The 288,358-nt window shown below is 42.3% G+C and overlaps 9 protein-coding genes and 2 pseudogenes across 14 annotated transcripts; 3 read left to right on the forward strand and 8 right to left on the reverse strand.

Annotated features, from left to right (window-relative positions):
- Nucleotides 1-57,782: 57,782 nt before the first annotated feature.
- On the reverse strand, nt 57,783-60,129 carry foxg1a (forkhead box G1a). Its single transcript, XM_020487091.2, has one exon. It carries the CDS (start codon nt 59,979-59,981, stop codon nt 58,743-58,745), a length of 1,239 nt encoding a protein of 412 aa, XP_020342680.1. The 5' UTR covers nt 59,982-60,129; the 3' UTR covers nt 57,783-58,742.
- A 6,960-nt stretch (nt 60,130-67,089) lies between these two features.
- Nucleotides 67,090-126,268, reverse strand: sptbn5 (spectrin, beta, non-erythrocytic 5). Of its 3 annotated transcripts, XM_031828717.1 has the most exons (72): nt 126,152-126,268; nt 123,633-123,774; nt 123,338-123,473; nt 118,757-118,924; nt 118,230-118,346; nt 116,349-116,506; nt 115,905-116,133; nt 112,658-113,071; nt 112,194-112,414; nt 111,547-111,685; nt 111,232-111,455; nt 107,051-107,204; nt 106,521-106,721; nt 105,868-106,074; nt 105,037-105,208; nt 104,760-104,896; nt 104,183-104,395; nt 103,728-103,880; nt 103,435-103,565; nt 102,961-103,215; nt 102,525-102,812; nt 97,069-97,315; nt 96,763-96,902; nt 96,525-96,624; nt 96,268-96,438; nt 95,684-95,848; nt 95,104-95,330; nt 94,680-94,866; nt 94,260-94,460; nt 93,860-93,976; nt 92,619-92,776; nt 92,327-92,459; nt 92,003-92,148; nt 91,630-91,744; nt 89,515-89,625; nt 88,896-89,075; nt 88,436-88,639; nt 88,035-88,184; nt 87,753-87,857; nt 86,182-86,373; nt 85,357-85,512; nt 84,954-85,145; nt 84,489-84,584; nt 84,229-84,347; nt 83,902-84,016; nt 81,623-81,736; nt 81,370-81,491; nt 80,117-80,279; nt 79,751-79,939; nt 79,507-79,584; nt 79,210-79,382; nt 78,976-79,066; nt 77,390-77,536; nt 77,033-77,170; nt 75,516-75,772; nt 75,094-75,280; nt 74,623-74,835; nt 74,250-74,446; nt 73,799-74,003; nt 73,304-73,480; nt 72,900-73,055; nt 72,492-72,709; nt 72,070-72,259; nt 71,676-71,852; nt 71,302-71,409; nt 70,366-71,112; nt 70,164-70,232; nt 69,925-70,008; nt 69,718-69,809; nt 69,409-69,528; nt 68,867-69,198; nt 67,090-68,614 (listed from the first exon to the last, which is right to left on the reverse strand). In XM_031828717.1, the coding sequence occupies exons 3-72, from the start codon at nt 123,449-123,451 to the stop codon at nt 68,466-68,468; spliced, it is 12,315 nt and encodes a 4,104-aa protein (XP_031684577.1). In that variant the 5' UTR covers nt 123,452-123,473; nt 123,633-123,774; nt 126,152-126,268; the 3' UTR covers nt 67,090-68,465. The 3 variants fall into 3 exon arrangements, with proteins under 3 accessions (XP_031684577.1, XP_031684578.1, XP_031684579.1); XM_031828718.1 differs by lacking the exon at nt 123,633-123,774 and having other exon boundaries at nt 126,152-126,265; XM_031828719.1 differs by lacking the exons at nt 115,905-116,133; nt 116,349-116,506; nt 118,230-118,346; ... (2 more) ...; nt 123,633-123,774; nt 126,152-126,268 and adding an exon at nt 114,573-115,098.
- Nucleotides 126,269-130,729: 4,461 nt separating this feature from the next.
- ehd4 (EH-domain containing 4) lies at nt 130,730-153,272 on the reverse strand. Its single transcript, XM_020487772.2, has 7 exons — nt 152,982-153,272; nt 152,370-152,855; nt 147,188-147,364; nt 142,119-142,216; nt 134,229-134,641; nt 133,141-133,305; nt 130,730-132,164 (listed from the first exon to the last, which is right to left on the reverse strand). Exons 2-7 carry the CDS (start codon nt 152,597-152,599, stop codon nt 131,607-131,609), a joined length of 1,641 nt encoding a protein of 546 aa, XP_020343361.1. The 5' UTR covers nt 152,600-152,855; nt 152,982-153,272; the 3' UTR covers nt 130,730-131,606.
- A 2,484-nt stretch (nt 153,273-155,756) lies between these two features.
- traf3 (TNF receptor-associated factor 3) lies at nt 155,757-173,770 on the reverse strand. 2 transcript variants are annotated; one of them, XM_020487775.2, is made up of 12 exons: nt 173,605-173,756; nt 173,382-173,427; nt 170,444-170,718; nt 170,135-170,186; nt 169,401-169,505; nt 168,982-169,146; nt 166,992-167,072; nt 166,719-166,793; nt 166,384-166,476; nt 165,942-166,082; nt 160,688-160,862; nt 155,757-160,381 (listed from the first exon to the last, which is right to left on the reverse strand). In XM_020487775.2, the coding sequence occupies exons 3-12, from the start codon at nt 170,713-170,715 to the stop codon at nt 159,819-159,821; spliced, it is 1,722 nt and encodes a 573-aa protein (XP_020343364.1). In that variant the 5' UTR covers nt 170,716-170,718; nt 173,382-173,427; nt 173,605-173,756; the 3' UTR covers nt 155,757-159,818. The 2 variants fall into 2 exon arrangements, with proteins under 2 accessions (XP_020343364.1, XP_031684580.1); XM_031828720.1 differs by having other exon boundaries at nt 173,382-173,770.
- Nucleotides 173,771-174,487: 717 nt separating this feature from the next.
- On the reverse strand, nt 174,488-185,745 carry rcor1 (REST corepressor 1). The gene is made up of 12 exons (XM_020487776.2): nt 184,901-185,745; nt 184,740-184,799; nt 183,929-184,009; nt 180,621-180,835; nt 180,315-180,433; nt 180,051-180,129; nt 179,916-179,969; nt 179,587-179,793; nt 179,308-179,385; nt 177,916-177,973; nt 177,475-177,722; nt 174,488-176,621 (listed from the first exon to the last, which is right to left on the reverse strand). Exons 1-12 carry the CDS (start codon nt 185,046-185,048, stop codon nt 176,580-176,582), a joined length of 1,389 nt encoding a protein of 462 aa, XP_020343365.1. The 5' UTR covers nt 185,049-185,745; the 3' UTR covers nt 174,488-176,579.
- A 3,857-nt stretch (nt 185,746-189,602) lies between these two features.
- ankrd9 (ankyrin repeat domain 9) lies at nt 189,603-191,095 on the forward strand. Its single transcript, XM_020487780.2, has one exon. It carries the CDS (start codon nt 189,951-189,953, stop codon nt 190,821-190,823), a length of 873 nt encoding a protein of 290 aa, XP_020343369.1. The 5' UTR covers nt 189,603-189,950; the 3' UTR covers nt 190,824-191,095.
- A 447-nt stretch (nt 191,096-191,542) lies between these two features.
- Nucleotides 191,543-226,873, reverse strand: tecpr2 (tectonin beta-propeller repeat containing 2). Of its 2 annotated transcripts, none has more exons than XM_020487779.2 (20): nt 226,638-226,873; nt 223,432-223,677; nt 223,128-223,256; nt 222,695-222,826; nt 222,388-222,545; nt 221,838-222,144; nt 221,191-221,323; nt 220,524-221,000; nt 219,539-220,275; nt 219,108-219,291; nt 218,688-218,861; nt 216,116-216,296; nt 215,607-215,748; nt 211,440-211,680; nt 210,233-210,322; nt 209,796-210,029; nt 197,179-197,327; nt 194,468-194,609; nt 194,087-194,236; nt 191,543-193,594 (listed from the first exon to the last, which is right to left on the reverse strand). In XM_020487779.2, the coding sequence occupies exons 2-20, from the start codon at nt 223,651-223,653 to the stop codon at nt 193,443-193,445; spliced, it is 4,134 nt and encodes a 1,377-aa protein (XP_020343368.1). In that variant the 5' UTR covers nt 223,654-223,677; nt 226,638-226,873; the 3' UTR covers nt 191,543-193,442. The 2 variants fall into 2 exon arrangements, with proteins under 2 accessions (XP_020343368.1, XP_020343367.1); XM_020487778.2 differs by lacking the exon at nt 226,638-226,873 and adding an exon at nt 224,807-224,996.
- Nucleotides 226,874-233,275: 6,402 nt separating this feature from the next.
- LOC109894355 (uncharacterized) lies at nt 233,276-238,748 on the forward strand. Of its 2 annotated transcripts, none has more exons than XM_020487781.2 (8): nt 233,276-234,400; nt 234,576-235,508; nt 235,790-236,032; nt 236,243-236,335; nt 236,524-236,673; nt 236,915-237,025; nt 237,173-237,266; nt 237,396-238,748. In XM_020487781.2, exons 1-8 carry the CDS (start codon nt 233,561-233,563, stop codon nt 238,277-238,279), a joined length of 3,348 nt encoding a protein of 1,115 aa, XP_020343370.1. In that variant the 5' UTR covers nt 233,276-233,560; the 3' UTR covers nt 238,280-238,748. The 2 variants fall into 2 exon arrangements, with proteins under 2 accessions (XP_020343370.1, XP_020343371.1); XM_020487782.2 differs by having other exon boundaries at nt 233,279-234,400; nt 234,579-235,508.
- A 158-nt stretch (nt 238,749-238,906) lies between these two features.
- Nucleotides 238,907-241,391, reverse strand: LOC109894818 (cyclin-dependent kinase 2-interacting protein-like; annotated as a pseudogene).
- Nucleotides 241,392-245,755: 4,364 nt separating this feature from the next.
- On the reverse strand, nt 245,756-250,689 carry LOC109894819 (ADP-ribose glycohydrolase ARH3-like; annotated as a pseudogene).
- A 16,831-nt stretch (nt 250,690-267,520) lies between these two features.
- Nucleotides 267,521-283,450, forward strand: LOC109894356 (zinc finger MYM-type protein 4). The gene is made up of 26 exons (XM_020487783.2): nt 267,521-267,826; nt 269,216-269,702; nt 270,011-270,094; nt 270,246-270,295; nt 270,474-270,638; nt 270,785-271,152; nt 271,323-271,500; nt 271,632-271,844; nt 272,130-272,277; nt 272,578-272,693; nt 274,607-274,969; nt 275,141-275,291; nt 275,427-275,587; nt 275,880-276,042; nt 276,186-276,302; nt 276,422-276,613; nt 276,970-277,115; nt 277,424-277,553; nt 277,814-277,990; nt 278,961-279,055; nt 279,297-279,453; nt 279,885-280,036; nt 280,326-280,440; nt 281,901-282,134; nt 282,300-282,432; nt 282,614-283,450. Exons 1-26 carry the CDS (start codon nt 267,791-267,793, stop codon nt 282,843-282,845), a joined length of 4,563 nt encoding a protein of 1,520 aa, XP_020343372.1. The 5' UTR covers nt 267,521-267,790; the 3' UTR covers nt 282,846-283,450.
- The last annotated feature ends 4,908 nt before the right edge of the window (nt 283,451-288,358 follow it).

The following is a 288,358-nucleotide window of genomic DNA, read 5'->3' on the forward strand; positions in this document are numbered from 1 at the left end:
CTTAGTAAGTGACATCGGTCTCTTTGCCTGTCTTTCCAGGCCTCTCTCTCTCTCGCTCTCTCTCTTTCTCTCGCTCTTACAGTCTCTCTCTCTCTCTTACTCTCTCTCTCTCGCTTACCCTCTCTCTTTTTCTCTCTCTCACTCTCTCTCTCTCTCTCTCTCTTACTCTCTCTCTCTCGCTTACCCTCTCTCTCTCGCTTACCCTCTCTCTTTCTCTCTCTCTCTCTCTCTCTCTCTCTCTCTCTCTCTCTCTCTCTCTCTCTCTCTCTCTCCTTTTGTTCTACTAGCCAATGTTTCTTTGGCAGTCTTCAATAGCTTGAGTTTCTCCAAATTCCTCTGACATTTTTATGTGTTTAAGAAAATACTCGAGAGTGATTCGTCCTTACAGGCGACCGTGTCATCGCTACCATTTCTCACCCTACATTAAATTGTGATGAGCGACACCTCTGTGTTTGTGTGCGGCTGCCTGACTCTCAAGGAGGAAACATTTAGCCTAGGCCCGAGCAGCACTGAGTACTGTTATTCAAAACACTTGCTTGTTTAAGAGATGTCTTTGTAAATAAATGATGACTGTTTACAATAAGGCCCGAGTGTCTACCACGGCAGACATTCGGTCTTGGATGAGTTCCTGTTGCCATACGTGTACTAATCTTGGTTAACCCAGAACTCAAGTGTCGCTAGCTACAGATTGTACACCAGATATGTGATAACCGTGTTTCCATTAGTGGGCATAACAGGTGAACTAATATAACACGCCATCGTAGATGTTTCAACTAACCAGCACTTTCTCCGGGCTCAATTTGGGGGAAAATATTATTTTATAAATGCCTGTGTCCAGTTGCATGTGATTCTGCGAAAAACTGAGAAAACTCAAAGATAGTAAATCCATGTTTTGTGTTGAGTGAGAAATGTCTCTTGCATGTGTGTAGATCTTTGTTTTGGTTGAACTGTGTGACACTCTGTCATCGACTTCTAAATGTGGCCGTGGCCACGTTGTATAGAAAGGACTAGTTCTTGCAAAGATGCCGGGAAATGCTAAGTTGGCGAGGAACCTTCTCAGGCGTTGCAAAACATGGATTTAATATCTTTCTGAGTTTTCTCAGGTTTTTGTAGAGCCACCTTATGGCGCCATTATGAATGAGCTAACCTGTAACGGCCACTAATAGAAACATAGTTATCACATATCTGGCGTACAATCTGTAGCTAAAGTCTTGAGTAATTGGTCAGATGCTCGATTAAGTTCTGGGTCCATACGTGTTAAGAGAAGAGAGAGAACCAAGATCGGAAACAGAAACGAAGAGCTCCACTCTCTCTCTCTTTGCATATCACGGCAAGTCTATGGGCCAAATGTACGAAAGATGCTAACACCTGCGAAATCTGGATTTGTCCAAAAGCACCGGAAACTAACGCTGCTCGTTATCTTACACATCCTATTGTATCATGGCAGATCTATGCTACCATTTATGTTATGTTGTCTGTCCACAAGAGATTATAGGGCTACACTTGTCTGCTTGCAACTTGGAAACTAAATGAAAAGGTCCTGTGCTAGACTAGCTCCTATTTGCAGCCATTGGAAGTTGCAGTTTAATAATATTTGCATTCAGCTTAGTTTCATTAGTATTTTTTATTATTTTTTAGAGAAAGCTAGAGGCCAACTGTCAATATCCTCTAGTCTAGTATGAAAATTCCCACGTGGTTGACCTAATTCTATTATTGTAGCTACTGTTCTTCTTATATTGATTTTTCTTCACTATCTTAATAAATGTCATCATGAGTGATGCACATAGTGGAAGTGAATAGATCATTGATTTACAGTTTATTGTGTACTCTACTGACACTATTTAGTCAGAGTCCTTTTCCATGATATGACAGTGGAATATGTCTGAAGATCTTATCATGCAACTAAGGATTAAGTACAAATTTAAGTACAGAATTAACAATGTTGTCATTTCTGTCTTACTACACAGGTATGCCAGCAACTTGATGTAAAAAACTAACAAGGTGTTTTAGCCCGCAGCAAGCAGAAGTCAGTTTTCCCCCTGTAAAAATATAGTACTACAGTGGGTTCAATGTCAAAATATCCACTGTTTTCACACACATAGTGGTTCCCTGTCACTTGAGTTTCTGGGTTCTGACATAGAGGAATGAAGAAAGCCATGCTTGCTTTTAGTCCCTTTGGCACTTGGAGCGGCCTGTCAGTCAACAGCTGGGCTTGGTCCGGGCTCCCTGAGACAAGCAGCACTGAACAGGCTTTGTATCAGTCTGCCAGTCCTGGTAAGTGGATTGGTGGAATTTCAGGTCTCCAAGGTGAGATTGTGTGGATAGCTCCAGTCGATTGGTTGGTTGAGGAAGTTGCGTGTGTAAAAGGGGGCTTTTGTAAACAGGATATTGGTTCAATATACAGTATATTGGAATATTAGTGTAATTACGGAAATAGAATAAAGATATATACCTTTTTAATTATGTGCAGTATATAAACCATGGGTTGATATATATATATATATTCAAATGATACTGAGTTGAAAGATACACAAACCCATGGTTTATATACTGCACATAATTAAAAAGGTATATATCTTTATTCTATTTCTGTATATATATATTCAAATGATACTGAGGTGATATATATATGCTAACCCCTGACTTCCATTATGTTTAGTGCAAGAAGGTTTTCTAGCCATTTGCTCATAATAAAAGCATATATGAGACACTATACAATTGTCTCTTATTTTGTTTGTTGTTGTTGAATTGTGTTTAGGTACTTGATAGCACACATATCAGGTTTAGAGGAGAGAAATTACATAGCATTATTAAAGTCTACACCAAAGCAGCCCATGCAGCCAGCCACACATTTCCTCTCCCATAATTTCCTTCCTGACCTCAAACAAGAAGCTAAGTGGCGTCCCTCATCTCCATTACCAGCAAGAGGTCCACTTCTCTTACACCCAGAGAGAAGTGAACCGTTGTTTTTATAATTAGACCTCGCTTTTAAATGCCAGATCTTCACACTACTTCAGCTCCCATCCATCCTAGGGCACCCAACAGCATATGCTGCTAACTTCCTCAACACCAGTGATATGGCTAAGTGGCGTCGGGGACGCACGCGTTAAGGGCAACAGTTCCACAGGGTTACAGTACGTAATGGAGACATCGCTTCTTCTTCATTAGAGTGAGGCCTCAGCACTGAGCTGAGGATGCTCTCTCTCTCTCTCTCTCTGGTCCCATGGCTCCTGGAGTTGTACTGCCATTCACACACTGCCCACATAAACATACACGTATATATTTTTGAGCAGCACCAACAACAACATAAGCAGATGTCAGTCAAAGACTCCAGTGTATGTTGTTGAGGCAGAGGGAAGCAGGGAAGGCAAGGGGAGGCAAGGGAAGGCAGGAGAGGCAGGGGAGGCTGAGGAGGTACGGGGAGGTTGAGGAGGTAGGGGGAGGCTGGGGAGGTAGGGTAGGCCGAGGAAGGCTGGGGGAGGCCGGCCCAAAGGGCAGTTTCTTTACCAGACGTTTATTAGGGGAGGAAGATTGGAGGGTCTCTTGGGGGAAGGCAGGAGAGGCAGGGGAGGCTGAGGAGGTACGGTATCCCAACATTGTGTTTTGCTGTGCATTATTTTCACCTTGCTTTCACTCATGTGGTTGGTATGATCAAAATGAAGTCTTTCCCAACACATAAGTAGCCTACCGTTATGCATTTCCATTGTCAATATGACACAACTATGCTTCTTCTTTTTTTTTTATACTTGAACAAATACATTTGTTTGTCAAACATTGTGCTCATTCATTCAAGAACATTGTGTTGGAAGATTCGGTAGAGCGCCTGAGAAAATATACATATTTTTAAAGAAACATAAAATAACATCGCTCTCGCTTCTGTCTCGCTGGCGTATCAGGCAGCTGACGTTTGTTGTGCCGCATTCTCACATTATATTTCCTTTTCATACCTCTGCTTGTCACTGGGAACCGTAGACTCATTGGCAGCGTGCGCCCTTCTGCCGAGCCGAGCATCTTGGTCACACTCTGTGACTGGGTTTGAGTATGGGGTGCTGGGTGAGAAGGGATTGGGGGAAGTGTTAGCTACTTCGCCACCAGGAGAAAGCCTGGAAGATTCTTGGCTGTTGATAGATTTCAGAGGTGTTGATTCAAAGGCTTGAACTCCCCGTACACAAGCTTGACAAAATATTTTGGTGGGAAGAAGTCATTATTAAAGGAAAAGCGATCACTGAACAGTGTTTTTCCTCAGAGCAGCAGGAGAGACACGATCTGCCTGCACTTGCAAGAGAGAGGGACCCCACGTTGCCCATCAGGCCGTGTGGGTAGTAGGGTACCAGTACTAGCCCTGCTCCCTGCCTCCTCTCCTCTCAGCTCCGTCCATCGCTGTGCCAGGATATGGTCACATAAAAAGCGAATTTATAAAAAGCAATACTTCAACCAAACCTCCAACTGGTGGTGGCAACCGCCCCCTACCCCTCATCACCACCCTCCATCACCAGTCCAGAAGAGAGGAGCTTCTCAAGCTTTGTGCAATTAGACACTCCATCTGTCTGAGATGAGAGCCCCATCATAGCTACTCCTTTATGCATTCACTCTCAGACTTTTTCTAATTGCAATCTTTCTCATGAAAAAATTAAGCAATGCACCGAGGGCTCAATGCATGGCAATTGCTACACAAGGAAAAAAAGAAATCATCATTTCTCAAGCATGCTAATTTGATGATTACCCCCCAAGTCTCTAATCTGTGTCTGTGTTCCGTCCATCCCTTTGAAAGAGAGAGACAGATCACGCTGTAAAGCAGACTGCCGTGGTGATCCATCTGTGTGTGTGCGCGCGTGTGCACGCGTGCCTGCATGTGCGCGCCATATCTATGCAAATTCAGCCCTCCATCAACGTGTTCTCCCTCACATTTGCACGCAGTCACACACACCTACACGTAGGCTATATACATATATCGCATATATGACAAATGTTTCCTTCGTGCACAAAGAAGACTTTGCTCCTGGTGATGTCTATTCTTCGGCTGGGTGTGAATTGAGAAAGGCTGGGCGCCAGATGGGACCGGTGGATCAGGTTACCTGTTATAGCAGCGCATCTGCCAAGCCAGTCAATCACTGTGATGTCTGTGACAGGTCGATGGAGCCTGAGCAGGAAAGGCTAATGCAAAGGGAAGCTCAATTGGGTTGCTGGATCTACCCCTCACCCTCCTTAGCTCGCTCCCCACCTCCTCCTTCTCCCTCCCCTAGCCCCAACACTATCTCTGCTGCCTCCGCCTTACCCACCCAGGACTTGAATCTGCTGCTCAGGCTGGCCGCTGAGGGTTCTGTCTGTGGGACACAGCGACAAATGTTGGGCTCAGTTACAGCCAGACCACTACTGAGGGACCAAGTCAATACAAAATACATTCCAGAAAGTCTCTGAAGTTTTTTGACATCTCAGGTCTCTGCATACACTCCTTTGTCTATGGCCTTAGAACCACTTGGCTCAACCACTTGGAGTGTATTGTTAATCCATTGTCTTTGCGCATGTATTGAAACAGCCACTTCTTTCACCAGATTCTAAACAATGTGAACCCTACAAGCTGCAGTACTGTCCTAAAAAGCGTTGTATAATAGACAATAGACTAACCCTGATCCTCTACTCGATGTGTCTATGAAAAGACCTAACCTGATACCACTAGGCGTCGTACATCGCTTGGCTTCTTTAAATATTCTCTCACTTGTAGGCTAAGTGATTTGAGAGCAGATTGTGCCCAGACAGTCAGAACTTTCCTGTCAGCTACTTCACCAGCAAATAGATAGCTGCTGGATGAATAATTTATAAGAGGCAATTTTCCTCCAGTCACCGAGTCATCAATCACATCACAGAAAGACTGTGTCCCTAATGGCACTCCATTCCCTATATAGTGCACTACTTTTGACCAGAGCCCTGTGTGCACTATATAGGGAATAGGGTGCCATTTGGAATGCACCCCAGGAGGCTGAAGACCCCTGAATCGGTCAGTGGAGCTGCTCTCCTCTCAAAGCCAGCCAGGTACTATTATTGGGCAAAATGGTTGCCATTTATTGAACTTTTAGTTCAGGTTGCACTGCAGCATTGTGAAACTTCAGTTGCACAGACAGGCTAGAGGGTATTTAACTCCCTTCTGCTTATTGTCTTACTGGCCAGTGTGTGCTCTTGTTGTTATTTATTTTGTTATTGTTAACACACTACAACTGCAGGTGCGAGTAGATTATTTTTGATCTAACAAAGGTGTATTTTCATAAAGAAATCAATGCAAATATTTTCACTTTGTCTTTTTTTTTACTGACAGAAATGCTTTGCTTGAAAATACCCTTTTCAGAGGAGCAATTTGATCCATGATTGCATGCATTTACCCATGTAATTGAAATAATGAGAGATGATTGCTTTGAGCTATTAGTCATAAGTTCCTGATCTTTTTGTTTAATCCTGGCATCAGCTGTCACTGTGCTTGTTGGAGTTTAGGGAAGATACACTGAAGATATAATTTGCATCACCTCAGACTGTAATTTTTTCTCCCTTTCTCCCTGAGCTACTGCACGCTCCTGATTCTATACAAGTCTCCTAGGAACACAGGAGTTGTCGTGTTGTTTTGATAGGAACAAAGAAAGCCGTAGCACAAATATGCAAGCGGTTTGTAGCAAATTTGCTGTCAGCCACAAGCAAAATAAAAAGCCCTCCTCCTCTCTGACAGGTTCCGTGGCATTTGTTAAAGCTGTAATTCTTAATTTTCCAACAGAGGTATCATGTCCTGGTGTGGGTGAGGATAGGACACACCATGCTACGGCTCTTAGCACAAGGCGTTACAACTCACCTCCCGCCCTCCATCCTCCACCAGACAGATACACCTCTGGGTGAAGCCTTTTACAAATGAACTATGAATCCCCTGATGTCTCCAAGGCCAGCTGTCTACGACGATCACAATAACAAGTGAAAACAAAGCAAACACGAAGCACATGAAAGTGTGCCAATTAATTCTGATCCTGATTGTCTGCAGCAAATCAAAAGGTGTCAAAGGGTTTTCTAAATATTTCTGTACTCACTTTATTTTATTGTGATTTGTTTTCTTAGGACAAACCATGATAGTACAGTAAACGTCTTCTAATTACACAGAGAGTATTTGCTTACAGATTTGTGTCGCATAAAAGATAATTCAACAATTATATTTGTTCTTTGTCTCAGTGTAATTAGAAGATTAGAATAGTTTGAAACCTATGTTTGAAACCGATGTATATATTCAGCCGCTGTTATGCCACTTCTGCCTATAGACCTGAAATGGTCAACAGTGAGATAGCCAGCTGTCGTTATGAAGTAGGTGGTGGGGGCTGGAGGTGTTCATGCACAGTATATTAAGCTACTAAAGAATCATCTGTAACAACTGTAATAACGGTTGACAAATCAGGCTGAATCCATTTGTAGTATTTAAATGGAGATAGACTTCTCCGGCAGATGATCATTTAGATGTAAAAACGTAGCTCAAACGTAGTGCTCATGTTTCCTTTTCTAGTTTTCCTCCAGCCATTCAGGATGATAGACACCAAGCATTCCCCCAGAGCAATGCTAACCTATTAGAGAAGCAGACGGACAACTCTGCATTTACCCCCACAACAGGCTCTCCTTGTAGAATATCTTGTTCAAAATATCTTTCACACTAAAAGTATTGTTTCTTTCATCTAATGCAACTACGGTACTGCAGGCTATTGGAGGCTGACCATGACAATGGCCCTTTAGATATACACCATTCAGGAAGTTATATAGAAACGATTTGAATCACATATTAGGCATTGTAGAGGTTGCTGAATCATAGTTGTCACGTCTGAGCTGAAATCAACTCAGGTGGACATTTTCCTAAACCATTTTATCTGAGATTCTTCTCCATTTTGAAACGTGACATCACGGTAGAAGGTTCGAGGAATGGAGTAGTCTGTTTATTGTTGTCTCAATACAATAGCTGACATGCCTTCTCTCTGACAATTGTTAGGTCATTGCAAAACTTGATGGTTTTTGGGGGGCTTTATTCTAGTAAATGTGTATTAGTTCGGTTTGGAATGAATACCACTGTGTGGAATACAAATAAGGGTCACCACGCTGAACTTAACTTCTGCATCCTATAGGTAGCTCTGTGGGTGTTTCGATCAGCAATACCAAGGCTTTCTTCCGACGTCTACAGTCCTCAGGCACAATTTCACATAATTTCCCTGTTTCTTAGCCATATATAGAGAGAAGCCTGCTGTTATCACAGAACACTCTTCGCTTCCTGATGTAATTAAATACCGAATGCAAGGCACAAAGCAATTTGGGATAGACTGAACGCTGTGGATTTCTCAAGCAACCGTTACAATTTAATTGGACCATATGAATTTATTTCACATTTTTGAAATGTCATGCCTTTATAAGAACTCACCAAATTTGCATCTACCGCAGAATGTTTTTGCACATTGGGAAAATAAATAAATAAGTGTAAATGCCAGTGTAAATGCCAAGCCTTTTCTAAAGCAGCGAAAGTTGACTTGTAAATGCATGGCGTGGCGCAGACGCCTTCACTATGTCTGCTCTGCATAATGTTCCCAAATGCTTTGAGTTCAGGTTGTCTACTTGGCTTAAAAGGGTAGCAAACTGTGTCATGCCTTTGTTTTCTGTTTCCTCGTCTGTTTTCCACTATAGTGAGATATTCAGCCGTCCAGACTCACATTGTATAAACTCCAATATTGACACATACCAGAGGACATTGGTGCCAGTCATTTGAGTTTTATAAAACAACAAATGATTAAACTAAAATGAGAGGAATCTTAAGTCAACACCCCATTGTACTGTCTGTTACATTTAATTCACAGCTAAATTGAAATACTGTATTGTTACACTATAAGATATCTATTAGAGACAGGATAAAAGTTCTCAATGCTAATGGGGAACTATGTTGGCACTAAGGGGCAAAGTAGGAAAACCATCCACAGCAGGTGTTCCAGCTCTCCCTTGGGTTGTTTTCATTAGGGCACACCGTAGAAAAATGAAACAAGCTGTTCTTATTGAACAAATCCAGGTAGTCCCTCCCTGTTTTAGTCAGCTTTCTTTCATTTGGTGCCTATTGAATAGGATCCTGGTTTCCTGGTTGTTCTCATCCTCTCTCTTGTTGGAGGCTGCCATAGTTCACCTCTTCCTGAACCTCATGTTGTTTCCACTCTGTGACGCTCTTCAGCCTCTTTGTTATAGTATGATTCATGAAGATAGCATTAGCAGCCTATTGCACATTTTCTACTTTGCTATATCATCCTGGCTCTTGCCGGTGACCACTGAACCTTCCAAATCCATGACCCTGACCTCCCCAAGCCCTTTATCGTATGCCAATCTCTGATAATACAGGATGATCCTATTGCGTTTACAGTAACCTGGGGGGGGGTTCTTTCTGTGTGTTCTGTAACAAAGTACTGTAATAAAACATTTAAAAATGCTTTACAAATGTTATTTGACTTAGTCTTTCCTGAGAAAGGTCAAGAGAGAGATTGAGAAATGTACTATTAGTTTGACATAAAATCCACATATTCTGTCAAAGGGAATGATATAGTCCCTTTGACGTGTCACGACAGGTTATGAACCCCTACTGTGCAGTCTTTATGAGTTATAAAGCTGTAGACTTTGGGATCTTCATTTCATACATCATGACACGGAAATGTCAGTCGCGACAGAGGATTTGAAGAAGAAGTGAAAAGGGATAACGGTGATTGAGTTCACACATACTCACACACGCACCCTGTGGCCCCACTCGTCTGGCTGAAGTCCAACCAGAAATAATATTTTCATGTTTACTCTCCTGTGGTAGTTTGTCGTGGTCTTGACACAGCGTTAGTGTGTTATTCATTACACCTTAGCCTCTGGTGCTAGCTGCTCGAGCACTGTTTGTTTTTCATACATGTCATATTTGTTAGGAGTGAGCTTGGATTAAGTCAACTTTAGTCCCTGTTGCTCAACCCAGTCTGTTAAATGGGGCTTAACTTGAGTGCTGCTCGGCTGTCAGACTCCTGAACCTCATATGCCGGCGGCTCCACTCCACCTAAGCAACAGAAACCTGCTTCAAAACACGTCCTGTTCACTGAGGCCTCAAATTCCAAAACAATTTATCAGAAGATTGAATATCCAACAGAAAGAGAGGGACTTGTCCATGGGCTGTAATTCAATGCAGCAGCAACAAAGTCAAGTGGCGGAGTCAGAACTGAGAGAACCATTACTCCTATGTGACAAGTGGAGCCCTCGGGCGACTCCAGACAGCCTCTTGTGTCCTGGAAAAAAAGTACCCTTGTAGTAAAACTGTTGTCCGCAAGTATTTAAAGTCATTATCACACATTATTTACAAAACATCCCATAAGAAGAGCTTGACATTTGACCAGGTATTTTGCTGATTGTGTACAATGGCGATGTCGTCGTTTTTAAAAGCTTCTCTGGAATGTGTGCAAACTTTGGCCAAGTTTGGGTTATCATGTAGCACTCAACAGAACTGAAGAGGAGCTTTACTTACAGGGAAAGGGCAAGAGAGTGTTCACTTCCAAATTCCTCACTGACACCTTGGGTAGAAGTCCCGCTTTTATTGACAAGATAAATTAGGTACCTCATTAGGAAAAACATGGACTCCTCTCTTGAAAAGAGGAAAGTGGTAGCTAGGCCTATTGAATAATCACCATTGCCATTTGGGGTAGAAGAATCATGGTAGCATTGTTTAAGTCAGTAAATGTGCAAAACAATGTGCAAAGTTACATTCAGTCCTTTTCAGATGTAAAATAAGAGACAAAAGTAAAGGAAAATATCATTTGACAATGCGTTTAATTCATTTACAGAGAATTGTGTTTTGATTTAAAAGGATTCAAAAGTCATGGAAACAGACATTGCAAGAAACAGTTAATGATACATGACCCCTAGTTGTGTGTTATTATTCAGAATGTGTTGTGAATGACAACAACGATTTGGCTACTTTACCAACAGTGCAACACATAAAACACAAGTTCAACAGCAACTGACTTTGAATTGACACTTAGAATACCAGGTCCTATTCAATAAACACAAAACAAAGTCTTTGTTCGTATCAAAGGAATTGTCTACAACAGGGATGGGCAACCTTTTCTAGGTCCGTGGATCAGTTTCCAAAACATTAAGAACACCTGCTCTTCCATGAAATAGACTGACCAGGTGAATCCAGGTGAAAGCTATGATCCGTTATTGATGTCACTTAAATCCACTTCAATCATTGTAGATGAAGGGGAGGAGAGAGGTTAAAGAATGATTTTTAAGGCTTGAGACAATTGAGACATGGATTGTGTGTGTGCCATTTAGAGGGTGAATGGGCAAGACAAAAGATTTAAGTGCCTTTGAAAGGGGTATGATAGTAGGTTCCAGGCGCACCGGTTTGTGTCAAGAACTGCAACGCTGCTGGAGTTTTCACGTATACACATATACACCGGGTGTACCAAACATTACAAAACATTAAGAACACCTTCCTAATATTGAGTTGCACCCCCTACTTTTGCCCTCAGAACAGCTTAAATTTGTTGGGGCACAGACTCCACAAGGTGTCGAAAGCGTTCTACAGGGATGCTAGCCCATGTTGACTTCAAAACTTCCCACAGTTGTGTCAAGTTGGCTAGATGTCCTTTGGGTGGTGGACCATTCTTGATACACACGGGATATGTATTTTTGTTTGGGGGGGGGGGGGGGCTCAGTGTTAACTTACTGTTGAGAGTTAGAATAGTAGAATAGACAAGGTGCAATTTTGGTTGTGCATCAGAAGTTTTTCTCTTGTTATGTCACTCACTGACAGTCACTCAATTAAACCAGCTAAAATGTTTTAGATTGGTAAGTTAGTATAGCGGTCAGCTGTTAAAACTTGTAGTATTCATGGTCAAATTACTGACTAGGGGGCTTTCACTGATTTTGTTAGTCATTCTCACTCAAATATCATATTATAAAATGCTAACATGTCTCTTCACCTTATGGCAAAATGAAATTAGCTGTAAAACTACACATTTTTCTCTATGTCCCATGGCAAAATGTGAAGAATTGCAAAAAATTATACCGCTACATGTTTTGCTCGCAAGGTGGGGGAAACTAAATGTTGCTTAGGGCCCCTAAAAGGCTAGGGCCAGCTCTGACTGCATGTGTGGGTATGGATGTGCGTATGCAGACCCGCGAGCCACTGCTACTCCAAATTGATGAGTTCCGATTTTTTGTGGCCCCCACCCCCCATCAAAGTTGCCCAACCCTGGTGTACAACGTGAAACTCGAGAAGGTTCCGCAGGTCCAACAACATATTCCCTGTTCTTCTCTCTCTCAGATCTGAACAGCAAATCTCTGCACTGCCGACACATGGACAGTTTTCTTTAGCAAAAGGAAGAGAAAATAACATCAGTAACATGATGTTTCATTCAGGTCTAGATGTAATCGTCTGCCCAAAAATGTACAGAGTAACACTGCCAGAAAATACCTGTCTACAGATGATGGGACTGCTTCTTCTGCAGGTGAGTGCTGTGGTGTTACTTTAAGGAGGAAGGCCTCCTTATGAATGGAATGCTTTATTTAGGTCAAAGTTGAATATCTGAATGACCAGGGTAAATGAATGTGGCTCAGAAAGTCCCAAATGTTTTTTTCTTCTTGAAAAAAAAAAATACACCCATTTTTACATTTGTCACTAATGCATGGTTGACTGTTCTTTGGAGATAATGATTGATGCCTCTATGATTTGTATACCTATTTATAACTATGTATCTATCGACTATATTCTTAATATCTTTAGCTGTAAAAAAATAAATAAAACATCACTAAAAAAACAAGGCTTGTAAAACTTTTAGAAGAAGAATACAGTATGTCTCACAAATCTGTCTTCTGCTTTGATCCTAACCCCTCCCAAAGACACACAAACACAAACGGTTTATGTGATGCCTCTCTCAGTGCACCCTGGGAAAAGCTGTGGTTATGGCACAACAAACAAACATCTGATCCCCTCACCAGGCCCAGGGCCCAGGGACGACAAGGACGGCGGGGCGCGCTCTGTTCCAGGGCCCAGGGCCCAGGGACGACAAGGACGGCGGGGAGTGCTCTGTTTTCATCACACTAAAAGGAAGATATGCCTCCTCGCTCTCTAATGAAAACACTTTCTGACTTGGGCCCAACAGTGCAATTTACAAAGGAAAAGCAAATAAATGAAAAAAAGAGAGAGCAGCCTTTGTCCTTTTTGGGGGGGGGAAATCCTTGTTTAGGTTGATCCGGGGATGTGGTCACATGCACAGTAAAGCACAGTCGACGCACCTGTTATTCACCAGAATCTTTTGTCAAGTTCAACTGCAGCAACAAAGCTTGCTCAAAGGAAGACAACACTACCCATTATTTTGTCCCACAATGGTGTTCTTTCTCTAAGACTAGAAAAATGCTATTAGCACCTTGGGTGTAATTATATCCTTTCAGCTGACATATAATACCACAAGTCGACGTGTTTTCAAGTCATGTTTGTATGGACTGAACCTACATCTGAAAAAAAGTTAGACAACAAAAGGGTGAGTCAGTAAACTTGGAGGGGAAAAAAAGTTGACATGTTTTCTAATGGAGTTGCATTTGGATCTGTCTCTCTGGCTGGCATGGAGAGTGCACACGCAGGGAGCGAGAAGAGAAACTGATCCCAAATCCTGGTTGTAGTCTTTGTTTCTCCCGCTATGACAAAGAGCTATGTTTCACCTGCATGGAGACAATGTAAACAAGTGACTGATGGCTTCTAATAACAAATGTAAAGAGCCATTGTTCTGCGTGGAGTCATTGCCTCATGTAAAGAGTTAGTGTCAGGCCCCAGGGTAGCTACCTAATGCTAGTCTCACCTTTCTTCATAAACATCAAAGAAAACCTGTCCTCAAAAGTCACAATAAAGCACACAGGTAGCCTCAGAGTTTGCACAGTGCTCATTCACCAGACACCCACGCATGAAATATTGCTGTCGGGCAGACATTTCAGACTGCTTGATATAACCCTGTGAACATGACTTAAGACACCCAGATCCTTAGCTTGTCATGACACCTGAAGCCAATTTCATGAGAGGAATGCTAAAGAAGAGAAATTGTTGATTCGTTTGCCTCTACTTTCTTTCTTGTTTCATCAATGGTGAATCCTCATTTGCACCTCGATTGTAATCGAAGCTGCAAGACCTGTGTTATCTCTTGTAAGTCTAATTTGAACACAAAGAACAGAGTTCTTAGAATCCTCCTCATTTCTGGGAAGGAGCCAGAGTTGTCAAAGAGGGTCGACAGAGTTCACCTCACACCTGTAGCACAGAGACCGTTGGCAGCATAGGTCCACAAGTAACCTTGGTAACCAATGATAAGGAACATTAGTGGGGGTCACTGCTTATCATGGAGACCTGTGTGAGGTTGTCTGCAAATCAAGGAACGATTGATCAGTCCATACAGTTAGGTAGAGAATATTATTCTGTGAACTAACGGTGCAAAAGGTCATATATATATATGAGGGATGTAGCTCGTGTATCAGGATAGATGTTGAGTCTTAGTCGGCGAGAGAGCAGAAAATTGGATACTGAGATAGGAAGTCCTCAACAGGAAGAAACACACATAATACAGGCATTTGACGGGTTGGACTAGTCCAGGCATGAAAATGTGTTTTCCCAGACTCAGACTGGAGGAAAGGTGGAGGGAAGCTAACTAGAGCACCTCTCGTGGACCAGACACCTCTGACATAGTCTTCTTCCACAGACAGGTTGGGAAAAATATGTCTTTTAACCCTTTGAGAACCTCACCACACGTTCATTTTTCTGACTGAAGATGTACTATTGGTGCAATTGCTCTCTGAGAGAGTTTTGAAAATACAACAGCATTTATAAAGCTTGTGATCACAAAAGAACACAGATTCCAATGGAGGTGCTGCTGAGATGATGTACTGCACAGTGCCTTCAGAAAGTATTCATACCCCTTTGACTTATTCCACATTTTGTTGTGTTACAGCTAGAATTTGAAATGGATGAAATCATATTTTTCTCTCTCACCCATCTATAAACAATACCCCATAATGACAAAATGAAAACTTGTTGCAAATTTTAAATTAATTACAGAAATATCTCATTCACAAGTATTTACACCCCTAAGTGAATATTTTGTAGAGGCACCTTCAGCAGTGATTATACAGTAGCTGTGAGTCTTTCTGTGTAAGTCTCTAAGAGATTTCCATATCTGAATTTTGCAATATTTGTCTAATTTTATTTTCAAAATTCTTGGTTGTTGATCATTGCTAGACAACCATTTTCAGGTCTTGCCATAGATCTTGAAGTATCTTTGGGATAGGCGTGCCGTCAACGGGACAGTTGTAAATCATGCAGCGCCATGTGTCACGATCGCAGATTTTAGACAAACAACAAATGTCGGTACATATAAGTGTCTTATATCGGCTGAAAGCTTAAACTCTTGTTAATATAACTGCATTGTCCAATTTACAGTAGCTATTACTGCGAAAAAATGCCATGCTATTGTTTGAGGAGAGCTCCTAACAACTAAACACTTTTTTCACTGCGATAGGTTTGATAAATTCACAAATTCATACGTTCTGAAATCTTGCTCTGATTTATCATTCAAAGGGTCCCAGAGATAACTTGTAATTTTGTTAGATAAAATCCTTTTTCATATCCTAAAAAGGTCCATATAGCATGCACGATCGATTTTGTATTTCCACTCGTTCAATTTGCAAAGAAAGGAATCTGTGAAAATCTAATCCTAAACGTTGTCTCAACCAGTCATATCACGCTCGTATTTATTCCTCAGAGATCCTAGAACGTAACCAGACTTCACTTTATCATTAGGAGTGTAGTATATTCTATAGGACACCAAATTTGGTCAGAGAGCGAAGCCTTCATTCACTTGATTGACTGTAACTTCGGGGCCAAACAAAGCTAGCTAGATAGCCAATGAGCTGTGCTTTACGGAAACCCCGTATGTCGCAAAATGTTGCTGCTAACCTTGTGCAACAGCTAGCCTTTTCCTTTTGGAAAAAATTACAAGAATATGGAGTGTTATGAAAACTGAGTGATGGCTAGATTTGTGACCTTTCTGTTACATTTCAAAGATGGTGGTAGAAACAAATGGTTGCTTTTTTCTTTGTATTATCTTCTACCAGATCTATTGTGTTATATTCTCCTACATTCAATTCACATTTCCACCAACTTCAAAGTGTTTACGTTCAAACGATACCAAGAATATGCATATCCTTGCTACAGTGCCTGAGCTACAGGCAATTAGATTTGGGTATGTCATTTTAGGCGAAAATTTTAAAAAAGGGGGCTAATTAAATCAAAACTGTAACTCGGCCACTCAGGAACATTAACTGTCACCTTGTTAAGCAACTCCAGTGTATATTTGGCCTTGTTTTTTTTAGGTTATTGTCTTGCTGAAAGTTGAATTAATCTCCCAGTGTCTGGTGGAAAGCAGACTGAACCAGGTTTTCCTCTAGGATTTTGCCTGTGCTTAACTCCATTCCGTAAATGTTTTATCCTGAAAACCCCCATTAGTCCTTAATGATTACAAGCATACCCATAACATGATGCAGCCACCACTACGCTTGAAAATATGGAGAGTGATACTCAGTGATGTGTTGTATTGGATTTGCCCCAAACATTACACTTTGTACTCAAGGCTTAAAGTTACAAGTGCCTTGTTGCAAACAGGATGCATGTTTTGGAATATTGTTTATTCTGTACATGCTTCCTTCTTTTCACTCTGTCAATTAGTTTAGTATTGTGTAGTAACTACAATGTTGTTGATTCATCTTCAGTTTACTCCTATCACAGCCATTAAACTCTGTAACTGTTTTAAAGTTACCATTGGCCTCATGGTAAAATCCCTGAGCGGTTTCCTGCTTCTCCTGCCACTGAGTTAGGAAGGACACCTCTATCTTTGTAGTGACTGGGTGTATTAATACACCATACAAAGTGTAATTTTGATTCTGTGTTTCAAATTCACTCCTCGATTGAAGGACTTTACAGAGTATGTGATGAGGTAGTCATTTAGCAATCATGTTAAACACTATTATTGCACACAGAGTGAGTCCATGCAACTTATATGTGACTTGTTAAACACATTTTTACTCCTGAACTTATTTAGGCTTGCCATAACAAAAGGGTTGAATAATTATTAACTCAAGACATTTCAGATTTAAATGCTTTATTCATTTGTAAAAATTTCCATTTCAAAAAACATAATTCCACTTTTACATATTGGGATACTGTGTGTAGGCCAGTTACAAAAACTCTAAATTTACAGGCTCCCCTGCCTGTTCAGGCGGCGCTCGGCGCTCGTCGTCACCGGTCTACTAGCTGCCACTGATCCCTTTTTCCTTTTCTGTTTGTTATGTCTGTATTGATTTCACCTGTTCCTTGTTTGAGATTTGTTGAAGGGCTATTTAAGCGGGGTAGGCCCGCCTGCTTTTGTGCGGGCTTGTTTTCTGTTTGTCTGTGGTTGGTTGTTTGTAGTATGTTCTCGGACTGTTTTGGTGTCCTGTTTTGGGTCGGTCATATTTTGGTCGCCTGTTGTGTTGGCGTTGACCACTTACCCGTTTACCGAAATAAAGTCGGTTTCCTATGAATCCTCGGCTCTCTGCGCCTGACTCCGCACCCACCACTCCTAGCTGCGTGACATTCAGGCTGTAACACAACAAAATGTGGAAAAAGTTAAGTGGTGTGAATACTTTCTGAAGGCACTGTATGATTTCTAAATTCCTAAAAAAAGGCATGCAACACAATCCCGATACTTTTTTTTAGGCTACATAGCAGACTCTATATGTCCCTCAAACTCAACTCTGGACCTTGAAGCCAGCTCCACTTCATTTTGTAATTGTTCCCCTCTAATCAGGGATTGATTTAGACCTGGGACACCAGGTGTGTGCTTTTAATGATCAGGTAGAACACAAAACTAGCAGGCTCTGGACCTTGTTGGGTCAGAGTTGAATACCCAGGCTGTATGTTATAGTCCTAACGACTTCTTAATTCACACTGTACCTTCACGGCTGACCTCAGTCACGATTCCTATTAATAGTAAGGAAGGAAGAGGGGAAATGGAAGTTGACGGCACACAGACAACAGTTTTATTAGTTTCATTTGATATACAATGGTAATTGCTCTGTCGTTAATACTTGGTTACAATGCACTGCTGGGATGAGATGTGACTTTTTCCATTGTTACCAAGAAGGAAAACCTGAACATGCATCAGCTAACTGTACAGACTTTGAGGATTTGCAAAAATGTGTGTTTGTGTGTGTACCCATTTTGTGCTGCAAAATCTGTTCAACTGTTGTTGATGTCGATCTGTCGCCTGTGAACTTGTCGTTGTAAAAAGTGTCACTGTCTAGTTGTGTCCTTTCTCTTGTCTTGTTTTTAATTTATTTTAATGCACTCACTGTCGCATATTGAGATGAAATGTTTCAATGAAAAGCAACTTACAAATTAACTGTATTATTATTCATACACACTGCTCAAAAAAATAAAGGGAACACTTAAACAACACAATGTAACTCCAAGTCAATCACACTTCTGTGAAATCAAACTGTCCACTTACGAAGCAACACTGATTGACAATCAATTTCACATGCTGTTGTGCAAATGGAATAGACAACATGTGGAAATTATAGGCAATTAGCAAGACACTCCCAATAAAGGAGTGGTTCTGCAAGTGGTGACCACAGACCACTTCTCAGTTCCTATGCTCCCTGGCTGATGTTTTGGTCACTTTTGAATGCTGGCGGTGCTTTCACTCTAGTGGTAGCATGAGACGGAGTCTACAACCCACACAAGTGGCTCAGGTAGTGCAGCTCATCCAGGATGGCACATCAATGTGAGCTGTGGCAAGGTTTGCTGTGTCTGTCAGTGTAGTGTCCAGAGCATGGAGGCGCTACCAGGAGACAGGCCAGTACATCAGGAGACGTGGAGAAGGCCGTAGGAGGGTAACAACCCAGCAGCAGGACCGCTACCTCCACCTTTGTGCAAGGAGGAGCAGGAGGAGCACTGCCAAGAGCCCTGCAAAATGACCTCCAGCAGGCCACAGATGTGCATGTGTCTGCTCAAACGGTCAGAAACAGACTCCATGAGGGTGGTATGAAGGCCCGACATCCACAGTTGGGGGTTGTGCTTACAGCCCAACACCGTGCAGGACATTTGGCATTTGCCAGAGAACACCAAGATTGGCAAATTCGCCACTGGCGCCCTGTGCTCTTCACAGATGAAAGCAGGTTCACACTGAGCACATGTGACAGACGTGACAGAGTCTGGAGACGCCGTGGAGAACGTTCTGCTGCCTGCAACATCCTCCAGCATGACCGGTTTGGCGGTGGGTCAGTCATGGTGTGGGGTGGCATTTCTTTGGGGGGCCGCACAGCCCTCATGTGCTCGCCAGAGGTAGCCTGACTGCAATTAGGTACCGAGATGAGATCCTCAGACCCCTTGTGAGACCATATGCTGGTGCGGTTGGCCCTGGGTTCCTCCTAATGCAAGACAATGCTAGACCGCATGTGGCTGGAGTGTGTCAGCAGTTCCTGCAAGAGGAAGGCATTGATGCTATGGACTGGCCCGCCCGTTCCACAGACCTGAATCCAATTGAGCACATCTTGGACATCATGTCTAGCTCCATCCACCAACACCACGCTGCACCACAGACTGTCCAGGAGTTGGCAGATGCTTTAGTCCAGGTCTGGGAGGAGATCCCTCAGGAGACCATCCGCCACCTCATCAGGAGCATGCCCAGGCGTTGTAGGGAAGTCATACAGGCACGTGGAGGCCACACACACACTACTGAGCCTCATTTTGACTTGTTTTAAGGACATTACATCAAAGTTGGATCAGCCTGTAGTGTAGTTTTCCACTTTAATTTTGAGTGTGACTCCAAATCCAGACCTCCATGGGTTTATAAATTTGATTTCCATTGATTTCCATTTTTGTGTGATTTTATTGTCAGCACATTCAACTATGTAAAGAAAAAAGTATTTAATAAGAATATTTCATTCATTCAGATCTAGGATGTGTTATTTTAGTGTTCCCTTTATTTTTTTGAGCAGTGTATATTATTATCTCTTTTACTGGGACCTAGTTAGCTTATTTGCTGAAGGACTGACTTTCTGAGCGTAGAAAAACCTTGGAGAGGTACCATGATGGAATCTAACATTTAATTAGACTTTAGTTCTCATACTCATACTCAATATATATGTATATGTTTTGTCTTTCAGTACATCAAAACAAGCTAAATTCCTACGAAGCATGACAATCTGTCTACAGCTATGGTGCCTTTGGGGGAAGGGGGAAGAAATGATTCATAAGGACTGCCATCTTGTCTTCTTTATCCCCTTGGACAATGGCTGTTGCACCTTTCAGGGGTGATTCTGGACAGATCTTGTTACACCCAGATCTCTCTCTCTCTCCCACCCAGCCATTTGTAATGGCGAAGATCATTAGCTTCTTGGGTTACTTTCCCCTCCGCTACTTTTCCAAGATATCATACTCACTTACTGACTGGCCACTTTGCAGTCTCTAAACAAATTAATAAATGTCCTCAATGTGATGACATTCCACACCATCTGCAGTGTTTATTTTCCTTAAATAGTGGGGTTAGTCAGAGGCCTGGGCCAGGCTGGGGCTCAAACACTCACGGGTGGTATTGGATTATCTTAATCGACTCGCTAGCCTAAGTAATGACCTCTCAAAGTTTCACCTCAATAGGAGAATGAATCATTTAAAGGGTTTTGCAGGAAACTGTTGTTTATATAAAAAGGGTAACGCTTCTCGCGAGAGGGACGGAGTTGAAGATCAATTTATAACTCCCAAAGCACGTTGCTTCTCTGTAAAACCATTAGGCAACAGCTAACTGGGAACTGATGGCTATTTTAATGTTTCTGGTAAATCATATAAATGGGTATACACGTCTCCAAGTAAAATATATGTTACTTTCCCTCACTGTAGAGCAGAATTGAATGCTCTATCTCTATCTGTGCAGACATACTGTTTTCGCGTTAGCTTCTACAAAATAAATATAAACTGTGGATTAACTGTCTCACAACGTGTCAATAGAAAATAACCATATGCAGGTATTGAAGCCCTCCTTTAATAAATCCCTGTATGGTCTGAGGTCAAACGAATGTTACGGAGACTGCTGCCAACACAGGTGCTGAAGATTAGTGTCGCCAATGTCTCTGTACCTTGAAGAGCACATACTTTAATGGCAAACAGAACAGAATTAAGACTCAGAAAGCACAAACACCTGAAAACAGAAAAATAATCTGATGGCACCAATGCAAAAGTTTCTGATACCACTAGTCCATCACCCACACAGATGATGATAGGGAGATTTTCTGGCCGTAGGAAAACAGTGCTCAATTTGACCTAGAGTCAAGGTGCAGCCGAGATATGTTTTATGGCTTAGGATACGAGATACTGATGTCCTTTAGAGGATAGGAGTCTAATATTTATTTTATTTATTTCACCTTTATTTAACCAGGTAGGCTAGTTGAGAACAAGTTCTCATTTGCAACTGCGACCTGGCCAAGATAAAGCATAGCAGCGTGAACAGACAACACAGAGTTACACATGGAGTAAACAATTAACAAGTCAATAACACAGTAGAAAAAAAAGAGTCTGTATACATTGTGTGCAAAAGGCATGAGGAGGTAGGCGGCGAATAATTACAATTTTGCAGATTAACACTGGAGTGATAAATTATCAGATGGTCATGTACAGGTAGAGATATTGGTGTGCAAAAGAGCAGAAAAGTAAATAAATAAAAACAGTATGGGGATGAGGTAGGTAAAAATGGGTGGGCTATTTACCGATAGACTATGTACAGCTGCAGCGATCGGTTAGCTGCTCAGATAGCAGATGTTTGAAGTTGGTGAGGGAAATAAAAGTCTCCAACTTCAGCGATTTTTGCTATTCGTTCCAGTCACAGGCAGCAGAGAACTGGATCGAAAGGCGGCCAAATGAGGTGTTGGCTTTAGGGATGATCAGTGAGATACACCTGCTGGAGCGCGTGTTACGGGTGGGTGTTGCCATCGTGACCAGTGAACTGAGATAAGGCGGAGCTTTACCTAGCATGGACTTGTAGATGACCTGGAGCCAGTGGGTCTGGCGACGAATATGTAGCGAGGGCCAGCCGACTAGAGCATACAGGTCGCAGTGGTGGGTGGTATAAGGTGCTTTAGTGACAAAACGGATGGCACTGTGATAAACTGCATCCAGTTTGCTGAGTAGAGTGGTGGAAGCAATTTTGTAGATGACATCGCCGAAGTCGAGGATCGGTAGGATAGTCAGTTTTACTAGGGTAAGTTTGGCGGCGTGAGTGAAGGAGGCTTTGTTGCGGAATAGAAAGCCGACTCTAGATTTGCGATCAATTCCCAAATGGTGTCCAGGGCACAGCTGGGAGCTGAGGGGGGTCGGTAGCAGGCGGCAACAGTCAGAGACTTATTTCTGGAGAGAGTAATTTTTAAAATTAGTTCGAACTGTTTGGGTATGGACCTGGAAAGTATGACATTACTTTGCAGGCTATCTCTGCAGTAGACTGCAACTCCTCCCCCTTTGGCAGTTCTATCTTGACGGAAAATGTTATAGTTGGGTATGGAAATCTCAGAATTTTTGGTGGCCTTCCTGAGCCAGGATTCAGACACGGCAAGGACATCAGGATTAGCAGAGTGTGCTAAAGCAGTGAGTAAAACAAACTTAGGGAGGAGGCTTCTGGTGCCTGGGTGCCTGGGGACATGCAGGGCCTGGATTTACCTCCTCATCACCCGCGGAACAGAGGAGGAGTAGTATGAGGGTGCGGCTAAAGGCTATCAAAACTGGTCGCCTAGAGTCTAAACTAACAGCCATTGACAGGTATCCTAATTAAGGTTGCAAAGGGAGGGTATATTACTAGAAACGTTCTAATTTTACCAGTAAACTACAAGTATTTTGATAACTTTTAAGGAATATATGGAATTTTATCAGATGTCATCTAGGGGCCTTTTTGGGTACTTCAGAAAACCCCAGGTGTCTGTAATTATCTCTGTCCCTCTGTGTGGCCTTATCACATGTAAAATATACATTTTTAAATCAAATAATATTATAAGAAAATATATATTAGAGTGACGAAGCTGTAAAACATTATCCTAATTATAAACCAGCAATTTAGTGAATACCATTGGTGTTTAATATGAGTGTTTCAGCATTAAATATCCTTTTTTAAATGTTTTATTTTACACACACTTTTATTTATTTTACTATGTCAATTTGTCTTTGTTGTAAATGTTTTGTGCCCAAACTGGTGGCAGTTGTGAACAAAAGACAATGGTTGAAAGAGCTCTCTTGGGTTTCCCGAGTGGCGCAGCGGTCTAAGGCTGTATCACAACCGGCCGTGATTGGGAGTCCCATAGGGCGGTGCACATTTGGCCCAGGTTTGGCTGGTGTAGGCCCTCATATAAGGGCATTTGTTCTTAACTGACTTGCCTAGTGAAATTAATTGTTTTCTTTTATTAAATTATCATGAACCATATGGTCTATCCACTAGAAACTCATGGACAATATGGACACATATACAATTGTATACTATATATGAATATAGATATTTTTTTAGGATTCAATTATAAATTACCTGTAGCTTTGCAACCCCAATCCTAACAGACACCTCTTCTCGCACAGTGACGGGTAATTAATGGCAGTTAGTGGTTGTCAGGAATATGTAGCTAGCTGCCTGCCAGCCACCTCTGTCAAAGATAAAACATGCAACACCCCCACCCACCTAACCCACTACCTGTATAGCTCACAACCCCATCTCTATCTCAGTATCTCTTACACCCGCCACTGTACACAGACGGACAGACATCCCTCTCCATGGGAAAAAACCCCCATCAGAATTCAGCAGGCTACATATCAGTTGACACCCGAGGCTGAAGAGTTCGTCCTTGTAGAACCTAAAGGATGTGATTAGCTGTCATTTAGCCTGATGGGAAACCGTTATGTTCCACAGATTGTGATATAGGCTCAGCGTTGTGTTCGATCAAAGTCACGGCTAAGGCTAATAAACGTGTATTCTAAAACCCCACACTGTACCTGAGGGAGACAGTCTGCTTGACATGAGAAATGTAGTGTCAAATTACAATAAATCCTATGACCAATTCTAGGAAACTGAACTCAATATTTAGACAACACAGGTGGGATGCATAGTAATGTAAATTCTGGTAATGGAATGCTTTGGAGAACAGACTGTTAAGGATTCTTTTCTAAGCTAATACACATCCAACAAGAGAATATTGGATTTACTCTAGGCAGTAGGCATCTATCCAAAACCACCAACACAGAACATATAGCATGGAAAAGTGTAGGTGTGTTGTGAATAGCATGTAATACGTTCAGATGTCAGATAACATGAATTCAATTAGAGAAGATCTAACTGTGCACTACCTACACATTAATGTATCTAACATCACTTTACATGACACATGTTATACACACTCTTCAAAGTTGGAAAGACAGGCATGTTTTTATGTGAATTGTGGGTTTGGGTTCAGTTAGGGATGGATCGAAATTTACAGGATGGTTGCCTGGAGGAAAATGGGGGAGGGTCATGTTTTTCAATTTCAGTCAAGGGGAGGGTTTAGTATTGTTGAATCTCATCTTGGGGATGGTCATGTAATTTCTAGTTGATGAAATGTCAACATTTCTCAATGTTTTCTAATTAGTTGCTTATTAGGCTATATATCGATGTGTGCCCGATGCCACCCCTCATCTCTGATTCTCCGCTGGGCGAGCAATATCAAGTGCACCTACAGTATAGGCTACTTAGAGTTTGGTCTCAATCAAATGATCTACGAAGTGCATGCTCAGAGAAGTGCAGAACAGTGTTTTATTTCTAAGATAGCTGCTGGGACAGTGTAAATAAATCTAGGCAGCATTACACACTGCAATGGATATTCCAACCCTGAGCCCCGGCCTGTTCTGCTCTTGCTGATCAATAACTTTGTGCTGCTTAACCAATGACTGTGCTGTGTAGGCCTACTGTGGCAGTTCAGGAGGAGGGCCAAAGGCTTCTTCGTAAAATTATTTTTGATTAGGGCCTAGTTAAAATAACCCCCTATCTTGGACGGATTAGCCTATAGGCTGTGTTCGGATCAGTTTCAGGAGAGCGCGAAGATGAGTAGGACAGTTAATGGTGCTAAAAGCAGGCAAATTCGAGTAGGCATCATTTATTTGAATTAGACTTTAGTAACAACAAGAGGGCTTTGTGTTGGCTCCTAATTCTTCCTATTTAAGAAATAAGAGGTTTGAAAGACAAAATGAGGCTCTAAGCTGCTTTATCCATAGTTTGTCAGTCAATTCCTCCACCTACCATGCACTATTTAAATAGCCTACCTCCATGTCAGTGAATGGCTGTTAAGTTAAAACCAAGACTTGAATTGAGGGGGTATGAGAGGGTATGCCATAGGCAGAAAATGGCAAAAAGCACAGGCCTGCCCATTGTTAATTTAAGATTTTGGTCCACGATGCTTTACGCTAGAAACAAGCGTTAAAATACTGACTCCGATGCATATGGGGAAATCATTGTTTTGTTTCTTTGATATTCAGAGGCTGAGCTACAATCTTCTATAGCCGAGGAGACACATAATGTACTTTGCTTGGGAAGTAATCTAATTCTGTCACTATCAATTGATTAAGCTATTCACTTTCTGTACAATAGAAGATGTTTAAACCCAGTTAGCATTTAAGGAAACACTAGTGAGCCACGGAAGAAGAGTAGCCAAAAGTTCAAAAGTTAAAGCTTACATTTTTCTGCCTTGGTTGGCCTACTCTGTGTGGGGTGGAAAGGTAGGCCTATCTTTTGAAAGAACCATGTTCAGATTCTTAATGATGTCTCAGATTAAATTATTTGCAAACAGGGACAGTTTTGTTGCAAACAAGACACACTGATTCGGCATTGGAGAAATATGATAAGATGAACACATAGGCCTATCTGTCAGGTTCTCCCTAGGAGAGGTGGGCGTGGAGTCAGGAGAGTGCGAATACCAAGAAGGGCGTTTATTTACAAGTCCATCAAGAACAGGCACAGGACCACAACAGCAGCCACTAAACAACAGGAAAGCAGTCCAGAAAAAACAATTGTTTAACAGAACAAACCAAACGCAACCCAAACAAATGACAGCTACACAAACAATCCCGCACAAATGTAGAGGGTAGGGCGAGATTAAATACCCCACTAATTAACCTAAACTAGACACAGCTGAACAACAAGACAGACAAAATCAAAGAAAAAGAAAAGGGATCGGTGGCAGCTAGTAGACCTGCGACGACTGACCCCCGAGCACCACACGAACAGGGAGAGGAGCCGGAAGTCGTGACACCATCTCTCTGTCCATTCTTAGCCTGTAATTTAGTCATTTGTGTGGTATTTTCACAAGTGCTCCCTCTCCGGCCTCTAGGTCACCAGGCTGCTCCTTATGGCGCACACCTGTCCCCATCGTTATGCGCACCTGCGCGTCATCAGACTCACCTGGTCTCCATCACCTCCCTGATTCCCTTCCTTATACAGTATATGTCACTCCCTTTGGTTCCTTCCTCAAGTATTCTTGTTTCTGTTCCTTTGTCATGTCTGTGCATTCGTGGTTTCTTGTCTTGTATTATGTTGTGTTTGTTTATTTATTTAAACACTCACTCCCTGAACTTGCTTCCCGACTCTCAGCGCACATCGTTACAGGTATTAAAAAATATTCTGCTAATTTGTAAAATGATGTAGAATTGCATGAAATGTTTATGAAAGGCCTTTTTTTTCTTGGATCTGCAAATATGATGATAGATTCATGCAATTATTTAACTGTAAAGGAGATCTTTCCACCCCTACTCTTGTCCACGGTGGTCTGCGAACCCACAACCTTCTGGCCCGCAGCCCTGTGCGCAATCAAAATCCCTGCATTGCTATGTAATGCTTACAGGACAAAGAACAGTTACGAAAACTGCTTATTTAAGGCTCTGTACTGTCAAAGAAGTGAGGGCAAACAGTAGACATATTCTCTGCAATCCAGTTTGTTTATATTAATTTTGGGTATAGGGGAGGGTCTTTTTTTTTGTTTTGTTTTTTTTGTTCAAGTGTTCAGTGAGGATTTAGGTCAAATATATTTTGCTGAAGGGAGGGCCATTCATTTTCATTTCAGAGAGATTCCATTTTCTCCATGTAATCCTTATTATAAATAACGTTCACTCCCTTATGGATATAATTAGCCTAATTAGTCATTTCACCGGTCATCCACAACAGTTCTCCATATCAAAACAGCTACGCGTCTACTGACCAACAGATTTAAATATTTCTCGTAAACTGTAAAACAAGGTCTATACCTCTCTCTCTATTTCTCTCTTCTTTCTCTCACTCACTTTTCCCCCCTCTTTTTAATCCCCTTCTCTTTCTTTCTTTTCCATTGAGACGAGCTCCCTCTCTCTATGTAGGAAGAGAGAGGGAGAAGTGAGTGGGGACTTACATGTTTCTGCTAATGAGCGAGAGCAGGGAGAAATAAAAGAAAGACATCTCAGATGAGGGCTGTTGCCCTCAGGCCGTTTCACTCAGACCCTGGAGGAAGTGTGCTTTCATTTGAATGCATCCATCCTCAGATCACACTATCCTTTCACCTTCCCGGGTTGAGGGTGGAAAGGCTGAGGCTATGGATGCTCTGTACCCCAAACGGCTAGAGTACCCCCCCCCCCCCCCCCCCCAAACAAAGCAGACAAAGCTCCCGGCTGCACTTCCCACCCCTCTCTGACCCAGACAATGCAGGTAGATGAAACGTCACACATTCACAGTCCCAACCTTTACCACTTGAAGGTCAAGCCCTCCTAAGCCATTCATTCCCTGAAGTTAACAGCAATTACCTAGTAATGAACAGATTTACCAACAAAACCAATTAATCGCATAGGAAATGCCCTAACAGAGCATGAAAGGCCAGCAGTTAGACTCACACAATCAACAGCCATTGCTGGCTTTGCACTCCGACAGAGAAAGGAATACTGGAGTCGCGGAAGAGTGTAAATTAGCTCTCTTCTTCTTTCCCCTGCTTTTCTCAAAAAGCCGATGGAACACCTTTCTAGTTTACACTACAGATAATGAGCTAGTCTATACAAGGCTCTCAAACATAGAATAAATAGGTTTGTTTTTTAATGCCGTATGACTCGTAAAAACAACATAGAACCTTTAAATGTCAAATATATGGGTGAGTTCCCTCAAACAATAGAAAATATGGAATGCATAAACAATTCTCTTTTACACGGAACAAAAATGTAAACGCAACATGTAACGTGTTGGTCCCATGTTTCATGAGCTGACATAAAAGATCCAGGAAATGTTCCATTCGCACAAAAAGCGTATTATCTCAAATTTTGTGCACAAATTTGTTTACATCCCTGTTAGAGACCATTTCTTCTTTGCCAAGATATTCCATCCAAGTGTAGGCCACTCTAAAATGTGCAGTTTTGTCACATAACACAATGCCACAGATGTCTCATGTTTTGAGGGAGCGTTAAATTGAAATTCTGACTGCAGGAATGTCCACCAGAACTGTTGCCAGAGAATCGAATGTTAATTTCTCTACCATAAGCCGCCTTCAACGTTGTTTTAGAGAATTTGGCAATACGTCCAACCGGCCTCACAACCTCAGACCATGTATATGGCATTATGTGGGTGAGCGGCTTGCTAATGTCAACGTTGTGAACAGAGTGCGGTGGGGTTATGGTATAGGCAGGCATAAGCTACGGACAAAGCTATGGACAACGAGCACAATTGCATTTTATCCATGGCATTTTCAATGCTCAGAGATACCATGACGAGATCCTGAGGTCCATTCTCGTGCTATTCATTCGCCACCATCAACTCATGTTTCAGCATGATAATGCATGGCCCCAATGATCTGTACACAGTTCCTGGAAGCTGAACATGTCCCAGTTATTCCATGGCCTTTATACTCACCAGACATGCCACCACCCATTGAGCATGTTTGGGATGCTCTGGATTGACGTGTACGACAGTGCGTTCCAGTTCCTGACAATATCCAGCAACTTCGCACAGCCATTGAAGAGGAGTGGGACAACATTCTACAGGCCAAAAGCCTGATGCAAAGGAGATGTGTCACGCTGCGTGAGACAAATGGTGGTCACACTAGATACTGACTGGATTTCTGATCCACGCCCCTACCTATTTTTTAAGCTATCTGTGAATAACAGATGCATATCTGTATTCCCAGTCATGTGGAATCCATAGATTAGGGCCGAATAAATGTATTTCAATTGAATGATTTCTTTATATGACCTGTAACTCAGTAAAAATCTTTTGCTCATTTTTGGAGCAAACAAGAGTTTACAATGTCTGATCAACAGTTTGATTTGTGTTTTATATTTTTATGTTTCACCTTTATTTAGTCAGGGGAGTCCCATTGATACCAAGGTTTCTTTTTTGAGGGTGTCCTGTATTACAAGACCAAAAAATTACACGAGCCCTAGGAAATACACAAAGAAAGATATGCAAATATATATATATTCCTCAGTGAAGATGTATCAAATCAAATCAAATCAAATCAAATTTATTTATATAGCCCTTCGTACATCAGCTGATATCTCAAAGTGCTGTACAGAAACCCAGCCTAAAACCCCAAACAGCAAGCAATGCAGGTGTAGAAGCACGGTGGCTAGGAAAAACTCCCTAGAAAGGCCAATACCTAGGAAGAAACCTAGAGAGGAACCAGGCTATGTGGGGTGGCCAGTCCTCTTCTGGCTGTGCCGGGTGGAGATTATAACAGAACATGGCCAAGATGTTCAAATGTTCATAAATGACCAGCATGGTCGAATAATAATAAGGCAGAACAGTTGAAACTGGAGCAGCAGCACAGTCAGGTGGAAGTTGAAACTGGAGCAGCAGCATGGCCAGGTGGACTGGGGACAGCAAGGAGTCATCATGTCAGGTAGTCCTGGGGCATGGTCCTAGGGCTCAGGTCAGTTGAAACTGGAACAGCAGCATGGCCAGGTGGACTGGGGACAGCAAGGAGTCATCATGTCAGGTAGTCCTGGGGCATGGTATCAACATTCTGAATTACCCAAAAGCACCAATGCATCCAACTGTAGACTATTCCAAAGATTGTTCCATAGGTGAGGGGCAAATAAACTAAAAGCTGTTTCACCTCCAACTTTAGTGAATAGAGAAGCAATTAGGACAAGAAGGAAATAGACATAACATATAATCAAAATGATTCTAAACATTTTACACAAACCATGCTTTTGAACAACAGTGTAGGAGTGTAGCCAACATGGTCTTAATATGCTGTCAATCATCTTTCAACTTACAGATATTGATTTTGACGATACTTCGACTAACTGTACTTGTTCTGCTAACATGATCCTTGTTAACTGATAGGGACAATATGATAACCGAGACATACTGATAGGGCAAACAAAGGCATATATAGTGACAAGAAAAGGTATGTGAACCCTTTGGAAATACCTGGATTTCTGCATAAATTGGTCATAAAATTTGATCTGATCTTCATCTAGGTAGACAGACACAGTCTGCTTAATAACACACAAACAATTATACGTTTTCATGTCTTTATTGAACACACCGTGTAAACATTCATAGTGCAGGGTGGGAAAAGTATGTGAACCCTTGGATTTAGTAACTGTTTTACCCTCCTTTGGCAGCAATAACTTCAACCAAATGTTTTCTGTAGTTGCGGATCAGACCTGCACAATGGTCAGGAGGAATTTTGTACCATTCCTCTTTACAAAACTGTTTCAGTTCAGCAATATTCTTGGGATGTCTGGTGTGAACTGCTCTCTTGAGGTCCTGCCACAGCATCTCAATCGGGTTGAGGTCAGGACTCTAACTGGGCCACTCCAGAAGGTGTATTTTCTTCTGTTGAAGCCATTCTGTTGTTGATTTACTTCTGTGTTTTGGGTCATTGTCCTGTTGCATCACCCAACATCTGTTGAGCTTCAATTGGCGGACAGATAGCCTAACATTCTCCTGCAAAATGTCTTGATAAACTTGGGAATTAATTTTTCCGTCGATGATAGCAGGCTGTCCAGGCCCTGAGGCAGCAAAGCAGCCCCAAACCATGATGCTCCCTCCACCATACTTTACAGTTGGGATGAGGTTTTGATGTTGGTGTGCTGTGCCTCTTTTTCTCCACACATAGTGTTGTGTGGTCCTTCCAAACAACTCGACTGTAGTTTCATCTGTCCACAGAATAATTAGCAAGTAGCACTGTGGAACATCCAGGTGCACTTTTGCAAACTTCAGACGTGCAGCAATGTTTTTTTTGGACAGCAGTGGCTTCTTCCGTGGTGTTCTCCCATGAACACCATTCTTGTTTAGTGTTTTACGTATCGTAGACTCGTCAACATAGATGTTAGTATGTTCCAGAGATTTCTGTAAGTCTTTAGCTGACACTCTAGGATTCTTCTTAACCTCATTGAGCATTCTGCGCTGTGCTCATGCAGTTATCTTTGCAGAACGGCCACTCCAAGGGAGAGTAGCAACAGTGCTGAACTCTCTGTTTATAGACAATTTTCTCTTACAGTGGGCTGATGAACATCAAGGCTTTTAGAAATACTTATGTATCCCTTTCCAGCTTTATGCAAGGCAACAATTCTTAATTTGAGGTCTTCTGAGATCTGTTTTGTTCGAGGCATGGTTCTTGTGAATAGCAAACTCAAATTTTGTGAGTGTTTTTTATAGGGCAATGCAGCTCTAACCAACATCTCCAATATCGTCTCATTGATTGAACTCCAGGTTAGCTGCCTCCTGACTCCAATTAGCTTTAGGAGAAATCATTAGCCTAGGGGTTCACATACTTTTTCCAACCTACACTGTGAATGTTTAAATTATGTATTCAATATTGACAAGAAAAATACAATAATTAGTGTGTTATTAGTTTAAGCACACTATGTTTGTCTATTGTTGTGACTTTCAACATTTCATGACCAATTTATGCAGAAATCCAGGTAATTCCAAAGGGTTCACATACTTTATCTTGCCACTGTATCTATGGCAGATCTAAGGCAGAATACTCTGGTTATCTTCTACCATATGCCCGGTACCTAAAAATTTGAACCCCACATTAAAAGGCTGATTCTTTCCCAGCTAAAAAAGGAGTTGTGCTCTTACACAGAAACCCCTCCAGTTTCCGTACAAGTAGCACAGGGGTGTTAATCACTACTGCACTGTGCCTACACCCACATGAAGAATCCCAGGACATAATGACAAAGCAAAAACAGGTTTTTAGAATTGTAGCAAATGTATTAAAAATGAAAAACTGAATTAACTTATTTACATAAGTATTCAGACCCTTTGCTATGAGCCTCGAAATTGAGTTAGGGTGCATCCTGTTTCCATTGATCATCCTTGAGATGTTTCTACAACTTGATTGGAGTCCACCTGCGGTAAATTACATTTTTTTAAACAATTATTATTATTATTGTTTATTTTTTCTTTATTATTTTCCTAACCCTACCCCGCCTCCCCTAATTGGAGTAAAATAATGGACAACAATACTTAGGCCTATACAAACTATGTACATTTTACGGACACTGTATATTTTACATTAGTTGTCTTTTTTTATTTGTTTTTATTTGTTGTTAGTCCCACCCTTCAGCTACACATCTATATCTGAAAACCATCCAGTTTTTATTTCTAATTGCCATATATTTTTTAAATGTGCTGTAACATTTCACAAAAGTTCTGAACCTTTGTTTTCTCATAGTTTCTACAGATTAATCTATGATCTATGCTTCCTGTTCTTAAGTTTCATTTGTTGCATCTTTTACTTTTGGATTTGTACACCAGCTTCAAACAGCTGAAAATACAATATTTTGGGTTATATTTCACAGCGGTTTAGATGGTACAATGATTCTCTACACAATGACTGCTTGTTCTGTCACATTAACTGAAATTAGGTTTTTGCAAACTGGCAAAGGTCGGAGCGTTTTCTGCATATTGCACCTTTTAACCAGAGGCAACAGTCATATAATACAATTTGCTTAAAGGGATACTTCGTGATTTTGCCAATGTGGCCCTTTATTTACTTTCCCAGAGTCAGATGAACTCATTGAAATGCCATTTTTATGTCTCTGTGTCCAGTATGAGGAAGTTAGAGGTAGTTTTATGAGCCAATACTAACTAGCTAACATGTTAGCAGATGCCAATAGACTTCCAGTTAGGAAACCCATAGACTGCCAGTCATTGTGCTAACGTTAGTTAGCAATTGCGCTAGCCCTAGTTAGCAAATTCTTTCAAACTGCATGCAGAGACATGAAAATGGTGTCCACGAGTTCATCTGACCTGAAGTATTCCTTTAATAGCCAATTTGTATTATTTAACATTACTATTAAAATAGCACTCACTTAGAAGATTGGTCATTGTTTTCAAGTTGCAAGCTCTATTTACATCATCTTCTGTGGTTTGGTAACTTTCTTCGACAGAGTCTGGCTGGATGGAAGACGACACAAAGTTTGGAAAATGTCTAAATATACAGGGGGCCATCTCGCGACTCCGCCTTCAACTGCAAGGGGGCGATGCTATTCCACTGCGTTGTGGACGTCCCCATTGAAATGCATGAAATCCGGAGCACCGCAATGGAGTGATTATGGGTAATGTGAACAAGGCTTGAAGCGGCAGCACCCACAGTGGATCAGCACATACGTTTTTATTGATTGCTACACCAAGGGATGGTACACTTCATGCTAACATCATGCTTTCATTTGTATTTGGAGCTCATTCCTCGTTTTTAAGTTAGAATGTTAGCAAGCTAAATGTCCCTTACCTTTTATTTGTCCAGTGCATTCGGAAAGTATTCAGACACCTTCGCTTTTTCCAAATCTTGTTATATTACAGCTTTATTCTAAAACGGAATACATTTGTTTTTCTTATCAATCTACACACAAAACCCCATAATGACAAAGCGAAAACAGGTGTTTAGAAATTGTTGCAATTTTTTTATATACACCTTTTTACATAAGTATTCAGACCCTTCGCTATGATATTCGAAATTGAGTTCAAGTGCGTCCTGTTTCCATTGACCATACTTGAGATGTTTCTACAACTTCATCCATATGTGCTAAATTCAATTGATTGGACATGATTTGGAAAGGTACAAACCTGTCTATATAAGGTCCCACAGTTGACAGTGCATGTCAGAGCAAAAACCATGCCATGAGGTTGAAGGAATTGTCCACAGAGCTCCGAGACAGGATTGTGTCGAGGCACAGATCTGGGGAAGAGAATGACAAACATCTCTGCAGCCCTCCACCAATAAGGCCTTTATGGTAGAGTGGCCAGACAGAAGCCACTCCTCAGTGAAAGGCACATGACAGCCCACTTGGAGTTTGCCAAAAGGCACCTAAAGGATTCTCAGAACATGAGAAACAAGATCTTCTAGTCTGATGAAACTAAGATTGAACTCTTTGGCCTGAATGCCAAGCGTCACGTCTGGAGGAACCTGGCACCGTTCGTACGGTGAAGCATGGTGGTGGCAGCATCATGCTGTGGGATGTTTTTCAGCGGCAGGGACTGGGAGACTAGTCAGGATCGAAAGATAGATGAACGGAGCAAAGTACAGAAAGATCCTTGATGGAAACCTGCTCCAGAGTGCTCAGGACCTCAGACTGGGGCGAAGATTCTCCTTCCTTTAGGACAACAACCCTAAGCACACAGCCAAGACAACGCAAGAGTGGCTTCGGGACAAGTCTCTGAATGAGTGGCCCAGCCAGAGCCCGGGCTTGAACCTGATCTAACATTTCTGGAGAGACCTGAAAATAGCTGTGCAGCAACGGTCCCCTTCCAACCTGACAGAGCTTGAGGTGTGCCAGCTTGTAGCGTCATACCTAAGAAGACCTGAGACGTTAATCGCTGCCAAAGGTGCTTCAACAAAGTACTGAGGGTCTGAATAAAGTACAAAGTAAAGGGTCTGAATACTTATGTGATATTTCAGTTTGACATTTTTTTATAACTTTGCAAACATTTCTAAAAAACAGTTTTTGCTTTGTCATTATGGGCTATTGTGTGTGGATTGATGAGGGGGAAAAAACAATTGAATCAATTTTAGAATAATGCTGTAATGTCGCAAAATGTGAAAAGAGTTAAGGGGTCTGAATACTTTCCGAATGCACTGTATACCAGAAGAGGCTGGTGGGAGGAACTATAGGAGGACAGACTCTTTGTAATGGCTGGAATGGAATGGAATAAATGGAACACATCAAACATATGGAAACCACATGTTTTACTACTTTCCATTTATTCCATTCCAGTCATTGCAATGAGCCCATACTCCTATAGTTCCTCCCACCAGCCTCCTCTGTTGTGTACATATGTGTGTATATTCCCTGTGATTGCATAGAATGCTTCTTTAATCCTTTGTACTGTAACCTACAAGTTTGACAACATGCACCACTGTGTAAAAGAAACGGTTAATTTTTCAATCCTCACACACAAGTCAAATGGAGTTTCAAACAGTAGTGTAAAATACTTAAGAAAAAATCATTTAAAGTACTACTTAAGTCATTTTTTGGGGGTATCTGTACTTTATTATTTATATTTTTGACTACTTTTACTTTACTACATTCTAAAGAAAATATTGTACATTTTCCTCCCTACATTGTCCCTACATTTTCCCTGACCAAAAGTACTCGTTATATTTTGAATGCTTAGCAGGACAGGAAAATGGTCAAATTCACAAACTTATCAGAGAACACAGGTCATCCCTACTGCCGCTGGCGGACTCACTAAACACAAATGCATCTTTTGTTAATAATGTCGGAGTGTGTTGGAGTGTGCCCTGGCTATCCATAAAAAATGTTTTAATGAAAATGGTGCCATCTGCTTTACTTAATATAAGGAATTTTTAATAATTTATATTTTTACTTTGATGTTTAAGTATATTTTAGCAATTCCATTTACTTTTTATACTTTTAAGTATATTTAAAACCAAATACTTTTAGTCAAGTAGTATTTTTCTAGCTGACTCTCACTTTTACTCAAAAATGAGTAAAAGTTTCTATGAGGGTATATATACTTTTACTCAAGTATGACAATTGAGGACTTTTTCCACCACTGGTTTCAAAGCTCCTGCTTGCAATATCTACTAGAGTGGGAGGTTCTTCAGTGATTCAATGTGGTCATATATTTCCCAGGAGACGATAGTCTCCACAATACTTTGCTAGCATCACCGATGTTGCCAAAACACCTGTCTACAGTGCAGGACGAACAAGTGAGACAAGTGACTAATTGATGTTGTGTGGTTAAGTGACCTGAAAGACAACATGTGTTTGAATGACTGAGAGGTAAGCTCTGTCTGTGGTCTTCAATGAAATTGAGAATGTGTTGTTACGGTTCAACTCAGTCTCAATAAGAACTCCAGTATGTGTAGTCAGAGCACATACAGTACAGTTTGTCTGCCTATATAGTGTAGCTAATGATAGTATCAACAAAACATCTCCAACAGAATAGTATATACCTTGTTGGTTCCCAGTCATTTTGTAGGAGGATGAGGGGCACAGTGAGGGCATGACATACTGTTAATATGCAGCATGGCTGATCCTCAGTCGAGAGAGAGAGAGAGAGAGAGAGAGAGAGAGCTAGAGCTAGAGAGAGAGGGCGAGCTAGAGAGAGAGAGAGAGAGAGAGGGCGAGCTAGAGAGAGAGAGAGAGAGAGGGCTAGAGAGAGAGAGAGAGAGCTAGAGAGAGAGAGAGAGGGCGAGCTAGAGAGCGAGAGAGAGAGAGAGGGCTAGAGAGAGAGGGCTAGAGAGAGAGGGCTAGAGAGAGAGAGAGAGAGAGAGAGAGGGCTAGAGAGAGAGGGCTAGAGAGAGAGAGAGAGGGCGAGCTAGAGAGAGAGAGAGAGTGAGAGGGCGAGCTAGAGAGAGAGAGAGAGAGAGAGAGAGAGAGAGAGAGAGAGAGAGAGAGAGAGAGAGAGAGAGAGGGTAAAGCACAGGGGATTGTGTGCAAAGAGAAAAATGTGTTCAAATATCAAAAATGGAAAGTAGCACACACTCATATCCTCAGCTCCCATGGGGGGGGGGGGGGGCTCTGTTCACCAGTGTCAATTTATTCAGACGTTGCTTCTGTTGTCTCAATTCATAAAGGAGATTGGTGCTGCAGAAATATAGTGAGAAAAGAAGAAGGAACGCATTGAGAAGACGTATCATCCACTTGAACCAAAACACACAACCAGAAACCAGACAGGCGACAGGAAGGAATCTGTGAATGTGGTGAACGCTGCTTTGTTGTAGCTACAATGCAATACCATAGGCATTATCAGATTGTATTCAAACAGAAAACTGTTGTCCAGTTGAGGGAACTATTTATAGGTTTTTATATGTATAATCATGATTTAATCCTGATATTGCCAACCACAGAAAGTTCACGTGGATCACGGCCAAGAGGTAAGGATCACACGGTAAGTACATAGGTCACACATTTAAAACTCTCACACTGACGTTAACCAACAGTCTGTTGTGAAATTGGTGTCAGTATTCGGTGCGGTTTGGTGAAATAAAGAGTTTAACCATAGCTCTAATATCAGCTTGGTTAAGGAGATTGATTGAAAATACTCTGATTCTTGTTTAAATTTTAGGAGAAATATGAAGTGAATATGAAGTGAAATGTGATATGAAATGTGTATAAATGTAAATCGTTCACTGGGGACAGAAAGAAGCTTAAGGGAAAAGAACACAAAGGTTGTTGAGAACAGGTGCTAAATATATACAGTATATTTTATGTTGTCATACACCAGTCTTATCCTAACTTTTTATGGCAGTGTTACTGTTTAAGCAGGAACGTCATGTCCTGATGAAATGTATTTGATGATCCCCATTTCGCGCATTCCAATTAGATGGAATGTTTGGAATCACTTACGTTGTGTTTAGGGAAGATACGTTATGTTCAACTGCTAATAGTATTTTCATATCAAGTTGATGGCTGGCTGCATACGAATTGTGTTACGAATGACGAACTTCTGGCTTTTAAAACTGAAATAACAACATCAACATTTGTCTCTTCCTGGAGAACAGATCATGAAATTGACTCCTCTCCTGGTATGGTGAACTTTCCTCCTATCATTACCTAATCTCTAACATACAAATGTTTTGTATCACACTTCACCCAGTGTAAGATTCCCTCACCATGTCCCTTACGTATCCTCCTCCTGGGGATCTCTCCCATTCATCTCTTTCTTAACACACATCTCTTACCAACATTCTGTTCCCTTCTATCAACAGCCACTTGTTCAACCAATTATGAAAGCAATATGTCACTGATTGCTCAGTGCACCCTAGCCTCCCATATCTCTTTCAACCCCTGCACTGCCACACACACACACACACACACACACACACACACACACATACAGAAACCCTGGCTTGACCCGAGGTGTGCCCTGTTGGCAATATCCAACTGTGTTTACATGGAAAGTTCAAGTTGAGGAGTCTAAATCTGTTGGAGCTGGGGGTTCGGTTGACGTTTGTTCGCTGGTTTAAACTCTAATGCCCAGCAGTTATCCTCACTGAAAAGCAATTGGAATTTCAGTTTACTTCCTAAATTGACTGAACTGAAATGGAATTGACGCCAACCCTGATGCTCACCAGTGTTTGAAGTCGGGAAGATACCATTTTAAGCCCCCTTGAAAGAGATCCTGGCGAGGGGTGTGACTTCTGATCTCTTAGTCAAGACATTAGGCTGACCTCATCACCTCTACCTCGACTAAGCTTCAGGATGCACCCTGACCCAATCCTCTTCAGTGGACCACGGTAGCTCACACAAAGGCCTTTAAATCTACAAGGGAGGGACACCCCTGTGTTATGGTATAGCAGTAATTCTTAGGTGACTTTATCAGAGTCACTCTCTAATCAAACACTTACAGTACACTTAAGGGTAAAGGAAGTGAGATAAAGTAGAGAAAAATGAATGAGACATACAGTCTGTAGTGTAGTTAGCTTATGTCAGTCTGAAAGGGGATATGCCTGGCTAATGAAAAGCTATGTAAAGGTGCTGTCTTTATCCACAGCCCAGCTGGGTTTTGTCTCTCCCTCTATTAGCTCCCTTGACTTCCTCCACTCTCTGCACTTCACAATAAAATAATTCCCTAGCTGCGTAATTCTTCGTCGTCTTCCATTCATCATTTAGGTTGCTAACCCTTGAAAATGCTAAAATAGTTGTCCAGTCAAACACATGATCAGTTCTGCAGCTAGCTAACTTCCAGGAACCTGGTTGTGATCTGTACAGGAATAGGAGGAATAGGCCCTATAGCCTTCAAGTCAGAATGAACACCAGCTGGTTAACTGCAATTTCAACACTTCACAGGAAGGTTCACAAGGGGCTTATCATATATTTACAGACTGACAATCCACAGTTATCAACCCTAAACTACATATTCAATTAAAACAATTTGATGCCTTTCGGGAAAGACGGTTGATAAAATATTTTGAGATGTTTTGTCAGGTTCAAGGCTTCATCATATACATTCACTGACAGGTACACTATATAAACAAAAGTATGTGGACACCCCTTTAAATTAGTGGATTCGGCTATTTCAGCCACACCTGTTGCTGACAGGTGTATAAAATCAAGAACACTGCCATGCAATCTCCATAGACAAACATTAGCGGTAGAGTGGCCTTACTGAGGAGCTCAGTGACTTTCAACATGGCACTGTCATAGGATGCCACCTTTCCAACAAGTCAGTTCGTCAAATTTCTTCCTGCTGGAGCTGCCCCGGTCAACTATAAGAGCTGTTATTGTGAAGTGGAACGTCTAGGAACAACAACGACTCAGCCGCGAAGTGGTAGGCCACACAAGCTCACAGAACGGGACCACCGAGTTCTGAAGTGTGTAGCGCGTAAAAATTGTCTGTCCTCAGTTGCAACACTCACTACCGAGTTCCAAACTGCATCTGGAAGCAACGTCAGCGCAATAACTACTCATCAGGAGCTTCATGAAATGGGTTTCCATGGCCGAGCAGCTGCACACAAGCCTAAGATCACCATGTGCAATGCCAAGCGATGGCTGGAGTGGTGCAAAGCTCGCAGCCATTGGACACTGGAGCAGCATAAATGCATTCTCTGGAGTGATGAATCACACTTCACCATCTGGCAGTCAGACGGACAAGTATGGGTTGGAGGGATGCCAGGAGAACGCTACCTGCCCGAATGCATAGTGTTGTTTTCATGGTTCGGGCTATGCCCCTTAGTTCCAGTGAAGGGAAATCTTTACGTACAATGACATTCTAGACGATTCTGTACTTCCAACTTGGTGGCATCAGCTTGGGGAAGGTCCTTTCCTGTTTCTGCATGACAATGCCCCCGTGCACAAACTGAGGTCCATACAGTTTGTTGAGATCAGTGTGGAAGAACTGGCCTGCACAGAGCCTGACGTCAACCCCATTGAACACCTATGGGATGAATTGGAACACCGACTGCAAACCAATCTTTATCGCACAACATAAGTGCCCAACCTCACTAATGCTCTTCTGGCTGAATGGAAGCAAGTCCCCAAAGTAATGTTCCAACATCTAGTGGAAAGCCTTCACAGAAGAAGGCTGTTATAGAAGCAAAGGGGGGACCAACTCCCTATTAATGCACGTGATTTTGTAATGACATCTTCGACAAGCAGGTGTCCACATACTTTTGGTCATGTAGTGTATTTTCCATTGTGGTGAGGGCCCTCGTGATTGGTGCCTACTCTGGATGAGAGAGGGATTTGTGAGAGGAGGAGGAGGAGCAGAGTCATAGGTCAATCTCCCAGCCACCAAAAGCCTCTTAGTTAAGTAAAGGCTGAGCCGCTGTAGCCGGGACAGTAACCGGATCACTGGGAATGTGGGCAAATGTGTGAAGGCAGCACAAGAAAATTAACACACTACAAGATTGAAATTATGTTCCACTTACAACTAGAATATTGTCTAGTTGCATAAATGAAATTCTACTACGAACCTGCATAATTTCTTGTTCCATAGTTCCTCAGAGGGACTATATTTGTATTTTAAACATCGACTCCAAAGCATTTCCATGTGCTAAAATGCCCTTCAACCGGTCATAAACAATCCTAAAGTACTTCAAAGAATTAGAGGGGGGAAAAGAATCTACTCAACATCCCTTGACAAAGTCCCCAGTTGTTCTGGAATTGCTATTGTCCTAATACTTACAAGCCAATTGTAGCACCCAGTTAACAATTCCACAGGATAGATAACTCCCGAAACATGATAAAATTACAGATTTTCAACAATGGCATGTAAAGACATTTCTCTGCAGCAATTTCGTGACAGCTGAAAGCCTAAAATGATGTTAATGTGTGCTCCACTCTGCCCTCTTCACTCACACAGAGATGTATAAAATGGAGCGTAACACCACAAAATGTCTCTAATGGCGTTCTGAAATAGCACAACATATTTATCTTTAAAAAGATATTTCATGTCAGATGTACTGCTCTGTTCAATCTCCATAGATGTCAAAGCCTTCAGAACGGCATCAGCATTCTCCATATGGGTTACCTACTACCAGAGTCAAGTGAATTTTCAAGAAATACCTAATAACCCCCAAGTAGATGGAATGTATTGATGTGATAGAAGGACATTCTGCACCTGATCAATCATGTAGTTTGTGTAAAAGTATTGCTGTTTGTTACTCTACTAAAGAATAAACCATGAAGACAAAAAAAGGTTATTTGGCATATTCTTTATTCCTCATCTGTCAAGAACACTACCTGTACAAGCGACCGTTTGATAGAGGTCATGCAAAGTCTACAATGCACATCATAATCACGAGGAAGGATAATGACACTGTGCATGTCCCAGACTGGTACATTGGCTCCTCACTCACTGCTCAACAATAAAACAAAGTCAAACATTGTATTGAAGAAAGGAATTTTACATAAGGTCAAACGAAAGTGAGTATCATTCCTAATCTTGCTTGCTTCACAAATAGTACCCTATTCCCTATACGGAGCACTATTTCTGACCAGGGCCTTTAGGGGAAAAAGGTGCCATTTGGGACACGTCTATCTGCTGAGAACATGTGTGGTGGTCTTCTCTACACAATGACTTTTCCATGACCTCAAAGGTGGACCCTGTTGAGTTTCCCTTGAAACACAGATTAGTCTGAAAACATACACACGTGGCTGAAGCTGTATATCTAATCACATCTGGTTCAGATAAAGATCCTTCCTGTTCTGTTCCCCGCTCCTCTCCTTTCCTCCTTCTAGCTGTGTGAACCACTGGGAAGCTTTGCCCCAAGTCAGAAGTGATAGCTCAATGCAGCCAGGAGGTTGACATATGAGAACATTCCAGGTTGCGCTGCACTGCAAGTGAAAGGAACAGATTAAGATAGTGAGATGACTATGGTGTGACTTGCTGTGCCGCAAGAGCCTCGTGTTTTCAGGGGGGAAATAATTGTACCACGGAGGATGGAAAAATTATGTATTATAGTAGTACAATACGAAACCTTTTGTGTTTTTATCTTAGATCGTGACAGATAGGGAAAGGCTGCATGGTTGTCAAATGAAATCAAGGCCTTGGTGTTGATACAGGAATTAAGTTTTGACAGAGTTGGCCTGTAGTGTAGCTGAAGAGAGACATACTTTTATCACAGTATTGTGTTACTGCACAGCATGAACACACACGCACACGCACACACACACACGCACACACGCACACACACACACACACACACACACACACATACACACGCACACACACACAGGCCTACTGATAGACCAAGGAAATTCATGCTCTCCCTCTCCTCGCTGTATGGGATCTGAAATCAAATCACCATGGTGTTTGTCAGGGCTATTTGTACTCCAGCCAGACCAAGACAAATCATTGGGGTACTGAGTAGCCATGCGTATTGTAGAGACCTGTTTTCCCCTCTCTTTTCCCTCTCTTTTTTACGAGTCGTCAATCACGGAAGCAGCACAACTCTGTAAGTGTGGGGCTGCCAGCTACCACAACGGGCAAGAGCAGGTTGCCATGGCAGCCACAGTTGGAGGAAGGCTGTAGATTGGCAGGAAAAGCGTGTCAACAATTGCCCTGTTGCAGCGCGAGAGAGAGAGTGAGAGCGAGAGAGCGAGAGAGAGAGAGAGAGAGAGAGAGAGAGAGAGAGAGAGATGAGCCTCTTTCTAACCTAGCGCTCCATGCAGCCCCATGCTGTTTAATAATATCCATTTACTGCTCACAGATTGATCTGGAGATGTGGAGTAGAAAAAAACAACATTCTCCTTTCTCTTTCTCCGAGCTTCTCACAACAAATGTAACTGCTGCAATTTATGCACAAAGGCAGTCTCGTCTCAGATATAAAGGAGACTGCGGGCACCGGCATCGACGGCACTCAAAGGGTTGGTGGGAGGCTGGAGAAATGTTGCAGTGTTGAGTTTGAAAACAAATGAAGCAGCATCAAAGTAAACATCTCAACATTATGTTGGAGGCAAGGTAGTGAGAATAAATTAGAAGTATATGAGTACTATACAGTAATACATGGGCTTCCTATTATGGGCACCGTAGAAAATGGGCCTATATCTAAGTCTGACGCTAATAGGCCTTTATTGTCAGCAATAAAACACTAACACTCATGACCAGAGAGAGTAAATTAAATGGAGATTAGTATGCAAGTTTAATGAATGATTAAAAAGGAATTAGCATGAATAGTCTAACAACAATGCACACTTGGTCACGGCAGATTCAATATCACCGTAATCAATATATAATCAACCCATTGTCTATCCATCACGTTATCCCAGCCTTTTACTAAGACAGATGGGAGAAATTTGTTTGTCAGAATATTCAGGTAATAATAATAACAGCGGCATTGTGTGACTCTAGTCCATGGTGCACAATTAAATTCAAATTGCTGGCAAGAAAAGAAAAACAGATCAGTGCTGAAATGTTGGAGCTAAAAAAACGGAAATGTCCCTATTGGAGAATAACAACTGAAATGTCCATATTGGAGAATAACAACTGAAATGTCCCTATTGGAGAATAACAACTGAAATGTCCATATTGGAGAATAACAACTGAAATGTCCCTATTCGCAGCAATCATTCCAAATCTTTACACCTGATAAACAAAGTGGGTGGATTTTCTTTGTATGCAGACAAGTAGAGCTTATTTTCTGTACAACTCGCCTCTGTCTGGACACTCCCGCCTGAAACTGTGAATTTGCTGTCATCAGTCTAATCAGGATGCCATTGATTTTACTCTGCAGTAGTGCTGCTGTGGCTGACTAATAGCTAGCTGTCTGTGCTGCTGCCTGCTGCAATTGACCATTGTCACTGTCACAGTCAGCCTACAACCACGCTTTGCTGATGCACTCAGTCTCTATCTCTCCAAAACAAACTAAAAAGAAAAGAGAAAATATTTATTCACAGACTAAACAAAATAGGACTTTATTTGAGCATCATTACAAACCCCAGTTTGTGGTAAGTATATAATTAAAAACTGTGATACTGTAAATAAATACATGCATAGATTTCCCAGGTCTTCTTCCTTCCTTCACGATGATGACACAGAGGTGATCAATGAATGAAAAGTGGTTGGTGGTTGGCGTGGAGCCCATGCGACCGGGTGGGTAGATGAGCAGGGAGAATCATGGCTGGCGCTGGCTCTGCTTTGTGATGAGGAATTGATCTGGTGTAAAAAGCCCCGTGAGAGGCTCAGAGGTCTCCCACCAGCCAGAGACCTGCCAGCGCTCAGCAGGGCTGCTGTTTGTTTGTTCAACTCCCACCATTCCAAGTAGATAATTGGCCTGTAAAATTGGTGGCAGGGGCATCCCAGGTTCCATGTTCAACTCAGCTGGTGGGGTCTACATCCCTTTTGATTTTCACAAATTTCAGAAACCTTCACAGCGAGACCACCAACCCTAAAAAAAAAATGTTTCTGTTGTTGCGTTTTCAGGTGGCAGTACCTGGCAGTACCTGGGGAGCAAGGGAGATGGGGGAGATGGAGGGGACTCCAGAAAAGCTCATTATTGACAAGAAAGTTACATTGGGAGCTGTACTGGAGGACTGGCAGACATGACAACAGTGACAAGGTTTAATGTGTTGCACTGGGTATTGGGGAAAACAGCAAATGTCATCCCATGTGAATTTGATCATCCTCTACACAACATGTTCACCAATTTCACAATCAGCTATTAGTTGTTGTGAGCTGCAGCTGGGGGTCTCACCCTTAGACTATTACCACCTGGCCTCATTGTATTCTGCCTTACTGATATGACGTAGTAGTAATGCATCATTTGCATTACAGTTGAAATCATCCACAATGGAATAAATACGGAAACAAACATGACAACATAAAAGAAACATAGCACATGTATTTAGGTCAAACACGTTTGAGAAAACAAACACAAAATTAAATTACCCCAAAAGGAGTGTTTTGATTCACCCACTGTAAATAATTAAAAAAGAGAAGAAGGTGTATTAAATGTTTATTGAATCTGTTATCAACATTCAAAATGAGACAGTCCTGGCAAGGTGTCAAAAGGCACCTTGACCCTAATAAAACAGACAGATCCATCTGGAACAAAGGGCTGGAACCTGAATCCGCACAAACTTCAACTCCACAGACCCACCTTGACCTTAGGAAAAGATTGTATGCTAAATGTTAACTACAATACCAGCACCTCCGTTCATAATCAAGTGTTTGTCAATGTTTATTCCCCTTAGTCCTCTGAACATGTTTGGAAAGGTCTCAGACAGCTCAAACCACTGTTCGGGGATCCCAGGGGCTGAGAGCTTTTAAGCACACAGTGGAGTCTGTTTATAGCCACAGTCTCTTTTCTGTCAGCAAACTTGAGGAAAAGTTGGGGAAACACAGCTAGTAACCCAGGAGCTCCATGCGACGTCTCCGAGGGGTTACATCATCATCTAAATACCATATAGTGACATCACATATGTTTGAAGCTCTGTATGCAACATGGTATCATTAGAAAACGTACAAATTCTGATAGCTACTCATTTTATTACTGTCAGAAGCTGGCATATTGTTATTGATGTGCAATTATTTATAGAAGCTGACGTATAATGTTAATGAATGTAAAGAATAGATAGCTTCTTGAATCAAAAATGAAACAGAATAGAGAAATCATCTGTAAGTCACATTAAACAATCACGCGTTTCATTATGTATCCATAATATTCCTTTAAATATGAATATAAATGGCACCTACGAAAATACACGTTCGCACTCTCACATTTGCTGAATATTAGATCAGCTTGTCTTCGGAAGCAGGAAATTCCTTTATTCTCAAACACATCTCCACTTTGTAGAACGCTTCTTTTGTTTTCGTTTTTTGCAGACAGCAATTTAATCAAACTGTGACTTCGTGCCCCACTATTTGCAAATTATATAGCACCTCTAAAACATAAAGGCAAAACATTTCACAAACAAGTTACATGGACCTTGATTACAACAGTAAACATTCTCAGCATGGGTGAGCAACACATCATGGGGCGGATGCAGTCTACTGCTGCTCCCACTGCTAGAGAGGCTGGGAGGAAGACAATAACAAACCTAAGGAGTTGTATTGGCTCTGCACTAGACTACTGTCAAAACCATAAAACCTCCTTTGATTGTTTTGGAAGGGGAGAGGTAAATAGAATCACAGGATGATGATGTTGATGTTAAAGTGACTTTGAATTGCAGTGTTTTGTAAAGGGCAGTACAGTAGCACATCCAGCAGCACAATGTTGGTGGATGAATGGTAATTCAAATTGGCAAGACATTATTTGAAGAATTAAGTGACGTTTTTTTTTTTCAACAACAAAAAGAGATTGTCATGTTTAGAGATGGTTATCTTTATTTTTATGGGAATCATGGCTGGAAGGACCCAACTGATAACCTAGCTCTGTTGTTATTGTTGTCAAGGTAACATTAGTGTATGTTTAGGATACCCTCAGGAGCCTCATGTGTGTAAAGTTACCAAAACTAACAGACCTGCACATCTGTGGATTTCTTGTCGTTTTCCCAACAGTGCAGATCTAGTTAGCGACTAGCCTGACTGACAGGGGAGAAGGTAACATTAAAACAAAGCTCAGGGGGATGCCATTGTTAGAGCACAGGGCCACTATTCTGTTTAAATAGAAGAATAAAATACCACCCATATAAGGCATTCTAACAGTATACTGATGGCATACAAACCTACTTGTCATTTGCAGAGAATGTATTAATGTTGTTAACGGACATGCATTATGGCTAGCAGCAGGAAACATTTTTACCACTAATATTGGCAAAACATGTCTCACCAGATTGGACTGTCAGAGAGATGCAGTGGATGCCAAAATATTCTTATGCCCAAGACAACATATAAGGCAGACTACAAACCGGGCATACATACTCTCAATAGGACAGAAGCTGTACATTTGGGGATTCAGTGTACAGTCACCTTCAAATATATTGGAACCCTTGATAAAGATGAGCAAAAAAGACTGTTTAAAATAAATAATACAAATACCACTCTATATCATATGCAACAACAAAACATAACAATTATATCCTTTTATACTAATAAAATAGCTCAGAGAAATATATTTTATTTAACAAGTACAACAACAACAAAAATCGGAATTATTGGGAACTCCAAAGACTTAAGAAAATCAAACAAAATGATATTAGCATTAACATTCTACTTTGTAAAAATGTATCTCAGCTTAGGGAACTGTCTTGTGGACTTCCATGGTGTCCTGTTTCACTGGGGTATAAAAATGAGGTAACACTCATGTAAAATCCCTTTGTCATCCATCACCATGGGGAAAGGCAAAGAACTCACAAATAAAAAGAGACAAATGGTTGTTGACCTTCATAAATCAGACAATGGGTACAAAAAAAACTACTGAAAAAAAATAATATGCACTTACCACTATTCAGGCAACAATTAAGACGTTTAAAACCGGTATTGGACGCAAGTGTATCTAGTCCCCACGCATAGTGAGGATGGTTGTTTCAGGATGCAAAGAAAAGTCCAAGGGCCACAGTGGGAGAAGTACAGAACTTGGTCGTATCTTGGGGTCATCTTGGTTGCCATAAAAAAAGCCTTTATTGAGAGCAACAAACAAATATAAAAGACTGGAGTTTGCTAAACGGCATTGGCAGGTTGTATTGGAACTGGGTGCTATGGTCAGATGAGACAAAAATAGAGCTATTTGGCCACGCACACCAGCGGTGTGTTTGGCCTCAAAAGATGCATGAATATACAGAATAGAACCTCATACCTACTATGCAATATGGTGGTGGATCTTTGATGTTATGGGGCTGATTTGCTTCCACTGGCCCTGCGGCCCTTGTTAAGGTCAACGGCATCATGAACTCAACCAAGTACCAGGACTATTTAGCCAAAACCTGGTTGCCTTTGCCAGGAGGCTGAAACTTGGCTGCAAGTGGATCTTCTTTAGGGGTGCCAACAAGCAACAAAATCCACAAAGAAATGGTTAATTGACCACAAAATCAACATTTTGCAATGGCCATCTCAGACTCTGGACTTGAACACCATTGAAAACTCGTGATTTGAATTGAAGAGGGCATGAGTGCAGACAAAGGATATTAAGGATCTGGAAAGATTGTGGATGGAGGAATGGTCTAAGATCTCTCCCAGTGTGTTTTTAAATCTCATAAAACATTTTGGGAAAAGGTTAAATGCAGTAATCCTAGATAGGGGCGGGTGCTGGAGTATTGAAACAGTGTGCCAATATCTGTGTTGTTGTATTACTTGTTCAAATAAAATAATACAAATTTCAGTTAATGTTTTTATTTCATACAGTGTTTCTTCATCCAAAACAAAAGTCCTAATAATGTTAACAATGACATAGATGTTCTATGAAGTGACTTGTTTTGATTATAGCCTACATCCCAAATGTACAGAAAATTATACCATATTCTTTGCATAATTGCTTGTTTATTTTTTGTATAAGTGCATGTATTACTTTAATGCTTTTAATTGAACATGAAATCCAAAATATATCTCTCTCAAGCACGCACTCAGTCAGGCAGGGAGGGATGAGTAGTGAAAACTATTCAGAGAGTCACGGGCTCATGCACAGACTATTAGAGCGCCAGGGGCTCAGGTCAGGAAGAGGGCACCCCAAACACCCCTGTTTCCACATAACACAACTTATGCCCATGCACAGCACAACAGCCCCTTACACGCACTTACACGTACACACACATACACTCCCACTATAACTCTACCCAGAGTGCATACTACTTAATCAAGATGCAGCCATCAGTATACTTCATGCAGTGTATTGATGAGAATATTAATTACGGTTCAAATCCACTTACGAAATAATAATTTAGTGTGTTTGGTGGAGAGGGTTTTCCCTCATTCTAAGGTTAGACGTATTACCCTCACCATTGGCACTAATAGGCTACATGTGATATCCACTTTACGGATCTATAATGCTGGCTTATAGATCACCAGAGCACGCAATGACCCAACCTGTTAAAACACAGCAGCTAAAGAAGTTAGCCCGCTATTACTCCGGTGTGGGAGTGCAAAATGTCAGCAGGATATGCCAGGTCTGCATAACACAGGGGTTAATTCAATCTGTCATGTAATTACAACGTTTGCCATAAGAACGCTGAAATTAAAATAGAAATCGAGATTTTTTGACTCCCCGCATCATGTTGTTGGAGTGGGTCTTTGAGTCCGAGCGTAATGGTGCGTAAGAGAGTGGATATCCGCATTTCAATTTATAGACGTGATTTCTGTAATGGCTTCAGGTGGGAATGCGATCTCCCAATATATTTTATACATTTTTTGAAAGTATAGACTCATATTTGAGACTATAGACTCACATGTATCGTCTTGGTAGGCCTATACTACCAAGAGGCATGTCTCCTCATAAAAACGCACTATCAACCGTTTTTGATCATCTTTCAATCTCTAACGGGTTGGAAACGCAATATCCTTGCTTTATGGAGCATCGCTGACTGTTGATTATTTATTTAAAAATGAAATTCAGAACAAACACTCCACCACAACACATAACACTGTCATATTGTAACTGTTTTAAAGGAGTGGTCAATGGTGAATGGAGGGATCTGCGCGACCCTACTGGGGCTGAATAGTCATACAAGCCCCAGAAACTAATCTTGATATGTTTAACAAGCAGCTCAAGGAGAAGGGTGATAAATAATAAACGACCCTTTAGTGGATCCAATTTATGAAACATTAACTGGAGGCCATAATGGAGTAGTTAGTTGTATCTCACGTTGGATGTTATTGGACACTATTCGGCTGAATGAAAACTTTTATGCCCAGCCTGATTCGAAATACAACGAAGAGTAATTTTCTGTTCCGGTCTATGAGTGGGTGAGGCTGGCGAGAGAAAAGACGAGAGAGAGAGAGAGAGAGAGAGCGAGCGAGCGAGATATAGAGCGAGAGAGAGGGGGGGGGGGGGTCTTGACTTTCAACCACCGGAGCTCCACGGGAGATGGGGATGTCCAGGTACAACACGGTGTTTATGTACTCCCAAAAGTGTATCAAAGCTCAGATCCATGGAAATAAAAGAAAAGTCAAACAAAACAAGCATTAGACTGCATAAAATAAAGTATGAACAAGGCAAACAGGTGAGTCTTTGTTTAGGCGGTTGAGGTAGATCGATATCTCGACTTGCAAGCCCGGAATCTTGCCCGTTTTCCTCCAGCACTCTCCAGATCAGCTTACGGCTTGTAGACAGACTGTCGCCTACACCTCACTGACAGACAACCTACCTCACCCCTAAAAGACGGGATAAAAAAAAATCTTCATTCTTTTTTCAGGGGTCAAACGAAAAGTGGGTGAGAAGCTGAGAACTGAGTCCAATGTGTGAAAAATATTTTAGAACTTAATACAGCAGCAATCTAATTATGTTTGTTTGCGGATTTAATCCCTGCCATTACGCGCAGACTGTTTTGTCATCGGAGAATAATCCATTCCACTATCTCTCTACACGCAACAAGGGAGGAAATTAGGCAGTGCTGAACATGTGGAAGGGATATGAATAATTGTATGCAATCTAATTTCCAACTAATTAGCACAAGCGATCTGAACAAAAAATGTGCGAACGCTAGGGCCTATATTTGAATTCCTGTAGATTCATATGACATTGTTTAAATGTCCAACAAAATCATGGAAGTGTTTAACAAATGACATCTATTTGAACACACATACAAGAGGAAATTCAACCGAATGTATTGATTTTTCTTAAATATCGATAATGAAGAGCAAAAATCTTTTCTCACATCCTGTCTTGATATCAATTCGAAATGTATTGTAGCTCATAGAGAATGCATCAAAGCGCCAGTCAGTCGAATATAGGCCATGAAGTAGCCTAGTCGTTATAATGGGCCAGTGGCAATAGATATAGTGGGTTTAATAGTCATCTTAATAGCCATCTTGTATATATATATATATATATGTGTGTGTGTGTGTGAGATATATCAAACGTTTTTACTTTAAAGAACAAAGAATTGAGACACTTCAAACTTGAATGGTTTTAGCTAGCCTGTTCAGCAGTAGAGACCGAGTAGGTCTCAGTAGGCTATGATTTTCACACAAGACCTATGGATCTAATGGTTCAAAATACCGTAATAAAAAAACGAGAAATATGTTTATTAAACCTTTTTACTGTATGAAATAAAATATTTGTTCAAAGTAGGCCTATAAAGCCTGCTGCAGACCTACCCTTCAGAAGCATCTTCATCAATTGGACCTCTTGTTCTCGGAAGCTGAGGAGGTTACAACAGTAGTAGTTGTATTGTGTAAAGGTGTGGTTGTACTGAGCTCATTCAGGCATTTATAACAATGCATATATAGACAGAAATGTCCGTAAATTGTAGGCATATCAACTATCCGGTGGTTGGGGTAGCATATGAACCGGTTTAGTTGCTATTCGTTTCCAAATATCATCTTACAGCGCATGAGGAACCGAAACCAGACAAAACGTGCGAGTGCTTCAGTCACAACTGCTGTCAAGATACTACTACTGTATACTATTACACGTATAGGGCTAGTCTACTACCAGTACCACTAGGAATAGGTATACTATTACACTACTACTAGGCCTAATAATCATCATCATCATCATAAACATATGTGCTATATTATTAGATTGTTTTAAATATTAATTTAAAAAGTCTACAGAGTATAAACATGGCAAGGCAAATCATTCTCTCTCACGGAAGTTGACAAAACGAAAATATAAAATATACACAACTAAAGTTAAGATATTGAAATTAAAACTACAAATTGAATTATAAAGTGAATATATTTCATACTATCGCTATTACTATGCCTCTAATAAATCGACGATATCGTTAATGTTTTTTTTCTGTAGCCTACATTCTTGGAAACATCCATGCTAACCACAACGCTTTGTGGCTCTGAGTGTATAGATGTAGTTTGATACATGAAACCATCAGAGGTGTGAATCAAAGCCATCGCTTGAACATGCTACACTTCTGATGGTTAGGCTATATACCCAGGTGTCTTCAAAGGAAATGTATGTGTGAACGCGTAGCCTATTACACGGGTTAAACTAAAATAATAGTTACATTTAGCGAGAAGAGAAATGGCCCACTAGTATTATATTTAGTAGTGAAGTAATAACAATACAATACTGCAAAATAAAATGAAACAATATCCTAATAATAACAAATATTTGATTATTTAAAAAATATTCTGTCATTATCATTGATCATTCCAAAAGCTATATTACAATTATGATTAGTATTATTATACACAATCATCACCTGGTTGCCTTCACCCAGGTGGTGCCCCCTTCTGTGACCACGTTCAACAGACAAATGTTGGTTTTAACCATGCCGTCTATGTAGAAAGAAAACTCTCTGACATAGTCTTTGGGCCTCTATTGAATGAATACCACTCTGCGGGATTATGTCAAAGGACCTGGCCATATATAGCCTTATACCACAAGCTTTGCCAAGTTGTAAAAATAATAGTTCTCCAAAATCGCTCTCATGCTTCGTAGGCTTAATTGTTCTTCAAATCTGTCCATCATTGTATTCGCTGTCAGTTAGACGAGCACCAATGTTTCAGACTATGGTTAGAATTTGGTCGCACTGCTAAATGTTTAGGTTTAGTCTATGTATATGCCTGGGTATAGGGCAGCGTTATAAACAACAGCAACAACGGACGTTAGTATAGCTTAATATATAAAAGTTGCGATGATGCACCTCCTACACCAAATTTAAGCTAAACAATCAACTTTGAGCACCAGGTCAGCAACATGCGCATGAGTGTGACAAGTTGCCTCAGGTGAGCGCCCGGCGTAATCAATCAAAGGACATGATAATGTCTCAATATCGACAATAAGTACGCTTCCAACAGTCTTCAACCATGAATCAACTTGAAGTAAATTCGTCTAAAGACCTACACATTTTTATTCCTTTCTTATCTATTTTTTCTCATGTTTCCATTTTATCTTTCGGATTATTTTGATATTGAATAGGCTACTGCATTGTTGGGAAAGGCTTGCAAAGTTAAGCATTTCACTCTACTTGTGCATGTGACAAATACAACTTGAAACTTACCATAAATTCAGGAATGTTGGTACTTTGTAGGCTTATGAATCTGTCAAGTAGGCCCTAGTCTAAACGTGAAGCTTGATCGAGGATACATATAGCCTAGCCAAAACACGGACCCTCCCATTGTTCTAATTTCCACAAGGCAGAAGCGAAGCAATCATTCATTGTTTGTGGATGAATCTGCTTGTTGACAAATTCATAAAACTGGGTTGTATGCAACAGCATTATGTTCCCCAACATGTGCATACCAATACAGGCGTGTGCACAAACATATTGGTCACAGGATACTAACCTACCGGCGGCGATCACACACACGAAGTTTTGCCACTTTCTGTCACTGTCACCTATCAATATCCCTAATAATGTTTCGCATGATTGTAGGCATCTGCAGTTATATAGGCCTATAGCTAAAACTTTAATATTTGCTCGAGGCAGATAATAAGAACCGTCTATAATAATACAAATATTAGCAATTGAAATATGCTATGCCAGCATTTCACTGGTCAATTACACACGCAGATAATTACTTTGCAAAACCACAAACACACACACGATCCTTAATTTAGTCAACTTTATGGAATACGTTCCAGCGCAATTGATGTATTTTGATGTAACCTATAACTAACTTGTAGCCCGTGGGAACAAAAGGATATCACAAGTTTTTTTTCGTTAATTACGGCTCATTATTGAGTGAATATGCAAGATGAAGAGTTCATCTTTATACAAAAAAAATAAGCTATACGAAAATAAGGTTTACAACAAGTTTTTTTTTAATGCAGAGATGCACTCTCAAAGCACACTCGAATAATGGTATCCTAATGAAATGCATTATAAAATCTAAATCGGGCCAGTAGCCCTTTGACGAGGCCAGCTATTTGTTTTTGTATCGATAGGATATTGAAAGAAAGTGTTCGAGCATGAATAGGCTACAAATAACAATGAATAGAGATCATATCGGTTGAAGAAATAGTTGTTATTTCATACGATTGGAGCCCCGTGTAGGATCTGTAGTTTTACGGAAAGAATACGTCAATTGAAATGACACAATCGGATTTCGTCAGGGTACGGGGGCTGTTTGTTTAACCCGACACCTCCGTGCACAAAGTCGCACGCTTTACACACTCATTAAAACGATTATTCACGATCTGTCGAATGTTTTCTACTTCGTTCACACGAACCTCTAGCCAAGCAATACAGTCAGAGACTACAACAAATATTTTATTATTGCTTGTGTGGCTAGTTGTTTGATGGAAGCCTGTTGCTTCACACAAGCTGGGGACAAGTTTGCCAGACTACCGCAAAAAAATAAGTGCCTTGTTGAACCAGCTTTCCGCAACATTTAATCGCACTGGTGTGGTGTGGGCCTTGGCATGACATGCTTGAACAAACTAACCGCGACCTGTACACCCCCCCCCCCCCCCCCACACACACACACACACAAACACACACAAACAATAACACTATTACAACTAATTACTTCACCAATGTGTTGTAAATATGTTTCAGGTCTACATATAATGGACAGATGTTTACTTAATATTGAGACTTTTTACATCAACGTCTCTGACCAGCACCTTACTACTTTGTTTATTACTGGGAGGGAATCATAAATAACTGAAAATATCTTTGCCTGCACTTTTTCCAGCCTTGCTCTTCCCTATCATAACCCTAACGCTTCTCTCCACATCACAGCACGCATTGTTAGCCACGCAGGGTTAAGGTGGCTATCAAAAAAGACACCCAGAGCATGATATATTATATCTGCTCTAGCCTTCGAAAAGATTCTAGCGCCCTCAATCTGCGAGTCGTAGACCTACACCGTATTCTAGACAATGGCCAATGCGAGCTTTCTTCACACACACAGACAATGAATTAATTCAATTAAAGTAAGTATTATTATTAGTATTGCTGCTGACGCAGCAGTACCAATGGCTGTTGTTGCTCTTGTTGTTCATGTTGATGACGTTAATGTTTGTGGTCAGAGAGTTGGGTGTCTGTTTAGGCCCGTGCGCGCTGAGCCTCGGGATTGCTCCTCTACGTGTATACTGAAGCCGGTTAGGATCAAGTATGTGAACTGCACGTGCCCTGCCACACATCTGTTAGTTACATGCAGTAAAGCAGGATTTGGTGCATGCAGCGTCTTATTGGACAACAAATAGACATGATATGCCCGCTATACCCATCAGTGCGTAAACGTGCGTAAAAATGCCCAGTCAATTGTTATCATTACGTGACTGCGTCAACATATATTCGTAAATATGTATATTTGTTAACTACCTTAAGCGGCGGGTTTCTATGTCTTGAGGTCCATGTCATTCCGTGTGATATGGCGTTATTCTAAAATCAGTGGTATCATTCATTTGAAGAAAAACATGTGTGTTTGTCGTAGGCTTTTTAGTTGATTGTGCATAAGCCTATGTGGGTTACTTCAAAATGTTTATTTTGTCTAACACGGCCTAAAGGTCGAGATTTTGGTCTAGATATGTAATCGATTTTGTCACTTCCGGTGGTAATATGCTTTGTAGTAGCCCTAGGCCTCTTCAGTAGCCGGTGGCTGGGTTGAACCATAGCCTATATGGGGAGATTACAAGGCAGGAGGATGTCCTCAAATCGCTATGCTAACGCTATGAGGTACAACCACGCCCTTACCCAATCCCTTGAAGTTCTTCACTTTAAAAATAGCTACTATTTTGCTGACAGACAGTAACTTATAGCCTATATTTCCGCCTTGATTAGCTGTTACATCATCCACACAGTATAGCATAAAGCAACCCAGTCATAAAAGACCAACGCTTGGCACGCAATCCTTCAGTTGATGCTTTGTTCTAAATATAATACATAAATATGAGTCCTCTGTGGTTCAGGTATATTGATTACTAATTGTTGTGGCTGAAACTCAGGAGGAAGACTGAAGGCAGGGGCAAGCGAAAAACTCGCACATTGATATATAAACAAATACTGTACTCTACTGACTTGCCGAGCTAAATAAAGGTTAAATACAAAATAATAATCCTAGTGATAATCATAAGCATAAAAATCATTTTAAATTTAAACCTAACAAGTATTATTTTGCCAGTTGCAATTTATTTTATTCTAAATATTCCCTGTGGGCATAGCCTAAACATGAAATAAGAATATTAACAGAATTCGCTGTTTTAAATTTCTTATTAAACTACGAATACATCTAAATACTATTTTAGAAATGGGTGAGAAACGACATTTTCTGCTTCAAATGTATCATTATTTCTAGTAGCACCTATATATTTCCGTAGTTTAGGAAGATATATTTCTTCAAGATTTAACCCTACCTCATTCGGTCTTTGTCTTTTGAGTGGTCACCCCATTTAACATCTGAACGATAACATCTAGCGAGGAGATATTGAGTTGCTCTAGTCCATTGTGAAAAGCAGTAAGGTTATTGCATTACATTCAGACTCATTTAACACGATGGTCTTTAGGAAATGAACAAATTACTGACCGCACAGTATTGAAAGTTATACGCTTATGTTGTGTTTCATTTGCATTAGGCCTTACTATCATTTGGAATTTTAAAAACAAAAACAAAGAAACCAGGAAGTGGAAAGTATTCCACAGGTCGTAGTAGACATGTCATGCATGTCCTTATTATTTATGTAGGCTACATTAAAACACAGTGCCTTTAGGAAACCATGTATGACCGACCTGGTCTGCATTGCAATCCATAACACTTCACTTTTAAACAAGTCATGCCCCCGAAGCTAATACATCATTACTCATCAAATAGAAGATATGAGATGGGAGGAGGCCAAATACAAGACCACACAAACAACAGCGGTTAAAGCGTTCAAACCGTATCCAAAACCTTAAGCAGCCTGCACGAGACCATAATTAGTCTCGGCATTATGCAGGCCTACTACTAGATGTGTCAACTTTTACGCATCACTTTAGAACACTATTTGTCATTTGTGGTTGTAGTTTATTTAACATGGGTAGGACTGGTTTGTTTTCAACTAACAAATACTAAGTACCAAGTGGTCAAAATAAGGGAGGCAAAGGAAGCTGAAACATTTCTGTGCCCGTTGGTTCTCAAAGCCAAAAGCTGAACGAAAAAGGCCTAGGTCCTATACCCGCACAATGTTGCCTGCGCAGCCATCCAATTAACAACCACATACAACATAATAACCGAAACGTAGTACTATTGTAATACGAATGGAAAAAAAGACAAAGTTTTCATCAGATATGGACGTAACCTATTATTTTATTTTGTTCGATAAACAGTTTTAGCGACAAACACGGGAATAAGACCACAATATCACAACCATGAAATTTAAAGACGACATAAACAATCACTCCATATTTTTATGAGGCATTTGCTCAACACGGGTTACACGTTCGCAAAGTTAACCTATAATTACAATAGGTATATTGACATTTGACTAATTACAAAATGGATGTGACCAGGTGGTGACCACATACAGTACAATATGCACAACACAAGTTAAAAGGCATTCGTTCATTTTGTCCCCTTCTGAATCTGTTCTGGTGTTGAATAGTGAAATTCTCGAGTATTTTTTCTAAACCCATTCTTTGGTCTATAAAGTATAACATTGTGAAAATATTAGCCTATATATAAATGAATGTCAGTATAAAGTAGCCTACTACTTTGTTCATTATGGGAGAGGACAAAATAACAAACAGCCATGGGTTGGTATGGTTATTCTGCATTTTAAAAACACATTTATTTGAAAAGAAACAATTGAAATTAGTGTTGAATTGCTTTGCAACAATCATATTCCACCAGCGCACTCATGATACGTGATAATACTGCAAACATGGAGACTGGTGGTTCATGTGATGGTATTAGATCACAAGATTCTTAATATTAAAATTAGGCAAATCTGCAGACACTATTTAAATACACATTCTAAGGTAATGCCTCAGTCCAAAAACTACGTTCTCTTCGTTTTTTTTTCCGTATCACATTGCACGTTGCTGACAGTGGAATAATAAACAACTCCCCGACACATTACATTATGTACAGAGAAATAAATGCAGAATATTAATAAAAAATACCTGGGCTTCAGTTCGGGCTGCTTTCATTTTGTTTTCTCTTTGTTTAATTTCGTTTTTCTTTATATATTTTACAATGTAAATGGGTGTAAAATGTTCACTTACAGTCTTGCTCCCGTGGGATGTTTTGTTAGTGTATAAGTGGATTTGAAGTTGACCCTTGATTATGATGTGTGAAGTAATCAGAAAGTCCTCCAGAAAGTCCAGAAGAGAAACTTGGTAGAGAAGACCTTAAGGACTCACAGGGAAGAGATGAGGGCGCCTGCGGGGAGGAGGAGGAGGAGGCAACCCTGGCCGCCATCGAAGCGCTGCTCTGGGAGGTCATTGATGGATGCGGGACATGGGGGAAAAAGTAACTTGTCTGTCCTGCAAGGAGGTTTATGGACGAACATGGGTTTAAAGAGTAAGTCCCGGAGCAGGGCACCGATAGACCACATGGCACAGAGGCCGCCAACGCCGCCGCCGTTAGGTGATGAGTGGCATAGGGAATGTCTCCATTCACAAGTCTGTCAACACTCAGGCCATTGGAAGAAGGGAAAGAATGGTTGTTCCCCAAACTGTTTTGAGTCAACATTGTACTGTAGGACATAGGATGACTAGGGTATGGCGATGATGTCCCATTGTAGCTCAACGCGCTGCTGGCCCTCGGATGGTGAAGCGAAAGAAACGGTGACATTGGCCAATATAGAGAGCCGGCTCTATCCATAAAGGTCAACCCCGTGGAAGTAAGGCGAGCGCCTCGCTTAAAAGCCAACTTTGCCCTGGATGTGGTCGATCTCCTGCGAAGTTTGCCGGTTGTCCCACCGATAAACACATCGTCACTCGAGGGGTCAAGCATCCAGTAGTTCCCCTTACCCGGGTCATCATAGTGCCGCGGGACTTTAACAAAACATTTGTTTAGGCTGAGGTTATGCCTGATGGAATTCTGCCAACCCTGCTTGTTCTCCCGGTAATAGGGGAAATTCTTCATAATGAACTCGTAAATACCGTTCAGAGTTAGTCGTTTCTCCGGACTCTGCCGAATAGCCATCATAATTAAAGCATTATAGCTAAATGGTGGTTTCTCGTACTTGCCGTTTTTCTTTTCACCATCTTTCCCACCGCTCTCCCCCTCTTTGCTATCCTTCTTCTCTTCCTGTTTTTCCTTCTCGTCAGTGCAAGTCGTTTCATTGGACGAATTTTCGATTTTGGTGCAAATGTTCTCCGACTTTGGGTCCTGCACCAGGGTAGGTAAAGGAATCTTCTCCTCTTCCTCGTGGACGGTTCTGTGGTGGTTGTCACTTTGGACGGCTTCAGGCACCAGACTGTTTATACTGAACGATGATTTAGGAATCATTTTCACTTCTTTCCGTTCTCCCATATCCAACATCACACGCAAGGTAAAATGACAACAAGCAGCAGCACAGTTGTGTCTCAATCTCTTACGCCTGCAACTCTGCTAATAAAAAACAACTATTTCATGTTCTTTACGGCACATCGATAGGAGACAGATAGCTACAATTAATTATGGAGCCACAGACACTAAGATGTAAACAAAAAATGGTTGAACCTTTACAGTTGAGAGCCAACCACAGCACCATAAGTATTAACGCGTCCTCCCTCCTTCCAGCCAATCACAGAGCAGTTCTTAGCTGTTGCTGAAGTGCGCAAGGATACACATCCACCAATGCAACGCAGAATGGGCTCATCCCCATCAACAAAGGTTTTCTTTCTCGGACAAAAATCATACCAAGAAAATATACCACATATGGCTAACCTTAATCCATTTCACTGCTCTTGATATTTCCAGATTGCTGATTCAACATATCTCTGCGTCTTCAAAATTTTGTGTACATTCCCATGGAAATAAACACAAGAGGGACACGTAAATGTAGCGACCGAGGAGAGGTACTACTTTATGTCTCAAGCATAAGTAGCCTACTATTAAAATGTTGATATTAGATTAGACGTTAAAGAATGGACATTCATTTTTGTTTTTTATATGGAGATCTCCACAGTAGCACGGTGGTCCTTATTAAATGTTCAGGTAGTATTTAAAGATACTTAATTCATAATTAATAATGTTTGTTTACCGTCCATCTTTTTAGAGCTCAAGTAAATTCAACCCTCGGCCCACCGCTACTTGGAGCCCAAGATCTCCATCGTGCGCTCGTGCGTAATGGTTTGGAGTTACCGTTTTGAGAAGTAATCCATATATTTTTTCCAATAGGCTATGCGGCGTTGCAGAACATATCATTATTAGTAGAATTGTTAGGCTTACTATAACTCGCCTACCAGTTGTAGTAGGCTTTCCTGCTAATAGTTGTATGCCTAGTATAGTAGCCTATAGGCCTAGTATTCATATTGGTGGTAGGCTACTACATAATACCTATAATAAGAATAATTATCACCATACTAGTAAATCACGATGACGGGTAACAAGGTAACAAGGGATGTTGCAATTTAGAGAGTAAGGGTGAGCCGTTTTTACCGGGATTATAAACATAAAAACTGTTTAAACCTTTTTTTTACGAAGGGTTCTCAGTCATAGTGGGAATTTATCGATAGGGGAGAACTGTACTAGCATATTTAGCCTACAAATATGTGTCCCCAGTGGTCATAACGCTCCAAGAAACAAGTTTTGCACATTCGAGTCAATTGTCATAACCCATCCTCCATTGTCTTCATCTGAAATATTACATTCAAACACAAATGTATTACTTTAGTCCAGGTGCGTAACAGCCTTGCGAGAACGAGTAGCCTAAATGTTGAACATCATAGGTTTTCACATAGCTCAGCTCAGAACAGCTCCAGGTCAGGCCAGTTTATTATATTATAGCTGTCTAGTTGTGTTGTTGTATTTGTGTGTTAAGGTAAACTCATATGGATATTTGTCAGGATGAGCGACACACACACGCACGCGCGCGCGCACACACATACACACACCCACACACGCACACACACACACGCAGAGACAAATTCACCAAGCAGAGAGCGCACAAGCGCACAGGAGAGAAATAACTGATGGGAAGGAGAGATACAAACAGAGAGCCTCGTGAATTCCCACAAGGTGACTTTTTTTGGCTCGACCTACTGTTGATGCACACTCATGTAAATATTAGTGGCATTTGTTAAAAATGTCAAGCCAACATCATGTGTTTTAAGAAATGTTAAAATAGTGATTACATATACGCATAGATGTCCAAAAATAACACATAGTTGTATAACAGTCATAGTTCGTTTTCCTTTAACAACACAATGAAACAAAAAACAGCATGTTATTTTGCCTATTTTGGTCATTTCATTATGTTGTTATGATATACAATATGTCGTCTTGTGGTTAGTCACGGATGATTCAAGACAGTGCTATGACGAATGGCTACCATGGATACTTGTGGCTGCTATTATTACCACAATAATAATAACCACAACAATAGCCTACGTAATAATAATAATAACAATAGTGATGCTAACGCACTTAATTTTTATCACATTTCTGGAGAGACATGTAATAGTTTGTCAATGGAGAAACACTGGCCAAAAACATGGGACAAAGCATGATGAGTATATTTGAGTAGGCCCATTTTTCCAAATATAATCGGTAAATTAAATTTCAACAACACCCTTGCTAAGATATATATAATTGTCAAGTGCAAACGATTTATTTAGTCCTGTAACTTCATTTCCGGTTTGCAAAAGACTGTGTAGGCCTACAAGCACTAGCAACGCTCATATCTGATCTATGCGCAATCTGATGGTTTGTTTTGCATTCTCATGGTGGTCATGAGTCCAACTATCCCAGAGATTAGCTGTTGTACAAAGAATGTGATACTCCTGAACAGCCTTATCGCATCACTTAAAAGGAATGGACTGGTTGTCAACGCTTTCTTTCAGCAAGTTAACAAACAAGGTCATGAGCGCCTGGTATTATCTCTGCAATTTGTATCCTCTATTTTGTTCTAGCAAATTAGTTTGCACTCCACCAATAAATGATTTAATAAATGTAACGAATAAATGCCATTTATATGAGTAGAAAACTACCAGTAGTAGCCTATACTTTAAATATATTTGAAATATAGGATGAAAGACAATTATAGTCATGTGCTGTCCCCATGGTGTGCAAGCACGTGCATCCGATTTCATCACAAATCAAAATTCTACACTTTACAAATTATGTGCGGAATCGTTTGTTGAGTGTATGTTTGAAGGCCATTTGTTTTAATAAACACAATCATAGGGTTTAGCACAGTTGGAGATGCTGCAGCTACTGATGACGATGATGACTTTTGGGAGTGCAACTGAAAGTGAATAATACAAGTCTGAATCATAAGATGTATAAATATAGTACATTCTAACCTAGCATACTACAATAACCCATGCACAGGGCCGATGCACAGCAAATCTCTGTTGAGGATTAATAGCCAAGAGTAGGAAAGTAGCATTTCTTGCGACTAATGCATGATAAAACACTTTTATTACTCTCTGATTTACAATGGTTGCCTACACTGTAAATCCGGATAAGTTCTGGCTACACAAACATTTTGAGGAAACCGATTACCTAAAACAAATTCAGTTAAGAAACTTAAATAGCTGAAGTGGGCAGTACTAGCTTCATATGAGTAATACAAATGCATTTTATTTGTAAGGGACTCTTACATTTCCCGCCCCCACTAAGCCACGCCTTCAATAATTTCCCGGTATACAGTGGCCTGAAAGTCATAGTTTATACAAGCCACATCAGGCCTACACGTAGGGTTGCAAAATTCCACAAACTTTCCTAAAATATATATATATATTAATCTTCCAACCAGGATTTCTGGAAAACCTGGGAAATTTACCAGAAACTGTAAATCACATTATGCTGGCATGCAAAGTGATGTGTAATTCCTATTGGAATCTAGCCAGTGTTGGGTAGTTCAACTGTTGGATAGCCTAAACCATTTAAACTGGAACACCCATTTCAGTAACAGGCGCAAAAATGAAATGACTGGATTAGTTTAGAATTGTTTTATCTTTGTGTAGTATAAAATGTAATCAATCAATCACTAAATGTACATACAAAAATACAGATATTAATAACAATTCCAGAAATGTTGTTGTTGTTATATCTTTAAAAACATTATGTTGGTGTGACTTCTCATTTAGTTTTGAGTTTGTGGTACTAACGTTTTAAGTAATAATTACTTTTCATTGACTTTGAGTACAACTTACTAGAAGTATTTGAGTTAAAACATGCCTTGGGGTTTACAGTGATATAGGCCTATCTTAAATAAAACGTTATTCTTATATTATAGAAACCGTATTTCCATAAGGGAACCTACATTAAACAAATGGTAGAATGATAATAATGGTTTAGAACAGGGATGGGCAACTGGCAGCGAACCTTTTTGTAGGCCAGAGGATCAATTTCCAAAAACGAAAATAAATAAATAAATATGTATATATCACACACATATAATTTCGAAATTGCACCTTATATATTCTACTATTTCAACTCTCAACAGTAAGTTAAGACACCGACAGAGTTCCTAATATATATAATATGCTGAATGTACTGTATTAGGAACTCAGTTGGGGTCTCAATTTACTGTTGAGAGTTAGAATAGTAGAATACACAAGGTACAATTTGGTTGTGCATCAGAAGTTTTTCTCTTGTTATGTCAGTCAGTAGCTAGGTTTCCATCCAATTGGCGGCAGATTTTCATGCAAATATTCAAAAATCTGCATAAATAAAATATTTATACATCAGAGATGTTTCCATCAAATTGACTTGTTGCCGGTCAATGTCTATGCGTGAAGACATAGAGCACATAAAAATAACTTTTGCTGTTCAGTTCCCATGTAGCAAAAAATAAATACATGCCATCGTATTTTCAACTCTACTGATGGTTTGTCACTAAGAATTTTGCTTAATATAGTGAGTGTGCCCACTCTGGTATTGGCATATGTGCTCTAGCCACTTATTTAATCTGTAGCCTAATAGACGGTATGCTTTCCCAAATGGTAGTGGGAGGACCACACAACATGTCATCGTGTGACTTCAAGTTTTACTTCAATATGATTGTTATTATATCAATATTTGCGCATAAAACAGTTGACACCGCCCTTTCTTGCATAATTCCTTTTACCTACACAAAAAGATCCCACCTTGTCTAGTATATTTAGTTTTGTCGATATTTGGAAAGTTTACCAAGAAGGTATAGCCTACATGATGAGATTATTATGGACAAAATAGCGAGATTATTTTTATTTGTCAAAAGGCAGCCAAGCATTTCTCATATAATTAATTTTACACTCATAAAGAGAACCTACCTTGTCTAGTGTATTTACATGTAGCCTACTTTACAGGCATAAAAAGGTTGCATGTAAACCTGGTGACTGACAGTCACTCAATTAGCCCATGTCCGCTAAGATTGGTAAATGAGTCTAGCGGCCAGCTATCTAAACTTGTAATCATCAACTAAATGTGGTTTAGGGCCCCCAAAAGTCTAGGGCCGGCCCTGACTGAGTGTGTGCTTTTTTGTGGCCATCCTTGATTTAGAACACAACTACGGCCATAAAACTATAATTATATCAATAATTCCAATCATGTTATGTTTCACGTATAAAAAAGATGCAAACCTAAAACAAAACTCTTACAATTTCATCTCAGACTGACAACCATAATTTATTGAAAGTACTAGTTTAATCTTTATAATAAATTGAGTGTAGGCATGGATTTGTTTGAATACAATGACAGGGCTGCTCGACACATAGGCTACTGCAAAATATTTATAAACACGCCGTTGATGTAAACATATTATTATTCACTTTAGGGCACAAATAAATAGTGTTGTGTGGAAATAAGACGATAGGCAAGCAGACATACCGCAAAACTCCGTTATAAAACTGATGGAAACTGGCGCACATCTGTGAGAGCAGAGAGCCCCCTAGCGGTAGAGGAGCGAAGGGCTTTTGGTTTAAAAAGCAGGCGTATCCCGGAGAGGGAATCTTATTGTTTATTGGAGAAAGGAATTTTGATTCAATTGATTCAATGAAAATTCAATGTTTGATCGGGACTTTACACAAAATTCACCTAAAACTATTGTCTGCATGTGTTTTAATTGAAAATTAAAACAAGTTCACCCTGCAGTTTATAAGCAACTTAGAAGAATTTGCTAATTGAGGTATGAAGATAAAATATCTGTACAACTGTTGTCACAGCAAACAGCCTATATTTATTTATAAACTTGATAAATAATAATGAATCATTATTCGATATTATTTGATCATACATTTGATTATCAAATTGGTCTGGTTGTGGATTCATTTTATGGACCTAACCTACCGGTAACCTTTACAATGCTGTTTGTCGTTTAGAGGTGCTGCTGTGTTACGGTATTGTGAATCTGTATGACTATATAACGGACAAGTCTACAGTATTTTGACTGTTGTGTTCTGTAGTAATGTGTGGATATTTGAACCATAGTTCAAAAGGTGAATAGAGACTATTTGCCTTTCGTTTTTCCCTTAATGTACAGTCGGCTATTTTATTAACTTATTGGTTTACTCAAGGAGTGTGTGGCATACATTTGTATCCTGCAATACATCTTAAAGATGAGAAGTAACGGTAAATATAAAGCCAATTTTAATACACATCAGGGTTTTTAAATTTACTATCGTGTATAGGTCTATTGAATTAATTAGAAACAAAACTAAAAATTGAGGATAAGAGATGTGTCCCTTTTACAATCTTGTCATTTTGGGAAATAGCCTATTATTTGGAGTTTTAAAATTAGTTTCTCAAGAATAATGTATTTCCGATTTATTTGACTGATTTTACTTGCCGAGAACAACATTGTTAAATCTTTGAGCTGTGTGGTGATTCATTAAATAAGCTGCAGCTGCTTTGGGAGACGCGTGATCCGAATAACAACTAGGGACTGGCTTCTGATCAAATAACCTATCGAATGAAGACAATTCTATAGGCTTGGGGTTACCAACATAGTTTACAATGAAATATTTTTGCAAGCAAGCGGAATGATGCGATTTTGTAGAACAGGAAATACAGGCACATATATTCTGTGTTAATATTCAATAGAATTTGTAAGGCTACATCTGGTGCTTTGACAAATAAACCATTTTCCACCCTGTAACCTGGTAGAGCATGACATTTGCTTATGAATGATTTCTAAAGAATCTCTGTATAGGCCTTCTTAAGCCTTAAATTGTTGAACATGTCAAATGTGTTATTATTACTATACAATTGGGCTGTTTTTTTCTTTCTTTTTCTTTTCGATTACAATTCAAACGCAAGGCTACCGTGTTCAAAACACGATGTCCTTTAATTAGGCCTACTGGAAAACCTCAAACTAATGTAAACGTAATAAATAAACCTACTATAAATACTAACCACCGCACAGAAATGATCCAGAAATAAACTACCAAAATAAATTATCTTGCCCATAACCTCTATACATTACAATCATTGTGTTTGAGGCAATAAAAGAGCCCACATATGAAATCCCTTTATGATTTTTATTCTACCCACACGTCTAGTCTAATGACACCAAATGAGTAATCAAACCCATGACCTGAAATATCATGGCACATTACCCAAATTGTTTAACAAGTTAAATGCAATAATCACAAATAGACAAAGCTCAAGATGTTAAATCAATGGCAACATCTCGAATTAACTTTTGAACTGCAAGGGATAGACTGTCTTGTTGCTTTATTGTCTCTGACGCCATCAAGCGGTAGCAAATGTTGCTGACTCAACGAAGGCATATAGTCCGGAAGGCCTAGGATCGAAAATGCTGAAAGATCATACATTTGTGGCATGTACTTTGCTGACACTTATTGTAGGATGGAATATTGTGGTCCAATTCTCAATTCCAGTGAAATTGAACATTTCCATCAAAGACATGTATTTTTACAGAATCCGCAAAACATACATAACCGTTTAATCAGATGATCAAAAGTGAAGGTATTTTGGCTACTAGCCTACACAAAAAAGCGTAATACATGTGGAATATTGGATGACAAAAATTGTCCCCTAATTTTATCTGAATGCAGGCTTTTATTATACTAACACATTCCCAATCTAAAATATGTCATTTAGTTGATTCTTAGTTGCAGTCTAAACTGAAAGTAATTAAAATACGAATGACTTTTGCAAAATGTATAATGTAAAAGTTGTAAAAGTACACCCATCATAATCACAAGGTCATTAAATTATGGCATGAAAATGAATTGCAAAAATGATACTAACTTTGAAAAATGTCCTCTCATTTCATTTGACTAAAATATTTAAAGAATTACACTTCATATCATGTATTTCTTTCTCACTCAATATGCTGTTAAAAATATTTTCACATTTTCAAAACAAGATTGGCAGCCTATAATCCATACAATTAAATATCGGTGACATATTTACTTAAAATAGACATGTATAATTCTAATATCGGCAAATCTGTCATTGACATAATGAATAATTAACGTGAAACTTCGTTTGAGCATGGTAAGGATGATCTATTTATACGTTTCTACACAAGAGATATTAGTTCAATTACCAAATGTGGTGATTCCAAAATGATTGTGGTTTGAAATGTGTAAAATGAAATAGGCCAAATTGAATGTAATTATTTCTATTGAATAAATAAATTCGCTTTTTATATAGGCACTGGCATAAAATCTCATGAGCATGCAGCCATCTTGAGTAGATCAACACAAGGAGAAAATGAACATACAAATTGTTGCTAACATATCATAAACCAATTCTAATGGTTAACAACAGAAAGATTGTGGCATTTGATTTGACCATTGTAAAGGTAATATTAAGATATAAATTGTTAAGATGACTCTATTCTAATAACACAGGAAATATCCCAAATCACTTTCCAAAGAGCTTCTTGAAGACACTCTTGTTCTTGGGTTTGTCTTTGGTCTCAGGGTCATTGAGGCTTTGTGGAGGTAGAGGAGGTTGGGCGGTGGGGGGATGCCTCCCCTGTAAGGAACTCAGGCTCTGAGTTATTACAGTCCCTGGAACAAGACCGCACGTTATGTTATGAGGCATCAAAGTATTTCAGAGTATTTTATAAGGATTTATTAATATAATTACAATGTTAACATGCCAAAAAATGTAGTGAAGAATTTAATTTATTTGTGTACCAAAATGGTTGTTTGTAACCATTGTGTTGGTTACACAGTCTCACCTGGAATTTATTTCAGTTTCAAAATGGCTGTTTTTGTAATATTTCAAGTTGTGGGAAACTAATGCATGTGTAGTCTCACCTTCATCTTTGGTCCCCCCTCCTGTAGGGTAGCGGTGTTTGTTGTAATAGGTATGGGGGGGCTTTGGTGGTGGCTCTATATCGCTCTCAAAACTTTCATTGGAAACCACACTTTCTCTGGAGCCAACTCTAGAACCAAAACTTTCACGGGAGCCAACTCTAGAACCAACACTTTCACTGGAGCCAACTCTAGAACCAACACTTTCACTGGAGCCAACTCTGGAACCAACACTTTCACTGGAGCCAACTCTGAGAAACCCTTTGTTCTCAGAAGCATCATTGATGTTGACCTGTTTGGAGTACTGATGATCTACTGTGTCCTTTGAGGAGTTCCTGAAAGAAATGGGAATTGGCAAATGTTTCAAATATCAAGATACTATATTCACTCAATTTTATAATGAGAACAACACTCAAAAACACCAGGATTCAAATCAATTGTTTATTTGGCAAACTATTCCGGTAAAGGCACTGGTAAAAGACGTGTTATTCATTTATAATAACAACATTTTAAGAAATGGACCTTCTGTTTGACAGTTGCCTTACCCAGAATCCTCAGAGTCAGAGGAGCTTCCAGACTTGGTGCAGTTCTGAAGTTCCTCTACCCATTTGAGCTGCTGCTCTCGGCTAAAGGCAGCGAACAGGTACTGACTTCCATCATCCAGACTAACGGACATACACAGACAGCAGAACAGACGGTCACATACAATTACATTTTGTCAGAGGAGGCAGTCTTTGTATACTTTATCTACAAGTCCTCAAACTTCTAACATGGCATGTTTTATACAGTACTTAGAAATAGCTTGATTTTCCACTTTAAGCATGGATTCTCTTCCAGTAATGTTTAAGGCTCACGTTAGTTTGAAGGTATGGTCTTTTCTCCTATAGTATGGGTTTTCCTTACACACTGCTCCAACCATATTGATGGGGGGCCATAGGGAAGACCTCTGTAAAAGAAAAAGCAGTGACATACTGTACGTTCAAAAGTCATTATTCTCTCTAAAAGCACCTGTGAATTTAACGTTCAAATATTGTTCTGTAGACTTCATGAATACGCAGTACCTCTGTAGCTGCGTCTCTGTCTTTGAAAAGATTGAGTGTCTCCCTCTCCAGTAATGCATAGACAGTATCCCAGTTCTCCAACCCCTGCAAACCAATACAGTTTTACTGCTTTATCTTATTGTAAATCATGAATGATTTGATCATTAAAAAAAAAACACTGGAGATGATCTAGCATCAACAATTGTTTTAGGTCAGAATGTTTCGGTCCTCCACATTGAGAAAGTAAAACAGGGTCTTACTTTGTTTCCGCTTTGTTTCACCTTGATCTCCAACATCCCATCCATTCTGGCAGGCACTTGACCACTGACCTACACAGATGTAAACAACACAGTTCTCAAGATGGAAAACAGTAGACATAGTGTAAAACGTAAACAAACATGTGCTATCCACTCAGATTCAGAGTGTAGTTTGTTAATTAGTTAGTTAGTGATCTGATCTTACATCAGATGTTGAGTCTGACAGCGTAACCATCTCCTCTGGTAGGTCCTCTAGTTTCCTGTGGTGTAGCAGTAGAGGGGAAGGGGGCAGGTCTCTGGAGGGGGGAGGGACATCTCCGGAGAGGGGAGGGAGTTTAGGGGGTGTGGTGGGTTCGTTATCTTGCTGCTCAGGATTTTCAGAGAGGACAGGTGTAGATACAGGTGAGAGTAGGGGAGATGCATGTGAGGCTGGCTCAGGTGAGGTTGGGGCTGGGGCCGACACAGGTGTTTCTGGGGCCAGCTCCTCATGCCTGGCTAACGTCTTTTTGAGGGAGAGCCTTGGCTTGGGGGCGATAGATGGTCTATCTGTGGGACGCAACTCTTCTTCCTTCACTGACAATCTATGGGGTCTGTAGCAGGAGTGGCTACTGCTCTCTGTAGCGGGAGAGGATGGAGGGGATGGAGGAGGGTTGACTGGAGGGGCGAAGCGTGGGGATCTAGAGGGGGCCACAGAGGCAAGGTTCTGGGTGGTCAGGGCCCTAGGGGTGGGGCTGGGAGGGGGGCTGCTGGAGATGGAGGGAGATGAATCTGGATCAGGTGTTTTGGCGGTGCTGGTTCTGCGGACCCAGTCTGTGGGTTTTAGGGGTTTAGGGCCAGTGTGTCGGGGGGTCTTCGGGTCAGACGGTTTCCTCTTGAGGGAGGTCACCCTGGAAAGCTTCTTCCTGGAATTGTCTCCATCATCACCATGGAAGCTTTGTAATCTCTGCTCTCTCTAAAAAATATAGAATCAAACTATGTGTGAGAGTAATCTACTGTATCCATGCCAAAGCCATCTTTTGGGTTGTCATTGTTCAGAGAAAACCAAAAGGAGTTGTATGGTTTAATAGAGTTAGCCAAAATTCAACAGCCATAACATCAGTTGTCAGGAAAGGTGAATAGCGTCCTCTCATATTTCACTCACCTGTGTTTTCTTCTTCTGTAAGGTGCTAAACCTGTCACTCTGGGCTTGAATCATAGCCTCCAAGTCCTCCTGTTTCTTCATCAACTCCAGAACGTTTGACACAGAGTCCTGGGAAAGGAGACATCACTGAGCATCTTAACCAGGCTTAACCAACTTTCACTTAGTGGGTCAAAAAGGAAATGACATAGAACTAAAACCAATGACCAGTATCATCAAAAATATGGAATTCAAGAAAATATTCACTATTTCATACTATTGTCAGAAAGCATGATGATTTATATAAGTGACAAGGTTCAAACCCTGGTCTCCTACGCCACAATCCTATGTTAACACCTAGGCTTTTAATTGGGCTGTCCACCAGTTAAAAGACTCACCCCGTACTCCTCTACCCTCAGAGTAGCTTCGTAGGTACTGAGCCAGTGCTCTGCCTGCTCCAGCTCCCTCTGTAGATGTAGGATCTCCAGTTCCTCCTGGTACAACACCCTCCTCTCCTCCCAGACCTCCTGCACCCGCGTCTCTAGCTCCTGCAGCTCCAGAAGACGCTCCTCCAACTGCAATTTGGCAGCAATAGATAGCTTTATTCAATGTTCCTATAATAATATTTAACATTGTGGCACAAGACATATTAATAGAAACAAGGACAATAATGCTTAAAATAATGAAAAAAATTCAATAGCAAAAGAGAAACGTAATTTCCGTATCTTAGCATTACATTGATGTTAGGTTTCTTTGACATTATGTCTTAATTGTTAAGTACTGTGTCATTACCTCTTGGCACATGAAGTTGCCTTCCTCCACGAGGTATCTGCCCTCATCTTTCACAGCCTGTGATTTGTTGAGCTGCTTGTCAATCTGAACATGGTACTCTTCGTGTCTTTTGATTAGCTGCTCCAGGTCAGCACCCTCCCCTCCTGACCCCTCCCCTCTCACCAGGGACAGGGTCTCTTTCAGCCATGCCCTGGGCAACACAGGGAAAATAAAATAACCTCATGATTGAAAATGTAATCGCACTTAAATGTACTTTAAAATGTTCAAATTAGATCCAGGTCACACCTCAATAATTATATGTTCATAAAGCATACATTACACATCTATAAGCACATCATGAATGTGACATTATAGAATTGGGTCTCATCTTGGGTCTTAGCTTATCAAACCTAATTACATGAAATCCAAAGAAGTAGACCTACATGAGTTCTGTCCACTCTGTGAGGTATCTCTGCATAGCCTCAGCCTGCCCCAGTCTCTTCCTGCGTTGGATGGCCTTGGCATGCAGACTAGCCCAGCTAGCCTCCACTTCCTGTAGTCTCTCACCCAGACTGGCCTGCACCTGGGGGTACTTCCTGGTTAGGCCCCGCCCCTCCTCTTTAGTCCGAGACACCTCTCCCTCGATGACCGCCAAGTCTCTCTGGAAACAAACAGTTATTTGATGGGTGAGTTAGTGTAACCGGCTGTTAGCCCACCGAGTTAAAGGCATTAGTTTAGGGAGCTAAATCAAGTCATCAGGCCTTGGATGGCTAATGGAGTCTGCCTCAATGAAACTGCTCTGCTACCATCTCAGTCAAACATGTTGAATGAACTTGGGTTGTGTACTCTACCTCCAGTCCTTCATGTTGTCTGATGAGTGCCTGGATACTGAGTAGATCGTGATCGTGGTCGTCAGAGTCCAACACCACCTCCTTCTCACTCATCCAACCCTTCAGCTCATCCACATCATGGTCAAACTGGTGCACCTCTCGGGCAGACTTCAGGTTCTGTCACACAAAATGGCTGCTAAATCACCATGGCTCAGGTCAATTACCCACAGTAATATATAAACAATACTTAGAAGGAGAGTGTTTAACGCACATCAAGCTTGGTACAGGAGCTGGGGGAAAAAAAAAATATATAGGGCCACTATAGAATTGTGAGTAGACATTGCCTTTCTGCCCTACCGTTTAATGTCCCACTTAAGTAGTGACTTATAATATTATTGATAGAAGAACTGGACTTAGACTTTTACCTCCGCTCTAATCTTCACATTCTGGTTGAGGTCGTCCCATAATTTGTGCAGCGCTGCCTCTCGTCTCGGGCCTTCAGCAGACTTCACCTCCCGTCGTAGTTGTTGAACAGTGTTGAGTTTACTCTGGCCCAGCGTGTTCACCTCAGCCACAAAGTCTTCAAACTTCTTCTGCAACATCTGGAAGACAGTAACTTTACTATGAAAAGTGTGGCCTGCCTCTAAACTAAAATGCATTCGATATCGATCATCACTTGTCTGATTACAGTACTTTACCAAAACTGTAATCTCACAAAGATTATTTTTTCACTACAGCAATATATAAACGATACATACATAGACCCAACAGCTGAAACAAACTGTCCAGTACTTGGCGTATCCATACTGGCCCTATTCCCATCCTCCAAGACATGGGTCAAAACCTTTAAAAACACTTGAGCTGCACCTCATTTGCTCTGTATAATGGAACCAATGGAATAGTCCACTCTGCATCTATACCTCCACATCTTCCAGGTCTTGTCCAAAGTCTTCTGACTCAGCCAGGGTCTTGCGGGAGCACAGCCAGTTCTGCAGCTCCCGGGCCTCTCTCTCAAACACATAAAGGTTCAGCTGATCCTCCAGAGCTGCCCGTCGCGAGCCAGAGACACGCAGCAGACACTCATACTCACCCAGCACGTCTGGAAGACTCTTACTCACTAAATGGCTGATGTGAAATGAGAGAAATGGTATCATGTCAATGGGCTTACAACATTTGGAATGAGAGACAAACATTAAGAAATAAACTAAATGCATTTAGAAATCACTAAATGTACATATTTCAAATATGCGAATGTAGTTAAATATGTGAATATATAATATGAATATATCTGTGAGACCACATATGTTAATTCCTGACATTGATAACAGATAAAGTGAATCATGTACATACTGTAAGGTTTGTATGCTGTACCTGTTGGGGTGGCCACAGTGCTCCAGTTTAGCGCCAGTCTCCTGAAGAGACTCTACTTTCAGCCGATGGTTCTCCATGTCCAGGTCTACAGAGTCCAGCTTCCTCAGGAGGACCTCGGTGGCCTCCTCACTCTTCCCAAAATCTTTTGACTCTAACATTGGTCTCTGCTCATCCATCCACAGTTCTAGTTCTGAAACCTAAAGAGAAATGTAAGCTTATAAAAGGTTCTTCAGTGAGCATCATATCTGGGTGGCACATAAGTCCCTCACTGTAGAAAGATGTATTAGGAGAGAGTTTTTGTGGATTGTGGAACCTGTGTTTGTGTCCAAAGAGAATGTATAGAGACTATACAGTTGTGGTCACAGTTATCTACCTCAGAGAGGAAGGTCTGTATTTTCAGAGCCTCCTGTAGCAGTCGGCCCTTGTTTTCTGACTCTCTCATCAGGCTCTCAAAAATCTTCTTGAGCTCAGCCAGCTTCTCGCTGATCTCATGCGAGGCAAAGTGTCTGCCCCTCACCAGGTTCTGCCCTGCATTCTGGACAGCCTGCACCAGAGGGGTACGGCTCGCTATCTCTTGCACCAGAGCCTGCACGCACGCACACACACACACACACACACACACACACACACACACACACACACACACACACACACACACACACACACACACACACACACACACACACACACACACACAGGTTCAATCAATCAACCAATGGAATCTTACATGCATAACACTTTTTACAAATACATTTCTCACAAAGTTCTTGACAGAACCCCAAGCCCAACGTTGTTGTTAGTATCTTAACTGCAAACTGGAACATTGACCATCCCTGTCTCTGACCTGATGTTTTTTGACCATAGACTGAGTACTCTGTAGGGAGGTTCCCCAGTCTTTGGCGGAGGCAGAGGGCAGTTTGTCCTGGCCCCAGACCAGCTCATCCTCCATGTCACGGTAGAACTGGAACAGCAGCTGCCAGGATTCTAAGGTCTCCCGTCGGTTCTGCAATGGCTCAGCCAGACTGTTATATCTGCAATAACGAAAGTTGGTTAAAATCAGTCTTGAAGGATCATGTAAAAAAAAAAAAAAAAAAAAAAACGTACTACTGTGCAAAACCCTTACAATTCCTTTCACAAGCGCAGTCTCACAGCCATGCAGTATTGGTGTGTATGTGCTCTGTTACATAGTAGTTGGGGGGAATCAAAGACATAATATGCTTTGCCAGTATTATTTATATATCTTTGACAAAAAACAAAAAAACGTACCTATTGACAGTTTGGCCTACTCGTTGCTGGATCTCCTGGGCCAGGAAGTTGCCCTTGGAGCTGAAGTCCTTGGCTGTATCCACCAGGCCCTGGACCCTCTCCAGATAGCCATCCACTACCTCCTCCAGGTCCTGTAGAGCCTTCAGCAGCCTGTTGACTGACGGGAGGTCAGTGCCACAGTCCTCGTTGGTTACTTCAACTTCTACGGACCCAAGCCACTCCTCGATGTCGTCCAGAGAACGTTGGAACTGTAAAGCCTGGTGGTAGAAAATGACAAATTCATAGAAGAATTATAGCTTAACACTTTACGTAAAGACCAATAGCAGTCAAAATGTGTTTTATATCATATTGTACAACAGCTGATGAAACTAACACTGTAAATGTATGAAGGCATTTGATTAGTGTTATTTCTTAATAGTTGCTGGTACAATCTACACAAGACCTTCTATTCAGCAGGTTTTGCATGGGTGGAGTTTTGACTTGCCTCGTGACATCAGCAGCCGATATAAGTTAATATAGACCAATAACAAAAGGGAGTCTAACTCCGACCACTCCCAGACAGTCCTAGCTAAATTCCTGTTTGAGATTTTTTTTGTTAAAAAGCTATTTTTGTTTCTTTTCAACCATTTTCATGGAAAACTATAAAAGTCAGGTATTTAATTGTTGCCCAGAAAGGATTTGATATTGAAATAAAAACAGCTGCATTCGGCCTTTAAAGCAGAATGCTTTATTACTTGATTATTTTACCTGGAGGGGATGTTGTCTTTGCAAATACACTACATGACCAAAAGTATGTGGACACATGCTCATCGAACATCTCATTCCAAAATCATGGACATTAAAATGGAGTTGGTCCCCCCTTTGCTGCTATAACAAACTGCACTTTTCTGGGAAGGCTTTCCACTAGATGTTGGAACATTGCTGCAGGAACATTGCTGCAGGGACTTGCTTCCATTCAGCCACAAGAGCATTAGTGAGGTCGGGCACTGATGTTGGGCGGTTAGGCCTGTCTCGCAGTTGGTAGTGTTCTCCTGGCATCAGCTAAATGGATTGTCAGATGGTGAAGCGTGATTCATCACTCCAGAGAATGTGTGTTCACTGCTCCAGAGTCCAATGGCGGCGAGCATTACACCACTCCAGCCAACGCTTGGTATTGCACATGGTGATCTTAGGCTTGTGCGGGGCTGCTCGGCCATGGAAACCCATTTCACGAAGCTCCGGAAAAACACATTAAAAAACACATTAAAAGTCACTGAGCTCTTCAGTAAGATCATTCTATTACCAATGTTTCCCTAAGGAGATTGCATGGGTGTGTGCCTGATTTTATACACCTGTCAGCAACGGCGCGTGTGGCTGAAATAGCAGAATCCACATACTTTTGTATGTGTAGGCGACCAATAAAATTAGATTAGATTTTTAGTTTATCATCTCATAAAAGTTACATTCTCCTTTTCACAGTATCATCTACTGTATCGATCATCAAAAATGAGTACAATACGTCTATGAGGTGCAAATACCTGGTAGGCCTGCTGCAGACGAGATTTCTTCTCTTTACAGTTGTTGAGGAGCAGGTCCCAGCCATGGTTAAGGTCCTTCAGCCACGGTTTGATCTTCCCAGGAGTGGAGTGACCCGCTGCTATCATTCTCTCCCCCTCCTGGTGGTGAACATTGACTCAATAACACTTGCCTAGACCAGTCACTGCTAACTAACTGTACTGTGGATAACATCTGCCGAGACACTGGTCTCAGAGCTTGGACAGAGAGCTATGTTATTCTATCTTAATTAAGGTGTATTGAGCTGTCATAAGCCATAGGAAAGTACTGAGATACTACTATGTGATTAATGTGCACTGAAAGCACTTCTTCACACATACCTTAGTAAGAGTGTCAACTCGGTTACGGTTGGCTAAGATCTCAGCCTCAAAGCTCTGGTGTTTCAGCAGTTTGGCCTGGAGGTTGATGGGGTCTCTCCAGCTTTCATCCAGGGCCACTGCATTCCTCTCATTGAGCCACGAGCACACCTGCAGGTTCCAGTTATCACACATTACTTTACAGGTTCAAGGTACTACACATTACTTACAGTGCCTTCAGAAAGCATTCATACCCCTTGACTTATTCCACATTTTGTGTTACAGCCTAAATTCAGAATTGATTACATAGATTAGTTCTCACCCATCTGCACACAATACCCCATAATGACAAAGTGAAAATGAAACACAGAAATATCTAATTTACATAAGTATTCACACACCCGACGCTATGAACCTCCAAATTAAGCTCAGGAAGCATCCAATTTTCTTTGATAATCTATGTCACTACAACTTGATTGGAGTTGACCTGTGGCCAATTCAACTGTTTGGACATGATTTAAAAAGACACACAACTCTCTATATAAGGTCCCACAGTTGACAGAACATGTCAGAGCTGAAAATATACTATGAAGTCCAAGGGCCTGTCCGTAGATCTCCGAGATAGAAATGTGATGAGACATATATCTGGGGAAGGGTATAAAACCATTTCTAGAGTGTTTAAAGTTTCCAATACCACAGTGGTCTCCATCATTGGGAAATGGAAAAAATATTGAACTACCCAGACTCTGCCTTGAGCTATCCGTCCAACCAAACCGAGCAACCGGGCAAAAAATACATTGGTCAAGAAGATGATCAAGAACCCAATGAACACACAGAACTGCATAGTTCCTTGGCTGAGATGGGAGAACCTGCCAGGACAACAGTCTCTACAGCACATCAGTTTGGAAAAAGACATGTAAAAGACTGAGATCATAAGGCAAAAGGTTTAGTGGTCTGATGAGACAAAATGTTTGGGCATGAATGCAAAGCGCTATGTCTGGAGAACCAGGCATAGCTCATCACCCATTTAACCGTAAAGCATGGTGGTGGGAACATCATGCTATGGGGATGCTTTTCAGTGGCAGGGACTGAGAGACTGGAAAGAATAGAGGGAATAATGAAAGGAGGCAAATACAGGCAAATCCTTGATGAGAACCTACTTCATAATGCAAACAACCTTAGACTGGGACGAAGATTTATGTTCCAACAGGACAATGACCCCAAGCTTACAGCCAAAGCAACACCAGGATGGCTTCAGAACAAGAATGTGAAAATCCTTGAGTGGCCCAGCCAAAGCCCAGATTTGAATCCCACTTTCTGTGGAAAGACTTAAAGATTGCTGTTCACTGCCGCTCCCCATCTAATTTAACAGAACTTGAGAAAATCTGCAGGGAAGAATGCGAGAAAATCCCCAAATCCAGAAGTGCAAAGCTAATAGAGAAATACCCAAGACAACTCAAAGCTGTAATTGCCGCCAAAGGTGCTTCTACAAAGTATTGACTCAGGGGACCCTGCCAGGTCTGTTTTAGTCTTGCATACCAACCTCATAGACCCACACTAACATTGAGTTGGTTAAAGTGGACTCATCAAGCAGACCCAACTTCTCATACCTCATAGCTGCTACCCAGGAACTTCTGGAGTTGTAGAGATTCTTCAAGAGCCTTCCGGCGAACCTTACTCATTTCCAACAGTTTTCCTTTTCTGGAGAGAGGCATGTTTTTTTGAGTCAGGTATAGCAAACAAAGGCAGAAGAAATCATTGCATACACCAAACAATATCTTTGTATATGGGCAGTCTTTGAAAACGGGGAAATATTTGGCTCATAGTTCATTGTTGGCTTCTACCTGAGCAGCACAGACTTGCTCTTGCACTTGATATTGTCCGAGTCAAAGTGTTTCTGCTGGATCAGCTGTTGGGCGAACCGCTCCACTCCTTCCACCTGCTCCATCTGAGCATCCAGAGTGTTCTCAAACAGGGCTTGCTTTCTCTGGAGGGTCTCCACATCAGATAGAGAACTCTGCAATAATCAATCAATGTCACAATTTAAACAACACATTTGATGCAGCCTTCATAAGTCCTTTAAAAAGGCCTACATAAATTGTTCACACATAATTTACGAGCAAATACATTTGAGTTCCTACCCCAAGGTCTTCATTGGCCAGAAAGGCCTCCTTGTTGCTCAACCAGCTTTCACTTTGCTCCATGTAGCCAAGGAATAACTGAAATGAAAACAAGATTTATGTAACTTATTTAAATGTATTTTACCCTTATTTTATTAGGTGCGTTGACTGCCAATAAGCAATAAATAAGCAGGAAAACATGCCTAATGTTCGATGAGCTACATTCACAACATAAATTGTACAAATGGCTCTAAGTTAGGGTTACCTGTAGGCCTAGAGCCTGATCCAGAGTCTTCTTCCTGTTCTGCCAGGTCTGGCTCAGACCCATCTTGGCCTCTTCCAGCTTGGTCAGAGACTTATTGATCTCTGATGATGAGCTGTGTCCAGACTTTACCAGACTCAGGCCAAAGTCTCTGACAGAGTCGATACGCTCCCCCCGTGCATCAATTTCAGTCTAGAACACATTAACACATTTAATCTCTTCCGGAAACATACGTTTGCAATTTAAATGGGTCTTATGGGAGGTAAAAATATTTGTAAACCTCCTTTTCTAGTGAGACCTAGAAAGATAAAGAGCAAGGAGACCTAGAAAGATAGCCAAGATAACTTGAATATCATAATCAGTCGTCACCTTCCAGTCTTGATGTTCTACTATGAATCGCTCTGCCTCGTTCTTGCTCTTGGGCAGGCCTTTCTCTCCCATCTCAGAGCTCTGCTTCAGGGTCCAGTCCAGTAGGAGGCGCTGGTTAGCCTTGAACAGCTGCAGCTGGTGAGCCTCCTGCAGCCTCTCCTTCCTGTAACATCACTTCCTATAAGTCTCTCTGCTGCTTCCCCATACCCCATAATAATACAAATGGAAGTAGATGGTGTCCTAACAGAGCACACACATCTATACTGTCATAATGACTTGAATAATGATTCCATTGTGTCATTTTTGCAAGATCAAAGTACACTATATATACACATACGTATGTGGACAGCCCTTCAAATTAGAGGATTTGGCTATTTCAGCCACACACGTTGCTGACGGGTATATAAAATAAGGCACACCGCCATGCAATCTCCATAGACAAACATTGGCAGTAGAATGGCCTTATAGAAGAGCTCATTGACTTTCAACATGGTACCGTCACAGGATGCCACCTTTCCAACAAGTCAGTTTGTGAAATTTCTGCCCTGCTAGAGCTGCCCCGGTCAACTGTAAGTTGATGCCAAGCGTCAGCTGGAGTGGTGTAAAGCTTGCCTCCATTGGACTCTGGAGCAATGGAAACGTGTTCTCTGGAGTGATGAATCACGCTTCACCATCTGACAGTCCCACGGACTAATCTGGGTTTGGCAAATGCCAGGAGAACGCTACATGCCCCAATGCATAGTGCCAAATGTAAAGTTTGGTGGAGGAGAAATAATTGTCTGGGGCTGTTTTTCATGGTTCGGGCTAGGTTGCAGTGAAGGGGAATCTTAACGCTACAGCATACAATGACATTCTAGATGATTCTGAGCTTACAACTTTGTGAGATCATTGTGAAAGAACTTGATTGGCCTGCACAGAGCCCTGACCTCAACCCCATCGAAGACCTTTGGGATGAATTGGAACGCCAACTGCGAGCCAGGGCTAATCTCTCACATCAGTGCCCGACCTCACTAATGCTCGTGGCTGAATGGAAACAAGTCCTCACAGCAATGTTCCGACATCTAGTGGAAAGCCTTCCCAGAAGAGTGGAGGCTATTATAGCAGCAAAAGGGGAACCAACTCCATATTAATGCCCATGATTTTCGAATGAGATGTTCGACGAGCAGGTGTCCACATACTTTTGGTCGTGTAGTGTATCACGTTGGGAAAGAGTACATATTTTCAGGATATTTCAGTTATTATTTGCAACACACCTGAGTTTAATGTCCTTCTCCAGCTTCACAAGGCCGGTTTTGACCTCTTTCTGCTTTTTGCTCAGTTTGTCGGCCATCACAGACTGAGCTTTCAGGCGGTCAGCGGTGTCCTTTTCCAGTGCCTGGCAAATCAACACAAGACCAGGATGCAATTAGTTGGTCTTTCAAATATTCGATTCAATTCAACTATATTTTTCTGTTTCACTGTAAAACGTATTACAGTATATCGGGCCATGTTGTGGCTTCTTCTTACCTTGCCTCTTTCTTGTATGACTCCAGCCTCGCGTTCAGTCTCCTCGTGGCGTCGTATCAGATTCTCCACACTCTCCACATCCCAGCCACAGTCCTGGCCTTGCAGCAGATGCATCTAAAATAGGAATCCCAGCAGATAGGAATTAAAATACAATATGATGTGGACACACTTTCAAGACAACAAGGGTGTGTTATGACGTTGCCTTGTTGCTGAGGTTTTATGACCCCCATAAATACCTTTCCCCCTTTTCTCTCTCTACTCTACAGACTTGACTTTTGGAAAAGCTAACATAGAGACAGTCTGGTAACATCAAAAGGGTGGGGAACGGAACCATATTTCGGTAATCCAACCAGTTGAAAATATCCGTTGGTACTTAAAGAATATGATGTCAGATCAGTTGTCGTCTGAGACATTATCACTGATGATAGGATGACATAAACTGTATCTTGGAAAGTAAACACATTCTATCAGATTCACATGGAACTGTTGTGCAATTTAAATGTTTAAATATGAAGCTATTTGTGAAAAGATTAAATGTAATTTTAGCATCTAAATGAGAGAATTGTTTTCATAAGTGAACTATGCTCAACTCAGTGGCCCCGACCATGTGAACAGACATTGGTTGTAATCTATGAAACATGCCCTTCTCTCTACAAAAGCCTGTTGATGAAAAGTCAACCTTGTGTTCCCGATGACGTGAGGACTGATGTCCATACATTTAAAAGGGCTAATACCAACTACAGAACTAAGCCAACCTCAGCGTGAGCTCTGGTTGCGAATGGTTGAACGACTACAACCTAACGAAATTAACATTGTGTTCCCGGTGAAGTGAGGACTGATGTCCATACATTTAAAAGGGCGAATTTCAACGTGGAGGTGGTGATTGGCATGCTGGAAGGATGAATTTAGACTATACCAGCCAGAATATAGCATGAGCTTAAAGTATGGCAACTTGGTATGAACTTTGAACTCTTATTCACTAAAGAAGTGATACATCCTAAAAGTTAGCAGCAGCAGCTGTAAACGTGGGCTAGGAAAGAACGGACAATCTCTTCAGAAAGACAGGGTACTACAACGTATCCGTTCTACCACACAACATATTCTTCAAAGGACAAGAGGGATCTCTGCTGGGCAACCCAGCCTTCCATCTACGACCAATCTATCGAAGCGCAGCTCAGAGTAAATATTTCTTACATTTTCCTTTTCCAAAATGGGCAGTTATTTAGAATGCATAAGATTTTGTATTTACGATAGCATAGCTTCATAAGGTCCGATAGACCAATCCCTTTGTTCCTCAGTCTTCCTGCGCTTTCATTCAAACCCAACCCCTTTTCTTTGTGTAACCAGCCATCATATCGGTTCCATCCACTAGGGACGTTTTCTTGTATGACATAATTGGTAATCAATGTATGATCCATCCTATGTATATGCAATTCTGTGTGATTATTTAGTTATTTAGTAAATAAATAATTAAATTTTTTTTTTATTGCTTATTCAACTTGTTAGCCAGGGTTCTTGAAGATAACCAAGAATTTTACGACGTTCAGATGAGACTGAATAAGGTGACGATTAATAATTGACTGCTAGGGCCTCCCGAGTGGCGTTGTGCCACCAGAGATTCTGGGTTCGAGCCCAGGCAGCAGCGCACAATTGGCCCAGTGTCATCCGGGTTAGGGAGGGTTTGGCCGGCAGGGATATCCTTGTCTTATCACACACTAGCAACTCCTATGGCGGGCCGGGCGCAGTGCACGCTGACACGGTTGCCAGGTGTACGGTGTTTCCTCCGACACATTGGTGCGGCTGGCTTCCGGGTTGGATGGGCATTGCGTCAAGAAGCAGGTCGGCTTAGTTGGGTTGTGTTTCAGAGGACGCATGGCTCTCGACCTTCGCCTCACCCGAGTCCATACGGGAGTTGCAGCGATGAGACAAGACTGTAACTACTACCAATTGGGGAGAAAAAAGGTGTGAAAAATAAATAACAATAATAATTGACTGCTATTGATATAAAAGATTACCAGGTATTTAAGAGTTTATTCGGAAGACAACAGCTCTATAAACATTCTTCCATGGTGCCTCGACATTCTAGTTAATTACATTTACATGATTAGTTTACAGAGAAATTACTTTATAAAATAGCATGACAGGTGTATACTCAAATACTGTACTCTGAAACTGAGATCTGTGATATCTTCTTATGACATCTGTTACAATAAGTTACAGTAAGAGACTTAATATTAAGTAGGTTTTATAGAGAAGGGTTAAGATGAAGCCATTCCAACCTTCTCATTGGCTCTCTCCCGGACTTCATCCAGTTCTCTGATGAGAGAGTGGATCACCAGCGCTGCCTCCAGCTTCTTCTTATAGCTGCTCAGGTTGCCATGGAACTTACTCCATCTGATGGAAGGTGTGGTGAAAAGAAAAGGTGTTAGAGCAGGTCCAAAAAATATATAATTACACTACAGTATGTGTACAGTACATTACAACTTTTCTGGTTGAATAAAGGCAATGGAACCTGTGAGCTGTAGAAATAGGTTTCCTCTTGAAGGACAAACATCACCACAGTCATCATCATCATCAACACATTTTCTCAGTAGGTTGGGTGTCACCTGTCATTAAGCTGCTGTCTGCGCTGTTTCACTGTGGCCAGTTCGTCACAGTTCTGCCTCTCCAGCCGAGCAGCCAGGCTGTTGATGGCCTTGATATGAGCATCGTCCACTGTGACTTCCTGAAATAAAACGCACTCAATTCAATTTTCCAATTCTCCTTCTTGATAAGTGTCACTAAACTCACCCAAAGTTCCAAGTCCAGCAGCGATGGAAAACGTTAGTACTGTACATTCCGTATGTTCGTTCAGAAACAAACTCACCCCAGAGCCTGATCCTCTAAACTCATTCAGTTTCTTCAGCAGTTGGAGCCCATGCTCATAGTCTGTGCCAACATCCCCTATGTTTATCATCACCTCCTGAAAAATAATAGAAAACATAACAAATCTATGTAAAAAAATATATATATTTCCATGTTTGTTTTTTTATATTATCAATATGCGAGACATGCTGACAACTACGGGTATCGTGGTAGCTCCTGCATTCTTCTTGAAATCAAACGTTTTGTGGTTGCATTCTCATCTAAAAAGTCTCACAGTGCCATACTGCCTCCTCTTGAAAGTTCCTTCATACATTGCTTTTCTAAGTGGTGTGCTCTGACAAAAGATTGTTGTTTTCGGAAGCTTTACACATTTAACACTGAAACTTGCATCTGATTCAAGTGTGCAGGGACTTCTTTTCATAGCTCTTCTAAGACTCCTTCATCAATTGTTCTAGTCCATTCTTACCTTCTGTCTGATCCAGACCTCCACCTGGTCCACCTTCTGCAGAAACTCCAAGAAGTCTCTGTTGTCTTCTAGAACCTTCCCCCTGGTGGCCACCGCCAGCTTCAGCTCCTCCCAGTGTTTCTCCAGAGCTGCAACACTACGACGAACCTCCTGGGACTTAGGGTGATGCAGAGACACCAGCTCCTCACCAGCCTAGGCCAGCACAGGGGTCAGTTTGAGTCAGCTCAAACATTGATACATGAATCTCTATGACCTATTATGACTTATTATGAGACATTATAAAGGCTCATACATCCTTATAAGAAGTTGTAAAGGATTATAAGGATGAAGTGTTACTGAACTATGTACTGTAGTTATCGCTGACAAGAAACCCTCCCCCGTGTAGTTTAATAACAGCTCATACCAGCTGCACTGAGTCAATGATTCTGCTGTGGGCGAGAATCTCTGCCTCAAAGACTTGATGTTTTTGAAGCAGCTTCATCTTGGTCTGCAGGTTGCTCAGGTCCACCTTGGAGTCCTCCTGCATCTTCTGCATACGCTCCGACACCCACTCCTCAGCCTGGGCCAAAGACAGACAACATCACAACATCACTTCATCTACAACAGGCAGACCTTGGTTCAAATAGTCATTCTTTTCCATAATTATTTATCTCTAAATACTCCATCTACACTTGATTGAGCTTTTCTGGTGCAAGGGAACTAAAGGACTAGTCTCGAAGTGCAAGCCCATCTGGCACTCCAGGTCAGCCAGGCTCAACGGGTGAAAGTAGTTGAAAGAAAACAAATAGTATTTGAATGATTGATGAATAAAAGAACTAGACTGCTTCCAAGATGGCCGACCGTAGTTTTCAACGTAATCTACTCACATTCGCATACACCGTTTCGTGGTTGTTTACATCTTTCTTTCTTTCTCAGTGCACACTAGCACTCAGTGCACACTGGACAGACAGCAGTATCGCGCGAACATGCTCTGGGAACTCTGTCAGAGCGTGCTAAGCACGTCAATGTATAGTTTGTACTTAAAGGTGATGACTTGTCTTCTTAGAAATTTTCAAATTATACTTTTCCATGTCGACGTCTACGGGAATTGTCTTTCTGGGCCAGACATCAGTTAAACTGCAGTACCAAAGCAAAACTGTAAGTGCAGTCAAAAGCGTGCTTCTGGCCCGGAACCCTGGCCCCTGGATTGGAACCCATGTCTGACCACAGGTGATGTGGGGTACTGTACCTCGGCAGCATTGCGGTTGAAGATGCAGAGCAGCCTGGAGATGGCCAACTCCTCTCTGCGTTTGATTGACAGTCCCTTAATCCTGCTTCGCCTCTCCAGGAGGGCCTTCAGCTTGCTGTGGATGTGGCCGGCTTTCTCACGACTGAAGTCTTCCTTCTTCAGTCTCTCAGCAAGGTCCTTCAACAATGATATCTAAAGAGCAATGACAGTGCTGTGGTTAAACAGGCTGAGACACATACACAGAACACTTGACAGTGTATGTTATATCATAGATGATTAAATTCCCATGTCTTTTTATAAAAAAAAAAGTAAAAAGTTTTATCCTACTGACATTTTAGGACTTTGTCAAGCAACTAGTTACCAAGCAACTTTTGAAGCAACTTTTGTATACTAGTGGTGTGTGGCAAACCTGAAAATGTTGACTCAATAGTAAACTTTGTAAACCAAATTTGGCACAAACGTAACATGTAAAGTGTTGGTCCCATGTTTCATGAGCTGAAAGATCCCAGAAATGTACACAAAAAGCTTATTTCTCTCAAATGTTGTGCACAAATTTGTTTACATCCCTGTCACTTAACATTTCTCCTTTGTCAAGATCATCCATCCACCTGACAGGTGTGGCATATCAAGAAGCTGATTAAACAGCATGATCATTACACAGGTGCACCTTGTGCTGGGGACAATAAAAGGCCACTCTAAAATGTACAGTTTAGTCACATTACACAATGCCACTGAGGAGTATTTCTGTCTATAATAAAGCCCTGTTGTGAGGAAAAACTCATTCTGATTGGCTGGCTTCCCAGTTGGTGGGCCTAGGCCCACCCATGGCTGTGCCCCTGTCCAGTCACATGAAATCCATAGATTAGGGCCTAATTCATTTATTTCAATTGACTGATTTCCTTATATTGAACTGTAACTCAGTAAAATCGTTGAAATTGTTGCATGCTGCGTTTAAAGATATGGAGCAACCCCAGATTTGGCCCCTCAGGAGCGTAGCAGCCACTATAACACAATCTACATAACCAAGTTGTGGTTATCATCTTTCAGATGCAATTGGAACAGAGTTGATAGCCCATAATGTTCCAAAGTTAGAGTTAAAAGTGTGATGGCACCGGCACCTATATTACCTATATAGCCAATATCAGTTGCCATTTTACGTCGTACAGGTATGTCAGATTAGCTCATTCGCCACCTTTTTCAGCCTCCTAGTACCACAGAAACAACACTTTGAATGAATAACAGACAAATGTTCATAACAAGTGGCCATGGATGAAATTAATCAAAATATCTGTTCAAATCATGAAAAACATACAAACATGTCTATTTTGATACATCCCATTTTGACCATAAATGTGTAATAAAAAAATCTAATGCTTATTTGGGGGAACACTGCTTGACAGACAGTATCTCTCTGAAATGATTACCAATTGTATCTCTTTGAAATCATTACTAATTATCAAAAATGATCCCAGTTGGTGTTTTTAAGCTAAAATGATGTTGGCGCTTTCAGAGTTAAGGACAATAGGATAGTGCCCTTCATAAAGATGGACAGCGGAGGCTTGAATTCAGACCTTGTCCTCCTGAGTGCTGAGGAGTTTCTCAAAGGCTTCATGGCGTTTTATGAGTCCCTCTGTCTCATCAACTGACGTCCCCAGATCACTGTTCTTCAGAAGGATCTGGAAGGAAAAACAAGAAGTTGGGGGCATTCAAAATATGAACATGTACTGTAGCATAGGAGAACATGTGTTTTGCTTCAAAATGGATGTAATTGCACCGTCAGAGGGGCTTGCACTGACAATGTGAGTCTTGAAACAGAGCATATATTCTTTGATTGACCAGCTTTGACCTCTGACCTCTTGGGAGTTGGTGATCTTCTCCATGCTCTCTGTGTCCCTGTAGAAGACCTGTTCCAGGTGGGTCCCCTCCAGGCCTCTCTGTTTCCTCTCCCAGTGGCCATGAAGTGAGTCCCTCTCCTCCTGTAGACCACTCAGCTTATCCTGGACCTGGTAGGAGGAAGACACCACACATTGCCAGCTTATTTAGGTACCATTTATGTAAAACCAACTCTCTCATCTTGTATGTATTCAAGCCTCAGAATGCTGGGACAGTAGACAATATTTTCACAGAAAACATTGAGACATTTACAGGAATACAGAGTGTGTATATGCTCATACAGGGTGTGTATTCAATGTGTGTAATTCTGCTGCAACTGAATTGTGTTTCTGTGGCAATAAAGATCTCTTAAATTGAATACCTCTCTTGCGTTGTGTCTGTCCTGCACCTGCAGCTCCTGCCCCATGGCCACTGCCTGGTCATAGGTCTCCTCCCGGGCCACGATCTCAGCCCACAGCTGCTGGTGCTGGGCCAGGTGCAGGTCACAGGTGGCCACGTCTCTAATAGACTCCTCCGCTGTCATCACATTCAGCACCTGGGCACACCACAAGGCATAGTCCTGGACCTAGAACACCAAAATAGATTGACGTTAAAACCAACATGCAATACATACATCATGTAATATCCAAATCAATCAGTGTAACAAGAACTAGGAAACTCTTAATGCTGATTTCCTAGACTCAAATGAAGTCTACCCTGGACTAAAAAGCACGTTCAATGTAGAATCGCCATTGACAATGCTTATTAGTCCTGGTAAAGGCTCAGAGAGAGAGTTTGCAAATGGAAATGGTGTCTCTAATGGTTAATATAGAGTCAGTTACCGTGTTGAGGAAGAGGTAGCGCTGGCGTGCCCGTTTGAGGTCTCCCTCCCTCTGGTCCATGTGGAGGCGCAGCTTCTCCCAGTGCTCCACCACCTTCTGTTGTTGATCCTGCAGGAGAACCCTCATCTCTGGGGAGCACAGGTCCAGGGTGGAGTCTGCCATATCCAGCAACTCCTGGAGCTAAGAACAACCCATATGACAGGAAGATTCATAGATGGACAATGAAGACATGCAGGCAACCCCCACAACTGGCCTGGATGGTAAATTCAGTGACCTGTGCGCCACAAGATTGTGTTAGCCCGCTGGGCTAAAACCTAGACAAGTCTAAGGCAAGGTTACTTATCATACAAGCGTAGCTCACAAAACCACCTCCATTACAGTAACCTCTGAGTGAAATATCCTCAAAGAACAGCTTAGAAAGCCCTAGCTCAATCGTTAGATCAAGAAAATGGAAGAGTAAGTGACAGTTTTATACAATCTATAGTATAATACAGGGCAAAAACAAATCGGAATTCTGGGTGAAGGGATTATCATTGATTGTATTGTTGTTAAAGCGAGTCAATAAGAACATTTGTTCACAAAAGTTGTGGGTAAACTATTGATGTGTTGTGTTCAGTACCTGCTGCTCGTTCCCTGCTAGCACGTGGACTAGAGCCTCGTGTTTACGAAGCTGCAAAAGCACCCCTCGCAGGTCCCTGGCGATGTCATCAGGAATGCTCTTGTACCTCTCCTGTGGTGGTTGGAGAGAGAGCGAGAGGGGGGGGGGGGGGGGGGGGGGGGGTTGATGGAAGGAAAGAGCGAGAGAGAGGACACAGACAGAGCATGAATCACACAAACTCAATAATAATTTAGCAGCATGCATTTGCTAAGCAGTAGTGACTTTTATTTGCATTACACATCATTCAATTTGACCCTCACACTTAAATTATACGGTGTTCTTTCAGTGAGCATTACACAGCTGATTGTTTGCCTGAGTCAGATCAGTGCCTTAAATTAAGTTGACGTCCTGACACCACACGGATAAGGGGCACAGTAAACATTGTAGGTCAAGACTGATAATTTTACACAGAGATGAACTCTATATGAACTCTGAGCAACACTGAGCCTCTCAGCAAGGCACTGAGCTATTATACACTACCGTTCAAAAGTTTGGGGTCACTTAGAAATGTCCTTGTTTTTGAAAGAAAAACACAATTTTTGTCCATTAAATTGATCAGAAATACAGTGTAGACATTGTTAATGTTGTAAATGACTATTGTAGCTGGAATTGGCACATTTTTTTATGGAATATCTACATAGGCGTAGAGGCCCATTATCAGCAACCATCACTCCTGTGTTCCAATGGCACGTTGTGTTAGCTAATCCAAGTTTATCATTTTAAAAGGCTAAGTGATCGTTAGAAAACCCTTTTGCTATTATGTTAGCACAGCTGAAAACTGTTATCCTGATTAAAGAAGCAATAAAAATGGCCTTATTTAGACTAGTTGACTATCTAGAGCATCAGCATTTGCGGGTTCGATTACAGGCTCAAAATGGCCAGAAACAAAGAACTTTCTCCTGAAACTCATCAGTCTATTCTTGTTCTGAGAAACTAAGGCTATTCCATGCGAGAAGAAAGCCATATCTCAGCCAATTTCAAAGAAAAGATTAAGATGGGCAAAAGAACACAGACACAGGAAGATTGGAAAAAAGTTCTATGGACAGACAAATCTAAGTTTGAGGTGTTCAGATCACAAATAAGAACATTCGAGAGACGCAGAAAAAATGAAAAGACGCTGGAGGAGTGCTTGACGCCATCTGTCAAGCATGGTGGAGGCAATGTGATGGTCTGTGGGTGCTTTTGTGGTGGTAAAGTGGGAGATTTGTACAGGGTAAAAGGGATCTTGAAGAAGGAAGGCTACCACTCCATTTTGCAGTGCCATGCCATACCCTGTGGACGGCGCTCAGTTGGAGCCAATTTCCTCCTACAACAGGACAATGACCCAAAGCACAGCTCCAAACTATGCAACTATTTAGGGAAGAAGCAGTCAGCTGGTATTCTGTCTATAATGGAGTGGCCAGCACAGTCACAGGATCTCAACCCTATTGAGCTGTTGTGGGAGCAGCTTGACCGTATGGTACGTAAGAAGTGCCCATCAAGCCAATCCAACTTGTGGGAGGTGCTTCAGGAAGCATGGGGTGAAATCTCTTCAGATTACCTCAACAAATTGACAACTAAGAATGCCAAAAGGTCTGCAAGGATTTAATTGCTGCAAGCGGAGGATTCTTTGACGAAAGCAAAGTTTGAAGGACACAATTATTATTTCAATTAAAAATCATTATTTATAACCATGTCATGTCAGTGTCATGTCTTGACGATATTTCCTATTCATTTTGCAACTCATGTTTTCATGGAAAACATTGACATTTCTAAGTGACCCTACATTTTTGAACGGTAGAGTATTTATTTGATTGAACCTTTATTTACCTAGACAAGTCAGTTAAGAACAAATTCTTGTTTACAATAACGGCCTACACCGGCCAAACCCGGACGACGCTGGGCTATTTGTGCACCGCCCTATGGGACTACCAATCACGGCCGGTTGTGATGCAGCCTGGATTCGAACCAGGGTGTCTGTAGTGACACCTCTAGCACTGAGATGCAGTGCCTTAAACCACTGCGCCGCTCACGAGCCCTACTTTCAAGACAATTTCTAATTCATCCAAAATATACTTATTTATGCTTAAACTGTACCTCAATATGTCCTAAGGCATCGGTGAGATCTCTGTAAAACTTGTGACACTCCTCGGCTTTGAGTAAACGGTCTTTGCGGTCTTTGGCCAAGTCCTGCAGTTCCTTCCATGACAATCTATCAAACAGGAGGGAAACAAGACAAAAACAACCGACTCAGGTCCTCAGGTAAGATCTCTTTAACATGACTTTCATCCCAGTAGACATAGCAGCTTGAAATGACATCATCATTGCAACAAGTTAAGAAGCATGTAATGATGTCATTTCAACCAGATTTGAGTTGTATTTCGTCATTTGAATGTGGATACATGCATTGTTAATTTGTACAGTGGACTGGTAGTGTGAGCAATAAAGAGTATCGATTAGGGGCCCATACCGGAGCTGATGTTGTGTATCCCTGATGGTGGAAGCTTGAGGGTGCTTATTTTGAATGAGACTATCAGCAAGCTCTTTGCAGCTCCGCATCCTATCAAAACCCACGTCCAAATTCTTCAGGAAGGCCTCAAATTTACCATTCAGTAGCTATCATGGGAAATCAAGAACATTTGTTAAAATTTTGTTTTCAATGACAAATGCCACATTTTGGAAGAAATAGGCATTAGTCACGCTCACAATCTGGATAATATTTTCCAACTGAACATTTTGGAGATCTGTGCAAATATATACTGTATAGACAGTAGTGGTAGATGGTATTTCTCACCACTACATGTTCATAGTCATTTCCGTAGTCCTCAGAAGAGGCTATCTGTCTCTGCTGTGTGATCCAGTCGTCCAGCTCTGAAGACTCCCGTCTGAACTCATGGAGGTGGAGAGCCTCCCTCAGCTTTTGGCCCCTGAGAGAAGGTAGACAACTCCTCTGTTACACACAAGACACTCACCCATAACATATGTCTCCTCGTGGTGCCTGTTGTTTGGGGGGGGGGGGGGGCATCAAACCATGATCTCATGGCATCTTTGTATCAAATGTCATGTGTTTGATTGCTTGAGCTCACCTGACTTGGGCTTGGTGTTGCAGCTGGCTCATCTGACTGCTGATGCGGCTGTATGGTCTGTTGACCTCGTCCAGGTTCCACTCATGGACGGCTGACGCCACACTATCCCCCAGCTCCTCCACCTGGGCCTCCAGCACCTCCATCTGCCCCTCCACCGCCTGCAGTACACACAACAGAGACAGCAGCATTACAAAATCCATGATCCTCATCGTGCAGCTGCATTAGACACCATGCTCCTCATCGTGCAGTTGCATTAGACACCATGCTCATCACAGTGCAGCTGCATTAGACACCATGCTCCTCACAGTGCAGCTGCATTAGACACCATGCTCCTCACAGTGCAGCTGCATTAGACACCATGCGCCTCACAGTGCAGCTGCATTAGACACCATGCGCCTCACAGTGCAGCTGCATTAGACACCATGCTCCTCAAGGTGCAGCTGCATTAGACACCATGCTCCTCACCGTGCAGATGCACTAGACAACATGCTCCTCACAGTGCAGCTGCATTAGACACCATGCTCCTAACAGTGCAGCTGCATTAGACACCATGCTCCTCACCGTGCAGCTGCATTAGACACCATGCTCCTCACCGTGCAGATGCATTAGACACCATGCTCCTCACAGAGCAGCTGCATTAGACATCATGCTCCTCAAGGTGCAGCTGCCTTAGACATCATGCTCCTCACAGTGCAGCTGCATTAGACACCATGGTCCTCACCGTGCAGATGCATTAGACACCACGCTCCTCACAGTGCAGCTGCATTAGACACCATGCTCCTCACAGTGCAGCTGCATTAGACACCATGCTCCTCACAGTGCAGCTGCATTAGACACCATGCTCCTCATGGTGCAGCTGCATTAGACACCATGCTCCTCACAGTGCAGCTGCATTAGACACCATGCTCCTCACAGTGCAGCTGCATTAGACACCATGCTCCTCACCGTGCAGATGCATTAGACACCATGCTCCTCACCGTGCAGCTGCATTAGACACCATGCTCCTCACCGTGCAGCTGCATTAGACACCATGCTCCTCACAGTGCAGCTGCATTAGACAGTGGTCCCTAGATCTGTAGATGCTTTAACCAACTCCTCTGATTATCACAGCATACTATGGCCATTCAGCAGATGGCTTTATCCATAACAACTATATCCAAACAACAGAACTGTTGACAGTGACGTATAGTTTGAATACAGCCAGTCAAACACAAGAGAACAGGAGAATGGGGTTACAGTACCTGATGTTGCTTGATAAGGCTCTGGGTGGCTAGATCGTTTTTGCCATACTCATCAGTGCTGACCAAAGCTAGAGTCTCAGAAAGACGGGTTTCCAGCTCCGCACAGTCAAGCAAGATCTAGGAGCAAAAGAGTACAGTGATGAGGTATAATGATTATTGTCCTTCAGAGGTACAGTCTAAAAGAAATGTGAGATAATGTCTAGATGCTTTTTATAGTGGAGATCGTGATTATAAATTGCCTGGCTGGACTGATGAGACAGTGGATTGCACCGTCAGATGGAACAGAGTAAATAGGTATTTTAACGTCACAGATTTAGTCGGTGGTAACTTGTGGAATAGACACCGGCTGGAATGCTTTGGATCCATCACAATCAGGATTCTGCTTTCCTGTTAGCCCTACCTGTTCTCTAGTGATGGCCCTGTTCAGGTGGATGGCCCTCTTGTCACAGGCTGCCTCTAGCTCCTCCCACTCTGTGGCCAGGTGTGTATTCCTCTGCTGGACTTCCTCTCCATCATATTGGCTGGACTTCTCCAAGCTCTGCCCCTTCTCCAGGACCCGGTTCAAGTGTTTACGGTGGGCGTTCACTTCTGCCTGCAGCTCCTGATCACAGAACACACATTTGATTTTTGTCAGGGACTATGCACAACACATATATTGCACCAGCTTTAACTCATTTACATCTGTCCACCCTGGGCAGCAAACAAACTAACCCAAAATACTGGATGAGATTCACTCTGGATAAGAGAGACAAAAATGACTAGACATAAAATAAAATGTAAATCAAACTTTCTCATTATTTTCTTGTTACCAGACTGATACCTTGTGTTTCTGCATGAGGTTGATAGCCCCTGCCAGGGACTTGTCATAGTTGGTGGAGCCAGTGGATGGGTAGTGTTCAGTTATCCAGGAGAGTTCTATGTCTACATCGTGATAGAAGCCAAACAGAGCCACGGACGCCTCCAGCTGGGCCCTGCGACGATCCAGAGGCTTCTGCAGCGACTTGAACCTGCATACAGAGATGATGTCTCAAAAATATCCACACGGATTATGAACAGGGGACAGATGTTTTTTTCTGACCATGTTACCTGAACCGGAAAAACTCTGGGCCCTAGATAGAGAACTAGGTTAGCTAATTCAATGCATAAATGAATGGATCAATCAATTGGATCAATCAATGGATCGATCAGTGGATTGCTTTACTGCTACTAATTACAGATCACATTAATCCGTCCTTACTACTTACAGCTTCATGTACGTATCTGTCTCCTGAAGGATCCTCTGGGAGTCAAAGTGGTTAGTGGCCAGGTGCTTGGCCCGGGTCACGATGGTGTTAATCTTGTCAGCCAGTTCCTGGGCCTCTGCCTCTAGCTGCTGGTGCTCCTTCAACAGCTGGCGGCTGGAGCGAAGGTCGTGACCTTTGGCTGCATTCTGCAACATCCTCTGGATGGCCTCGATCTTCAGCTTGGCATCCTGGGAACAATGTGATTACAATTTACCCCGTCCTCAGGTTAAATTGCTAGCTCATATAGACAGAGAGAGAGAGCTGGCTGGTGGACGAGACCAAATTATGATCGGCATCATAAGCATCATCAACACATTTCAATTTATGGTAAAGAAATAACTAGGTATATACTGAAAAATGACTTTGTAAAATAGTAATAACATCCTAATAATAACCTATGATTGACCTAGTTATTTTATACCAGTGGAAACAGTACCGTAAAATGAAGCGTGCTACCCACATTTATCTACAGCATTCTTACCCACAAATCGATAGCCAAACTAGATCCAGGTAGGTAGTGTAGAGGTTGTTAGTGTGTTACCTGCAGTAGCTCCATGAGCTGCTCCTGCTGCCCAGCCTGTCTCAGCTTGTCTCCTCTCTCAGTCATCTTCCCCTGGAGCCTGACCCAGCGACTGTTAACCTGGGTCGACTTCCTCCTGATGTTCTGGCTCTCGTAGTGCTCCTCCGACAGCATCTCCTCTCCCAACTGATGGAACCAGACAACAGGTTAACTTACAGTACAATATAGCAGTACAGTAACAGTAGCATCTGCTCCCCAAACGAATGGAAAGCGACTAGGCTTACTGTACAATATTTAACAGTACAGTACAGTAGGAGGCCTTCATCCTAAAGCTTTGGCTCTGGTAGTGCTCATCCACAAGCATCTCCTTCCCCAACTGGTTTAGTGGTCCAGTTTTACTGAACGTTTGTCAAGTTTTCTATCATGTTGGTTGAAACTTGGCATCTGTATCACCAATAGCATTATTAAGAAGTGGGAGCAACAAACAGTGAACAGACTTTTTTTCCTTCTCCATAAGTGCTTTTTTGTTGTTGTAGAGATGAGAGAAGGTGTCATTATGAGCCATTGGGTATAGAAAAGTTAGAATGGCGAAAGCCCTGCGATACCTGTGTGAGTCTGTCTAGCCACACTTGGTTAGCTTGCATCTCTTTCTCAGCTGCTTCATGTCTCTTCAGCTTGCGGAGGATATTGGTAGGGTCCCGGTACGACTCGTCTTCAGCTATCTTGGACTTCTCCTCCATCCACATGAGCATTTCTTCAGCATCTCTCTGGAACTCCTGATGACAAACACATGAGAAATGTTCAAGCGCTTAACTGCCATTGTAAAAGGTACACAGAATGTGGGTTTCTATATCAAGTGTACCTGATACTTATGTGAATCAAGCAGGAGGGTCCGTCTTCGTTTGCAGCTCTCTCCAAGCTTCTTATTGCGGTCTTGAATATTCTGTGACCTCTCCTGTATTCTAAAAAGTCATTAAAAAAGATTGGATTATTTCAATGTTTTTAAAAATAATTTGAACAATACATTGTTCACTGCTACACATTTCCTATACATTTCGGGGAAATGTCTCCAAACTGGTCATCAACATAATAAGCCTTACTGTTTGGCAGCAAAGTGTCGTTTGTTGACGAGTTCCTTGCTCTTGTCTTGGAAGAGGCTGATCTGTTGGTCCAGAGAATTCAGTCGGCCCTCCAGTTCCTCCTGTCTGCCCAACAGACTGTGGACATTGTCTACAGAGTCCTGAGCACAGAGAGGGAGAGACAAACACACTGGATGAGAACAGAAGTGGTCTTACCTGAACAAACACACATACATACACAAAGACACATCCATCGCCACATACCCATAAGGCTTATTATTATATTCCCATTAATTGTATAACAGTGTACAGTATATTTCATCTTACCCCCAGGTCTTTGACCTTCAGCCTGGCCTCATGCCCAGACAGGGCTGCCTCGATACGATCAGCCTCCTGATTCAGCTTCTGTAGCTCCACCCCCTGTTCCAGCCTCCTGTTCCTACTGCCCCAGAGTTTGTCCAGCTTGGTCCACTCCTGGCTCAGCTTTCCCAGCGTCTGCTGGACGTCCTTCACACCTCGGTTTCCCCTCGATTGTTCCTCAAGAGACTTTCCAAGTTTCTCCATGTCTTTCACCCTTTTAGTTAGACGAACACAAGTACATTACAGTGACATTTACAACAAAAAAATGTGTCACACATACAGTGCCTTAAAAAACGTATTCACCCCCCAACACTTTTACCATGTTTCGTTTTCTCAGATTGATCCACAAAGCCTAGGGCACCATGTCAAATAAAAATTAAAATTCCAAAAGCTTTCAACAATGTACTAAAAATGAAAAACAGAAATGATCAGAGTAAATTGGTTTTCCTACCCTTTGTAATTGCAAGTCTAAATTTGCTCAGGTGTAATATATTAACACAACAAGTCACACAATTTGTAGATGGACTCCACCTGTGTAAGAAATTAGTGGATCACCTGCTTTAAATGAATCTGTGAGGATAAATACGGCTCTCTCTGTATGGTCCCAAAGTATGGTAGAGACTTTCACGAACGCTAAGCGGTATGTGTGGCACAAGTCAAACACTGCACACCAGCCAGGTAACACCATCCCCACCGTAAAGTATGGTGGTGGAAGCGTCATGTTATTGATGCTTTTCAGCAGCAGGGACTGGCAATATTGTCAGGAGTGATGGGAGGATGAACGGCACACAATACAGAGACATACTAGATAAAAACCTGCGCCCCTCTACCACAACAATCAAACTGCAGAAGAAGTTGGTCATTCAACATGACAATGATCCAAAACACAGTGCTCCATCACTGTGTGCAAAGTTAAGAGACTTGTGTGTGTCTGAAAGCAGGGGTTATAAGAGAGAGCTTTCAATTTTGTGCAGATATGGGATGTACATTTTTGAAATAAATTCTAAATATAGTTGATTTATTTATTGTCCTATCATGATGGAACAGTCTCCAACCCTATACCCTAGACACCGATCTGAGCGACCCTCACACTAAGGAGAAGTCCTAATCTGTTTTATGGGCCTACTGCAAGTAGCCGATAGGCAGCCAAAACAGAAAGATAAATGTGATCAGAGACCTACTAAAGCAGCACCGCCCCTTCAAGATTCTGAGCCTGCCTGGCAAAGCCCCCTGATGAGTGAGCATAACATACAAGGATTTTCTCAAAGCTGCTAATGAGAACCTTGATGACCTTGTACCAAGCCGGTGGGGATTCCGGTGGGGTGCTCCCACCCAGGTAGTGGCAGTGCTGGCAACACTGCCTGCAGTAACCCATAGGAAGGGGGTCACACTCAGATAATCAGAGAGTGGGAAAAGTATTGTGGCCCTGGTGGCATGGAATGATCAAAGGTCTGACTGCTCAGAGATACTTGGGAAAATGGTCACAACGGGGAAAGAGCACGTGTGTGTTTCAGGGGAAGGGGTTGTACCTGAACTCCATCAGCTAGGACTTGACATTGGAAACAAAGAACTTTCTTCTGAAACTTGTCAGTCTATTCTTGTTCTGAGAAATGAAGGCTATTCCATGCGAGAAATTGCCAAGAAACTGAAGATCTCGTACAGCGCTGTGTACTACTCCCTTCACAGAAGAGTGCAAACTGGCTCTAACTTAAAGCATTGTTGTATAAAGGCTTGTAAGTAAGCATTTCATTGTTGTATTCGGTGCATGTTACAAATACAATTTGATTTGAAAAACCATTGAGCACTATGATGAAACTGGCTCTCATGAGGATCACTACAGGAAAGCAAGACCCAGAGTTACCTCTGCTGCAGAGGATAAGTTCATTAGAGTTAACTGCACCTCAGATGGACACCAATAATAAGAAGAGACTTGCTTGGGCCAAGTAACATGAGCAATGTACATTATTTTTATTTTATTTATTTTACCTTTATTTAACCAGGTAGGCAAGTTGAGAACAAGTTCTCATTTACAATTGCGACCTGGCCAAGATAAAGCAAAGCAGTTCGACAGATAAAACGACACAGAGTTACACATGGAGTAAAAACAAACATACAGTCAATAATGCAGTATAAACAAGTCTATATACAATGTGAGCAAATGAGGTGAGAAGGGAGGTAAAGGCAAAAAAGGCCATGATGGCAAAGTAAATACAATATAGCAAGTAAAATACTGGAATGGTAGTTTTGCAATGGAAGAATGTGCAAAGTAGAAATAAAAAATAATGGGGTGCAAAGGAGCAAAATAAATAAATAAATAAAAATTAAATACAGTTGGGAAAGAGGTAGTTGTTTGGGCTAAATTATAGGTGGGCTATGTACAGGTGCAGTAATCTGTGAGCTGCTCTGACAGTTGGTGCTTAAAGCTAGTGAGGGAGATAAGTGTTTCCAGTTTCAGAGATTTTTGTAGTTCGTTCCAGTCATTGGCAGCAGAGAACTGGAAGGAGAGGCGGCCAAAGAAAGAAAGAATTGGTTTTGGGGGTGACTAGAGAGATATACCTGCTGGAGCGTGTGCTACAGGTGGGAGATGCTATGGTGACCAGCGAGCTGAGATAAGGGGGGACTTTACCTAGCAGGGTCTTGTAGATGACATGGAGCCAGTGGGTTTGGCGACGAGTATGAAGCGAGGGCCAGCCAACGAGAGCGTACAGGTCGCAATGGTGGGTAGTATATGGGGCTTTGGTGATAAAACGGATTGCACTGTGATAGACTGCATCCAATTTGTTGAGTAGGGTATTGGAGGCTATTTTGTAAATGACATCGGCAAAGTCGAGGATTGGTAGGATGGTCAGTTTTACAAGGGTATGTTTGGCAGCATGGGTGAAGGATGCTTTGTTGCGAAATAGGAAGCCAATTCTAGATTTAACTTTGGATTGGAGATGTTTGATATGGGTCTGGAAGGAGAGTTTACAGTCTAACCAGACACCTAAGTATTTGTAGTTGTCCACGTATTCTAAGTCAGAGCCGTCCAGAGTAGTGATGTTGGACAGGCGGGTAGGTGCAGGTAGCGATCGGTTGAAGAGCATGCATTTAGTTTTACTTGTATTTAAGAGCAATTGGAGGCCACGGAAGGAGAGTTGTATGGCATTGAAGCTTGCCTGGAGGGTTGTTAACACAGTGTCCAAAGAAGGGCCGGAAGTATACAGAATGGTGTCGTCTGCGTAGAGGTGGATCAGGGACTCACCAGCAGCAAGAGCGACCTCATTGATGTATACAGAGAAGAGAGTCGGTCCAAGAATTGAACCCTGTGGCACCCCCATAGAGACTTCCAGAGGTCCGGACAGCAGACCCTCCGATTTGACACACTGAACTCTATCAGAGAAGTAGTTGGTGAACCAGGCGAGGCAATCATTTGAGAAACCAAGGCTGTCGAGTCTGCCGATGAGGATATGGTGATTGACAGAGTCGAAAGCCTTGGCCAGATCAATGAATACGGCTGCACAGTAATGTTTCTTATCGATGGCGGTTAAGATATCGTTTAGGACCTTGAGCGTGGTTGAGGTGCACCCATGACCAGCTCTGAAACCGGATTGCATAGCAGAGAAGGTATGGTGAGATTCGAAATGGTCGGTAATCTGTTTGTTGACTTGGCTTTCGAAGACCTTAGAAAGGCACGGTAGGATAGATATAGGTCTGTAGCAGTTTGGGTCAAGAGTGTCCCCCCCTTTGAAGAGGGGGATGACCGCAGCTGCTTTCCAATCTTTGGGAATCTCAGACGACACGAAAGAGAGGTTGAACAGGCTAGTAATAGGGGTGGCAACAATTTCGGCAGATAATTTTAGAAAGAAAGGGTCCAGATTGTCTAGCCCGGCTGATTTGTAGGGGTCCAGATTTTGCAGCTCTTTCAGAACATCAGCTGAATGGATTTGGGAGAAGGAGAAATGGGGAAGGCTTGGGCGAGTTGCTGTTGGGGTGCAGTGCTGTTGTCCGGGGTAGGAGTAGCCAGGTGGAAAGCATGGCCAGCCGTAGAAAAATGCTTATTGAAATTCTCAATTATGGTGGATTAGACCGGTGGAAATCTGTCCTTTGGTCTGATGAGTCCAAATTTGAGATTTTGGGTTCCAACCGGTGTGTCTTTGTTCTCACCATGAAGCATGGAGGAGGAGGTGTGATGGTGTGGGTGTGCTTTGCTGGTGACACTGTCAGTGATTTATTTAGAATTCATGGCACACTTAACCAGCATGGCTACCACAGCATTCTGCAGCGATATACGCCATCCCATCTGGTTTGCACTTAGTGGGACTATCATTTATTTTTCAACAGGACAATGATCCAACACACCTCCAGGCTGTGTAAGGGCTATTTGACCAAGAAGGAGAGTGATGGAGTGCTGCATCAGATGACCTGGACTCCACAATCACCCGACCTCAACCCAATTGAGATGGTTTGGTATGAGTTGGACCACAGAGTGAAGGAAAAGCAGCCAACAAGTACTCAGCATATGTGGGAACTCCTTCAAGACTGTTGGGAAAGCATTCCAGGTGAAGCTGGTTGAGAGAATTCCAAGAGTGTGCAAAGCTGTCATCAAGGCAAAGGGTGGCTTAACACGGATTTGTCTAACACGTTTTTGGTTACTACATGATTCCAAATGTGTTATTTCATAGTTTTGATGTATTCCCTATTATTCTACAATGTAGAAAAGAGTTACATATTATTATTATTATTATTATTTTTTTTTTAAACTTGAATGAGTAGGCGTCCAAACTTTTGACTGGTTCTGTGTGTTTTGATAACTATATATAATACAAATCGAGGTGAGGGCGTTGGAAATGCTTTTGGCGGTTGATCTGCTTCTGTTCTGTGTGCTATTTTCAAAAGATGGGTCTCTCAGGGGCCCTGGAATCCGGGGGGGCAGGGGTGGTCTGCCGGTCACTGGGATGACAACCCAACTTCGGATGGGGGGAGGGAAACTCAAAGAGACTTAATAACTGCCAGAGGTGGTTCAACCAAGTACTGAGCCAGTGGGATGAATACTTATAAAATGATGACATGCCTGTTTTTTATTTGCATTATTTTATTGTTTACCATTTTCCTTATGGGGTTTTGTGGCTGGGGGACTACTTGAAGAACTTGTGGCCGGCTGAATACTTTTTCAAGGCACTGTATGTTTTCCCAGCGTCATGACTCATGAATATGTCTGTCCTAAATAAAGGAAAGTAGAAAAAAACACTGTGTATGCTTTCCTATTGTCCCATCACAAACGATCCTTCTCCTACTAAATTACCTTAGAAACACTGCTTACCTGAGAAATAGTTGCACTGAATACATCATCAGATACCTCCATGTCCCAGCATGCAGCACATAGCATATTATTATAAACATAAGTACATTATCCAGAAAGGAAAGAACCCAAAATTCTGTTTCACCTCTCCCTTTGCGCGTCGATCTCTATCCTCAGATCCTGGTTGTCATTCAGGAGGGTCTGAGCGGAGGTCACGTCCGAGGCTGTGTCGTCCTCCAGTAGGCGTTCCTGGGCGGCCCCGGCCCACAGCAGCAGGTCCCTGGTCTCCTGCTGAAACAGCTGCAGCCGCTTGGCCTCCTCCAGAAGCCTCTGTCTCTCTGATGCCTGGCCCTTCACCTGCTCCAGCAGAGCCTCCAGGCCCCGCACCTCCTCCATGATGGCTGCGGCCTCTGCTGGGCTGCAGTCCTGCTTCCTGGTTCACACACATATGTAGAACGTGAATGAATGGATGGATGAATAACTAACTGGCATTACACTCAAAACCATCAACAGTAACAATATAAAGTCTTGGACTAGTGGTGGTTGTCTGACACATATAGAGGTTTACAATTGTGCCTTACATTTTAGCCACACTCTTGAGGTATGATATCTTCCTCTCCAAGGCCTGTATGTCTCTTTGTGCTTGAGCCTGGGCCCTCTCCTCAGTGTCCAGGGCTGTGGAGGTAGTACCCACACCGTCCACAGTGTCCAGCTGGGTGAACTGCTCCATGAGCTGGGCACGGGCCTCCTCACAGCTCTGGAGGAACGATTGCACATCCGCCGTGCTCAGCAGCTCATGGCCCTTCTCATCCTTCAGCTTCTGCATGCGCTCCCACCTAGCAACAACAACAATAACAACATGGACAGCTCTCTTCAATTATTAAACATTGTGTGTGCGTCTCAGTAAAACGCAGTGCATTTTCTGTACGCAATAAACATTTCTGTGAACAACAGACAATCAAGAACTATCTAATCTGAAAAACTGTGTTGATCATGTTATTCTTAGTAGATTTCAGTAGTACTATTACAAAATAGTTTTCTGCAAGTCCACCTACCTGCGTGTGACTTGTGCTTGCTTGGCCTGTATCTCTCTGTATTTACTGTGTCTGCTCTTCACTAGCTCCTCCCCCAGTCTGGTGATGTCATCGAGCTGGCCCTTCCCACTTGCCAGCTCGGTCAGAAAGTTCTGGAACATGGGGAGTTCATGAGAAGGTGAGTTCCAACTATTATATCAAGTAAATAATAGCACTAGAGACAAACGCTGATATACTGCTAATTATTTTGTTGTGTGTGTTATGAATGTGTTATGAAGTCCGCAATAATCTCAGTGATGAGGCTGGTTTATTACCTCATATTTGGCCTGCACCACACCCACGTTGTCAGAGTTAGGACTGAAGGTGTTAAGGATGTTCTCCTTGTCCTCCATCCAGGACTCAAACTCCTCACAGGTGTTGTAGAAGCGGTGCAACCGAACCGTCTCCTCCAGAGTTTTCCTCCTGGACTGTATGGTGGAGAAATCAGACACAAATACACAATTTGGTTGCCAGTATGTGAAAACTTACATGTGTGCAACAGGATGATCACTCTAGGTCCTATTCTCCGTACTGGGCGCTGCCACTACATCATCAAAGATGTCTTCACAAAGATGTCAAAGCATAAAACAAAACGTAGCGTTATAACGTAGATAACTTAGATGTAGTGTAATGATTTGTATTGCTGTACTGCTTATGTGATGCAATGGGAAACCATTTTTCACCCCAAAAATGTAGAGGAGAATCTGAAATACCAGGTCTTATTTCTCACATTAGCCAGGTTGTGCAGGCTGTTGAAGTCCCGGTCTAGACTGCTCTGGGCGCTCTCTATGGTTTCTCTCTGGTAATGTGGATCAGGAATCGAAGAGGACTGGATCTCAGCGGTCCCCCGGCGCATGGAACGTCTGCGACGCGCCCGGTTCACCCTCTTAGTGGGGCTTTCAGTAACCCCATTGGTGGATGGAGGTGGTGTAGAGGGAGTGTTCTATTTAAAATAGAAAATTATGAAGTTTAAACTGTGTAGACCAGGGGTATTCAAATCTTACCCTACAAGGTCCGGAGTACTGCTGGTGTTATGTTCTAACTGATAATTAATTTCACACACCTGGTGTCCCAGGTCTAAATCAGTCCCTGACTAGAGGGGAATAATACAGGGGGGAAAACAGTGGAACTGGTTTTGAAGTCCAGATTTGAATTTGAGGGGTGTAGATCGTTGATCTCAACCTGGGATTATGCGGGCCGGTTAATGAGTTAATGTAGGCACACAATTGTACTTGCGATGATTCAAATGGGTAAAGTGCCATAAAGCTCTTCACTAGGCCACAGAGACAGCTAATAGTGGGGCTTACTGTAGATGATGGGAGCTCTGTGAGGTACGTCTTTGGCACCAGCTGTTCGTTGCCTTTGCTGTCCCTCACTAGAAACGTATCCTCATTGTCTCTGTTGAGGATAGTCACAATTTCCCCACGGTCCCACACCGTCACACCTGGAAAACAGAGACTATTTACCTTAGAAACTGGACTAAGTCTATTGGTGGAAAAGTAACATGAAAAACATTTCCCAATTTATTTTCTACAATTTGTTTCTATAAATAATCCATATTCTATTGAAGTTGAGAATCTGTACCTCTTGTGTATTTAAACCTGATCTTGGCATTAGCCTCCTGTGTATGGGTCTGGGTAGATGTCTGAATGATCTTTGCTCCTCTGAGGGAGGTCACTCTCCCAGGTGTGGTCAATCCCTCCTCGTCACCAGAGGAATCACTGTACTGTGGCATCTTGTTCTGCTGGGCCTCAGCCTGCAAAAAAATACGAAAGTCCTCAGCAACTCTTGGAAGTCAATGGAGGTGGATTTGAATAATAAGCTATTTCTTTATTATTGAAACCAATGTGTTTGAGGATGTATTCATGACACAATGACATTAAAAAGCTGCGGTTTAGTTACAGTGTCTTCAGAAAGTATTCATATCCCTTTACCTTTTCCACATTTTGTTGTTACAAAGTGGGATTAAAATGGATTTAATTGAATTGTTTTTGTCAATGATCTTCACAAAATACTCTAATGTCAAAGTGGAAGAAAAATTCTAAAATTAGTAAAACTTGTATGATTATTTTTTAATAAAAAGGGACCTTACAGATACAGTATTGTATGTGTGGGGTACAGAGACTATGCAACTTATTATGTGACTTGTTAAGCACATTTTAAGTCCTGAATTAATTAGTCTTGCCATAACACAGGGGTTGAATATTTATTGACTCACATTTCAGCTTTTCCTTTCTAATGAATTTGTAAAAATGTCAAAACATAATTCCACTTTGACATTATGGGGTATTGTGTGTATGCCAGTGAAAGAAAAGCTTTATTTCATCCATTTTAAATTCAGGCTGTAACACAACACAATTAGGAAAAAGCGGTGTGAATACTTTCTGAAGGCACTGTGATTGATGGGGAACTTACTGTGAGCGGGGCCAGCTGGGAGGCTCCCTTGGCCTGTTCTCCCAAGCGTTTCACCTCCACGACGTACGCTCCCATCTCCTTTTCCAGCCGTAGGTGGCGCTGCAGCAGGGCGCTGGTGGAGGACTCATCCTTCCCATAATCCTCGCTGATCAGGAGGGGCTTCCTGTCGCTCAGCCACGAGTTGGCCTCGGTCACATCAGCAAAGTACTGAAGAGGAAAATAACAGATAATAAATAATATAATACAATTTAAACAAAACTTTCCCTGACCAAGATGGCTGTCCTGTAGTTGTTGCCAGGTTGCTAATGTCCAATCTAGTGTTCTATCTAATTCTTTGGAAAGGAGAATATTACATGCCAGAGTCTGGCGTAGTGGTTAGCCCCCCAGACTCCGAAACAGAGTAATATATACCCCTAGTGACGTGGGTACAAATCCCGTCTCAGTCCTTCCTCTCTGTCTCCCTCTGTATCTGTCTCCCCTCTACATTCAAACTATCACGGTCTATAAAATAAATAGAGAATGTCAATGAACTAGCTATGGTAGCTTTCTCCAGCCTATTACGTACATAAGCTTACATATATGTATATGTAATTCCTCTGTCAAACCATCTATTTCTCAGACTTTTATTTTTGCATTGTTTTAATAGTTGTAACCTGTTTGATAACGATGGCTGCATGCAGTCTGTTTTTGCGATTGACCACATCATCCTTCAGGTGCTCCCACTGTTTCTTCAGCGTCCGGACCGACTTCTGGATGTCCTCCTCACTGGGGTGTTTCCCTCTGCACATCTCCTGACCTCTACTCACGACCCCTGAGCACAGAGACTCATGAGACTGCACCTCGGCTTCAAGAACCTGCCAAAACAGCGATGGGTCAACAAACACATAAAAGTGAGGGTTTGGTTCACATTATGACATTACATATTTTCATTTGTTTAAATGCCAATATATTTAGATAGGCTTATGCCAAAGTATTTATCATGCCATGGGTTTAAGTTTATATTGACTGCCATGTAAGCTTAATTAAACTTGAAGTTGAATAATCACTGTTTGTGTGACTGAAGAAGGCCTGACCCAAATAGCACCCTGTTCCCTATATAGTATGCTACTTGGACGAGGGACCTGGTCAAAAGTAGTGCACTATAGGGAATAGGGTGTCATTTGTGATGCAACCAAGGTCTGACCTTGTGTTTCTGAATTGCCAGCTGGATCTGGCTGAGATCTCTGCCCAGACTGGCAGACTGAAGGGGAAGCCACCTCTCATAGATCCACGCCTCCACCTCCTCACAGTCGTGGAAAAACTCAAACAGCTTCAGCTGGCCCTCTAGCATTTTCCTCCTGTTGATTCATTAAGACAATAACCAACATAATAAATTGGGTGGTTTGAGCCTTAAATGCTGATTGGCTGATAGCCGTGGTATATCAGACCGTATACCACAGGTAAGACCAAACATTTATTTGTAATGCTCTAATTATGTTGGTAACCAGTTTATAATACCAATAAGGCACCTTGGGGGTTTGTGGTGTATGGCCAATACACAGCTAACAGGCTGACTACACCGCTCGTGTCATGTGCGCGAGCGTTGCAAAATAAATTTAGAAATCTATATTATTCTATTATTGCACCCACACTGCCTGTGCACGCCAACAAGTGCGTTGCCAAGGGCTAAAATAGAAGTCAGTTCTATTTCTGACACAGATCACACTGCAAGTCCTGCCTCTCCCATCTCATCATTGGTTTATAGAAGCAGGTACCCACGTGCCATCTCTTCATTGGTTATACCACGTGGGTGACTGAAAGACGAACGAGGCCAGTGGCACTAATGCACCTAATTTATGAAAGTTGCCAATCGCAATACAATCAAGAGAAGAAAAAGCCTGGAAGGAGAGTTGACTAAAAACGATTCGGTTGACCGTTTTATTTGTGGTTTAATTGGTGGAGTAGAGGACCTTGTGCATTTCAGGTAAAATAACAACTCAATGTTTATATCCCAGGACAAATTAGCTAGCAACAACAAGCAAGCTAAATAGGACAAATTAGCTAGCAAGTGCAAACTAGCTAGCTAAATTGCCATAAATGTTTAATGCTTTTCAACCTGTCCACAAATTAATATAATTGGTTCAGAGTTTGTTTTGATATTTTAACCTGCGTGTCGAGATCGAGTTTGGTGTGGGGGGACAAAATACATTTATGCACGATAGAGCTGCGCTTAAACCGTTGTATATATGCCATATACCACACCCCCTCGGGCTTTATTGCTTAATTATACAACGGGTGGGTCTAATGCTGAATGCTGATTGGTTAGAAGCGCATTCCAGCCTATTCCACAAATTACCACTGGCTAAATCTATGAAGTTAAAATGCCTATTTACTCTGTTCCACCTGACTGCTCAATCCTCTGTCTCATCAGCCCAGGCAGGGAAGTTATCAACTTGATCTCCACTATCTCACATTTATTTTAGACTAACATTTCGTTTTCAATAGCGGAGACTTGTATAAACCTTGCTATCTATCTCTCCCACATTTGCAACATTGTTTCAATATTCAAGTTCGATCTCCAACTGTCCCATGGTAATGAACCTGTAGGGGTCGGAGTAGGGACGAGAGAGAAGCAGGCAGCGTTTCTCAGCCAGTCGAAATCATGAATCAACTGGCATCATTTTTATGGATAAATTCAAAGAAATATCAATTGAAAAAAGGTAACAAAACGAAGTGTAGCTAGTTTACAGTCTTTCCAGCTTCAGGTTGAAGTTATTGCGTTAGCTGTGTTGTTGGCTAGCTCATTTGACAACAGTGTTCTAACAAGAGTGCCTCTTTGGCTCATTGTTATGCATGTATCCAAATAAATGTCACTACAAAACAGCTTACACAAATGCAGCTAGTGTTGTTATTCTGTGGTTGGCTAGCTAGCAAGCAGGGGATAGGAAAGTTAATTTTATCAATGGAACATTTAGATCAAACGACTAGGTCGCGTCCATAGATACAGAATAAAAAGACTGAAAGACCGAGTCGCGTCTCTGGCAACCGAACCAATAGAGCGAATAGCCGGCTTGGTTTGCATCCCTAGATTTGTTTAGGGACTATCTTGTGGAAGGATGAAATAATATGAAAAATTTATCAAAATAACGTTTTTGATTAAAATATGTAAATCATTATTTGAATATGTTGGTAACCCGTTGTATAAAAATGATAATGCCCTCGAAACAAAGCCTCCTTCACTCACGCCGCCAAGCTTACCCTAGTAAAACTGACTATCCTACCGATCCTCGACTTCGGCGATGTCATCTACAAAATGGCTTCCAACACTCTACTCAGCAAACTGGATGCAGTCTATCACAGTGCCATCCGTTTCGTCACTAAAGCACCTTATACCACCCACCACTACGACTTGTATGCTCTAGTCGGCTGGCCCTCGCTACATATTCGTCGCCAGACCCACTGGCTCCAGGTCATCTACAAGTCCATGCTAGGTAAAGCTCCGCCTTATCTCAGCTCACTGGTCACGATGGCAACACCCATCCGTAGCACGCGCTCCAGCAGGTGTATCTCACTGATCATCCCTAAAGCCAACACCTCATTTGGCCGCCTTTCGTTCCAGTACTCTGCTGCCTGTGACTGGAACGAATTGCAAAAATCGCTGAAGTTGGAGACTTTTATCTCCCTCACCAACTTCAAACATCAGCTATCTGAGCAGCTAACCGATCGCTGCAGCTGTACATAGTCTATTGGTAAATAGCCCACCCTTTTTCACCTACCTCATCCCCATACTGTTTTTATTTATTTACTTTTCTGCTCTTTTGCACACCAATATCTCTACCTGTACATGACCATCTGATCATTCATCACTCCAGTGTTAATCTGCAAAATTGTAATTATTTGCCTACCTCCTCATGCCTTTTGCACACATTGTATATAGACTCCCCCTTTGGTTTCTACTGTGTTACTGACTTGTTAATTGTTTACTCCATGTGTAACTCTTTGTTGTCTGCTCACACTGCTATGCTTTATCTTGGCCAGGTCGCAGTTGCAAATGAGAACTTGTTCTCAACTAGCCTACCTGGTTAAATAAAGGTGAAATAAAAATAAATAAATAAAAAAAAGAAACCAAATGTTTGGCGGACATATTGGCACGGTTTGCCAGTGTTGTGCCGAAAATCTCCCCCCTTTCACCCCCTTCTAATTTCCTTAATGTTGTGGCAACAGTCAAATACTTTCTATAGAACAACCTTCACATCCGAATAGGCAACCGAAATGAATCATTCATATATGTGTGTTATATTAAACATAGAGGAGGGAGTAAAATCTCAAATAACCGGCGTCCGCACATCGACTCTGTACCAGCACCCCCCTGGTATATGTTATTTTTTACTGCTGCTCTTTAATTACCTGATACTTTTATCTCTTATTCTTATCCGTATTTTTTAAAACTGCACTGTTGGTTAGGAGCTCTCAAGTAAGCATTTCACTGTAAGGTCTACTACACCTGTTTTATTTGGCGCACGTGACTAATAGAATTTGATTTGAAAAGATAAATAAAAATGTTGGAAAGCAATTAAACATTTCAGAACAACTATGGCTGAATTATTATCCTTACACTATCAAAAATACTAGTTGAATAAGACATGGGAGAGATGACAAATGTTGGCAAAGAGATTTATTTAATAGACTAATACAAAATCAATAGCGGATTTAGGTACGGGCGACATGGGCAGCGGCCCAGTTCATCATCTTGCCGGGGGCAGGCGCGGGTGCTGAAGGGGGGGTTCGCCCATGGCGCCATACAAGCTAGAACCGCCGCATACACTTGATACAAATAGCCAAACCGAAAACTGCAGACAAAAATGCTTTCTGCTACTTAGATCAGTGAAATGTAGGCTAAATTGACAACGGAGTGAAGAGCAGAAATCTCAACTCGCAAGCAAGTGGCAGCAATAAAGAACGCGAAGGGGGTGGGGGAATTCTGGTAGGAGGGGAGATTTTCGGCACAACACCGGCACTCAACGAACACCCATGCCAATATATCCTCCAAAACACCAGCTTCTCGGGCATTAGACCCACATCAATCAACAGTTACCATTCCTGTGGATCTAGATTTGACAAAGCACTACACTACTAATAGGTCTCAATTATCAGTAAGTTCCAACTAAGAACCAATTCAATCAATTGCAGATTGTGTTTACACTGTGTAAACCACTCTGAAACAAACACACCATGAAAGCCGTTTGTCACACAAATATTGTCATTGCTAAGGTACAACCACACTTATACTTAAAATAGTTGTATAAATAAACCAGGGGTTTGCCGTTATCTACAATGTATTAAATGTGGGCCTAAGTTGTTGTGTGTGTGTGTGTGTGTGCTCACCTGTTCTTACTAAGGGCCACCAGAGAGTTGTACTGAGCATTGAGTGATTTGACCCTGGTCTGGATCTGCTGTGCAACTCGGTGTGTCCCCTTTAAGGCACTGTTACTGATGGCACTCAGAGTCTCTCCATGAGCAGAGATCTGGGTTTCCAGCAGGTCCTGTTTCTGAAGCAGGGCCTCTACCTCCGGGAGCTGCTTCCCAATGTCAGAGGACCCTGCTAAAACCTACATTAAGTATGAAAATTGAAGGATGAAGCATTAAGCGTAATACTGATATACATTATACTGTGTTGTTTGCTGTCCATCAGTTGTGTACCTGTAGATCTCTGAGCTCCTGGGCAACCAGTTCAATGTCCCTGAGGACACTCAGTGTGTTCACAATGTCCCCCAGCTGCTCTCTCTTCTGCTGCAACTGAACCAGGATGTCTTTCCAGCGCTTTGTGATGCTCACCTCTCTGAAACGACGGACAGTAAACACCAGTGCAGATATGCTTCCTACATGCTCACAGTTCCTATTCAATCATGTAGGCTTTATTTCATTTTTGATGAATTATTTGGACCAATTGGAAACAAACATACTGATTGTTGGGGTATTTACTAAGTATTTACCTTCTCTGACTTACAGCACTGAATCTTACTGTACCTCCGGATGACTTGGAACTTGCTGTGGTAACTGACCCTTAACTCTGGATGACTTGAGTCTTGCTGTGGTAACTGACCCTTAACTCTGGATGACTTGAGTCTTGCTGTGGTAACTGACCCTTAACTCTGGATGACTTGAGTCTTGCTGTGGTAACTGACCCTTAACTCTGGATGACTTGAGTCTTGCTGTGGTCATTTAGTTCTAAGCCTTACCTCCAGGTGACTTTGATTTATTAGGATCCCCATTAGCCAACGCCAATGGCAACTGCTAGTCTCCAGGTGACTTGGTCCTTACCGTGGTAATTTGGTTATAAGCCTTACCTCCGGATGACTTGTGCCTTGCTGTGATAGTTCCCCTTCTCAATGACAGCTGCCATGTCGCTGATGGCTCTGAAGCGAGGCTCCCTAGCCAGGGTGTCTGTCCCCAGGGCCTCCAGTCTCCGGGCAGCAGCATGGGCCTCCTCCAGGCTGTTTAACCCCCTCAGGTCCTGTCTGCTGATCAGCTGGGCTGTGTCCTCCAGATAGCCCTCCCTCAGCCCTGCCTGAATGGATGGATGGAATAGAATTTTAGTCAGTGTCATAACCCATTATAAGTGTATTATAAAGGCATTATAAAGGATGTTATAGAGCATTATATGCATGTGCTTTATAGAAAGTGTAACCAAAGACCAAGACATACAAGCATTATTATTAAATAAAACACTTCTTTCCGAAGTGGTCCTCAATGATAAATCAAATAACACATAATAATAAAAAACAATAAGTTACAAAACAAAAAACATTACCTTCCTGCCAAACTTCTGGGCCAGCTGCTCCAGTTGCTCCAGCCTTAGCAGCGCCCTCTGGAGGGCGTCCTCTCTCTCATGCTCCGCCCGCTCCAGTAAGGCCCAGTTCTTCTCGATGTCCCCCAGGGTCTTTCCTTCTGGGGGAACATAGGCCCACTGGTTGTTGGCTATGAGCTTGGTGCGCAGGCTGAAGAAGTTTTCCTCGATTGCCCCTCGCTCCTGGTACTTGGGGGGTTTCTCCACAGTGCGGTAGGTCTTGAAGGAGGCCACCAGCTGCTGCATGTCCCTCAGGGAGTTAGGAAAGGAGCGATCGTTGAGCTCCACCACTTTGGTCTTGATCCACCGCAGGAGGTCAGACACCATTCTCTCATACAGGATCTTCTGATCATCTAGCTCCTTCAGGAGACCCACGATCTGGAAGAAGAAGGGAGGGCGTTATTAAACTAACGAATCAGAAAGATACACATGAACCTCCTATGGATAATGACAACATATTGAAATAAAGTTCATGTCATTTCCTTCAATCTGAAGGCTAGAGGGCACCGCATTCTGCATAATTTAGAGTTTGTGGTCATTCTTTACTCTCTATTCAATGATGTCAAACAATGTTTACTACATACACTGCAGGTGCAAAAATAGTTTTAAAAGGGTTAAGATTGATTGAATTTATTTGACAACAAAAAAATAAAAAAATCATACACAAGGGCGCTCGCCGGTGACGCCTCCACATGCAATTTAAGAAAAATCATCAAGGATAACACAATAAGCTTAAAAGCTTATTTCCATTGTGGTCCTTTTGAAGAGGGAAGGGGAAATGCAACTAAGTTAAGTGTCAATAGTAGTGGCAACAGACAATGAGACCAAATTGTTGTTTGATTCATAACATCAGATAATTAGTACAATTCCCTTTCATGATAAACAACTATGGGCAGGTACATCTCTCTTGTCTCACACACCATTAATATATAAAACAATCAATCCCTAATATATTCAAGACAATCACAACATGATAAGCAACAGGCACCAAAAGGCAGACCATATGCTATCCCGGGCATTTTCCTTCTCAGCCACATACAACACACTTTTGAGACATGCTACTATTTAATTTTTGTTGTTGTTGTGAGAACTCGAAACTACCTATGGAGGTAATACATTTCACATTTTTCAGAAGATTATTCCAAAGAAAGGCAGCTGAGTATAAAAAAAAGTTTCTTTCCCCATACCACTTTCAAAGTGGGAATGGTCAAGATGGTTAACTGCTGGAAGTTTTAAAATAATCCTCATTTGTTCTGAGATGTCTGCAATTTATTTTGCATTATCTTGTGGGCACTATTGTACCAGGAAGAGCACGCATAGTCAAAGTGGCATTGAACAAGAGCCCCTGACAATGCCCCCATTGCATTCTTATCCAGATATTTGGAGGTTCTAGCCAGGAACCTAATTTTATGGTTCACTTTGGAGATAAGGTTTTGTGCCATGCTCTCCCCTGTCTGATGGTTATCTAGCACAGATCCAAGATACTTAACAGAGTCTTTTGCTGTGGCTACTACGTCACCTACTACCACCTTAAAATCAGGCGATTTCCTCAGTTTCACTTTGGACCCAAACAAGATGGACTCTGTTTTTCCAGGGTGAAGTAACAGTTTATTGTCACATAGCCATTTACTGACATTCAGAAGTTCAGCACTGAGGGCTTTCTCAACCACATTTTTGTCTTTGTGGGAAACCCACAGTGCAGAAGGCCAAATCTCTAAGCCAAACTAAGTCCAGGCATAGCTACACACCTTGCTCACTACACCAGTACATACACACTACACAAGTGGGCTACATACACACGCACTACACCTGTACACACCTCACCCACTATACTTGTACATACACACTAGGCCTACACATACACTACACTAGTACACACCTTGCTCAGTTTCTCCATTCGGGGTCCAATGGTGGACTCCCTCCTGTGTTGCCATCTAAACCATTGGTTACTCAAACTGCCACCGAAGGACATGTTATGCCTGTCAGCTCCACTGCTCTTTGTAAATTCTCATAGTGTCTAGTTCTCACTGCCGCCTTATCCCCGACGCAACCTGCCAGTCATCCTTTACTGTACTGTAATACACCTTTATGATCACACCACAGAGGCTCTCGCTCTCCCCCTCAGCACTGCAGAAACACGTTGCTGTGTCTGTTTCCACGTGTTAGCATGGTGGTGATGATGAGAGGATGATGATGTGTCACCCGGCTTGGCTCAGTCCTCAGGCTCAGTACATTCAAAACAAACAGCACTCCACTCGGTCCTGCAGCAGCTCAGGTCACTCTGGCCACTGTGCTAACATAAACGACGCTAGCGTACTGTCCTTCGATAGAGCTCCCTGTCTCTCTCTCGACCTCAGATCCACTACAGAGCCACTAACTGCACAGTCTCTCTCACTGACTGGGTCAGATTAAGCCCTTCCTTCCAAATTGTCAGTCCTGCTGGCTGGGCCCAATCTTGCAGGAGTTGTCAGTCAGTGAGTAGTAGGTTAAACTCAGGTTATGCCCCTAGCTTCCGGCTACAGTGTGTCTCAGTGTCTGTTTCTCCCCACAACGGACAGTCATTGGTCTGCATTACAGGATCGGTGTTTGTACTGATCTGATTAGCTCTAGCAGTAGCACCACCCGTCCTCCCATTGCTCCACAGTGAAATCCCCGGCCTAATCCACAGGTCAGTCAGAGGAGGCGTTGCCGTCATTTAGAAATTACAGTACATTCAAGATTAGGAGAGGTGCAGTTCAACTAATGGCCTACAGAGGGCACCTGAATCCTAGGTCTGGATATTAACGTGTGTGTGTGTGTGTGTGTGTGTGTGTGTGTGTGTGTGTGTGTGTGTGTGTGTGTGTGTGTGTGTGTGTGTGTGTGTGTGTGTGTGTGTGTGTGTGTGTGTGTGTGTGTGTGTGTGTGTGTGTGTGTGTGTGTGTGTGTGTGTGTGTGTGTGTGTGTGTGTGTGTGTGTGTGTGTGGCCTCGCCTATTGTTTTGTCAATATTGAAGAAAGAATGGATGTTGTTATCATCATCCCAACTGAGCCACCGGGCCAGACGGGCCCATCCCTGACTAGATCTGATGTGGATATGACACAAGGATAAGCTTTCCTCACACATCTTACTATAGATAACCATAGACAGGATGGATTAGGACTGTGGATGCCTGTATGTACATCACCAAGATAAATTCCTAGTAACAAAGTTTTTGGATTCTGATTCTACTGACCTTGGCCAGTCTCTTCTGGATGGTCTGTCCCTGCTTCATCTTAGAGAAGTAGTGGTAGTAGAGAGAGACGTAGGTCATGACGGACTTCTCATCTGGGTGTTTAACATCGATGTCCTCCACATCCAGCAGCTGTAGGATGCCAAACTCATTCTCGGCCAGAGAGAAGGCATGGCCCAGGTTCCTCTTAGGGTCCTCCTCACGAAGACGATTATAATCAAACAAGTCAGGTCTGCGACAAAATGTTTTTCCATTAAAAAAAATATGATGGATACAGTAAACAAAAACTATACATCTGTAAACTCCTAGGGGAGTTTCTCAGACCCAGATTAAGCAAATGTACTTCTGGATGATTAAAAATCCGTTTTAAATGGAGATTCTCCATTAAAATAGGCTTAATCTGAATCTTAGAAACTATCCTGCCATTTTCCCCTTGCTGCTCTGTACCGGTGGGCATGAATGAGGGCGTTGAATGCCAGCCCATTCCTCCAGCTTCCTGAGAAGTCCTGCACATTGACGTTGGAGTATCCTGCTGTCTTACGCTGGCACCAGATCAGAAGAGCTTCCCTGGCAGAACGACGGGCGTTGCTGGCACCACCACTTGCCTGAAACCGGTAGACCAGACTTAGTATGCAGTCTGCATTTCTGGCACTTACTTGATGAGAACAATATACTGTATCACATCTTGTAATTTTAATTAACATTTTCACATTTCTTTGAGCCACATGAAGTTCAGATTTCAAATATAGTATGACATATAATACAATATACACTGAGTGTACAAAACATTAAGGACACCTTCCTAATATTGAGTTGAACCCACCCCCTTTTGCCATCTGAACAGCCTCAATTCGTTGGGGCATGGACTCTATAAGGTCGTCGAAAGCGTTCCACAGGGATGCTGACCGATGTTGACTACAATGCTTCCCACAGTTGTGTCAAGTTGGTTAGATGTCTTTTGGGTGGTAGACCATTCATACACACGGGAAACTGTTGAGCGCGAAAAACCCAGCAGCATTGAAGTTCTTGAAACAAACTACTGCAACTGGCACCTACTACCATACCCCGTTCAAAAAGGAACATACATCTTTTGTCTTGTCCATTCACCCTCTGAACAGCACATATACAATCCATGTCTCAATTGTCTCAAGGCTTAAAAATAATTATTTAACTTGTCCCTCCCCCTTCATCTACACAGATTGAAGTGGATTGAACAAGTGACATCAATAAGGGATCATAGCTTTCACCTGGATTCACCTAAATTCCCCTGGTCAGTCTATGTCATGGAAAGATCAGGTGTCCTTAATGTTCTGTACACTCAGTGTATAATCTCTATTCATTCAGTGAGGTGTATTCCAGGTCACGCCCAGGACAGAGGAAATACACAAAAGTATGTGGACACCCATTCAAATAGTGGATTTGGATATTTCAGCCACACCCGTTGCTGATAGGTGTATACAATTTAGCACACAACCATGCAATCTCCATAGACAAATATTGGCAGTAGAATGGCCTTACTGAAGAGCTCAGTGACTTTCAACGTGGCGCCGTGATAGGATGCCCTCTTTCCAACAAGTCAGCTCGTCAAATGTCTGCCCTGCTAAAGCTGCCTCAGTCAACCGTAAGTGCTGATATTGTGGTAGGCCAAACAAGGCCACAGAATGAGACTGCAAAGTGCTGAAGCACATAGCGCGTAAAAATAATCTGTCCTCGGTTGCAACACTCACTACCGAGTTCCAAACTGCCTGGAAGCAACGTCAGCATAATAACTGTTCGCCTAGAGCTTCATGAAATGGATTTCCATGGCCGAGCAGCCCCACACAAGCCTTAGATCACCATGCAATGTCATGCATCAGCTGGAGTGGTGTACAGCTTGCCGCCATTGGAAACACGTTCTCTGGAGTGATGAATCACGTTTCACCATCTGGCAGTCCGACGGCAGTCCATCTGGCAGTCCGAACTTGACTGGCCTGCACAAAGCCCTGACCTCAACTCCATGGAACACCTTTGGGATGAATTGGAACGCCGACTTCGAGCAAGGCCTAATCGCCAAACATCAGTGCCCGACCTCACTAATGCTCGTGGCTGAATGGAAGCAAGTCCCCGCAGCAATGTTTCAACATCAGTGGAAAGCCTTCCCAGAAGAGTAGAGTCTGTTATATCAGCAAAGGGGGGAACCAACTCCATTTTAATGCCTATGATTTGGAATGAGATGTTTGACGAGCAGGTGTCCACATTCTTTTGGTCATGTAGTGTATTATAGAAATGTAACTTTTCTGGCCAGAGGTTCCAAGCCTGTTCTACTCTTTAAAATGACATGGGAAATACCTCATCGAGATTGATGGCTCCGATCTGGAAGCGTAGGATGATGATCCACAGCAGGCCCAAGATCAGGGTCCGATCTCCATCCACAACGTTCTCAGGGCCAATCAGATCCACACGAATCTGAAAGGTCAGCAGGTACTGGTTGATAACTACTCAGAAGAAATCCAAAACGTACAGTCGTAAAAGGGGTACATGAGAACATCAAATAAATATGGCTATCGACTAGTCTAGATGGAATAATCCCTTTTTAGTTTCTGATATTGCAAAACAAAAGTAAGCATACTTGTTCATGTGAACTACTGTCAGAGGCAAAACAATACCTCCAACAACTCAGAAACAACCACAGAACTGTAAAACCCCCAAAAAACGTCTTACCCCATGACACTTCACATAAAACGTAGGCCTGTTTCCCTAAAAATGAACCTCAAAGACCCTTGCAGAATTAGTTATCATGCGAAGTGTCCTGGGGTAAGATATTTTGGGGGATTTCTAAATCCTTCAGTTCACTAAACTCTGTATTGTGAATGTACCTTAGTCTTGAGGAAGTTGATAGCGATGCTGTTGTTCTCCAGGCAGTGGACCCGTAGGGTGCGTCGGCTGGGAGTGGGCAGCTTCTCCCTGGAGATTAACTCTAACAGACGGACAAGGGGGACCCCTGTCTTCAGCTCTGTGTACACATCACTAAGGGACAGCTTCTCCTGGAGAGGGACAGACAACATGTAAATGGGGGGGGGTTGTCAAACTCTGATGAAGGTCTGTCTATTGAAAAAATACATTGGTGTGATGTCCATTAAATTGTTGTATGCTGTAAGTACAGTACCAGTCAAAAGTTTGGACACAAATCAAATGTTATTTGTCACATGCACCGAATACAACAGGTGTAGGTAGACCTTACGGTGAAATGCTTATTTACAAGCCCTTAACCAACAATGCAGTTTTAAGAAAAATACGTTAAAAAAATAAGTAATTCAAGAGCAGCAGTAAAATAACAATAGCGATACTACTGTATATACAGGGGGGTACCGGTACAGAGTCAATGTACAGGGACACCGGTTAGTTGATGTAATATGTACATATAGGTAGAGTTCTTAGAGTGACTATGCATAGATAATAACAGAGAGTAGCAGCAGCGTACATTCTTAGGGCCTTCCTCTGACACCTACTCATTCAAGAGTTTTTCTATTTTAACTTCTATTTTTACTAGTTTCCACTTCTTATTATTTTCTACATTGTAGAATAACAGTGAAGACATCAACACTATGAAATAACACATATGGAATAATTTAGCAACCAAATATTGGTTCAAGGCTGTTGGAAAAGCATTCCAGGTGAAGATGGCTGAAAGAATGCCGGGCGTGTGCAATGCTCTCATCAAGGTAAAGGGTGGCTATTTGAAGAATCTTGATTCGTTAACACTTTTCTGACTACTACATGATTCCATATGTGTTATTTCATAGTTTTGATGTCTTCACTACAATGTAGAAAATAGTCCAAATGAAGAAAACCCCTTGAATGAGTAGGTGTGTTAAAACATTTGACTGGTACTGTATGTGGAGCGTCCATGATCCCCAGAGTGCTGGAGGTTCTTCCTTTTTTGTTATTTGCTTTCTGCATGCACTCGGAAACATGATATGTGTGCATAGTTTCTTCTATTCAGTCACATGTTCCAGCCAAGTAATTCCATACTATTAGTTTTTGTTGACAGCACAGAATGGCTATACTGGACTGTTGAATATATGATCATGCTTCGTCCAGCTAGCCAATTTCCTGCTATTGTAGTAGTAGTTTCAGTTGGAAGCATAGCATGATAGAAGATTTGTAACATGATTTGTAACATGATAGAAGATGTACTGACATAGGTGATAAACAATCACTTCCTGTTTAACAGAACACCTGTATGACTGACCCGTGTTACGAAACCTGTCATGAGACTGCACCTCTGTGACGTCACCTGATCACCCAGCTAACGCGGCTAGTTAGAGTAAAGCTCTAAACCTGCTCATCTCTTCCTTAGAAATATGCTTATGTGATGAAACATTTTATTCACAGATTGTGCAAGTCAGGAAGGAAACTATGATCAACTCGTCATCACCTTCACTTCTGCAAAAATCCAATTCACTTTCTCATACATACTGTGGTGTCTATTTTCAGTGACCTGTGTAAATTTGAGACATTGGGTTAGGAGGTGCAGGAAATGTTAGATTGGCTCCGGCACAGTCAGCCAGCTGCAGCCAGGGCTATGAGGCTCTGACATCGGGGCCTGTTAGTTATGCCTGCTGCCACTGTGCTCCATTAAAGTGTGACTCAGACAAGCACCCCTCCCTCCCTCCCTCCCTCGACCTCTCTTTTCTCCTTCCCGCCCTTTCCTGCACCTATCCTCTTGGACCAGTGTGACAGCCACTCCCTAATCCAGATGCCAGGGAAATCATGTCTCAGAACAGATTGCTTTACCTCCTGACAGCCACACCTGGGTTCAAATACTATTCTAATTCATTTCAAATACTTTCTGTGCTTGATTGAGCTTGCCTGGCTTAATGGACCAATACATTAGTCCCAAAACGGCAAAACCCACCACTCCAGGCAGGCAAGAACAATTGCTCAAAGAATTTGATCGGTTTCAAATAGTATTTGAACTCAGGTTTGCTGACTGCCTCTCTCCTAGAGGGGTAATCATGGGAGCGCCTATGTAGGCCTGGTCTGCCCTGGTCTTTCTGGCTCCACGGTGGTGGGAGGCTGGGAGGGGTACCAGGCCAGGGCTCATCCATTACATAATTACACTGGTTATTATACATCACTGTTACAGTAGGCACGCCTGCTGGCTCAGGTCTTCGTAGATTTTTACAGTACAGCATAGAGCACTTTAGCCTGATCCCAGATCTGTTTGTGCTTTATAGCCAACTCCTCTTTTTTTATATAAGAAACAATGTGTTGAAAATTCCAAATTGTTTGCATAGTTAACTTACACACAGCTCTGACACACACACACACTTACCCCACCAGACATGTCACCAGGGTTATTTTCACAGTCCCCAAATCCAGAACAAATTCAAGAAAACGTACAGTATTATATAGAGCCCTTATTGCATGGAAATTCATTCCATCTCATATTGCTCAAATAAACAGCAAACCTGGTTTCAAAAAACAGATAAAGCAACAGCTCACAGCACAACACCTCTCCCTTATTTGACCTATTAGATAGTTTGTGAATGCATTGATATGTAAGCTACGTGTGCCTTTTTAAAAAAGGATGTAGTTTGTCCTTGAGCTGTTCTTGTCTGTATTATGTCATTATGTTTCATGTTTTGTGTGGACCCCAGGAAGAGTAGCTGCTGCTTTTGCAACAGCTAATAAGGATCCTAATATAATACCAAAAATACCTATGGCCATGTCATGACGATGACCACAGCAGTTGGCAATGCATGATGCTGTACTGTAAATACAGATTCAGGTTGACTTGGTGTGTTTGTGATCCGGTTTTCTTTGTAGTCACATTCTCCGAATACAACAGATAGACCTTACAGGGAAATGCTTATGTATGGGTAATTCCAGAAAAGTGGTGTCCAGTCAAAGGATTATATATAGGCCTCTGCCTGCCATGCAACATTTCCACTACTGTGATATGCAACGCAAATGTTACTTATGGGCTGATTTCGACAGAACAACACTCAGGGTGAGAGAGACAGAGAGAGGAGGAGGAAAGGGAAGGGGAAGCATTTCAAATACATGTGGTGAACCATGCATCTGACTCACATGGTGTGGGTGTGAACAACCGTAATATGCCTTGTTCCCATGCAGGAAAAAGAGGGACATAAAAGAAAGAACAGTGCCCATATTCTGACCAATTATGTTACTTTCAGTTCCTCGAAGAGATCTGACGTGATGGGATCTGAATAACAATGTTATCTTACCCTAGAAATGGAACATTAAACAAAAGCTAATGCTATAAAAAGAGACTCTTTCCTTCCTGTGTGTCTGTCTGGCTGGTGCAATATTTATGCCAGATCTTGGATTCTCTCTGTCTCTCCCCCCTCCCTGCCATAGATGATAAAGTGAGGTTACATATTAACCAAGCGTCAGCACTGTTGCCTGTCTAGAGTCCATAAAGCATGATGGTCCCCTCAGCTAGTTCAATCCTCAGTTCTGGCCCTACATGTCCTCTCTAACTGATTTGAGATAAGAAGCCATAGCCCTACCCATCTAAATTGCCCCTGAGGGGATGAATAAAGGTATTGAATTGAATAACTTGAGCTTCTTGCCAATTACATTCAGTTTTGCACCATCGGGCTCATATTGAGTACATCTCAGAGGAATGGATAGAATGTAATGTAGCGAAATGGAACATATATTAATCTAATTTTGGATTCATCAAATATTGCTGCCATTGATCTACCACAGATCTATTTCCTTATTACATTGCTATTAGCCAACATTACCTCAGAGCCAACAGCTGATTAGTGTCTGTGAGATAATTATGATTATGTCAAGCTTCAATATGTTGTTACAGCTTTCACAGATAGTGGCTAATCAGATACTTTGAGGTCTCCTTTATGAAAAAAAGATTGCAGAGAGAGTGTAGAATACCTGCAGTATGCTATAAATACTGCATCCAAAATTACACTTTTTTTTACTGCAGTACACCGAGGTTATTCTGCAATTACAGCCTTTAAAATACCAGAGTCGACTGCAGTTAGTGGACTTTCACTGCAGTTTAAAAACTAAAAACCTTTTTTGCAAGGGCTGACTCGGAGGTCAGCCAGCTGCTAAGGAGAGGTTATCAGGCACACTTGTGAAGTGTTGTCTTTGGTCTTTTTCAAGTTGAACCTTTCGACCAGCACCAAGAGTATGTGATTAGTGTATGACATTACTTTGAGACACTTGATAAGCACGGTACTTAAAATGCATGACAGTTAAAAAGCTGATACGCATGAAGAACAATGACTGAGCAAAACATTTACCCCAAAACAGTTACAAAAGGCGTTTTCCACAAAGGCAGCAGGACTAGGCACTGAGCCAGGCCGTTGTTTAAACCCTAAACAGTTGAGGGAGAAGCAGTGGGTGTTGACACCCACTATAGCCTCAGAGGGCCATTTGCTTTCCTCCATTCCTCTTACCCCGTTCTTGGTGAAGACACTGTTCATCCATTTGGTGTAGGTCTTCTTCTGGACAGCCATACGCTGCTCCTGAAGCACCTGGATACGGCCTGTCTCAAACTCCTCCCCGTCCATCCTGACGGTTATATATATTCACCTGTAGGGAGAGAGTAATATCAACCTCACTACCATTACTTGTCAAATCAGCCTACAGTACCCTGCTCAATGCAAAGTTTTGAGTATTCGTTCCAATCTCCATATTTTGTGTCACTTCAAAACAAACTATTTGTTGGTTGGAACACTAAACAGTACTCACAATTGCTGTAAGGTAGTCCGTTTGCAAATCAGCCTAAATAGGCAACGTCTATGTCCGGTGGCTGAACATGATTTTCCCGATTCCCATGGTTTGAGTACAGAGTGAAAAAGTTCTGTCTTTGGACTGTATCAATACGGTGAATCTGAAGAAATTATCATAGTTAGTCCAACCTAACCCTGTTGATCATATAGTTTTATACCTCCTCATTTCTTTTACTGGCCTATTCAACAGGACTGTAAAAATGATTGGCTTTATAGATAATATCATCCGGATCATGCCATGCTCTTTGTAGTCACAGGGCAATGCCAGCTCATATCCTGGACTGGGAACTGTGTTTGAAGTCTGCTATTTCCAACATATTTACAGTTGAAGTTGTACATTTACATACACTTTAGGTTGGAGTCAATCAAATTCGTTTTCCAACCACTCCACAAATTTCTTGTTAACAAACTATAGTTTTGGCAAGTCGGTTAGGACATCTACTTTGTGCATGACAAGTAATTTTTCCAACAATTGTTTACAGACAGATTATTTCACTTGGAGGTATACCTGTGGATTTATTTCAAGGCCTACCTTCCAGCTCAGTGACTCTTTGCTTGACATCATGGGGAAATAAAAATAAATCAGCCAAGACCTCAGAAAGAAAATTGTAGACCTCCACAATTCTGGTTCATCCTTGGGAGCAATATCCAAATGCCTGAAGGTACCATGTTCATCTGTACAAACAATAGTACGCAAGCATAAACACCAAGGGACCACGCAGCTATCAGGAAGGAGACACGTTCTGTCTCCTAGAGATGAACATACTATGGTGCGAAAAGTGCAAATCAATTGCAGAACAGCAGCAAAGGACCTTCTGAAGATGCTGGAGGAAACAGGTACAAAAGTATCTATATCCACAGTAAAACGAGTCCTATATCAACATAACCTGAAAGGCCGCTCAGCAAGGAAGAAGCCACTGCTCCAAAACCACCATAAAAGCCAGACTACGGTTTGCAACTGCACATGGGGACAAAGATCGTACTTTTTAGAGAAATGTCCTCTGGTCTGATGAAACAAAAATAGAACTGTTTGAACATAATGACCATAGTTATGTTTGGAGGATAAAGGGGAAGGCTTGGAAGCCTTAGAACACCATCCCGGGTGTGAAGCACAGGGGTGGCAGCATCATGTTGTGGGGGTGCTTTACTGCAGGAGGGACTGGTGCACTTCACAAAATAAATGGCATCACGAGGAAAGAAAATGATATATTGGATATATTGAAGCAACATCTCAAGACATCAGTCAGGAGGTTAAAGCTTGGTTGCAAATGGGTCTTCCAAATGGACAATGACCCCAAGCATACTTCCAAAGTTGTGGCAAAATGGCTTAAGGACAACAAAGTAAAGGTATTGGAGTGGCCATCACAAAGCCCTGACCTCAATCCCATAGAAAATTTGTGGGCAGAACTGAAAAGTGTGTGTGAGCAAGGAGGCCTACAAACCTGACTCAGTTACACCAGCTCTGTCAGGAGGAATGGGCCAAAGTTCACTCAACTTATTGTGGGAAGCTTGTGGAAGGCTACCCAAAATGTTTGACCCAAATTAAACAATTTGAAGGCAATGCTACCAAATAGTAATTGAGTGTATGTAAACTTCTGACCCACTGGGAATGTGATGAAATAAATAAAAGCTGAAACAAATCATTCTCTCTACTATTATTCTGACATTTCACATCCTTAAAATAAAGTGGTGATCCTAACTGATCTAAGACAGGGAATTTTTACTAGGATTAAAATGTCAGGAATTGTGAAAATCCGAGTTGAAATATATTTGGCTAAGGTGTATGTAAACTTCTGACTTCAACTGTACTTTTTGGACTAAGATAAACTAAATCCATAATTTTTTTGTAGTAGGTTTTAGCTGATGCTTACTTATACTTTACAGTAACAATACAGGCTATTATTCCCACATACATTCAAACTGGACACTATAGCGGACAAACCTTTCCTTCTCGCCGTCCTCTGAGATGAAAACATTTCAGTGTTAAAACTGTCTCAACTCAACATCGGAGTCCTTCATCTGAGCCAAGTCATGTGACAGCCGTTTATTTATTTTTTAAAGAAACTTTACTCAGTAACTAGCTAAGTCACTGGTGTCTGGTCATACTAAACTACTGTAGTTACAACAACGAGCAGTATCTCATAAAAAATATGTTGAACATGCAACGAGGTTAAAAACAACATACATACTGTGAAGTACACAGGACGTACTAAATACTGGCATGGCAAGAAGACTCTAGGTAACACAGTATCGGTACTGTAGCAGTGTTATGTGGCCTTGTTTTGGAAAAGAGAGCTTTTGTAAGGTAAACTACAGTGTTCATCATAAACCTGTTGTCAACACACACAGTACATACAGTATAACAAGCATGATCTCTTGAATAATGTAGATAAATCACAGAAGACAAATCTGGAGATACACAGTAAACACGAGAGAATCGTAAACCCATAGGAGGAAAGATATGGCTTCTTTGCTTACCTTCCTTCTAAAGTATCCTTATCAATTGAGATTGTGATGCACAATGTGAATAAATCTCAGACTCTCATCTACCCATCTCGCAGATTTTAGGGGGGGTCCTTCTCTTGTCCAGTAATGCGGAAGTGAACTTTGAAACCATTGGAGTAAGGGATTTACAGCATGAACACTTGACTCACCTGACTGCATGGGAGGCAAAGGGCTAGCGTTATAGGGCAATTTGGCAGACAGAGTAATATGCTGAATAGGCAACTTACATTGCAGAAAGGGGGCGTGAGAAGGAAGTAGATGTGGATTCTGATTTGATCTAAAGCACAGTCGGGGCAGGATTACCGACCGCGCTTTTGGGGGATTTTAGGGTCGTGGCCCCCCAGATAGCATATTAACATGTAATAATCCATGGCAAAATGTGTTAAATTGCAGGAAATTAGCTTTAAAACTGCTACTTTTTGTCTCAAGCTCATGGCAAAATGTGTAGAATAACAGGACGTTTAGCAGGTTTCCCAATAATAATAATTCTGGGTGGGGGGCCCCTGGTAGTTGGGACCTCATGTCCCGGATTGTGCGGAACAATCCTGCATTTTGACCCTCGTCCCGGAACCAAACAACCAGGTCCCGCATTGTAACAACAAATTCAAACACCACTAATTTATTTTAAAAAGTAGATTTGTCCCGTATTTCAGTCAGACATTTGAACCAGTCTCTCCAATTGTTGTTGAGATCTTATATTCTGCACAGTGGAAGACGAGATGTAGGCCAATGTCATAGGCCTATCGGTCAAACAATCATATTTCTCAAATCCTTTCGGGATAAGTTCCAGCTAAACTTGGAGAGGACAGTTAGGCCAAACAACTTACAAAAAACGTGCTTCTGATGAAGAGCTTCAAAAATAAATAGCCGTATTAGACTGAAATATAAGGTAATTTAAACAAATTTGTAAGGCTCTCCGTGCTCATTCCACATATTCGCTACAACTTCACTCAACCCCTGTTTTAGAAGTCTCCTTTCCTAATGGTTTCACATTCCCTGAGACCAACCAGAAATGTTTCCTTGGCCAAATATTCACAGATTTTCATAAAAACAGCCACACATGGGCTCTCTCGTTTCTGGATGATCAAATTTTGCATGAGGAAAAAGAGTAGCCTAGGCTAGGTGTGCTTCAATTTCTGGTTAAAGTTAGATCAAATCTGAATAAATTTCTTGGAAGATCAAATAATCATTCATTAGTATTCAACATAACCAAATATAATAGCATAGTATAACATTACTGCTACACCAAATACACCACCTCATTCCTTGAGATTTTTGGATTGGTTAGCTGAATATTCCCACCAAAAAATGAATGCAGCCAAAACTCAACATGTACCACTAGGCAGAATGTGCTTTGATTGAAACAAAATACAGGAAGGCTATATATACACAACAGTCGTGGCCAAAAGGATGTTATGAAGAGTGATCAGATGAATTGCAATTAATTCCAAAGTCCCTATTTGCCATGCAAATGAACTCGATCCCCCCAAAACATTTGCACTGCATTTCAGCACTGCCACAAAAGGACCAGCTGACATGTCAGTGATTCTCTGGTTAACACAGGTGTGAGTGTTGACGAGGACAAGGCTGGAGATCACTGTCATGCTGATTGAGTTCGAATAACAGACTGGAAGCTTCAAAAGGAGGGTGGTGTTTGGAATCATTGTTCTTCCTCTGTCAGCCATGGTTACCTGCAAGGAAACACGTGACATCATCATTGCTTTACACAAAAAGGGCTTCACAGGCAAGGATATTACTGGCAGTAAGATTGCACCTAAATCAACCATTTATCGGATCATGAAGAACTTCAAGGAGAGTGGTTCAATTGTTGTGAAGAAGGCTTCGGGGCACCCAAGAAAGTCCAGCAAGCGCCAGGATCGTCTCCTAAAGTTGATTCAGCTGCGGGATCGGGGCACCACCAGTACAGAGCTTGCTCAGGAATGGCAGCAGGCAAGTGTGAGTGCATCTGCACGCACAGTGAGTTGAAGACTTTTGGAGGATGGCCTGGTGTCAAGAAGGGCAGCAAAGAAGCCACTTCTCTGCAGGAAAAACATCAGGGACAGACTGATATTCTGCAAAAGGTACAGGGATTGGACTGCTGAGGACGGAAGTCATTTTCTCTGATGAATCCCCTTTCCGATTGTTTGGGGCATCCGGAAAAAAGCTTGTCCGGAGAAGGCAAGGTGAGCGCTACCATGAGTCCTGTGTCATGCCAACAGTAAAGTATCCTGAGACCATTCATGTGTGGGGTTGCTTCTCAGCTAAGGGAGTGGGCTCACTCACAATTTTGCCTAAGAACACAGCCATGAATAAAGAATGGTAACAACACATCCTCGGAGATCAACTCCTCCCAACCATCCAGGAACAGTTTGGTGACAAACAATGCCTTTTCCAGCATGATGGAGCACCTTGCCATAAGGCAAAAGTGATAACTAAGCGGCTCGGGGATAAAACATTGATTTTTTGGGTCCATGGCCAGGACCCATTCTGACAAACTCCAAGCATTGATTATGCAAGAATGGGCTGCCATCAGTCAGGTGTGGCCCAGAAGTTAATTGACAGCATGCCAGGGTGGATTGCAGAGGTCTTGAAAAAGAAAGGTCAACACTGCAAATATTGACTTTTTGCATCAACTTCATGTAATTGTCAATAAAAGCCTTTGACACGTATGAAATGCTTGTAATTATACTTCAGCAGTCCATAGTAACATCTAAATATCTAAAGACACTGAAGCAGCAAACTTTGTGGAAATCAATATTTGTGTTTATTCTCAAAACTTTTGGCTACGACTACACACTGAACAAAAATATAAATGTAACATGCTAAATATTTAATGGTTTTACTGAGTTACAGCTCCTATAAAGAAATCAGTCCATTGAAATAAATTCATTAGGCCCTAATCTATGGATTTCACATGACTGGGATACCTTTAAAAAAAGTAAGGGGTGTGGATCAGAAAACCAGTCAGAATATTGTGTTTGCCTCATGCAGCGCGATATCTCCTTTGCAAAGAGTTTCAGGCTGATGATTGTGGCCTGTGGAATGTGGTCCCACTCCTTTTCAAATGGCTGTGCGAAGTTGCTGTGTATTGGCCGAAACTGGAACACTGCAGTCGTACTCGTACACATTGACCCAGAGCATCCCTAACATGCTCAATGGGTGAAATGCCTGGTGAGAACGCAGGCCAGGGAAGAACTGGGACACTCAGCTTCCAGGAATTGTGTACAGATCATTGTGACATGGGGCCGTGCATTATCATGCTGAAACATGAGGTGATGGCGACGGATAAATGGCACGACCATGGGCCTCAGGATCTCATCACGGTGCATTAAAATTTCCATCGATAAAAAAGCAAATGTGTTAGTTGTCCACAGCTTATGCTTGCCCATATCATAACCCCACCGCGGGCACTTTGTTCACAACGTTGACGTCAGCAACCCGCTCGCCAACACGACGCCATACACGTGGTCTGCCGTTGTGGGGCCGGTTGGACGTACTGCCAAATTCCCGAAAACAACATTGGAGGCGGCTTATGGTAAAGAAATTAACATTCAATTCTCTGGTAACGCCTCTGGTGGACATTTCTGCAGTCAGCAGCCAATTGCACACTCTCTCAAAACTTGGGACATCTGTGGCATAGAGTTGAGTGACAAAACTCCACATTTTAGAGTGGCCTTTTATTGTCCCCAGCACAAGGTGCACCTGTGTTATGATCATGCTGTTTAATCAGCTTATTGATATGCCACACCTGTTAGGTGGATGGATTATCTTGACAAAGGAGAAATCAAAAATGTTTCAGATGGGTTTCAGTGCATCACGTGTGGTTTGACCCATCTGATATAGAGTTTCCTGTATATTCATAACTCACCTCCCTTTCCAGCTAATTTGGACATTTTTAGTGAGCCAAAAATAAATCATTAGAATGAGTAAATCACTAGAATGCGCAACACATTTTTACAACACATGCAAAAAGAGCCTCCACCTCCCAAGAGAGGAAATTATACAATATCAAAAAAAAATTCAATGTTGACAGGCAGGAATTTATACTCAAGAACATCTCCCAAGAGCGACAGACAGTGTTGTATGCATGAGATCTTAGGTTGACTATTTTGCCCCGCCCTGCAAACTATGTTCTGAAAACATGAATTCTGACTCAGGACAGGTCTGTTTTGGGTGAATAATACGGAAATTTCTCCGATCATAAATACCTGGATAAAGTGAAATAAAACAGGATTTGCATAGAAGTTTTAAAAGGGACAGCGCAACATTTTTTCTACTTACAGAGAGGAGGATGTTGAAGGTAGCTAACAAGCTGTTCGTGTGGACTTCCAGTCATAGCACTAACACTAGTTAACAATGGCTCCAGAAACAACCTTCAACTTCCTCCAAACTGCACACACAGACATACAAATTGTATCCATAAGTTCATCTGACTCTGGGTAAGTAGAAAAAAAGGGTTTCAATTGCCTAAATGTCAGACTGTGGCTTTAAGGCTGAAGAGATGAACATGCATATATCACTTAAACTATTTCAATAACAATGTTACAAAAACACATTTTAACTTTTTATTACATTTAAAATGTTTGAGTTTCTCTATATGCAAGACAGTGCACAATGTTTAACTTAACTATACAGACAAGAACTTATACAAAAGGCACAATCATAAACTTGTTGCGAGTATCAATGATGTGTCCTCAAGGAATCCACTCCTGTCCTAAGCACACAAACATGGGACAAAATAGATTTTGTTTCCCAAACTGTTTATTTTGTTGCAAAAAGACCACCATTGCCTCAATGCTTGATTTTTCAAAACCAGACTGTGCTCTCTGAAAATAGAAATCTCTTTCCGGTAGGTAAAATGGCCAAGCCACATAAATCAAGAGGAGATGCACTCTAACCTTTGTCAAGTCTATGACATCAACCTCTCCATGTGAAAACTTCCTCTGTATCTCACCCAGACAGCTTCCCAGGATGTATTTGTTCAAAAATACAATTCTGCATATTTTCTCTCTATATTTTGACTACAGACTAAACATATGAGTCAATTGTGAAATTGTGTGGCAGAATGGTACTGTAGGCATTGTATGGTAAGCACCGTTCCTGGATACTTATACAACTAACCTTTACTAATTAACTAAAGTGCAGTGTCAATCTTTTAAATAAATCCTTCATTGATGAAAATAAAAGCTTTGGGTCAAAAAAATACATTTTTAATTCCAACTTTAGTAAGGTCACTGCTTGTTTTTGAATCAAATTCCCCCCCACTTTATTTCCTGTTAAGACTGGATCACTGCCTATTTCCCAATATTCACACTAGCACACTACTTGGTATGCATGGCCAAAACATCACACTACATAATGTATGAGTTTGGGCATTGGGACACAACAGAGTTGGAGTGTCCTCCACTGGTGTTTCTTTTGCTCGTCCTTAGTCCGCGTCGTGGTTGTAGAGGATGTCAGCGACCTCGTTCTTCCTGTGAGCGGGAGGCACCAGGTGCTGAGGTAGTTCGGAGGGCAGCTCGTACCCCTCCAGCTTCACCTTGATCAGGTGCTGCGCCAGGGCAAACTCCTCGTCATCCAGCATGCCGTCTTTATCACAGTCCGCCAGCTTCCAGATCTTCCCCAGGACTGTGTTGGGCAGACGGGAGCTCATCATCTCCTTCTTGGCGTTGACTCCACTAATTTTCCCGTTGATGGGATTCAAGGAGTAGAAGATCTCGTCGTACTTGTGCTTGTCATGGCTCACGATCCAGTCGTCACAGTCAGACCCGGCGCTGATGCCCTCTCCGTAGCCCTGGCCAAAGGGCCCATCCTGGGAGCCCTCAAAGGCCCCGCCGCTCACCATAGCTGGTGGCGCCTTGCTCTCCTCATCGCGGATCATGGTCATCAGGCCGGAGATCTTGTTGGCCAGCATCTTGTCCACAGACTCTATCAGCTTCATCTTCAGGGAGGGGAACTTGCTGAAGTCATAGTGCTGGAGCTGCTCCTGTATAAACAAAAGATATAAACAAAAGAAACAAAGACCGTTCAGAGATCAATGTAATTTGTTGTGGCACAAAATCACACATTACAGGCTTCCTACATACAACCAATAAATAGGGTGCAGGTAGGATCTGGATTAAAGGGACCCTAAAATCATATCAGGGTTAAGATTACGGTGGGTTGACCAAAGGGTATGTTACGGTTACATTTCATTGTTTGACTGTTTCTGATTGACAGGTCTGAGGTGCTGTGTAGAACATTTTGTTTAGTAAAACTCCCATGACTAAAATGCAGAGGAATTTGAGACTATGGCGGGTGGTCCCTCTCCTCAACACACAACAACAGGACCGGGCATAACACTGCTCCTTGGGGATCCATACATACTAGAACATGCTCAATGTGGAGCATTCTCTCCAGACAATGTCTCATAACCAGCTGCAATGCTCTCGCGTCCAAGTGTTGTGATGATTTTCTAGGTTCAACGAGTTGAGCTACTCCCTTCCAAATCCAAAGCCAGGCTCAGTCTACCTCTAAGGCCTAGCTCTCGCTCTCCTGTGTAGCTGACAGAAAACAGCTGCGTTCACACAGAGCTGGGGAAGTGCCAGGGGTGTGGCCGTCTCTCGCTTTCAACTGGATGGAAACGTCCGGCAACGGTGACGTTCTGATTCATTGTTGACGATCTATCCCCTTTACTTGAATCTACATGTACGGTCTCACAACTCCCTTGAGGTGTTCAAGTTAACTAAACCGATTAAGGGTAAATATTTGACAATACTCTGCATTTTCAGATGAGCCATTGAGTTGCACCTAGATGATAACCTATCATGCGTCCCAAATGGGCACGCTATTCCCTTTATAGTGCACTACTCTTGACTAGGGCACAGATAGCGCTGGTCAAAAGTAGTGCACTATATAGGAAATAAGGTGCCATTTGGGACACAGCCGCGTTCATTCTCTGGAGCCATGGTAACCCAGCTGACCTGCATCTTGACGACGTTGGGGAAGTCTCCAGCGGATATGTGGTGCTCTCTCTGCAGTATGGTGTAGATCTCAGGAAGTCGCATGATCAGTTCCTCCTTCTTCTTCTCCTTCCCAAACAACGACGGCATCTCTTTCTTCAGGTAGCTGATGATGTAAGCATGCACCTATGAGAGAGAGGTAATGTATTAGTATGTTTCAGCATTAACCACTTGTTTTTTGAATTCATTTGCAGATTTCAGCTTTCCACATATTCAAATAAAGTTCCTATTCCACTGTAGGTATGGGGTCATGCTGCTGTCGAGCAAACTCGGTCTACATCTGTGTGGTTCCCTTCCTTCTCCATGCTTTGATATTTTCATCTGATTTCATAATGAGACTTGCACAGTATGTGTGAACTCAAATTGTATGAGGGGAAATGATAAGGTGGGTTAAACATAGAACACATCGGAAAGAAGTTGATTGCATTCATTCAGCAGGGTCCTTCAACCTCTCCAAGCATTGTTGGACCAGCAGGGTTATCAATGTGTTCGCAAGTGCGACTCCACCTTTTAAGATGTCCTTGCCAGGGGAACATTCACACCAATGTTTACACTAACATGTCCTCAATAAAGGGAAGGAAGTTCGCTCCAGGGGACAAGGTAAGGTTTTGCCTTTAGTTTCCATATTATGTTTATTCCTCTTGGAAGCTGGCAGGCATTGTGGGATGGACAAACAGACAGACAAAGACAGACAAGGTCGGCGTAAACATGGCAGACAGACTGGCAGGGACAGGGTGGGAGAGGTTGAGAGGGTGGGTAAGCAGGGTATTAGTTTTTGGTTAGGACGTCATACATTCTCCTCTGACCAGGGAAAAGGGCCAACCTGAGGGTACAGAGTGCTTTACTACATCACATGGTCTCACACTCACACACACTCAGCATAGAAGGAAGAAATACAGAGAGCTGCGGGATTCCTGTTGTTTGTTTGTTTATTTAGATACCCGTTAGCTTTTTCAGAAGCAGCTGATTGGGCAGGGCAGAAAGCACAGGATTTGGCAGGGCAGAGTGGGGAGAACAGTAACGGTAGAGTTACCGTAGCAGCTTATTACCTTAGCAAGTCGAGCCCGTTTGATGAGGTCATTGAGTTTGCGTAAGGCAGCATTTCGAGGCAGGCCCTGAATGTCCTTGAAGAGGTCTTGCGTCTCTGCCTCAAAGAGCCTACGGTTTTCCGTGTTCCGCAGGGGTTTGGCCCAGAACGAACCCAGGTAGACCCTCACCACCTCGGGTGTGTTGATCACCTTCCCCAGGGACCACATCAGAGCTCCATAGACCCTCATCAGCTGCTGGCTGTCCACCTGGTCAGCCTTGTTCAGCACCACGCGGATCTTGTCATCCTGGCCACGGAAGGCCTTGATGGCCTCAGAGAACTCGTCTGATATGTCCAGTTTGTGGGCGTCAAAGAGGAGGATGATGCGGTCCACCCGCTCCCCGAACCATCGCAGCACCTCTGAGAAATCATACCCTGTTGAGTGAAAGAAAAAAATACAATCATGACGCTCAGCCAACATTGAAGAGGTATCACTCTTCGTTAAACATCAATTATAACTGATATACAGTGGGGCAAAAAAGTATTTCGTCAGCCACCAATTGTGCAAGTTCTGCTACTTAAAAAGATGAGGCCTGTAATTTTCATCATAGTTACACATTGTAGGATTTTTTATGAATTTATTTGCAAATTATGGTGAAAAATAAGTATTTGGTCAATAACAAAAGTGTCTCAATACTTTGTTATATACCCTTTGTTGGCAATGACAGAGGTCAAACGTTTTCTGTAAGTCTACAAAAGGTTTTAACACACTGTTGCTGGTATTTTGGCTCATTCCTCCATGCAGATCTCCTCTAGAGCAGTGATGTTTTGGGGCTGTTGCTGGGTAACAGACTTTCAACTCCCTCCAAAGATTTTCTATGGGGTTGAGATCTGGAGACTGGCTAGGCCACTCCAGGACCTTGAAATGCTTCTTACGAAGCCACTCCTTCATTGCCCGGGCGGTGTGTTTGGGATCATTGTCATGCTGAAAGACCCAGCCCCGTTTAATCTTCAATGCCCTTGCTGATGGAAGGAGGTTCACACTCAAAATCTCACGATACATGACCCCATTCATTCTTCCCTTTACACGGATCAGTCGTCCTGGTCCCTTTGCAGAAAAACAAAGCATGATGTTTCCACCGCCATGCTTCACAGTAGGTATGGTGTTCTTTGGATGCAACTCAGCATTCTTTGTCCTCCAAACACGACGAGTTGAGTTTTTACCAAAAAGTTATATTTTGGTTTCATCTGACCATGACATTCTCCCAATCTTCTTCTGGATCATCCAAATGCTCTCTAGCAAACTTCAGACAGGCCTGGACATGTACTGGCTTAAGCAGGGGGACACGTCTGGCACTGCAGGATTTGAGTCCCCGGCGGCGTAGTGTGTTACTGATGGTAGGCTTTGTTACTTTGGTCCCAGCTCTCTGCAGGTCATTCACTAGGTCCCCCCGTGTGGTACTGGGATTTTTGCTCACTGTTCTTGTGATCATTTTGACCCCACGGGGTGAGATCTTGCGTGGAGCCCCAGATCGAGGGAGATTATCAGTGGTCTTGTATGTCTTCCATTTCCTAATAATTGCTTCCACAGTTGATTTCTTCAAACCAAGCTGCTTACCCAAGCTGCTTACCTATTGCAGATTCAGTCTTCCCAGCCTGGTGCAGGTCTACAATTTTGTTTCTGGTGTCCTTTGACAGCTCTTTGGTCTTGGCCATAATGTTAAGTTTGGAGTATGACTGTTTTGAGGTTGTGGACAGGTGTCTTTTATACTGATAACAAGTTCAAACAGGTGCCATTAATACAGGTAACGAGTGGAGGACAGAGGAGCCTTTTAAAGAAGAAGTTACAGGTCTGTGAGAGCCAGAAATCTTGCTTGCTTGGGGTTGTTTGTAGGTGACCAAATACTTATTTTCCACCATAATTTGCAAATAAATTCATTAAAAATCCTACAATGTGATTTTCTGGATTTTTTCTCTCTCATTTTGTCTGTCATTAGTTGAAGTGTACCTACGATGAAAAGTACAGGCCTCATCTTTTTTAAGTGGGAGAACTTGCACAATTGGTGGCTGACTAAATACTTTTTTGCCCCACTGTAGCTGTACTGCTATTGGTTACAGTCTTTTGTCTGCAGAGCACCTGATTTACAATCTATTGCAATGTGACGATTTCCTGCACTTGAAAAGATAGATGGAACACAAACAAATAATCAGACACAAATCCAACAAAAAGTCAGATTTTTATACATCCTCTAACTAAGATCTCTACAGTGGCCCAAGGGTGAAAGCACCATCTTTTATTTATTTTCCCAGGTAAGTTGACTGAGAACACATTCTCATTTACAGCAACGACCTGGGGAATAGTTACAGGGGAGAGGAGGGGGATGAATGAGCCAATTGTAAACTGGGGATTATTAGGTGACCATGAGGGTTTGAGGGCCAGATTGGGAATTTAGCTAGGACACCGGGGTTAACACCCCTACTCTTACAATAAGTGCCATGGGATCTTTAATGACCTCAGAGAGTCAGGACTCCCTGCTTAGCTTCAGAAGCAAGCCAGCAGTGGTATGCAGGGCGACATGCTGCTGGCTTAAAAGGGATAGTGCGAGATTTTAGCAATTAAGCTCTTTTTCTACTTCTAGTCAGATTAACTCATAGATACCAATTGTATTTCTCCGCTACCATTTTTATGTCTCTGCAGCTATGCTAGCTGTTCCGGTAGACTTCCAATCATTGGGCTAAATGCTAGTGAAACTACCTTCAAACTGGAAACTGAGCCATACAAATAGTATCCAAGAGTTAATCTGACTGGGTAAGTAGAAAAAGAGTGCACCATCTCTTTAAAGGTCACCACTAATGTTTATACAACAGCCAACCAGTGACTACACTCTGGGCCTCCTGAAATAGAATGAGGGTTGACATATGAATGACAGATATATCCTTTATGTTTCTGTTGACTAAATACACACTATTGGAGGTTCAAACACTAGCCTACAGGGACAGGTAAAACAAAATGTGCATGTGGCAGCTGTGGCACTCCTTTTCTAAATAAACCATGTCAGGTTGTAATGAAAACGGGTCCACAAAGACAGACACCTAGATCGTCTTACAGATTTCAGGAGGCGTATCATATGCTGGCCCATTGACAAGTATCGTAGACGGTCGCCAGTAAAAGTGTGCATACATGCATTTGCAAAGGACATTACAATCAAATGATTGCCTGGAAGGAGGCGGCATATTGTGATTTTCTTGAATGAGCAATAATCCTCAAATAATTGTGCTTCAATTTCAAAAGGAAAATGTAAAAAGTTGCCTTCGAGCAGCAATCAATTTCCCTTTAATGCTGTGTTGCTAACACAAACAAATGGCAAGGATTACAAGGCTATAAAAAATGAGAGCAACCTAAAAGGGCCAAGCCATTTAGGAGGAGTTCTGAGAGAGGATAGTGTGGGAACTGTCAATGCTGTAATGACGTGAGAGAGTACTCAGAGGACATTGGAATAGACGGACACTCATGAAACAAACTTTATCTGTATGACTAATTTGAATCAATTGGAACTTGGAAATATATCAATACCACTTCTTATTCTAATAACTACTCCGAGTTCACCAAGTCCAGTAATCATGAATGACTTAATTTGGCCATGATGTTTAAGTCATATTCAAAAACGCCCATTCTGTGATTTTGAGGAGTGGGCCTTTAAAAATGTACAATATAATTCAACATGAAAACTACCGATGTTGTGATGCTATGATGAGTCATTGAAAGAATGTTTAAATGGCTAGAGCTTGAGGAATGCAACCTCAGCTGTACACAGAGAGCAACCAACAACAGATGTAGAAGAACGCCCATATCCCCATGGTATGTGTCCCAAATGGCACCCTATTCGCTACATAGTGCATTACTTTTCACCAGAGCTCTATGGGCCATGGTCAAAAGTAGTGTACTACATACCGTTGAAGTCAGAAGATAACATACACCTTAGCCAAATACATTTAAAACTCAGCCAGACATGTAATCCTAGTAGAAATTCCCTGTTTTAGGTCAGTTAGGATCACCACTTTATTTTCAGAATGTGCAATTTCAGAATAAGAGTAGAGAGAATGATTTATTTCAGCTTTTATTTCTTTCATCACATTCCCAGAAGTTCACATACACTCAATTAGTACTTGGTAGCATTGCTTTTAATTAGTTTATCTTGGGTCAAACATTTCAGGTAGCCTTCCACAAGCTTCCCACAATAAGTTGGGTGAATTTTGGCCATAAGCCATTTTGCCACAACTTTGGAAGTATGCTTGGGGTCATTGTCCATTTGGAAGACCCATTTGCGACCAAGATATAACTTCCTGACTGATGTCTTGAGATGTTGCTTCAATATATCCACATAATTTTCTTTCCTCATGATGCCATCTATTTTGTGAAGGGCACCAGTCCCTCCTGCAGCAAAGCACCCCCACAACATGATGCTGCCACCCCCGTGCTTCACGGTTGGGATGGTGTTCTTTGGCTTGCAAGCCTCCCCTTTATCCTCCAAACATAACGATGGTCATTATGGCTAAACTGTTCTATTTTTGTTTCATCAGACCAGAGGACATTCCTCCAAAAAGTATGATGTTTGTTCCCATGTGCAGTTGCAAACCGTAGTCTGACTTTTTTATGGCGGTTTTGGAGCAGTGGCTTCTTCCTTGCTGAGCAGCATTTCAGGTTATGTCGATATAGGACTCGTTTTACTATGGATATATATAATTTTGTACCCGTTTCCTCCAGTATCTTCACAAGGTCCTTTGCTGTTGTTCTGGGATTGATTTGCACTTTTTAAAATTGCTACCAAGGATGAACCAGACTTGTGGAGGTCTACATTTTTTTCTGAGGTCTTGGCTGATTTCTTTTGATTTTCCTATGATGTCAAGCAAAGAGGCACTGAGATTGAAGGTAGGCCTTGAAATACATCCACAGGTACACCTCCAATGGACTCAAATGATGTAAATTTGCCTATCAGAAGCTTCTAAAGCCATGACATAATTTTCTGGAACTTTCCAAGCTGGTTAAAGGCACAGTCAACTTAGTGCATGTAAACTTCTGACACACTGGAATTGTGATACAGTGAAATAATCTGTCTGTAAACAATTGTTGGAAAAATTACTTGTGACATGCACAAAGTAGATGTCCTAACCGACTTGCCAAAACTATAGTTTGTTTTAACAATAAATTCGTAGAGTGGTTGAAAAACGAGTTTTAATGAATCCAACCTAAGTGTACGTCTATAATCAATAGCCTAACTGTTAAATGTGCCTGGCTTTGTAAATCATCCATACAATCCATTTGGAAAGTATTCAGACTCCTTCCCTTTTTCAACATTTTGTTGCATTAGAGCCTTATTCTAAAATGGACAAAAAACAAACATTTTCCTTATCAATCTACACACAATGCCCCATAATGACAAAGTGAAAATCAATTGAATTAATTTTAGAATAAGGTTGTAACGTAACAAAATGTGGAAAAAGTCAAGGGGTCTGTATTCCTTCCAAATGCACTGTAGATCTTGTCATGACGTGGCCCTTTCTGGGTGTAGATCATGGCTACCTCCCCTCTCCTACACCCAGGTTCTGTTATCTCAGGTTATAAATTCCTGGCGGAGACTCTTTCCCCCTGGTCATGTAGAAAAAGAGAGCACAGAGAGAGAACAATGGACACTTGGAGACACCTAATTCACCAAAATGGTAGAATTAAACATTGTTTCTGCTTTTGAGAATGATCCCTGGACACTTAAGGGACAGCCATGTTGAGTGTGTTTCATTTGGTGATCTCATGAGGTACAGGAAACACACATATTGGTATCTCTTAAAGTGTTGTATTGTATATTGTAAAAAGTATTTGACTAAACATGAAACTATTTGTGAAAAGATGTAATGTGATATTAACCTTCTAAATAAGAGTATTGATTTTCATAAAGATGAACTAGTCAGTCAGTGGCCACACCCCCGTGAGCCCAGACCCAGATTAGGCGTAATGGACCGCCCTGTTCTACTGTTACATATAAAATCCACTCATGACCCAATTCACGTCAGACTAAGCAAACCCCGGTGTGAGCTGTGGTCACGAATAGTTAGGACTAAGCTAACCCCAGTGTGAGCGGTGGTTGCAAATGGTTGAATTTCTGAGACCAAAACATGCCAGGTGACGCTGGTGTGTGAAGTGGTTTTGCCACCATACTATGGTCTAAAGGCCAGTTTTATTGCTTCTTTAAATCAGAACAACAGTTTTCAGCTGTGCTAATGTAACAGTATAACTTCCGTCCCTCTCCTCGCCCCAACCTGGGCTCGAACCAGGGACCCTCTGCACACATCAACCAGTCACTCACGAAGCATCGTTACCCATCGCGCCACAAAAGCTGAAGCCCTTGCAGAGCAAGGGGAACAACTACTTCAAGGTCTCAGACCGAGTGACGTCATCGATTGAAACGCTATTAGCGTGCACCACCGCTAACTAGCTAGCCATTTCACATCAGTTACACTAACATAATAGCAAAAGGGGTTTTCTAATGATCACTTAGCCTTTTAAAAATGATAAACTTGGATTAGCTAACACAACGTGCCATTGGAACACAGGAGTGATAGTTGCTGATAATGGGCCTCTGTACGCTTATGTAGATATTATTATTATAAATTTTTTAATCAGCTGTTTCCAGCTACAATAGTCATTTACAACATTAACATTGTCTACACTGTATTTATGATCAATTTAAGGATATATTTTTTTAAATTTACAAAAAAAGTGCTTTTCTTTACAAAACAAGGGCATTTCTAAGTGACCCCAAACTTTTGAACCGTAGTGTATATATAAAACCTTGTTAGAACAGACTCTCTGATTCACTTAGGGTTGTTTACATTGTTCCAAATGGTCAGAAAAAAATAACATTGTAATCTAACAGCAACGGTTTGGCTCACATAATACTCACGCAATGGTTGCTCCTATACCCTCCAGTAGTTTCCACAAGTAAGTCAAATGTCACCCACAGATCTGACTTCCCTTTTCCCTCCTGAGCAACCAGTAAACACTTGCTCGTTTTGAGTTACTATTAACGTTCTGTATGGACATGTTTCCTGTTTTGTGTGGGCCCCAGGAAGAGCGGCTGCTGCTTTCGCAACAGCTAATGGATATCCAAATAAGATAAGCAGCCAAAATCAAGTTTTTTTTCACAATTTCAATTCACAAGATAGAATGAATACAGGCATCAAGAATTGAACCTCGATTATTGAGCTTGGATGCTGTCATTGGACGCGACATGAGTGCAACATGGGCAGTAGAGCAGCTTTCATTGATTTTTAAAGGAAGCATTCCCTCCATGGCTGATGTCTGACTGCAACGCCAGTTGCCCAATGGTTGCAGTGTAGCAGGGTCGTAAGACCTACTTCAGTATGACTTCATATCTCAGGGTCTCCAGTGGAGGCTTGGAAAGCCAATGTTGGATTCTAATTATGGAGAAAACATACCTACAGCACTGGAGGCATTGCATCATGTTGTGATATTATCAGATGTAATATTGGTACAATTAGGTCACTCTATGCCAGCTGTTTGTCCTATCTGTTGACAAGAACTACACAACACACTTAAAACAGCCATACAACCCATGCTTTGAGAATTTAAAATCACACTTGATAGCTACCCATTTACCATTAGTTTTATCAAATTAGTGCACTTTTGAATAAAAAGCCAGTATGTTAAATATCTGCACCTGTGAAATGTATACAAACAAGCATAGACTTGTTAAATTGATTCATCATAAACAAAACAACTTTGATTTCTTAAAGCAATGTACAACCATAGCTCTCCCAAGTTGGGTAGTTTGATTGATACAGACCTTCCTCCTGTATCAATCAATGCCACATCTCAGCTCGATAGCTAGCTACTGACCTCGGCTAATGCGTTGCTTCTCTCCAGACAGGATTCCTGGTGTGTCAATTATACTAATACCCCGGAGGACCTGGTTAGGGATCTGGGAACAGATTAACCTACAGGAGAAGAGAAAACACAATATATATTACAGACATGAATTGAAGAGCAGCTCCAGAAAAACACCCTGCTAAACTCAGGTTGTCAAAACATATTAAAGATGTTATCTTCTTTTTTTTACCCCCATTCTTTCCCATTTCTAAGCTGGTATGTTTTTGGAAGAGCAGTGATTCAGCCATTCAAATCAGATCGCATGTGATGGCAACAGAGATGGCTTTAGTGATCGCCGTAAATCTGGCTTGTTGGCAGATTCAGGCCAACACCGGTGATGTCTATTATTTTTGTCTGGGCACTTGGGCAGGAAGGATTCAACTGCAAAAATAAAACATGATGTAGGTCTAGTATGCAACCAGTGTGCCTTCTTAAGCTCTATAAATTCCGCTATGTAAAATAACTGATACTCCAAGTGACATCTTGTGTGACGCACATTAACGTCCACTGGAAACAATGTGCATTGTCAGAGGTTCCTCTGGAAAGGAGGAGATGTCCTCTGTCCTGTCAGGAATGTCTTTGACCTTAACTTGGCCAAGTGTCATATAAGTACTTAACCATTTCCCATGGATTACAAACATCTGGAAATAGGAAACATGCTTCAGACAAGTGTTGTTTGGTTAAAGTTAAAGTTAAGAGAACCTCTTGACCTAGCCAACAACAGACATCAAAGATATTGTGGTTGCAGCACACACTAAAGGAAAAGTGACAGTCACTTCCCTCTCCTAACTGTTTTCAGAAAAAAATGACAGCCTTGTCAAAAGGGCTGGGCTGACAGGAAGAAATGGGACGACAATACCAAAATAAAATCGCTAACTTCTGCTTTTTTAAAACATGATTACATTAAAAAAAAAAATGGATCCAACCAAACCTTCTAACCGCAGGGAGAGAAAAGCAAATTCTTTTTTTGTTTGTTTGCACTGCAGGAATGCAGGATTGGACAAATGTAGTCAACAAAACATATTTAGAATGTGAAGAAAAAACCATTTCAAATATGTTGTTTTCTCATTGCACAATAATTAATTATACAGGATGTTATAATGAATAGGGACCCCCATGTCACTAATGTCTGATTTATTAGGACAAGTGAGAGAGGTAGGTAAACGTAGAGAAGATAATAGATCATGGGGCCGTGGGAGGTGGGAGGTGGTGTCTGCTTGTAATCAATCCTCATATCAAAGAAAATGTCTTCACCCTGAGTTATCAGCTAGGGGGGGGAGGATGTTGGCAATTCCACATATATCTCTGCTCAAAGCCTTCGCCAAGGCTCAGCTGCCTATTTATGTCATGGAAAGTTCCACATGCCACAGCATTTCAGTAATAATTGTAGCTATGTGGGTAACCCCCGACATTGAGTTGTTCTTATACCCACAGAGCCTTCAAATTAAAGTAATGTAATTCTATGCTTCTACCTGTGTGTATCACTAATTACTTGTTACATAAATGTGAAAGCAGCTTTGTGAGAGCAACTTAAAAAACGTCTGCCCCTAAAAACTAACTAATCCAAGGGGGGGACAAAGCACGTCCCACCGGGTAATTCAATCCAGCCCGTGAGACAATATATTTAAAGACATTTTTATTTTACAAATTTTTCCCTCCCCAATTAGTAGTTATAGTCTTGTCCCATCGCTGTAACTCCCGTACGGACTCGGGAGAGGCGAAGGTCGAGAGCTGTGCATCCTCCGAAACATGACCCAGCCAAGCCGCACTACTTCTTGACACAATGTCTGCTTAACCCGGAAGCCAGACGACACCAATGTGTCGGAGGAAACACCGGACACCTGGCGACCGTGTCAGCATGCATGCGCCCGGCCCGCCACAGGAGTCGCTAGAGCGGAATGGGACAAGGAAATGTCGGCCAGTCAAACCCTCTTCTAACCCGGATGACGCTGGGCCAAATTGTGCACCGCGTCATGGGTCTCCCAGTCACGGCCAGCTGTGACACAGCCTGAGATCAAACCCGGGTCTGTAGTGAAGGCCTGCGCCACTCGGGAAGCCCCCATAAATGGATTTTAACAAACAATTGGTCCCCGGAAAAATGCATCCCTCTGTTGAATTTCAAAATCCGGATGTGGCCCTCGAGCCAAAAAGTTTGCCCACCCCTGAACTAATCTCTTTGAAAAAGGCCTGTCGCATCGATGAGTCAGCAACATATATTCTAGTATTGACTACAACGTGTAAATAGGAATTTGTTGTCATAAATTCAGCCTCGTCTAAAATTGAGTTTTAAACCTGAATGCGCCACAACAAGTAAATGAAGGTGTCAATAATTCATGCCCCCTTTTGCTAAACTACACGTGAAAATCGCCCCTCCGCCCACTTTTCCCGCTTCATTAAATAGGGCTCCGTTAATTCGTCTCCCCCAATGGGCTCAAAGGATCATGGCCATTGAGACTGAAAAGCCCTTATATGGAATGACCATGCCTCCGGCTCGGCAATGCATGCTTCCAGCAGGATGCACAACTATGGTTTGCATGCCCTGCTGAAGGACCCTACCATACGGAATACGTGGTTGGTATTTGTTGGTCCCCAATGGTCACTAGCACAGCTACCCAGCTAGCTGGCTAATGTTAGCCTACCTCAATACAACTCGGATTTGGCTTGAAAACACGATAACCTTTCAGAAGTAGGCAAATAATTAGTAGGAAAACCTTTTGTCATGATTGTGATGTCGCCAGATTGACTTAAGATGCAGTAGCTATAACTTTAGTCAGCTAACTAAGATTGAGGGAACTAGTGTATATTAGCTAGCTAACAGTAATGGCAACAGATATTTGCCTACTTGAGCAATGTCATTCCATAACTTACTTTTACAGTCAAGTTAGCCTACAATGTGCAACCCATGTCTAGGGAACAAATAAATATTGGATGCAGCTAACTTGGAGTGTGACTGTTTGAGGTTGTGGACAGGTGTCTTTTATACTGATAACAAGTTCAAACAGGTGGCAGGTAACGAGTGGAGGACAGAGGAGCCTCTTAAAGAAGAAGTTACAGGTCTGTGAGAGCCAGATATCTTGCTTGTTTGTAGGTGACCAAATACTTATTTTCCACCATAATTTTCAAATAAATTCATTACAAATCCTACAATGTGATTTTCTGGAATTTTTTTTCTCATTTTGTCTGTCATAGTTGAAGTGTACCTATGATGAAAATTACAGGCCTCTCATCTTTTTAAGTGGGAGAACTTGCACAATCGGTGGCTGACTAAATACTTTTTTGCCCCACTGTACATTTGATAACCCAATAGTGAAACATAAATTATTTAAACTGATATTATTTGTTGCTTATTTTCTACTTCCTAGATCCATATAATGTCTAGGGCATAACCTAAACTGATCGCTGCGTTCACTATTCCATTTCACATCATATGATATTTGAAGTGAAATAGAAAGGTGAACACAGCGATCAGGTTGGTTGCACCAGGCTAATCATAACAACCATTGACAATGTAATCGTGTGTGTGTGGTGTGTGTAACCAGTATATTTGATGAGGGGCCAGGAGCTTATCTACGCTGCCATGCCAACCAATGTGGAGCTGGCAAAGACCTTACCTCCAGCCACCCTCGTCTGCTCACCAACGGTTGTTGATGGGTAGACCAGAATTAGGTCGGTTTTAGTCTGACCTGTTCAAACTTCAACATAGTATGTTTGTTTGTAAAATATAACCTATCCTAACTGCCATTGGTATTAGAACAGTGACTATGTGTGCATGTGTTCACAGATGGATCAAATGAGCCAGCACTTGGAGACTTGCAAGATGATGTGATGGAGTCCTGATCGACGGACAGGCTTGGTACAGACGTCTCTGAATGGAGAGAGACCTGCCACTCAACACATCCACAATGTGGGGCTGAAGGTGATTACTAATAATACAGTACAGCAGAAATGTCCCGTATTTGCAACACCCTTTTCATTCCATGTGTGACAAATGAACTCTGCATGAACTCTGCCTATTTCTACAGATGGAGAGGACTGTAGATGCTATTGCCAGAAGCCAGCCTCAGTCGTCTGATGGTGAGACCAGAATTAGGTAGGTTTAGTCTGACCTGTTCAAACTTCAACATAGGTGATATCTGACCAACAAACATACTATCCTAACCGCCATTGGTAATAGTACAATGACTATGTGTGTATGTGTTCACAAAAACATGTATGGAGCCAGAACATGGGGACTTGCAAAATGATGTGATGAAGTCCAGACTGACATACAGGCTTGATACTGATGTCTCTGAATGAAGTCAAATCAAGACAAATTTGACTTGTATTGTCTTTTTTAATTATTTAATTGAATGGCTTCAGTCAATATGGGGAGGGAGAAACCCTGTGTATTCTGCACCAGGATCAGGGAACTCCTGTTGTATACGGGACACCGCACAGGAAGGTATGACCAATAAATTGTTTGCCAAGTTTACCATTACCACCAGACAAAATGCAGATAGGCACAGTATCTGTATTGGCTGGGAATGACAATGAAAGGTACACATTGTTAGTTATATTAGCAGAACACTGCGTCTATGGTGTTATGTAGAGTTTTGTTTATTCTACATGGACCTGTTACTACATTTAAAATGTAACAAAAAAAACATTTAGAATATCTACATAAAATCAGCAAATGCATTCTCATATTAATCTGTAGGCTACTGACCTATTCAAAGATTCTTCAGGCATCTCACCATACATTTGCCTATAGTTATTGAACTCAACCTGCAGGAGGTTTGTTTGTTGTGATTGAGCAGGGGGAAACAGCTGCGAGCAAGGTTCTGACAATGGGTGTGTCTTGGTGGTGGCAAGGACACACCCCAAAAAACACCCACATCAAACCACACCCCCAAGCCATCACGTTTGGCTTCAGGCGTGGCCACAAAGCATTTCTTGAGCAAGCCAAAAAACGAGGCCAAATCAGCGGGTGCAGTTCCCCTTTAATGTAAAGTGTTAGCCGTAATAAAAAAACTAGAAAAAAAAAAAACTGTCCACTTTACCTATTGAGGAAGGAGTTACCAAAGGCGTTGAGCTTACGGAAGGGTTTCTTGGGGTCAACCACCAGAGCGTTACCAGGGACAACCCCCTCGTTCTCCCCATACATGACAGCGATGAAGCCATCCGTTGTGGGCTCTGGGCCAATCCGCATGCCTGGGAAGTCCTGCTCCAGCAGGTACCTGAAACAGAACAGAGTAAATCACTACTGTGGACATTTATATTTTGAGATCTGCAAAACATTACATCAATACAACACAGGACTTGGCATGATGGTGGATGAAGATGAAGTAATATAACAGCAGCAGTAATGATCATCTGACTCCAACATGATTACAAAGCTCTCGAGTGAAACATCCGACTGAAACATCTGCACAAACACCAGGCCAACGCCTACTATTACTAGGCCTTTCTGTTTAGGCAGAACGACTAAAGAATACTTGTATATGGACATTTATGTGAATGCCACATACTATACTACACTACTATGGGAGTGCTAGGCCATCTGCCTAGTCGAAATCACACAGAGACGCCGTCAACGGCATCAAAATCTGCATGCGAGAGGAGACTGTCAATTCACATACACAGCACAGCATATGCCAACTTAATTGCCATGATAATTCATAATAAAACAGTTATTTGTTATGTTCACTATGTACCCCTTGTGAATTATTGTTGTGTGTTCCTTCTAACTCACCTTACATGTACTTATTTTTTACCCCATTTTCTCCCCAATTTCGTGGTATCTTCTTGACGCAATGTCTGCTTAATCCGGAAGCCAGCCGCACCAATGTGTCAGAGGAAACACCGTGCACCTGGCGACCGTGTCAGCATGCATGCGCCCGGCCCGCCACAGGAGTCGCTAGAGCGCGTTGGGACAAGGACATCTCGGCCTGCCAAACCCTCTACTAACCCGGACGACTCTGGGCAAATTGTGCGCCGCCTCATGGGTCTCCCAGTCACAGCCAGCTGTGACACAGCCTGGGATTGAACCCAGGTCTGTAGTGACGCCTTAGACCACTGCACCACTCGGGAAGACCCTGCAAATTGATTTTAACAAACAATTGGTCCCCTCAAAAATGCCGACGTGGCCCTTGAGCCCAAAAAAAGTTTGCCCACCCCTGCTCTAAGGCCAAGGGAGAGGGGGGGGTTGACCGGGTAGGGAGAGTAGGTGTGGAGGCCTGGAGGTCTATAGTTCCAGGGAGTAAGCTATATACTCTCAGGCCCAGGGAGAGGGCAGGCAGGCGGGCAGGGAGTGTACGGCTAGAGGCCTGGAGTCAGAGGTCACCAGGTCAATGGGGGACTGCCTGGGGGTCAGGAAAGCCCCAGGGAGAAGGCCAAGTGAATAGGTGTGTGAGTGACTCTGTCCTTCAGGGGAGCGGAGCAGGCAATTAATGTAAAATCATGTGGGATGAAAATTGACGAACAGAAGGGTGTGCCGTGTAGAAGGCTAGTCAGTGGATATTCTGAAAGTAGTTTGAGGGTTGTAGGTCATATGACCACAACTATTGAAATTAAAAACATTTTAAAATTCATGTAAAAACATGCAAGATGAAATTGGACACACTAAAGGGTGTGCAACGTGTAGACCTACTGAGTGTACATTCTGAACCTTGTTTGAAGTCAGTAGGTCACATGACCAAGGAGCTATTGTCATTTAAAATTTCGAAAAACTCATGTAAATTCACTTGAGATGAAAATGGACAAACTAAAGAGTGGGTAGTCAGTGGACATTCTTAACCTTGGTTGAGGTCAGTAGGTCACATGACCAATGAGCTATTGAAATCTAACATTTTGAAACATTAATGTAAGATTGTGTGAGATAAATAAAAAAAACTAAAGGGTGTGCAATATAGAAGGGTAGTTAGTGGACAATCTGAACCTAGGTTGAAGTCAGTTGGTCACATGACCAGGGAGCTATTGCAATTCTAAAGTTGACAAAATTCATCTAAAACATGTGAGATGAAAATGGACCAACTAAAGGGTGTGCAATGTGTAGGCCCACTGAGTGTACATTCTGAACCTTGTTTGAGTCCAGCAGGTCACATGACCAAGGAGCTATTGAAATTAGAAACAGTGAAAAACAGACAAATTTATGTAAAATCCCCTGAGATAAAAATAGACAAACTAAAGGGTGTGCAATATATAAGGCTAGTGACTGGGAGTTCTGAAAGTAGTTTGAGGGTTGTAGGTCACATGACCAAGGAGCTGTTGAAATTAGAAACATTGAAAAACATTGACAATTCATGTAAAATTGTGTGAGATGAAGATGGACAAACAAAAGGTTGTGCTACATATAAGGCTAATCAGTGGATATTCTGAAAGTAGTTAGTAGTAGGTCATAAGACAAAAGGTGCTATTGAAATTTGAATCTTTTAAAAATGATCGTAAAATCTCATGTGATGCAAATGGGCAAACAAAAGGGTGTGCAATGTCTAAGCCCACAGTGTACATTAGGAACCTTGTTTGAGGTGTGTGGGTCACATGACCAGGGCACAATTGAATAAAAAAAAAATACAATAAATAAATGTAAAATAATGTGAGATGTAAACCGACAAAAAAAGAAAGTGTGCGCAAAGTGCGTCTATGCCATCGGGTTAGCTAGAACCAGTTTTTAAAGTTTTAGGAGCAATGATTAAAGAGCTATTGAAATTTGAAAAATGTGATTTGTCACTACGTTGACGGTCCCTAACTGCTGTTTGTGGACATAAGGAAAACTACAGGTGAATATCCAACCTGAATCTGTCTTTACCTCGGTGAACGTGAGGAGAGTTGTAGCTAGTAAATCCGAGCAGTTTAGAAAGAATTCAGCTGTCTACATAACAGTATTCTCTCTTGAAATCAGGGTTCCTCGAGTTTCCCAGCCATAGCCTGCCTAGGCTATATGCCTATGATCGAAATCAACACAGGTAACCTGCAATTGTTTTCAAATATGTTGCACCCTCGACAACTACTGTGATTATTATTACTTGACCCTGCTGGTCATCTATGAACATCTTGGCCATGTTCTGTTATAATCTCCACCCGGCACAGCCAGAAGAGGACTGGCCACCCCTCATAGCCTGGTTCCGCTCTCGGTTTCTTCCTAGGTTTTGGCCTTTCTAGGGAGTTTTCCTACCCACTGTGCTTCTACACCTGCATTGCTTGCTGTTTGGGGTTTTAGGCTGGGTTTCTGTACAGCACTTTGAGATATCAGCTGATGTAAGAAGGGCTATATAAATTAATTTGATTTGTAGCCTATTTGACTGACTTTATTTACCTAGGCAAGTCAGTTAAGAACAAATGGTTATTTTTCAATGACGGCCTAGGAACAGTGGGTTAACTGCCTTGTTCACGGGCAGAATGACTGATTTCTACCTTATCAGCTCGGGGATTTGATCTTGCAACCTTTCGGTTACAAGTCCAACGCTCTAACCACTAAGCTGATAAACCTTACAGCCCAATACATCTTTAGTCTGGCACAGGGAAGATCATAATTCCTCGAATTCCTTTTCCACAAAACGACCCACGCAATCTATCTGCTTATTTGACCAGCATTACTCTGCATAGACACCAGAAAAATAGACTCGCTTTCTAATTTGAAGAGCTATGACGCCGTAGATGCTCACGTCCCATCTGTTCTCTCATTCGCTCATGTGCATTCCAAATTCAGCGTGTACAAGCGTGTAAAAAAAAAAACACTTTGTTTGATATGGGCTTAACTGGATGGCACATTTTCAACTGCCTTGGCAGTTGAAAATGTCTGGCGGAGTCTGGCGGAGTGCTTGATATATGCCCCCCAAGACAAAAAAAAAAGTTTTTCCTGCAAAGTTCTGGCCATGCTACAGGTACTCTGACATTGTGTCAAAGGTCTTGAAAGAGAGGAACACCAGCTTGCCTTGGCCACATCCACTCAAAGGAGAAGACATGTCTTTAGGAGGACTGTTCATGGCTTTCTACCCTAGTCTCGTCCCATATCGTTGTGTGCAGTCTTGCCAACTCCTGTGGTCATTGTTCCACCAAACACATCACGTTCAGCTTGACAATGACCATAGCAGTTGACAAGACAGCACAAACATATCTGGGATCAGGCAATGATCAACTCCCCTGATTCATCATTTACATTCCTTAGAATTGGGTGGGATTCTGTCTGATGTAACTGAGCGCTGCAAGAATGAAATCAGCTATTGTGTAGGAACAGTACAAACACCAAGTAATTGTGTAGTCTACTTAGGATAAGAAACTGTTTTCACTCAAGTTTATTTAAAAAAACTTTTTTTTAAACTTTAAGGTCAAGTAATAAAAGGGATTTGACTAAATTGAAACCATTTTTCTTCTTGTGTGCACATAATCTGCAATGTGAGATGTGACCCCTGCGACAAAAAGGGGTGTGTTGACCTAATTCTCAGTATTGTGCATCTACTTTCAGCCGGCTGGCAGCCCACCAGAGGCTCCTTTCCTAAAGATAGTGAAGCTGCATGTCCCATCTTGATGCAGAACCTGCCGCTCACCAAGTTACTAAACTGACAGTGTTTGCTCTAGGCCTGATGAGTCAAAAATAATGTGTTCAAAATTGCCATTGAAACTGAGAAGTTAGACTTTTATAATGGTTCTATTATTTCTCACCAATTGTGGTTGGTTGTTCAGAAACGAGTGCACAAAAGACTTAAGTTTCAATGGTCACCAGACGTGTCATTGATATTAATGGCGGAAACTCGAAAGCAACCAATCAAGAACAGGCTGGTGGATTAACTTGTTCTTGCTAAGCAATGTTTCCCAACTCCAGTCCTTGAGTACACCCATCAGCACACGTTTAATGTCACTACCTCTTGACATTTAAAAAAAACATATCTAAGAAGCAGTTAGTGTGGCACCTCCCTCCCCTGATCTAAGGACAATGGGAAGTCTAATTCATGTTGTATTGAATGTGAATATGGAATATTGGTAAAAAAATATATTTTTTAAACAAACCATCTACAACCTCAACATAATGTTAGATAATTTTCTACATTACATATTAGGTTGCAGAGGGCAACAACCTTCATCTGTGGTTGTTTCCTCATTTACATTTTGACAGCTCAACTTGTCAAAGTACTTGCCTAGGGATTATTTAACAACTCAATCATTTGACATGCAGGCCCTGTAGGTAAAATACAGTTGTCACAAAAATGAGGCTGCATAACTGTTGCAGATGTCTGGATGGACTACCTTATGAACGTCGTCTTCCCCGTAGAATACTGTCCAACCAGTAGAACCATTGGCTTGCTCTGAAAATCTGCTGCCTCCAACGCCGGTGAATGGAAATCATGAAAAAGGTACGTTTCTTCCAATGGTAATATTTTTTTGGTGTAAAGTTGTTGAAGACCCTCCGTTACAGTTTGGTACATCTCGCCGTCCTTGTTTCTGCCTCCTTGTTCATTATTCACCCAACTAAACATGATGCTGCTGTTCTTCTATGTTCCCAAACCAAGAACTAACGTTTGACTTCCTTATTTTCCACAGCTTTCAAGATTTGCGCAATGATCTACTTTGCATCCGAATGTCTCACTTGATACTTTCAATAAAATATGTTCTTATTTGGCACATGTATTCCACGGTTGTTTTCCAGCTGATTACTGGTCGCTCACAGTAGCTCCTCTGCGTGGCGCAGTGGTTCAGTGTTGACTCTGCCTTACCTGAACGGCACCGCCCTTCCTGTAAATGACATAGGGGCATGACTGAGAATTCAAGAGCGAAAAATACTCTAGCATTCCCAATCCTGGTCTTGGAGGGTAAAATCACTTATGGTTTTTTTTCTACCTGGTAGTTAATTTTACTCACATGGCGTCCCAGGACTAAATAAATCCCCGATTAGAAGGAGATGATGAACACCAGAAATGTTTCAGCCCTCCGGGAGTTGGGAACTCCCTAAAAAAATCCCGCTTCGACCGGCAGTGACTTTTTGTATCAGGTTAGGAGAGCATTTTCTCTAAACCCTAACCTTATCTAATTACCCTTTCTCCTAACCTCCTACTAAAAAAAATGGCGTGTTTTTACGGAATCTCATGACCAGGATTTGGCAGCCCTGCTCTACACCAAGCAGGGCAATATAGTTTTCCAAGTCTTCACTGCAAACTTGTATGGACAATACAGGAGTTTTATATTGTCTAATTATTACACACACACACAATTTAATCGATATTCAGTGACAATCAGACCTGGGTTAAACAAATACATAATTTGTTATTTAAATACTTATTTTCTGTTTGAGTATTTTCAAACGATGTGGCCTGAATGAACTACTTCCTTTGGATGTATTTTAAAGTATTTTCATTATTTCAAATACCAAATAGACCCCTGTATCCATGCTTTGTGGATACGGGCCCTGGGTTCACATGCATGGGAGTATTTCAATATTTGTATTTGAAAATACACTTGTCTGTGTATTTGAGCATTCTCAAATACTTGCCTATATTTTCCAAGTGTATTTCCAAATACATTCCAATAGTTAACAACTTGTATTTTCAAAGAAAAAATATCCAAATCCTTACTTTGAAAGTAAAATACTAAATAGTATTGAACCCAGGTCTGATAAGAATACATGTACTACATACAGTATGTAGGCGTCTACATTTATGTTGCTTAGATGCAAATACCAGAAAGAAGTGTGGTATCATACAATATCTTCACATACTAACATGATTTATACAGTGAGCTCCAAAAGTATTGGGACAGTGAGTGCTTTGGATTTGAAATGATACAATGGCTAAGGTTAAAGTGCAGACTGTCAGCTTTAATTTGAGGGTATTTTCATCCATATCGGGTGAACCGTTTAGAAATTACAGCACTTTCCATAGTCCCCCCATTTTAGGGGACCAAAAGCATTGGGACAAACTCACGCATGTGTATCAAAGTTGTCAAAAGGAGGCAATGATTACATCAAACTTGTGTCACTACAAACTTGTTGGATGCTTTTGCTGTTTGTTTTGTTTTTGTTTCAGATTATTTTGTGCCCAATAGAAATGAATGCTAAATCATGTATTGTGTCATTTTGGAGTCGCTTATTGTAAATAAGAATATGTTTCTAAACACCTCTACATTAATATGTGGATGCTACCATGATTACAGATAATCCTGAATTAATTGTGAATGAGTGAGAAAGTTAGGGGCATAAATATCATACCCCCCAAAAAATGCTAACCTCCCGTTATTGTAATGTGTGTCTGATTTTCTCACTCATTCAGGACTAGCTGTAATCATGGTAGCATAGCACAGTCTGCACTTTAAACGTAGTCATTGGATCATTTCAAATTCAAAGTGCTGGAGTACAGAGCCAAAACAACAAAAATTGTGTCACTGTCCCAATACTTTCAGAGCTCATTATATGTATACACTGAATAACATTACCAGACAGCAGCTAATGCCAGGGGTTTTAATATCCAGATGGGTGCAATTTAACAGAAATGGCTCCCGAGTGGCGCAGTGGTCTAAGACACTGCAACTCAGTGCTTGAGGCGTCACCACAGACACCCTGGTTTGAATCATGGGTGTATCACAACCATCCGTGATCGCGTCGTCCGGGTTCGGCCGGTGTAGGCCATCATTGTAAATAAAAATGTGTTCTTAACCGACTTGCCTAGTTAAAGCAAGGTTACATAATACATGACCTGAATGTACTCGATCAGACCGGTCGTACAGAATGTGGAATTGTGTCTACATGACACGTTTCTACCTGCAACTATCTAAACACTACAGTTCACCGAGGGTGTCTGGTCTTGTAACTGTGGTTGTCAGGTTTTCTTGTAAAGTCACGTGGCGGTTGTCGCCTACCCTTGGTGGAAAATATACAGTAGTACATACTATGCTTCTGTACTATCCTGACATCTAGTGGAAGGAGAATGAAGTAGTGGTCACCATATCCTGGAGAGCTAGCTACAGTCTGCGCAGACCTTTCCCCCCCCCCCATCACTAAACATATCATCAAGACATCAATTAACCAACTTCTCTGTAGTTTTCTTGATTCAAAAGAGGCAAGTGTGGCAGACCAGTGTCAGTCATATAATAAAATTAGACAAAGTAGGTATTACGCAGTGGTCTAATGCACTGTACCACAGTGCTAGAGGTGTCAAAACAGACCATGGTCCAATCCCGGGCTGTATCACAACCAGCCATGATTGGGAGTCTCATAGGGCGGCGCACAATTGGCCCAGGGTCGTCCTGGTTAGGGTTTGGCTCATGTAGACAGTCAATGTAAATAAGAATTTTTTCTTAACTGACTTGCCTAATTAAATAAAGGTTACATAAAAATAAAAATAAATATATATAATGATTAGAACTTTAAGCAGCCATTCCATCTACACCTCCACATTTTAGCTCCCATTGCTGTCTTGTCAATCTCATTCCATCCCGTGCCTGATCTTTTGGGGTCTGCTTCAAGCTCCCACCACAAGATGTTTCTCTGGTGCCCACTTTTCAGTTTCCATTGTGTGTTCCAGGATAGAGCTTGCCTGGTGATGTTGGAGGAGGCTTTCAGAGTGTGTGGCCAATCCATCTCCATCTTCTCCTTTGGATCTCCTCCACAGGAACCAAACATCACAGCCAAGAGACAAATTCAAGTTCTTTTTAACAATTTTAATATTACACATTCAAAACATAACTTGTGCAAATAACATTCTCCACCAACCAACACGAAAACAAGTCCACTTTATGTCTCAGCTCAATCAACATGGTTGGAGTTTGAGGCATTTTGCTTTCCCAACTGTTAAAAAAAAATAATTAGCATGATGCACAGCATCTGTTTTGAACATTACAAAAACAATGTGTAAGGTATTGGTACAAAAAGCGGTATAGAAGTAATTTACAGATCTATATAGATCTTCAGAAATGAAAGGCTATTCCTGTTAACTCCACGAAGCAGTGGCATTTCTATACCAGTGTGTATCCATTCCTTTGTGCCATATGTGTCTGAAATAGCACCTGAATCCCCATGTAGTGCACTACTTTTGGCCAGCTCTGGCCAAAAGTAGTGCACTATATAGGGAATAGGGTGCCGTTTCAGATGCAGACTTTGCACACTGCCTAAGTACCAGGTCCACTAAAACCAAATCTGAAATAAGAGCCTGCACACAAAACACTACTACTCACACAACGACTGTTAATAAAAGCTTGTCAATCAACAACGTTCTCCAACACCATCACAACACTGGAAACATACATACTATACGTTACATTCTGTACTTTAACAATGCAATAATACGACCAAACTTCACCAGCAATGCAAACACAACAAGGTAAAGTATTGTATCTCCTTATCCAACATGTCATGTGGGATTGTCTCTTCCAGCTTTAATTTAGAAATGTTTCATCAAACAAAGTCAAGTCGAGTTCTCCTTAGTGATATTTGATGTCTCCTGTAATATGTCTGTACCTCGACTTGCGTTGGATGATGCGTTGTCCCACTCATGTTCTTCAAGGCAGAAATTATTAATGTCGAAGTAAATTGATTCACTATCTCCATTCTATGTGATCTTTAGTTTTGGTAGATTGCCATACATACATAATGGGTCCATGTAGTTTGATGATGGTTACATCCTGATAACTTGGCTTAGAATGATCCACTCTCCATGCCATTTATACCTATCCCTGCTCTGAGTAGCATAGACATTCTTTAGACTTATACAACGGGTGGGTCTAATCCTGGACACTGATTGGTTAAAACCACATTCAAGCCGGTGTCTATCCCACAAGTTACCACCGGCTAAAACTATGACGTTAAAATGACTGTTTACTCTGTTCCATCTCACTGCGCAATCCACCGTCTCATCAGCCCAGCCAGACAATTTATTAACTTGCTCTCCATTGTAAAAAGCATCTAGACATTCTCACACTTCTTTTAGACTAGCAATTGGTTTTCAATAGCAGAGATTTGTATAAACCTTGCGGTCTGTCTCTTTGACATTTGCAACATTGTTTCAATATTGAAATTCAATCTCCAGCTGTCCCATAGCAATGAACCTGTAGGGTCGGGAGTCGGGATGAGACAGACAGGCAAACAGCTTTTATCAGCCAGTCGAAATCATGAACCACCATATTTTTTATGGATATATACAAATAAATGTCAACAGAAAACAGGTCAAACAAAATGCTGCTAGTTCAGTCTTTACAGTTTGAAGTTACTGGGTTAGTTGTGTTGTTGGCTAGCTCCTCTGAACAAGTACCCCGACGAGAGAGCACATTTTCTATGCCAGTTGAAATTGAGCATCATTAGCTCATTGTTATGGATGTATCCAAATAACGTCACTAGAAAACAGCTTAAACAAATGCAAATGCAGCTACGTTGATGTTATTCTAGCTGCACTGTTTGACATGGCTGTGTTAGCTAAAGTTGGCTAGCTAGCAAGGGATAAGAAAGTTGCCAGCCATCAACAAAATCCATAGATTTAGAACAAAAATCCTTAACTGGGTCGTGCCTCTGGCAACCAAACCAATAGAACGAAGGACCAGCTGGCTTGGGTAGCAACCCTAGATTTCTGTCAGGACTATATCTCGTGGAAGAATGAAACAATATGAATAAATTAATCAAAATAACATTTATGAAAATATGTCAATCATTATTTGAAAACGTTGGTAACCCGTTGTAATAAAAGTGATAAGGCCCTCGAAGACGGTGTTTGGAGGACATATTGGCACGGTTTGCCTAACAACACCCCTGCAAATATATCCTCCAAAAACCAGCTTCGAGGGCATTATCACTTATTAAACCACCATGCTCACTGCTCTATTTAATATTCAGCCTGGTTGCCACTGGTGACCAGGGCTGGGGAGTAATGGATTACAAAAAAACGGTAACTGTAATCCATTACCAGCTAAAATATTGTAATCAGATTACAGATACTTTTGAAAAACGCTATGATTATTTAGAGGATTACTTATAAATTCAGAAAGGATGTTTGCGAAAAGAAATCTTTTACACTTATTTTTTCAATGCTGATTTGAACGTCATTGAGGAAACAGGTGCAAGTTTAAGTTTGTTCCACCTGAGCGAGTCTGACCACAAGTCAGAGACCACTATGATGACACACCAAATGTGTTTGATGGATCGCGGGAAAAGAGCAGGAATAGGCTTTTGTAGGCTACAGTCCAAGCTATGTCTTCAAATGGTGCGACTGCTGTCGGCATCCAAAGATTATACAACTTGAATAAACGCTTGGAAGTAAGGATGACAGCAGTGATGCTTATTGATGTAAATCACACTGCTTCTCTCTCTCATTTTGCTATTTGCGACTTACGGATGGATTGTGGATGGCTGTTCACAAATATAAATGGGTATTTGACCCCAATAAATGGTTGAATTCAAAAAGTTTAAGCTGCATATCAATCATTGCTTTTGAAACAAGTGGACAGCCAGTGAAAACAGCTGCTTAGTGCGGATCTCAGCCTATGGAATAAAAGTGGGTCTTTTATTGCTCAATCTAATTCATGCTGATAAACAAAATATCCATTGCTTCTTGAGGAATTGAACTTATAAATGCCTCATAAATGTAAACATACACTGTATAGCCTCATAACATGGTTAAAACAATTTTCATATCATGGATGGTCAGTCCTTGCATCCATAGCGGTGTCTTAATCTGAGTGGTTACATTTCACCAGGCCCATCCCTCAGCTTTTTACCAAAACAGAGGAAGGGTGGCCATTTTGTTATCGTTTCATCTGTGGATTTGCCCTTTAAACAGCTGCATATTATCGAGATATTAAAGTGTCACCAACAAAAAGGTGAAAACAATTGGCCTACAGCAAATGGCATTCATTTTTTACATGTAAATAGCACTCTTCAGTAGTGCTCAAAGCATGCCATTCCATGAGTGCAGCATTTATTTTTTTACTTGAATCAATGAGCCCAATAACAAAAATCAAACAACAGAGTAGGGCTGGCTAATAAGTCCTTAGTTTTGGGGTTGTGCTCTGGTAAAACAATTTGGCGAATCTATACTTCCATATTTCCACATCCTATTCTTGAAGATCAAGGGGTATAACATTTATTGGAATGACTGGAAATCTGAGTTAGGTTTTTAATGTAAATATATAATTTAAATCGTATTATTGTATGTAGTAGAAAGCGATGGGTTGGAAGAAGCCTACATAACCAACCCATAATGTAAAATGTAACATCCATATAAGGCCAGCTATGTAAACTTTAACATTGATTTATCCTGCAATAGATGTAGTTCAATTGGTAACATACATTTCTGTCTTCTTCTAATGCCTCTTAAGGGGAAAATAATCTAAAAGTAACAAAGCGTTTGGGTAATCCAAAAGTTACGTTATTGATTACAATTTTGGAAAGGCAACTAGTAACTGTAACGGATGATATTTAGAAAGTAACCTACCCAACCCTGCTTGTGACATATCTCCCTTGTTGAAAAATAATCCTCACACCTCTCTGGTGAGCAACAAAGGGCCCAAAGGCTACTGCTCGGAGGTCCACTCTGCTCTTTCTACAGGCTTAGGCTACACACTGAGATCTGCAAAGAAACCTTATTCTACTAACTTTTTTGTTCTGTTCTGCTTCCTTTTTTTACTCCATTTCATCTTGCAATCTCTCTCACATAAGGGCACCTCTCCCTCTGACAGATAAAACTGATCCGGATACATCTGCTGTTCTCTACAGACCATAGGTCAGGGGTCAGGGAGGTCAGACGTATCTACTGTGACCTTAATGAAGATGGTATCGTCCTTGATGTAAGTACCGTTCTCCAGCACAGTCTGGGCCACGAACAGCGGGCAGCCTGAGGCTATGTTCATCTCTGCCGTGGGCCGTCTGAAGCTGCTGCTATTGGGGTCTGGTTTAAAGGCATCCCCTAAGTGCTTTCTGGCTGGGCCCTGATCCATCAGCATCAAGGTCACCTTCTGCTTAAAGGGCCAGAGCAGAAGGGCATCGTACTCGCCACGCATCACCACGAAGAACAGCGACAAGTGGGTTCCTTTCCCCATGCCGTCTCCGTTCAGGTAGACCCGGGCACACATCTTGTAGCCAAAGTAGCCAGTGTAGAAAGGCTGGCTGTAGAGAGACAGGGTCTTTGACGCCACGGCTTCTTGTTTCCGCCGCTTGTAGTCACGGATCTTCCAGATGAGCATCCCATTGAAGGAGGCAGTCTCTAGGACCTGGAAGCGCAGGTCCATGTCTGCTAGTCGGATCTCATGGACGCTCAGCATGTCGTCGTGACGGGAGAGCTGTGTCTCTAAAGAACATGCAGAGAAACAAAAGCAAGCCAATGGAATAAGAGCCCTGTATTGTCTGCACCACTCTGGACTGCTCTCTACTCTTGACTAAAAAGCTATTTCAGTTTAAATTTAAATTTTCAATAATTTCTTTGCTCATAATGTCGTTTCAGACTTTGGTCCAATCTGTTATGCTCAATGTCACATTACACTTTGAGAAACTCCTAAAAGCGAGTTACACATGATTACAGGTTTTAGTGGCAGTGAAGTGCTAAAGAGCATTCACAAGACAAGTGTTGAGAACGAGAGAATTCAAGGCAACTCACCTAGTGTGTGTGTGGCTGGGTTGGCCCCGCCCCGCCCTCCTTCTAGAGTGGCGACTCTGGAGCGGATGCTCTCCACGGTTCCTCGGAGGGTCTCCACCTCCTCTCGGACAGACCTCAGAGACCTCAGCTCCAGCTCCATCTCCAGAAGCTTCTCAGAGTGGGAACTCATCAACTCCTACATGGAGGAACAATCACACACACACACACGCAGTTACACACACTTCCATATAGGGCTGCTCGATCAATCAAATTTTAATCAAAATTCCGATATTGACATGTGCAATATCGCATGAGGCTTCGATATTTAGAAAGCGCCACATAGCCGTCCGTAAAGACAATTTTTTAAACAGATTTCTCTCGCAGCCTCTCCTCTTTTGTCCGCTTCCCAATCACACACACACGCCAAGCCCCACCCCCTGTCACTCAAGCAGGCAGAGTTCCTCACACTCGAGATGCACTCTGCTAGAGATATTAGAAAAGGAGATAAGAATCACTGCGGGAAATGAATGGAGAAACATATAACGCGCCACCCAGCAGACTGTTGACCAATAACGTTCACGTTGCCATGCTGTGTCTCGCAGTTGCTAAACTAATCTTCACGCAATCCCTTAAAAGTCAGGGTAAATTATCTAATGTCACGATTTCAAGACCTGTTCAAACACTGTCATAAATCTACAGAGTAAGGATAATGGAGATGTAGACGTGGCTCTGATTGGGCAATTATGACCCTGTAATAACCAATTAGATCAACTTAAGGATATATTTCAACCTAGGTCCACAACGTCTTGACCCTCCAACAATGAATTCGATACTAAAGATGTATACAGCAATACATTATTTCAGAGAATAAAGGAGCTTGAACTCTTGCTAGAACAAGAGAGAGGGAAGAGGAGGCTAATTAAGTTAAGAGGATAAACACGATGGAAGACAAATATGTCACTTAATATACACTGTGTAAAAAACATTAGGAACACCTTCCTAATATTAAGTTACACCCTCTGAACAGCATGGACTCTACAAGGTGTCAAAAGCGTTCCACGGGGATTCTGGCCCATGTTGACTCCAATGCTTCCCACAGTTGTGTCAAGTTGACTGAATGTCCTTTGGGTGGTGGACCATTCTTGATACACACGGGAAACTGTTGAGCGTGAAAAACCCAGCAGCGTTGCAGTTCTTGACACAAACCGTTACGCCTGGCACCTACTACCATACTCCGTTCAAAACACACTTCAAATATTTTGCCTTGCCCGTTCACCCTCTGAACGGCACACATACACAACCCATGTGTCAATTGTCTCAAGGCTTCAAAAATCCCCTCCCCTTCATCTACACTGACTGAAGTGGATTTAACAAGTGACGTCAATAAGGGATCATAGCTTTCACCTGGTCAGTTGGTCATGGAAAGAGCAGGTGTCCTTAATGTTTTGTACGCTCAGTACTATTAGGCGTAGCCTATAGCCCTACTTTCAGAAACTGAACTGAGTGATATATTATTTTATATATTACTTCTTTGAAGGATGCAGAAGTTGAAGGAGTCTATTAAAGAGGCAGGAATGCAGGACTCCTTCGAACAGTTGAGCCCTGAGGCAAAGGCGTTCTGCAGGACTCAAGTGAAACATGCATTGGTCAAAAACAAGAGGGAGAAGTTTCACAAAAGAGATTAAAGGAGTTTTCCCTCCAAATCACTACACCACAGCCCAAAGTGCTACAAAGAGCTGAGGAAGACATTCTCCCTAGCAACCATGTGTTTGTGTCCTCAGCCAAATGAAGAGGAGCACAGCGCATGACCACTGAAGAAAGAAGCTGCATACTTGTCCTTGATGAGATAACAGTTAAAGATCATCTGGATTACAACAAGAGTTGATGGTGTCTGTTAAGACACCAACAAAAAAGCCTGCCAGACAGGATCTATGAACACTAGCCTAACGGAAAAATGGAAACAGGTAGGCCTATATCATGTCTTCTTTACTTATCATCAAGACAACAAAAAAAGAGGACAACCACCTAAACTAACCAAAGGGACAACCACTTATACTAATGCACTCCTACTTTTACAGCCAATAGGTTATTTAGTTTCCAAATCTACCATGCCCAGTGACCGTATGTATAGTCTCCCTATAGGAGGGTGCAGTTCATCTCCTTGATGATGTTGGACTGAGTGGAAGGAACACTCTCTCTATAGCCTAGAGCTCTTGCTTGACCCGCTGTTTTTGACACCTTGCTAAATCACACCTTAACGCATATTCAGGAATCATTTGAGTGAAAGCAGTAACTTGTGATCAGGGGGTCCAACAATGTGAAAGGCCTTGAAGGATCTTGGTGCTTCCCTAGAACACAAGGACAGCGGTCACACAGCCCACTGCATAAACATTGGTCGACTCGTCCCCATCATCTACCTCGTCTCTTTAAAATATGCCAGAAAAACTTTAAAAAGCATGGACCAGAAGTAATTACAGCTTAGTTCATGTAATAGTATAATTAGTCATTTGTAATCATCTATCGCTTATTGGAGGTTCAATAGGTTAATCACTATGCTTCTGTCCCGACAGGAGTCTGGTCATCAGTTTTTGTGGCGGCACATCAAAATGTTTTACAACATTGATAAAACAAACAGCTTGAAGCTTTGCTCCTGAGCTAACAGACCGACACATCCACCTGCCAACATGAGGGTTCGGGCTGGCAACTCAAATCTTCAGCCATTCTGTTACTGCAGGTAGGCCTTCACATATCTCACTTATCAAACAATGCCAATGCACACTGTCAATGTAATGCATAATGTTGCTGACTGGATCAACTGCATTACCTACCAATCTACACTGAACTAAAAATAGAAATGCAACAATTTCAAACATTTTACTGAGTTTCAGTCACATATATCATTAAGCCTTAATCTATGGATTTCATATGACTGGGAATACGGATATGGATCGGTTGGTCTCATAACTTTTAAAAAAGGGGGCGTGGATCAGAAAACCAGTCAGTATCTGGTGTGACCACCATTTGCTTCATGCAGCGCAACACATCTCCTTCACATAGAGTTGATCAGGCTGTTTGATTGTGGCCTCTGGAATGTTGTCCCACTCCTATTCAAAGTCAAATTGTAAAAAAGTGATTAATTTAGAGAATATGATCCTTTATCCCAACAATATACCAAAGCAATTGAGAAAAAGGAATGTTACTAATATGGTTGATGTCACTCCTCTAAAAGGAAGAGATCAGTGACAGCGTCGAGGCAGAGGTGCAAGCGTATGTGGCTGGTTGGGTGGCCCGGAAGCTGTTCCTGGATGGAGACCTAGGGAATTGGGACAGGCGTGGTGACCTAGTCGACCAGAGGAGAGGACCACTCCTATGCAGCCCAGCAAGGAGCACATTCATACAGCACAAAAGATTCACAGACACAGCAAATCTAATCAGGCCTTCAGATGTGTTAATGGGCACTAGAGAAATATAGAAAATCCAATCATACATATTTGGCAGAGAAAAACATAAAATAATAAAAAGCACACGTACAAAATCACAAAGACACATTCACTGCACAACACACAGACCAGCCAAAGCATGCCACCCTGCTTTCAGAGCAGTAGTACGCCATGTGTCGAATCAGTGCAGAGCTGCGCAGACAGCGCGAAACAATTCATAGGACAAGAGGCAGCCAAGAAAAACTCAAACTGAAATGTTGAACAGTGTAGCTTAAAAACTAGAAACATTGATGAACCTCCGAACCTTTAGACAGGGACATCGTACCATATCAGCTGCATCGCTCATATTGTATTACACTTATATTGTATGTTCTCTTGATAAGCATTGTTATTACATAGACTATCCTTTATATTTTGGTGATGTTGTATTTCTCGTGCTCCTGCCTTGTTTGTTGTAGCTAGAATCACGGGTTCCTCGTCACGCACGGTACTTTGTATCAGCAGCAGCACTATTGCTGATGTCATTGGTCTCAAAAAGATGTCGGTCTCAACATATTACAGGTTACATATTATAAGAACAACGTAATGTCTCCTCACCCACTCCCACCCGGTCTCCTATCATAGTATCAGAGTTCTGCAGTTCTCTTTAAAATTGCAGTACCACATTGGTACTTACTATGTTTAGATCGTTGTGTCCACTGAGAAAGTGTGTGATGATTTTGCTGGCTACTGCTAAGCAGGTGCGGTTTCTTAATCCTTCCACTACCTCATCCTTCTAATATTACCCAACCATGATGGCTTTGCCAGACCAAGAACAATGACACCTGAATAACTAAAAAATAATGTTACATGATCTTCCTCAGGTCTGTTTTATTTACATTTCCAGCTAGCTAACTCATTTCGATACGAACACACAACACAATTGACTGCTTTTGCAAAATAGCAGATGACAAACTTCAACAACTCTCCTTTTATATCAAATTAAATGACGACTCAGAAACTCATCATTGTTCAATTTAACAACATATTTCTACAATTTGATTGCTATGTTTCTGTTGATCAGATGTGGTCTCTATGTCGGTCACCACTCAACCGAAAAACAAATCTTTGCGATTGCGCGAATATAGCACTGATGACTGGTCGTGAGCCTGCTGGGCGGAGCGTTATACATTTCTCTTCATTTTCCACTGGGATTCTTATCTCCTCCTTTCTCTAAAATCTCTGGCTAAATCCACTGACAGGGCAAATATTGCTAGCAAACTATGGCTAATATGCAGGCCGGTACCAGTGGTGGAGTATATCAGCATTGTTTGTGCAATAGCTTGTTCTTAAAATCAGAGAAGAAAATGCAAAGAATATTCTAAAATCTTTGTCTGAATGTACCCATCTATTTTAATCGAATTAGGGTCCCCCGGGAAACACTGACCAACACTTTGGTTCCTACTCTGTCACAGCTATCTCCTCCCTTACTTCCGTTGTCATACCAAACAAAACTGCATTCCATGTTCCCACTGTATTCCAACCATAGCAATAGAATGATCATTCTAATTTTACGTTTCTAACAGTTCACCCAAGTGTTTTGATCTATAATCGCAAGTTAAATCACAATTGCAATAATTGGTACAAAAATCGCAATTAATGTTTTGCATATATCGTGCAGCCCCACTTCCATACATGACAGGACTTTACCTGCAACTGAAAAATTATTAAATGGGACTGAAGGACAGTGCATTATGTCATGATGCATGTCAAAGACAAGTATTATTATGTATGCCAAAGGCGAGTATTACGTCTTTATTACAAGGTTAGATAATGACACAGAATTGGACCTTTACCTGCATGGCATTGAGCTTCTGGTCCAGCTGTCTATTCTTCTCCCTCATCTCCTCGTAGTGAGATAATGTTTCAGACAGACGGCTGCTCAGGCCCGGCAGAACCTTGTACCGCTCTAGAAGCTCTCCTTTAACATCCTCCACCTAGACGATAAACAATATCTGTTGTTGTTATTACTGCTTCGTTGCCCTGAACTACAGTAACTATACAGCCCTAGGGTTAGTTGTTGTTAGGAAGTTAGCTGTGTGGTTCATTTAGTTTCAATTCTCCCAATTGATTTCTTTCGGGTACTTCCCAAAATATATTTTGTTGTTAGTGTGTTACATATAAATGCACGTACAAAAACGTGCGAATCAACAATTTCATTATGCTGATTCTATAAAATGTTTCCTCTAATTGTACACAAGGCAAATTGTTGTAAAAAATTCAAGGTAATTGCAGTACCTTGGCCTCCAGTGTAGTGTTTCTGGTTGCCATCAACCGCAGGTGTTCAGAGGCAAAGCTAGATTCATGGTCCCTCATGTCTTGGTTGAGACCCTACAGAGGAGCAACAGGGCAGATCAGTAACATACCAGCTTAAAACTACTGTATGCTCTCCTAAATGTGGCCGAGTTGGTGTTCAGTGGGACAGTAGCACCACTTTCTTATGATCACAATAGCAAGACAAAGGAGTAGGAGAGCCATCACAGGGAGTTCATAGTGGCCATGTTATTAGAACTTCTATTAAGCATGTTATTATTAATAACATTTCTAACAGTCATAGTAACATGAAGGCTGACCTTGAAATTGCATCCAAAGCGGATAAAGGAGCAGGTGACATGAGCCTTGGGACACTCATGTTGATGACTCGTCAGCTGAGAGTAGAAACACACATTCAGGTTCAATCATTTCCTTCTGTGTCAAGCATTTTTCAGTACAACGTGGTCTCAATGAAATGAGCAACAAAAAACTAAAAAAACAATGTTAATCCATCTGATGATAAGTGGAAAGATGACCCTTCTTGTTTTGCATGAATACAATTTATATTACGAAAATTTAAATAAACTCCTTACTTTGCTCCGTAAGATGGAGGGGAAAGTACAATGATTGGGGCAGGCCACCGGAAATGAAGGACAAACGGTGTCTTTGTGTTTCTGAAAAAGTTATCAAGTAAAGAGAAATTGGCACTATGGAAAGAAAATACACCTAGTAAATATTCACACAAAAAACATTGAACACAAATACTGAACTGGCTCTACAACATCAATCAATGATATTGTTTAGGGAAGTAACAGTGTTGTTATAGTCCGCGATTAAGGTGGACTTAAATACATGCCAGTACCAGAACGACTGTGAGAAGGTCAATTCTGGTGACTTTTTCAAAATACATTCTACTCCAAAATTCATGAAAATGTAATGATGTTAACATCTGAAATATAACTGATGTGCGCCACTGCACTGTAGGGAGATGATGAGGAGCAAGTAGTGGCTGTGCGCTCATGGATCTCATTCACACCACTGTTTCCTTCAAAGATACCTTGTAACGTGTCACTGATCTTAAAGGGATAGTGCAACATTTGGCAATTAAGCCCCTTTTCTCCTTACCCAGAGTCAGATGAACTCATGGATACCATGTGTATGTCTCTGCGTGCAGTTTGAACAGAGCTAGTTTCACTAGCATGCTAGCTGTTCCCATAGACATCCAGTCATTGCACTAATACTAGTTAGTAATTGTGCAAACGCTAGTCAGCAACTTCTTTCAAACTGCAGTCATATTTTTGGGCTGCCTCTGCTAAATGAATGTACGGGAAACTTATTTTGGGTGCCGGTCCTCTTTATATCCTTTTATACAGTATGTTGTTGTCTTAGGTCTCTCTTGGCGTGATGTGTGTTTTGTCCTATATTTATATGTTATTGATCTTTTAATCCCAGCCCCCGTCCCGCCAGGAGGTCTTTTGCCTTTTGGTAGGCCGTCATTGTAAATAAGAATTTGTTCTTAACTGACTTGGTGCCAGTACTAATTCTATTTAAAGAGTGAAAGAAAAATATTGATTTATGCAGTACTGCCACTCAGGTAATAAATAAATAAATAAATCATGTTCATGTTGTAAATGACAATGCGTTGTAAATGTTCATATGTGCGCAGTGCTCAGCTGTTGGCTACAAATTTATGCTGGTGCTGTTATGTGCATCCCATCCTGCTGGGGTCTCTGTCCTCATCCTTCAGCCTTAGTCGATATGTAATATAGAATACGCTTATCCAGAGCGACTTAGGCCAACAATAGGTAAGACAACCACATATCAGTCGCATATTGCTGAAATTATTTTCAATACTTCCAAAACAAACACAATAGCCTATATTTCTGTGCACAAACATTTGCACGGACTGGACAGGAGTGATTTTTATTGGGAAGGGACAAGAAAGTTCCCGGGGTGATATAACTGTTGCGAGATCAGGACAATTCAGGGAAAAAAAATGACAGGACAAGGGACAGGAATTAATTTTCACTCCGGTGTCAACCTCTAGTCTGTGGTAAACACAGGCTTAGGAGATCTTATATGTTTTCTTCGATGAGATAAACTTCAGCAAACAACACTTTTTGTGAATTTTGAATAATTTATGTAATCACATAAAGGCTTCATAATTGATAAAGGTCATGTTAACGGACTGCTATTATCTCACATAACAAACGTATAAGATCTCCAAAGCCTGTGTTGACCTCATTTTCGGCGATTATTCAAAAACCCTATCCTTTCGCCATTCATATTTCCCATAGGGATGGCTGAACAAACCAGAGGGAACTCATTTCCGGGTTTTAGGACTACAATCTGATGAGCTCTATTATAATCAGATCACATTATGACGTCATGATGTGGACCAAAAGTTCCATACCACCTGAACAGGTATTTTTTTCTTTTTTTTACACAGAAAGGGTATCGACCTCGTTTTTTTTTTTTAAAGCAGGAAACTCACGTTTAAACTTCCCCCTTAAAGACAAAATATTCTATAGGAGGTGCAGGTTTGGTGAGCACCGGCCCAACTCCAGTAGTGGTTCTAGTTACCTGTAACTCAGTCATGGCCATCTTCTGCATGCAGAATTCACAGGTGGTCTCCCTGTGTTTACATTTCCAACTCAAATGTTCAGGAATGTCTTTGCGCATCATCTTCTCTTTGCACTTTCCCAAAGGGCATGGCACCTCAAAATACGGACACACATTTAAATGATCCTGGTAAAAAAAAAAACATTTAAGGAAAAGGAATCATGAGTGTAAAGAAAATGTTATGTATTATTATAGTAATTCATAACAGTTGATGGGAAATGTCCAACCAATGTGACGAGCATCAAGGAGAATTGTAGATAAACATTTTTCTAAAACGGTCATTCAAAAATGGGTGGATCTTTTGCAGTTCAGAGTTTGAATACCGACAGCGTGCACTGTGCAACAATGGGACGTTTTATTTCCCCCAGTCAGACACTTACCATGACCTGCTGTAAACTGATCTGCTCCTTACAGCCGTTCTTTTCACTCCTGCAGTACACTCTCAGAGCCATGATCTCTCTATGGCAGCATACGTCACGGAAGACCTGACAAAACACACACACACGATTGTCACTGATTATGGTCAAGGCCATTTAGAATGGGTATACAGCAGGGATGGGCAACTTTGATGGGAATGGGGGCCACCAAAAATCTGAACTCATCATGAGGGGCCTCAGTGGCTCGTGGGTCTGCGTACCCACATCCATACCCACACACACAGCCAGATGACGCTTTAAATGTTATTTAGTGCAATTCTACACATTCTGCCATGGGGCGTAGAGAAAATGTTGCTGTTTTTAAAGCAACTTTACCATGGGTGTAGAGAAGACCTTGCCACTTTTATAACTCATTTCCTGCAATTCTACTCATTTTGCCATAGGGTGGAGAGAAATGTTTGCAGATTTGAATTGATATCTGAATGAGTAACTAATAAACTGAATGGGTTTAGATCGCTCGCTAAACTAACTTATCAATTTAAAAAACGTTAGCTGATATGGGCTAATTGAGTGCACAACCAAATTTCGAAATGTACCTTGTGTATTCTACTATTTTAACTCTCAACAGTTAGTCGAGACTGACTGAGTTAAAAATAAAAAATAACTTTCATTTTCCCCCCCCCTTGGGGCTGGTATATAGGGGTGATGATAGTGATGCTAATCATTTTCAGTCTTACCTTGTCTTTGAACAGAGGTTCCTTATCTTCTGGACATACTGGATTTGGTTTGCTGTAAAGTAGATTTAACTAATAATTTATGTCCAATCAAGCATCCTATTAACAACTAGTGGCCAATGACTTCATTATTCCTCCATCATCATCACATGATCATTGAATGACAAACCAATCTTACCAGAAAGACAGCTGACACATCAAACACACTGACAAGAAGACATTTCTGTAATTTCTCAACTGTAATTTCCCAAAAAATAAAACATACCAATTCATTCCCACACTCAGCATGAATATCAAATCTCTTCTCCTCACCTTAGCTGATCAGAGATACAGGTTTCACAGAACCTGTGTCCGCATTCTGTCTGCCTGGGGTTGCAGAGCACCAGCTTGCAGGACTCACAGCAGTACTTGGGTTCCGGGGTGGCTACGAAGTGGTCCCTGAAGCCCCCGTGCTGGGGTAGGAAGCCTGCCACGTGGTCGCTGGGCCAGGGGCGCTGGGCCAGGGAGAGAGCGGCCAGGGAGAGAGCGCATTGCTGGAGGGGGATCTGCAGCTCCCGCCCGTCCGCATTCCGCCCTGCTGACATGACCTGGGGAGGGCACACACACACACAGACAGACATGAGGTGAGAGATGTTTCATAAAATGTACAGTTGCAACATACAGGACAAACACAACATGGTGTTTCAGCTGAGGCTGTGTGTGTGTTAATGCTGAGCATTCATTGCCACATCAACAGCTCACGACTGTCAGGCCAAGCCTTGGGAAACCCCTTTATAACAGGCATAGCTAACTGGGTCTAATTTTATCCCCGCTCTGACTCGGAGCAGAGTGGAGTGCACAAGCAGGAAGGCCTGGGACTGGAATAAAACATACCCAAAATTAGATAGAGGACAGAACTTAATCTAGACTGAACCAAGCCTTTATTATTGACTTGCCAAAACATTATTCACTTTAGGAGTGCAAGCAGTCTAGGCTAGAACATCCTTCAATTGACTCAAATCCCATGTAAATACAGCATACACCATCACCCCCCCCCCCCCCCCCAAAAAAAAACTTCTACTAGTAGGTTCTAGTTAAAATGGAGAACTAAGAAAGGTTCCCGAGAAGCTAGAAATCAACTCTGAACTAATGACTGAACCATCAGGTCTACATCCTGTTACACGTTGTTCAAATGACTCATTCATATAGTACAACTGAACCCATTCAGACTGACACTGGTTAGGATATCAAGACAGGCCACTTCTACAACTCTGCCCTCAACGTTGAAAGTCCATCCAACCATCATCACTGGATGAGCAAATGGACTAGGCCTAGACTACTCGCTGACCAGTTCATGTGGTTCGCAAGGGACTTCCTGGGATATTCAAGGGGCTTTTCCACATGCCTGTCCCTGTCCATCACCACTGACTGACTACACACAACACAACTTAGTACTCTCTCACACACACAAACGTGTAAGCCTACACAAACTCCAGACACAGCTAGATAAAAGCTGTCAGCAAAAGTTTTACATTTAGATTGGTTAGGCTAGATAGATATCTTCGTTATCTCCTACCTACAGTAACGCATATAGTACATTTGAGATTGTTTCGGGTACATTTGGTCCAGGGACGAGATTAGTCAGGTCTATCTTCCTTGACAGGAAATCTGTTTCTGATGAAACGCTGAGCATTATGTAAAATTGGGTATTTCCCCTGTTAAATTTACTCACTGATAGGTTTACATGGAGAATGTCCGACATCTTTTGAGAAACAGGCTCATTATTCTACCGTATTTAAACCTGGTCATAATGCTTGATGCTGAAAGGACACATTGTGTCTAACAGTGAGTGGAGGAAGAAAAAAGACGAGGGAAATCAGTTACATGTCATAGTTTCTCAGGCGAGATCCTCTCATATGGCCATGAAATGCACAAGCTATCTGTTCTACTCAGACAATATCGGTACAGAGGGCAGTCTCTCCACTCCCATTATACAGATGTAGCCAAGTCTTGTTATGCTGGTTGAGTAACATGACATCACAAAACAAAAACGAAACAAGTAGGGGAATTCTCTGAGTGACCTTTCATTGCACTTAGGTTTGGCACAATTACCATAACCATATAACTACTGGTATGGATAAAGATCATCATGAAAATAAAATAACAGCCATCATGACCATATATATATATATATATATTTTTTTTTATTGTTTGGAATGAACAGCTAACTGAAGACGGGATGGCCGGGCATTCAGGCAGTTGAGTCGGTTTCTGCTGTAACATGGACTATGCAACATGATTAAACATTGTTGCTCTTTGCTGAAACAAGCAAAATGTTGTAGCAAATGAGTCTTCAGTTGTCTAAGCAATACCCCCCTCCCAGCAGAAACACGTGCAGTCAGGAGAGAAAATGTGCGTCTGTTATAACAGTAACCGCGATCATTTGGCCGACCAATTACCGTCATCCAAAATTCCTATGACCGTCACAGCCCTAATTGCTCTAAATCAGATCAGAGTGTGTTGGTCGCATACACAGATTTGCAAATGATATCGCAGGTGCAGCGAAATGCTCGTGTTTCTAGCTACATGGAACACTATAACCTGAAAGCAAGAGAACTTGGAAACAGGTGAATCTTCCCAGAACAGATTAATGTTTTTCTGATCAGTGATCATAGACCTGGCCAATCAAAAATGTGATTCTGTTAAATAATATTTTAAATGTTTCATATGCATACAGGCATACCGTTTGGCATGTCTCAAAGGCAATATTGACATATGATAAGCATATATTTCAATACAAATATATTTTTGCACCCAATATTTACTATTACCAGACAGTTCACCGTGTCTGATAATAGAAACCACCCTCCAAAATAGAAAATCATGCAAATGACTTGAGGTACATTTTTGGATAACTGCAATTAATGTATTGCACATGCATTGGTGTAAAATTGAAGATCTTATAATATGTCATGTCAACGTAAAATGACATGACAAGGTGATCATGTGGAATAATACATATTTAGAATATGCCATTATTGGTAAATCTTCACCATGGTTTAGATGGCTGAGTGTAGGCAATTCAGTGCACCACAATGGATGTTTTAAATTACATCATACCCCAATTTGAAGCCTCCCTAGCTCCACACACATGTTTTGGCTCACAACTGCATGGCTACTCAACATGTTGCAATCTACAGACAGACATAGCTACATAAAAATCAAATTCACTATAATATCATTAGCTTTCCCGTCTAGCAACAATACTTACATGAATCAGATATAACGTGGGCCAACGCAACGCCGTTTTCCAGGAGCTACAATGTTACAAATGGAGCTTCGATGAATGGCACGTTCATGAACACCACAATGTAACCGCTTACAATGAAAACGACCAAACACTGCCGGTTTTAAAACAGGCAGCTAGAGGCTTTTGATCGGTAGCTGACATTTTAAAAACAGAATGTTAAAAGGAAATGTACTAAAATCCATACGGGAATATAGCAGAAAAAGCAGCCGCTGCTGACTTGCTCTTGTCTTGATGTCTAGTGGTTGGAAAGCCCCCTTTGCTTTGGTCTTACTTCCTCAGGAAATCCCCGTCAAGAAGAAAAAAATGGTAGTCAGCCAGTGGTAGAGGCCATGATGTGTTGTATGGTATTTCCGCTAGATGGCAGTGTCATCATCACCATCAAGTGTACTACGGGAATTGCTGTCAGATATACAAACGTGGGACATTTTACTGTTTGTAATGGTCTGTACCCATCACTTATAGCACATGAGTCATTTCCTCCTATTCAGTAAAACATTTATTTTCTCCTCCTGTCCTGAAACAATAGTTGATCCTTCTTCAGCAAAGGCATTTATTTAAAAATAACCTTTATTTAACCAAGTCAGTTAAGCACAAATTCTTATTTACGATGACGGCCTACACCGGCCAAACCCTAACGATGCTGGGCCAATTGTGTGCCGCCCTATGGGACTCCCAATCACAGCCTGTTGTGATACAGCCTGGAATCGAACCAGGGTCTGTAGTTACACCTCTAACACAGTTGCAGTGCCTTACACCGCTGCACCACTGGGGGAGCCCCATTCCTTGAACTGTTCATCACAAAATCAACAAGGTTTTCACTGTTGGTCTTTTATAGTATGGTGCATAACCCCACATCAGGCACAATATTTAAACAGCTTAAAACACACAATTGAAATATTTATGACAAAATGTGTGCTGAAAGACAGAACAAGAGTGCCTGTCTGTTTGTGCTATTATGCCAAACTGAATGTTGGACTTGACAATGAGCAATAGAGTTGGCAAAAGCACAAAACAGTTCTGGGAACAGGCTAAATACAAATAGCAGGAAAAGACAAATGAGCATCCAGTGAATGTCCCTATAAATCCTTCAAATTTATTGTCTAGTTAATTGATGCGCAAATTGAATACACAATGGTAAATGACAGCAATACACACAACCTCATTAAAACCCCACCTCAGGCATTCACAATTTCTTCATAAATATATAAAAAGATTTCAAAACAGTATGCTAAATCATGGTACCAGTACAGTAAAAACGGTAGAATAGCATAGGCCAGTTGTTGTGAAAGGGACAGGGTTTGAAATGACAAATAAAAACACTTCAGAACTCAAAAAAGGTTTAAATTAAAATGTAAAAATTGTTCCCCAAGATGAAAATCGGAGAGGGGACTGTGGATCTCTCTCGGTCTGTCCGTTAGTCACACGCAATATCTCGGACAGCACTGGTCCGATTTTGACGAAACTTGGGCGAACGATGAGTCTTGCCATAGATACCCGGCATTTACAAAATTACACTGATCGGCCCAAGGCGGGTGCTATAGTAATTAACTGAAATGTGTTAGTCACAGCAATCTCATTTGGCCCGGGGGAGACATGTTTACTGTAGCCTTGCTCCCTAATCATCAACTTAAGGAACTTCTCACTCAACTCTCCTTCCAACTGAAAAGCATTCTTTAACATGATTGTGTGTCCTGAGGTTACTAGTCAACTGAAAATGGACATCCCTCAATGATGAACAGCTCCTATTTAAAGTTTTACATTATTTGTATGTCTCTTTAACCTGTCATCCAAACAATTAATGCATTATTTATAAATATGCACCAGAACATGTTAACTTTAGTTTAAATAGAGTAATATTGAACACTGAACACCAAAGGTGCACTACCGTTTAAAATTCAACACCTACTTTATTTCTTCAATGGAAGCGCCTGTTGGGATTCTAAGTTCTACACTTACTATATGTAATGTCAGTTTTCAATAAGTCTGTACAGTCTTTTCAGTACGGTGGGGGGGGGGGGGGGGGGGGGGACAACATTCATCATGCCAAGGATATGGCAATTTCAAGATCCCAGATTCCTACTTGCATTATGCTGGAGGCACATCCATTCCGTAAGAGCAACCTTTTATGACAAACATTGCGTGTATATCAGTAGGGGAGGGCTGAGGTTCAGGCGTAAGTAACGTATAGAAGCAGAGGGAAGGGAGATTGTAGTGTTTACTTTGTACCAAATGGTGATTGGAGTTTGTAGAATACTGCAAGGCAATTTCTGCATTCTGATTTCCTATCTCACTCCCACACTGTGCACCCGTCTCGCTAACTCCCCCTCCTGGATTTAAAGCCTTCATACACCAGTCTGTTCCTTGTAAATCCATGGGGGGACAAGTACCCATTAGGGGGTAAAGTTAGTTAGTGGGTAAAGGAAACAGCTGCAGACAAGAGTTTTGGAAGGAAGAATATAAATAGATTTGGTTGTGTGGTATTAACTTGCATTGGGTCTCAGTATGAAATGGCCCTGTGGAAATGCCATCATCTTGTTCTGCACTGTGTGTATCAGGGGGCAAATCACCTGACTCACATTTTCTCCATCTCCAACACTGCAATGGTATTTCCTTGGGTTGTTTTTTTTTATGGCTGTCTGGTGTACAAAGACAGCTTCCTCACGTTGGGCACAATACAAAATAATTGTAGTCGACAGGGTCAGTTCATACCGAGACCTACTGTGATTAAATACTACACAACAAAAACCAGTCTTTACAAAGTAAAGAGGGTTGCAGAAGGATAAGATGACAAAGGGATATTGTGGGCTGGATAACAGGGATCATCTGTAATGTTGAGTGACCGAGGCAGGGTAAAAGGCGCCAGATGCATAAACAAGTTACATTTGATACAGAAGATTTTTCTGGGATGAGATAAAGTGCAGTCAGATAATTCTGGTTACTTTGACTGTCAGTCCGGCTGAAGACTGGTGCTGTAAGTTAATTGGTGGGCAGCTGCAAAACATCCTTGAATCGGGGATGAGGTAACAGGAATGACCTTCTTGAACAGGCCCGCAAAGACAGGGAGTAATCTGTGCAGATTCATCATCGCCTCTTCAGAACAGACGTAAAATCTCAGAGGGAGGAGTTCTGCCAACAGAATTATCCAAAATGGCTGGCCACTCAGGATGCTAGAGGTTGTTGTGCTTCCACTAGTGAGGATTCCTGTAAAGAGACAAAATTGGGGAGTATTTGCACTTAATACATCTGCAAAAAAACTAAAATAAAAGACTGGAATCCTTAATTGCTTATAGACATAATGATATAGAACCATTGATTCATAAAGATTATAAATTGGTGGTTCGAGCCCTGAAAGCTGATTGGCTGACAGCCGTGGCATATCAAGCCGTATACCACAGGTATGACAAAACCTAAAACATTTTTACTGCTCTAATTACATTGGTAACCAGTTTACATTAGCAATAAGGCACCTTGGGGGTTTGTTGTATATGGCCAATATACTGTACCACAGCTAAGGGCTGTACCAGGCACTCCGCGTTGTGTTGCTAAGAACAGCCCTTAGCCATGGTATATTGGCAATATACCACACCCCCTCAGGCCTAATTGCTTAAATATAACTTTTAAATGCCTCATGAGCTAAGTTCAACTGTCATACTCCATCAGGACCCACAATAGAAGATTGTTTTACTCCAACGTTTGTAAACAATGTAAATGTAAACAAACATTGTACAGCCTCAAAACACAGTTAAAACTATCATTTTTATATTATGGATGGTCAGTCCTTGCATCCATAGCTCGGTCTATGATTTTGAGAGTAGTTACATTTGTCAAGGCCCATCCCTCAGCTTTTTACCAAAACACAGCCAGGGTGACCGCCTTGCTATTGTTTCAATTAAGGCTCTTTAAAGCAGGGTTTCTTAAAAACTATGGGTCCGAACCTGGGCATGTGAGAGGTGGGTCTCGAGTTATTAGAATACATCTGTAATTGCACACTCTTTCTTCTTAATATGGGTCGTTGGAGGACGATTTGCAATACAAAGAGTGGACAGTCACATACCTCTTTTTGGTCCTCTGGCGGCACAGGGTTGGTGGCTCCATCCTCAGTGGGAGATGGTGATGTGTCCATTTTCTCCTCTCCTCCCTTGGCTGTTCCCTCCATCCCGTGCTCGGCCTCCCACTCCTGTAGCACCTCATCCAAGTTGAAGCGTCGGCGGTAGTTTACAAAGAAGTTCTTCACCTGCACCACAGACTTGTTGCCAATCACATCCGAGATAGCCTGGAAGTCCCGCCCATATTTTCTGATGGCTGGAAGAGGTTACAATGGAGTGAAAATACATTTTGAACAAATTGAGATTGTTATGTGCCAGGCCCCCCCAGTGAAACAGAATTCAAGATATTTTTTTATCATCTGACTTTTCACATGGGCCCCACTTCAGTTGGTTCCACTTTCTACCCTTTCTCGAATCCCAACCCATCTGTTGCACTTGCAATCTATTACCTTGTACAGCAAGCAGTTGCTCCTCTGTTGTCCAGCGAGTGTTAAACTTCTGGTTCACCTGAGACATAAAATGGTCAAACATACAAGAAACAAAACAGGTCAAAATGTATTACTCCTTTGCACCCCATTATTTTTTTATTTCTACTTTGCTCATTCTTCCATTGCTAAACTACCATTCCAGTATTTTACTTGCTATATTGTATTTACTTTGCCATCATGGCCTTTTTTGCCTTTACCTCCCTTCTCACCTCATTTGCTCACATTGTATATAGACTTGTTTATACTGCATTATTGACTGTATGTTTGTTTTTACTCCATGTGCAACTCTGTGTCGTTTTATCTGTCGAACTGCTTTGCTTTATCTTGGCCAGGTCGCAATTGTAAATGAGAACTTGTTCTCAACTTGCCTACCTGGTTAAATAAAGGTAAAATAAAAAAATAAATAAAAAAAATTACAAGACTAGTGATGTTACATTTACCGTAACAATGCATACCGGAGCAGGCATTGAAACCACAAAGCAGTTTGCTTCAAAGCAGTGTGTCGATACCCATATCACTTTATCCGAAGCATGTCATCAACGACATCCGAAACGTTGTTTTGTCGCAAACCACCTGATTGGTTTGGCATTGGTCGAAGACAAAAAGGAAGCGAAATGCCTTTCATTTCGAGGGTTGGTTGCCGAAAGTTGTGTGTAGGTGGATTTTGAGAGCCGCTAGTGTCTATTGAGCTGGGAAATGGGACCCAATTTCAAACATAATGAAGAATGTAGATTTAAAATACATAGTATTTGAAAACATTACAACTGCTAGACATGTCAGCGCTGTCTCTGCGCTACGGCATGTGTGACGTAATCTATAATCATTTGGCAGCTCTAAATTCTTTTGACCAGCAGACACCACTAGGGTGATCAACCTATTTTTCCACATTTGGCTGGAAAGCGTCCCTGCTTCAGAAAGCTTTGTTTTCCCATCACTTTGCAAAACAATAGTAACATTTAAGCTGCAATATGTCACTTTTTGGGCAATCTGACCAAATGTATGTTATAGATCTGTCACTCATTGAAAGCAAGTCTAAGCAGTAGTAGATATATTCTATGCGCATGCACTATTCCTATGCTTCCCGTTATGTTTCGTTATTGCATCTTTGACCTTTTTTTTTTGCACACCAGCTTCAAAAAAAGCTAAAAGCTAAAAAATACAATATTTTTGGTTCTGAAAAATATATTTCACAGCAGTTTAGATGGTACAATGGTTCTCCACAGTATACTTGCTTGTTTTGTCACAAACTGAAATTAGGCTAACTGTTACAAGCCATTTCTGCATAATCCACCTTTAATTCTATGGAGATAGTAAAATGAGATGGTCAGAACTTTAGGTCAGCAATAGCATTACCTCAGGTACTCTGAAGTTGTCTACTCCCACATCAAGCTTCTCTTTCAGGGCACTGTTATTCTGTTTGATACTCTGGATCTAGAAGGGGATAAAACTCATGAAAAATGGTTGGGTTAACTCGTCACCCTAAAGACAACCTAGGTACACAGGCTTAGTTCTTCATTTCCACACAAATCTCCCATTGACATGAATACATGATTGACACAAAATGGACTCATCAATGGACAGGAAATGCGGTAACAGAAGATGAATGTATTAATGTTAAGACAGTGCACTAACCTGGCGTTTGATGCCAACCAGCTCCATGTCCATTTGCCGCAGCACACCGACTGCAGCGGGGGTGCTGGTGGACATTGCAGCTACGTCTCCCTGGCTCAGATGCATTCCTTTAGGAGGCTTCTTCTTAGCACGGTGCAGGTTCTTCCCTGGAGGACCCTGTGGTTCTTTTTTGACGTGGGTCAGTTTCTCTGCCACGCCAGTAGTCGGCTAGATGTGAAGGAATAGATTTAGGTCAAAAAGCCAAACCATCAAAAGTAGTGTCAATTTAATATGAATGTTGTAGGTTTCTATTGAAATGGTAATGAAAATATTTGCAATTCGAAAGCTACCTTCTGTACCACTGCTAGTGGTTTTGGCTCCTGTTTCTCAGGTGCTGCGCCCAGCTAAAACACAAAATGACCATGTTAGTTGGCTTCAATGAACAACATTTATTAAAACTGATAAGAGCCTCTGAACAGATCCACCTCTTTCTTCTCCTCCTTATTTGGGTCGTACTCTACATCGCTTGGAGCATTTCCATTGGTCTCCTCAGCCTCATCCTCACTGAAACATAAAGCAAAAACTTAACACATAGAAAACTAATTATGGTATTCTTGACCTAACTTTCCAATACATTTGTTTTGTCTAATTTGGAAATGGTTGAAACCACCCAAGACTAGTTTTTCCAAAAGGGAGTGGAAGTTGAGAGAATGCGGTTCATGCTTTTTAAACAAAAGAATACTTCATACCTCTGCTCTCGTTCCCTCTTCTGCTTGCGTGCGTGGCGATCCATGACACTGGTTTTGCTCCGTGTCTTCTTCCATGAATAGTAGAATCTAACCAAGCTAGCAATGGACTTGTCTGGTAGCTAGCACATGAACGAGAATAACTTTTAAATAACAAACGAAAGCACCGTTTTGTGCATTATTTGTGTTTTAGAGACTTCACACAATGTAGAATTCAATGTCTCATGTCATCGTGTGTTCCATGTTAGCCAATGGAGTAGTCTGCTGTTAACCAACAAAAATTATACAATTCGGAGGCGTTAGTCTCACCATCTGCTGTATACGGTGGAACGTTTTTCCGTGGAAGCTGAAGCCCTGTTCAAACAGGACCTTGTCCTCCACTGTCCACTCATCTGGGAAAGGTGTGAAGTTGGGCAAATCTGCCAGGGACTTCTCAATGTTGTGCTTGTGCCAGAAGAGCATCCCCAGTGCCTGTTCCATGTTGTACCCATGCTTCTCTTTGGCTATTGCAATGTATTCATCCACTGTACAAAAAAATATTTACACACACACAGTGCATTCGAAAAGTATACAGACCAGTCGACTTTTTCCACATTTTGCTACAGCCTTATTCTAAAATGTATTAAATAAAATGTTTTTCATCAATCTACACACAATACCCCATAATGACAAAAGACAAATTTGGTGAAGAAATTTGGCAAATATATGAAAAATAAAAACAAATACCTTATTTTACATACAGTACCAGTCAAATGTGTGGACACACCTACTCATTCAATGTTTTTTCTTTATTTCTACATTGTAGAATAATAGGGAAGACATCAACACTATGAAATGACACATATGGAATCATGTAGTAACATGCATTTCAATGAACAGGTGTGCCTTGATGAAAGTGAATTTGTGGAATTTCTTTCCTTCTTAACGCGTTTGAGTCAATCAGTTGTGTTGTGACAAGGTCGGGGTGGTATACAGAAGATAGCCCTATTTGGTAAAAGACCAAGTCCATATTATGGCAAGAACAGCACAAATAAGCAAAGAGAAACGACAGTCCATCATTACTTTAAAACATGAAGGTCAGTCAATACGGAACATTAAGAACTTTGAAAGTTTCTTCCAAGTGCAATCACAAAAATCATCAAGCGCTATGATGAAGCTGGCTCTCATAAGGACCGCCACAGGAAAGACCCAGAGTTACCTCTGCTGCAGAGAATAAGTTCACTAGAGTTACCATCCCCAGCGCAAATAAATGCATCACAGAGTTCAAGTAACAGACACATCAACTGTTCAGAGGAGACTGGGTGAATCAGGCCTTCATGGTCGAATTGCTGCAAAGAACCAACCACTAAAGGACACCAATAAGAAGAAGCCACTTGCTTGGGCCAAGAAACACAAGCAATGGATATTAGACTGGTGGAAATATGTCCTTTGGTCGGATGAGTCCAAATTTGAGATTTTTGGTTCCAACCGCCGTGTCTTTGTGAGTCACAGAGTATGTGAACGGATGATCTCTGCATGTGTGGTTCCCATGGTGAAGCATGGAGGTGCTGGTGTAATGGTGCTTTGCTGGTGACACCGTCTGATTTATTTAGAATTCAAGGTACACTTAACCAGCATGGCTACCACAGCATTCTGCAGCAATACGCCATCCCATCTGGTTTGCGCTTAGTGGGACAATCATATGCTTTTCAACAGGACAACATACACTTCCAGGCTGTGTAAGGGCTATTTGACCAAGGAGGGATGGAGTGCTGCATCAGATGACCTGGCCTCGACAATCACCCGATCTCAACGCAATTGACATGGTTTGGGATGAGATGGACCGCAGAGTGAAGGAAAAGCAGCCAACAGCTCAACATATGTGGGAAGTCCTTCAAGACATTTGGAAAAGCATTCCTCATGTAGCTGGTCGAGAGAATGCAAGGCTGTCAATCTATTTTAGAATAACGCGTTAACGTAACAATGTGGAAAAAGTCAAGGAGTCTGAATACTTTCCGAATGCATTGTATCTAAGTATACAGTACCAGTCTCAAGTTTGGACAAGGGTTTCTTTATTTTTACATTGTAGAATAATAGTTAAGATGTCAAATATGAAACACATATGAAATCAAGTAGTAACCAAAAGTGTTAAATCAAAATATATTTTATAGTTGAGAAATATATCCACCCTTTGCCAAGCGTGTGCAAAGCTGTCAAGGCATTCTCTCAACCAGCTTCACCTGGAATGCTTTTCCAACCGTCTTGAAGGAGTTCCCACATATGCTGAGAACTTGTTGGCTGCTTTTCCGTCACTCTGCGGTCCAACTCATCTCAATTGGGTTGAGGTGGGGGGGATTGTGGAGGCCAGGTCATCTGATGCAGCACTCCATCATTCTCCTTCTTGGTCAAATAGCCCTTACACAGCCTGGAGGTGTGTTGGGTCATGGTCCTGTTCTAAAACAAATAATAGTCCCACTAAGCGCAAACCAGATCGGATGGCATATTGCTGCAGAATGCTGTGGTAGCCATGCTGGTTAAGTGTGCCTTGAACTCTAAATAAATCACTGACAGTGTCACCAGCAAAGCACCACCACGGTGGGAACCACACATGCTGAGATCACATGCTGAGATCAACACTGCGGTTGGAACCAAAAATCTCAAATTTGGACTCATCCAACCAAAGGACAGATTTCCACCAGTCTAATGCCATTACTCATGTTTCTTGGCCCAAGCAAGTATTTTCTTATTGTGTCCTTTAGTAGGGGTTTCTTTGTGCGAATCAGGTCAAATTCATGGTCAAATTGCTGAAGTCTCCTCTGAACAGTTGATGTTGAGATGTGTCTGTTACTTGAACTGAAGCATTTGGGCTGCAATTTATGAGACTGGTAACTAATGAACTTACCTTCTGCAGAGGTATATCTGTGTCTTCCTTTCCTGTGGCAGTCCTCATGAAATTTTCCGGATTGACTGACCTTCATGGCTTAATTAAAGTAATGATTGACTGTCGTTTCTCTTTCTTTATTTGAGCTGTTCTTGCCATAATATGGACTTGTTCTTTTCTGTATACCAACCCTACCTTGTCACAACACAACTGATTGGTTCAAACGCATTAGGAAGGAAAGAAATTCCACAAATGAACTTTTAACAAGACACACCTGTTAATTGAAATGCATTCCCAGTGACTACCTCATGAAGATGGTTGAGATAATGCCAAGAGTGTGCCAATCTGTAATCAAAGCAAAGGGTGGCTACTTTGATGAATCTCAAATGTAAAATATATTTAGATTTGTTTAACACTTTTTTGGCTACTACATGATTCCATATGAGCCATTTCATAGTTTTGATGTCTTCACTATTATTTTACAATGTAGAAAATAGTAAAAATAAAGAAAAACCCTTGAATGAGTAGATGTGTCCAAACTTTTGACTGGTTCTCTGTGTGTGTGTAAATATATAGATCCGAAAGACTATGGCATAACACGCACTTGCACAACACTCAGCTACCCATTTCTGTTATTGCATAGCTATTACAATAACTAAATATTTTGCTTCAGATAAACATAAGATTTGTAAAAGTAAAATGGGCAAGTAGTTTACATTTGGTACATAATGAGGAAAATGGCTTGAATGGCTCTCACATTTAGCTTCAGCCAGGTTCGGGCTGGGGAGCCACACCAGCATGCCCAGGTTGTCCCTCTCCTCGGCCGCCTTGGCAATCTCTGTCACGGGGGGATAAAGGATCGAATGAGGACCAGTGACTTAATTACTCAAAACTACTCATTGCCTTCATCCTAAATGCTTTTATGTTGAAAGTGAAACTCTGGTGAAAGTGAAACCAATTTCCAACAATACAAGTTTAGCGAGAATGAAATGTTATGTTCCATTGGAAAATACAAGATGTATTATTAGCAGCACAAGCCTATCAATTCTCGCATGGAGACCAAATTGAAAAGGAAAAAAATATGGACCATTAGAAGTCAGGGCTTAATCAAATAGGCTAGTGAAAGCAACTACAATTTATTCAGTTCATGTTACAAATAATACATTTCATAATGATTAATTGCTTAAAGGGAAGCAATCAACACCATTCTCACTCCAGATAGTTTAATTAAACGTTTATAACCATGGTCGTTCGACCAACAATTAGGGCCTAGCTATAACAGATGTAAATCTGTTACAAACTTTTTAATTAGCTCATCTCAGATTTGTTATATGCTAAATATGCTGAAATATATTGGATACATTGACAATAGTTCCGCAGTTAAATCGGTTCAAACATGAAACAATGTAGCCGTGGACAGGAGTCGGAATGTCAAAATAATAAAGATGTAGTTAGCAGTAGCCCGCTTAGTCAAGGCTCGTGGAATAGACGACCAGGAATTGTTCGAGGCTATCATGTCTGGTAACCTGTTCCATCTTCTTGACTGTCTGAACAGTAAAATGACTCACCTGGATCATAGTCTGGCACGAGTGCTTGATACTGAGTCCCAACTCTCATACCACCACTACCTAAACATATAACAAAACACAGGATTAACATTTTTAAATCACTGTACAAGTGTATGAACTAGTTTAGAGTGACCGAGGCTACCACCGTCGTGTTGACCTACCATGCTCATCATCACTGGAGGAGCCCGAACTTCCTTCCTCCCATGAATTGTTGCTATTTCCATTCGTAGCTAAACTTTTGTTTGGATTATTAACTGTATTCCTACCCCTTCTTTTCCCTGACATTTCCGAACCACTCTTTTCCATCATTGCGGGGATTTTTTAACGGAGAAAGAGCAACAAAAGTACTCGGATTTTGGCTAGCTAGCTACTGTAACGTTGCTGTCTGTCTGTAGTCAGCAGCACCTTGCTAGATGCCTGGCGCTAGTTTGCTAGCTAGCGAACAAAGTAACGTTAGCAGGTTGGCTAGCAAAGCTATTGTGGCTAGCTAGACGAAGCGATGACCAACTGATTAAACTGTTCAACTAGCCAGCAATCTCAATTAAGACGGCTATGTTATAAAAGTTGTTAAGATAGCTGGCTCCAAAAATATAACGGGTGGCCAAATAACTGTGTTGTATGGGTCTTTCAATATTAACCAGCCACCCCAGTTAGCGAGCAAAAATACCCCAAGTTCGCGAGGATGCTTGACTGCTAGCTCGCTGCTACTTGGATAAAAGTTGCGGTAGCAACTAGCTAGCTAGCTTGATTTATGAAATCAATTAGCATAGCTAGAGCTACGTGGCTTTAACACACGCATTTGTCGACGATATTCTACAGATTTTGACTAGTTAGCTGGCTACTTTTGTCCATTACAATCGTTACTAGCTAGGTGTCGAGAATCTTGCCAGGTGGGTCGGTTGCTAGTTGACACTCCACGGGGTCTTGATAAAGTGCCTGGCTGCATCAGATGGAACTGAATTTTTCAAGGCTTGCCCTGAAGAGGCCTCCCTCAAGCTAATAATGATGAGTGGACCAACTCTCTTCTTGCCTGGAAACTAGAGGCTACAATTAATTAATTAATTGGGTAGATGGGAACTTATGCAATTAAACAAAATAAGTTTTCCTACGTTCTACAGCCAATTCATGGAATTAATTTACATTCAAAAAGGCGAATTAAAATAATCTAATTCAACAATGGACACATTCCTCAAATCATATGGACTGCATTTAATTTATATTTTCTTTATATGTCAGGGACCATGTACAAATTATACATAGGCCTATCAGAATATCCCAAATATGTGCCCCCATGGCCTAACCTCAGGGCCGTGTTCTCCAACCTTAGAAGCCCCCAACCTTAGAACCCGTATAAGGGAGCAGTGTCTTGCATTCGCACTGTCACAATCAAGCTACTTCTGGGCTCCTTGAAAATGAGGAGGCTAGAGGCTATATAAACTCATCCCTGTATTTATTTGGAGTGAAGCTAAAACATTTGAATTTGTCTCTATACTGCAGCAGTTAGATTTTGAAATGTTTCATATGAGACGAAAGTACAGAATGTCCCCTTTTATTTGAAGGTATTATTTGAAGGTATTTTGATACATGGTGAATACGTCTGTTTTAGAACTAAAGGAACTTTATGTATCTAGTCCCCAGTGGTGTAAAGTACTTAAGTAAAACTACTTTAAAGTTCTACTTAAGTAGTTTTTTGGGGTATCTGTACTTTACTTTACTATTTATATTTTTGGCAACTTTTACTTTACTACATTTCTAAAGAAAATAATGTACTTTTTACTCCATGCATTTTCCCTGACACCCAAAAGTACTCATTACATGTTGACAGGAAAATGGTTCAATTCACACACTTATCAAGAGAACATCCCTCATCAAGAGAACATCTGACAGACTCACTAAACACAAATGCTTTGGTTGTAAATTATGTCTGTGTTGGAGTGTGCCCCTGGCTATCCATCAATAAAAAAAAACAAGAAAATTGTGCCATCTGGTTTGCTTAATATAATGAACTTGAAATGATTTATACTTCTACTTTTTAATACTTAAGTACATTTTAGCAATTCCATTTACTTTTGATACTTAAGTATATTTAAAACCAAATACTTTTAGACTTACTCAAGTAGTATTTTACTGGGTGACTTTCACTTTTATTTAAGTCATTTTCTATTAAGGTATCTTTACTTTTACTCAAGTATGACGATTGAATACTTTTCCCACCACTGCTAGTCCCCCCTATTTGGACAAATTCACTTATAAATCAAAACAAATTTTATTGGTCAAATACACATGGTTAGCAGATGTTATTGCGAGTGTAGCGAAATGCTTGTGCTACTAGTTCTGACAGTGCAGTAATATTAACAAGTAATCTAACAATTCCACAACAACTACCTAATACAGACAAATCTAAGTAAAGGGATGGAATAAGAATATGTACATATAAATATATGGAAGAGCAATGACTGAGCGGCATAGGCAAGATGCAACAGATGGTATAAAAGCAGTATTTACATATGGGATGAGTAATGCAAGATATGTAAACATCATCATTAAAGTGGCATTAATAAAGTGACTAGTGATCCAGTTGTTAAAGTGGCCAAAGATTTAATGTCTGTATGTATGCAGCAGCCTCTCTGTGTTAGTGATGGCAAACTGTCTGATGGCCTTGAGATAGGAGCTGTTTTTCAGTCTCTCGGTCCCAGCTTCGATCCACCTGTACTGACCTCGCCTTCTGGATGGTAGCGGGGTGAACAGGCAGCAGCTCCTGGTTGTTGTCCTTGATGATCTTTTTGGGCCTTCCTGTAACATCTGGTTCTGTATGTGTCCTGGGGGGCAGTTCGTTTGCCCTCGGTAGACTACCCTGCAGTTGTCGGCGGTGCAGTTGCCATACCAGGTGGTGATACAGCCTGACAAGATGCTCTCAATTGTGCATCTGGAAAAGTTTATGAGGGTTTTAGGTGACAAGCCACATTTATTCAGCCTCCTGAGGTTGTATTAAAGTAGTCAAAAGTATATTATTTGGTTCCATATGCCTAGCATACAATGATTAAATCAAGCTTGTGACTCTACAAACTTTCTGGATGCATTTGCAGTTTGTTTTGGTTGTGTTTCGGTTTGTTTTGGCCAATATGAACTGAACGGTGAACAATGTATTGTGTCTTTTGAGGTACTTTTATTGTAAATAGGAATAGAAGATGTTTCTGAACACCTCTACATTAAATGTGGATGCTACCATGATTAGGGATAATCATGAATGAATGAATAACGATGAGTGAGAAGCTTACAGAGGCTCAAAGATCATACCTCCAAAAAATTAGACTCATTTCTTGCTAAATCGGGGGGTCCTCCCATAGGCATTGGGAATACTTTCTATAGGCTACTATTGCCTGATGTTAATGTATCTGGTCTTTTTACTACACTGGCAAAATACATCTGGAAGGCACCGTATCTGTGCAATTACAAGATACAAGACTATTATTCCTTTTTCCAATGTCGTTCCCACAGAGATGTGGTTGTTACAGATTGTGATGGATTTCATTCTTCACTTAACATTCATTTAATCAAAAAGACTCATCCATCATGCTTCTTTTGAACTGTAAAGTGGCCTATTTTATACAGTATAGTCCCATCCTACCTATATAGCTGCAGCAGGCATGCTCACGTCATGTTGATATACACTAAATCTAAATATTATCTTTTGTGGTCATCTATTTGTCATGACATAGGCTACACAGATTACCCAGGCCATAACGCAGGGTTAGGGTTGGGGTTTATGACTGTGAAACATCACCGTGTCTGTTTGCATCATAGTCACTGGGACATGAGAGTGCCACCTGCAGCTGGATCATAATTCTCTCAATTGCTATTACTCACAACCATGCTCAATGAGGATATGAATAAGTCCATGCAACTCCATACCAGGATGTCACTTTCCCCAAAACGTTTTATTGATACCAGTCTGTCTTTCCTAACTAGACATTTTTAATTAGCAGAATCCTAACCATTTTACATTGAATTCCCACTTCTTATACCCATTTAAAATTGCATTTCCACTTCATGGCTCATAAGAAATAATTTCAATACATCAGATTTGATCATGATGTGGGGACATACTGTTTGCTGTAAATTTGAAAATGAGTGGCTACTTTGTCAATTCAAGGTTATGCATGACATGTAATGACACGTATTCACCAAACAGATGGCGTGGTCGACTATCTAAAAGCCGATTATGGTCTGCCCTATACTGAAGCTACTAAAACCAATAGCCTAGATTTGACTTTGCATGAACTCACAAACTGTTTCATAATTTGAGGTTACATTTTAATGTTAAAGTTAGTGTTTTTGCAATGCATATGTCACCGCTTTTCAAATGCCTATAGTTGCTTGACCATTGTAATGTGGTGTAAATATACGTTTTTATTCTATCCTTAAAATAGATTTTACACTTGATAGGTTTAGCCTAATCCTGATGAGACATTACGACCCAAACGAGAAACAGTTATAATGCGTAAAACAGACATGTCTGTCAGAATTTAGCAGTGGGGGGTGTTGGTAGCAGCACGTTGCACCAGACGCGCAATTATATAATTTGCACTGGCGACCCACAACCCAACATACATCCTCTACACCGGACTGTTCTGAATGTACTGTATGCAGTGGGGACACTCGATAGGGGGGCGATAGCGCGTCTCCCAAACAAATCACTCACATGGCACACAACAAATATGGAAAAGTTAGGGACACTTGAACTGACGTCACATTTAATCTCACTTTGAAGTCGTCATCAGCCAATGGGGATATTTGTTGACGCAGTCAGCGGCCAACGAGGGCAGTCGTGAAGGGAGTTCCACTACGGTTCGCCACCAGCAAGGATATATAAACTGCCGATGGAGTTCGAAAAGGGGTTTGAAGCAAGTCAAGAATAGCGGTGCTGAACCGACTCAGGCAGGGTCCTTGCTACTGAACACAGACTCAAAGAGCAGGGAGACTGAAGAGCTCTAAACGATTGCTATCGGCTTTTATTTCTTATTTTGAAAACACATTTTCCAGTGTGTCATGCAACTTTTCTAAATTCAGCTATTGATTATTTTTGTCTTCTAAAAAAATCACTTCTGTTGACATACTGTCTTGATGTAAACAAACCTGGCACAGAGGTGCTTATACCTTGCAAAAAAAGTTATATTCCGAAATTAAACGTATCTGCAGAACAAAGTGACCATGCCTTACGATCTAGCAGGTGTGTTTGACAACCGGGCGGATTATAAATCCGAGAAACAGTGCCAAAGAACCTCCTTTGCCTTCTACCAAGCAGTGCGGGACCTGCTACCAGTATGGGTACTCGAGGACATGCGGACAATGGAGGTGTTTCACTGGGAAGATGACGGGCGGGCGTGCACTTTTACTCCTTCCGAGGCTTTTCTGTATGCACTTGTGCACGATCATCAACAATACGCCAGATACCTGCTCAACAGATACTCTGTCGGCGCACTGGAGATGCCCAGTCGAAGCTTCTGCTGCTGCCAAGCATCTGCAACACCACATCTCACAGTAGCTGTCCGCTATAACCGTATTACTATCCTGAAAATGATTCTGAACTCTCTGAAAGACTTCTCCAATAGCGAGCGCGTGAGCTACATTAACAGTCGTGGATGTTTTCACGTGGAGGGAGGCAAAGGCGCATTGCATCTGGCGTGCGAACTGGTTCGCCCTGAGTGTTTGATTCTGTTACTAGGACACGGTGCATGTCCTTGTGTCACAGATCGAGATGGGAACACCCCCTTGGACTGCCTCTTAAATCAGATACGCCGGGGTGAGCCTGACATGCGCCGGAAGCACGTCTGCCTTGGTTATCTCATTCTCTTCATGCCAAAATTCCATTTTCAAATGAAGGGAAAGTTGGAGAAGAATCCAGGGCTGTGGCAGGGTCTTATTGGAGAGCAGGCGTTCCAGTGGCTATCAGGACTATCTCCCCCCTCTCTCTTTGTTCAGGCTATGCAGAAGTTGACCCAGTCCATACCTGTTGAACAGCTGGACCCTCTGCCAGACTTTCTGAAACCACTGGACTTCAGACTACACCAGTATGCCAGTTAAACATTCTCTCAGACCTCTCAGATAAACTACTGTACTGACTTCTGGAATCAAATAGTTATTTTTGGCTATGGTGTGAACACTTTGACAACAGTGTCAATAAAAGTGAATTAAATGCAGCATGTGGCTTTGTAAATAGCAACTCAAAATGTTCTTTACATTTTGATGTTTAAAAACAATGCACTTTAGAGTTGTCATATTTGACACTCAAGAGTGAATTTAATGGTGTTAATGTTGCAATGTGTAAATAAAATACTATTATTGTCTATAAAATATATGAACCTGTTGTTTTCTTTTATCTATAATGTGCTTCACCTATAGGGCCATTATCTGGAGGTTGTGGGCTGAAGGGGTGCAGAGAACATGTTAATACAATGTTACTACTACAGCAATTACACAGTTACTACACAGGCAATGGAACAACAATGTAGTTACAGAACTACAGAATAAACTATAGAATAGGTCCAAAACTACATGGCAGCATGAACATATGTTTTACATCATGGTATCACCCACCCATAAAATGGCACAATGGTTTGAATGAGCTCTTTGACAAATGCTTGGCTCGTGGTCAGAAGGAGAACATTCTCAACTCCAGCTCCCACATTTTTGTTCCAGCTCAGCACTGTGTTAGTGCTGGGCTAGAGCAAAAAATGTGCAGTCCTATAGAGTTGAGAAACGCTGCTTTATGGTCGTCATACAGTATCATCACGTAGAGTCAATAACTGTAAACATCTTTATTAAGGAAGTCATATTGAGGAGAGGCATGGATTCATACAGTGGACTTACAGTACTGTGCATCCCATGAAAGACGCACAGAGGGGCTACAGTACTTCAACTTGTCCAGTATATTCCAAAACATTGGTCATTTGATGACCCATCAGATTTTCTTTACATCTCAAATGGCACCCTATTCCCCTACAAAGTGCACTACTTCTGACCAGGGTGTGGGCTCTGGTCAAAAGTATTTACTACTTTTTTATTAAGGATTCCCCACTGTTGAAACAATAGAGTAGTGCACTACATAGGGAATAATTTGTTGCCATTTGGGATGCACTCTTTGTCAATGTGAATTGAACTGGCAAGCCCCTAATGACTAAGTAGCACTGATGTAGAGTACAGTATTCAGAAGCAGCATTATGATACCATGTAGTATGCCTAATGTCAATGTGTAACCCTGGTTTCTATATGTTAATATTATAGCTAGATAATTCAGCATTGTAATACAGTACTAGTTAAGCCACACTTATAGCTTTTCACAAACACAACCAACTTATTCACAAAGCTATGAGATGTACTAGTCAGTGATTGAGTTATATTTCCAAAGCTGTTTAGCTGTTGTTAATATGTTTGATTAAAGTATCTGTCAACCATTAAATGCATGATTCCCATATTTATACAGTAGCTGTATAAGACTGGATAAATTAATTGGTTAGTTTCCCTTTCTGGTAGTGATACAAAATACACGTTAGAAATCTCCCAGCTCAAAATCCTGCAAAGTAATATCCCTTCCTTAGTGAGCACACATCATTCCACAGTAAAAAAGGAAGCAATCAATCAATCTGTGCACAGTAAGCACCTACAGAGATGAACTTAAGGTACCCTTGCAAGGTGACTAACGTAATCAATTTCTCCATTCAAGTACTTACATTCACATGTTACAACTGTGTTATTATATACAGTAAAAATAACAATAAATAACGGATCTCCTTCCTACTACAGTCGTAGTTCCCTTTAAAACAATATACAAACATCATTTCACAGAACATGGCCCTATCTAACTCCTGTGGCATTGAGTTGGGTGACAATGGTTAAACTGGACTAAAGGTCTAACAGTTTGAAGTCATTAATCGAAGGTACCCTATTGGAAGGCTCTTGAGTGTGCTGTGGTAAATACAGTATTCAACGTTTTTGATCAATGTGTAAAAAATAACACCAGAGCTACAGTAAGTTCCTTTGGGAGAGGGTGTTTCCTAAGAAAACAAAAATAAACTCTCTCAGGGCAGCAAGTCTAGACTAGTGCTGTGTACTTGAGTGGGGTTACCTTCTCACTTACAACTAAAGTGCACACTAACTAAAATGAATAAATATAACAAAATCGCCTTCCTACAATGTCATCAGATAAAAATAACTAATAAAATAACTAATATATCAATAAATTAACTAATTCAAATTCAATAGGGATTGGTTGGGTTAGGTTAAACGTAAACACTGGTCGGACACTTAATAATGCTTGAAAACAGCATAAGGAGGGCTGGGCGACACACCCCATTCCCTTGGTAACACAAAATCATCCCGTCCTGTCTGTCTACAGAGCCATTGTGCACTCAGTTCTGATTCATAACCATATAGCAGTTGCCATAAAATCTTAGATATTATGTACATAGGAGGTTAACATAAAAAATACACAGTAAGTAAAGTACAGACTAATAAATGAAATGCAGCCCATTTCAGTAGTGAAAGAGAATAATAATAGTGGTTGTTTCGGTTGGGAAGAGACATGGCAAATGGCACCCTATTCTCTACATTGTGCACTACTTTTGACAAGAGCCCTATGCACCCTGTGGTTCCTAGTCAAAAGTAGTACACTCTATAGGGAATATAATGCAAATTCTGTCTTCTTTAGATGACCTCCCACTCCTCCTCCAGGTCCTCTCCGCTCAGGGAGCCTGTGTTGACGTGGCACTTGACAACGGTGTGCACCATGGTCTTGGTGAGCCGGTGACTCAGACCTCCAGACAAACTCACAGCCCACAGTTCGTCCATGGGTGTCACTGTGGGACAATCAGCGGGTTGAAGGGATCAGATTGAGCAGAATCTCTAATCTTGATCACTTAATGAGGACTTATTTGGGACGCAAGGTGATTTGTAGATCAGTGATTCTGGCTGTGGAGTCGATCTCAAACATGCACAAAGGAACAGCAAGCCAAACATTAACAATGCCTGAGAGTGTATTAACTCTAAGCTACAGTAAGCCCCTGACCTGTGTACAAAACATGCTTGAATTGTGGACCAAGATATGTGGGAATGAGCAGAAGCCAACACTTTGTTGTTGCTACTGTACTAGAACACAGTTGTGTTCTTACTGTATCATGTTCTTCTTATTTTTTATTTGTATATCTTGTTCTACCTTGTTATTGATTATTGTATTGCTGGGGTTAGAGCTAGCAAGAAAGGCATTTCACTGTACTTGTGCATTTTACATTAAAACTTGAAATGTGTTGTTCCACAACTGGAACACTCTCTCTCTCTATCTCATCACTCACCTGTTAGCCAGTTGAGCAGGCCTGGTATCTTCTTCCAGTAGTCCCCTGCTGGGTTCTTGTCAGTGATACCGTAGCGCCTCGCCACCTCCCCGTTGGGGCAACGCACCCAAACTGTCTTCACACTCAGCACCAGCTGACTGGCCTGAAGGCCTGGGAACACATTGGATATAGAACACTGAAGTTGATTGAATCGTCTTTGGGCGAAGGTTTTATGAATGGGTGTCTGATCTTCCGCTTATGGAAACGTGGTTGTCTAACTTAAACAAAGAGACAATAACGCACTGGGTAAAAATCGAAAATGGATGACAGGTGTAGGGATAGGGAACAAAAGGTGTGATATCATTGGGTGTCTGATTGACGGTCAATCGTCAGGTCATTTACCTGGAATGTGTTCCCAGTCTGTGCCAACAGGCATCTCGTCTGTGATTCCTGTGCGGACATGTACGTTCCCTCTGTTGTCCATGGCCCACAGCATGCGGTCGTTGGGACTGGTATGGATCCTTATCAAGTGCACTCCTACTGGCTGATGGAGCAGGAAACCATGACGATGTGAACAACACAGCACAACTCAAAATATAATGGGCTGAACAAGGGCCCCAGGACCAGCGGAGGCAAAATAACCCCATAACTGAGATCCACCACCATATTGTACAGTAGGTATGTTTTTTTCCCCCTCATACATTCTCATTTTGATGCCAAACGCACCACTGGTGTGCGTGGCCAAAGAGCTTTATTTTATGTCATCCAACAATTGTGAACGTCTGGAGTTTGCAAAACAGCATTGGCACTTGGATTCGAACCAGTGCTATGGTCAGATGACATGTTAACAGAGCTGTTTAGTCACACACACCAGTTGTGTGTTTGGCGTCGAAATGAGAATACATAAGCAGAAAAGAGCCCCATGCCTACTGTAAAATATGGGGGTGGATCTTTGATGTTATGGGGCTATATTGCTTCCACTGGTCCTGGGGCCCTAGTTATGGTCAACGGCATCATGAACTTTACCCAGTACCAGGACATTTTAGCCAAAAACCTGTTTGCCTCTGCGAGGAGGCTAAAAGTTGGCTGCAAGTGGATCTTCCAGCAAGACAATAACCCCAAGCACACATCAAAATCCACAATGAAATGGTTAAATGGCCACAAAACCAACATTTTGCAATGTCCATCTCAGTCGCCGGAAATTAAACCCATTGAAAACCTGTGGATTGAATTGAAGAGGGCAGTCCATAAGTGCAGACAAAGGATATCAAGGATCTGAAAATATTCTGTATGGAGGAATGGTCTAAGATCCCTCCCAAAGTGTTCTCCAACTCATAAAACCTTTTAGAAAAGTTTCAGTGGCGTTATCCTCACAAGGTGAGGTATTGAAAACAGGGGTGTCCAATAATTATAACCCCTACCGTTGACAAAAAAAGTATTACTTGTCAAAAATATATACACTGTTCAAAAAAATAAAGGGAACACTAAAATAACACATCCTAGATCTGAATGAATGAAATATTCTTATTAAATACTTTTTTTTTTACATAGTTGAATGTGCTGACAACAAAATCACACAAAAATTATCAATGGAAATCAAATTTATCAACCCATGGAGGTCTGGATTTGGAGTCACACTCAAGTGGAAAACCACACTACAGGCTGATCCAACTTTGATGTAATGTCCTTAAAACAAGGCAAAATGAGGCTCAATAGTGTGTGTGGCCTCCACGTGCCTGTATGTCCTCCCTACAACGCCTGGGCATGCTCCTGATGAGGTTGCACGTTGCAACGTTGCACCACAGACTGTCCAGGAGTTGGCGGATGCTTTAGTCCAGGTCTGGGAGGAGATCCCTCAGGAGACCATCCGCCACCTCATCAGGAGCATGCCCATCCTGGTGGCGTTGGTGGATGGAGCGAGACATGATGTCCCAGATGTGCTCAATTGGATTCAGGTTTGTGGAACGGGCGGGCCAGTCCATAGCATCAATGCCTTCCTCTTGCAGGAACTGCTGACACACTCCAGCCACATGAGGTCTAGCATTGTCTTGCATTAGGAGGAACCCAGAGCCAACCGCACCAGCATATGGTCTCACAAGGGGTCTGAGGATCTCATCTCGGTACCTAATGGCAGTCAGGCTACCTCTGGCGAGCTCATGGAGGGTGCCAGTGGTGAATTTGCCAATCTTGGTGTTCTCTGTCAAATGAAAAACGTCCTGCACGGTGTTGGGCTGTAAGCACAACCCCCACCTGTGGACGTCGGGCCCTTATACCACCCTCATGGAGTCGGTTTCTGACCGTTTGAGCAGACACATGCACATTTGTGGCCTGCTGGAGGTCATTTTGCAGGGCTCTGGCACAAAGGCGGAGGTAGCGGTCCTGCTGCTGGGTTGTTGCCCTCCTACGGCCTCCTCCACGTCTCCTGATGTACTGGCCTGTCTCCTGGTAGCGCCTCCATGCTCTGGACACTACGCTGACAGACACAGCAAACCTTCTTGCCACAGCTCGCATTGATGTGCCATCCTGGATGAGCTTCAGTACCTGAGCCACTTGTGTGGGTTGTAGACTCCGTCTCATGCTACCACTAGAGTGAAAGCACCGCCAGCATTCAAAAGTGACCAAAACATCAGCCAGGAAGCATAGGAACTGAGAAGTGGTCTGTGGTCCCCACCTGCAGAACCACTCCTTTATTGGGAGTGTCTTGCTAATTGCCTATAATTTCCACCTGTTGTCTATTCCATTTGCACAACAGCATGTGAAATTTATTGTCAATCAGTGTTGCTTCGTAAGTGGACAGTTTGATTTCACAGAAGTGTGATTGACTTGGAGTTACATTGTGTTGTTTAAGTGTTCCCTTTATTTTTTTGAGCAGTGTATATATATATATATATATATATCTTTCTCTTAGCAATTGTATTTGTATAAAATAATATAATTTCCCAATTTTTTGGAGCATACAATATAGCTCAGTATTTTAATTCCTTATTTTATACAGCCATTTTGCTCATCTTTATCAAGGGTGTCAATAATTTCGGACTCCACCGTATAAGCAACTATCACTGTATCAATCAAATGGTATTCATAATCTAAGCAGATGCACTGTGTGGATTTACCTGCTCTGGTGGTTCAATGCAGATCCAGGCAGGAAGCATCATGCTGGGGTTGAGGGGTTGCGTGCCCACGCGGAAATAGACCATCCCATAGCCATCACACGCCCACACATTCTGACTGCCACATGATATGCTGATCAGCCTTACCTGACCTGCAAGACAAAGCAAACCAAACCAATGTCAGTTCTTCAGCTTCTGTGAAGTCTTTCTTCATGACACTGAATTAACGATTGTGCAGGAACATTGGTTCAGACATATAGGCCTAATAATAGCAGAGATCTTTTACATAATATTGTAACAGACTTTGATAATAGGCTAATTTTAACTGGGAGTATATGTATGTACAACTTTCTCTTACTATTGTTCAGTAAAAAAAACAGAAACCACAGCCATTGATATTGCTTTGTGCGGCACAATATAACACAGCACACTAGAGGCCCATGTGACAAAACACTATTACGTCACAGTAATCTCACACATTATATAATCTAACTATTGGGTTGGCTGACCTCTAAACAAACAATGACCTCCAAATAAAGCAATCCCATTCGCCTGCAATATTCTTGACTTTATGTTAATGACTTTGTATTATTTGTATATCTGTCATCGGTTTCTTGTGCTGTTGTGTTTATTATCTAATCCAAATGACACAATGGCAAGTTCGCTCGGGGAAAAATGAAGTCAATCTATTCTATTCTAATAAAGACTGCATACATATACGTCCACTTGAAAATGTTCAGTGAGTGACGTATGCATGGTCTCGTGCGTGCGTAAAAAACTGACACTGTAGAAGCTTGGTATGTTATACCTTTCCCAAACTAAACCATAGGACATGTGATATCAGGACAGAGAATACGGATGGACAACGACCACCGGGAGAGGATAAGTTTAAATGCCTGGATGTCCTCACAGACACATCAGGGCAAGGTGTTGATAAAGTGAATTGGTTTGTCCTGCTAACCTTGACGCTCCTCTATCCCATGATTGCATTGATGTGATGACAGTCCCTTTAATCTAAGCCAGATAAGGAAAAGCACATCGCCCAGAACAGGAGATGGCTTGTTTAAATAAAAGGTTAAATGAAAATAAAATAAAAATGTTGATGATGCAAAGAGTTCTCTGAGCTTCTGTTTAACAAATGAATGAAGGCCGAGGGGTTGTAAGCCAATAAGGCAAAAAAGACAAGTTAATATTTCATGTGAAACATTACAACACTTACTGTGTTTTCAAAGGCTTCATCACTTAAAAACAAATACTTATTTCAGTCTTTTGAAGAGGTTTCCGACTGAATGACGTGAATACTTTTATGAAATATGAGGACCGACACACCAAAACATAGCGTATTACTTAGTATTTTCTTGTCAAAGGGTTAAAGATGCAGTCTGGGATCTTAAGTACTTACAATTTCGTAACAGATTGTACAAATTGGATGTTTTTTTGTTGTTGCAGGGTGTAACATATTATACGAAATGGATGGCGTAGTACACAATTGCGCAACATTTTCAAGGAACTGTTTTTTGCTCGTGAGCAATACTTTTAAAACTACTGGCTGAAATGCTTGGGAGCATCCCTTTAATGGTCAACCCTTCCAAAATCATTGTTCTCTGCATTCATCACATTATCACTATTAGATTATGCTATTGACATTCTGTAACAAACTTTGTGTGGGGAGAGACAGGGTCAGGGACAGTGAAACCACCCTACTGTTGATAAGGTGGCTGTCATTGTAGCCTGGCGGGTAGGAGCACTGGGCCAGTCACCAAAAGGTTGCTGGATTGAATTCCCAAGCTGACAAGGTAAAAATCTGGAACATATCGACTTGATGAATTCCACCTATCCCTAAAAAATGAAAACCCGGACCTCTATATAATTGCAATTCAGGATTACTCCTGGAGTTTCTGGGCAAGATACATTCTTAGAAAAGATTAGCCTAGTCCTTAATGTTGCCTGAGACTTGGGTGTGGAGCCCATAGACACCATAGGGGTCTACAGTCATGTCTAGCCTAAACAAGTATTTGTATTTATTTTTCTGAATAGTGTATATGGTACTAGAGCCAACATACTTTGGTGTTCAGAGACATTGGATATACTGTTTTAACCCTTTGACATCCCCCTTTCACCTCTGACCTCACTGGGAAATCCTCTGGTGGTAAAAGTAGCCACCCTTTGCCTTGAAGACAGCTTTCCACACTCTAGTCATTCGCTCAACCAGCTTCATGAGGAATGCTTTCCCAACAGTCTTGAAGGACTTCCCACATATGCTGAGCTCTTGTTGGCTGCTTTTCCTTCACTCTGAGTTCCAACTCATCCCAAACCATCTCAATTGGGTTGAGGTCAGGTGATTGCCAAGGCCAGGTCATCTGATGCAGCACCTTCTTGGTCAAAAAGCCTTTACACAGCCTGGAGGTGTGTTGGATCATTGTCCTGTTGAAAAACAAATAATAGTCCCACTAAGCGCAAACAGAATGCTGTGGTAGCCATGCTGGTTAATTGTGCCTTGAATTCTAAATAAATCACAGACAGTGTCACCAGCAAAGCACCCCCCACACCATCACACCTCCTCCTTCATGGTGATAATCACACATGTAGAGATCATCCATTCGCCTACTCTGCATCTCACAAAGACACAGCGGTTGGAACAAAGAAAAACAAATTTGGACTCATCAGACCAAAGGATAGATTTACACCGGTCTAATGTCCATTGCTCGTGTTTCAAGCAAGTCTCTTCTTCTTACTGGTATCCTTTAGTAGTGGTTTCTTTGCAGCAATTTGACCATGAAGGCCTGATTCACACAGTCTCCTCTGAACAGTTGATGTTGATATGTGTCTGCATTTATTCGAGCTGCAATTTCTGAGGCTGGTAACTCTAATGAACTTATCCTCTGCAGCAGAGGTAACTCTGGGTCTTCCTTTTTTGTGGTGGTCCTCATGAGAGCCAGTTTCATCATAACGCTTGATGTTTTTTGCGACTGCACTTTAAGAAAAGTTCAACGTTTTTTAAATGTTCTGGATTGTCTGACCTTCATGTTTTAAAGTCTCTTTGCTTATTTGAGCTGTTCTTGCCATAATATGGACTTGGTCTTTCACCAAATAGGGCTATCTTCTGTATACCACCCCGACCTTGTCACAACACAACTGATTGGCTCAAACATATTAAGAAGGAAAGAAATTCCACAACTTTCGACAAGGCACACCTGTTAATTGAAATGCATTCCAGCTGACTAGAATATGGTTGAGAGAATACCAAGAGTGTGCAAAGCTGTCATCAAGTCAAAGGGTGGCTACTTTGAAGAATCTCAAATCTCAAATATTTAGATTTATTTAACACATTTTTGGTTACTACATGATTCCATATGTGTTATTTCATATTTTTGATGTCTTCACTATTATTTTATGATGTAGAAAATAGTCAAATAAAATAAAAACCCTTAAATGAGTAGGTGTGTCCAAACTTTTGACTGGTACTGTATATCAGGTGATCTATGAGCCAAACAATTTTCTTGGCAAGGTCACCAGGTCAGGACGAATACACTAAAAGCCCTATTTAGGCCTACTCTAGGACCAAAGATGGTCACAGGGCAAGCAGTAAGACACGAGCACACATTACTAGTGTACTATGCCTTCAAGCAGCAACTGATGCTCACATGAAAGTGGAGAAAATATGTGTTCATACAGACAATTGACATTGGCTTACATAATCACATCAAATACTTATCATCAAAACAGAAGGCCTGCCTTACTTTTAAAACTCACCTCACTGTGATGATCAATTTGAAGAAAGAACTTCAACAGCAGGTTGAAACAGTGTAGTTAGTCTTTGTTTCAAAGACTTTGTGTTAGTCTTTGTTTCAAAGACTAACACAACGAAATGGACATTGCTTTCTGAGGTGATGATTAATTCAAAACTCCCATAAGCATATTAAAGCTTATGCATATGCATAAGCTTATGAGCCCAAGCCCATAAAAAAAAAATGAATTAAAATTATGATTGTGCCGTAATACAATACATAGCCTAAGGCATATCACGCATGGTAGAAAAACATAAAATAAAACTGATATGTCTTTGGTACATAATTGGTCTAGCCTATACTCCAAAATTAAACAAATGTGAGTAATGACCTGAGTGTGGACAGTATTATAATGCATACAGAATGGACTGGTTACCATATGCTACGCTCCAAAATGTCTATCCATGAGTCTGGGAGAGAACGTATCGCCTTGCGAAAGTATTCGGCCCCCTTGAACTTTGCGACCTTTTGCCACATTTCAGGCTTCAAACATAAAGATATAAAACTGTATATTTTTGTGAAGAATCAACAACAAGTGGGACACAATCATGAAGTGGAACGACATTTATTGGATATTTCAAACTTTTTTAACAAATCAAAAACTAAAAAATTGGGCGTGCAAAATTATTCAGCCCCCTTAAGTTAATACTTTGTAGCGCCACCTTTTGCTGCGATTACAGCTGTAAGTCGCTTGTGGTATGTCTCTATCAGTTTTGCACATCGAGAGACTGAAATGTTTTCCCATTCCTCCTTGCAAAACAGCTCGAGCTCAGTGAGGTTGGATGGAGAGCATTTGTGAACAGCAGTTTTCAGTTCTTTCCACAGATTCTCGATTGGATTCAGGTCTGGACTTTGACTTGGCCATTCTAACACCTGGATATGTTTATTTTTGAACCATTCCATTGTAGATTTTGCTTTATGTTTTGGATCATTGTCTTGTTGGAAGACAAATCTCTGTCCCAGTCTCAGATCTTTTGCAGACTCCATCAGGTTTTCTTCCAGAATGGTCCTGTATTTGGCTCCATCCATCTTCCCATCAATTTTAACCATCTTCCCTGTCCCTGCTGAAGAAAAGCAGGCCCAAACCATGATGCTGCCACCACCATGTTTGACAGTGGGGATGGTGTGTTCAGGGTGATGCGCTGTGTTGCTTTTACGCCAAACATAACGTTTTGCATTGTTGCCAAAAAGTTTCATCTGACCAGAGCACCTTCTTCCACATGTTTGGTGTGTCTCCCAGGTGGCTTGTGGCAAACTTTAAACAACACTTTTTATGGATATCTTTAAGAAATGGCTTTCTTCTTGCCACTCTTCCATAAAGGCCAGATTTGTGCAATATACGACTGATTGTTGTCCTATGGACAGAGTCTCCCACCTCAGCTGTAGATCTCTGCAGTTCATCCAGAGTGATCATGGGCCTCTTGGCTGCATCTCTGATCAGTCTTCTCCTTGTATGAGCTGAAAGGTTAGAGGGACGGCCAGGTCTTGGTAGATTTGCAGTGGTCTGATACTCCTTCCATTTCAATATTATCGCTTGCACAGTGCTCCTTGGGATGTTTAAAGCTTGGGAAATCTTTTTGTATCCAAATCCGGCTTTAAACTTCTTCACAACAGTATCTCGGACCTGCCTGGTGTGTTCTTTGTTCTTCATGATGCTCTCTGCGCTTTTAACGGACCTCTGAGACTATCACAGTGCAGGTGCATTTATACGGAGACTTGATTACACACAGGTGGATTGTATTTATCATCATTAGTCATTTAGGTCAACATTGGATCATTCAGAGATCCTCACTGAACTTCTGGAGAGAGTTTGCTGCACTGAAAGTAAAGGGGCTGAATAATTTTGCACGCCCAATTTTTCAGTTTTTGATTTGTTAAAAAAGTTTGAAATATCCAATAAATGTCGTTCCACTTCATGATTGTGTCCCACTTGTTGTTGATTCTTCACAAAAAATACAGTTTTATATCTTTATGTTTGAAGCCTGAAATGTCGCAAAGTTCAAGGGGGCCGAATACTTTCGCAAGGCACTGTAGCCCTAGCTGATGCTGTTGGTTCATTGATTGTGCAGGGTGGCTTACAGTTAGCTTACAATCAGTGCATTTGTATTTTAATAGCCTAGTAATAGGGATTGTTTTATATTTTCACAATTAATTGGGTTACACATTACATTTAGCTATACAGAATATCTTACCACCATGCGTTTCCATCTCCTGCTCTCAACAGTTTAGTGAAATATGATTTGTTTGTTCTGGAACAGATTTTTTAAGTTTCCCAAATTAAGCACTGGGTAGCTGGGACAGGCCATGGCATACAGAGTTTGGGCGGAATATTCCCTACAGGGCAGCAAGAGCTTGCTCATCAAGCAGTGGTTGATGCTTGGAGTGAAATAAGTGTTCTTAGATTTATTTCTCAGCTGCTCATATTAAGCACATGCTCCGATATAAACCCGAAGTACCCTACAAAACAGACACGTGGAAAAGCGCGAGGCCTCCATTCGCTATTTGAGTGCATACAGATGACATGTCTTTTTCCCCCCTGTTCCTGCCTATTTTCATATTAGTTAAGACAAGATTAAATTGAATATAGTGTGATGGGTGAAAATATTATCATTTGATGAGAGAACAACTGTGCAGCCTGAGGCAAGGAACAGAGCGCAAGCTTTTTTTGTTGCTACTTTCTCAAATCATCAATAGCCTATAGTTGCACCATGCAGCCCATATACTGTATGTCTTGATTTCTAAGACATTCTAAGGTTTGTATCATTCACAACTAAAGTTCCCAAATAACTCCAAATCTAGTGTATAGGACCTGTTTCAAAATGTTCACTTTTACACTCAACATAGCTGAATAAAATGGAAAGGATATGAAGTGGCTAAGTCCAATTATATAATTTTTACTATAAGATCATATAAAATAATACCACAGGACTATATGGTATTATTTTGTCAGCTAAATAAACAAACCTACAGCCTATAGCATGGCACATAGCCAGATAACATTTGCCTACAGTAGGCCAATTCATATTCTGTTCTTCTGAAATACATTTTCTTCATATAATAATGTTTCTTTAGACCTGACTAAAAATAAATAATGGGTTTATTCTGAAGGTGTACATTAAATTGATTTATTATACTTTTTTAAATGTCGATGTTCCAAAGTGGCGCATCAGCGACTTGTATGTGTGGAGGCCTGGAGATGCTAAACATATTTATGTTAATTAGTGTTCAATTACTGTGAGCCTAGAAGTCTTGTGCATGACAACAACTGGCTGACAACATTTCATGACCGCCACAGCCCTAAGCTTACTAGTAGTTTTATCAGGGACAAGATGCCAATTGAGAAACAAATGTTAAAACATTGTTAAATGTTTCTTTATGTCAAACATGGAGAACCCACACAAGGCAGACCAATGCTTTGTGATTTATTTCCCCAGTCTTGATTATTTCCCTTCCAAAAATAGAATTGTATTATATAGTAAATCAATCTTTTATAACAAATTACCTAAATGTTCGACACCCAATGAACGTCTTACAATGAAATAAGTTTCACTGAAAAATGTCTTTTCATTATGCGATAACTTTCAAAACTTCCTTCATGAACTATAATGAACTGTGAAAGGTGTCAAACACTCTTGTCCCTGTCCTGATTCCTGCGCAGTGTTCTAGCACAGAGACTTAGTGTCAATGACCACATGATCTAACAGAACACGGCTAAAAATGTGTGTACTCTCAGCTCCCTCCCCTCTCATGTTACATTGTGATGCACACATAGCCCAATACGGCCTGGCTACAGCTGTCTGCTATCGTCACATGGCTGTCTATTTGCATCCAGCCACTTTCAGGCAGCAGAACATATACAACCTGAACCTCTTCAATAAACAAACACTGAAGCTTCTACCAAGACCCTGGTGCATCTATCGAAGGGTTGAAATCTATCTGCTGTTAGATAACTTACTTTCCATGAATTTTAAATGACACCAACCTCTTGGAATGGAGGGTAGGGACTCATTGCCAAATGACGGTAATACATAGGCCTAATATCTCTTTAGAATCATGTGTTTTCTACAGGCATGTCAGCTTACTGCTTGAGATGTGGTACAGTCCAAAAAAGTCTAAAAGGCAATGTAAACAGTTCACTCCCAAAAAATATATGGATTTCTTTGGAGAACTTATCAGACACTCCTTCATGGAGTATTGAAAGGTCTTGACTTGGAGTATTGAAAGGTCTTGACTTGGAGTATTGAAAGGTCTTGACTTGTAGTAGGAGGAACTGCTCTGATAATTTCCCTGCCTGGCATGAACTTTGACACCTTGCTCAAGGAGGACCTTATTACAAAAAAAGTGTTATGTAAGTACCACCTGCCTATACATAAGTTTAAAAAACTCCCTAGTAAAACTGAGGAAGCGAGTGACGTCTGCCTGCTGAATCTGTGTCAGCAGCCAACTCAAGACAATGCCTCTAGATCCAGATCCTCTGTTTCAGGAGTGCTAGTTTATTGCTCTCCCTGTATTCCTGAGGGGCGTAACTAGGACTAGAAAGACAACCTCACATGAACTATGTCAAAGTCAGACTGCAGTTTGGAGGTGCGAGTACCATTGCCGACCACTGGGACATGAAACGTAAGCTGGTGGGGACACTACGATGGGCGTGCGAAAGTATGCAGCTACATGGAACTGACACCAAAAGACAGGCTGACATTTGACAGACTAGACATACAGCATGTGCTAGATAAGTATGTCACACTGGGAATAAATGTTCAGCTCTGATCAGTTATGAAATGGCCATTTAATTTTTAAGAACGCTTATTGCCTATATATAAAATGTTCCTTTAACGTCTGCAAACAAAATGGCTTAGTTATTACTACAGTATAATGAAATGTGGAAAACATTTACACTGAACAAAAATATATATGCATAATGCAACAATTTCATACAGGTACAGTTCATTTAAGGAAATAAGTCAAAATAAAGAACTTAAATAGGCCCTAATCTATGGATTTCACATGAATGGAATACAGATTTGCATCTGTTGGTCACAGATACCTTAAAAATAAAAAAAACGGTCAGAAAAACAAGTCAGTATCTGGTGTGACCACCATTTGCATCATGCAGCGCGACACATCTCCTTTGCATAGAGTTGATCAGGCTGTTGATTGTGGCCTCTGGAATGTTGTCCCTCTCCTCTTCAATGGCTGTGTGAAGTTGATGGATATTGGTGGGAAGTGGAAAACGCTGTCATAAACGTTGATCTAGAGCATCCCAAACATGCTCAATGGGTGTGTCTGGTGTGTATACAGGCCATGCAAGAGCTGGGACATTTTTAGGCTTCCAGGAATTGTGTACAGATCCTTTGCAACATGGGACGGTACATTATCATGCTGAAACATGAGGTGATGGCGGCGGATGAATGGCATGACAATAGCCTCTTGATCTCTGTGCATTAACATTGCCATCGATAAAATGCAATTGTGTTGGTTGTCTGTAGCTTATGTCTGCCCATACCATAACCCCACCATGGGGCACTCTGTTCACAATGCTGACATCAGCAAACCGCAAGCCCACAAGACACCATACACACTGTCTGCCATCTGCCCCGTACAGTTGAAACCGGCATTCACCGTGAATACCAAACTTTTCCAGCATGCTAGTGGCCATTGAAGGTTAACATTAACCCACTGATGTTGGTTACGATGCCGAACTGCAATCAGGTCAAGACCCTAGTGAGGACGACGAGCATGCAGATGAGCTTCTCTGCGACGGTTTCTGACGGTTTGTACAGAAATTCTTTGGTTGTGCAAACCCACAGTTTCATCACCTGTACGGGTGGCTGGTCTCAGATGATCTCGCAGTGGAAGAAGCAGGGTGTGGAGGTCCTGGCTGGCGTGGTTACACGTGATCTGCGGTTGTGAGGCCGGTTGGACATACTGCCAAATACTCTAAAACTACGTTTGAGGTGGATTATAGTAGACTAATTCAATCAAATCAAATTCTATTTGTCACATGCGCAGAATGTGTAAACCTTACAGTGAAATGCTTACTTACAAGCCCTAACAAAATGCAGTTAAGAAAATACCCCCCCAAAAAGTAAGAGATAAGAATAACAAATTATTAAAGAGCAGCAGTGAATAACAATAGTGGGGCTATATACAGGGGGTACCGGTACAGAGTCAATGTGCAGGGGGGACAATGCAAATAGTTTGGGTAGCCATTTGATTAGCAGTTCAGGATTCTTATGGCTTGGGGGTAGAAGCTATTTAGGAGCCTCTTGGACCTGCGTTCCGGTACCACTTGCCATGCAGTAGCAGAGAGAACAGTCTATGACTAGGACGGCTGGAGTCCTTGACAATTTTTAGGGCCTTCCTCTGAAACCGCCTGGTATAGGGGTCCTGGATGGCAGGAAGCTTGGCCCCGGAGATGTACTTGGCCGTACACACTACCCTCTGTAGTACCTTGCGGTTGGAGGCCGAGCAGTTGCCATACCAGGCAGTGATGCCACCTGTCAGGATACTCTCAAAGGTGCAGCTGTAAAACATTTTGAGGATCTGCCATGCCAAATCTTTTCAATCTCCTGAGGGGGAATAGGTTTGGTCGTGCCCTCTTCATGACTGTCTTGGTGTGCTTGGACCATGTTAGTTTGTTGGTGATGTGGACGCCAAGGAACTTGAAGCTCTCAAACTGCTCTACTACAGTCCCATCAATGAGAATGGGGGCGTGCCCGGTCCTCCTTTTCCTGTAGTCCACAATCATCTCCTTAGTTGAGGGAGAGGTTGTTGTCCTTGCACCACACGGTCAGGTCTCTGACCTCCTCCCTATAGACTGTCTCATCGTTGTCGGTGATCAGGCCTACCATTGTTCTGTCATCAGCAAACTTAATGATGGTGTTGGTGTCGTGCCTGGCCGTGCAGTCATGAGTGAACAGGGAGTACAGGAGGGGACTGAGCACGCACCCCTGAGGGGCCCCCGTGTTGAAGATTAGCGTGGCGGATGTGTTGTTACCTACCTTACTACCTGGGGGCGGCCCTTCAGGAAGTCCAGGATCCAGTTGCAGATGGAGGTGTTTAGTCCCAGGGTCCTTAGCTTAGTGATGAGCTTTGAGGGCACTATGGTGTTGAACGCTGTGCTGTATGTAGTCAATTAATAGCATTCTCACAAAGGTGTTCCTTTTGTCCAGGTGTGAAAGGGCAGTGTGGAGTACAATAGAGATTGCATCATCTGTGGATCTGTTCCATGTTTGCAAATTGGAGTGGGTCTAGGGTTTCTGGGATAATGGTGTTGATGTGAGCCATGAAAAGCCTTTCAAAGCATTTCATGGCGACAGACGTGAGTGCTATGAGTCGGTAGTCATTTAGGCAGGTTACCTTAGTGTTCTTGGGCACAGGGACTATGGTGGTCTGCTTGAAACATGTTGGTATTACAGACTCAGACAGGGAGAGGTTGAAAATGTCAATGAAGATACTTGCCAGCTGGTCAGCGCATGCTCGGAGTACACGTCCTGGTAATCCATCTGGCCCTGCGGCCTTGTGAATATTGACCTGTTTAAAGGTCTTACATCGGCTGCGGAGAGTGTGATCACACAGTCTTCCGGAACAGCAGATGCTCTCATGCATGTTTCAGTGTTACTTGCCTCGAAGCGAGCATAGACGTTATTTAGCACATCTGGTAGGCTTGTGTCACTGGGCAGCTCTCGGCTGCGCTTCCCTTTGTAGTCTGTAATAGTTTGCAGGACATACCACATCCGACGAGCGCCGGAGCCGGTGTAGTATGATTCGATCTTAGTCCTGTATTGACGCTTTGCCTGTTTGATGGTGTGTCGGAGGGAATAGTGGGATTTCTTATAAGCTTCTGGGTTAGAGTCCCACTCCTTGAAAGTGGCAGCTCTAGCCTATAGCTCAGTGCAAATATTGCCTGTAATTCATGGCTTCTGGTTGGGGTATGTATGTGACTGTATGTATGTACAGTCACTGTGGGGACGACGTCCTCGATGCACTTATTGATAGTGACTGATGTGGTGTACTCCTCAATGCCGTCGGAAGAATCCCTGAACATAGTCCAGTCTGTGCTAGCAAAACAGTCCTGTAGGTTAGCATCGGCTTAATCTGACCACTTTTTTTATAGACCCAGGTCACTGGTGCTTCCTGCTTAAATTTTTGCTTGTAAGCAGGAATCAGGAGGATAGAATTATGGTCAGATTTGCCAAATGGAGGGCGAATTTTTCCCCCTCTGGTTGCACACATTTAACATGCTGATAGAAATTAAAGTCCCCGTTCACTAGGAGCGCCACCTCTGTATGAACATTCAAATCTCTGGCAAGAGCTCTGGTGGACAGCCCTGCAGTCAGCATGCCAATTGCATGCTCCCTCAAAACTTGAGACATCTGTGGCATTGTGTTGTGTGACAAAATTGCTCATTTTAGAGTGGCCTTATATTGTCCACAGCACAAGGTGCACCTGTGTAATGATCATGCCATTTAATCAGCTTCTTGATATGCTAAGGAGAAATGCTCACGAACAGGGATGTAAACAAATTTGTGCACAACATTTGAGAGAAATATGCTTTTTGTGCATATGGAAAATTTCAGGGATCTTTTATTTCAGCTCATGAAACATGGGACCAAGACTTTACATGTTGCGTTTATATTTTTGTTCAGTATAGTTTTCCTACAAAACAGAGAGGAAATACCACAAAACTACTGCAATCAATCTCCCAGTGAGGCCACTAAATCACCAATTTAGTTTTGCATTTAGCATCTAGCCTAAACTTAGCTACCTAGCTTGTGATCTGTCTGATGAGGCAACCAATGTTATTTCTATGTGTGAACAGTATGGTCTCACCGAGCTGGCTGAGGTCCAGCAGATTCCAGTGCATGCCAGTGGGGCAGCTGGTGGAGAGGGTGCGGATGTGGACACGGCCGTGGTGGTCCAGTCCCCACAGGGCATCGCGGCAGGCAGTGAGCTGCACCATCTCTATGTCCTGGGGCAGCTGGACCGTGGTGGGGTGCATCTGACCATCCTGGTCCCAAACACAGAACAGGTCTTTCCTGCTCTGGCCCAGCCACAGGAAGCTCCCTGCAGAGACAGAGAGATACAAACACAGTCACATGTTGGTGATGTAATACACAGAGAGACACAGATAACATGTAATGTAAATGTAATGTCAAAGGAGTGGTCTTCTTTATTTCTGTCCATTTATTTGAAATGGGTTGTTGCCATAAGGTGGAGGGATGATAGTAATAATGTTATGTGTTCACAAAGAGTGGTTATCAATCTACCTTCTTTACTGAGTAAAGCTGAGGAGTAGACGAAGGCCCACTTCGTGGCAGAGACGGTTCCTCTGGGTACGACACCCTGCCAGAAAGTGCCTGTGGTGTCACAAAACATCACTGTCACACTAAACACCCTGCAGTATTATCACAAAAGTCACTGTTCATCTCACTGCCTTAACACACGTTGACCTTTGAGAAGGTGTCAGTAAAGAAACGCAAATCGTTTTTGCCTTAAAGCCCGTTCAGATAGAACAGCCGACATAAGGAGAGAAAAGATGACATTTGTGTTGTATAACAGCTGACCAAAGACGGGGAATTCAGATCAAAAATATAGGACGCACGGTTGAGACCGTATCTACGGTAAAGGTGCCTCTTTGCAAGGATGTGATGAAACTTTGAGAAAAAGTTGCCGCTTGTTGTAGCAAATGAATTTGTTCTTAACTGACTTGCCTAGTTAAATAAAGGTTAAATAGAAATTATATTTAAAAAACCGTGTTGAAGAAAATAGTGCTGTAGAAAACGAGTATTATGAAATATATGCACCAGAAACCAGGCACACTTTGCAACTTGTCAGAGAAATATCAGCAAGCTAGGGTATCTAACTGTAGCAAAATAGCTAGTTAGCCTGCTTGGCTAAACACAGAACATCAGCTCACTGTACATATATTTATGTTAATATTATTCATTCCTTTACACTTGTGTGTATAAGGTAGTTGTTGTGAAATTGTTCGATTACTTGTTAGATATTACTGCACGGTCGGAACTAGAAGCACAAGCATTTCGCTACACTCGCATTAACATCTGCTAACCATGTGTATGTGACCAATAAAATTTGATTTGATTTCTTATTTAAAAGGACCCGTCTCGTTTCAAGTATTTTGCTAAGATTTGACATGTTGAATATTGAAAACTCCAGCAGCTGACATGACACATTCTAAAACTACACCACTCAGAGTTCTAAAACTGCTTAAAACCATCTAGTCTCGTCTTGACTGGCTGTTGTACCTGAACTGGGCTGAAGGCTTAGCTGATGAAGTTCTGTGTTTCTATGGAATGTGGTTATGTCATCAAGGGCTCTCCATAAATTGCATTTTAATGCAGAAAACAACAATTAAAATGGCTCCTGACTGAACATCTGCGTTAACCCACCAAGCTTAAGCCTAGGCATTAGCTTGGTGAGTTAACAAAAAAGTATTGAGGTCTAATTACAAACCGCTGAGGCTGCCTTTGGCGACATGGAAGTCGTTCCTGCCAGATGCAATCCAGACGCCAGTGGTGTTGGAAGAGACCAGGCTGGGCTGGCACTGGGACTGCTGGGAGAGGAAGGCCACGCGGAGGCATTCTGCCACCCGCTCCACCGGGGCCTTGGTGGCCGTGGCCACGTTTTGAGTGGCCTGGATCAGCGTCTGGAACAGACTGCCCTGGTCAAACACCACATAGTCTGTGATGCTCACCTGAGGGAGGGAACAAAAGGCCAGAAATAGATAAGCATTAGAAGGTGTGCCAGTTATCTCGGGGTGAAGTCTGTAATGCAACCCCTTTGACTTAAAAAAAAATAGACATTCTTAAAAAACGATCGAAGTGCAAAATAGAGGACTGATGGAAATTATGGGTGTGAATAGGGCTGTTGCGGTGACTGTATTACCGCCACACCGGCGGTCACGAGTCATGAAGGCAGTCAAATTCCACATGACCATTTAGTCGCGGTAATTAGGCTTCTCCAAGCTCTGATGCTGCTGCTGGTCATTATAGTAGCCTACCAAACTTGCTAACTGCCTGGTACTCAGCACTTTATTGTTCCTCTAATCACTCTGACATCAATGCAAATGCTTTGATAATCTAACCAAACACACTTCATGAGAGCCCATGAGCTCATTTCAATAGGTTATGCAACAGTGCAAGAAAAAAGGGTGATGGCCTCTACTAAAAATAGCAGAATCAGCTTTCTATAGGCTAGGCCTCCTATATTTATTTCTCAACTCTATAAAGCACATTGCTTATATTTACAACAGGTGTATAGCCTAACTGGCTGGCATGAAAATAAACCACGGGGAAAAGCATCCTCCATTCGCTATTTAAGTACATACATTTTTTTCCCGATGCCCCTGTTTCGAGACATGTACATGATAATGGTCCATTCCAAAACAAAACAAATGTCACACATACATTTGAAGTCGGATGTTTATATACACCTTGGCCAAATACATTTAAACTCAGTTTTTCACCATTTCTGACATTTAATCCTAGTAAACATTCCCTGTTTTAGGTCAGTTACGATCACCACTTTATTTTAAGAATGTGAAATGTCAGAATAATTAGTAGAGAGAATGAATTATTTCTGCATATTTTCCACTACATTCCCAGTGGGTCAGAAGTTTACATACAACTCAATTAGTATTTGGTAGCATTGCCTTTAAATAGTTTAACTTGGGTAAAACGTTTTGGGTAGCCTTCCACAACCTTCCCACAATAAGTTGGGTGAATTTTGTCCCATTCCTCCTGACAGAGCTGGTGTAACTGAGTCAGGTTTGTTGGCCTCCTTGCTAGAACACACTTTTTCAGTTCTGTCCACAAAGTTTCTATAGGATTGAGGGCTTTTCAGGGCTTTGTGATGGCCACTCCAATACCTTGACTTTGTTGTCCTTAAGCCATTTTGACGCAACTTTGGAAGTATACTTGGGGTCATTGTCCATTTGGAAGACCCATTTGCAACCAAGCTTTAACTTCCTGACTGATGTCTTCAGATGTTGCTTCAATATATCCACATAATTTTCTTTCCCCATGATGACATCTATTTTGTGAAGTGCACCAGTCCCTCCTGCAGCAAAGCACCCCCACAACATGATGCTGCCACCCCCGTGCTTCACGGTTGGGATGGTGTTCTTCAGCTTGGAAGCCTCCCCCTTTCCCCTCCAAACTTAACGACGGTCATTAAGGCCAAACTGTTCTATTTTTGTTTCATCAGACCAGAGGACATTTCTCCAAAAAGTATGATCTTTGTCCCCATGTGCAGTTGCAAACCGTAGTCTGGCTTTTTAATGTCAGTTTTGGAGCAGTGGCTTCTTCCTTGCTGAGTGTCCTTTCAGGTTATGTCGATATAGGACTCGTTTTACTGGATATAGACACTTTTGTACACATTTCCTCCATCATCTTCACAAGGTCCTTTGCTGTTGTTCTGGGATTGATTTGCACTTTTAACACCAAAGTACGTTCATCTCTAGGAGACAGGACGCGTCTCCTTCCTGTGCAGTATGATGGCTGTCTGGTCCCATGGTGTTTATACTGGCTTACTATTGTTTGTACAGATTAAAGTGGTACCTTCAGGTGTTTGGAAATTGCTCCCAAGGATGAACCAGACATGGAGGTCTACAATTTCTTTTCTGAGGTCTTAGCTGATTTCTTTTGATTTTCCCATGATGTCAAGCAAAGGGGCACTGAGTTTGAAGGTAGGCTTGAAATACATCCACAGGTACACCTCCAATTGACTCGAATGATGTCAATTAGCCTATCAGAAGCTTCTAAAGCCATGACATCATTTTCTGGAACTTTCCAAGCTGGCACAGTCAACTTAGTGTATATAAACTTCTGACACACTGGAATTGTGATACAGTGAATTATAAGTGAAATAATCTGTCTGTAAACAATTGTTGGAAACATTTCTTGTGTCATGCACAAAGTAGATGTCCTAACCGACTTGCCAAAACTATAGTTTGTTAACAAGAAATTTGTGGAGTGGTTGAAAAACAAGTTTTAATGACTCCAACCTAAGTGTATGTAAACCTCCGACTTCAACTGTATATTATTTAGTATACAGTGCCTTGCAAAAGTATTCGGCCCCCTTGAACTTTGCGACCTTTTGCCACATTTCAGGCTTCAAACAAAGATATAAAACTGTATTTTTTTGTGAAGAATCAACAACAAGTGGGACACAATCATGAAGTGGAACGACATTTATTGGATATTTCAAACTTTTTTAACAAATCAAAAACTGAAAAATTGGGCGTGCAAAATTATTCAGCCCCTTTACTTTCAGTGCAGCAAACTCTCTCCAGAAGTTCAGTGAGGATCTCTGAATGATCCAATGTTGACCTAAATGACTAATGATGATAAATACATTCCACCCGTGTGTAATCAAGTCTCCGTATAAATGCACCTGCACTGTGATAGTCTCAGAGGTCCGTTAAAATGAAAATGTGGCAAAAGGTCGCAAAGTTCAAGGGGGCCGAATACTTTCGCAAGGCACTGTATGTAAAGACAAGATTAAACCAATAATAGTCGTATGGGTGACAAAATTAGCCTACCACTTGTGAATGATATATTATCACTTGTGAATGACGCCCAGCATCATGCCTATAGAAACAAAGCTTTTTTTTGCGACTTGTTTGAAACATAGTAGCACACCTCATGTAGCCTAGCCCAAAGGCCTAGATGTTTTAAAAGGTTTGTATCACAACTAAAGTGGCCAATTAAGCACATGCATGCGCTTCACATGGGGTGTAGAACCTAACTGGCATATATAAGCAGCGTGTGAGTTTCAAGATTGGAGAAGATCATTTTCACCATAAAAATGCAGCTTTATAATAAAAGCATTATAGCCTACTACCATGTGGGCATTGCTGCGCTTATAATGTGAAGAAATAGCCTAACATGTGTTGCAAAATAAATGTACAAATACATGTCATTCAATTATTGCGCACACACACTGCTCGCGAGTGTCTGTGTAGCCAAGCGCTAAAATAGAACTTGGATACGTACAGCCTGTGGAAAAAACAAAGCAGAGCTCATGCCTTTCAAGCAACTCAATTCATCATTAGAGTCTCGTCACGCAGCCATACAATGTATTAAAAATCAAAACATATAGCCCAACATTTGTAGATCAATTAAAGTTACATGAATAACTCTAAAGTAAGCATATTTCCGCTCAACACAGAATATCCCTCAAATCGTTTGGGGAAAATATTTATATTTGTTCAATTGGATTCTTCATACTATAAAATAATACCACGGAATTATAAGTAAATCTTGTCTGCTACAGCCATTTGACATAGCCACATCAGTACCTAACATAAGGACAACTCAGAGTATGCTATTCTGTTCTTCTGAAATAGACTACATGTTCTTCATATCATGTTTCTATAGACCTGTCTACAATAAATAATGGATTTATTGTGAAGCTGCAGGCTATATTACATGAATTTATTAGACTTTAAAAAAAAATCCTTGTATGATATGTGTGGAAGCCAGGAGATGCGAAATGTGTTTATGTTAATTAACAGTCAATTACTGTGAGACCGACAGTTATTTGCTTGACAATCGCCAGCTGACAAAGTTTCGTGACCGCCACAGCCCTAGCACTGTGTGGGTAACATTGGATACCAACCTGCCACCAGTGGTCATCGTCCCCCTGGGGCTTTTTGGCAGTGACTCCAGTCCTGAACCACAGACTTCCACCGGTGTCCAGAGCCCAGGCCGTGTTGTTCTCTCCCAGGGCTATACAGATGGGCTCCAGACCTTGACTCTCACTTTGAAAGGAGGAAAAACACACACACACAAATACGTGATGATTAGCAAAGAAAGCATAGCCAACATTGCCTGAGTCCTGAAGACGTGCATTAGCTCCCTTTAACTCAGCAAGCTAACGCAGTCTTTTGGTATGCAGGAGAGCTGGATTTTAACCCAGGTTGGTCATACTAACTCAACTTTCACTGTTACTAGGCCTGTATGACACACATCTTCCTTCCTCTTTTCAAAAGAGGTGAAAGAGTCATTGTTGGATTACAATTCAATAGAACAAACACATGACAACCCGTATGAGTTTCACGAGAAGCAAGCATAGCTAACTCAACTATCACTGTTACTGGGGTCTATGACACACAGAAAAGGTTCTACCTGATTTTGTCGTACTTCCACATTTCCCCCTCAGAGCAGTAGCTGCTGAGGCCTTCTCTGTAGAAGACGGCCCTGTGTTCACTGAGGGCCCATACCACCCCGCCCCGTGCTGCGATCTGGGTCATTGGGCACGGGCAGTCCACCTTCACAGCCCGCGCACATGGACGGTCCACACTCAACCCTGCAGGATAGGACCAAGACCACAGTAAGGGATTAGTCTGTGAGTTAGTGCATTTGTTGTGTTTTTTTTTGTGAGTGAGTGAGTGAGTGAGTGAGTGAGTGAGTGAGTGAGTGAGTGAGTGAGTGAGTGAGTGAGTGAGTGAGTGAGTGAGTGAGTGTCTGTATGTAAACAGAATGGTAATCATGCCAAGTCTAGACTACTATTTTTCTATTTTATTCAACCTATATTTAACTAGGCAAGTCAGTTAAGAACAAATTCTTATTTACAATGACAGCCTACCAAAAGGCAAAAGGCCTCATGCGGGAACGGGTGCTGGGATTAAAAATAAATATATATAAATATAGGACAAAACACACATAACGACAAGACAACACAACACTACATAAAGAGAGACCTAACACAACAACATATCAAGGCAGCAACACATGACAACACAGGATAGTAGCAACACAACATGGTAGCAGCACAAAACATGGTACAAACAATATTGGGCACAGACAACAGCACAAAGGGCAAGAAGGTTGAGACAACAATACATCATGTAAAGCAGCCACAACTGTCAGTAAGAGTGTCCATGATTTTTTTTTATACCTTTATTTAACCAGGCAAGTCAGTTAAGAACACATTCTTATTTTCAATGACGGCCTGGGAACAGTGGGTTAACTGCCTGTTCAGGGGCAGAACGACAGATTTGTACCTTGTCAGCTCGGGGGTTTTGAACTCACAACCTTCCGGTTACTAGTCCAACGCTCTAACCACTAGGCTACCCTGCCGCCCCTTGTTGTAGCTGCTGTAGATTGTAGATTGAGTCTTTGAATGAAGAGATTGAGATAAAACTGTCCAGTTTGACTGATTGTTGCAGCTCATTCCAATCGCTAGATGCAGCGAACTGAAAAGACGAGCGACCCAGGGATGTGTGTTCTTTGGGGCCCTTTAACAGAATGTGACTGGCAAAACGGGTGTTGTATGTAAAGGATGAGGGCTGCAGTAGATCTCAGATAGGGGGGAGTGAGGCCTAAGAGGGTTTTATAAATAAGCATCAACCAGTTGGTCTTGCAACAGGTATACAGAGATGACCAGTTTACAGAGGAGTATAGAGTGCAGTGATGTGTCCTATAAGAAGCATTGGTGGCAAATCTGATGACCGAATAGTAAAGAACATCTAGCCATATTACCAATATAACAGTCTCCCATTAGTTTACCATATCTAATTGAAATTAAATGTGCCACTAGAAATTACAAGCCTGCAGCAACACTATGCCCACCAATCACTAATCTTCAATTTCTTTGATGTCGGTCTCCAAAGTGTATATTTATCTCGTTGCCACCACCCAATTTCTGTGACAAATCCTGCCCATTTCAGAGGGTTTCTCTGAGGCTAGACAGAGGCAGACATACACAGCATGTAATGTAATGAACAGGCCTCTGTGTCTGTTGGCTCTGGATGTGTCAGAACAGCTGCTAGAGTCATGCTTCATGTACAACTGACATCCTTACACAACCAGGGAAATAATATTACTCGTCTTGACCAGCAGGGTTAGCGGTGTTGTTCACAAGCCATCATAATACAAGGGACAGATATGATTTTGTAATGTTTGGAATTTATTCGTCTTCATTATTCTCATCCCAAATATGGCATCTATACAGCACTATGATTACCTCTAAACTAATTTAGCCAGTGACTGATGATACTATTTATTATGGAGCCTAAACAGCTCCATCTAATGGCCAATTGGTTAATTGCAGGAACTTATTTGCCGGCTTGAGACTGCCAATGAACAGGGTCATGATGTAATTCTTTATGCCCTGAGGCCACCTGCTGCTGAAACCCTGAAGTCTTGTTTCAAATGGAGGAGTGAATTGAATAGTCCATGAACAAATCTTACATTTAAAATAAAGTCAAATGGTTTGTAACAAAAACCATATTATAGAAACTTCCTGTGAGCACCTTTTCTATGCAGCAATGAATTTGCTAAATGTAGTGGCAGATTTCTTCATCTTTACTCCATAGCGGAATGAGCAAGGGGAAGTCAGGTAGCCCAGCGGTTAGAGAGGCAAGACAGCAAGCGGAGGGTCGAATCCCGGCTTCGATTGGAAAAGTCTGTCGAGAGTTGAGCTGGCAACTGAAGGGTTTCTGGTTTCAAACCCTAGATGCCATTGCCTGCCGTTGTAACCCCCCGGGCGCCCAGCGTGGTAGCTCCCCGCACCTCTCCAAAAACATGTATGTGTGTCTTTCGGGGGGGGTTGGGTTAAAAGAGGAGGTCAAATTTCAGATGAACCCTGTAATGTGGTTTGACCAATAAAGTGATCTTATTCTTAAAGCAGATAGTAAAGAAGAACAAGACTCATGAGTATAATCACAAACTCCTTCCCTGTGGTTAACTATCTCACCTGTCTGCAGGTAGAGGTCTCCGCTGGTATGGATGATCCAGGCTGTGTCTTCACTAAGCGCCACAAAGGCAGAATCCTCCAGGGCTTTGTACCAGTGCCTCTTGCCTTTGATGGTGACTTTACCACATGCATACGCTGTCATGGTCTTCTGTTCCACCTTCCATAATAGGGACCCTGAAATGAAATCAGACTTCAATGTAACAGCCATGACAAACCACTAGTATTTACATCCAAAGGAGAAATCTTGGGTATTGAACTTACCAACTCCCAAAAGTACCAACACATTGAATGCTCATCTTAAATAGAGGCAACAACAATGTAGACCAGGTACCACAGTACCTTCTATCTATAACGCATAATACAGAGATACTGTGAATAAAAGTGTCTGGCGCTAAATTATAATATTTTAGACATCCTCACCTGAAGGTGACAGTGCCACCTGCTGCACGTTCTCCTCAAACTTCTGCCAGCTCAGCCCCCCATCTGGGAGAGCACTGCAGTACAGGCCTCCTTTAAAGTCCAGGCACCAGATGTATCGGTCAGTCACCACCAGGTTCAGAATGCCACAGCCTGGCCCTGTGTAGCCCATCCAGCTCTCTGCTAACTACAGAGGAGACGAGAGGAGAGAGGGTTCAACCAGGGGCAGAACTGTTGGTATTGGTGATGAACAACATTCTATGGTGAAAACTATCCAACCGTTTAACAACAATCAAATGAGTCAATGCTTCTATTTTGATGTGACACTACTAGTCATATAGTGTCAGAATGAAACTGAATGCAATGTACTGTAGCAGCACACACACTGAGGAAGGAAGCAGAAACATCACACAACATGTTGTGTGTTATATTACTGTCTTGTCTTGGTCCTGCTGTCCGATGTTGGAGCCCTGGAGGTTGAGGGCGTTGAGGCCGTCTCCAAGGCTGACACTGGAGGCTGAGTACGGGGCTCCCTGGGCAGCATAGATGTCCTCCTCGTCACTGGAGGGGCACTGCTCAGGCTCCCGGGAATAACACATCTGATCAACACAGCTAGGAGGCTCCAGATGGTGCGGGTCGTCCTGGTCCTCAGAGTCATCCGGTCCAATGAGGGGGCTCAGGAAGTCATCCTCCTGCTCCTCAGTGGGGTCCTGGTCCTCTGAGGTCTGCATGTAGGCAAAGGTGCACTCCAGTAGAAGGTCTACATCTGGGGTAGGAGCCTCTCCCTGTTTGTTCGTGGCCGAGGGGCCGTGGCCGTTCTCTGGGTAGGACTGACACTCCATGTCCTGGAAAGGCAGGGACGCGGGGCAGGAAGGAGGCCGAGTCCCAGGGGGTTGAGTCTGAGGGTCCTGTCCCTTGGCACCACCCTGGCTCTGAGCTCCAGAGTTATTTAGTTCTGGGGAACCTCCACTGATGGATCCCTCCTGGTCTGGGGATCCGCTGCTCCTGCTCTGTAGGTCCAGACTGCTGCACATGAGACTGGTGTGGTCGGAGGCGGATGGGGGCTCACTCATAGGGGTGCTGGCCCCCCCGTCGCTGCCCCCTCCTCCATCCTGACTGCAAATGCTCTCGGACCAGCTGTTGTGCTGCTCACAGATGCGGTTTCCACTTTCTGTAGAGAGAAAAAGAGAGAACATAGCCGAAATTAAGTTTCAACATTAATGTATTGAATCCAGACTCATATGGAAAAGGTAAATTCTAAGACAAGCAATGAACTTTTTTAAAGCTATCAAAATGCTAATTAGAGCCATGTTGGAACATTTTGTGATCAACCAGAGCAAAGAACACTAGACCTCAAAGTTTTCTTGGCCCTTTGTTGAAAATCAGAGCCTTACCAAATTGGTTACTACTGCCACTCACCTTGTCTCCTCCTCTTTGCCTTTTTCTTGACTTTAATGGCCTTGACCACCAGCTCCTGCTGGAAGTCCTCCTGGTTGATGGCACTGTAGCGGCTGGAGGAGAGGTCCGACTGCTCCGTGGTGGTTGGGGTGGAGAGCATCATGCCCTGAACGCTATCCCAGGATGTTATGGAGCTGCTGCGGCTACGAGACTCACTCGTGCCCCCTACACTGGCCCCTCTCTGGTGGCTCAGTCGCTCCCCCACCTCAGGCCTCTCCACCAGGGCTACGGCCTCCCCCGCCTCGGGGTTGTCACTCAGCTGGTCCTGCTCTAGAACTTCCTCTACCTCTTCCACCTCCTCATCCACCAGCCTCTCCCCGTGCTCTGTGATGATGGCCATGGTCCTGATAGGCTGGGCTGTCTCCACGGAGCCGGTGGGCGGGAGCAGGATGGTGGGAGTGGTCAGGGGAGAGGTCAAACGGAAGGACAACTCAGAAACTGGACGGGAAGAAGGTTAAGAGGGAATGACTTTTCAGGGAATGACTATAGAGATAGAAGAAATTAAAGGACTAAAGAAAGTTATCTGTAGATCGTGATTGTCTCTCTTTCCACCGTCTGGTTGGTTTGAACTGTAGTCCAAAGTGGTTTCAATGTATTCAAGCAAACAAAATACAATATGACATCTTACTGTTGGAAGCTAGGCCCTCGGGAGTATTGGAGATGCGAACGATGTCTCGATCTCCTTTCAAGATGAAGATCTCATTTTCAGTGCATGACACAGAGACAATGTCCCCGCAGCTTTCCAGTGCACCGATGATCACCTTGAAAGTCAAAGACAAAATAACATTGACAGATCGACTTCCCGTAAGGGCTCGAACACACCAATAGCGTTTGCCTGCCGAGAGTACTTGCGAACCGAGTGAAAAATGATTTTAAATGTAGAATCGCACGAAAATGTCAGCAGTCAGACGTCAACGGGAGATCCACATTCGATGCGATGTGTCCGACCTTTAGAAAGAAGAAACACTCTGACAGGACACAAAGATGGCTTCAATTACAGGTACCTGTATTCTCTAAGCTGATTCACTTACCCGACTATCTTTCATTATTCTCCATCAATATATAATTTGTAACACATGCAATTCACACTTGATTACCTTGTGGTTGAGGCAATCCAATTTAAGATGGCTTAAATTACTACATTCTTTGCAGTCTCAACTGATCCACTTCTAACCACCTCTCGCCATTACTCTCTAACAAAACATTGTAACAAGCGCTAAATAAAATACATGTATTATTAGTTTAGTATCCATTCCTGCCTGAGGACATCTTTACCTGGTTGAGGCAGTCCAACACGTAGACACTGTATTCGTTCCAGCTGAGGACCCAGCCCTCTCTGAGGAAGCAGCTCACCAGGCCCAGCTGCCTCTCCTGGGGCCGATAACCCCCTGTGGGGGCTGGCCTGGGGAACAGCTCAAACTGGGGCACCTGCTGGTTGAACAGAGGCTTCAGGACCCGCGTGTCCTCCACCAGTCCTCGCACGTCCGTCCTCCACAACCTAAGACCAGGCCTCGCTGCATAGACCAGCAGGCCACTCTGCTTACACAGGCCTGGCTGGAAGCACGCACCAAACTTCCCATTGCTTCGAGGAAAAGAATAACGCAAGAGACATATATAAGATATACACATAGCTTCAGAGCTTAGATTGTTGCACCGTCTATTCCTCTCTTGTTTAATACATCAGAAAAATATGAAGAAGCTCAGCTGAGAAAATGTAAATGTCTCAATAAATTGTCTGAAGGGGACATACTTCATTTGTTGCTGAAAAGTCACTGATGTAGAAGTTGTGGTACTTTTTAATGAATAAGTACAACATGTAGGTTACCTCTTCCTGGGCTTGGTGCCCAGCTGCTGCAGGGCCTGCTCCTGAGTGTAGAAGAGCAAGGATCTCTGATGGGAGGAGATGAGCAGGACTTTCTGACTGTACTCCAGCTGGACTATGGCTGAGGGCTCCTCAAACAGCAGCACTGGGTTACACACACCCTAAGGATATGAGCATACAACACAGGTCAAAGCTCCAACCACAATACTGGGTTACATACACCCTGAGTGTATAAGGGTACAACAAATATGTGAGAGAAGATGGTTAGAAAACAAACAGCACATAACTGAAAGAATGAAAGCTGCTATACCTGATCCAGGTCCACAGCAGAGTACACAACCTTTCCTTTGTCATCACCAGAGAAAAGCTTCATTCCATTGGCACTCCAGGCCAAAGCAGTGACTGTGCTTTTATGCAAACCGACCACATCGAATCGCCTTAGCTACAGAAAAGAGAGAGGCCTCAGTGTTTCGCTACACAAAGGGATACATTTACTTAGCACATAATATGATAAGATGTACTTTAATCCATATGAGATGGACATTTGTCTTGTGCTTTTCCCCCCCTCTCGAACCCCTCCGATATACACACAGGCACACACACTAAAGGCTTGAGCAGTGCATGTGCTAAGCTTGCACCTTTCCATTTTAAAAGGGAATAAAATACAACAACAAAAAAAAGCTCAAAACATGACACTATCTTTACTCGTATCAACAGATCAGTTGATTGGTTGGTTGGCATACCTGTTTATTCCTGCCTGGAAGTTGAGACACCAGTTGAAAGAGAGCAACCCGACCAGACGCTGTGCCCACTGCCACCAAGTCATCAAAACAACTGAGCAGCTTCACTGTTGTGATAGCTTCGGATTTCCCCTGGGAAGATACAGTAACATGTTAACAGTTAAACATAATGACAAACTTACTTATTGGGGGGGGGGGGGTTCATAGAATCACTAATAATTGGATGTTTGTTATCAAATTTGGTTTAGGGTAAAAGTGCAAAATAATTTAATAAAATAAACAATGCATGAAACAGTGGCATACTCACCTCTATGTTGTACTTGTTCATCTGGCAGACCCGCCTGCAGTACAGATAGAGCATCCCAATACTGCTCCCCACAGCAATGTAATCACTGTTGGTGTCCAGAGCAGTCAGGTAGACCACTACAGAGCGGAAGCCTTTCTGAACCTTGGCAGGTATTGCATTGAGCAGGTAGTACAGGGGACAGAACTCCCTTAAGGCGCTCTGTGGCGGGGTTTGGGCTGCCATGGTGGACAGGCAATGTTCTGCTCTCTGTGGAATAGGAAAAGAAGGCATGGCAATCATAAACATGGGAACACATGAATGATAGACATAACTTTTTTTCACCTTTATTTAACTAAGCAAGTCAGTGAAGAACAAATTCAAATTTTCAATGATGGCCTAGGAACAGTGGGTTAACTGCCGTGTTCAGGGGCAGAACGACAGATTTTTACCTTGTCAGCTCGGGTATTCGATCTTGCAACCTTTCGGTTACAAGTCCAATGCTCTAACCCTAGCTATCTGAGCATCTTACCAATCCCTGCAGCTGTACATACCCATCTGTAAATAGCCTATCCAACAACCTACCTCATCCACATATCGTTTTGATTTACTTTTATGCACACCAGTATTTCTACTTGCACATCATCATCTGCACATCTATCAGTTCAGTGTTAATTTGCTAAATTGTAATTACTTCACTACTATGGCCTATTTATTGCCTTACCTCCTTTCTCCATTTGCACACACCTTACATAGATTTTTCTATTGTGTTATTGACTGTACTTTTGTTTATCTCATGTGTAACTATGTGTTGTTGTTTTTTGGCGCACTGCTTTGCTTCATCTTGGCCAGGTCCCAGTTGTAAATGAGAACCTGTTCTCAACTGGCCTACCTGGTTAAATAAAGGTGAAATAAATCAAATTTGAAAAAAACTAGGCTACCTGCCGACATGTATGGCATACAATGATTATAGAATATTTGGCTACGGTAAATACAGTGTGGGACCAGGCAAGGTAGATACCTAGCTAGTTGCTACTGTGGGGTTATCCTCCAATTTTCACACCTTGCTTCTACTTCTAACTAGCACAAACACAGTTAGCGCTAACTCCACATCAACTGAAACTAACCTTACCAAATATCTCTCCATAGTGGCCCTAACTAGCTAGCTAACTATAGTAAATAGATAGTGACATCACTTGGAGATCCAAGATGAAATCGTATGAAACCGAAAATACTGGGTAGCTAACGATCTTGGACTAAGGCACAACCAGTCCAACAGCAGTTTAATAAGTAATGTTGACGTTTCAGACATGACAAGCTAGCTAGCTAACGTTAGCTAGCCTAGCTAACGTTAGCTAGCTACAAAAACAAAATACAAGACTTGTTTACACAGACTTACATTCGATTGTGTCCCTATATCCTATTATCATATAGATGACAAATACGTTACGCTAAAAGCATGTATAAAAGAGAGAGCTGACGACATTGCTGTCGCACACTTCTATGAATTATTATTCGAGAACATCTCTTATCATGCAGATGTCTCCGTCTCGAGCTATGGAGTATGAACGTCAACAAACCCCACCACACCACACCACTTCCTTGTCTCGCGGGAAAACACAATCATGCATGACTGCTGCCTGCTGTGCCAGATGAGACGTTTATTGACAGGTTTATCAATATTGTTTATTTTCTCTGTTGTTGTGTCAAAGGCACCTTTATTATTACCAATATTTGTGTATTTATGGACACAGTCTGTGAACAGCATCCATATGTGTATGTGCAAGGGGAAATTGTTGGATTTCAATAGAATACGTGAAGCAAATATATGTTGGGTCCATAGACTTAACGTTAGATACACATCGCCTTGTACATTTACATGCACGCTAATAATTCGATATCTAACTGATTATGGCAGTAGTCATGGAAACACCTTACTCCGTTATTTTAATCGGCGTAAGGTAAAAATCGAAGTAAGCAAATGCTTATAGCGGTGTATCTTCGCATGTTCTAGCACAAGCAGCGCGAGCTTCTTTCTTTTACGCGAGTGAAGTGAGTTCGGAAAAACTGAACGTATGCGTTTGAAGAAAAAAAAACACATACCAGCGTTATATGTCCGAACTCAGAATGTTGTTAACTTTATTTTGGTTTACGATTTTCAGCATTTATCAAAGTCCCATCAGGTAGCCTGATTTCAGACGTGTCCATGTAAACAGGGTTATTAGGGAAATCATTTTTCTTGCAAAGCATGTCAACGTTTAAATCTAATTATTATATTAATCTGACTATTCACAATGATCATATTATTTGTAGCTTTCCCAGTATGGCGTCCGTGAGAGCATGTGCAGCGCCATTGTGGCCCATATCCATTTTTACGTGAGATTCCATAAAAACACACCACTTCTATACAGTTATGACTTTTTCGCAACAGGTTAGGAGAATTCCGTTACGGTTAATGAAATTTGTCTCCTATCATGCAACGAAAAGGCACAAGTGACGTGTTTTTAGGGATTCCCATTTTGAAGTAGTCAATTTTCTTCTTCTACTACTTCTATGAGTTGGCAAAATAACTTTAAGGGTGCACACTGCCTGTTTGTACAGGTATAAAGCCAGTGTTTGCGATTTACTGCCACTTGCAGTTGTGGAATGTATCCTCACGAGTATAATTCATTTGGTGATCCGTCCTTGTGACCTGGATGAAATTATGTGACACTTCCTTAAACCATGTCCCACCCAGTTGACTACTTCAAAATGGTGAAAATCCTCAATGACGCTGCCCATGCTAAAACTGGCTTTTGAGCACAAGCTTTCTATCTAGCTCTATGGTTGGAGTCAATTCCTCTGGTTGCCCAGGTTTTTAGCTGTCAACTCATAATAAGTTGTTATTGAAATCTACGCCTACAGTACACCTCTAGCATTGCTGAGCATATTCCAATGCATGAAATGCACTTATGAGTAGATTTTTGCAAACAAATACACAGAAATATCGAACGCCGTTTGGGTCTTTTCGTGTCAAAAAGATACACATCAAATAACACTATTTGACGCGTCAAATTAGCTTGTTGACCAATCGGGACCTGAATGTGACTACACGTCACATAATAATTTAACATGTTCATACATTTTTACGTAGTTATTACAGATTGATTACACTGTCACTCGTATTTCACATGTCACCACGATGCACCGATACTTATGCCATGATGCTGGTCAAGTTTTGTTTCCCGCACCTGCCGCTGCCAGACGACCGCAGGAACACTTCCCGAGCTCTGGACAGCTGGTCATGAACAAGCTAGCTAGCTGATGGATGCAAACAATGTTCTTCCCCAAAAGCACAGCAAAACGATATAATCCGTTTCAGTAGCTATAGTTAGCTAGCTAACGATCTAGCTGGGTGTCATCATGTAAAATATCCCTAATTTATAAAACAGTTCTTATTTGATAAATGGTGGTCGGACCTACCTATGCGAAGCTAACCACAATAAGGATTAGCTACATTAGTGGAATTTGCGGTTCGCCTTTAAAATAAAAGTCTAACAGAAAGTTATGCGAATAAATACAAAAAGTTGAATCATGCCATAATCGAATAGATCATGCTAAACGAGTTTGGAATGTTCTTATATAAATCCAACAAAAGACAATAATTAATTAAATCTGTTGAAATCCCACTGGATGTATTAGACTTTAGAATTGCATTGGGGCCATACTTATTTCACTGTACAGCCTAATGGAATGTGGATCAATGACATTGGGTATCAGTCTACTCAGTGACACCCAGAGAAGATTAGCTTCGTAGCTCTTATTGCAGGACTCTGAAACCACTGTGAATTGAGACACATTTATTGTACCAGTCAACCTACTATGTATATTGAACACTATTCCAGAGGAAAAACAATACAATGTGGATGTTTTGGAGCCTGATAACTCTTGAGGAGGACTTTGGGGGAAAAGCACTTGGGTACTGAGTAGGCTGATACCCCATTGCATTGATAGCCAATCCTTAGGTCAGGCTGTACAGTGCAATATGAATGTCAATACACACAATAGGATGACTGAGGTGGTGATTTCCCACAGTCAGAGTCCCACAATAAGAGCTATGATGCTAATATTTGCATAAACTCTTCACAATTGTGTTCTGTGGGTTTCACCGAGTAGAATGATACCCCAGTTCATGGCTCCAAATTCCAACACTCCAACCTTGTTTAACATTATTCTAGTCTAAATATGGCATGATTCCACCAATGAACCTTCTGCATCACTTTCAAAGATGGACTTTTCTTTTGAAGGCGAAACGCAAATTCCACTATTGTGGCTAATCCTTATTGTGGTTAGCTTCACAACACATAACGGTCCGGTGAAGCCATACTAGCCAGATGACACTAGCTGGCTGCTTATAACGGTAGTTTTGGGCAACACGGTGAAGTGGTTGGCTAGATAGTTATTTCAATAGGGGAACAACAAGTGGATACCTATCAAATACTACCTAAATCATTGTTAAGAATATTGAAAATGACAGTATCTACTGGTCATTGTTTTCAGACTGGTTGCATTGGTGCTAGCTAGGTAACGTTACCAAGCTAGAGAGGTACCTAGCTACCCCAGAAGTTGCTAATTACATCTGTATCAAAGATATTTGCAAACATTTTTGATCCTGTTCTTTTGATCCTGATCTAATTTCAAATGCTCACACAGACCTTTTACTATTTGGTCGAACAAATAATGCCTTATTACCAACTGTTATTAATGTTACAGCTTTGACAATGATCGTAATGGCTTGCACGTGCAAATTCAGCACACACAACATTCTATATTTTTTGTTGTTGATTTTTTTTAACCTTTATTTAACAAGGCAAGTCAGCTAAGAACAAATTCTTACTTACAATGACGGCCTACCAAAAGGCCTCCTACGAGGTTGGGGGCTAGGATTACAAATGAAATATAATATAGGACTAAACACACATCATGACGAGACAACACAACATTACATAAATAGAGACCTAAGACAACAACATAGCAAGGCAGCAACACATGACAACACAGCATTCTAGCAACACAACATGACAAAAACATGGTAGCAACACAAAACATGGTACAAACTTTATTGGGCACAGACAACAGCACAAAGGGCAAGAAGGTAGAGACAACAATACATCACGCAAAGCAGCCACAACTATCAGTAAGAGTGTCCGTGATTAAGTCTTTGAATGAAGAGATTGAGATGAAACTGTCCAGTTTGAGTGTTTGTTACAGCTCGTTCCAGTCGTTAGCTGTAGCGAACTGAAAAGACGAGCAACCCAGGGATGTGTGTTCTTTGGGGCCCTTTAACAGAATGTGACTTGGCAGAACAGGTGTTGTATGTGGAGGATGAGGGCTGCAGTAGATATCTCAGATAGGGGGGAGTGAGGCCTAAGAGGGTTTTATAAATAAGCATCAACCAGTGGGTCTTGAAACGGGTATACAGAGATGACCAGTTTACAGAGGAGTATAGAGTGCAATGATGTGTCCTATAAGGAGCATTGGTGGCAAATATGATTGCCGAATAGTAAAGATCATCTAGCCGGTCGAGAGCACCCTTACCTGACGCTCTATAAATTATGTCTCCGTAATCTTGCATGGGTAGGGTGGTAATCTGAATCAGGGTTAGTTTGGCAGCTCAAGTGAAAGAGGAGTTATTACGATAGAGGAAATCAAGTCTAGATTTAACTTTAGCCTGCAGCTTTGATATGTGCTGAGAGAAGAACAGTGTTCCATTTAGCCATATTCTCAAGTACTTGTATGAGGTGACTACCTCAAGCTCTAACGCCTCAGAGGTAGCAATCACACCTGTGGGGAGAGCGGCATTCTTATCAAATCACATTACCTTTGTTTTGGAGGTGTTCAGAACGAGGTTAAGGGTAGAGAAAGCTAGTTGGACACTAAGAAAGCTTTGTTGTAGAGCATTTAACACAATCTGGGGAGAGGCCAGCTGTATAAGACTGTATCATCTGCATATAAATGGATGAGAGAGCTTCCTACTGCCTGAGCTATGTTGTTGATGTAAATTGAGAAGAGCGTGGGGGCCTAGGATTGAGCCTTGGGGTACTTCCTTGGTGACAGGCAGTGGCTGAGACAGCAGATTTTCTGACTTTATACACTGCACTCTTTGAGAGAGGTAGTTAGCAAACCAGGTCAAAGACCCCTCAGAGACACCAATACTCCTTAGCCGGCCCACAAGAATGGAATGGTCTACCGTATCAAAAGCTTTGGCCAAGTCAATATAAATAGCAGCACAACATTGCTTAGAATCAAAGGCAATGGTGACGTCATTGAGGACCTTTTAAGGTTGCAGTGACACATCCATAACCAGAGCGGAAACCAGATTGCATACCAGAGAGAATACTATAGACATCAAGAAAGCCAGTCAGTTGATTATTGACAAGTTTTTCCAACACTTTTGATAAACAGGCCAAATAGTACTAGGCCTATAACAATTAGGATCAGCTTGATCTCCCCCTTTTAATAAAGGACTAACCGTGGCTGCCTTCCAAGCAATGGGAAACTCCCCAGAAAGGAGAGCCAGGTTAAAAAGGTTGGAGATAGGCTTGGCGATGATAGTGGCAGCAACCTTAAAGAAGAAAGGATCTAAATTATCTGACCCAGATGGTTTTTTGAGGTCTAGTTTCAGGAGCTCCTTTAGCACCTTGGACTCAGTGACTGCCTGCAGGGAGAAATTTGGTTTCGGGCAGGGGAAAAAGAGGAAGAAGCATCGGGGATAGTAGCATTAGAAGGGGAGGGAAATTAGGAAATGTTGGACGGGCAAGAAGGCATGGCTGAGTCAAATAGGAATCCTGACTTAATGAAGTGGTGATTAAAGAGGTCAGCCATATGCTTCTTGTCAGTAACAACCACATCATCAACTTTAAGGGACATGGGCAGCTGTGAGGAGGAGGGTTTATTCTCCAGGTCTTTAACCATTTTCCAGAACTTCTTGGGGTTAGACCCACAGAGAGAGAACTGCTCCTTAAAGTAACAAACTTTGGCCTTCCGGATAGCCTGAGTGCACTTATTTCTCATTTGCCTGAATGAGAGCCAGTCAACCTGAGTATGCATGTGCCGAGCCTTTCGCCAAATGCAATTCTTGAGATGGAGTAACTCTGAAAGATAGCGGTCGAACCAGGGGCTGAACCTGTTTTTAATTCAAATGTTATTTTCTATAATAGAATTATGTTATTTGACGTGTCAAATTAAAAGCTTATTTAACCTGTCAAATAGTATTATTTGACGTGTATCTTTTTTGACACGCAAAGACCCAAACGGCGCTCCATACAGAAAAACCAAAGACAGTACAAGTATGAAGATGGGCTAAAACTGCTTCTCCAGATAACGCTTGTAGACAATGTCATGGCGACATTGGCTAGCTAAGTGCATGCGCAGAATCACTTCATCTGGTCTCACACACTCCTTCGATATAAAGTTGTTCTTGACAAAAATTCCAACATGTCCGTTTGTCACTTTTATGAGGTTAGAGTAATAACATTGCCTCGATTCTAGTTTGTGCATTTAGATTTAGAGAAAATGAACAACTAAGGAAGAATTTTTCACTTCTCTCATTGACTTTTCAAAACCCCAAACCCCAGCCTGATCTGCTTGGTCTGTTTCACATGCGTTCCCAGAAAATCTCACGCTGTTAAGCCTCTGAGTTTATAAACTTTGTGGAACGACCATAGATGGTCTAATAAAGTGACCGGATGTAGTTATTTGCTCTGACTCATGTGCAGTGTTGATGAGTCTGCAGTCTTTAACTCACGTAGCAGACAAGACCTGCTGTATGATGTATTACAAACCCATGGCAGGGTTAGACAGATGGGTATTCAGACAAGATTTACTTGGGTCCTAGTCCATGTGGGGGTAGAGGGGGAATTAGACAGCTGATGTACTGGCTAAACAAGCACTTAGTAGTGGGGATGTGGATGTTGTAGTTTCAATGAGCAAGGCAAATGCAAAAAGCCTGATATGGACAGTGATGGTGCAGACCACCCAATTTGCATATCGCCCCAACAGATCTACAGATGATGCAATCTCTATTGCACCCCACACTGCCCTTTCCCACCTGAACAAAAGGAACACCTACGTGAGAATGCTATTCATTGACTACAGCTCAGCGTTCAACACCATAGAGCCTTCAAAGCTCATCACTAAGCTAAGGACTCTGGGACTAAACATCTCGCTCTGCAACTGGATCCTGGACTTCCTGATGGGCCGCCCCCAGGTGAAACGGGTAGGTAACAACACATCCGCCACGCTGATCCTCAACACGGGGGCCCCTCAGGGAGTATGTGCTCAGTCCCCTCCCTGTACTCCCCGTTCACTCATGACTGCACGACCAGGCACGACTCCAACACCATCATTAATAAAGGTTAAATAAAAAATGTTAAAATAAAAAGATTGCTGATGACACAACGATGAGACAGCTTATAGGGAGGAGGTCAGAGACCTGACCGTGTGGTGCAAGGACAACAACCACTCCCTCAACGCTATCAAGACACAGGAGATGATTGTGGACTATAGGAAAAGGAGGACCGAGCACGCCCCCATTCTCATTGACGGGGCTGTAGTGGAGCAGGTTGAGAGCTTCAAGTTCCTTTGTGTCTACATCACCAACAAACTAACATGGTCCAAGCTCACCAAGACAGTCGTGAAGAGGGCACAACAAAAACTATTCCCCCTCAAGAGACTGAAAATATTTGGCATGGGACCTCAGATCCTCAAAAGGTTTAACAGCTGCACCATTGAGAGTATCTTAACGGGTTGCATCACTGCCTGGTATGGCAACTGCTCGGCCTCCGACCGCAAGACACTACAGAGGGTAGTGCGTACGGCGCAGTACATCACCAGGGCCAAGCTTCTTGCCATCCAGGTCCTCTATACCAGGCGGTGTCAGAGGAAGACCGGAAAAATTGTCAAAGACTCCAGCCACCCTAGTCATAGACTGTTCTCTCTGCTACCGGACGGCGAGCGGTACTGGAGCACCAAGGTCCAAGAGGCTTCTAAACAGCTTCTACCCCCAAGCCATAAGACTGCTGAACATCTAATCAAATGGATACCCAGACTATTTGCATTGACCCACCTCTTCTATGCTGCTGCTACTCTCTGTTATTATCTATGCATAGTCACTTGAATAACTCTAACATGTACATTGACTCTGTACCGGTACCACCTGTATATAGCCCCGCTATTGTTATTTACTGCTGCTCTTTAATTATTATTATTTTTTAATTAATTATCATACTTTTTTTAACGTATTTTTCTTAAAACTGCATTGTTGGTTAAGGGCTTGTAAATAAGCATTTCACTGTAAGGTGTACACCTGTTTTTTTTCACCTGATTTGATTTGATATGGCAGCAGCAGTGGAATAGAGACACTAAAGGCAGGCATCTATTCCAAGTACATAGGAAAGTCGGGGAGAGGAGGATGGCAGGAAGAGACAGAAGAGAGGCTATTTTTACACGACTAAGAGTGGGTCACAGACGGTTGAATAATACTTTAAATGTGATAGGAAATCATCAGACAGGAAAGTGTGATTATTGCCAGGAAACAGAAACAGTGGAGCATGTACTGATACTGTGTGGGCAGTATGAGAGGGAAAGAGGGAGGCTGAGATCCAGAATGAGGGAGAAGGGGATACAGGAAATTAATTTCAAAGCATACTGAGTAGAACGTCATTAGATACAGCCTCAAATATTTTGTTATCTTTTTTTAAGAGAAACGGGGTTGGCTTTAGTTTGTCAGTCTCTGGCCCACACTCAACTACAGTAGGTGGCGGTAATGCACCACAACGTTGGATGCCAACTGCCGATAAACCCCACCGAAGAAGAAAATGACCGGCTACGGAAATGACACACGCTGGAGAAAAAAAATCTAGCCAGCAGCCACTCTGCTCACGTCTGTCTTTGCCGTTAGCTACCTTCTGTAGCGTTTAATGATTGCATCGTTTCACAGTATCCTCAACATATATATATTTTACAATTGCAGTAACCTCTGTGTCGTTTTTATTACTAACTCATAGGGTTGTAAAAAAATATCGAAATTCAAGTTACCTAATCTATCGATTGTTTCGGGTATTGCACATGAATATCTAGCTAGCTAGCTAGCCTGCTAGCTACAACAGTCAAAATGGCGGACAACGAGGATGAGAGCGATGTGTCAAGTACAACAACAGGGGCAGATCATGGTACAATATATCAAGTTCAATGTGTTTCTGGATTGCCAGAAAATGAAACCTCTACAGAATTGGAAAACCAGAACCAAGTCGGCGATAAATGTATCGAAGCGCAGGGCTTGACAGATTTCCTGCAAAGCTGCACAAAAGAGGAGACATTCGTTGCAAAGGACTCCCAAGTGGTTGTCGGCCAAACTGATGGAAATGAACAACAACCTGAACAAAACATAACGTCTATTGTTGAGACTTCAGGTATTGCAAATGGTGCAGAGTATTCTACAGTCAGTGCTGACTTTGTAAACGCTCTCGCACCTGGAACCACCATTATTTATGTGCAACCAGACGGTAGTTTTGTTGAGGGATCAGGTCTGACTGCAGAGGAGCAGCAACAGCTAGTGGAGCAGTTGGCCAAACAGCAGCTTGTCACAGTGACAGAGAGTGAGGCTGTTCGCCTGTTTGAACAAAATCAAGTAATCAAAACACTCCCTACTACTTCATCACAGACACAGTATACGATTCCAAGTACAGCACTGGCTCCCAATGAGCTGCAACAAGTGCTAGAGCAAGTGATCAAATCTCAGCAATCCATGGCTCAGACACCCAAGGAATCGGAGCAGGTTGTGACCACTCTGGACCCCACAACTGGCTTGTTCACGACTGTTGCAGCTTCAGAGATTACAGTAGGAAGCCCACATCCACTGGTCACTATGCAGAATGCATCACAGCAGCTGAAGAAGGTCGCGAAACAAGTGGCACTTCAGTCCCACAATGGTACGCGCCTGGTCCCAAAAAAGGTAACTACTTTTTGGATTATTTTTTTCTATCAAATTATTGCACATATGACTTTCACTGATATTTAATATGCTCAATTGTCTAATTCTGTGTTTGAAAAGATAACATTTGATCATAGCACTTTAATCCGACGCTATGAAATCTACTATCCAGATGTTATTGTTTATATTTTACCAGCAGGAAACCATCCGAATCCAAGTCCAGATGCCCTCTGGAAAGCAGGAGGTGAAAGGACCTACGCAGGCTACCATTTCAATCCCCCAACAGAAGAACTTGGCTTTGACGAGTCAAGGCCAGCAGGTCAAAGTGTCTACAAATGGCAGTGTGAGCAGCAGCCCCCAGATCATCCACATCACACCCATGGTTGGACAGCAACAGTACTTCCTACAGCAGAACCCTGGAGACCCTCCCATTCAGCTGCTTCTGCAGAGTTCAACCCCTGTGGTTGGCAGCCTGGTTCCCATTGTGCACAAACTGCCCATACCTGTTCAGACCCCAGTCCAGCAGCCTTCTGGTAAGGCCCCGGTCAACGGCACAGCAGTTAAACCTGCCACCGCTGCTGCCACCACGTCTGTCTCTGTCCCAGCCTCCACAGTGGAAAAAGTTAAAAGGGTCAAAGCCAGAGTGAAGAAGGCACCGAATATCAAAACCCGTTCCGGGAGGGTGTCCAGACCGCCCAAGTACAAGGTGAAGGACTATAAGTTCATCAAGACAGAGGATTTGGCCGAGGGCCATCAGTCAGATTCTGATGATTACTCTGAGATCAGTGTGGAGGAAGATGAGGATGGCGGGGATAGTAAAAAGGGAGCAGCATCTATGAGTTACAGTCACAAGCGGAAGGCCTTTCAATGTGAAACGTGCGATAAAGCTTACATAGGCCACGGAGGTCTGTCCAGACACTACAGGCTGAATCCCTCTCACGGTGAACTGAAGTCCCCTCCTGAAGGGACCCCAAAAACGGACAGCCCTGGTAAGAGAGCAGGCACTGGGGCTGAACATAAGAAGCCAACTGAAGAGAGTAATGCCTACAGTGTTAAAAATACATCAGGTCCTGAGAAAAGTGATGCCACAGAGAAAACGGCTGCTGCAACTTCAACCACTCAACAAAAAGTAAGTCGCTAGAAAGTTACCCTGTGTATAATCAAATGTTGACAAACGAATACCATTGGAATGTTGACAGCCTGCAGCTAATTTAGCCGAAAGCTAATATTATGGTGATGTCTGTCTGTTATAGTGTTGGTTTTCCGGACACAGATTAAACCTGGTCCAAGACAACAAAAAAATTGAGCACAATGGAGAATCTCCATTGAACTAGCTTTTAGCCCGTGACTAGGCTTAATCTGTGTCTGGGAAACCAGTCCATAATGTTTTTACGGATTGTACCTTCACAGGTGGATACCACGGCAGCCCAAGGAGTAGCAGCTTCTACCAGACAGGCAGTGGGCCAGGTAGTGGTCCAGGCTCGGGGACCAGGGAGGCCCAGAGGACGGGGCAGACCACCTACCAAAGGCCTGCCGACGGTGGCAGCACACCCAGCAGTGAGACGGGGGCGACGGGGCCGACCCCCAAAGCTAGGAGGGGGAGTAGCCAGTGTGGAGCAGCAGGCCCAGAGAAGGAAAGCACGGCTGAAAGAGGTACATCAAATTAGGAGTCAGAACACTTTCAACAAACGGTTGCTGCTAGGAATGTTTCTACATGAAGTTAAAAACAAGTGTTAAATATACAAACAAAATATAGTTGTTATAATGCAAAACACATGAGTATTTAGCAATGTTGTGAGTATAACATGAATCTCTGAACACCATAAGTTGTTTGACTGTTTATGTCACTTGTTCCCTTGCTAGGTGACACACGAGTGTGATAATGAAGAACTGATGGAGACTGTGCTCCCTCGCCTGGCTAAGGTCATGACTGTCTGGGAGTTCCTCTTGATGAAGGTAAGGTCACCACGCTAACCACCTGAACAAACAGTTGCACGCCAATAAAACAATTTACACAATACATTGTTTTTGCTACACAATGTTTGAAAGCACTTTATCATACATTTTTAGCAACAGGCAAATATCGAGTAAGACACAGTTGTAGTTTTTGGTTTACTGAATAATTGTATTCCATGAACCGTCAGGTGGAGAAGGGGCGGCAACCCAAAGCCCAGTTTTCGGATGTCTACCGGGAGTTTGAGCAGCTCCACAGCCAGGTGAAGAAGATGGCCCGGGACTATATCAGTAACCCTCAGCAGGGTGTCCACACGGCCTTGGAGGTCCACAATGTAGATGTAAGAAGTACAGCTATATTATTCAATTCAATGAAATTATACATTTGTGGGGAATTAATAACGTCATAGCCAGATTACAAATAAAGAACTTCAATGCATAAAATACTATACAGACATCTCATTATTAGTATCACTACACTGGGAGTTGAAATGTATTCAAATGCATCGAACAAATTGATTCTGTCTCGGAAACGAAATGTACAGAGTAAAATTGTTCATTAATGTACATCCTGTTGCTTAGGTTGCCAAATCTCTTGGCATCGTCGATGAGGTGAACAGGTTGAAAGTCCTCAACCCTCCAACGCAGCAGAATGTCACCAACATGGCAACCAAGAATGTCCGCTACATGGAGGTAAGCACCATTTAATTTAGACTGCACACTAACTCTACTCTTGCTGTTATGGAATTATATATATTTTTCATAGTAATTCATTGTTATGAGATGCAAAAATGTAAAGGTAATTCTTAAGTTGAGGAAAGTATATATTTTTTTACCCAGAATTCTAAAATGTTACCTCCAACGAAGAGATTTAAAATGGAAAACCGGGTTGGTGTTCAAATTCATCAGAACGGCGTTGAGACTTCCAAAATAGGTATGTTGTATATTTTACCTACTAACAACCTGTGGATAGATATTTGATATATGTCCTAACCAAAACATGGAAGAAATCATGGAAGATCACACTTTTTTTTTCTGCTTTCATTTCCCTGTATACTCTCAGAATCCAGTGAGGCCAAAGTAGAGAACACCGCATCAACAAGCATGAAGGACAATTCACCACAAACTCAGGCGCCCACCAAGAGCCCCGCGGGCCCTCAAGCCACTCAGACTGCTATCGTCAAACCACAGGTTGTCTCATCTAACCCAGAGACAAATGTAACACCCATGGAACTGATCGAGGATCACTTATCCAACAGCATGACAGAGTCAATTGACTCAGCGGGAGGAGAGGAGACCATGGAGACAGGTCAGGGTGCGTCTGGTACGGAACCAACCGAGGTCCTGAGCACCAGTGACATGGGCCCTCAAGCCACTCAGACTGCTATCGTCAAACCACAGGTTGTCTCATCTAACCCAGAGACAAATGTTACACCCATGGAACTGATCCAGGATCACTTATCCAACAGCATGACAGAGACCATTGACTCAGCAGGAGGAGAGGCCATGGAGACTTGTCAGGGTGTGTCTGGTACAGAACCAACTGAGGTCCTGAGCACCACTGACATAGCAGATCAGATGAAAGAGTTAGAGAAGGCCTTGGCCACAGACCCAGTCCCAGTCGATCAGCAGCCCAGGAGTAGTAGCACTCAGCCGCATCAGCCCAACTGTACCCTGGTCCAGGAGAGTGGCCTGACCCAGGCTGTCTCCAGCGGAGGCCAGGTAGTGGTTCAGGAGACCCAGGAAGGCCAGGAGATCTACATCCAGACCGAGGGGCTCACCATGCACCTAGCAGAGGGCCAGGAGGGCGACATGGCCTCTGAGCGCATCGTCATCGTCAACGGGCCTGACGGCACCACCATGCACATCCGCGCCCCTGAAGGAGTCCCTCTGGAAGCAGTCCATGCCCTGCTTGGTATTGAGGCTGAGGGGAAAACACAGCAGTGATTTGTTGTTTCTCCATATTCAACCCCCTCAACTTCACCCATATTGATTTCTTACTTCTGGTGGATTTTATTGTATTCCAAGTGTTCTTTATGAATTTGTAAACATTATTTTCGATGTGGTGTTTTCATATTTAGACAAATTAATAGCCCTTCCTTAAAAGTGTTTAGTTGTTTGTGATATGTTTATATGTAGATAAATATCAAAAGCAGTTTAAAAAAAGTTGCACTATTTTATTACTTTTTATATATTTGGGTGTAACATTTTCCAAACATAAAATAGGTTTGTATTACCATGGGACATTTATTCAATGGAGGGGAAACTTTAAAAGAAATCGTAAAAGTTGTGGTTTTATTCATTTCCATGTTTCATTTGTGATTCATTGTTGCAGTACAACCATTTCATATACTGTACAGTTTAGCTCATTTTCCTCTTAATAAAGAATGTGAGAACAAATCATTATTTTATTTAACGGAAAGTTGAAACCAGCAGCATTGCTGTGCTTCATTCAGTGCATGTGAGTTCCTTTGTAACATCCATACAGTAGTTGTATGGCTACTGTACTTACAAGTCCATACACAGAATATAATCCCATTCCAATATGATTTTTTTTCTTCCAATTTATGTTTGTTAGAACAGTAGCCTTGCACTGTTGTCTATGTACGGCTGATACAGCCTGCAGGAGAGGTGCACCATTGAGAGGTTGTTGTGTGAGCTAGTTCCTGAAGAATGGCCCGCTTCAGAGTCCGGTCACGCTTGTAGGCTTCGTAGCGCTTGGAGGGGACCTCAGCTGAAATAAACATGGTGACATTTCACAAAACCTACTTGTCATGGAACATACAGTGCCTTCAGAATGTATTCATACCCCTTGACTTATTCCACATTTTGTTGTGTTACAGCCTGAATTCAAAATAGATTAAAGCCAAGGGGTATGAATACTTTCTGAAGGCACTAGATGATTCGTAATAAAAACACCTCAAGGATCGGTTTCCCAGAAAAAACGTAAGCCTACACCTGAACTAAAAAGCAATTCATAACATTTTTTAGTCCAGAATTATGTGTATTCTGGATCCTACATGTATTTTCAAAGCACAAGGCATCTTAAACTGATGGAAAGTCGCATCGAACTGTGATGTAGGCCAGGTCTGAAACAAAGGAGTTTTTCTTCCTGTTCCATATTGGAATTTCTCCAGGTCGATGATCCCCTTCTCAGATTAAACTAATTTATCGATTTTTTTATTCAATACGTGTCTAATGGAAAGAGAAAATGGTCAGTAATGACACTGACAGCACAATTGTATACTGGTCTCAGATCGGTTTTTGTTGTTGTGATAATTAACATTAAGTTGGCAAAATAGTACGAACAGATCTGGAATCAGGCTACAATTGTTAGTGTTGCCAGAGAGAAAGGTGGAACAATCCTTAATCAAGATTTGGCTGATTGTTCCACAGTCTTTGATACTGTTCAATCATGGCACAAATTATGTATTCACCGTTTTGTCCATGACACTTAGCAACTCTTGTAGTTCACTACTGTTTCCAAATGCATTCTCTGAATTAGATGTGTCCTGATCCTCCATCGTGAATTCCATCTCTTTATGTAAACAGATTTTTTTTAAGTGATGAGGAAGATTGCCATTTAACATTAGCATGACTTTCCTCCCAATTCCATTTATTGTCAAGCAAGACATCGCAAAACATTGTCAACCCTAGATTGGCAATTTTATTTGCAATGGTGGATCCTTCATCATTCAGTCGGTCCCATTTCAGAATCAGATTGCCAGTCAGCTACATTGTCTTAAACTTTTCTTGCACTTCCAGTCACTGTAGACTGAGACTTTCTGCCAAGAGTGGTCATCTCAGATCCTTGTACTGGGGAAAATACATTTTATGTTTGGCCAAAGAGTGTGCCTGCCTAGTATGCATCTGATGTGGCCAAATATATGGGAAGTGGTAGTTTATTAACAACCAGGTAATGGATAGTAGATTAGTATTTTATATTAAGATAGATAAAAGATACAACAAAACATAGCAAATTATTCACCAGCTGACATAGGAAGACTTTTTACTAGTTATCATTTTGGTTCTATTGATGTATAGGCAGAGCCATATATTTAGAAATATATGGCTCTGGATGTAGCTAGCTACCTCTCAAATGACAATGATGTCATTTGAAGCTGGACCAGAGCTAGTAGCTAGTTTGCTAGCTCATCAGTAGCCTCATTGAGAACCAGGCTTTCCTAAACGGGAAGTCCATGGCACAAAATCTGCTAAAAAGGGGTAAGAACCCGGTGTAAATCAGTGACGACTCGCAACACGTCAAACCAATCAAATGCCTTGCTTGGGCGGACTCACTAGATTAGTGTTGTAGGTGCAACAGTGCGTGAGGATGGCCGTGAAACCGCTGATTAAAACCCATCAAAATATGTTGATGTATGCCGTGTTTGTGGTAAACCGTACGACTAACAGGGACAAAACATAACCTTCTACAAGGTAAATCGTCTTCATTGCGACTGGACTGCACACGGGCTTTAGAAGAAATAACGGGACCTGTCACACTGAGTGATGGGTTTTCAATATAAAAGAAGTGCCAATGACGTGGAAAGAATTGTATGTTTTGTGAGGGAAAGAGCAAATTCCAGAGTTAGAACGGAAAGATGTGCCAAAAGAGTGTCTGTTCAGGAAAGCACTAAGAGTCTGGCGAGACGAGGCCTATTCAGGGAGCCATCCCCAGCGACAGATGACCAGCCGCCAGATATAGGAATTCAACTGCTACAAGCACCGGTTTATGGTGCATTTCTGGTGCTCGCTATCGCGTGGCGATGCTGCTGGAGTCGGCATTGGCTGCCTGAGCCGGGGAGAGGGTTTCCCCAGCATCGCCACATGTTGCTGATCAGACCCTATTCCTCACCGCCACCAGATCAACACCAGCTAGAGCTACTTGGCGAGCTGTCGCCAGTGACCCTCCGTGCCTCTGACTCCCTGCCTGTCCCTGCAGTAGGGGACCCTCCAGCAGCACCGGACCTGTCTGCTGCTACCTATAATGACCGGTCCAGCCCTGACATGGGCCCATGAATCCCTGGAAACTTCAAACTGTCTCACTTGTACAGGACATTTCTGATCCCCAGCTATATGGCCACCCCCCACAAATGAAACTGAAACTACACACTCCTTTGTCCCATGCCCTCTTCTCACATGTTGGAATCTCCCTCCTACATACTGGTGCAAATGACCATAAATTTGCCACCTGAAACTTGGCCCACAACTGCGTGGCCACACATGACTCCAACACCCTCATTAGGTTTGCTGACGACACGATGTGGGAGGCCTGATCACCGATGACGATGAGACAGCCTATAGGTATGAGGTCAGTGACCTGGCAGTGTGGTGCCATGACAACAACCTTTCCCTCAATGTCAGCAATACAAAGGAGCTGATCCTGGACTACGGGAAACGAAGGGCCGAGCACGCCCCCATCCACATCGACGTGGATGTAGCGGAGTGGGTCGAGAGCTTCAAGGTCCTCTGTGTCCACATCACTAAGGAATTAACATGGTCCACACACATCAGCACAGTCGTAAAGAAGGCACGACAACGCCTCTTCCACCTCAAGAGGCTGAAAATATTTGCATTGGCCCTCAGATCCTCAAAAGGTTCTACAGCTGCAGAGCATCTTGTTTGGCTGCATCACCACCTGGTATGGCAACTACTTGGCATCCGACTGCAAGGCACTCAACCCTAATTTGCTCCAGGGGGCACCATACTACTATGGCTAACCCTGTCAATCATAGCTTAGCTAAGTGGTATAGTTGTTCGGGTGCGTTTGTAAATTCGCTCTGGCTATCTACTCCGATTTCAGAGCACTTGTCTGACTGTGCCAGAGGCAGAGCGCAGAATAAGGGATGGATTTACTAACGCTCAACAGCCGTTGAATGTGGCCAGTGTCAGTAAACGTCAGCAGAAAAGCGTAATTAAATTGTTGACAGCAGCACAGTTACAGTCACCAACATGAAAACTGCCTAACCAGCTCTGCTAGGGTGAGTAAAATGGTCAGAGTGAGGTGTTCTCTCATTTGTGACTGGAAGTAGCTAGCAAGTTAGCTTAGGTGCTTGACTACAGTTGGGAGGTCAGAACCCTTGGATCAACCCTACTCCTCAGCCAGAGCATCCAGTGTGCGCTCTGAACACTCCGAGAGAGAGAAACGCACTTTGGCATTCCAGATTGAATTTAGCAACACACCCAAAGTCTTGGTATTAATTTGTTATGCTAACAAGCTAGCAAGAGGTTGCATTACAACAGCATCAACTTCCGGCAGACAGGCGAAGCGCTAGTACGCTCAACTGAAAGGATACCGTTTGTTTACTAAAATGAACTAACAGTATATACTATGGGTATTCGAACACAGCTCAGGTCAAAATAAATGTAGAAATCTATGTTATTCAATTATTGCACCCACACTGCTCACGCGTGTAAAATAGAAATCAGTTCTATTCTGGCGCAGATCGCGGTGCAAGTCCTGCCTCTCCCATCTCCTTATTAGTTTATAGAAGCAGGTACCTACGTGCCATCTCCTCAATGGTTTTACCCACATGGGTGACTGAAAGACGAACGAGGTCAGTGGCTGTAATGCACCTAATTTATGAAAGTTGCCAATCGCAATATAAAGTCAAGAGAAGAAAAAGCCTGGAAGGAAGAGAGATGACTAGAAACAATTCGGTTGACCGTTTTATATGTGGATTAATTGGTGGAGTAGAGGACCTTGTGCATTTCAGGTAAAATGACAACTCAATGTTTATATCCCAGGACAAATTAGCTAGCAACAGCAAGCTAGCTAAATAGGACAAATTAGCTAGCAAGTGCAAGCTAACTAGCTAAATTGCCATAAATGTATAATGCTTTTCGACCTGTCCCCAAATTAATATAATTGGTTCAGAGTTGGTTTGATATTTTAACCTGCCTGTCGTGATCGCGTTTGGTGTGGGGGACAAAATAGATTTATGCACGATGGCGCACGCGCGCAGAAGGTTTGGGTTCCGTGTTACACGATTTCTAAATGTATTTTGCAACGCTCGCGCACACGACACAAGCGGTGTGGTCAGCCTGTAAGAGTTCAATTCTGATTTACGGGCCCTTCCCAACAATGCAGAGAGAGAAAAAAATTTAATAATAGAAAAATAACACAAGGAATAAATAATACACTTGGAAATATACAGGGTACTGGCCAAAAATGTTACTCCCACTGAGCCAGAATCATCCCTGGCATGTTCGTGATCATTGCGTTCGAGAGTCGGAAGCCTTCACCTCACCTGTCCGCGCAGGTTCTTCCTGTTCTGTCACATTCAATTTCTGAAAGTTCGACTGCTGAGGATTGTCAGAAGAGGAACATCTAATTATCTCTCCTGTACTTTAACTCAAAGAAAGTTCTCGGCTTGTATTTCGCAGATGTTGGGTTTACATTGTCAGTAACAAACACACAAATACATCATACAATTTTTTACTTTACTTTTTTTTAAAAATTCAATTATTTTCTCTATCAAAAAGAAGACGTATAGTAACTCATGTTAAATTCAGAAATTAGGTTTTTCGTGACAGACTAAGGTACGCTAAACCCATTCCGTACAAATGTGCGCAACCGCGACATTCAAACGAGGCTGCAAAGAAAACAAATGGGATTGTAGCGACACTGTTGACATCAAAATCTGGGGTGTGAACTACGTTTCTATTCCAGCGTTGATTGACATAGTAATGGCTCTATAGTGTTGGAGAAGCTGTACGTTACATCGTGACGTGTCATGGCGTAACGTACAGTGCGCATAAATCAACTAATTCTGTCTTACTGCCTCTCTCCACCAGGTGTAGCACTGCTCTCACCGTTTAAAAACAAGAAAGGGACAGGGTAAGGGGGATACCTAGTCATTTTTTGCATCATCACTGCAAGATTTCATGACTCTCAAAAGCTGCTGTTTACTTCTGAAGATCACTTTAGCACCGCCCTAAAAACCCGATTCAAATTCGACACAAACCTTCAAATAGGTATGTAATGACACATTATATAAACTCTATATAGTGTTTTTTTTACATTTTAGAGGCGATAAGCTGATAAGTTGGACAGATCGAGTGAAAAAAGCTGTTTCCCCTCACAACATCTCTCCTTCTCACTATCACGCAATAGGTTTAGCTTGTGTAACAGATGGCAAAAGGAGGACCACAGAATAAGAGGATGTATGAAATAGCTATCTGTAACGTCGACGATGGGAGTCGAGAAACAGGTGGTAAATTTAATATAACAAATAACGATACAACTCAGGAGTAGCATCTAGACATGAACAACAGAAACCATGCTGCCTGGGGAAGGAACTTAAGGGAGTGCCAGATAAGGGGAGGTAATGAGTGAGGTAATGGAGTGCTTAATGATGAAGCGCAGGTGCCCATAATGATGAAAGCCAGGTGCCGTAATGATGGTTCCCTGGACAGGTGATTAGTAAACCGACAACGTCGAATGCCGGAGGGGAGGAGCGAAAGTAGACGTGACACTATCAATGTACCCTTGATAAAGATGAGCAAAAAAGACAGTATAAAATTAACCTGAAACAAATACTGAGCTATATTGCATGCAAAAAAATGAAATGATATGTCTTTATACTAATACAATTACTCAGAGAAAGATTTTGTTTAACAAGTTTTTTTTTTAAATCCCTCAAAAAGATAGGGCTCGAAATTATTAGCACACCTGTTTTCCCCTTCCGAGGACAACGACACAGCCCTTCTAGATTTTTTATGAGATTGGAGAACATATTGGGAGGGACTGTAGACCATTCCTCCATATAGAATCTTTCCAGATCCTTGAAATCCTAGGTATGGTTTTTTTCTGCATATGCATCCTTCCTTCGATTATAAACCCACCACTGGTGCGAGGCCAAAGAGCTCTATTTTCATGTCACCTGACCATGGCACTGGTTTCAATCCAAGTGACATTGCCATTTAGAAAACTCCAAGCATTTACATTTGTTAGATGACATGAAAATAAAGCTCTTTGGCCAGGCACACCAGTGGTAGGTTTGGTGTGGAACGAAGGATGCATATACAGAAAAGAACCCCCATACCTACTGTAAAATATGGTGGTGGATCTTATGGGGATATTTAACTTCCACTGGTCCTGGGCCCCTTGTTAAGGTCAACCCGGTACCAGGAAATGTTAGCCAAAAGCCTGGTTGCCTCTGCAAGGAAGCTGAAACTTGGCCACTAGTGGATCTTCCAGAAATACAACAACCCCAAGTACACATCAAAATCCACAAAGAAATGGTTAATTGACAATTTTGCAATGGCCATCTCAGTCTCCAGACTTGAACCACATTAAAAACCTGTGGTTTCAATTGAAGAGGGCTTTTTTGCTAATAATTTATCTAGGGTGCTAATATTTTCAGTCATGACTGTATGTTTATCTCGGTCAAAGTCCCTTTGTGTAAGTAGGGGGCTGTGTGCTGCTGTGTTTGGCAGACTGTCGGTCCCAGAGTCTCCTTCAGTCGGTGCCTAGTGGTACAGAGTTTGTAGGTACTAAGTATTCATATCAGCATCCTCTGCCCCTTCACAGCACCTCTGCTAGATTTGGGGATAGTATAAATTCCATAACGTGACCCTGCAATGGCCCCTGGCATGCAGGCGATAGTGTCTGTGCCTCTCCCCCAAGGCCAGATTGTCCTCTCCAGGCCAACGTAGCGATTGGGCAGACCATCCTGGGGCTCCAGGCAGTGCAGCACACAGAACATGGCAGTGGGGACAGAGTGTAGGGCTGCAATGCTATTGCCTGAGTTCAAACACAGAAAGAAGCCGATTTTTAGAGTTAACAAAAATCTTAGAGGGTGTCACACCCTGACCATAGAGAGCCTTTTATTCTCCATTTTAGTTAGGTCAGGGTGTGACTAGGGTGGGTAAACTAGTGTGTATTTCTTTGTTGGCCTGGTATGGTTCCCAATCAGACGCAGCTGTTTAGTGTTGTCTCTGATTGGGGGTCATATTTAGGCAGCCATTTCCCCACTGGGTTTTGTGGGATCTTGTTTCTGTGTAGTTGCCTGTGAGCACTGTTTGAGCTTCACGTGTAGTTGATTCTTTATTGTTTTTTGTGTGTTTGACTATCAATAAAATATGTCGAACCGATTCCACGCTGCGATTTGGTCTGAGTGTATTTACGACGATTGTGACAGAGGGATAATGGCACCACTGAATATTGTCACGCCCTGATCTGTTTCACCTGTCCTTGTGCTTGTCTCCACCCCCCTCCAGGTGTCGTTCATCTTCCCCATTACACTTATACCTGTGTTTTCTGTTTGTCTGTTGCCAGTTCGTCTTGTTTGTCAAATCAACCAGTGGTTTGTCTCAGCTCCTGCTTTTCCCTAGTCGCTCTTTCCCACCCTCCTGGTCTTGACCCTTGCCTGTCCTGACTCTGAGCCTGCCTGCCTGACCACTCTGCCAGACGTCCTGTACCTTTGCCCCTGCTCTGGATTACCTACCTCTGCCTGATCTAACCCTGAGCCTGCCTGCCGTTTTGTACCTTTGCCCCACTACTCTGGATTATCGACCCCTGCCTGCCTTGACCTGTCATTCCCCTGCCCCTGTTGCTGTAATAAACATTGTTACTTCAACACAGTCTGCATTTGGGTCTTACCTGAAACGTGATAAATATAGTATGTATTTACTCCCTGAGTCAATACTGACCTAGATCAGATATGACCTCCTCAATACTGACGCTATTCCTTTCCATCATGTCCTTGACTCTGTGCAGACGATAACAGAATGGGAACTCTGGCTCGTTGAGGCTGGGTGCAAAACAGAAAAGAAAGATGTTTGTTAGAACAAGAGGAAAGAAAAGTTGAGATCCAAAAACTCTCCTCCATGCATCAGTTATTTCTTCAAGCACCCTCAAAAAGGCATCCCCTTATGTTTGAAGTTCTCATTCTCTAACTGCACATTAGTACTACATGTCAAATTCTCAGCCTCTAAACTAAAATTGTATGCTGAAGCCAAATCCCAATGATGTACTATCTGTGTAAGTATCATTGACGGCCAACTGTCGTACACGGTGAGGCGCCTCCTGAAGGTTCGACCTCAGGGCAGTGGATTCCAGTACCGGGGGTAGCCACGGGGCTATAGCGGCGTGACAGCGCATCTGGCTTGATATTCTTGGATCCTTGTTGGTAGGAGAGGGAGACGTTAAACCAGGTGAAAAGCAGGTCCCACCTAGCTTGCCTGGAATTGAGACGCTTGGCGGTGCAGAGATACTCCAGGTTCTTGTGGTCTGTCCACACAATAAACGGATGTTCCGCCCCCTCCAACCAGTGTCTCCACTCCTCCAACGCCATCTTCACCGCGAGAAGCTCACGATTCCCCACATCGTAGTTCCTCTCCGTTGCATTGAGGTGATGGGAGAAGAAGGCACAGGGATGTAACTTGAGGTCCAGGGCAGAACGCTTGGACAGGACATCCCCCACTCTGACATTCCGAAGCATCAGCATCCACTACAAACTGACTGAACGGGTCAGGATGAACCAATATGGGAGCAGTGGTGAAACAGTGCTTGAGGTCCCGGAACGCCCGATCAGCAGCTGGGGACCATGTGAATGGAATCTTGGGAGAGGTGAGTGCAGACAGGGGGGAAGCCAGGGTGCTGTAACCCCACATGGTGATAGAAGTTGGCAAATCCCAAGAAACATTGCAGCTGCACTCTGGATGTAGGCTGGGGTCAATCCACCACCGCTCTCACCTTCCTGGGATCCATCTGTATATTCCTGCAGCGATGATGTAACCAAGGAAGGGGATGGTGGAGCGATGGAATTAGCATTTCTCTCCGATTTCACAAAAAGCTGGTGTTCCAGTAGGCGATTGAGGACCTGTCGGATGTGGAGCATGTGTTCTTGGGCTGAGTGGGAGAAAACGAGGATGTCATCGAGGTAGACGAAAATGAACCAGTTCAACATGTCGCGAAGAATGTTTCTAACCAGGGCCTGGAACACAGCAGGGGCATTGGTGAATCCAAATGGCATGACCAGGTATTCGTAATGGCTGCATTGAAGGCAGTCTTCCACTCGTCCCCTTCCCGTATCCGCACCAGATGGTAGGCGTTCTACAGATCCAACTTGGAAAGAATGGTGGCCCCCTGGAGCGGCTCGAAGGCCAAGGCAATGAGTGGTAGTGGATAGCGGTTCTTCACCGTGAAGTCATTGAGCTCCCGGTAGTCAATGCATGGGCGTAGGGTTTTGTCCTTCTTCTCCACAAAGAAGAACACTGCCCCAGTGTGGGAGGCAGAAGGACGGATACACCCGGCAGCTAGGGAGTCCTCGATGTAGGTCTCCATGGCCTTGGTCTCCGGACCCAACAGAGAGTACAGTCGTCCCCGGGGTGGTGTGGTTCCTGGGAGAAGGTTGATCACGAAATCATAGTGTCGGTGGGGAGGAAGTGAAGTGACCTGGGCCTTACTGAAAACCTCCCGGAGGTCCTGGTACTCTGCGGGAATGGTAGAGAGGTCCGGGGCAACTTCCGAGCCCACAGGAAGACGTCCCGGGGCAGGCTGCGCTGACTTCAGACAATGGGCGGGGCTCCTGGTCAGGGCAGGCAGAATGGTCAGAACCGGGGAAACTAGGAAACAGAACTTGAGAAAGCAGGGAGATGGGAAAACACGCTGGTAAGACCTGACAAGACGAACTGGAAACAGACAAACAGAGAACACAGGAATACACAGGAATACACTGGGGATAACGAGGAAGATGGCCCGACCTCTGGAGGAGGGTGGAGACAAGCACAAAGACAGGTGATACAGATCAGGGTGTGACAGAAAGTAATTACACTCTGGCGTCACTGTGAGCAGCATCTTCTCCTTCCACCTCCTCCATCTATAAAATGAGTTTGTTAATAAACTTATGTGGCAGTTCCAAAGCCCCTGTAAGCGCAGGTGGACCGTGAGGGCCTGGAGTACTGCTCCATTGTAACACAGAGAACAAGAGTGGGTCAGCGTCGCACCAAGCCTGGAGTACCGGGAGCAGAAAGAGAGGGAGAGAAAGAGAGAGAGGATATACAGAAGTACAGCTGTACTTATTGAGCCGCTAACCTCATTGCACCACCATTCCCAAATGAGCCACGACCACTGAACTGAGCCAGTCCTGGCTGGAAGATCATTCAAGTATGGAGATTCAAGCTTCCTCAACACCTGGATTACACCTGCCCCGTACGTACCCCTGCCCTGCAGAATGGCTGTATTACTTTGCAAACCTGCAGAGAAAAGCAATATTGTTTTTAAATATAATTTATAGATGCTTAATAGGTGCGTATGAACAGTACTGAAACTGTAATGCAGACAGACCTCTGTCTACTTTACCTGCTTGCCATGTCTTGCTCGTCGAAACCTGCCCAGTCGAACCCTGCCCTGGTCAAAAGAGACTGGACCAAACAGCGTGTCATGGCAGTGTCATCACGTAATGTAAAATACCTGAGGGGAAACCACAACGACGATATGATGACGACATGAGAATATGTGGTGATGGGTGTGTGATATTGGGCTTAGGGGCACATTCACAGAAGACAGCTATAAATGTGTAGCCTTTTTCTATTCAATAAATTGCTTAATGTTGCTCTGAGCAATGCACATATTTGATAGGGCTTAGGGGAGGTAGATGCATGGTGATAAATGTGAGTATTTGTACTGTAGACCTACACATTAGGGGGCTTTCACACCGAATTGGTTTGGAGCGTCTGTTTTCCAAACTCTGGTGCGTTTTCTCCCTTTGTTCGATGAGTTTGGGCTGGTGTGATCACTGTCCGCACTCGGGAGCGCACAGTGGTTCGCTCAAAAAGGGTCGTCTCGGTCAGATTCAATTTGTACCATGGTGCGGTTCCCTGCAGATGAGAATGCAGTTCGGACCAGACACAGGAAAATAACCCGCTGGGCCAATAACCGAAAGGCTGCTGGTTCGAAAACGCTACCCGACAATGTGAAAAATCGGTCGATAGGCCCTTTGCAAGGCACTTAACCCTAATTTACCCCAGGGGCACTGTACTACTATGCCTGACAATGTAAAACAACACATTTTACCGCACCTATCTGGTGTGTAACAATAAAACATAATATAGGCTACTGAATATAGCCTATTCACGTCGCAGGAAGAGAGGTTATTGCGCTGTTTCCTCGTGCTTGTTGGAAGCCAAAGTAATATGAAGATTGGGACACACAGTGATGCTTTGTGATAATCGTAGATTTAACGTGAGCATTTTTTTTTTCAATAAACAAATGACTTGCATGGACACATGGCACATTGAAATTATCCGCCAACGCAGTCTCCCAGCAACACAGCAACCAGTGCACCGCTAAACCAGGACAAAGAGGCTGGTCCTCCAGCTCCCACTGACCGCACCTCCATGACGGCCATGTTGTGCAGAGCTTTTCAGACAACCAGCGGAGCGTAATATCGCCAAGTAGCCTTCCACACCGAGTACACAACGCCCCTCTATTCAAAGCGGCTAGTGCCTCAACATTCTAAGATCTAATTTAACAGCGCAATATTAATATGTATACACTACATGTCAAAAGTTTTAGACACCTACTCATTCAAGGGTTTTTCTTTATTTGTACTATTATCTACATTGTAGAATAATAGTGAAGGCATCAAAACTATGAAATAACACATATGGAATCATGTAGTAACCAAAAAAGTGTTAAACAAATCCAAATATATTTTATATTTGAGATTCTTCCAATAGCCACTCCTTGCCTTCATGACAGCTTTACACACTCTTGGCATTCTCAAATGATTGCCTCGCCTCGTTCACCAACTACTTCTCTGATAGAGTTCAGTGTGTCAAATCGGAGGGTCTGCTGTCCGGACCTCTGGCAGTCTCTATGGGGGTGCCACAGGGTTCAATTCTTGGACCGACTCTCTTCTCTGTATACATCAATGAGGTTGCTCTTGCTGCTGGTGAGTCTCTGATCCACCTCTACGCAGACGACACCATTCTGTATACTTCTGGCCCTTCTTTGGACACTGTGTTAACAACCCTCCAGGCAAGCTTCAATGCCATACAACTCTCCTTCCGTGGCCTCCAATTGCTCTTAAATACAAGTAAAACTAAATGCATGTTCTTCAACCGATCGCTACCTGCACCTGCCCGCCTGTCCAACATCACTACTCTGGACAGCTCTGACTTAGAATACGTGGACAACTACAAATACTTAGGTGTCTGGTTAGACTGTAAACTCTCCTTCCAGACCCATATCAAACATCTCCAATCCAAAGTTAAATCTAGAATTGGCTTCCTATTTCGCAACAAAGCATCCTTCACTCATGCTGCCAAACATACCCTTGTAAAACTGACCATCCTACCAATCCTCGACTTTGGCGATGTCATTTACAAAATAGCCTCCAATACCCTACTCAACAAATTGGATGCAGTCTATCACAGTGCAATCCATTTTGTCACCAAAAGCCCCATATACTACCCACCATTGCGACCTGTACGCTCTCGTTGGCTGGCCCTCGCTTCATACTCGTCACCAAACCCGCTGGCTCCATGTCATCTACAAGACCCTGCTAGGTAAAGTCCCCCCTTATCTCAGCTCGCTGGTCACCATAGCATCTCCCACCTGTAGCACACGCTCCAGCAGGTATATCTCTCTAGTCACCCCCAAAACCAATTATTTCTTTGGCCGCCTCTCCTTCCAGTTCTCTGCTGCCAATGACTGGAACGAACTACAAAAATCTCTGAAACTGGAAACACTTATCTCCCTCACTAGCTTTAAGCACCAACTGTCAGAGCAGCTCACAGATTACTGCACCTGTACATAGCCCACCTATAATTTAGCCCAAACAACTACCTCTTTCCCTACTGTATTTAATTAATTAATTTATTTTGCTCCTTTGCACCCCATTATTTTTATTTCTACTTTGCACATTCTTCCACTGCAAATCTATCATTCCAGTGTTTTACTTGCTATATTGTATTTACTTTGCCACCATGGCCTTTTTTTGCCTTTACCTCCCTTATCTCACCTCATTTGCTCACATCGTATATAGACTTGTTTATACTGTATTATTGACTGTATGTTTGTTTTACTCCATGTGTAACTCTGTGTCGTTGTATGTGTCGAACTGCTTTGCTTAATCTTGGCAAGGTCGCAATTGTAAATGAGAACTTGTTCTCAACTTGCCTACCTGGTTAAATAAAGGTGAAATAAAATAAATAAATAAAATAAAATTCTCTCAACCAGCTCCATAAGGTAAGTCACCTGGAATGTATTTCAACTAACAGGTGTGTAACGACCGACGTTGGAGATGAGAAGCAGGTAACAGGACAGGAACAGCGTCAGAACACGGGTAAACAAAGACAAACAACAATTAATGCAGCAAATATAGGGAGGTAATAAACAGGTGATTGATTTCAGGTGAGTCCAATAATACGCTGATGCGCGTGAATGAGAAAGGCAGGTGTCCGTACTTATGGTGGCAGGAGAGTGTAATGCTGGGGAGCCTGGTGCCTTTGAGTGCAAGAAGGCGTGATGGCTGCTGCATTCTGTAACTACCAACACTGGAGATGAGAAGCAGATACGGGGAGTTGAACATTTATCGCAGAACAGACAGGTAACAAGACAGGAACAGCGTCAGCACGCGGGTAAACAAAGACAAATTACAATTAATGCAGCAGTGGGGAACAGAGATGGGGAACTGACAAATATAAGGGAGGTAAACTGGTGATTGAGTCCAATAATACGCTGATGAGTGTGACGGGAAAGGCAGGTGTGCGTACTGATGGAGAGCAGACGTGACAAGGTGTGCCTTCTTAATTTGTGGAATTTCTTGCCTTCTTAATGCATTTGAGCCAGTCAGTTGTGTTGTGACAAGGTATACAGAAGATAGCCCTATTTGGTAAAATACCAAGTCCATATTATGGCAAGAACAGCTCAAATGAGCAAAGAGAAACGACAGTCCATCATTACCGTAAGACATGAAGGTCAGTCAATATAGAACATTTCAAGAACTTTAAAAGTTTCTTCAAGTGCAGTCGCAAAACCCATCAAGCGCTACAAGGAAACTGGCTCTCATGAGGACTGCCACTGTAACGTCTGCTTCCAACTTACACTCTCAAACACATAGATCCCCTGACTGCAACTCACTCTCCAGATTCCAATCACCTGAATTCTGATCACCTGTTCACACCTGTATGTCATTGTTACCCCCTATTTAGTTCAGTTATTTGCACCCCATCATTGTGAGATATTGTTTGTTTTGTGACACACTTCTATTCGGAGTGCTGGTGGTCCTGTAATTTAATCCACCCGTGTATGATAGTTTATGCCTGCCTCACTAATGATGCATTTTGCCTATTCCCTGCCTGTACTTTAGCCTATCGGATTTCTTGTTATCTACCTATTGCCTGATCTCCCGGATGACTTACTAGTTTTTCCCTGCCTGTACTGTTGCCTTTTTGGACACCCTGTGTATGACCTTGTGCCTGCCCCTGGACCCAGCTACCTGCCTCCTCCTATGGTCCTTTACAGTTAAACACCTGCTGTGCCCTGCTCTTGAAACCAGCTCTCTGTCTCCCCTCGTGTTCATTACAGCCACAGGAACGGAAGACCCAGAGTTACCTCTGCTGCAGAGGATAAGTTAATTAGAGATACCAGCCTCAGAAATTGCAGGCCCCAAAAATTATTCACAGAGGCCAAGTAACTACTACTGTGACATTAAAATGTTTAATGGTATTTTTCATCAGTTGTTTTATATGAAATGTAATTTCCACCACACTCTGTCATTACCACAACGCTAAGTTATTACCATCATGGTACATATTTTTGAGGCAGAGGTGTATTAAATTACAATTGATAATGATGATTTTTCCCAAATCTGAACCTTATGGTTCTTAAGATAATTTCTAAAGTAATGTAAAATATTAAGATTTTGATTTGGTAAATACATGTTTCTGAGTATCATCAAGGCATATATGGACATTTAAACATGACAACGATGAATACATATAATTAAAACTTCAAAATAGTTTTTTTTTTTTTTACCATGGAAAAAATGCAATTAATGTGAAATGTTATATAAAATACCATAGGCACAATTTCTGTAATTTCCTTTTTAACTAAAATAGCACATTTTATGATGTGGTGATAATGACATTTCCCCTCGGGTATTTGGGGATCTTGTTTCCAGACAGAGTGAAGAAAATGTTCAGATAGATAAAACGCAGTCTCAGGAGGTTTCATTTTTCAAAATATTTAACAACCATGCCCATATTTGCAAAATCAACCATGAATAGTGTGTAAATAGTATTTTTGTTGTCTCTTGGTGTCTGTCCTATATATAACTCTTATTTATATTTTTTATTTTACTGTTCTGTACTTTGTCATGTATACTGAACAAAAATATAAATGCATCATGTTTAGTGTTGGTCCCATGTTTCATGAGCTTAAATAAAAGATCCCATAAATTTTCTACATACGCACAGAAAGCTTATTTATCTCAAATATTGTGCACAAATTTGTTTACATCCCTATTAGTGAGTATTTCTACCTTGCCAAGATAATTCATTCACCTGGCAGGTGTGGCATATCGATAAGCTGATTAAACAGCATGATCATTACACAGGTGCATCATTACAAGGGCATTCACTTAAATCCACACACAATCAAATGGATTGTGAACTACCTGACCAATAGACCACAGTTCGTAAGACTGAACCAGGCAGTATCAGATCTTTTCTGCTTACACAAATTACTTCACACTCAAGAATGAACTGAGCCACTTACAGTAATTCTCTGATGACTCTGCTATAGTAAGCTGTGTCATGAGAGGAGACAATGCTCATCACAGGGATATGACGGAGTCCTTTGTTTTTCCTACCACTAGCTCCTTGATCTTCAGTACATTCAGGTCCAAGTAATTGGCCTCACACCATTTCACAAAGATGTTATTAATCCCATTTCTATTAATTGTGAAGAGATTGGCCCTGTTGACTCTTATAAGTACTTGTGTTTCACAGCGCGAACACAGGGGAAACCAAGAGTGGACTCAGATGCGGAAGCAGGTATGAATGAAACCAAAATGTTTATTGTACACAGAGAGATGTGGAGTGCAGAACCGGGGTAGCTCAGATAAATTGCAGAAAACCCAGAAGTGTAGAGCGAGGTTGGAGTTGACTGAGTTGAACAGGGTAAACAGGTCCGGAGGGGAATCCAAGGTAGTGGTGGTGAGTGAAGTCCAGAGCAAGGTGGTTGGGTGGTGAGATGTGGTACAGGAGCCAGCAACAGAGCGGTAATGAGCAGAGATATTGTAGAGTATTTGTAGAGGTCTTGATTATGGAACAGGTTGTAGCTGGTAGCGATCTGCTCTGACTCCAGCACAACTGTCTCCAACCACACAATCACACCAAGAGCGAGAGAGAGAGAGAGAGTGTACAGGGAGAGAACTGCAGGTTAAGACGACACCGGATGAACACAAGAGGGCGTAGTGGGAGCGGATGTGACAACTTGGGTGTAATAGTGGACAACAAACTGAACTGAAAGGATACTTCTCTACAAAAAAGCTCAATCCAGACTGTACTTTTTAAGGAAGCTTAGATATTTGAGTGTATGTGACAAAATGCTTCGTATGTTCTATAGCAGTGTAGTGGCGAGTGTAGTGACCTATGCCATTGTGTGCTGAAAAGGAAATTTAGCTAAGGAAGACAAACAAGCTTGACAAAATAATTAACAAAGCCAGTGCTACAATTGGCTGCAGCCTGGAATCAATACAGGACATGCTCATAAAAAGGCTGCAAGTAAAAACACACACAATCATGGACAGTGACACACACACACACACACACACACACACACACACACACACACACACACACACACACACACACACACACACACACACACACACACACACACACACACTCCACAGCTCTCTAATGCAACACAGGAGCAGCTTCAGTAGCAGGTTCATCCTGCCCAGATGTTCCACAAAGAGGTTTAGATGGTCATTTATACCCACAGCCATGAGGCTTTTTAATGAGTGTAATTAATTAACTGTGTTATAAGGTCATTCTATTGGAAAATGTTGTTGCCTATTTTCCCCAGAGAAGGATAGAAAACAGCAATTTTTCAATAAACAAATGACTTGCATGGACACATGGCACATTGAAATTATCCGCCAACGCAGTCTCCCAGCAACACAGCAACCAGTGCACCGCTAAACCAGGACAAAGAGGCTGGTCCTCCAGCTCCCACTGACCGCACCTCCATGACGGCCATGTTGTGCAGAGCTTTTCAGACAACCAGCGGAGCGTAATATCGCCAAGTAGCCTTCCACACCGAGTACACAACGCCCCTCTATTCAAAGCGGCTAGTGCCTCAACATTCTAAGATCTAATTTAACAGCGCAATATTAATATGTATACACTACATGTCAAAAGTTTTAGACACCTACTCATTCAAGGGTTTTTCTTTATTTGTACTATTATCTACATTGTAGAATAATAGTGAAGGCATCAAAACTATGAAATAACACATATGGAATCATGTAGTAACCAAAAAAGTGTTAAACAAATCCAAATATATTTTATATTTGAGATTCTTCCAATAGCCACTCCTTGCCTTCATGACAGCTTTACACACTCTTGGCATTCTCAAATGATTGCCTCGCCTCGTTCACCAACTACTTCTCTGATAGAGTTCAGTGTGTCAAATCGGAGGGTCTGCTGTCCGGACCTCTGGCAGTCTCTATGGGGGTGCCACAGGGTTCAATTCTTGGACCGACTCTCTTCTCTGTATACATCAATGAGGTTGCTCTTGCTGCTGGTGAGTCTCTGATCCACCTCTACGCAGACGACACCATTCTGTATACTTCTGGCCCTTCTTTGGACACTGTGTTAACAACCCTCCAGGCAAGCTTCAATGCCATACAACTCTCCTTCCGTGGCCTCCAATTGCTCTTAAATACAAGTAAAACTAAATGCATGTTCTTCAACCGATCGCTACCTGCACCTGCCCGCCTGTCCAACATCACTACTCTGGACAGCTCTGACTTAGAATACGTGGACAACTACAAATACTTAGGTGTCTGGTTAGACTGTAAACTCTCCTTCCAGACCCATATCAAACATCTCCAATCCAAAGTTAAATCTAGAATTGGCTTCCTATTTCGCAACAAAGCATCCTTCACTCATGCTGCCAAACATACCCTTGTAAAACTGACCATCCTACCAATCCTCGACTTTGGCGATGTCATTTACAAAATAGCCTCCAATACCCTACTCAACAAATTGGATGCAGTCTATCACAGTGCAATCCATTTTGTCACCAAAAGCCCCATATACTACCCACCATTGCGACCTGTACGCTCTCGTTGGCTGGCCCTCGCTTCATACTCGTCACCAAACCCGCTGGCTCCATGTCATCTACAAGACCCTGCTAGGTAAAGTCCCCCCTTATCTCAGCTCGCTGGTCACCATAGCATCTCCCACCTGTAGCACACGCTCCAGCAGGTATATCTCTCTAGTCACCCCCAAAACCAATTATTTCTTTGGCCGCCTCTCCTTCCAGTTCTCTGCTGCCAATGACTGGAACGAACTACAAAAATCTCTGAAACTGGAAACACTTATCTCCCTCACTAGCTTTAAGCACCAACTGTCAGAGCAGCTCACAGATTACTGCACCTGTACATAGCCCACCTATAATTTAGCCCAAACAACTACCTCTTTCCCTACTGTATTTAATTAATTAATTTATTTTGCTCCTTTGCACCCCATTATTTTTATTTCTACTTTGCACATTCTTCCACTGCAAATCTATCATTCCAGTGTTTTACTTGCTATATTGTATTTACTTTGCCACCATGGCCTTTTTTTGCCTTTACCTCCCTTATCTCACCTCATTTGCTCACATCGTATATAGACTTGTTTATACTGTATTATTGACTGTATGTTTGTTTTACTCCATGTGTAACTCTGTGTCGTTGTATGTGTCGAACTGCTTTGCTTAATCTTGGCAAGGTCGCAATTGTAAATGAGAACTTGTTCTCAACTTGCCTACCTGGTTAAATAAAGGTGAAATAAAATAAATAAATAAAATAAAATTCTCTCAACCAGCTCCATAAGGTAAGTCACCTGGAATGTATTTCAACTAACAGGTGTGTAACGACCGACGTTGGAGATGAGAAGCAGGTAACAGGACAGGAACAGCGTCAGAACACGGGTAAACAAAGACAAACAACAATTAATGCAGCAAATATAGGGAGGTAATAAACAGGTGATTGATTTCAGGTGAGTCCAATAATACGCTGATGCGCGTGAATGAGAAAGGCAGGTGTCCGTACTTATGGTGGCAGGAGAGTGTAATGCTGGGGAGCCTGGTGCCTTTGAGTGCAAGAAGGCGTGATGGCTGCTGCATTCTGTAACTACCAACACTGGAGATGAGAAGCAGATACGGGGAGTTGAACATTTATCGCAGAACAGACAGGTAACAAGACAGGAACAGCGTCAGCACGCGGGTAAACAAAGACAAATTACAATTAATGCAGCAGTGGGGAACAGAGATGGGGAACTGACAAATATAAGGGAGGTAAACTGGTGATTGAGTCCAATAATACGCTGATGAGTGTGACGGGAAAGGCAGGTGTGCGTACTGATGGAGAGCAGACGTGACAAGGTGTGCCTTCTTAATTTGTGGAATTTCTTGCCTTCTTAATGCATTTGAGCCAGTCAGTTGTGTTGTGACAAGGTATACAGAAGATAGCCCTATTTGGTAAAATACCAAGTCCATATTATGGCAAGAACAGCTCAAATGAGCAAAGAGAAACGACAGTCCATCATTACCGTAAGACATGAAGGTCAGTCAATATAGAACATTTCAAGAACTTTAAAAGTTTCTTCAAGTGCAGTCGCAAAACCCATCAAGCGCTACAAGGAAACTGGCTCTCATGAGGACTGCCACTGTAACGTCTGCTTCCAACTTACACTCTCAAACACATAGATCCCCTGACTGCAACTCACTCTCCAGATTCCAATCACCTGAATTCTGATCACCTGTTCACACCTGTATGTCATTGTTACCCCCTATTTAGTTCAGTTATTTGCACCCCATCATTGTGAGATATTGTTTGTTTTGTGACACACTTCTATTCGGAGTGCTGGTGGTCCTGTAATTTAATCCACCCGTGTATGATAGTTTATGCCTGCCTCACTAATGATGCATTTTGCCTATTCCCTGCCTGTACTTTAGCCTATCGGATTTCTTGTTATCTACCTATTGCCTGATCTCCCGGATGACTTACTAGTTTTTCCCTGCCTGTACTGTTGCCTTTTTGGACACCCTGTGTATGACCTTGTGCCTGCCCCTGGACCCAGCTACCTGCCTCCTCCTATGGTCCTTTACAGTTAAACACCTGCTGTGCCCTGCTCTTGAAACCAGCTCTCTGTCTCCCCTCGTGTTCATTACAGCCACAGGAACGGAAGACCCAGAGTTACCTCTGCTGCAGAGGATAAGTTAATTAGAGATACCAGCCTCAGAAATTGCAGGCCCCAAAAATTATTCACAGAGGCCAAGTAACTACTACTGTGACATTAAAATGTTTAATGGTATTTTTCATCAGTTGTTTTATATGAAATGTAATTTCCACCACACTCTGTCATTACCACAACGCTAAGTTATTACCATCATGGTACATATTTTTGAGGCAGAGGTGTATTAAATTACAATTGATAATGATGATTTTTCCCAAATCTGAACCTTATGGTTCTTAAGATAATTTCTAAAGTAATGTAAAATATTAAGATTTTGATTTGGTAAATACATGTTTCTGAGTATCATCAAGGCATATATGGACATTTAAACATGACAACGATGAATACATATAATTAAAACTTCAAAATAGTTTTTTTTTTTTTTACCATGGAAAAAATGCAATTAATGTGAAATGTTATATAAAATACCATAGGCACAATTTCTGTAATTTCCTTTTTAACTAAAATAGCACATTTTATGATGTGGTGATAATGACATTTCCCCTCGGGTATTTGGGGATCTTGTTTCCAGACAGAGTGAAGAAAATGTTCAGATAGATAAAACGCAGTCTCAGGAGGTTTCATTTTTCAAAATATTTAACAACCATGCCCATATTTGCAAAATCAACCATGAATAGTGTGTAAATAGTATTTTTGTTGTCTCTTGGTGTCTGTCCTATATATAACTCTTATTTATATTTTTTATTTTACTGTTCTGTACTTTGTCATGTATACTGAACAAAAATATAAATGCATCATGTTTAGTGTTGGTCCCATGTTTCATGAGCTTAAATAAAAGATCCCATAAATTTTCTACATACGCACAGAAAGCTTATTTATCTCAAATATTGTGCACAAATTTGTTTACATCCCTATTAGTGAGTATTTCTACCTTGCCAAGATAATTCATTCACCTGGCAGGTGTGGCATATCGATAAGCTGATTAAACAGCATGATCATTACACAGGTGCATCATTACAAGGGCATTCACTTAAATCCACACACAATCAAATGGATTGTGAACTACCTGACCAATAGACCACAGTTCGTAAGACTGAACCAGGCAGTATCAGATCTTTTCTGCTTACACAAATTACTTCACACTCAAGAATGAACTGAGCCACTTACAGTAATTCTCTGATGACTCTGCTATAGTAAGCTGTGTCATGAGAGGAGACAATGCTCATCACAGGGATATGACGGAGTCCTTTGTTTTTCCTACCACTAGCTCCTTGATCTTCAGTACATTCAGGTCCAAGTAATTGGCCTCACACCATTTCACAAAGATGTTATTAATCCCATTTCTATTAATTGTGAAGAGATTGGCCCTGTTGACTCTTATAAGTACTTGTGTTTCACAGCGCGAACACAGGGGAAACCAAGAGTGGACTCAGATGCGGAAGCAGGTATGAATGAAACCAAAATGTTTATTGTACACAGAGAGATGTGGAGTGCAGAACCGGGGTAGCTCAGATAAATTGCAGAAAACCCAGAAGTGTAGAGCGAGGTTGGAGTTGACTGAGTTGAACAGGGTAAACAGGTCCGGAGGGGAATCCAAGGTAGTGGTGGTGAGTGAAGTCCAGAGCAAGGTGGTTGGGTGGTGAGATGTGGTACAGGAGCCAGCAACAGAGCGGTAATGAGCAGAGATATTGTAGAGTATTTGTAGAGGTCTTGATTATGGAACAGGTTGTAGCTGGTAGCGATCTGCTCTGACTCCAGCACAACTGTCTCCAACCACACAATCACACCAAGAGCGAGAGAGAGAGAGAGAGTGTACAGGGAGAGAACTGCAGGTTAAGACGACACCGGATGAACACAAGAGGGCGTAGTGGGAGCGGATGTGACAACTTGGGTGTAATAGTGGACAACAAACTGAACTGAAAGGATACTTCTCTACAAAAAAGCTCAATCCAGACTGTACTTTTTAAGGAAGCTTAGATATTTGAGTGTATGTGACAAAATGCTTCGTATGTTCTATAGCAGTGTAGTGGCGAGTGTAGTGACCTATGCCATTGTGTGCTGAAAAGGAAATTTAGCTAAGGAAGACAAACAAGCTTGACAAAATAATTAACAAAGCCAGTGCTACAATTGGCTGCAGCCTGGAATCAATACAGGACATGCTCATAAAAAGGCTGCAAGTAAAAACACACACAATCATGGACAGTGACACACACACACACACACACACACACACACACACACACACACACACACACACACACACACACACACACACACACTCCACAGCTCTCTAATGCAACACAGGAGCAGCTTCAGTAGCAGGTTCATCCTGCCCAGATGTTCCACAAAGAGGTTTAGATGGTCATTTATACCCACAGCCATGAGGCTTTTTAATGAGTGTAATTAATTAACTGTGTTATAAGGTCATTCTATTGGAAAATGTTGTTGCCTATTTTCCCCAGAGAAGGATAGAAAACAGCAATTGAATAAGACTATTATTTTATGGATACTATGGTTAGTGAGTGTGCCTTTGTCTTAATGTGTTATTTTATTTATTAATTTTTCTTATTTTTATCATGTGTTGGTCATTGTTGCATGTTCTGTCATTGTAAGACATTGATGTTGCATGCTGTGATAAAACAATTCCCAAACTGGGATTAATAAAGTAATACTCTACTCTCACCTTGTGCTGGGGACAATAAAAGGCCAATAAAATGTGCAGTTTTGTCACACAACACAATGCCACAGATGTCTAAAGTTTTGAGGGAGCGTGCAATTGGCATGTTCTTCATCGACCTTGCCAAGGCTTTCGACTCTGTCAATCACCATATTCTTATCAGCAGACTCAGTAGCCTCGGTTTTTCTGATGACTGCCTTGCCTGGTTCACCAACTACTTTGCAGACAGAGTTCAGTGTGTCAAATCGGAGGGCTGTCCGGTCCTCTGGCAGTCTCTATGGGGGTGCCACAAGGTTCAATTCTCGGGCCGACTCTTTTCTCTGTATATATCAATGATGTTGCTCTTGCTGCGGGCGATTCCCTGATCCACCTCTACGCAGACGACCCCATTCTATAGACTTCCGGCCCGTCCTTGGACACTGTGCTATCTAACCTCCAAACGAGCTTCAATGCCATACAACACTCCTTCCGTGGCCTCCAACTGCTCTTAAACGCTAGTAAAACCAAATGCATGCTTTTCAACCGTTCGCTGCCTGCACCCGCACGCCCGACTAGCATCACCACCCTGGATGGTTCCGACCTGGAATATGTGGACATCTATAAGTACCTAGGTGTCTGGCTAGACTGTAAACTCTCCTTCCAGACTCATATCAAACATCTCCAATCGAAAATCAAATCTAGAGTCGGCTTTCTATTCCACAACAAAGCCTCCTTCAATCACGCCGCCAAACTTACCCTAGTAAAACTGACTATCCTACCGATCCTCGACTTCGGCGATGTCATCTACAAATTTGCTTCCAACACTCTACTCAGCAAACTGGATGCAGTTTATCACAGTGCCATCCGTCTTGTCACTAAAGCACCTTATACCACCCACCACTGCGACCTGTATGCTCTAGTCGGCTGGCCCTCGCTACATATTCGTCGCCAGACCCACTGGCTCTAGGTAATCTACAAGTCCATGCTAGGTAAAGCTCCGCCTTATCTCAGTTCACTGGTCACGATGGCAACACCCACCCGTAGCACGCGCCCCAGCAGGTGTATCTCACTGATCATCCCTAAAGCCAACACCTCATTTGGCCGCCTTTCGTTCCAGTTCTCTGCTGCCAGTGACTGGAACGAATTGCAAAAATCGCTGAAGTTGGAGACTTTTATCTCCCTCACCAACTTCAAACATCTGCTATCTGAGCAGCTAACCGATCGCTGCAGCTGTACATAGTCTATCGGTAAATAGCCCACCCATTTTTACCTACCTCATCCCCATACTGTTTTTATTTATTTACTTTCTGCTCTTTTGCACACCGATATCTCTACCTGTACATGACCATCTGATCATTTATCACTCCAGTGTTTATCTGCAAAATTGTAATTATTCGCCTACCTCCTCATGCCTTTTGCACACAATGTATATAGACTCCCTTTTTTTTCTACTGTGTTATTGACTTGTTAATTGTTTACTCCATGTGTAACTCTGTGTTGTCTGTTCAAACTGCTATGCTTTATCTTGGCCAGGTCGCAGTTGCAAATGAGAACTTGTTCTCAACTAGCCTACCTGGTTAAATAAAGGTGAAATAAATAAATAAATAAAAAATGTTGACTGTAGGAATGTCCATCAAAGCTGTTGCTAGATGTTTGTTTCTCTACCATAAGCCGCCTCTAATGTCGTTTTAGAGAATTTGGTAGTACGTCCAACCGGACACACAGCCGCAGACCGTGTGTATCCACGCCAGCCCAGGACCTCCACTTCCAGATTATTCACCTGTGTGATTGTCTGAGACCAGCCACCCGGATAGCTAATGAAACTGAGGAGTATTTCGGTCTGTAATAAAGCTCTTTTGTGCGTAAAAATTCATTCTTATTGGCTGGTCCTGGCTCCCCAGTGGGTGGGCCTGGCTCCCCTATGAGTGGATATATATGCCCTCCCAGGCCCACCCATGGCTTCACCCATGCCCAGTCATGTGAAATCCATAGATCAGGCCCTAATGAATTTATTTCAGTTGAATGATTTCCTTCTATGAATTGTAACTCAGTAAAATCGTTGAAATGGTTACATGTTGTGTTTATATTTTTGTTCAGTATATTTGTATGTTTTATGTGGACCCCAGGAAGAGTAGCTGCTGCATGTGCAGTAGCTAAGAACTCGCCAGGTTGTAGTCATAAAACCAGGAAAAAAATTATCTCTGGTTCGTTCAGCCGTCCCTTTGGGAAAAATGAATGGGGAAAGAATACAGTTTTGGAATAAACGCAGAAAATAAGATCTGATCATCTCACAGGCTTAGATCTTATATGGTTTCTTCTGTGAGATAATAGCTTTCAGTTAACATGACTTTATGAAATATGAAGCCTTTATTTGATTTGTTTTTTGTTATTACATATATTTTTCAAAATTCACAAAAAGTTATGTTTGCTGATGAAGATTATCTCATAAAACAAAATGTATAAGCTCTCCTAAGCCTGTGTTTACCACAGACCTCATTGTCGACGTTTATCCAAAACCCCTACAAAAACTACATACATTTTCCTCATAGGGTTTGTCCAACGAACAATGGAGTAGTTAGTGCCTACAAAAAGACACCATCACTATTTCTCTTTCCACAGATAGAACAATGAGACCGATATTTCACCTGATGTATAAATGTGAAGCATCCACTTGGCATTTCCATTCACTACCAAATAAGCCAAGTGTCCGGCAGTGTGAGAAGATGGAACGAGATCGATTTTGGCCAACATTCTGCTAATTTTCTCATCGATTAAACATTTAATATTAATACAGTTTTCTGTTCCCAAAACTATGTTACGAACAGTGAACTAAGTTTTGTAGACTTTATCCTTGACTAAAGTTTTTAAAAAGTGCATTGTGCAGGAGTGCAAAGGCAAATTGAGTTATTGCACATGCGCACTTCACAGAGTAGGCGTTCCCTAATGGAAATATTCAAATGTGTGCTACAATGCGCGAACAGGATCTTGCTAACTCATGCTTGGCTCTGTCCTCCTTCTTGCTTGTTCTGCCACTATGACTTCATTTGTTCCCATTTGAAACGACGGGCTGTGGTCTACCTTGGTTTAGTTATAAAAATCTTTGGTACCACAGTATGAATAAAACCCATAAAACCCAGCGGTCAAACAGTGAAATGGCTAGTTTTTTCCATCATTCAATTTCCCCAAGAGCGGATTTGAGAAACACTTAAAATAAGGTCTGTGTTTTGTGTAGGCTTACCCTGGCGGGACTTTGCAATAACCCTGTAAATCTCTAGGACAAGGTGACTTATTGGATGCAGTCTATCACAGTGCCATCAGTTTTTTCACCAAAGCCCCATATACTACCCACCACTGAGACATATACGCTCTCGTTGGCTGGCCTTCGCTTCATACTCGTTGCCAAACCCAGTGGCTCCAGGTCATCTACAAGTCTTTGCTAGGTAAAGCCCCGCCTTATCTCAGCTCACTGGTCACCATAGCAGCACCCACCCGTAGCACGCGCTCCAGCAGGTATATCTCACTGGTCACCCCCAAAGCCAATTCTTCCTTTGGCCTCCTCTCCTTCCAGTTCTCTACTGCCATTGACTGGAACGAACTGCAAAAATCACTAAAGCTGGAGACTCTTACCTCACTCCCTAGCTTTAAACACCAGCTGTCAGAGCAGCTCACAGATTACTGCACCTGTACATAGCTCATCTGTAAAAATCCCATCCAATCTACTTCATCCCCATACTGTATTTATTTATTTATCTTGCTCCTTTGCACCCCAGTATCTCTACTTGCACATTCATCTTCTGCACATTCTACCATTCCAGTGTTTAATTCCAATATTGTAATTACTTCGCCACCATGGCCAATTTATTGCCTTTACCTTTCTTATCCTACCTCATTTGCACGTGCTGTATATAGATTTTTCTACTGTACTATTGATTGTATGTTTGTTTATTCCATGTGTAGCTCTGTGTTGTTGTATGTGTCGAACTGCTTTGCTTTATCTTGACCAGGTCTTGTACTACTTTAAAATGGAGATAGCCACAATGACACTGCCTATGCTGCCACAGACGGTATAATGCACAGATACAAAGTTGAGTCCTCTATATATCTCTATGGCCTGTTGGTCACGCCCCTATCTGCCATCTCATTGGCTAGAATGGTCCCACCTGATCTTTCCTCCTCCCTCCTGCTTTCCATATTTGATGACACGTTTTTCCATTGTTAGAGCAGTAACTCAAATATATTGTCAATATAATAGACAATCTTTGACAATGTCGAGTCTCCTTTCCGGATTCTTCTTGACTACTTGATCCTTGTCATTTGACCTGTATGACACGTTGAACGATGCAGCTAGAAATAAACGACATAGTACAACTGACACGCATAAACCCCGGCCCTAGTGCGAACGAACGGCTCTTTTTGAACGGATATTTTTGGTGAACATCGGGAACCGAATCGCATCGGCGAAAAAGCCGCTCATTTGTCTCCCTGATTTGCATAGTGCTTCTACGGCTTTTTGAGTTTAAACGTTTTTCTGCAAATAAATTACAAAATCAGTCTCTAAAGAGGGCGAATCCTCACTGCAGAAAGAGAGGAGAGCACGTCAATCTGGTCAACAATTATTCCATAATCTGACAATGGCAGCCTCTATTTTGGGTTTTACACTAGATATTAGAAAAAATGTCATGGTTTTATGTCGATTTTTAAGCATTTTGAACGAAGAGCCATTTGGGAGCCAAATGAGCCGTCTCTATTACGTCAACGGAGCCAAATGATCCGGCTCACCAAAAACACTCGGAATGTTCATCACTACCCAGACCCACTGGGTTTGCCAATCTACTGTACATTTCTATATGCAACGTTCAAACTAGAAGGGTACCGAACTAATCGAAATATGGGCGAGAGATTAGAATTGATCTTAACTGGGAAAACGTAATGAGGTGTCAACATTGGCTATCTACCTATAGAAAAGATAACTAATTCAGATATGTACAATGTGTATATACTGCTTTGTTACATCTAATGTGTTGCGTTACTGAATCAAAATTACCCACGAACACAGACAGAGAATGCGCCTATCTATGGAACTTTACGGTACAGCCATACCAGCAGAAAGGGATAGTTCGATGTGCATGTATTTCCCATTGAAAAGCTTGCAGCTACTTAAATCACAAATGAGAATGCCCCGTCAATGACAATTATTTCATACACATTCTGCAAATCATATATTTTCATGCACATCGTGAAGTCGCTTTTGCACTGTCTTTAACAGTAGCATTGTGTGCAGTGCATCCTAGCTAGTTGTCTAGCTAGCTAACGTTAGTTGCAAAATAAACCCACCCCCCCTTCAGAGAAGAACAGCGCGCGACCAAAACATGGCGGAGTCAGAGGAGGCTAAACAAAAATCTCAGGTGAAAATATGTTTGCAAATAATGAGGGCATTATTATCTTATTAACTAGCGACCCATATGTTTCTGCTCAGCCTTGTTGCAGCTAGCTTCCTGGCTATCTTGCTAGATTTTCCTCAAGTGCATGACTATGTAGCTTAACGTTACAGTAGTTAGAGCTAGCTAGCCATGTTGCTAGGTTAGCTATTTTAAGCTAGCTAGATAGTAGTGCTCGTAGAATATTCAACCCTCATATCAATAAGGGGTTCCAGTGAAGATGATATATCACAGTTCTGTCAAAAGTATTATGAGTTTGCATCCCTGTGTGAGTGTAACGGCTTATGTCATGAGGTCCGAAACGGTATGGCAGGCCAGGGTCGCTGGTTCAACCAAGGCCCATTGCGGCCGTTTGTGTAGCTACTACAGCACTGTCCAGAGGCCCTCATGACACAGGCAGGAGTGTGCTTACTCTGTATGAAATATGGTTTCTGGTTCAAATCCCAACCAGACGATTCCCCCTCTATTGCTGCCCTAGTACGAATAATGTCATAGCTTTCTACGCTTTCTATACCAGACCGTATACCACAGGTATGACAAAACATTTCTGTTTAGTGTTATAATTACGTTGGTAACCAATGTATAATAGCAATAAGGAACCTCGAGGGGTTGGGGTAGATGGCCAATATACCACGGCTAAGGGCTGAATCCAGGCGCTCTGCGTTCAGTCGTGCATAAAGACCAGCCATTAGCTGTAGTATATTGGCCATATACCACACCCCCTTGGGCCATATCGCATGAATATATGGTATTTAGCAGAAGCTTTTATCCAAAGTGACTGCCATGCATGCATATTTTTTTCCCTTATGGGTGGTCCCAGGAATCGAACATGCTATCCTGGCATTGCAAGCGCCATGCTCTACCAACTTTTTTTTTTTTTATACCCTATTTTCTCCCCAATTTCATGGTATCCAATTGGTAGTTAGTCTTGTCCCATCGCTGCAACTCCCGTACGGACTCAGGAGAGGCGAAGGTTGAGAGCCGTGCGTCCCCCGAAACACAACCCAGCCAAGCTGCACTGCTTCTTGACACAACGCCTTAACCCGGAAGCCGGCCGCACCAATGTGTCGGAGGAAACACAGTACACCTGGCGAGTGTGCATTGCGCCTGGCCCGCCACTGGAGTCGCTATTGTGTGATGGGACAAGAACATCCCTGCCGGCCAAACCCTCCCCTAACACCGGGCGACGCTGGGCCAATTGTGCGCCGCCCCATGGGTCTCCTGGTCGCGGCCGGCTACGACAGAGCCTGGACTCGAACCAGGATCTCTAGTGGCACAGCTAGCGCTGCCTTAGACCACTGCGCCTCTCGGGAGGCCCCAAGACCACACTTTTTAACCAGTTGTCTCCTCCCACAGCATGAACTCCGGCTGTCCAAGGCTTTTGATGAGGCGGTGAAGCTCTCAGCCCCCACGGCTGGTGAGTCCCAGCGACAACACACTCCCCTGTCAACAAGATCTCTTTGGAGCAGCATCTCAACCGGACCAGTCTTTGGAGCACCAGAACCAGTCGGACGGCCTGACGTCGACCATGATTTTAGCAGTGACGATGAAGGGAATGTATTCCCTCACATCTCTCATCCTACCAGTACCACCTTCTCCCTAGCTGGTCTGGGGGTGGGCCAGCCAGAGGATGAGCTGGATGGGGTCCCTGTGTTTGGGGCAGATGAGGAGGAGGAGTGGGACATAGCCCTGCCCAAGGTGGCACTGGGTGATGTGGAGTCTGACAGAGAGTCAGGCGGACGGCCGGCTGGATCGCCTGACACACGACGTGCAGAGACTCAGGATGATAAAAATTCCACTGACAGATTCCTTGATGCAGTCTCACTTTCCAATATTAGAACAGGTTAGAATGAAAACATGATGCCTAGTCTGACTTGGCCTGTGACGTTACTCCTCATGCATTTCTTACTTCTCATCACCAATATAACTTTTCTTACTTACATTTCTTACTACTTAAAGGACAATTCCACTCAAAAACGTGGTATTTGTTTCATTAGTCCACTGTTGATACATTCCCAAAATGTTTTATGCAAACTGTATCAACAGTGGACCAATGAAACAAATAACAAAAATCGTTTTTTTGTGTGGCATTTTCCTTGAACTTAGGACTACTTCTTGTGCATTGCTTAACAACAGTCATTCTTTTGGCAGCTTCTGAGGTGGCTAGTCAAATGCAAGGAGAAAGCCATCTTTCAACTAACCTATCTCAGTCCCCTTCACCAGATAACAGCTTGGGTAAGACTGCAAGCAAACTTGCCCTGCTAGTTATAACTATAGTTTCAATAAAGAACATGATTTAGGACATTTCCACACTCCATGCACATGGTATGCACATTATTAGAGCTGTGATGATTATATTAAATGGCATTTTCTCCATTTCTGTCAGATGGAGTAAGACAGAATCGCTCTATTGCTGGGGGATCCAGCCGTCAAGAGGTCTGTATAGTGTATGACCTTAGTATACTGGTAGTGTAAGTGGTGAGGGGCAGCAAGAAAGAACTGGCGGAGAGCGCGAGAGATTTCAGCATAATTCCCTTTTGCGGAATGCTGTTATGAACATTTTTTTTTTTGTCACCTTTATTCATCTATTTCGTCCCTTTGCCCTGACCTCCAGAGGTCAGAGAGTGTGTTCCAGAACCCAGTGGTAGGGGACAGAGAACGGCCACCCATCTCTCCCCCCATGAACATCAAGGATGAGCCCATAGATGAAGGATATGACTGTGCCCTTCTACCCTCAACACGGGGTATCAAGGAGGAGCTGGACAACACAGCTCCTGAGGTCAGCAAAGGCTCCCATGCCCTGCCTTAATGTCCCCTTTTACAGCATATGGATATGATGATTCTGTTAGGCTATATTATTGCTGCTATATTATTATTATCATCCATTCTTTGTTCTTATTTGTTCTTATTTGTTGTATGTTACAGGAGGTGCTGAGGATCAGTTCTGTCTTTTCTGTTAGTGGAGGAAATGCGTATGGCTCGCCCACTGCTGCTGCCCAGACCCCCACCTCCATATTTGCACCAGGAAGAAGTCTAGTTCAACAGGGGCCAGCGATGACCCTCAGGAGCCTGGCTCCAGTGCCCCAGCCACCCCCTCCCCAGCCCCAGCCCCCTAGTGGCTCCAACCCAGCCAACGCAGTGCGTGTGTCCTGCTCGGGCTGCTCTAAGATCCTGCTGCGCGGTCAGACTGCCTTCCAACGGAAAGGATCCACCCAGCTCTTCTGCTCCACTGTCTGCCTCACTGGGTTCACCCTGCCTCCCATCAAACTGAGAACCTGCTACCAGTGCCTAAAGTAAGTCACTCGGCTACTGACTCACTTCAACCTTCAATCGTTCTGCTATCATCTGATTCCCGGAGTTACTGTGGGGGTGCACCAAATAACTTCCCCCTTTGCTCATAGCTGTATTGATGTTTAACTCTTTAATCTGTCTATAACTCGTTTATAACTTTTAATTTCTTCAGGGAGATCGAGGACCCCAAGGATGTAATCAGTGTGATTACAGACAATAACCTGAAGGATTTCTGTAGTCAGTTCTGCCTCTCTGTGTTCAACCGCAAGAGGAAACCAGGGACTATTTCCATGCCTTCTTTCCAAGAGCCCACCGCCCCGACGTGCAGTATGTGCAAGAAGAGCGACATGGTAAGGGACAAAACAGACAACCACTGGTTTGACTAGTTCACTCTCATTTCTAAGTCAACCTCAGGTGAGGTTACATGAGGAAATGTTTGATTTGACCATCCTGCCTGATTTGATAACCCCCCCCATCTCAGATTCAGCACGAAGTGACTCACCAGGGCTCCTTGCACAAATTGTGTAGCGATGAGTGTTTCATGCGCTTTCGCTCCTCCCACAACCTGGTCATAAATGTGTGTGAGAGCTGTGGCGAGTACTGCGCCAGTACTGACAGGAACTGCCGGTCGCTCCGAGTAGAGGGTGTCACCATGAAGTTCTGCAGTCGAACCTGCATTAGCACTTTTAAACGAGTAAGTACGCACAGTCAGATAGTACACACAGACAGTCCTCCATAGAAACCGGAGTCCACTTAAAAAAAAATGTCTGGCCTTGATGGTCATATGTACTCTTAACTTCTATAAGGTATATTCAGTGGAGGATGGGCCTCCCCTCCGAGTCTGGTTTCTCTCAATGAGTCTCTATGAATACATTATTGATATTATACACTTTTGTCTCACTGAGTTCCCCTGTCCCACCTCCGCCATCATCAAATGTCTTCTTCTTATCAACTCTTTCCCATTGTTCCTGTATGGCAGACGACCACCAAGGTAATGCCGTGCGGTCACTGTCGTGATCTGAGACTCATGTCTGACATGGTGGAGAGCACTGATACGGATGGCAAGGTGGACCTCTTCTGCAATTCCGTCTGTGTCAATAACAGCCGGCCGCAGAACGACCTGTCAGGTAGCATTGACTTTACCATTGTATAAGCGGAAGTCTATAAATGTGTTTTCATTTATCAATATTGTAGGCCATATGTTGAAATATATGTTTTTGACTGGTATAATTTTTTCTGGGATGCATCTGCATGTCGATTTAGTCCAATAATTATTACTCAGAGAGTGGAAAAAACCCTGCAGTGGATTCGGTCGGGATTTATTTTCCACCAGCCAGCAAACAATTTCGTGTTTCAACCAATATTTTGCCATGAAATTGTTTTTACATTTTATTTGCAGTGGTATTAAAAAAAGTTGTCACACACAGGAACGGCATTCCCTTGTACCTACTGCAAAGTGAAGGCCGTCTCTCAGTACCACCTGGCCATGGTAGACGGCAGCATCCGCAACTTCTGCTCTTACACCTGCGTCAAGACTTTCCGGGTATTCGTTGATTAATTGTCTAAATGGATCAAACAGACTATGTTGCATATGATCTGTGCTTTCTGTGTGTGCATATTAGAGACGGTTCAGTCTCAGTCAGGTAGATTTGAGAGGGATTTTATGTGTTTTTCAGCATGCATTTAGGTTCAGGTTTATTTGACAATTGTACCAAACATAAAAAACGCAGTGCATACAATACAGGTCAAATTGAAAAGATACCAATCAGCCTATATACAGTGGGGCAAAAAAGTATTTAGTCAGCCACCAATTGTGCAAGTTCTCCCACTTAAAAAGATGAGAGGCCTGTAATTTTCATCGTAGGTACACTTCAACTATGACAGACAAAATTAGGGGAAAAAAATCCATAAAATCACATTGTAGGATTTTTATGAATTTATTAGCAAATTATGGTGGAAAATAAGTATTTGGTCACCTACAAACAAGCAAGATGTCTGGCTCTCACAGACCTGTAACTTCTTCTTTAAGAGGCTCCTCTGTCCTCCACTCGTTACCTGTATTAATGGCACCTGTTTGAACTTGTTATCAGTATAAAAGACACCTGTCCACAACCTCAAACAGTCACACTCCAAACTCTACTATGGCCAAGACCAAAGAGCTGTCAAAGGACACCAGAAACAAAATTGTATACATGCACCAGGCTGGGAAGACTGAATCTGCAATAGGTAAGCAGCTTGGTTTGAAGAAATCAACTGTGCGAGCAATTATTAGGAAATAGAAGACATACAAGACCACTGATGATCTTCCTCGATCTGAGGCTCCACGCAAGATCTCACCCCGTGGGGTCAAAATGATCACAAGGACGGTGAGCAAAAATCCCAGAACCACACGGGGGGATCTAGTGAATGACCTGCAGAGAGCTGGGACCAAAGTAACAAAGTCTACCATCAGTAACACACTACGCCGCCAGGGACTCAAATCCTGCAGTGCCAGACGTGTCCCCCTGCTTAAGCCAGTACATGTCCAGGCCCGTCTGAAGTTTGCTAGAGAGCATTTGGATGATCCAGAAGAAGATTGGGAGAATGTCATATGGTCAGATGAAACCAAAATATAACTTTTTGGTAAAAACTCAATTCGTCGTGTTTGGAGGACAAAGAATTGCATCCAAAGAACACCATACCTATTGCATCCAAATAACACCATACCTAAGCATGGGGGTGGAAACATCATGCTTTGGGGCTGTTTTTCTGCAAAGGGACCAGGATGACTGATCCGTGTAAAGGAAAGAATGAATGGGGCCATGTATCGTGAGATTTTGAGTGAAAACCTCCTTCCATCAGCAAGGGCACTGAAGATGAAACGTGGCTGGGTCTTTCAGCATGACAATGATCCCAAACACACCGCCCGGGCAACGAAGGAGTGGCTTTTTAAGTAGCATTTCAAGGTCCTGGAGTGGCCTAGCCAGTCTCCAGATCTCAACCCCATAGAACATCTTTGGAGGGAGTTGAAAGTCTGTGTTGCCCAGCAACAGCCCCAAAACATCACTGCTCTAGAGGAGATCTGCATGGAGGAATGGGCCAAAATACCAGCAACAGTGTGTGAAAACCTTGTGAAGACTTACAGAAAACGTTTGACCTCTGTCATTGCCAACAAAGGGTATATAACAAAGTATTGAGATAAGTATTTGGTCAATAACAAAAGTTTATTTTCCACCATAATTTGCAAATAAATTCATTAAAGATCCTACAATGTGATTTTCTGGATTTTTTTTCTTCTCATTTTGTCTGTCATTGTTGAAGTGTACCTATGATTAAAATTACAGGCCTCTCATCTTTTTAAGTGGGAGAACTTGCACAATTGGTGGCTGACTAAATACTTTTTTGCCCCATTGTATAATGGATTGTATAGAATACATCATGTTTTTGAATGTGTTCTCCTTTGATGTAATGTGGTAGGAGGCCGAAGGCAGCCAGCTCCCCCCCCAACTGGGCCAGATGAACGGCTCCTCATCCACTGCTCCTCCCATGGTGTCTCCGTACCTCCAGACCCCTCCAGCACCACCCCAGGGCTACTCCCATCCTTACCCCCCATCCTGGGTCCCCACCACTGGCCGCCCGTACGCCCCAACCCAGACCTCTGCTCCACCTCTACCCTATCGAGCCGCCACAGGCTTGGCTTGGGCCTACGGGGTGGGGCAGCATCAACCAGGGCCGCCCATGGCCCCCACCTTTACCTCCGCCCCCAGTGGACCTGTGAAACTCTCCTGCCATCAGTGTCCTCAGCAGTTCCGCTGGAAACCTGAGCTCTATGAGTACAATGTAAGTACCTCTCTCTTGATCCTGTACCTTGTTTATTACATTTGAAGTGTTATGGTAATGGTCGTTTTGTGATAGGTATTGTAGTATTGTCTAATAATGCTTTTGCGATTGGGGTTGTAGTTTTATCTCTAATGCTCTTTGTCCTCCTGCGCTTGTGTTGTGTTCCTTCAGGGTCGCACCATGCAGTTCTGTTGCAAACTGTGCTGTGTTGAGTTTAAGAAACGGAGTAATATCAAAGTGAGGTGTGAATACTGCAAACTGGAGAAGGTGGTCAAAGAAGTCATCAGATATGACCTCATCGACCGGCCCTTCTGCAGTGAGAGTGAGTACCAAAGACCCTTTCTCTCTTTCTCCTAGTCCTTTTTTGACAATTTATGCCATAAATATAACAATGATGTAATCATTTGTTTTGAGTATAATATTGTACATTAATCTGTCTGTGTGGGTGTTGTAACAGGCTGTAAGCTACTCTTCAAGCACGACATGAAGGGGCCATGGCGGACGTGTGCCTATTGTGCCGACATCAGCCCCAAGATGATCCACAACCACTTTGGTGGAAGGATGCAAGAGTTCTGCAGGGACGCGTGCATGTCCAACTACACTGTTCTCTTCTATGAGGTCAGAGCCAGAATAATTTTTATGCATGTTGACCTCTGTATGTAGCAAGCATCTCAGAGTAGGACTGCTGATTTGGGATCAGTTTTGCCTTAAGACGACAATGAATAAGACTGCAGGGACCTGATTCCAGATTAGGACTCCTACTCTGAGTCGCTTTATGAATTCATGCCCTGATCTCTCACTCTCTTGATTTGATTACCTTACAACCACTTCCCGGAACATATCTATGTAGTCCACAAATGGCTGAAGCCCTTTGAATTGCTGAACTGTTTGTTGTCCTTCCCCTACCCAGATGGCTAAGTGTGAGTGCTGCAGACGTCAAGGGAAGATGAGAGAGCAACTGAAGTGTTTTGGGGCAATTAGGCACTTCTGTAACCTGGAGTGTGTTATTCAGTACTGCTATCAGACCTTCCAGCTGCACCCTCGGACTAGCAACGGCACCACTACTACACAGGGTACTACTAAATTATATACACGTTTCTCTTGAAAACGACTACCTGGTTGGATGACCTATCGCTGCATCTCAGTTTAATGACTGCCTTAGGCCTACTACTCAACATGTCTCCCCTCTTTCCTTCCCTTCTTTCTCCCCCTGTAGGTCCGTCCCAACCTCTGTTCTCCCTCTCCAAGCCAGCTCCTGTCATTGCTGATGTTGTCTCGTTGGCCACCTCTCCTGCTGGCCAGCCCCATGCTACGGCTGCCACTGCCCTGACTGGTAGCTAGTACACTCATTGAGAACACTGGCTAACACCGAACATGGTTAAGACATTTGTGAAGAAGTGGTCGATTAATATAAGCTTTTGTAGTTCAGACTGTTTTTTCTTTTGCTTGTAGGAGCTCTTCCGACGTCGAACTCTCACGGCAAGAGCCTTGGCGATGCCAGCACCCAGACGGACGCCATGAGGATCTCAGCCCGCCGTCGGATCATGAAGAACAAGGCCATCATCTGTAAACCCCTCATGCTGGACCAGGAAACCAGCTGCCCGATTCCGATGCAAACCGCAGAGAAACCAATGGCACCCATGGGTAAAACAACAGACCAACATCCAAAACATCAGAAATGCTAACCTAGTCGCTGATGCCTACTCTGCGATTTTTACATCTTGATTCTTTAAATTATTTTAATATTTTTGGAACAAACTAGCTACTTTTTAAGATGTCTCATCCATAAAGGTATTAATAATATCTTCATTATATTTCTATGGCCCCACCCTTCCACTGAATTTGTAAATCAGACCTTCCACTACATGTTCATAGTACGACCACTTGGTTTAAAGCGTTAGTAAGGATCTCTGATTGTAGGCCGTCATTGTAAATAAGAATTTGTTTTTAACTGACTTTATTTAAAAGTTAAATAATAGCCTCTCTCGTTGTTGTTGTAGGGTTCACAGAGACTGGGTTCACGTACACAGAGAACGGGGAGAAAGTGCGGGTGGTTGTGATGCCCGTTCCTGTGCCAGTCTTCATCCCAGTGCCCATGAACCTGTACACCCAGTACACTCCTGTGCCCATGGGTATCCCCGTGCCTGTACGTTTGCTCTGCGTCCTCTTCTCATGCCTACATCCACTTTCCCTTTATATGCCTTTTAATAGATACTTTATTTTCCACTTTTCAAAGGGAATTACCAGGAAGTACCTATCCCTGGTGGCCTAAACACTCACATGCCCCCCCCCCCCCCCCCCCCCCCCCCACCCACATACACACCCCCGTGTCTTGGATTGTTCTTCTTCTGAGGACCCTACTAATACCCCCACCATGGTTCATTGTGTGTTCTTTTAATGATTGGTTAACTTGGCTGGTTAAACCATGTTCTGTACTCTGTGCCCTCTGTCCAGGTGCCAGTGCCCATGGTAATACCCCCCTCATTAAGCCGTTCAGAGCTCAAGGACAAGAAAGACGGTGTCGCATCTCAAACCATGGCCGAGCAGGAGGACGAGGAGAAAGACAAACCTGTCTCCCATGGAGGTGAAGAGAAAAGCTTGTACTCTGAGCTGCGGCTGTGTGTGTATGGGAACGTTACTGTCTAACTTTGTTGCTTGGCACATCAGCCGACTGCTGCTTTCTTGAACGGGTCTCTCTTGCATTTATCTCAATATTTAGACTAACCTGTATTAATAGATAAACACTGTTAGAAAAGCAACCTTTTAAATGAAAATCACTCTGGTGGAGGATCTTACTGAAGGGTTAGATAACATGGTGTCTGTCTGTGTGGTGTTTATCCACAGACCAAGGCAGCGCCTACAGTGGAGACCTGGAGTCTGAGGCTGTGTCCACCCCCCACAGCTGGGGTGGAGAGGATGAGTCTACATCCAACCCCCAGAGAGGGGCAGAGGGTCCTGTCGAACCCCCCAGCACAACATCCTCCCCCAGCATGTTAGACCTGGAGGCTGACTACCCCCCTGGTAAGAAAGGCTCTGAGAATAACAACATACCTACATTTATGTTCCAAAGTTTTTTATTAGGTGAAAAATATTTATTCAACCTTTATTTATCCAGTTAAGAATCACTTATATTTGCACTAGCTAGGTTTCCATCCAATTTGCGACAGATTTTCATGCGAATATTCTAGAAACTGCGCATAGGAAATATGTAAATTTTCCCACCAGTTGTATGTTTCTACAAAGTTGACTTGTTGTGGAAACAATTAGTGCATGATGACGTAGTGCACACAAAATGTATTTTTCGCTTAAGTTTTCATGTACTGAATAAAAATTTAAAGTTTTTCTCATCCCATTTTCAACTCTACCGATAGTTTTGTCACAAATTGTTGAGTTAAATAGCAAATGTGTCTACTCTGGTCTTGGCACCTGCTCTCTAGCCAACATCTCTCAGATACAGTGCGGGTTGTCTAGTCTACATGAGATTATTATGGATAAACTGCAGTCAACTATCGATCATCATGTCACCAGAATAAAACCCTCAATATTTATTGGAAAGTGGCGTCAAGCTCCTCACCGTGTACGTTCACCACCCTGTGAAGTTCATCATAACTTATTTCATCTGTAGCCTACCTGCATGGTTTCCCGAGTCGTAGTGGGAGGACCCCACACCATATCATGGCGTGACTCCAAGTTTACTTCGATATGACGGTTATTATATCAATATTTGTGCATAATGGAGTTTCTACCAACATTCCCCGCCAATTAATTTAACAGATGCAAAAAGATCCCACCATGTCAAACGAACAAATTATCTGTCAGCATTTGTAAAATTGCACCGGCACTTCCTGTTTCCGTCACAGCTGTCGTGATTTATTTTTATACGATACTCGCATAGAAACTGTAGATGGGAACGTGGTTAATGATGAACTTGCCAATTCCCACAGATCACATTTGTATCCCCTATGTAACTGAGTATTCAATGCTGTTTCAGAGTCATTTGATCATGCTGCAGTGAAGGGACAGAGGCTGACTGTACAGGCCACAAGACAGAAGAGACCCAAAGATGGCTTCCCTCCCAGAAAACGGGTATGTCTATACTGTAGTCTGCGTCCCAAACGCTACCCTATTTATTTTATAGCGGGGTTACTGGTCTAACACTATAGGTAACATAACTAGTTAGGTCACATCAGCACCATTATTACTATTGACTGCAATAGGGTTTCATTATTAGATAATGATATCAGAGATATTATACAGTAAAAGCAAGTTTCTCCTTCCACTATGTTGTTGGTCCAAACCTTTTTCCCTTTCCCTTTCTGTATTGCAGAGTCGTAAGCAAAGTGGGACTATCGACATGGTGGAGCAAACTGTTTCACTCCCTCCTGCCAGATCAAAACTCCACCACGAGTATGGGGTGAAAGCCTGGAAGAATTGGGTCCTGCAGAGGAACAAGCGGTTTGACTGTGAATTTGCCAAAGATCCCTGTGAGTCAGATTGATTGATTTTAATTGATTTGTTAATTAAAGTGCCTTGCAACATCTCAGATGCCATGCCCAGATGAGTTTAAAATATGCTAGCAGTATTCATGTACATACAAGTACCTCTGTGGTGTTCAGTGGCCATCTTTCTCGCTATGGCAGCTAAATCCATGGTTCTCTAATCTGGTTTTCTGTGCCCTTGTCTCTCCTACGGCAGCTCCATTCATGGTTCTCTAATCTGGTTTTCTGTGCCCTTGTCTCTCCTACGGCAGCTCCATCCATGGTTCTCTAATCTGGTTTTCTGTGCCCTTGTCTCTCCTACGGCAGCTAAATCCATGGTTCTCTAATCTGGTTTTCTGTGCCCTTGTCTCTCCTACGGCAGCTAAATCCATGGTTCTCTAATCTGGTTTTCTGTGCCCTTGTCTCTCCTACGGCAGCTAAGTCCATGGTTTTGAAGGAGGACGTGTTGCAGTGTAACTCCTCTGAACTTAGTTATGGCCTCTGTCGCTTCATCAGTGAGGTCCGTCGCCCCAACGGTCAGGCCTACCCTGCTGACAGCATCTTCTACCTCTGTCTGGGCATACAGCAGGTATTGAACCTCCATGTTTATCTTATTCCGTACTATGTTATTCACTGTGGTACCACCTTTTCTGTCTGTCAGTGGCCATACTTAAAATACGGTTCAGTCTAAAGCCCCAGTTATACTGATGTGATGGTAGCTAATACTGTTTGCAGACTATTACAATCAATATTATCTGGACTTTTCCTATAGCAACTTCCCCAGGGGCAACAACATCAATTGTACTTGCCCCTCTGCCAAATATGATATACAGTGCCTAATGCCTTTCTCCCTCACCATCTATCATTTGGCTCACCAGTATCTATTTGAGAATGGAAGGATAGAGAATATCTTCACTGACGTGCTCTACCACAAGTTCACCATGGAAATTACTATGATGCTACATTTCTGGAGACCTACCCTGCTGCCCAGCGGTAAGAATATTTCTAGTCTTCTATAAGTTTTCTTCTACGCCTGTCGTATCCCTTTCAAATTTAGGAATAAGCGTCCCATCAACGGGGCAGTTGTAAATCATGCAGCGCCATGTGTCACGATCAAAGATTTTTAGAGAAACAACAAATGTCGGTACATATAAGTGTCTTATATCGGCTGAAAGCTTAAACTCTTGTTAATATAACTGCATTGTCCAATTTACAGTAGCTATTACTGCGAAAAAATGCCATGCTATTGTTTGAGGAGAGCTCCTAACAACTAAACACTTTTTTTCACCACGATAGGTTTGATAAATTCACCTCTGAAGGTGAAATGTGTACTTAAATCAGAGCAAGATTTCAGAATGTATCATCCAAAGGGTCCCAGAGATAACATGAGGTTTTGTTAGATACAATTATTTTTCCTATCCTAAAAAGGTCAATATATCATGCACGATCGATTTTGTATTTCCACTCGTTCAATTTGCAAAGAAAGGAATCTGTGAAAATCTAACCTTAAACGTTGTTTCAACCAGTCAAATCACGTTGGTATTTATTCCTCAGAGATCCTAGAACGTAACCAGACTTTACTATAACATTAGGAGTGTAGTATATCCTATAGGACACCAGATTTGGTCAGAAACCGACGCCTTCATGGCGCGCCGATGACGTGGGCGGTCTTCACTTGATTGACTGTAACTTTGTCAAATAAGTACCAATCGGAGTCAAACAAAGCTAGCTAGATAGCCAATGAGCTGTGCTTTATGGAAACCCTGTATGTCGCAAAATGTTGCTGCTAACCTTGTGCAACAGCTAGCCTTTTCCTTTTGTACAAAAATTACAAGAATATGGAGTGTTATGAAAACTGGGTGTTTTGCAAATGTTGAACTTGTAATATGGCTACTAATACTAGAAAAGCTAAGTCAAAGTCCAAGATTTGACAATATTCTTGCAGAAAAATGTAATATAAATGTCTCTTGTCACGATTTGCCCAAATGTACCTGGGTAACTTCACACTAAATGTCATGTAGTTTGCTCATACTTCAAGTTATCCGTCTGAAACTTTGCACATACACTGCTGTTATCTTGTGGACACCAAGATACCAATCAGAGTGATGGCTAGATTTGGGACCTTTCTGTTGCATTTCAAAGATGGTGGTTTTTTTTGTATTTTCTTCTACCAGATCTATTATGTTCTCCTACATTCAATTCACATTTCCACAAACTTCTAAGTTTATCCTTTCAAATGGTACCAAGAATATGCATATCCTTGCTTCGGGGCCTGAGCTACAGGCAGTTAGATTTGGGTATGTCATTTTAGGTGAAAATTGAAAAGAAAAAGGGGCCATCCCTATGTTTCTTCTTATATGCCTGTTGTATCCCTTTAATATCGCTGGGACATTTGAAATGCATAAAAAATGATGACCCATACCTCTGACCCTTCCTCCACTGTCGGTCTCTAGGCTACCTGCATTCCCGTGTGGAGGAGGAATACCTGTGGGACTGTAAGCAGCTGGGGGCCCACTCCCCCTTCGTGCTGCTCAACACCTTGCTCTTCTTTGGAACCAAGCTCTTCCAGTTCAAGACCCAGAGCCAACACAGACGTTTGTCCTTCGCCAACTTCACCCACTGTACCAGGGTCACGAAGAACGGCAAGAGTGCCTTCCTGAGGTTTAGGCCTTGTCAGGACACCGCCGGTGAGTTCCGAGCCTCAATGGTGTTGAAGGCTATCACATTTTATTCTACTTTATTTATCCCATTAGTAGCTATTAAGAAATGCATTGCCATATCCCAAGCAATAACATCCTCAACAAGCTCCATAATGCGCTAGGTTGTAGGTTGATTTGTGTCACTTTGTGTAGTGTATCCAGAGCTGCTAGCTTTGCCTGCCAAGAGGAAGCTGGATGAACAGGATGGTGACATGGAGATGTCTGAGAACACTGAGAACCCACTACGCTGCCCTGTCAGACTCTACGAGTTCTACATCTCCAAATGGTGAGATTACATAAACATGTTTATTCCTGCTATATTTCACTCTGTTACTGTACATATGAATTGTTTTAGATATTGACAACATTTTAATGCCTCAATGTTTTGCAGTCTGAAAAAGAGAAACGGATAACATTTCTGTAATGGCTGCCTATCGATTCATTATATAATCCTCTTTTTCCTCCAGCTCAGAGTCTGTGAAGAATAGGCCAGGCCTGTTCTACTTGCAGCCAGAGCTTTCATGCCTCTCCAACAGCTCGCTGTGGTACTCTGGCCAGCAACTAGAAGGCGCTGCACTGGAGAGCATGCTAACACGCATCCTGGCTGTACGGGAGGTCCATCTGGATGAGCCTCCACTGCATCATCACTCTACTGAAGCTTCATCAGCCTCCACAGATGACAACGATGATAGCTCGTAGTGGATATAACAGACTCATGGAATGGCACCCTATTCCCTATATAGTGCAGTGCACTACTTTTGAACAGGGCCCATAGGGCTCTGGTCAAAAGTAGTGCACTATATAGGGGATAGGGTGCCATTTCAGACCAACAATGGACATATTGCAAAAACATCCACAATCATGTAAAGACACTACGATAAGATACTTTTTTGACACTTCATTTAGTCTTTCATAATGTCTTTGTTTCTAGATTCTAGTTTTAGAGGATGAATGGAATCATTGTTGACAAAACATAAAAATACTGTTAATGTTACATTAGTGTCTGTTTGTTTTTCTAAGTTGTTACTATAGCTGAACATTTTATTGTTACTTTCTACTAATCTGCCTTTTATTCTAAGGGCCCACACAACTAATTCCATAGTCTCGATCATCCACTCTACTAACTAAACCAAGGTGATCACGTAATATTGTACATAGATGTTTTTTTTGTATGGATCCCTCTGTTATGGACTTGAATAAGCAACATGATTATGCAAAGGACATTTCTGTCTGCTCTGCTGTTTGTTCTCTGAAGGGATTAAAAGAAAACCTCTGACTCTGAGAATAAAACTCAGATAACCGATTGAAAATGTTCCTTCACTGTGAAAGTCATCAGCATTTAGATTTGAATAATGATATGTTAAATTGCACCTGGTCCTGTATGCAAATCTGAGTGGAGCTGAAGAGTCGCCTTCATCTGCCTCAGTGTATGATTTACTGACTGATGGTTCAAGGTGGGGTTATGTATCTGTGTTGTGATGCTCCTGCTTTAGCAGTGCAGAGTCATGTTGTAGTACATGATATATTGATGGACAAATAGAAAAGATAGTCAGACCACGTTCTCTTTGCATGTGCGAAAGGGCATGAGTGGGAGGAAAGGGGACTGTATTGAGAGAAGTGGTACTGAGGGATTGAGTGTGTTGCGCGAAGAAGAGTTTGTGTGGGAGAGAGGAGGCAGATGGATAAAAGATCAAACTGCAGGCTGAATTTTTATCCTGCATCTCTCAGCCAAGCACATTGAAACTGGTTGTATAACAACGCGTTTTGTTTTCTATACCATTTTCTGATTTGTTTCAAGTGATGAAATTTGAAGGATATCATTCTGTCAGTGTCACATAAGATGGAGATCGCAAAGCTGTGACTGTCCTTTTCACCTCTATAGAAACGTCTGTTTTTCCCCTGCTGATTTCTGTCTGGAGAGGAAATCAAAGCCCATGGCGGTCAAACCTAAATGGAGAGAATAGGGGATGGAGAGAAAGAAAGAAGAAGCAAAGTTAGTCTTTAACAGCTCCAAACCTCTTAAGCCCTGAAGCAGCCTTAGAAACATGGGGGAGGGGAATCTGTAATTGGGTGTGTGTGTGAGAGATGGAGAGCGTGAGAGAGAGGAGGGGGGCGGTTTGCGTTGGTGTTGAAATATTTGTCAAATAATCAGTGCCTGTGAGCAGACAAGGATGATTTACATGGTTTCCTAAACCTGAATATCTTCATTTCAGAAATGCTTTATTTTGGAGCGAAAGCAAGAAAGGGGATGTATTGATCAGCTGCTATGGCGATAACAAGTGTTTGACAACTGACTTCATTATTGATGGGCACAATGGAAGTTGATGACAGCAGAGACAAGTATGAGGAGAAACCAATGCAGAGATAGACGATGAGAAATGCTTTGGGGGTTCTGAATGGACCAGCACAGAGAGGGCAGTGAGTTACCCGGCATCATGATGTTGAAGTCGTGTTATTTTTTGAAGCTGCAACTATTAAATTCCTCTGTTTTTGTGTTGTTGGCTGCAGTCAGAGGAAGCGAGCAAAATTGTTCTTTAATATTCCTGTATGTATGACTAAAAATAAATTCCCAAGCTCTACTGTTATTATTGAGAGGAGACTATGTTGACAGATTTTACAGATGGCACTCCTCAATCTGAATATTTCTTATTTACAGTTGACTATTGCATGATCAAAAGGAATGAGCTGATGTGCATCTTAGACATTTTTAAGTTGTCTCCCTGCAACTCGTTTATCTAGTACATTTTAATTACGATCTCTTTTTGGACTATTAAGAAAAGAAGAAAAAAAACACTTTTTTTGCTGGTAGTGGAAAAAACACTATGGGGAAGCCTCTTAGTCGACCGGGTTGCTGCAGGCAGAGCTCCTGCTGCCTGGAGAAGAGTGTAGACGGAGATGGCTATAATGAGGACGGTTACATCCCCCAGCGCTCCATCTACGACACAATGTGTATCAATGAACATATTGACCATGGCTCTGCTCAGAACACAATAACCTCCAGGGGAGGCCAGGACAACAACTTCTCCAGCAATGGCAACCTAGGGGTGGGAGCAGGTGCCTGCGTGGACATGATCACATTCGAGGCAAGATCACGATCCACGACTCCCATACCTTCCGTAGGTAGAAGGCTGGATGAAAGGGTTATATTTGACCAGCTAAAGCTGGTTGAAGCTGGCCAGAGCAGCCGGTCCCCAGGGGGGTTTGGGGGCAGGTCAGTGTCCCCCAGTGTCTCCTTGATGTCAGCCCCTGAGGGAACTTCCTCTTCCAGTGGCAAGAGACATCAACACCAGCATGATAGCGGCAAGAGAGGGGACAACTGCCGGCAGTCCTGGAAAGTCCTGACACCCCCCAAGAATCTTGAGCATCTAGAACTATCATCTGGTGATGTAATGGAGAAGAATTTCTTAAATCCTCTCTACCTACAACACAGCATGACCTCCCCTCTCATCTCACCCTTCTCTGGGTCACCCCTTTCCTCAGGCTGTCACACCCCTGTGTTCTTATCCCCAGCCAAACCCCTGCCGTTTCAGCAGCATAGCTTCATCTTCGAAGAATCACCCCCCTCTCAGCCTCGTCACCCGCCTCCCAAACCCCCTCTCTCCCAGCTCTCTGTGACGGCCCTCCAATGTGTTCAAGAGGATCTCAGAAGGATAGGAGAAAGAGATCGAGAAAGAGAAAGAAAGAAAGAAAATGGCGTAGAGATTGAGAAAAAAAGGGAGGTATCCCACTCAGTGGGCTCAATGTCTCAAGAGGAGAATGTTGGGGTTTTTGGGTTTACGCCCAGGACCAAGGCACTGGACTCAGCCATTGACAATGATTCTCCCTTCTCCCCAGAGCCAACCCATGACACTACCCCCCTCATGCTCGATCAGATTTCCCCAGGACCTGCTCCTGCTCGTGCTGTGAGCCCCCAGCCTATGGAATCCACCTGGCCTCGCAGGCTGATTGTAAGGAAGAGAACTGTTAGACAAGGCGGTGCCCTCCATAACCTCCCTATTCTTCCCCCTCTGCCCTCCCTGGTGGTTCTTAGTGCCATAGAGAGAAAAAATCTTCCTCGCCTCACCCCTTTTTCTGAGCACCAGGGTAAATTGGTAGGTAGGGTGGGTTACTCCTTGAAGGAGCAAAACCTGGAGAATTGGAGGGTCTACTCTGCAAAAAAAACTCTCCAGAAACAAGAGAAGGAAGGGGAAGAAGGAGAGGAGCCAGAATGTAAAAGCAGTGATGGTGCTGAGTCAAGTGTGAAGGAGGGAGATCCAGAAAGCAAGGAGGAGGAGGGTGGAGCAGGATGTGGTGGTGCAGAGGGGGAGGAGGTGGAGGAGTGGGACATAGTGCTCGGTATGGTGAACACACTGTGGGATGAAGGCTGGGGGGACACGGAGTCTTACACTGGCTCTCTGAGGCACTGGCCTCTGCTCAAACCCCCTTCTGGGTTTGGAGGATCTCACCCACCCTCTAGTGCTGCTTCTGAACTCTCCCTCCTGGAGCTGGAGAGAAGGGCCAAGGAAGTAGAGAGTGAACTTGTGGCACAACAATGTCTGACAGATTCTCTGAGAAAGAAAGCTTCACAGCTCACAGCGGAGCAATCTGTTGTTTCTGTAAGGGTCTCTGAACCTAAGCAGATCAGTACCCAACCCAGCCTGGAACTCCTTGCCATGGGGTGTTCAACAGGGACGACAAAAAATCTCAAAGAAGATGGTTCACCTGATTCCAACCTGACCTTGGAGTCAGACTCAAGTGGAGTCTTCATGTCGAACCCCAGTCAGACCAGCCAGGAGGACAACGCCTCAGATGGTAGTGACAGACCCTTGACTGAGTCAGACTTGGGGAGCAACACATCTTTGGACCAGGATAAAGACGAGGTGGCATTTAAAGACTGGGGGAGGGAGGAGAGCACAGAGCTCCAGTGGTGCTACCCATCACTCTTAAAGAGCTCCTCTCACTGTGAGGGGCATGGGTTTGAGGAAGAATCACCTTTGATGAAAGAAGCCGAAATAGGTGAGTTGCAGTCCACCAGCAATGAAGGGCCTGACCAGGCAGAATTGAAACCGAGGAACAAGAGTGTTCAAATCATTTCTGGCATTGACTCCCCACTCCCCTTATCCCCCTCCAGACATGAGATACCACAGAATAAATCAGGCCTGGACAGCAGTGACCTGGATCCGTTCGTTACTACAGATAGTTTTGTATACCTGGCTGTGTCTGTGCCCCCTGCTGTCTCATCAGCACAGAAGGAGCACCCCTCTCTCCCTTCTCTGACTGAGTCTACACCCCCAACCTCCCTCTCCAAACACCTCTGCCCCAACATTGAGGAAAGTGACTTCCTCTCAACAGATAGCTTTGTTTACCTAGCAGGTCCTGAGTGTCACCGGCTCGCAACAGAAGGCCACTCTTCTTTCCTTGGTAGTTCCAAGGAGTCTGACTCCTCTGATGACAGTGGGTCCGGAGTGGACTTTGTACTCGGCTCCATGGTTGGAGACAGTGACTGGGATTCTGATGAGTCCGAGTCTGGTCCTAAGGCTAAATCTAAACCAATCAAACAACCAACATGGGATTTGTGGAAGGAGCTAGAGCAGGAGGTGTTGTCTTATCTATTCTGTGAGGAAGTGAAGCCAGTGACCGAGCCAGTGACGGAGGAAGTTCCAGTCCCTGTAACCGAGCAACCAAGGAAGGTTACCTGGCAGTTCAGGGCCGCTGAAGGTTCAACTCGTCAGACGAGTAAAAAAGACACGTTATCCTCTTCATCTTCCTCTTCATCCTCTTCACACTCCTCAACCCACACAGAGGTGTGAGAGGAGAGACACTGTCTGCATCTCAAATGGCGCCCTATTCCCCATTTTGGGATACAACCAGAAGGAGTCTGCCTCATAGTTGTTGATCTCACATTGATTATGACAGCCTTTGACTTGATTAAATTACAAATGAGTTTTTAGGTTAACACAATTACCAATTTCTGTCATATACTATGGTATCCATGCTTAATTTCAGTAAAGATAGTCCCAGTAAATGCTACCTTAATAACAGCTTAATTCATTGATTTGTATTACCATATGAGCAAAATGTAAGAATTCTCCTTCTACAGTTTTTATTGAATGTATTTTTTGTTGCATCAAATAAGTTACATATATATATGCTTTGTCAAGTTGATTGATATGGACATTATGTTGGATTTTCATCTACAGTATTTGTTTGTTCTGATTGTTTGAATGAAAGGT

The sequence above is a fragment of the Oncorhynchus kisutch genome, linkage group LG7 (genome assembly GCF_002021735.2).
Source record: "Oncorhynchus kisutch isolate 150728-3 linkage group LG7, Okis_V2, whole genome shotgun sequence".
Lineage (NCBI taxonomy): Eukaryota > Metazoa > Chordata > Actinopteri > Salmoniformes > Salmonidae > Oncorhynchus > Oncorhynchus kisutch.

What these genes read in the sequence shown, in the direction of transcription:
- foxg1a (XM_020487091.2), bottom strand. Translation starts at nt 59,981, where the DNA reads ATGTTGGATATGGGAGAACGGAAAGAAGTGAAAATGATTCCTAAATCA.
- sptbn5 (XM_031828717.1), bottom strand. Translation starts at nt 123,451, where the DNA reads ATGGACGGGGAGGAGTTTGAGACAGGCCGTATCCAGGTGCTTCAGGAG. An exon ending in ACAGATACGTACATGAAGCT is followed by an intron (nt 94,867 to 95,103) that starts GTAAGTAGTAAG and finishes CTCTGTATGCAG; the next exon opens with GTTCAAGTCGCTGCAGAAGC. An exon ending in GCCTTATCAAGCAACATCAG is followed by an intron (nt 92,777 to 93,859) that starts GTACTGTAACCC and finishes TGTGTACTGCAG; the next exon opens with GCGGTGGAGGGGCAGATGGA.
- ehd4 (XM_020487772.2), bottom strand. Translation starts at nt 152,599, where the DNA reads ATGTTTAGTTGGGTGAATAATGAACAAGGAGGCAGAAACAAGGACGGC. An exon ending in GGGAAGACGACGTTCATAAG is followed by an intron (nt 147,365 to 152,369) that starts GTAGTCCATCCA and finishes GTTCTGTTTCAG; the next exon opens with GTACCTGCTGGAGCAGGACT. An exon ending in AACGGGCTCGACTTGCTAAG is followed by an intron (nt 133,306 to 134,228) that starts GTAATAAGCTGC and finishes TCTCTCTCATAG; the next exon opens with GTGCATGCTTACATCATCAG.
- traf3 (XM_031828720.1), bottom strand. Translation starts at nt 170,715, where the DNA reads ATGTCAGCAGGGCGGAATGCGGACGGGCGGGAGCTGCAGATCCCCCTC. An exon ending in AACCTCTGTTCAAAGACAAG is followed by an intron (nt 169,506 to 170,134) that starts GTAAGACTGAAA and finishes GTGTTTTGTCAG; the next exon opens with GTCTTCCGTGACGTATGCTG. An exon ending in ACACTACACTGGAGGCCAAG is followed by an intron (nt 166,083 to 166,383) that starts GTACTGCAATTA and finishes TTTATCGTCTAG; the next exon opens with GTGGAGGATGTTAAAGGAGA.
- rcor1 (XM_020487776.2), bottom strand. Translation starts at nt 185,048, where the DNA reads ATGATGGAAAAGAGTGGTTCGGAAATGTCAGGGAAAAGAAGGGGTAGG. An exon ending in TCCACCGTATACAGCAGATG is followed by an intron (nt 180,434 to 180,620) that starts GTGAGACTAACG and finishes TTCATGTGCTAG; the next exon opens with CTACCAGACAAGTCCATTGC. An exon ending in CACTAGCAGTGGTACAGAAG is followed by an intron (nt 179,794 to 179,915) that starts GTAGCTTTCGAA and finishes CTTCACATCTAG; the next exon opens with CCGACTACTGGCGTGGCAGA.
- ankrd9 (XM_020487780.2), top strand. Translation starts at nt 189,951, where the DNA reads ATGCCTTACGATCTAGCAGGTGTGTTTGACAACCGGGCGGATTATAAA.
- tecpr2 (XM_020487779.2), bottom strand. Translation starts at nt 223,653, where the DNA reads ATGGCAGCCCAAACCCCGCCACAGAGCGCCTTAAGGGAGTTCTGTCCC. An exon ending in TGAACAAGTACAACATAGAG is followed by an intron (nt 223,257 to 223,431) that starts GTGAGTATGCCA and finishes GTATCTTCCCAG; the next exon opens with GGGAAATCCGAAGCTATCAC. An exon ending in GGTGGCACTGTCACCTTCAG is followed by an intron (nt 218,862 to 219,107) that starts GTGAGGATGTCT and finishes ATTTCATTTCAG; the next exon opens with GGTCCCTATTATGGAAGGTG.
- LOC109894355 (XM_020487781.2), top strand. Translation starts at nt 233,561, where the DNA reads ATGGCGGACAACGAGGATGAGAGCGATGTGTCAAGTACAACAACAGGG. An exon ending in TGGAGGTCCACAATGTAGAT is followed by an intron (nt 236,674 to 236,914) that starts GTAAGAAGTACA and finishes CCTGTTGCTTAG; the next exon opens with GTTGCCAAATCTCTTGGCAT. An exon ending in AGAATGTCCGCTACATGGAG is followed by an intron (nt 237,026 to 237,172) that starts GTAAGCACCATT and finishes TTTTTTACCCAG; the next exon opens with AATTCTAAAATGTTACCTCC.
- LOC109894356 (XM_020487783.2), top strand. Translation starts at nt 267,791, where the DNA reads ATGGCGGAGTCAGAGGAGGCTAAACAAAAATCTCAG. An exon ending in CCTGCGTCAAGACTTTCCGG is followed by an intron (nt 272,694 to 274,606) that starts GTATTCGTTGAT and finishes GTAATGTGGTAG; the next exon opens with GAGGCCGAAGGCAGCCAGCT. An exon ending in CAAACCTGTCTCCCATGGAG is followed by an intron (nt 277,554 to 277,813) that starts GTGAAGAGAAAA and finishes GTTTATCCACAG; the next exon opens with ACCAAGGCAGCGCCTACAGT.